General features: G+C 41.0%; 16 protein-coding genes and 2 long non-coding RNA genes across 39 annotated transcripts; 11 read left to right on the top strand and 7 right to left on the bottom strand.

Moving 5' to 3' along the window:
* The first annotated feature begins 7,738 nt into the window (after window positions 1-7,738).
* Window positions 7,739-9,219, top strand: LOC108929904 (placenta-specific gene 8 protein-like). The gene is made up of 3 exons (XM_018744739.1): window positions 7,739-7,823; window positions 8,645-8,769; window positions 8,981-9,219. Exons 1-3 carry the CDS (start codon window positions 7,739-7,741, stop codon window positions 9,083-9,085), a joined length of 315 nt encoding a protein of 104 aa, XP_018600255.1. The 3' UTR covers window positions 9,086-9,219.
* A 2,175-nt stretch (window positions 9,220-11,394) lies between these two features.
* On the bottom strand, window positions 11,395-21,121 carry cops4 (COP9 constitutive photomorphogenic homolog subunit 4 (Arabidopsis)). Of its 2 annotated transcripts, XM_029252748.1 has the most exons (11): window positions 20,882-21,121; window positions 19,853-19,932; window positions 19,538-19,689; window positions 19,334-19,437; window positions 18,466-18,619; window positions 18,029-18,179; window positions 17,051-17,221; window positions 16,708-16,823; window positions 15,371-15,415; window positions 13,757-13,841; window positions 11,395-13,345 (listed from the first exon to the last, which is right to left on the bottom strand). In XM_029252748.1, the coding sequence occupies exons 1-11, from the start codon at window positions 20,953-20,955 to the stop codon at window positions 13,212-13,214; spliced, it is 1,266 nt and encodes a 421-aa protein (XP_029108581.1). In that variant the 5' UTR covers window positions 20,956-21,121; the 3' UTR covers window positions 11,395-13,211. The 2 variants fall into 2 exon arrangements, with proteins under 2 accessions (XP_029108581.1, XP_018600447.1); XM_018744931.2 differs by lacking the exon at window positions 15,371-15,415.
* Window positions 21,122-21,130: 9 nt separating this feature from the next.
* lin54 (lin-54 DREAM MuvB core complex component) lies at window positions 21,131-38,107 on the top strand. Of its 4 annotated transcripts, none has more exons than XM_029252747.1 (14): window positions 21,131-21,141; window positions 24,642-25,391; window positions 25,878-25,995; window positions 27,595-27,719; window positions 28,004-28,159; window positions 28,263-28,470; window positions 30,089-30,165; window positions 30,317-30,517; window positions 32,985-33,079; window positions 33,238-33,309; window positions 33,622-33,724; window positions 33,982-34,119; window positions 34,369-34,571; window positions 35,047-38,107. In XM_029252747.1, exons 2-14 carry the CDS (start codon window positions 24,666-24,668, stop codon window positions 35,243-35,245), a joined length of 2,421 nt encoding a protein of 806 aa, XP_029108580.1. In that variant the 5' UTR covers window positions 21,131-21,141; window positions 24,642-24,665; the 3' UTR covers window positions 35,246-38,107. The 4 variants fall into 4 exon arrangements, with proteins under 4 accessions (XP_029108580.1, XP_018600420.1, XP_018600418.1 ...); XM_018744904.2 differs by lacking the exon at window positions 21,131-21,141 and adding an exon at window positions 21,670-21,845 and having other exon boundaries at window positions 30,092-30,165; XM_018744902.2 differs by lacking the exon at window positions 21,131-21,141 and adding an exon at window positions 21,670-21,845.
* A 17-nt stretch (window positions 38,108-38,124) lies between these two features.
* LOC114910683 (uncharacterized) lies at window positions 38,125-41,425 on the top strand. Its single transcript, XR_003797749.1, has 3 exons — window positions 38,125-39,711; window positions 40,033-40,068; window positions 40,643-41,425. It is a non-coding gene; the product is annotated as an uncharacterized LOC114910683 (long non-coding RNA).
* Window positions 41,426-42,195: 770 nt separating this feature from the next.
* Window positions 42,196-42,854, bottom strand: LOC114910682 (uncharacterized). The gene is made up of 2 exons (XR_003797746.1): window positions 42,762-42,854; window positions 42,196-42,640 (listed from the first exon to the last, which is right to left on the bottom strand). It is a non-coding gene; the product is annotated as an uncharacterized LOC114910682 (long non-coding RNA).
* Window positions 42,855-42,876: 22 nt separating this feature from the next.
* On the top strand, window positions 42,877-65,064 carry sec31a (SEC31 homolog A, COPII coat complex component). 5 transcript variants are annotated; one of them, XM_029252706.1, is made up of 29 exons: window positions 42,877-43,091; window positions 45,655-45,733; window positions 45,941-46,064; window positions 46,700-46,898; window positions 47,103-47,198; window positions 47,390-47,530; window positions 48,303-48,445; window positions 48,776-48,875; window positions 49,284-49,445; window positions 49,722-49,874; window positions 50,085-50,312; window positions 50,584-50,658; window positions 50,951-50,992; window positions 51,848-52,126; window positions 52,636-52,723; window positions 53,151-53,329; window positions 53,986-54,112; window positions 54,318-54,463; window positions 56,532-56,705; window positions 56,805-57,014; window positions 57,460-57,555; window positions 59,338-59,440; window positions 59,992-60,300; window positions 60,816-60,854; window positions 62,356-62,411; window positions 62,813-63,058; window positions 63,591-63,710; window positions 64,095-64,166; window positions 64,443-65,064. In XM_029252706.1, the coding sequence occupies exons 2-29, from the start codon at window positions 45,655-45,657 to the stop codon at window positions 64,620-64,622; spliced, it is 3,966 nt and encodes a 1,321-aa protein (XP_029108539.1). In that variant the 5' UTR covers window positions 42,877-43,091; the 3' UTR covers window positions 64,623-65,064. The 5 variants fall into 5 exon arrangements, with proteins under 5 accessions (XP_029108539.1, XP_029108541.1, XP_029108540.1 ...); XM_029252708.1 differs by lacking the exon at window positions 51,848-52,126; XM_029252707.1 differs by lacking the exon at window positions 60,816-60,854.
* A 991-nt stretch (window positions 65,065-66,055) lies between these two features.
* LOC108929917 (stearoyl-CoA desaturase 5-like) lies at window positions 66,056-78,421 on the top strand. The gene is made up of 5 exons (XM_018744795.2): window positions 66,056-66,889; window positions 73,792-73,922; window positions 76,684-76,889; window positions 77,020-77,252; window positions 77,566-78,421. The coding sequence occupies exons 1-5, from the start codon at window positions 66,427-66,429 to the stop codon at window positions 77,754-77,756; spliced, it is 1,224 nt and encodes a 407-aa protein (XP_018600311.1). The 5' UTR covers window positions 66,056-66,426; the 3' UTR covers window positions 77,757-78,421.
* A 9,848-nt stretch (window positions 78,422-88,269) lies between these two features.
* Window positions 88,270-94,606, top strand: tmem150c (transmembrane protein 150C). 5 transcript variants are annotated; one of them, XM_018744840.2, is made up of 8 exons: window positions 88,939-89,110; window positions 89,538-89,626; window positions 90,172-90,225; window positions 90,468-90,500; window positions 90,615-90,682; window positions 93,089-93,216; window positions 93,737-93,914; window positions 94,018-94,606. In XM_018744840.2, the coding sequence occupies exons 1-8, from the start codon at window positions 89,063-89,065 to the stop codon at window positions 94,215-94,217; spliced, it is 798 nt and encodes a 265-aa protein (XP_018600356.2). In that variant the 5' UTR covers window positions 88,939-89,062; the 3' UTR covers window positions 94,218-94,606. The 5 variants fall into 5 exon arrangements, with proteins under 5 accessions (XP_018600359.2, XP_029108656.1, XP_018600356.2 ...); XM_018744843.2 differs by lacking the exon at window positions 88,939-89,110 and adding an exon at window positions 88,270-88,472 and having other exon boundaries at window positions 93,737-94,162; XM_029252823.1 differs by lacking the exon at window positions 88,939-89,110 and adding an exon at window positions 88,879-88,892 and having other exon boundaries at window positions 93,737-94,162.
* Window positions 94,607-95,887: 1,281 nt separating this feature from the next.
* On the bottom strand, window positions 95,888-100,698 carry enoph1 (enolase-phosphatase 1). Its single transcript, XM_018744844.2, has 6 exons — window positions 100,169-100,698; window positions 99,906-100,007; window positions 98,721-98,923; window positions 97,751-97,883; window positions 97,433-97,556; window positions 95,888-96,715 (listed from the first exon to the last, which is right to left on the bottom strand). The coding sequence occupies exons 1-6, from the start codon at window positions 100,250-100,252 to the stop codon at window positions 96,576-96,578; spliced, it is 786 nt and encodes a 261-aa protein (XP_018600360.1). The 5' UTR covers window positions 100,253-100,698; the 3' UTR covers window positions 95,888-96,575.
* A 3,427-nt stretch (window positions 100,699-104,125) lies between these two features.
* hnrnpdl (heterogeneous nuclear ribonucleoprotein D-like) lies at window positions 104,126-109,649 on the top strand. 3 transcript variants are annotated; one of them, XR_001965795.2, is made up of 9 exons: window positions 104,126-104,354; window positions 106,253-106,421; window positions 106,499-106,660; window positions 106,820-106,951; window positions 107,193-107,301; window positions 107,431-107,595; window positions 108,081-108,177; window positions 108,552-108,656; window positions 109,365-109,649. XR_001965795.2 is itself a non-coding variant. In XM_018744837.2 (8 exons), exons 1-7 carry the CDS (start codon window positions 104,266-104,268, stop codon window positions 108,149-108,151), a joined length of 897 nt encoding a protein of 298 aa, XP_018600353.1. In that variant the 5' UTR covers window positions 104,126-104,265; the 3' UTR covers window positions 108,152-108,177; window positions 109,365-109,649. The 3 variants fall into 3 exon arrangements, 2 of the variants coding, with proteins under 2 accessions (XP_018600353.1, XP_018600354.1); XM_018744837.2 differs by lacking the exon at window positions 108,552-108,656; XM_018744838.2 differs by having other exon boundaries at window positions 108,552-109,649.
* Window positions 109,650-110,578: 929 nt separating this feature from the next.
* hnrnpd (heterogeneous nuclear ribonucleoprotein D) lies at window positions 110,579-125,196 on the top strand. 4 transcript variants are annotated; one of them, XM_018744849.1, is made up of 8 exons: window positions 110,579-111,066; window positions 111,926-112,094; window positions 118,792-118,953; window positions 119,682-119,813; window positions 121,868-121,964; window positions 122,308-122,463; window positions 123,324-123,418; window positions 124,727-125,196. In XM_018744849.1, the coding sequence occupies exons 1-7, from the start codon at window positions 110,912-110,914 to the stop codon at window positions 123,389-123,391; spliced, it is 939 nt and encodes a 312-aa protein (XP_018600365.1). In that variant the 5' UTR covers window positions 110,579-110,911; the 3' UTR covers window positions 123,392-123,418; window positions 124,727-125,196. The 4 variants fall into 4 exon arrangements, with proteins under 4 accessions (XP_018600365.1, XP_018600364.1, XP_018600368.1 ...); XM_018744848.2 differs by lacking the exon at window positions 124,727-125,196 and adding an exon at window positions 123,782-123,982; XM_018744852.2 differs by having other exon boundaries at window positions 122,308-122,451; window positions 123,324-125,196.
* A 505-nt stretch (window positions 125,197-125,701) lies between these two features.
* Window positions 125,702-128,320, bottom strand: LOC108929934 (vesicle-associated membrane protein 8). The gene is made up of 3 exons (XM_018744853.1): window positions 128,131-128,320; window positions 127,038-127,199; window positions 125,702-126,005 (listed from the first exon to the last, which is right to left on the bottom strand). Exons 1-3 carry the CDS (start codon window positions 128,131-128,133, stop codon window positions 125,862-125,864), a joined length of 309 nt encoding a protein of 102 aa, XP_018600369.1. The 5' UTR covers window positions 128,134-128,320; the 3' UTR covers window positions 125,702-125,861.
* A 5,512-nt stretch (window positions 128,321-133,832) lies between these two features.
* mat2al (methionine adenosyltransferase II, alpha-like) lies at window positions 133,833-142,947 on the top strand. The gene is made up of 9 exons (XM_018744734.2): window positions 133,833-134,296; window positions 135,141-135,218; window positions 135,749-135,871; window positions 136,804-136,916; window positions 137,135-137,278; window positions 140,460-140,678; window positions 141,026-141,208; window positions 141,509-141,642; window positions 142,845-142,947. The coding sequence occupies exons 1-9, from the start codon at window positions 134,218-134,220 to the stop codon at window positions 142,945-142,947; spliced, it is 1,176 nt and encodes a 391-aa protein (XP_018600250.1). The 5' UTR covers window positions 133,833-134,217.
* Window positions 142,948-144,769: 1,822 nt separating this feature from the next.
* On the top strand, window positions 144,770-148,772 carry ubxn8 (UBX domain protein 8). Its single transcript, XM_018744846.2, has 8 exons — window positions 144,770-145,048; window positions 145,613-145,747; window positions 145,833-145,897; window positions 146,314-146,436; window positions 146,843-146,980; window positions 147,284-147,325; window positions 147,683-147,757; window positions 148,411-148,772. Exons 1-8 carry the CDS (start codon window positions 144,961-144,963, stop codon window positions 148,579-148,581), a joined length of 837 nt encoding a protein of 278 aa, XP_018600362.1. The 5' UTR covers window positions 144,770-144,960; the 3' UTR covers window positions 148,582-148,772.
* A 19-nt stretch (window positions 148,773-148,791) lies between these two features.
* ppp2cb (protein phosphatase 2, catalytic subunit, beta isozyme) lies at window positions 148,792-155,797 on the bottom strand. The gene is made up of 7 exons (XM_018744845.2): window positions 155,301-155,797; window positions 153,024-153,233; window positions 152,567-152,740; window positions 151,870-151,959; window positions 151,168-151,329; window positions 149,669-149,787; window positions 148,792-149,484 (listed from the first exon to the last, which is right to left on the bottom strand). The coding sequence occupies exons 1-7, from the start codon at window positions 155,400-155,402 to the stop codon at window positions 149,412-149,414; spliced, it is 930 nt and encodes a 309-aa protein (XP_018600361.1). The 5' UTR covers window positions 155,403-155,797; the 3' UTR covers window positions 148,792-149,411.
* Window positions 155,798-170,309: 14,512 nt separating this feature from the next.
* On the bottom strand, window positions 170,310-187,629 carry tex15 (testis expressed 15, meiosis and synapsis associated). The gene is made up of 10 exons (XM_018744759.1): window positions 187,249-187,629; window positions 179,622-179,769; window positions 179,161-179,326; window positions 178,594-178,816; window positions 178,240-178,383; window positions 177,979-178,144; window positions 172,650-177,760; window positions 172,368-172,423; window positions 171,965-172,145; window positions 170,310-170,861 (listed from the first exon to the last, which is right to left on the bottom strand). Exons 2-10 carry the CDS (start codon window positions 179,743-179,745, stop codon window positions 170,829-170,831), a joined length of 6,204 nt encoding a protein of 2,067 aa, XP_018600275.1. The 5' UTR covers window positions 179,746-179,769; window positions 187,249-187,629; the 3' UTR covers window positions 170,310-170,828.
* Window positions 187,630-194,443: 6,814 nt separating this feature from the next.
* purg (purine-rich element binding protein G) lies at window positions 194,444-197,542 on the bottom strand. Its single transcript, XM_018744766.2, has one exon. It carries the CDS (start codon window positions 197,120-197,122, stop codon window positions 196,094-196,096), a length of 1,029 nt encoding a protein of 342 aa, XP_018600282.1. The 5' UTR covers window positions 197,123-197,542; the 3' UTR covers window positions 194,444-196,093.
* A 131-nt stretch (window positions 197,543-197,673) lies between these two features.
* wrn (WRN RecQ like helicase) lies at window positions 197,674-231,209 on the top strand. 5 transcript variants are annotated; one of them, XM_018744761.2, is made up of 38 exons: window positions 197,675-197,939; window positions 198,059-198,212; window positions 198,968-199,089; window positions 201,136-201,281; window positions 202,319-202,467; window positions 203,154-203,303; window positions 203,478-203,520; window positions 203,733-203,838; window positions 203,943-204,324; window positions 204,565-204,645; window positions 205,171-205,312; window positions 205,894-205,969; window positions 206,549-206,616; window positions 207,462-207,570; window positions 208,014-208,082; window positions 208,683-208,765; window positions 209,046-209,152; window positions 209,326-209,519; window positions 209,708-209,882; window positions 210,215-210,396; window positions 210,523-210,624; window positions 212,232-212,324; window positions 212,623-212,764; window positions 213,402-213,572; window positions 213,707-213,801; window positions 215,193-215,229; window positions 215,350-215,423; window positions 215,909-215,981; window positions 216,518-216,630; window positions 217,377-217,491; window positions 218,217-218,342; window positions 219,267-219,429; window positions 221,070-221,254; window positions 223,049-223,168; window positions 223,669-223,803; window positions 223,968-224,009; window positions 225,345-225,497; window positions 230,986-231,209. In XM_018744761.2, exons 2-38 carry the CDS (start codon window positions 198,138-198,140, stop codon window positions 231,097-231,099), a joined length of 4,512 nt encoding a protein of 1,503 aa, XP_018600277.2. In that variant the 5' UTR covers window positions 197,675-197,939; window positions 198,059-198,137; the 3' UTR covers window positions 231,100-231,209. The 5 variants fall into 5 exon arrangements, with proteins under 5 accessions (XP_018600279.2, XP_018600277.2, XP_018600276.2 ...); XM_018744760.2 differs by having other exon boundaries at window positions 197,675-197,969; XM_018744763.2 differs by lacking the exon at window positions 223,968-224,009 and having other exon boundaries at window positions 197,674-197,969; window positions 225,420-225,497.
* Window positions 231,210-236,983: the final 5,774 nt, after the last annotated feature.

Below are 236,983 nucleotides of genomic sequence, written 5' to 3'. Positions count from 1 at the left end.
GTAGTGGATCACTTCAGGTAATTTCCAAAGAACAGCTCTGCACTGGAGGAGTGTGGTGAGCAATCCATCTGTGTACCTGGCAATAAACCATCAGACATTTCAGGCAAAACCACATGACTTACCACCAGTACAGCAGAAGAAATGAAACAGCATAATGAATGTGTCAGGTTATTATTCTTGTGTCCTCTCTGTCAAAACATGGTTAAGAAGGTATGATTTACAGCTTCTTCGGTTGTGATAAAAGCTCCCCTTGGCACAGCCTCGCCATCGTGGGTTTTGGACAAAATAAGACATTTACTAACAGATTAATTTTTTTAGAAGTTTGATGAGCAGTTTCTGAGGGTCTGCAGTCAGCGCAGCATGTGGTCTTAGATTATATCACTGAAAGATCATCACGAAATCACACCAAATGCAAAACTTAATACCTTTTGTGCTGTTGCAAAAGGACATGAGACAGCCAAACACAGTGCATGTTAAAGGGAGCTATTAAACGGTCCAGGGAACTTAGTGAGGGAACTGGGAAGTGGGAAAGAATCAAGCGAATGTCAGCCCAAGGAATGGATTATGTTCACCAGATCAAACCCAGCAAAAGAGACCCTACCTTGCGGGTAACCCTCTGTTGTTCATTGTTAACTAACAGCGCAAAGCAATGAAAATGTAGCTGTTTGTCAAACTTTCCCCATTTAATGGGAAACCATCATAGATCATTCATGCAAGCATACATACAGACAGAGTATACAGAAAAACGCACACATGCACACACACCTAGAAAGAATAGCGATCAGCATGATCAATCCGTTGTTTTTTTTCTACAATCACGATCACCGTTTTATAACGGCGCAGGAGAGTCAAATGCGCTTCTGTTACTTCTTACCTGTCCGTGCTTTCAAAAACAAAAAAACCCGACATGTACTTTTTCTGCTGCAAACTCAACTGGCCTTCTTCTACACTGCTTACGAAGAGAGAGAACAAACCACAGCGTCTCCCGGGAGCGGGGACTCTGCCAATGAGTCTAATAAGAAATGCATGCGTGTTCACATACCGCAAGCAAATGTAGCAGAATCCCAACTAATGTGTCCAGTCACTGGACTCTTTGCATTGTCCTCACATGTGCGTCCGAAAAAGGGCAGGAGAGGCGCTCAAACCCGAGACGTGGTGTGCTTCTGCTCGCATCTACGTTAGTTAGTTACACCGCGATCGCTGCCTGAGCAGTTTCCCCCTCTCTGCTGTGGCCATTAAGAACGAACCCGTTCATTTACTTACCCGTCAATCCTGGGTGACAGCTACGCTGTCACGCGCTACGCGTACAAACCGGCTGCGCTAAGCGCACCCAGAAGAAAAAAAAAAAAAAAGAAAAAACTAACGGTAAAAAAAAAATGGTGAAGGCGATCTCTACCCACTGAACTTGCAGAAATGAGATAACGTTGAGAACCTGTAAATTATTACCTGTTTTTATAAAACACCCGAGACCAAGGAGACGGCAGCCGGCTGCGCGCTGCAGGAACGCCTCACTCACAAGTAGCAGACTCAACTCTTTTTTTAAGTTGGAGGGTCTGGGTTAGTAAAGTTAACATCCAGCAGCACACACAAGCCCAGACAGACAGCACCGCTAAATCTATTTGGCTAAAACGCGTGTGACCCAGACAGCTGGCGAGCGGCCCGAACGCATTACACAGCGGCCGCCCGGGGGCCACCAGACCGGCTCCGCGGACATGGAGCCCTCCTCTCATTAAAACTCCCTGCATAGGGCAGACAAGACAAAAACAAAGCTCAGCACTCGTCTGTCGTAACCAGCGGACTAAAATTTTTAAAAAAAAGAAAAAAAACCTCCACATAGTTAAAGATACCACAGTTCCTCTATAATAAAGTCGAAAATACTATATACAGTGAGTTATTCATGTTATACACCGGCAATGCAGTCATTGCATCAACATCTAAGTTGACAGGTGAGCGCAGTCTGTATCTGACAATAACTCGGCCGAATTTATACATGCACTTCAGACCAGCACTGGAAGAGAACTCTGCGAACACGTTCGTTTCATATAAAACTTTTGAAAAAACAAGTTCAAGCTCCATGCATTTTAAACTTTAAGACAGAAGCCATCCTTGAAGGATCTCGGAATTCTGCAGACATGATGATTCCCTACTACACACCTATTCGAGACATACATCCCCAGTGCGCTCCCTCCTCACACACTGTCAGCTTTGCATTTAACAGGATAGATACGGAATCTGAAAGAACTCAACCACAGCTTTCTTCCACCTTTTTGACATGATTCTAAACTGAAATACACTTGAAGGAAACAGAAGATCACTGTGACTCTTAAGTATCTATACCGCATAAGCACTTTTTACACAGTACATGATCAGGGAAAGGCATTGTGGTGTGAGCGCACGAGCGGAGGTTCAGTCTTTACCTGGTCTGCGAGAGGCAGGACCTCCTGCGGGGACGCGGACAATGGGCGCCGGAGTGGGAGCCGGAACGGGTCTGTGCTCGCGCGGCGCGCTCACTCACTCACTCACTCACTCACTCCACCGCCTTCTTCTGCCTCGCTGGTTCTACAATCGCGTCTGCTACTCTCATGTCGAGCAAAAAAAAAAAAAAAAAAAAAAAAAAAAGAACAACAACTGGAGCACTTTCCTCCTTTAAAGGTCAAAAAAGGAGAGCTGGGATGTTTCACTGCATCTGTTGACTTTGTAGAAGGTCTCTTATTCCATCAACTCATTAACCCACAAAAGAAAAAAAAGAGGAAAAAAAATCAGTTATGATTTATTTGCTTCCAAGACAATTTAAAGAGGCATTTCATTACTTTTCCCACCGTTTGTGTTTGTTTTGTTTGCGTGTTGTGCTGAAATACGTAAGCAAGGATGGTTTGCGAAAAAATAACAATAGCCCTAGATGCATTTAAAGCAGTGCATGCGGGACACGAAGCTGAGTTGAAGGAGCTCCCTTCATTACAGCAGCCGGCTTGCAGCCAAGTTATGAGGCGCTCCGAATTGGCAGCTTTAGGCTGGGAGGTACGGATGACGTCATGCAGATGCCTCACTCCGTCGTCAGCTGTGCGCATGTTCCAAGGGGTGTCGCGCGAAAGGGGGGAATTGTGTACCTCGGGCGGGGGGACGCGGGGGGGGTTGCTGGTCCAGGGACACATCACTTCTTACAGGTACGCAGCATCTCAGATGACACAGTTTCTCAAACGATTCAAAGAAGAAGTCGGATAACCGGTCTACAAGGGAATTAGTATACATATCAAGTCCGCACACATTTGTTCACGTTCTCATCCTGTTTGCAAAAAATATGTTAAATGAAGTAGTATAACAATGATAATAATAAATGGATTGTATGGGCATGGTATTTATCATGATATATCTATGCACATACAAAATCCATGACATCTTAAGAAATATACATATTGGCAAGGCTATAAGATAATATGTTCAGGAAAAGTTATGTGCTCTTGTACGTCGCTGGAGAAAAGCAAAGTTAGTAAATATAAATATAAACCAGGTAAAATTTGTCGGTAAGTCTTTTTCATAAGCATATTATTCCTCTGCAAAGTGTACACTCATTGTAACCACGCATAAAATGCCAGTACATTAATTGTGAAAACGGAACTAAAGGATGAATAACGGGTTTGTCGAAAACACATAACCTGGGAATCAGTGCTCAAATAGGAGCGACTGAAGTCCACTGCAGTTGCAAAATAGGAGTGATTTCGCCTGTTTCAATGTTTCGTTTTTTTTTTTTTTTTTTTTTTAATCAAAAGCGTTAACATTTCTGTTCCTGAAGAGCACATCCCCGAAAATAATGCTAAATCAGTCTTTTGTAATAACGCGGCTAGATGAACACCTTACTTGTCCCACTTGTCGGTGGAAATGAGAATAGAATTTAACATGAACTGGTACAGTACTGTTTCTAAACTGTAAATCACACCTTTTCTCCGATGTTTAAAAAAATGGCACATCGGTTGAAACAAAGTGTTGCTCTCCACGCTATTAGGATGCACGAAGTTAGACATACGGAAATAAATTGCTCTGCAGTAAGATGTTCACCTTTAGCTACACGCACAACCGCGTGTTTGTTACAATGAACAGCAGCAACGCGAGCGGAGCGGAGCGCAGCGGATCGGAGCGCAGCGCGCAGTGGCGCCCTTGTGTGAGCGCACCGCGACACCGTGTGGAGCGACAGCTGAGGACAGCATATGGACAACAGTAGGAAACGCCGCACGGTGCAAGTGCGTGTTCAACGAGCTAAACACGTCGGAGGTGGTTCAGTTGTCTGGAAATCGCGCAAATTATTGTTTCTTGATCATCTCAAGTATAGCTGTGTGAACAATTATGTGAAATACACTATTTGTCATTCCTATGTGTAACACTGACTCTCAAACGTTAGCAGTAACAGAGGAGAGAAGTTTAATTTAAAAAATTGTGATCTACTGTTTTTCATTTTTAAGAATGAAACTTGAAAGTCCGTTCTTATGGTTAGAACCGAATTTGACTGTTTTAAATCTGTTATTAAAACTGTGTATGTATGCCACTGTAGAGTAAATTGCAAGTTTTCTACCTGGGTGATGCATTTTATTAGCATGCACTTTTTAGTGTACGCTGGCTTTTCAATTTGCAAACGTGGCCGATACGATTTTCAAAAAAATAAACGCCTTTTCCCATTATTTATGTATTGTTTTTTATTTGTTTATTATTTATTTATTTCTTGCATTTATAATTTGTATTTTCAAAAATATGTTTGAATGTATGAATGGCAATAAACACACAAGATCAGTATAGGTGTGTGGGAATTGAACGAACGAACGAATGAATGAATGAATGAGTGAATTCTTATTAATCCTACAGGGTAATTCTGTTTGGCTGCAGCAACATACAATATAGAACATACATATACACATGCTGCATATAGACACACATTGAAGACAGAGGGATAAGTTAGACAAGTTGTGTAAATCCTTCCATCCATCCATCCATCCATCCATCCATTCATTTTCATTAACGCCCTGTCCTGATCAAGGTCATGGTGATCCAGAGCCAATCGCGGAAGCACTGGATGCAAGGCTGAGGGGGGTACACCCTACATGGGACACCAGTTCATCACAGAGCTATGTAAATGAATAACTTTGCATGCATAACCCATTTACACAAGAGAGGGCAAAGTGAGGGGTGGTGATGCAAGGTGTACTGAGGATGTCAGAGAGCAGCTACTCTGAAATTAAGAGGTCATCCGCTTTGCAGTGTGAGGACTCATTGTAGAGCCCGATTTGCTGCCGGCAGAAATTACCTTTGGTAGCATTCCTAGAAACACCGCAACTGGACTACCCTGTTACCGAAAATGCTCCTTTGTCTGACCAAGGTGTCATGCAGAGTATGAGAGTCATTGTCCATGGTGGACAAAAGTTTATTTTCATTTTTGTGTGACATCCACTAGGGACATGATCTGGAAGCACAAAAATTGGTAGTATAAATATAGATTTTTTCAAGAACCCACCCAAGTATGCTATGGACATGGATGAAAAGAAGAGCAGGAAGTTAGAGATCACCAAAAAAGAATTCAAGGAGTGCACTGAGCACCAATTCGGTGATCCCCAGAAGAATATCCCACTGGGAATGTACCAGTTTTGCCCTTGACGTCCACATGTCAGCCTGCATCAGGAGTCTAATTTACAACTATTTTGGGGACTTGAAGATCTGTCACGTGACACTTTAATATATGACTGGCTGGTAGCAGCTAGAAAAGGGGATAGTGACATGATGTTCCATTTCTCTTTTCATTTTCATAGCTGCCTTTGAAATCATTGCTGACAGATGCAGGGCAGATGGTCTGCCGAGTCGACGCACAACTGGGACAGCGATTGCTGGCCTTGCAGACCTATATGGACAACGTTACCAGCATTTTTCAGACAGCAGCCTGCACAACCTGTCTACTGAAGAGGTTAGAAGAATTATTTACATGGTCAAGGATGAAAATGAAACCAGTAAAGTTTCAAAAGCTTTTAGTTCTGAAAAGAACTAGAAATTATGGAACTGTTCTACACGAATGATGAAAGAATCCCATTGCTGGCAGAACACCCATTCAAAGTTTAGGAAGAAAGATCTGCCAAGACTCACTGACAAACAGATGGCATTTGCAGTCATGAAAGAGCTTTGTTAAAGCATGGAAAAAGATTGACCAAACCATCTTAAAACCATGGTGTTTGCACTTTATCAATGATTAATATGACCTTTGAAGATGTGCAAAGTCACAGCATCTGCAGTGATGAAGATGGATGTGACCTGTAAACAAAAGCACTCAGAGTGATCATCTGAACAAGTGTATTCAGTATGAACAATCTGAGAAACATTAGAAAAAAAATCAAGGTGTGTTTAATTATGGGCGTTAACTGTAAGGGAAATAGACTTTGGAACCATTTATTTCCTGCTGGTCTTCTCCTGGAACTCTTCTTTTTTTTCCCAAATCATTCATGTGGGAATCAGCATTTCTCACCAGAAGGTAAAATGTAGTTAAAATTTCTGATTAACCTTTTTTTTATATAGGGGTGTAAGTTGAGTCATGTATAAGATATTAAGGAATATAATGCCACAAGTACAAAAATAAATCGATGCTACTTATGAAAGTAAATTATTTACTATAGTATTATAAAAATGTGGTTGGAAGTGTCTATACCTCAAGTTACTTTTACTTTATAATACTGAAAAAATGATACATAAAAAATTTTAAACTGACTGAAAACAATCATAGTCAGACAATCATAGGTATAGGCTACTTGAGAGCTCTATTAGACTTGACACAATTTATTTAAGAATGGACAAACTGCCCATTAAATTATTCTTTTATGAGGAGTTCTCAGCTGGAAACTGGACTTCAATGTAAGGCAGCAAACATATTTCTAATCTAGGAATGTAGGCAGGTGTAATTTGTTAGTTTATTGAATGCAACCATGTAAAAAAAACATAGTAATGATGCATGACCTACACTCATAAAAGTTAATGTTTTGCTTCCACAAGGTATACAAAGATCACTTCTATTGCTGAACTTCCTCTGAGAAAAAGGTTTCATCTAAAACACACAAGTCTAGGTAAGAAAATTTTTACCCCTTTTAAATAATGCTTGTTGACAAAGCAATATTTTAAATGATATTCCACTTAAGTCAATCTAATTTTTATATTATGATAGTATATTTTATTTTTTTGGAAAATACATTTTCCCGCATTATTCGATCTGTACTCAAATGTTAGGCTCTTGCTATGTATGATTAAAACAAAAAACAGATGTATTTTAAGAATTTAAACAAAGCTTAAATGAATGGCTTTCTAAAAACATGATTAACTGCAAAATGTTTTTTTCTTGTTCTTTATTGTGCTTCTCCATTCACAAAGACATCTGTGTGGACAAATGGCTTATTTTTTCAGTGCCAATGCAGCCGGCAACTTCTAATTTCACAGTACAGATTTTATGTAGCACTCGGACATAAAAATTTGTGACGTGATATTTCAGTTGCTTGAATTTCATTACTCATGTTCTTACTTGAAAAAGCAGTAACTATATTGAACCAACTGGCAATAATTGACATTTGGCTGCTTCCACAATTAGTGTAAGATCTACTAACAAGAAATATTTCATAAATTAAAGCAATGAAGAATACAGACTGCATCCGATTTATGGATGGAAGAAACTGACTTGTGCATTTAGCGGAAACATTTCCCTCTTGTTGTTTGTAGTGAATAAACAATGGCTGTAACCAATCAGCCAGGCAAATTCGAGGCTTCCAACTTCCAGACTGGTCTGCTTGATGTTTGTGATGACTGTGGGACATGTAAGTGCAGCCTTCATTTGCAAATCTTGGTGAACTTTTCATGTTTTAGGGTTGACATCCAAATGAACTCAAACTTCCACAGCACATACATACAATAGTACACTTATGTATATTTCAGATTCCTTCAGATAAATCTGCAAAGCAATATAAATGAGACAATATCACATTTCATCCTAAATATAATACACTGGGTGCAGCGGGTTTGGCCGGGCCCTGCTCTCAGGTGGGTCTGGGGTTCGAGTCCTGCTTGGGGTGCCCTGCGACGGACTGGCGTCCCGTCCTGGGTGTGTCCCTTCCCCCTCCAGCCTTATGCCCTGTGTTGCCGGGTTAGGCTCTGGTTTGCCGTGACCCTGCTCAGGACAAGCGGTTTCGGACAGTGTGCGTGTGTGTGTGTGTGTGTGTATAATACACTGGTAACATTACACCTGGCTCCAAAGTTTCATTCATTTAATTGCACACCTAGTTTAAGGTGATTTGTTTTTTCTGTTCGGGGTGCAGAGGTGTGGGGGCGCAGTGGCATAGCGGGTTTGGCCTGTGCCTGCTCTCTGGCAGGGCTGGGGTTCGAGTCCTGCTTGGGGTGCCTTGCGACGGACTGGTGTCCTGTCCTGAGTGTGTCCCCTCCCCCTCCAGCCTTGCGTCCTGCGTTGCCGGGTTAGGCTCTGGTTTGCTGCGACCCTGCTTGGGATGAGCAGTTTCAGACAGTGTGTATTTTCTCTGTTGGCTCAAAGTCCAGCTATGATAGCTTTCATTCTGCTCATTTTTCAATACGCCCTGTCCTTTGACAGTCTCTGTCTGCATCTCCCTCCCTCTCACTGTGACAGGCTGCTACGGTTTGTTGTGTTTCCCTTGTATGGGCTGCTCCATCGCCAGAGACATGAATGAGTGCTGCCTCTGCGGTCTCACCCCAACCATGCGCAGCGTCTACAGGACCAAATACAACATCAAGGTAAGCATCCACCCCTCTAGTCCAGTTGTGAGCCAGACTAGGCTGTTTGGGGCCCAGTTTGTGAGCAGGGCACATACTTTGGCTCCTGCATCAAGGGCCACCAAGACTACTGGAAGGGTTCAATATAGTTGAAATGTTACATTTTTCAGGTATCAATCCTTTCCTTCCATGGTACTGAAGTATAAATCTTTTGACATTGATGCCTTTCTAGGGTTCCCTGTGTAGGGATTTACTGATCTACCAGTGCTGCATGGTGTGTGCTGTGTGTCAACTGAAGAGAGACATTGATCGAAGGAAGGAGCAAGGCATCTTCTGAAATGAAGCATTTACTGGTACCGTCAAAGCCAGTCAACGAATGGTACACTTGCCGAAGGAATGACTGCGCCATTTCTCTTCCTGTTAATCAACGGAGTGCTGTGTAAACACTGACAACGTGGCAATAGGCAACGGAAATCGGTCCGCCCAACGTGCAACGTTTACTCTTCATCTTTTTTAGAATGCCAAGCTTAGTTAGGGTGATTTAAAAGTTACCATAGTATTGCTCAGTTCAAAAATCAAGTCCCAATATTTCTCTAAAAAGTTGGGGGATTTTATTAAGAATTTTTTTGGTAATTTGTTTAGAACCCCTTTAAGTTAATTGTGCAAACTCTGATTTTCTTCTGGTGCTTATATTCAGATCTCACTCTGTGTTTTGCAGAACAAAATCTGTGATCATTTTTAGGAGTTCTGTTTTTAAATGACTCATTTAGCTTTAAATGAGCTGAAGTCATTATGTATAAATTTTTACTTTGTTTTAGCTTTTCAAAAGATCAGCTGATAATTCAGAGAATACTTTTAATCTTTCCTTTAAAATCTAACCTCAGTAGGCTATATATTTTTCCTATTTTGCAATTGATTAATTAAATGCTACAAAGCACATAACTTTAAGCATCATTATCAAGTTATTTGTCATCATTGTCTTTTTTCTATATACAAAAATGTTGGATGTATAGTATTTATATGGTTGTCAATGTTAAAAAGTCCATATGAAACAAAATGAAAGACAAAGAAATGAAATATAGCCTAATTTGTGTTTAACCCTTGAAAAACGTATATCTCAATACCAAACTTTTAATTAGTGATGATACCTTACTTCATGTCAATGTAATTGAAAATTGATTATCATTAACATATTTAGTTGCTGTCAGGAAAACATTTCCACATTTATGTGATGCTTTTCTTTCAAAGCAACTTACAGTTATCTACCCATTTTTATAGCTGGGCAATTTTACTGAAGCAATTGAGGGCAAGTACCTCATTCAATGGTACTACAGCTAGGATTCAAACCTGCAACCTGCAGGTGACAAGGCAGCACCTCTAACCACTACACTACTAAATGGTCATTATACATTATCTTACTAAGGAGTTCTGCATCTTTCACTAAAAAGAGAGCATCTGCACTGAGGGTATACTGAGTTGTTCTCAAAGCCAGTGTCCAGCTAACATGTGAATCACTGTAAATCAAGGATAATCTAGTTTATCCTCAGCTTCCTGCTGTCAAACTTTATCTTATTTTAAAAGCTGACTTCACAACATACTTTGGCTGAGTAATTCCTAAACAAAAAATGTTTTCATAGTATACTGAAGTTCTTACTTTCATAGTGTACTCACAAAGACTGAAAACAATGAGAAAAAACTGCTTTCGCTTACATAGTTGTAGTCATGAAATCCTGCTGTATATATTAAGAGTGCATCATTAATGTGTTCTAAGGTCAGTAAGTGCAAAAACAAAATTTACTGGCAAATGGGTGGAATAGACAAAATCCTCAGTAGCTACCATTCATTGTTCCTTAAGAAAAAGTACACAAGTAACATACCATTTGCCACATTGTATCACCCAAAATGTGCAGTTAAATATACACTGGCTGAAACCGCTAGTCCCGAGAGGGGTCATGGTGAACCAGAGCCTAGCCTGGCAGCACAGGGAACAGGGCTGGAGGGGGAGGGAACACACCCTGGATGGGACACCGGTCCACTGCAGAGCACCACAAGCTGGACTGAACCCCAAACCCGCCTGAGAGCAGGACCAGGCCAATCCTGCTGTGCTACCATGCCCCCCAATGGTTAAATAAACCATGACAAAAAGTGTGTGGTGTATAATGACGTAGTAGTGACATAGTGGGGTATAATGAACATGCAGTAGGATTGTAACAAGATCCTTCCTTCAAAGTTATGTAGGTTCTCATAATCACTTCTTCTGGTAAAAATTCCTTTAGTTGTAACATGACTACTTTATTTTTTAACTGCCAGGAAAACAAAGACACATAACCCGCATTTAGATTGCCTCATACGTAGTCATACTGGGATGGGAGAAGAGCAGGGACATCTAATCAGATTTGTTTCAGCAGCTTTAGAGCAATTCACTACCTTCATGGCTCTCATAAAAACATGACATAGTTCCTCCTTGTTCACACTGAATTTTGACATCCAACTCTGGTTAAGGGGAGGGTTAGTGCCTGACTCTTGTAAACCACTCATTCCAACAGCCACATTCTATGTATATTCTATATATTTGAAAACAAAAAAAAGTATGTTGGGCACAAGTAAAAGCTGGCCTGAAATCCAGAAAGTAGAACCAACTCAAAATTGTTTGTCATTACTTTATTATCTTTGCAACGGCGTAAAAACCAAGAACAGATATTGGAGTTTTTCCATGTAAAGATTTTACATACATTTATTCAAATGTTATATGCACTTTGCCTTGAGTAGCAAGTCCATTCCATAGCGCATCAGCGCACGGTACCCAAATGCAGCTGGTTAAACAATAGAAGAAGGAGGGAAGAAACCTGCACACTTACAAAGGCTTACTGGCACATCTGAAGACCAGTTCAACTGTTTGACAAAGTCCTTGAAAACAAGGGTATGTTGAGAGGCTTGGTCTTCAAAATGCTGCACTGCCCACCATAAATAGCACCTGAATAACAAGTACTAATGTTGATGTGTCCAGCCATACCATGTTCGTGAGCAGACTTCATTGAAGAATGACTGTTATAAATCGGTTTCTCACAATATTGCATTATCTGGCAAAATAACAGAAAAACAAATACAAATGTCCTCAAAGTCAATTAAAGCAGATGTGAATTATAAACTTACCAGCCTATTAAAAAAAAAAAAAAAAAGTAAGTGAAACAGTAAAAGTGTTTGCTTAGTCAACCACACTAATAATATCCTGTATGACTTAGTCATTAATCTGAGATGGTAAATGTTAATAGAACATGCATAAAAGTGACTTTAAAGATTTCTTTACTCCTACTGCACTCTGCATGTTTCTGCCACTCATTAAACAGACCCGGTTCTTAGTTATTTTATGGCTATAATCTGCTGGCAGATCAGACAGCTGGGTTTGGTGACATCATTTACTGTACTCAGTCAGCTAAATTTCAGCAAATCATAAACCACCCCTGCAATCAATGGATAGATAGGCAGCCAGGTTTCAATTACTCATAATGATTTCTGGGCACTGGGTGATTCATGATACACCTCAGCTTCATTATCTGTTCAGATAGATGAGAGCCTAATTTGGTCAATGTAAATGAGTCCCTTACTGCCAAAACCTGAATGACTGCAGGCCCAGATGTCGAAGATTACCCATCATTGTCAGACATTTATTCTTCTGTCATTACACGGACCAACACGTTCAGCCTCTAATTTACCTACCCAATTACACTGTATAAATGCTGAGCCTGATACGTCTTACCAAAATAATGAAAGAATGTTGCAACTTAATTACTTCATAATCACAAAATGCATGTGGCACACACTGCTTGTGTACGAGTCAAATCAGCCCTCTAACCCGGTGTTATAACTGTGATACATCTCAAACTTTCAACCTATAACAGAGTCTTCCAGTTTTTATTTAATACAAGGATTACTGTTGTGACATAATCATGCCACAACTTCACTGGTCAGTCTCTTAGTTTGTCCTTGTGGTGTTCCCTATGTGGTTGTTTGGTTTGATAGACAAAAGATCAAAACAAAACGTAAAGTGCCATACCACCAAGTCACAATCCAGCAGACCCATATACCATTCTACCTGAACAACCGATCTGACAGGCATCTGGAAGCACAGCACTGTGTTCCACGCCAAGGCCACATACACTGAGAAAACAAAGAGGTGTTATGACACGTTTGTTTTTCACATTCCACATCGATGAAGTGGATATCAGGGACTAACTTCTAAGTGCTCTTCCTGGAGTTTTCACAAACATAGCACAACTGCTACTTCCAAATTTCAAAAAGAAAGACAAAAAGATACAATGGCCTTTTTGGTTAATACTCAGCAGTGCTTCTGTAACCTTTGACCTAGTGTTTGGGCAGGACAGGACAAGATACATGAGTACTGCGATCTTGACAGGGATGAAGGTGGCAGGGCAATGTCCATGAGACCAGAAGCAGGGGGGAAGTTACTGGGTCATCTGGGCCTCCATGGCCTGTGCTGTCCACTCGGGCACTGCCTGGCTGATCTTCTCCAGAAGGTTGTTCACCTGGAAGCACAGCGACTGGATCTGCTTGTCCCACGTGGGCAGTGGCTCCCGAGCTGACAGGGTAGAACAACAAACACGCTCCATAAGTGGACAGAACATCTTAAATTATATGCTCAGTTACCAAGGAGAACAAAAAGCTCAAATTAAAGAGCCCAACGACATTTCTGTACAATTACAGATTAAGCAAACCCAGTACGTATTCATTTATTTTTTAAACAAAAGCCTTTCAAAATAATAATCAGCAGGAAAGCTGTTGTGCTGCTAGTATGTTCAAAACAGCAAGGCTCCCAAAATGTGTGATGCTGCTCTGCATTTTTAAACAGAAACACAAAAAAAGCCATTCTTAGTCCGTTTCTTTAATTCTTCATTATCTGCTTCTTCTAACAGGCTTCTTCAGTGCCACTTAAGGTGTAGCCAGTATCCAACGGCTGGGTGAAAGTCATTCTTGCTAAACCCATACTCACTTTCAAAGTGGACAATGCCATCTATTTGATCAATGAAGCCATTCATGCGGCCCTCTGTGATCATCTGAGAAGCAATCTTTTCAGCCTGTCCACAAAGACAAAGAAATGGTTGCTGACATGTCAAACTACACACTGTCTTTGACACATGGCTCACAATTTGGCTTCAGTCAAAGACTACATCACAGACAAACAAATTATTCTTCCATCAAGTTTCAATATGGAAAACATACAAATCTGTCTTTGTGAAAAGGTTACAAATCATTGATGACATGTTAGAGGTTAGTCTACCTGCAACACAGTGCGTAATATAAAAATTACTCAAAGTAAAAATACTATATTTTGAGTGTATTCTGGTTGAACCAAACATAAGACAAATATAGCTCACTCCCATTATAATTTCAGTATACAAGTTCAGCTGACAAAAGATACTTGTGCACATTAAATTAAAACATGCATGTCTTTCCTCCTTGATAACATATTTCATGAACACAGTAAAAAACTGGTTTACACAAGTCATCACAAAAGTCAATTTCACCAAGCATGTAATATGATGCAGCAAAAAAGTAATAAATGACCACAGCTCCATCCCTTTATGCTTCAAGAACTAAAATAATTTTGAAGAATGAAAATGTAATACAATCATCAATAAATTTCTTACAAAACCTACAAGTGACTATGAAATCAAAAAAATCCTGACATAAAAATAAATATTTTAGCTCAACTAGTTGAGTGCTGTGCTCCCAACACTTTATCACCGTCACCAACATCTTTTTGCTTGATTACACCAAAAAAATGTCTTCCCATGATTTCATCCTGAAGTGGAAAATCCAGATCATTTGTCCTTGTTCAGACTTACTTACCCAGGAGAATTCACAATCAACCGCTAAGCTCTCCATATCAAAGTCCAGCTGTTTACACTATTAAAACCACTATGACTTATTACATATAAACTAACAGAAACTACTGCTGAGTCCACCTATGCAAATAGTTCTGAAAATTCTATATCAGACCACAAAAACATTGTGTTAAAAGAATGCCAATGTCTCACAACATCAAAGTACAGGTGGTCCCCGATTTATGATGGTTTGACTTCACGATGGTGAGCTGGCAACAGACATTCGGTAGAAACCATACTTCCAATTTTGATTTTTTCCCGAGCAAGCAATACTTTCTCACGATGCCGGGCAGCGACAGCAAACCACAACTCCCATTCTGTCACGCAGAGGTGTGTATTAGGTGGATAAAATGGATTTGATTTATGATGGGTCTCAGGGAATGTAATCCCATCGTAAATCAGGGACCACCTGTAACTTAACTGCTCTAATTTGTCAATTCGGAGGTTATCAAAACATAACATGTGTGCAGTGTCAATTGATAATAGCTACAATATATTTTGTTTTGCTATAACAAATGATAAATGCGAAACTTTCAGCTTAAGAAAATGCATTTGATGTTATAGCTGAAGTACTTTCAATAATAAATCTATTATAAGGGGAGTGCATGCCAGAACTTAGCGACTGAGAGCACCATGTTCCAAATTCAGTTCAGTTTATTTTTACTGCATTTTGGTTCACACTTGTGATTTATTAGTAAAGTAGTGTATTTGTTCCCTACCAAGTTGCATCTGTAACCAGGGGCATCCTCATCGGAACAATCGCCCTGCACAACGACACACATTTGATTCAAAATACAAGCCACTGAGAGACGCTCAAACTCCTGCCACAAAGCTGCAATTAAACTTCCATATGAGCAAGACGTGATTTATAAATATTAACACTAGTATCCCCTTTCTGCCACAAATATAAACAAGGCATTTAAAACTGAGCCACATTAACATCCAGCAAGAAAGCCTACATCCTAAAGAGACCTCCTATAACTCAAATTTAAATTAGAAGCTAAATTAAAAGAAATGTAATGCATTTGCTTTACCCCTACTGAATACTAAGAATGGAAGAAATTAAAATCTATCCAAAGAACATGAAATGGGTCTGGTTCTAATCCCCTTACAAGTTAACTTAATTGCATAAAAAATTTCCCCTGACAATCTGAGGTATAATCCTTTGACTAAATTTAATGGAAGTAAAATAATGTTCAGCACCATAATATAAACATACACTGGCTCCTCATGTAACAATCAATTTACAGATTTTTCAAAGATACAAACATTTATTTATTACAAAGTTGCATATTTTCCTTTGCTTATCTACCGCATAAAACTGCTGTCTATAGCATACCAAACGAGAAGTGCGTTTACCGATAGAATGGTAGTACCGCACCAAATCAGAATAGAAGTGTAGGACCACCTTAATTCAGCTAGCTTCCACAGTGTTCAGTTTGTGTCTGGTACTTGTCATTGTTGGTCAATCTACTAGTGCCAGTTAGAACAACTGTGTCACAATGGAGACCAATGAAAATAATTAAAGTGGAAGAAAAGATGACAAAAATTGCACCTGCTTACAGGATGAATGGTCAACAACTGGCAATGACTAAGTGTGTAAAAATAACATGTTGTTTTCAGTAGTTTTAGTATTAATTTTAATGCAACTCAAAGTTAATTAAAAAAAAAATTATACCCACAGTTTTTATACAACCTAAACATCAAAAAAGGCTGTATTATTAAACTTGTATTAATCTGCGGTAAAAGTGACTTTGGACCTACAGCTTTTTCTGTCCCAACGATTCTTAAGCTGAGGAGCCACTGTACTCAAAATTATGTAAAATAGTAAAAATATAAACAAGGAAAATATACAAAAAGTGTATTTTAAAATGGAAATCTTATGTTCAATCATTCAAAGCAATTTCATAAATTTTTTTCAGTAGGGAAGTCAGTAACCCCCTCAGTTTCAGTTTTAATGGTGGTGTGAAAAAAGAACCAAAAACAGACCATTTCACTGGGACAAAAGTAGAGTATGAAAAATGTCCAGAACAGCCTCTATGCATTCATTCCTCACCTTTGCAGGTGGTATCTCAAGCAGCGCACCCAACTCTTCAAAAGTGATGTTGTTGTACAGTTTGCTCGCAGACAGGAGGTTGTGTTCAATGACCGCTCTGTCCAATATACTGGAGCCTACGGCACAGAGGAAAATAAGTCAACACAGTTTATTCGACAAACGATAGTCATTTACAGCCATTATTTTGATGCCTGCAGGGTGATCTTAAAATATAAATATGCAAAAACAAAAAAGTAATTTTGTTCAAAAGAACAAAAAAGTCAGCATTACTGAAAACCAGACCGAAACATTAAAGAGCATAAGAAGCTACAGCAAACAAATAGGCGGTTGAGAAGATGCTAACCGTCAGCAGTGGTAGCTTTCTGGTGTGGCATAAGCATGGCAGCAAACTCCTGCAACTGGTTTCCACGGATAATACGGTCCAGGTACATCTTCTCCAAGATGCCATAGGCCGCAAGCTGCTGGCAGCGCTCATCCTTGAAGAGGGTGGCAAGCATGCGGGATCGCTGCTGACCTGGGGATACACCATCCCGAGGGAATTAGTGACATTGCAAATCAGAACACAGAGCCATAGCTTGCATACATTTTACTTTCACATTTATTCACTTAGACACTTTTCTCCAAAGCGACTTACAATGGATACTATGTAGTGTTACTAGCACACACACCTTATTCATCAAGGTGACTTACACTGCTAGATACACTACTTACAATGGGTCACTCATCCATACATCAGTGAAACAATCTCTGTGTCATTCATGCACTATGGGGGAACTGAACAGCATGTCTTTGGACTGTGGGAGGAAACCCACACAGACACGGGGAGAACATACAAACTCCACACAGACTTAGCAGGGTTTGAACCCATGTTCTCTCACACCACCCAGGCGCTGTGAGACAGCAGCGCTACTCACTGTGCCACCGTTGCCACCCAAACATAAACACAACACACAAAGTGCAAAAATTATCCAAAATTACTATTTTATTTTAAAAATCCCTTTAAACTATGTATATAAACAGCCACCCAAGACACCATGTCTACAGCAAAACAATACAAATCATTGTTTAGCTGTTGGAAAATTCTTGCCACAAACAGCAGAAGAAGCTGAACTGTAATTGAGAAAGGGTTTAAACTCAGTGTTGGACAAGTGCTGTCTGTGTAAATACAGAGACAAGCAGTTGTGAGTGAAAGACGGGTAAGAAATGCCTGCGGCTAAACTGTCAACAGAAAATACTGCTACTTTTACAAAAAAAATGTCATCAAGGTTAATTTAATCCGCTTAGAGTGACAAGAGTAATGTCACATGTAAGACAAGGTTACCTGCAGAAGCCAGGATGGTGCAGTGAAGAGCGTGTTTCAGGGCCTCCAGTCGCTCGCTCTCATGGACAATGGATTTGTATGAGAGCTCATTGTACCGCTGCGCTGCCTCAATGAACTTCCTCCGGTAGTCTAAGACTCTAGCGTAACATACCTGGGGAAGAGCATAACAGTTGTTCACTGACAGACAGAACTTTCAGGCTTCATTTCCATGAAAAGAATACCTTGCAAAGCACCCAACCACAGCATCCCTATGAATCACAGAAAAATTTTGTAGCTCTGGGAGTAATAATGAACAGTTTTTTAAAATCAAAGGTTACTGCTTTGCAGGTTTATGAAACATTCATTTTTATAATTATTTTAAAGCCTCTAAAAACAATAAACAAGTTAATAGGTTGCAATACATTGGCAGTAAAGACTGTATTTTAAAAAAATGGCACCTTGTAATGAATCTGCAGCTGTTCATTGGTGGACTCATTCTGGAGCAGAGAGGCTCGGTTAATGTAAGCCTCTGCTTGGACAGGGTCATCATCTTCCAAGTATAGGCGGGCAATCTTCAGGTACGTGTCTAACTTGTAATCTACATTGTATTGCCTACAAGAAAATTACATATGTATAGCCAGACATGCAGACACCATGTATTTTCTACCTGATGTACACAGCATTTTTTTTTTTTCTTTTTAATTAAATGTCAACTTTTTTCAAGCTTCAACAAATATTTGTACAGCAGTGCAAAACATGGTGAGAAAGTGCCACCACACTTAAAACTAAAAGTGGAACTTTCTTGCAATATTCTATTGAAATATGTTGATATTCATTTTGTTAATCAGCTAACACCTTTATTCAAAGTGACTCACAGTATCTGACCTATTCATATGGGTATGGGGGGTGTAGTGGTGCAGTGGGTTTGGCCTGTGCCTGGTCTCTGGTGGGTCTGGAGTTGAAGTTCCGCTAGGGGCGCCTTGTAACGGACTGGCATCTCGTCCCGGGTGTGTCCCCTCCCCTCCAGCCTCGCGCCCTGTGTTGCCAGGTTAGGCTCCGGCTCGCCGCAACCCCACTCGGGACAAGCAGTTTCAGTCTGTGTGTGTGTGTGTATATATATATTATATATATTATATATGGGTAGGTCTTTGTATTGGAGCAATTTAGAGTGAACACTTTGCTTATTATTAATAATACGACTATACAGGGGGTGGGCCTTAAAACAGAAGCCCAGGACCTCCACCTAAGCCACTGTGCTACTTACTCTACAAAGTGTTGAGAACCCCTTAACTCAAACCATAAAAAGACACTGTGACGGCCACTTGCTTTTGTCCCGTTTCCAGAGGGATGCCCACTAAAACTTGGGCAGCGTTTCTCCAGTCTTCTTCCTTCTCGTAGATGGTGGCCAAGTGCTGTCTGATGGAAGCCACCTGAGGAACACAACAGAGCCCACAGCCGCGCGTTAACGCGGGGCTTCCGAGACAAGCGAACGTGCGAAGGAACAAAGCGCCGACACAACGGCGCACTCACTTGTTCTTCAAAAGAAATGACCCTAGGCTGGATCCTCTCCAGGGTGAAGTGGCAGACTGCCTTGGCCGTACTGTCGGGGAGGTTCGGGAGGTGAGCGCAGAAGTCGGTGAGCAGCTGCCTGGAGATCACCAGGCTCACGTTCTCATTGACCACTGCGAGGGAATGTGGGAGAGAACACGACTCGCATCGGTAAACTGCTTCCGTGGAAACTGCATTCTATAACTCCGCCGCAGTCATCGGTCAACAACAACAGAGACTGCGGCGTCACCCAAACGCCTCTTATTCCAAACTGTTTAAAACCGAAAGGCGACTTACTGGCTTCAACAAAGGCCTTGAGGGACTCCAGCTGCTCCCCGTCAGTGAACTGAAGAGCCTTTTCCAGTATCTGTCGGTACCTGCAACAAAAGCAACGTGAACCCATCACTCAAGTAGCTCGCACTGTGCCACGTGACTTACGTGCTTTTTTTTTTTCTTTCTCTTAAAACAATCCGAAAGAAAACACACATCCAACCAGAAAAGTAACTCCTGACCTTCGCCAGTCTTTTAAACATCACTAAGAAACGGAGGCAGCCAGATGAGGACACGTACAGAAACCATGGCATTTCTACACTTCACGAACTGGTGAAAGTCTGGAATATTCGAATCGTACCACGAGACATTCATTCGGCGTGATTAACGATGATGTACTTCAGAAAGAAAGAAATAAGAATCATTTCAATTAAAGTTCAACACCACCAACAATAATAACTAGAAAGAGAGAAACTGCTCAGTTAGAGCTCGCTGTTTGGCAAAAGCAGCACAAATGTCATGACCTGAGTGTGGGACTCAACACAACAACATGAACTGAACTGCACTCCGAGCTCAGCGCCAGAGATTTCCTTGGCTAACTGTGCCTTAAAACCCGAGATGGCTTTTTATATAACGCGATGATGATGATGATTCTCACAACGTGCCGGGCCATTGACTCCAGCCAGGTAGCTAACCCAGAGAACTGATCAGCAGGATGACTTAGCATGCAGCCGCAGGAGTCACAATCGAGCCATCATCGAAATTAACAGTTTATTTGTTTACGCAAAGACAAGATGAGGTGCAATACAAGTGTCGTTGAAAAACGCGACGCGGCTGGCGAAGGAAGGGCGCCTCGGGAGCTGCTGAGTGCGAACTGTACTAGTTTAGCCTGTTAGCTCGGCGCACGAGTGGGTAGCCGGCTTGTCACATTCAGCCGGAGTGACGACAAGACGAGTCATACAATTCGACGCGTCTGAAAGGGTAAATGTTGTGCTGCCTGCTCGTAAAATGCGCGTTTTCGTCGCTGAATTTTGCAAAGAGCCTAAAAATACTTACTTCCCTGCCAGATCCTTGTGGGATCCGCTCGAGTTCATGAGCTGCGCGAGCTCCTGCCTCACTCCGGCCGCCATTTTCTCCACCGAGATGTCAACAAGTCCGAGAGGCAGCGGAGAACCGCGAAGAGCGACGGACGGGGGGGAGGAGGGACAAGCAACGAAAAGGAGCGAAGAGGTGGCAAGAAGAAGCAACACCGCCCTGTCCTCCACGGGTGGAGCGCTGTGGCAGCAAGCAGTGAAGCGCTGCAGAACCGCCTCTCAGTCCGTGTTTGTACCTTCAGTTCAGCCGTCTACTCTGAAGAAACGACATATATAGTTGTTTAAGCTGTATTTTATTTTGGTAGGATTACATCGGTTTTTACTTAAGATTTCAAAAAAGGTTTAGATTCCAATTACTTCACAGAAAAACATCTTTTAATTAACTTTCCAAGTTTATTGTTACAGTTTATAATTCAAGATTTTGCCATTTGCCTTATGCTTTACAAAATCAACTTCTTCCTCCCCATACTTTAATGAATCAATTTTAACAGATTTCCATACTTCATTCAAAATAAGGAATTCTTTCATACAGTGTTACGTCCCTCTATCTGCATAAGATGGAAAAGTGCATGTGATAAATTGTCTCTGAATCAGTTCATTTTGGTCCTTTCCGTACTTTGAGGGATAAGGCGGGTTTCACTCAGCTGACACCGGATAGGCTCTTTGCAAAAAAGAAAAAAAAAAAAACCTAACGGGGCGCCGGAAGTGCCGTAATGACGCAACGCGTCGTTTCCAAGGAGGCCGCGGCGCTATTATGGGATGGTAGAGGTGAAATGGCGCTCGGCGCGTGATTTTGAACAAACGCCTCCTCTCAGCACTGTGTTGAGGATGTAGCAGCAGACAGCCGGCCCGATCCGAGGAGCATGTTAGGAGAAGGCTGAGGTCACAAACACCGATCGCGAACAGACTCATTGGTTGGTGAGGAGGTACGCTAAGATCCTGCGCTTGTGCGGTGGAGTGTCGGACCTGCGACACGAACACTAGCAGCCAGAAGGTAGAGATAGCTTGCAGCTAAAAACAGACAGAGTGAAAGAAGAGCCAGGGAATGGCAGCTGGCGGCCGAGTCTCGGTGTGCTGCTGACCAGGCAGGGAGACACAAGACGAACAGAGCGCGTTACGGACAAAGCATAACTGAACACAGGAACCAGATCGCATATAATTGGAGAGTTGTTGTTGGCTAGCTAGCGCTGACAGTACTGTGAGAGGCTGCCTGTGTTGTGCATACGCCTTATGGTCTTAATCTTCATAGCCAATCAATGGCACAACTTGGGCCATGAAAAACAGCGTCACTGATAACGCTCATGAGGAGATTAAACCCCGTTTCCTCACGTTCACACTTGAGCCGCTGCCAGTTATTTCTCTGCCTTTATTAGGTTGGTGGTGCTGGAGTGAAACTATTTAATTTGTTGAAATAGATGAGCACAATAAACAATACTGCGTGCAGTCGTGGGGTTAAGGAAGTACTGAGTAACCAGTTTAATGTTAAAATATAACCAACTTGTCTACCAGGTAACTTGGTCAATGTTAAATGCGACATTTTTTTTGTTTTCCCTTCCTCATTACTTGTCAAATAACTGAATGAATCACATCCTGCGTTGTTCGTTTTTAGACAGTATTCCCTGTGCTGTTCAGTGTTCTGCTGTTTACGTTGTGAAAACTTGATAAAGCTGTTATTTTCCTTAACTAAAGTGACATTGTAAGTGGAGTGTCGTAAATTAGAGGTATTTTCAGTAGCTGAAGACTCTTGAGTCTTGGCGATGCTGCTGTCAGTACAGTTTTTGTTCTCGTGCTGGTGGAAGGCAGTCACTGGCACAATCTGGCCAAAGAGAGCGTTCTCGCGAACATTCTGTTTACATTTGCGTCATTTAATCCTCTCTGCTGTCATCTTTTCTCAGTTATACTTGTATTTAAAAATGTAGTCATCTTAATTACATGTACACTTTTTCTTTCGCTGATATGTCAGTTCCCAGTCTGACACCCACTCTGGTTTTTTTTTTTTTTTTTTGTTCTCATTTACCACGTCCTAAATACACAAACTAAGCGTCAAATATGTTTAAACATGTTTTGAGGCATCTTTTCGCAACCTCACAGACCCTATCACTGCTCGTGGGCGTTCAGGATTTTTATTTGTTTATTTATTAATTTCCCCCGTGTGATCCTCTGCGCTCCCGAGTGTCGCTGATGACGAGGTGAAAATGGCGGATCTTTCGAAATCCGACCCGCGGCCCGAAATAGCAGCGCGGCTACAAGCAAACTGAACGTCTCCGGCTGCGCTTGAGGAGCTGTCGTGGGCGACTCTGCTTGTCGCGGGGGCTGCAGGGTCGCTCATCTCCGGCGGAACGGGGCGGCCGGGGTGCGGTGGCAGTGGGAGCGGGCTCGTCGTCGGAAGTGGCAGCGCGAGCGGCGGTCCCGCCAGAACGCGGCAATGGTGCTAAGCTAACTAGTCTAGCGGCGTCTCGTCGAGGAGGGACAGCGAGTCTCAGTCTGTGGGATCCGAGGGCCCCATCGGTGGGTTTTCCTCACCCTTGCTTGTAACCCGTATTCTACCCACTGCGCTACAAACAACTAGTCTTGGTTATTATGTCAGGACTACAGTAAGTAGTTCTGGTGATGTTCCGATGCCGGGCTCCTTTTTGCCTCTCTCTCTCTCTCGGTTAGTTATGAGATGACTAAGTTTTGTTTGTGTTGTTTTTCACACCCGGACGGTATTGCGAGTGCTTAAATGTGTGTGAAATGTCCGTATAAACACTTGGGCATTTGAGCAATTTTATTTTTATTTGCCTAATCTCTATTAGCTGGTGTTAATGTGCTTCCGCGTTTGTGTGTTTATTTACAATATCCCTGAGGCCAGTTGAAAACTAAGCGACTTATATTAAACCTCCCAGTTTACTTGTCTTGTCTAGTGTTAACGTTGCTGTACACGCGTCAGTTTGCACCTGTACGTGCACTTCTTCTTGTTTGTGAGAAATTTAGTGCGCATCTCTTTATGTTCCTGCTGACCTGACTAAACTGTGTTGGCAATTTAGTAAACAATCCAGGCATTCTACAACGAGATTTAGTTTACTGCTGCCTGAAGGCTTGAGCACATCTGAGGTGACTTGAGAAAATGTTTGGTGACGTTCTGCTTCCCTGTTCAGTGTTTACTGTAGTTTTTGGGACCGTTTTGAAAAACAGGGCAAAATGGTTTTAAAGTGTTGGTTTCTGGCTGTATGTGATGGGGAAAAATAGCAAAAAAAAATTATTTTAATGTATTGCAGTAATATTTCTGTCTGATTCATTGTTACAAATTATACTTACAGATATAGCTTCAGTATAGTTTTATGGATGTTTTTTTTTCTTTTCACATTGGGCGGTTGTTCTTTTTTCATCTTACATCAGTTTTTCCTGGTTTACTATGTTTACATTGATTTGCCTCCTTTCAGCCAGTGGTACATCAGCTGAGAGGACAGTACTGTAAATATTACAGGAAAGAGAGCTAAATGTAAACTTAGTTTTCTTCACATATATATACTGTAAAATATTGTTCATTCAGATACGTCCGCTTATCATGTTTACATATAGGGATCCTGAAAAAGTTATGGGGCATCTGCTATTTTGTGTTATGGCCCTTTCATTTGTATTGTTCTTAGCATTTGTGCAAAAATACTGAATATACTATTATGGGAATTATTCACAATTATGGCAAGAGCTTGCTGTGTTCATGTATTGATTTGTGTCTGCAGTGGTCAAACTGAAGGATTCTGAAGATGGACGTGGTATCACCAGAGCTGAATAGCATCCTCCCAGATGAGATCATGGACACAGAGGCTATTGTGATAGAGGAGGAGCTCCCAGCAGATGCCACTGTGCCTTTAGCCCAGGTAGAGCTGCCGACACCAGTGCCCATGGAAACAGAGCTACCAGAGATTGTTAATCTGAGCTCGGCTGGAACCCCTATGCAGAGGACGCAGGCCCTGACCACATCCACCAGCACGGACTCCAGCCACTGCAGCATGGGCTCAGGTACCCAGCTGCTTTTGACTGCCTCAGTGGCACCCAGGCCAGCCACACCTGCTGTCTCCAAGTCCACCAGCCCAGGGGTCAGCGGAGGGCTGCAGCGGCTCACCACCCCCTTTGCCATTCAGGGTAACCACCAGATCATCCTCAACAAGGTGTCTGCCACAGCATCCTCTGACGAGAAGTCACCCAGCCCCCATGTGCTGAAACAGGAGGGACAAAAGCTAGTGGTCACGGGCCTGAGCAAGTCAGGGCAGCCTATTGTGCTGGCATTGCCACACACTAACCCAAAGCCTGGCTCAGCACAGGCCACAGGGGATGCTAAGGCCCAAACGCAGCAGTTCAAGGTGGTCACCATTGGGGGCCGGCCGGACCTTAAGCCTGTAGTGGGGGTACAGGCAGTAAGCACAGCCAGCCAGCTGTTGGGAACCACTCAGCAGTCGACCCTGCAGACTCAGCAGCTGAAGACTGTACAGGTCAGAAGTTCTTTCCTTCTCAGTTCTATCTGCAACAGTCACCCTATATGTCACAGTCCGAATGCTTTCTCCATGTTAAGTCCAGCATAAATATTTAATTGAAAACAGTATGGTTTGAGTGGAGTAAGTCAGAGATTGTAAGTGTTGAAAAGATTTGAATTATTGCTTGTAGGTTCATGAATTGAGTTGACAGAAAAAAACTGAAGCTGATCAAATATTCTGCGGACTTTTTAGTCTTTTGGCTTTTTATAGCTTGTCATTGAAATATGTATCTTCTGTCTTGCCCAGAAAGCTTTTTTTTTTTTAAAAAAAAAAATGTACTTCAGGTGTTCTGTCCATGAGAGTTACCAACTATTGGAATGCCACACAAAAAAAAAAACTGAAACCTGCCTTGATCTTGAGACTCTTCATTGAAAAGTGGTTATTTTTGAAAACAAGTGACCTTTGTGTGTAGATGTCATGGAATTTAATGCTTTGTTATTACAGATTGCTAAGAAAACGCAAGCATCTTCATCAGGACCAATGATAACCAAGTTTATCATCACAAAACCTCTGAATAGCAAAGGTGTGTCGGGTCAGACATCAGTGTCACCAGTTATTACAGGTAACAATTGGCACTGCTACATGTGCAGCAAGCACAGAGCTGTGTTGAATGGTTCCCCTCCCATGAATAACACAAATACTCTTGCCTTCAGGCTTTTTGTTGCAGGCTTACAACTTTATGGCCAACTAAGAAGTGCCAACCAGCTGAGTATCTTTGTTATCACTATGTTAAGAGCAAACTTGCCTGGAGTACTTCATGGTTTTACATTAATTAAGCAGAGCTGGATTAAACAGTTTGTGTGAAAAGGTAGACATCAATTAATGGCAACACAGAGCAATAAAAAAGGATTGACAGAAACAGTTTATCTTAACACTCAAGTAATCACCCAGTACCATGTACTTGTTCATTCTTTTAATTGCCAGCCTAGAAAGCTATCAGGAATAATAAATACTGGGAATTTTTTAAAAGATTCTTTTATTGGACATGCTAGCTAGGAGTCCATTTTGGTTTTCCTCAAAGGAGAGAAGAAACCTAAATTCTGCAGCATTTTGTGCCATGATAGAATAAATTTACATTTTGATGTTGTTGTAGCACAGAAAAAATGGGCATTGGGTATATTTCAGGTCACAGAAGTTTCGTTGCCAAAAGAACGTTCTTTAAATGCCACCATAACATAAACGCATTTACCTCCCAGTGTGTTCCCAAGCAATATAATAATATAGTAAAATAAAGATGTTGGCAAAAAAAAATAATTGCATGGAGTTTTACTTTAAGGAAATCTATCCTGTAGAAATTTAAACAATTATACTTTGTAATTTTTGCTTGCTGAAATCCTTATTGGTTGGTAGAGAACTTGTGTTGTGAACTGGAATTTTTGTTAATCAGAAATCCTAAACTATATTATTGTTCGCTATGCCGTGGTTATGTCACATCTGTCACAGACTCTTGTGGATATGTTTACTTAATATAAACTATGAGCTTATGAATTTAGCTCCCACAGATGATAGTTCTGCCTTGAAAAATGTACAAGTTGGTGCAACTGGTAGCGTAGTGGTTAGAGCTGTTGCTTGTGACCCAAATGTCAAAGGTTTGAATCCCATCTGCAGCTGTAATACCCTTGAGCAAGGTACTTGCCCTAAATTGCTCCAGTGAAGTTACCCAACTGTATGAATGAGTTAATAATAAGTAGCTTAATATTGTAAGTCACTTTGGAGAAAAATGTCAGCTAAATGAAAACATGCAAGTTTGTTTTGTATTAGTCATATCCATACAGATCCACTGTCACCACATCAGAAAGCCCAGGAGGGGTGGTTAGCCACTGATATTTGGCCCCCCCATGGTTTTGTTTCCCTCCGCTTTATAGTTTGGAGTTTTTTGTTTTCATCTCCTCAGCTGTCAGTTGGCTTATTTTATTGTTAATAAGTGGCTGTCCCTGTTCATCCGTGTCATTTTTGTCTCTGGTTTCACATCCTGAAATATTGTTCAGTGCTTTGTGTCACTCTTGAAAAGAAGACTGTATGAACTGAATTTTTACACACACCAAAAAGTAAATTTGTGGCTGTATATAAAATTTATTTTAATGTCAGAATTGCAATAACCACCACTGTCTTGAAGGTAAGACTCAGAATATGCCCAACCACCTCTTTCATTTTTGCACAGGAAGAGTAATTCCTCAGAACACGCCAGGAACTCCCCCACGGACCATTTCCATCTCAGAGACGTCTGCTGTGCAGACAGTCTCCAGCAGCAAGGTCCCCATCTCACCCCTCAAGTCCCCCAGTAAGGTAAGAGTGACTGCAGTGCAATGCCTCCTCCTTTCTTTGAGTCTCTTGTCTGGTCAGAAAGGCAGAGGCTCTGTGATGCACCGTGGTTGGAACAGTGCTTCAACAATGGCAAAGCCTAAGAATTATTTAATCTCAGTGATATCCGTTTTCCTTATTGGCATAGAATAGAACCTACACTTGCCCACAGAGCACCAATATAGATTAATTGATTGTATTTTAACATAATGCATCAGCTTTGAAAGCAGTGCTAGTTGGTAACTGTTGTCTCCCTCTGCAATGTGCAGCTCACCGTCGTCTCTGTGGCTTCTCAGTCTCCCAGCTCCCCTCAAAAGTCAGTAGCTCTGCCTATAAATGTGGCCCTTGGCCAGCAGATCCTGGCAGTCCAGCAGTCCACGGCCACATCACCAGCCAAAGGGGTCTCCAACAGCTCAACCCCTCAAGTGAGTGAATGCTGCTCATCATTGTGTCTACATCTCTTAGTTCAGAGATCCAACTGATATTTTCATAATTTATATGATCTCTTTTGTTTCTTTTCTCATTCAGACAATGAAGCCAGTGCAAACGGTAGCGGTTGGGGGAGTGGGAACACCACAGTTCAAGACCATCTTCCCCTTGACCACACCTCCCAACGTGCAACAGATCCAGGTGCCCGGTAGCAGGTTCCACTATGTGCGGCTGGTCACAGCCACGACAGGAAGTGGAGTAACCGCGACGGCGAGCACCAGTACCAACTCGCCGGCCATTCAGCCAGGTCAGAATCACTATACCTGCAGCCAAAAATGTCCATTAACCTGCTTTCCTTGGATATGCCTACTTTAAAAATTTCTTAACGATCTATAATGAAATCTTCCTCTCTAAGAGAAGTAACAAAATAAAACCTTTAGAATACTTTTTCTAATTTTATTCCATGTGTTGTGAGGATTTTACGATACGCTATCCTGATGACACAATTTGAAAAGCAGACATTTGCAAAGGTCTATCATTTTATAAATATGGAACAACCAATTAAAACACATACATACATACACTGGCTGAAATTTCCTGTCCTAAGCAGGGTTGCGGCCAAACCGGAGCCTAACCTGGCAATACAGGGCGGAAGGTTGGAGGGGGAGGGGATACACCCAGGATAGGATGCCAGTCGTCGCGAGGCACCCTCAATTAAAACAGTCCAATAGAAATTAAATCAACATGACCAGGCTTTTCTTTTGGAAATATACACTACATACTTGAAGATGTCCATAACTCTTTGAAAACTGCTACAGAAAATATATTGATATTGCCAGTATTATCTCATTTAGCTTTAAAGGCCTAATTGTGCAGCATTACATAAATAAAAGCTGACATTGTGGCACCGAAGCAGTACTCAACTTGCAAGCTGGCAGCCTTATTTTGTGAGTGCTGGGACCTGAAAGCTGATTATGGTTTTGAGATTTTGTGCACTGCTGTCCTGCTATGTTTGACTGCTTTGAAATGCCCCAGGTGCAACCATTTGCTGCCCTTGGCTGATTCCCACATCTATGTTTGCACATTATGTGTGCCATGCTCAGCCTTCTCAGATATTCTGCACAGCAAGATTGTTCACCAATGAAGAAATCTGCCTTTAGTTTCAATGCTTTAATTCTTGTTTCTGTGATACAGTGCTGTTTGAAAGTATGTGAACTCCTTGTGTCCCTTAGTTTTTACGTCAAAATTGTTATTTAATCAGAGGCAGTCTTTCTCATCTGACATAATAGTTGGTGTGATGATCAATTCCATATGTTGCTTTATAAGAAATCATGCGTGTAGTAAAAAATGGAAGTAGTGCAGGTGCAAATATGAACCCCGAGTTGCATTGGTTAAACCAAGTAGGTAAGTAGAATCAGGTCTGTAAATCATAATAATTTATTTTACGGTTTGATTTTATTTTAATATTTTATATGATAAAATGACCACTCCTATAGGATTCATGTACTTTCAAGCAATGCTGTACATAAAAAAAATTTTGCTTTCATACATCTTGGTTTTCCAAAAGTTACCTTTATCAGTGAAGAGTTGCCTTTTTCTTTTGCCCATGAATTTTAGTTTCTAGTTGCTCTTCATATTGAATAACAACCTGATGTATGTATATGGCATACAAGTACTGTATTGAAAGACTGTGAATTTTAACCCATGTCCAGTTATGAATACAAGGACACTATTACAGAGGATACATTGAATCAGAAATCTGCAGGTTTATATCCAAGTTGGTGTTCTTCTGAAATTAACTCGACAGGTTTCAGATTACTGCAGTTCTTCTGTCATTCAATTATCTGAAAGCATGTATTAAATTCCACTCACTGTATTAGTGTTGGGATACAGGATGCACTGACATGGACTACCTGTCCCCCCAGCAGCCAAACCAATGGTGGTGAACACGGCAGCAATGAGGATGTCTGTCCCCATTGTTCCAGCACAGTCCATGAAGCAGGTGAGTTGCCCCACTTGTAGATATGTTGTGCTGCATGATGAGCCATAAGTTTTCCATCATATCTTAAAGCAAAGGAGACCAAGATGTCCCACTCTCACTTATGAAGTTGAGGTTCAGGCTGACCTTTGCCCCTCCTTGTTGCATCTCCAAGGTGGTGCCTAAGCCCCTGACCTCCTCAGCTCCCCAGGTGGCAACCAGCAGCCAGACACAGCAGCGCCTCATCATGCCTGCCACACCATTACCTCAGATCCAGCCGAACCTGACCAACCTGCCCCCAGGCACTGTGCTGGCTCCAGCTCCTGGGGCAGGCAACGTAGGTTACGCTGTACTGCCAGCACAGTATGTTACACAGGTCAGTGTTCTTGGACATTGGGTGGTTGCTTGAGTGGTTTCAAGTTTGTCTTTCTGTATGTCTGTCCTCACAGTTGTAATGATGACCCTACCAATGTGACTCAGTGTTGATTAAGTTGGAACTGTGTTCTGGGTCTGTTTCTTTTGTTGAAAAGATACAGAGGTTAGACAGAACATCAGAAATGCTTAATAGTGTGCAGAAATCAGGTACACATATACCTCCTGTTATGAACATCCAACTTGGGAATTTTCAAAGATTCAAAAGTTGTCTTTAAATTTTATTTTTAATTGAGTTTTATTCACCAGTGTATTTTCTAAAATTTCTCTGCTGTAGAGTGAAGAATGGCCTGCACTTCTGCTTTCAGCTATTATGACAGCTAAACATCCTTGGATAGAATAGGAACTCAAGCTGTGAGGGAGGAGGGAATGGGGAGCATGCAGTTTCTCCAACCAATTTGTCAGCATTTTATTTTTATAATTGCTATATCCAGAATCTATGCAGTGAGTCTTCGTCCTGGCCAACTTAAATTCTGACCATGTGTGTCATAGTGAATTAAAGGTGAAACACTTCTTAATATATGTTTACCAAGCGCACTGCAGCTTACTTTACTTTCTCTACCCTACTGTGGTGCCTGATGGTGGAACATGGCCATTGTCTCTTCTGTGTAACACAAAACACAGCATTGAATATGAGGTTGTGGAAATTAGTGGGGTTTTTTCCCCAGTTATTTTAAAGTACTTTCATTTTTCTTAACATGAAGCGACATTAGTAAAATCAACTGGTGGTCAGTATTCTCTCATTCCAAATGTTTCCAGTAGTGTATAGAGGGACATCAATACTGTATTGGATGAGCTGTTGGAAGTCTGACAATGAATTTTTAATTTGAACTTTTATCTGACATTTTTAAGAGAATCTAACCATAAATTGAGTGAAGCTTAACTTTTATTGATTTTGATGCAGTGGATCAACTTCTGAACAATTCCAAGTTTATTAATAGACTTCCAATCGCAGTTGTGTTTGTATGTTGAAGCACAAGTGTAGGTTTGAAGAGTACAGACACAATTTGCTTTTTGAATAGGGGCAGTGGTTTGGATCCGAAGGTTGCCGGTTTGAATCTCACATACTGCTGTAGTACCCTTGAATAAAGTACCTACCCTAAATTTCTCCAGTAAAGCTGCCCAACTGTGTAAATAATTGTAAGTAGCTTAAATTGGAGAAAAGCATCAGCTAAATAAATGTAGCATAGAGTTTGTCCTTGGAATGCTTTCATACTAGTCCTCAGTTGTCTTGTGACAGCATTGGCCCATTCTTTATGAAGAAGGCCTTCTAGTTGAAAACACCTCAAAATTATCATTTTGTCTGACTGGGAAGGTCGTGGCTTAATGTATTCATGAAAATTCCGTTGTATTTAGCAGTCTGTATGCAGGTGTTGTTCTCTTTGAATATGGGAGCAGTTTGAAGGATCACCTAGAACAGTTTTATTTTTCTTGGCTGTGTTAATGGGTGAATGGAAAAAATCGAAGTAAAGATTTTAGAAAGATAACTGCCCATATTATTATAAATCCAAACTGTTTTTAACAGCTGGCAATTACTAACTAGTACTAACATTGTAAGTCACCTTGGTGAATAAGGTATGGGCTGGTAACACTTCCTAGAGTTTACTGGAAGTCGCTTTGAAGAAAAGCATCTGCTAAATTAATAAATGTGTGTAAATGTAAAATGAGATCTTGAATGCATCCAGTATCTGTCTAGATATAGACCTGTGAAGATGTAGGAAAGAGTAACAGATAACTTACCAGACTATATAACTTTTTGTCAAGCACTAAAGTTGCATGCTCACAATTCTAGAATATTTTTCTGCATCATTCTTGGATATGGTAGATATATGCACAGATGTTTCATTTACATTTATTCAGTCAACAGAAGCATTTCTCCAAAGCAACATACATCTCTGAGAACAATACAAAAAGAACCATATTACACCTACAGAAGGAGAGATTTGGACTCAGACATGTGATTGTGTTCAGTTGATTTACTAAATACCAACAAGTTCTGTTTCAATAATATTTGCTATTGGGGTTTTGTTGCTTTTAGCAACTTTCATGTTGTCTCTCTCTTGCTGCTGGTGACCTTTGACATATGACCACTTTTTTTAAATGTTCCAAATGTGCTATGATTTTTCATACTCTTAGCTTCTTGTTGATTTAGATTTTGCAGATTAAATTCCTGATTCAGACATCTTTATGTTTCATGTTAATTATTCACCTTGGTTAAAGTTCTGTCACATATATGTTGTATGAGGTCATCCTCTTTGTCAAACAAAACAATTTCAGGAACACATTTGACAAACTCTTCCCTCTGCCTGTGTGTATGATGCTGTGACAGTGTTGTTGAGGGTCCATTTACAGTTTACTTGAAGTGTGTTGCTAATTCTGGGATAGTGCACTGACAGCTTTTGTGTCCTCAGCTCCCACAATCCACGTTTGTGACCCTGGCCAGCAGCAGCAGCAGTTTCTCCACTCCAACCGGCATTCAGACTCAAGCCAGGCTCTCTCTTAACGGGTAAGTGGGTCAAGGCGTAAAGAAACTCTGAGCTGCCTCAGGTAAATGACACGGTGCCTTAGACTGTTCACTATAAATGCACTTCCCTCAATCATAAAATTCTTTTTCTTGAAATTAAGTTTTTTTTTTTTTTCCCCCCCCCCTTCTCTTCTCAATAGTTTATCAACATCCGATTCATCTTCAAGACCACGAAAACCCTGCAACTGCACAAAGTCACAGTGTCTGAAACTGTAAGTAAAGATATTTACATGGAGAAGTCCTGAAAAGGTTTTTATGAAAAAGTTTGCCTAAGTTTGATTATAAACAAAATAAGTTAATTTCTGTAATCAGAACCTAGCAAGTTAGAGTTGCTTTACCAGATCAGTTTTTGTGTAAAACTAAACTTTAGAATTTTCCTCCAACAGTGAATGTTTTTGAAAATCTAACCAAACATCTGCCCCGAACAATAACCTTGGTACCAGTAAAATAACATTCATATAGCCATTCAATGCTTTTTTTTTTTATCAGTGTTGTCTCAAAATCTGGAATTCCTTGTTTAATAGGTACTGTGACTGCTTTGCCAATGGAGAATTCTGCAATAATTGCAACTGCACTAATTGCTTCAACAATCTTGAGCATGAGACAGAGCGCCTGAAAGCCATCAAGGTAACCACATCCCTCAGAAAATCTGAGAGCCCCAAAATAGGCCATACATTATCCTTTCCTGTACTATAATGCCACTAAAAAATTTGGCTGTGTAATATGAATGTTCTTCAGCATATTTCTGGATGAAAAACTTTGCTTCTGTTAGGAAGGCATGCCTTTGTTTATATAAACTATATGTCAGGTCTGCTTTTAAGTTTTCTGGTAGTTTATGGAGCTGAAGTGTGATCTGGGAACAAATGTGGGTTGTGTGCCAACAGGCATGCCTGGACCGGAACCCAGAGGCCTTCAAGCCCAAGATTGGCAAGGGGAAAGAAGGCGAGTCAGACCGCAGGCATAGCAAGGGCTGCAACTGCAAACGTTCGGGTTGCCTGAAGAACTACTGCGAATGTTATGAGGTGAAAGCATTTTTCTTAACCACCTATTTCTGTTGTGGCTGTTGGATGCAGGCAAGGGACTGTTGGTCTATGATCAGCTACCATATACTGAGTATTAACTTTTTCAGTGGAGACTATTAGTCTTGACCTCCAAACATCTAAATATTCAAGAGAGGCTTTTTTTTTTGGCAGTGCTGGATGACTTGTGGTTTGAGGCCATGACTGGTCACGGTTTCCAGTGGTAATGCCGAGTTTTGGCTATGTCTGCAGGCCAAGATCATGTGCTCATCGATCTGTAAATGTGTGGGCTGTAAGAACTTCGAGGAGAGCCCAGAAAGGAAGACTCTTATGCACTTGGCAGATGCTGCAGAGGTCCGGGTCCAGCAGCAGACTGCTGCCAAGACCAAGCTGTCTTCACAGATATCGGACTTGTTGACCAGAACCATGCCAGCTATTACTAGTGGCGGGGGGAAGTGAGTTCCATATTGTGTATTACTTTTACGTTTTTTCATTTTGCTGACGCTTTTCTCCAAAGGGACTTACAATGTTAAGCTACTTACAATTATTTACCCATTTATGCAGTTGGGTAATTTTGCTGGAGCAATTACCCAACTGTATAAATGGGTTAATATGTAAGGTAAGTACCTTGCTCAGGGGTACTACAGCAGGAGGTGGGATTCGAACCTGTGACCTTTGGGTAGAAAGGCAGCAGCTCTAATCACTGTGCTATCAGCTGCACTATTATTAACTCTGACAACTTTTAATAAAGGCTGATAATGTTTGTGAACGCTGGTGTTTTATTATGGCTTTGGGAAACAGTCATGTTGCTTTTCTCCTCTTTCTCAGTGTTCTCTTATTTATTGCTGTTGTGTGAACACATTTTAACTCGCATTTTCGGTCTAGTACCAAATGATTTGGTTTGAACTTCCCCCCCCCCCCCCCCTATAGGCTACCCTACACTTTCGTCACTAAGGAAGTGGCCGAGGCGACGTGTGACTGCTTGATGGAGCAGGCAGAGCAGGCTGAACTGACCGACCAGCCCCATGCGGTTGCAGAGAGGATGATCTTGGAGGAGTTTGGCCGCTGCCTGATGAGAATCATTAGCTCTGCAGGCCAAGCCAAGGCTGACTGCTCCATCAACTGCTAGGTCGGAGGGCCCACTGCTGCTGGAGCAGTGGCTGGTAATTGCCGAGGACAGGTTGAGACGGCATTCCTCCCTCAAATAGCCTCACTGCCCTGTTCGTCTGGCCAGTTTCTGACCCCAGAACTGTGGAGGCTACCCTTGGGCCTGGTGAGGATGAGGCCCAACTGGAACTCTGGCTCCAGTAAAATGCTGACCTCAGTCTCACCCCTTCACCTCTTCAGACAGAAGCCAGAGAAGTAGACAGCCTTGGTTGGGGTGGAATGTGGTGTCAGAGCTCCCCTCCCCTGCTGCACTCCACTAACTGCTGTGCCTAATCCAATTCCCTGGGCAGCAAAACTCGGGAAGGATGGTCTCACCAAAGGAAAAAGCGTTGAGTAAGAGGGAATGAAGACTGGTGGAGTTTCAGTGTACCCGTGTGACCAGGATTTGTTTGCTTTTGGGATTTTGTTTTAGAGGCTATGTACAGTTTTGAAGTAAATATTTTTATGGATTTTCTTTCTTTGTGGATATGCCCCACCATTCATGTCATTCTTTTTTTTTTTTTTTTCCCCCCCCGTTTCTGCTTCTCATTTGCCTTGCAGGTGTGTTATCATTACTTGTGACCTCCACAGCAAGAGGAAGTAGGCAAGGTGATCTCTCCATATCTCTGAAAGTTCACTTTATTATAATCATGTTTTTAGTATACAGTAAGTAGGCCTTACTGTGGGTTGTATGAATGCATAATATATACTACATCTTAAAGATCCTTAGTTTCAGCTGGTGTTTAATGAATAGGCAGAGACTCCTGGGAGAGAGCCATCTTACTAATACCATTGAAAGAGATCATAAACACCTCAGTTGAAGAAAGGACTTTCCCACAAATTTCGTTCAGTGTGTCCCCAAATTAGTATTGTTTACTTGTGGATGGCCAAACAAAGTGCATACATTGCATTTGGTAGCAGTTATATTGTACACAGACTGAAGGTTATAAATTAATATTCACTTAACTGAAGGCTTAAATGGCATTTGTGTCTGTATTAGTGGTAATATTCAAAGCCTGCTTTTATGGCACTAATCAATTGCAAAATCACACTGCTGTTGGCACCAGTTTGATTTCTGCAATAAAATTGTGCCTGTGAGTTTAATGTAACTCATAAACTATGCTTTTAAAGCAACAATCTATTCAGTTTAATTTTTCTAAAGAAATCTTTAAAGGTATAACAGACATGGCAGTGTTTTCCTCTTGACCCATTCAATATACACAAGTATATTTGATAATTATTTGACTGAAAAGGTTTTCAGCCTGTGAAGGGTCAAGTTTTCTTCTATAGTGGAAATCACATACCTTTATAGACGTTTATTGTCTAATACAGCCATTCGGTCGACACGAGGACTAACACATGTAGTATGTTAAAATAACTAATGGGTTTTTCAATCAACATTAAGACTCTGCTTTGTCAAATATCTTGAATGCTATATGGGTTATTTAAAACTGAGGATTACGTTGTGCTTCAGTGAGGTGCAGTCCATCCTTATTAATCTATGCCACCTATGTACACGTCACGTGTCACGTTTTGTCCTTGATTAAAGAACTGGCTTAACTTCTAGCAAACTTGATTTATTACCTCCAAGGGACCGTCACAAATCAAATAATTAAGACTGGACTCGTAGAGTCAATACTGTTTCTTAATATGATTGGCAGTCCAGTTTGTTTTGCAAGTGCCAGTATTTATAGCCATCCCCATGAATCTCCTCTCATTTTTTTCCCCCAAAATAGACTTTTATATCTGAAATGCCCCATTCAACTTCAAACAACAATGTTTTGTACCTTAACATCACCTTGAAAGGGCTGTATTAAACTGAGATAACTTGCATTACAGTGCGGATGTTTTACTTTTGAAGAGTGCCTTCTCTAAGTGAACTGGTGAATCTGGGTATATAAAGTACAAATGGAGAATTAAGATGGACATAAATGTACAATTTTAAGAACAGCTTTTGTAATTTATATCCCCTGCCATTTAATTCCTGCACAGTTTAATTTTATAATTAGGTCTTGTATCTTGAAAACATCTTTTGTTGGTGATACCAATTGCTGGGATGGTGTGTGTATGTGCTTTGAACTGTCTAACAAAATAATCACTACCAGAATGTGGTTGTTGATGGTAGCATAACTATATTCCCAAGATACACATGCCTTAAGTTTCTCTTTTGCTCAGGGCATCAAGGAGTAAACCCTTCCTGCTTCTTTCATTTACAGTACCTGTATTTAATTTTTGCTGAGAATTTTGCCATGATGGATAAATGTATGGTGATTGGGGAAAGGGGGGGGGGAAACACTTCCGAAGTGGTGAATTTTAAATTGTCAGATTGTACTTTCTGTAGGCTACCTTTAATTATGCTAGTGTTATGGTGCCATATGAAAATGTGGCAATCCCTTGACATAAGAATATTGTATTGCTCTTTTTGCCTGGGTGTTTCATTGCTGTCTCCACTCCCCCCTTCACTTACGCAAATGATGCAGCCAGCGATGACTTTTAACGTTTTATCAAGAAATTTCTAAAGTAACTTGACCATATCATTTCACATTTGGGTTAATATTAACTGTTTTAATAACGGATATCTGTTGAAATATAATTTGCGACTATAATGTTGCTCTGTGGAAGAAGTCAGTTCTGTTTCATCTGGGGTGCAGGATATATTGTTCGGAGTAAGTTTTGTTTGTCCCCTCATAGAAATGTTTTTTGTCCCCCAGCACTACTCTGAGTAGTATATAAGAGACTGCATTAACTGCACAGTCATACATCCAAATTCTTTCAGTAGGTAGCTTCCAAAGGGCTGGCAGTACACACAAGCACAAACCCAAAACCATGTTTTTTTTTTTTTTTTTTTTTTTTTTTGGAAAAATTTAAAAAAAAGAAAAAAAAACCTATTATACACTGTGTAGCATTGGTTAGAGTGCTTTATTATATTTTTTGCCAGAAGAAGGGAACAAACCATATTAGAAGTATTGAGGTTGTTTTCTGTTTGGATGCTGATTAATACTTTTCTGTGGTTACTTATACTAGAACAGATAGTTCAGGAGAACCCTGCCTAATTTCAGGTGACTGTCAAACACGTGATATTGTGTATAAAAATGTAATTTAGTGAAAACATTAGTCTTTATACTTTATCAAGGATTGCAATACTTCACAACATGAATCTGTACTAATATGTAAATGTTTTCCTTTTCTGCACCTCTGCGATGTGTATTGACGATTCTTGTGTAAGAAGTCTGTAGTGTGGATTTGTGGATTGTATGTGTTGGTGTGACCTTTGCTCGCATTGTTGAAAGTGAGATCAGCTCTTATATTTCCTTTTTCATTTACCATTCTTTCGGTGTAATTGTAAACCTTTGTTCTGTCTAGAGAATTATTTAATTTATCAAGCTCATGTTTATCTCTATGGCAATATAACACCTAGTATCACTCAGAATTAAAATACTTTTTAATTATTTGCAAACCTAAAGATTTATATTCAGTAAAACGTGCATAAAATGTTCTGTGACAATGTATAGTACACAAGCTATGAGGCAAATAAAAATTTATACAGTTCTGTAAAAGCTTTTTTAAAACACCCATTAAATTTTAGAGAACTTTAAATGGATTGAGATTGGTATATTGGTGATATAAATAGTGATGGATTAGGGCCGAAATCAGTTTTGAGTTAGGGTGTGGTAATTTTACAGGGGCCCTAATTTTGAAGGGTGTCTGTAATGCAGTGGTTGTGTACATGTAATTAACTTAAAAAATAGCCTATTAGTGCATGTTCACTTGTTATCTTAGGCCACTTCACAAATAAATGTTTTCATTTTGTCTCTTGCTTTGCAATAATCCTCCCTGAAAACGGCCCTGGTGTTCTCTCCATTTTTCCCAGCACTAGGGACATTGGTGCATTGGCACATACCTTACTTAAAATCACTAATCCCTGATGTCTACATTATATGTGTATAGAATAATATAAGAAAACGTACAAAGGGGTATTTTGGCAGCGGTTTAGTGCGTCTTATTTTCTTGTTCAACATGTTGAAACATACTCCAGTTAAGATGGAAACTAAAGGGTGATTGGCGAGAGTCGCTGAACTGGCACGGTATGTCACATGATTCCACTCCCCGCAAAGTGTGATGGGTTTTGTAGTTAGAGGGGATGTGTTGGACTACGAGGTGTTCGTTGGTTTCTACAGATGGCCGAAGCCTGGCGACCGCGTGGAGGCAGTCCTCACTTTACCCATAATGCTTTGCCGTTTGTTATAAAAAAGGAAAGCGCGGGACAGGATATTCTTTCTGACGTGGTGCTATGGCAGTAGGTGGTAGGAACTAAGTTCAGTTTATTTAAATAAATACGTGAATAAAGAAATGCTGATTTTTTTTTTTTTTTTTGCCGAGACCCGAGAAAATGGAAACGCCTTCTTATTCTGGCGTTTGATAAAATGGGGTTGAGTTCTTAAAACACAAGTAAGTGTGTCTGATCCCTAGACTAGTAGTAGCTGGCTGGCTATCATGCCACGCCGCGGCGTGTGAATTTTGTCGTTGTAGCAATAGACCCGTTTTAACAAATTCGTCCGATGATTTAAACTTTCTGCTGTTCACATCATGAACTGCTGTGATTATATACACCTATTCATATGAGGACTCTTGCTGTACATGATTCCTAGCATACTGCATAATAATAGAGCATTAGTCTAGATCATTAGTCTATTCTAGCGAGTATGATTGAACGACATGTCATGTGAAACTTCTGGATCTCTAAGTAAGGAATGTAATCCTGTTTCCCAGGTGTTCTGTTTGACTGGAGCTGAACCATGAGCAAAGGTAGGGTTTCATGCATGATGTCATGATGTAGACAGGTGAAGCTGTGGTGTCACCAGCAGTGCAGACACTCTGTCCCTGTGATTACACCGTATCACTACCCATCTGACCTGGTTCTGCTGGGAAGGATTATGTCACACAGTATGAGGGTACAGAGTCTGCTGGTCACGACTTCTAATGCTGCTGCCTAACGGCACGTGCCGTGGATGGTGCAATTGCACGTAGGTTCGATCTCTGGTCGGTCAGTGTGGAGTTTGCTGGAGTTTCCTCCTACGGTTAAGATGTATTTCAGGTGAACTAGTGACTCTGAATTGCCCATGGTGTGTGTGTGCATGTCCACTGTACAGATGAGTGAATGATGGTAGAGAGTGTGGTATACCTTATCATGGGTCATATTGAATACAAGAGTCTAGCAAATGAATAAATATCTGTCATTCATTGCACTTACAATGCCAACATGTGTATTAAATGTTCAGTTCTTTGAGAATTTTTTTGAATGTGCCTGTAATATTAATACTTTCTCTGATACTAAGTACTGCCTTTTTTTTTTTTCTTCTTCTTCTTTCTTTCTTTAAAGGTTTGTGCAACAGATGCGTATGGGAACCGAAGTGGATGCTGTAGCATGTTCCTCTGAGCCAGCTGAATTCACCTTAGGTTTCTGTATTTAGAGTAATTTCACAAGCAGTTTTGTAAGCCGGAGGCGAGTTGTGTTCTTGTAAATAAAGTACAGTATTAAATGATGCAGTATGTTAAATGTTTATATATTGTGTGTGTTGGAATTGTGACTGACTTGAATGTACCATTGTTACCAAAACATTTTCTCCTTTTCTAAAGAGATGTATGGAGCAACAAGCACCCAGAGTGTACACTCATGCTAGGGATTCAAAGAAATGTTTGAAATCGTGCCTCCTGAATATAGGCCTAACCTGTAACTCCATGGGCAGGGGTCAGATTAAGCACTGCAAGGTCACATGGCTGTCTTTAGTAGATTTTTTTTTTAAAAAATGTTGTCTACAGATAAGCATTTCCTACTACCACCAATGAGCCTCCTGCACCTTTGTACTGGCATTTTCCTCACTGTTCCTGTCCAAACCGCTGCAGTTTCCCCACGTTTGAAGGGTGCCTTCTCCCAACTACTGTTTTAAAATCTCATAAATTTTCTATGGGATTTCCATTTGGACTCATTGTTGGAAACTTTACCAACATATTTGATTAAGACTATAAAAATCCGAGTTCATTTTTGTGCCAGTATCAGTGATGTCAGGGCAAAGACTTGTTCTTTGAGAAACTGACAGTGTTCCCTAAATCTGTCGTGGCACGGTGGCACAGGGAGTAGTGCTGCTGTCTCACGTAGGTTCGATCTCTGCTCAGTCTGTGTGGAGTTTGCATGTTCTACCTGTGTCTGCATGGGTTTTCTCCCACAGTCCAAAGGCATGCTCTTCAGGTTCCCTCATAGTGTGTGAGTGTCACAGAGTGAGTGTGTTTCACTGATGCATGGATGAGTAACCCCTTGTAAATAGTGTATCTAGCAATGTAGTCACCTTGGTGAATAAGGTGTGTGGGCTGATAACTTACAACAGATACTATGTAGTGTTTTTTTTGGACAAAAGTGTCTGCTAAGTGAATAAATGTAAATGTTTCATATTTATTAATTGTGCTATTCTATTTCTGGCCAATATACTGTATACCAAAGACATTTGACCAGCAGGTGTCACGGTGGTGCAGCAGATAGTGCTACTGCCTCACGGCTGTTTGGGCGTAGGTTGGAATCTAGCTCAATTTGTGCGTTTTCTCTGGGTGTTTTGGTTTTCTACCACCATCCAAAGACATGCAGTTCATGTGAATTGGACTCAAACTGCCCAGTGTGTGTTTGTGGGTGGCTGCCCTGCGATGGACTGATGCCCTGGCCAGAGTGACCCTCCTCGTGTCCAGTGATGCTGCAACCCTGACAAGGACAAGTGGATAATAAAACTAAGTGTGAAATCTAAGCAGTGTGTTTTATGAACCCTGCAAAAAATATTTAAAAAAATATCAGGATAGTATTTTCAGTCAGAAAAATTCTAAGACTTTCATGTGACACTGCTGTGCCATGTGCACCAATGGATAGCACCCACAGAAACTGCATGGCAATCAGTCTTAGAATTTATTGACTGTTTTTATTGACTGTTTTTGGTCTCCCAAAATCTGACAAGTTGGTACTCCAGTATTTAAATCTATCAAAGGGCCCTCAAAATCTTTACAGTTTTACTAAGGGCTGGTATGTCCCTGAAAATTATAGGAGAAAAATAATCTCTGAATAGCATAGGGAGCCTTGGTCATAAAGTTAATACTGATTTTTGATTAGTTTATGTAACTGATGCCTCTCTGTATCAGGTGGTTTAAACTAAGTTTGTTAATTCTTGCAAGATCACAGCAGAACAATGAGGTGATGAGAGTCCAGCACACACAGGGTAAGTGGCACTTTGTGTTACTTCATCACTTTGGGGATGGGAGACATCATGTGCCCTGCAGCCACCGTTCACGGAATTGTCATGATGAGTCCGGAGATGTGCGTGGCTTGGAAAAAAAGCGTCTGCTAAATGAACAAATGGAAATGCAAATGAGAAGCAGCCCACATGCCCAGACAGCTGATTCCTTCTTACTGGAATGCATTACCACTCCTCACACAAAGCTCTTCCATTAGTTTCCATTCTTACCGCGCTGACCTCTGACCCGCCCTCAACGGCATCGCGAGCCTCGTCCGCCCCCTCAGCCACCATCGCCGCGTTTCGGACTTCGCTACGTCACGAGCGGCGCTCTAAGCCGGAAGTGCTTGTGCGTGAGGGGCGGGTCTTACAGTGCCACGTTGATGGACGCCAGTGGGGACGTGGAAGCTCCAGTGCTCGTCTCGCGGCCGGGCCAGTGATCACAGCGCGAGCGTAGCAGCCAGGAGCGGGGCTGTGTGGGACGAGGACGACAGGGCGACGAGGGACTCGGCTCGGCAACTGCTTCATTCCGTGGGAGAGGAGGCGCACAGAAACGGGAAGGTGAGCGGAGTAACCAACCAACCAACCAGTCAGTCAGTCAGTCAGCCAGCCAGCCAGCCAGCCGTCCGTACTCGGATAGCTAAGCTAACTGATATCTCCCGCCGGTCTCGATTCATTTCTCCATGACAGAGAGTAGTAAGACACAGTGATCCGGCGCGGCAGTGGAGTTTGTACTTTCACTGCGGACCAGCGCCGAGCGGGCTGTCGTCGTGTACTACGAAAACTCAGTAGTGTGTCTGTGTGCGCGCGAATCCGAATGTTCCGTTTACATAATTTAACATGATTTATTTATTTAGCAGATGCTTTGAAGCGACTTCAGACGGGACGCCTGTGTCTGTCTGTCTCTTTTGGCATTTCTGTTGCTTGGGGCACAGTTAATTAAACCAAACATGCTGTTTTGGCTGTAGGCGACATTAGCAGATGCTTTTTCAAGCGACTTCCAATGAACTCTATGTAGTGTTATGAGCCCATACACCTTATTCACCAAGGTGACTTACTTACTGCTAAATACATTACTTACAAGGGGTCACTCATCCATACATCAGTGGAACACTCTTTGTCACTCACACACTATGGGTGAACCTGAACAGCATGTCTTTGGACTGTGGGAGGAAACCAGAGCACCCGGAGGAAACCCACGCAGAACGGAGAGAACATGCAAACTACACACAGACTGAGAGGGGATCGAACCCATGTCCTTTTGTACCACCCAGGCGCTGTGAGACAGCAGCGCTACTTGCTGTGCCTCCGTGCTGCCGGTTTACTGTGCTTTTTTCTGTCTATCATTCATAGACAGAAAAAAAATACATAGTACTATGCGGTCTGCGCATTCTCCGCTGTAATGATCACTACAACCCAGGACAATTAGTGCAGTCTGAGGTATGTCTTCGTATTAAATCTGTCATTACTCATAGTTGGAGTCTTTTCTGTAAAAACCACTGTAACTGTTCAGCCCTCGTCGCACCAGCGTCCTTACAGTTGTTCGTGAGTGAATTGATGTGGTGTGTCGAGGCAGAGCTGGGGCTTCGTGCTGCTTTCAGTGAGTGTCTTGACGAAGCGTGAAAGATAAAGATGGAGCTGCGCTCCAAATGATCACACACACATGTTTACAGGCAGTCTCCTCAAAGTGACTGACAAACACGCAGATCATGCTGCACAGATTTCTTTCCTTTATTATGATAAAGTACAAAAAAAGAGAATATCCCCAGGTTCTACAAGCACACTCCTCGAGTTTTTGGGATATTTTACCATTCCTGTGTGCTAACCTCTTACGTTCAGGCTGCACCTCCTCACGAGAAGGTGTGAAGTACCATAGCACAGCTCATCTCAGCGCCTTCCTTCTGTGTCCTGTGTGAAGAAACGACTGACCGGGACTGTGAGCCCTTTTACCTCTGGCTCTCTCACAGGGCCCTGTTAGCGACTGGTGACTGCCTGCAGCTGTCTTATTCACACACATTGCACCAATACACGTGAAACAAATGGGGGAGAAAAGAAAAGTCAAAAGTCATGAAAGGCATGCAAAGTCAAAGGTGTAATTGTCTGGAAGAGAGGTCCCCTTAACTTCCTGCAGTTTACATTTGCGCTCTGACTTCCCATTTTTCAGTTTTTAATGCCTGTCCCGTGTCTCTTTTGCAGTTGTTGCTTTCGGGGGCACAGTTAATTAAACCAAAACATGCATGTTGTTTCGGCTGCAGCATAAGACGACGTACAGCTCTACATAGGTGCATTCAATAACAGATGAAATGCTTCAGAAACAAACACGTGACTTTTGAAAACAGTTTTTGTGACGCCTCCGTTTTGCTGATACACGGTACTCAAGCAGTTGCTTTTAAACATCACGTACAGATGGCAAAATACATTGATATGTACTAATAAATGCATGTATATATGTATGGGGTGTTTCCAGGGCCATAAACACGTATGAGGTTTTGCGGTGGGACAGTGAGTAGTGCTGCTGTCTCTCAGCACCTGGGTGGTGCAAAAAGACGTGGGTTCGATCCCTACTCAGTCTGTGTGGTGTATACATGTTCTCCTTGTGTCTGTGTTGGTTTCCTCCCACAGTCCAAAGACATTCTACACACACACACACACACACACACACACACACACACACACACACACACACACACACACACACACACACACACACACACACACACACACACACACAGAGTCTGAAACCCCTCGTCCCTAGCGGGGTCACGGTGAACCGGGAGCCTAACCCGGCAACACAGGGTGTGAGGGGGAGGGGACACACCCAGGACAGGACATGCTGTTCGGGTTCACCCATAGTGTGTGAGTGACACAGAGTGTGTTCCATCGATCTATGGATGGGTGACCCTTTTTAAGTAGTGTATGTAGCAGTGTAAGTCACCTTGGTGAATAAGGTGTGCGGGCTGAAAGCACTACGTAGAGTTCACTGGAAGTCGCTTTGGAGAAAAGTGTCCGCTAAATGTATACGCGTGTGTGTATAGCTATGCATATGTGCATGAACGTTTCCTTCGTCAGCTGAAAACGGTTTAGAGAATAGCACTAAAAGCGTGTGCTGTGTTTCTTGTTTAAGATGAAGCTGAAGGAGATTGACCGTACTGCGATACAGGCCTGGAGCCCAGCACAGCACCACCCTATCTACTTGGCAACAGGTAAGAGCACATGTACCTGTCACTGGACCCTTGTCCATACAGCATGTGTGTGTCTGTGCTTTTCTGCCTTTATTTCTGGATTCCCTGTTGTCTCTGTGGATAACCCCCTTATTAGTTCTTTGGGTACTGGGTGAAAGGAGTATGTGCAATGCTAGTACAGACCTTAATGATTACATGAACTACTGCCTTTCCCTTGTGTCTACACAGGAACATCTGCCCAGCAGCTTGATGCCACTTTCAGCACCAGTGCCTCACTTGAGATTTTTGAGTTGGACTTGGCAGATCTCTCACTGGATATGAAGCCCTGTGGCACCTTCTCCTCTTCCCACAGGTGAGTGGGGCCTGATAGCCGATGGCTTTAAAGTACGTCCATGACTGGCATTGGTCAAGGGTTGCCCTGATTTGGAAGCAAAGCATATGTTTTCTTAAGGGTATTGTTGGAGCCTCTTATTACATCCAAGACCTTATGCAAAGCCTTGGGAACTGACTGAGTCAAGATGTCTGAACATGTGCACATTTGTACAAATGCTCTTGCACAGTTGTGTTCAAGCAAGACTGATTCAATTGGAGCAGAACAAAGAAGACTAAAAGCACACACACAAAACAGCCTGGCGCACAGTGAAAACATACCTTTTGGAATCTGAACTATTCTGTATTTTTAGAGGTAGCAGCAGGCATCACATGATTTGTTGGTGACAAAAGCGAGTTATGTTAAAATTCACTGTTATAAGACTTTTTTTCATTTTAATCAAAGTTTGACAAGGTAGAAAGCAGATGGGAAAGTGGTTGCTGTTGTGCACAGTTATGTAAAACCACATAAGAATTATTTAGTCCTTGTTAGCTGTGTGAACACTCTTTGTTTGCTCTTCAGCCTTGTGTCTCAAACTGTGTTCCTTTGTCTTATTTGGGTTCTTCCTTAAGTTACATATTGGATACCTCTTGAATTTTTTTTAAATTTGAATCCAGGTACCACAGGTTGGTGTGGGGTCCCCACGGGATGGATTCAGAGGCACACCCCTCGGGGGTGCTAATTGCAGGGGGTGAGAACGGCAATGTCATTCTCTATGACCCTGCAAAAATTATTGCAGGCGACAGCGAGGTGATCATTGCTCAGAACAACAAGCACACTGGGCCAGTGCGAGCCCTGGACGTTAATTCCTACCAGGTATTTGTTTTTGGAGTCTGCATTCTTACTGCAAATATGGATAAGTTAATTGTTTTCTTTAGTCTTGCCTTTTTTTAAAAATTTTTTTTAAAAAGCTCTTCTACATGTGCAGTCTTATGTCCTTTTGTTAAATTTTTATCAACTCTGAATGCACTGTTTTTGGGGGTATGTTTTAATTGGGTCTTTTGTTAAACTATCCCACAGACAAACCTGATTGCTTCTGGAGGCAATGAGTCAGAAATTTACATCTGGGACCTCAACAACTTCGGTTCTCCAATGACACCAGGACCAAAAACTCAGGTGCAGGAGATTTCCATAATGATCTTGAAGATGACCAACTCCTGACAGGTTGGACATTTTAGTAGTGTGCATCCAAGTATCTGGTGAAATGGGAATGAAACTCAAAGTAAACTGAACTATGAAGGCACAGTGGTTGCCCCTGCAAATGTTTGCATTGTTCAGTGTGTGACCTAGTTACTCCTCCCACTCAGCCCCTAGAGGACATCAGTTGCGTGGCATGGAATGGCCAGGTCCAGCACATCCTGGCTTCAGCCAGCCCAAGTGGCCGTGCCTCAGTGTGGGACCTCAGGAAAAATGACCTCATCATCAAAGTCAGCGATCACAGCAATAGGGTGAGCTGTCAGATTTATGTAGATCATGATATCAGCTGAATCAATTGAAAGCATGAGTCTGAGATGTTTCCCATGTTGTCCACGGGACATGTACTTGTAGACATTTGAGACATCACTGCCTTCTGATAAGGGCTGACAGTTGATCAGGATATTGTTTCCAAATTCTGTTTCAGGTAAATGTAGAACAGTAGATATTGTGACCAAATTCTTTTATAAGTAAATCTAAGCAAAGCTTGGGCAAAGGTATGTGGTTTGTTCCAGCTTTTTTGCATCTTTTCAAAAATTTTTTTCAAGATACATTTTTCAGCCTCGGCAGGTATCCGAACGTGTCAGTTCATGTCAGGATAGCACTACCTCATTTTCCAGGGTCATAAACACATATGGTTAGTCTTTACTGCATAAGACAAGGAGTGGAAAGAAATGGTAATTTTGGCTTGTGAATGTATGGAAAATGTTTCCTATCCCAACCCTGGGGTTTTACAAGCCTGGTACTTTTTGTCACCGGTTGAACACAGGGTGGAGTTTTTCATGTGTTTTTTTGTGTTTAATAAGCAATGGTAAAGTAATTTTCATTCTAGGATCTTAAATAAATTTTGCTGTAAAATGATGTGAACTGAATTCTCACATCATTTGACAGCAACATGTTAGCTGCAGTGCAGGCAGGTCACACTGTGCTCTATGGAGGGTGACAGTCCTGCAGTTCTTCATTGTCATAGCTTTCCAAAACACCGCTGTCCTTAAAGCATGCATGGTTTTACCCCCTCATGTATAGATGCACTGCTCTGGGCTTGCCTGGAACCCGGAAGTAGCCACCCAGCTGGTCTTAGCTTCTGAGGACGACCGCATGCCTGTCATTCAAGTGTGGGACCTGCGCTTTGCTACATCTCCCCTAAAAGTCTTGGAGAATCACACCAGGTGCAACCCCTTCATTTGACCCTTTTCTAAACCAACTCATGATAACTTTTGTTTATAAAGCAGTAACTGCTGAGTCTATGGCTGTCAGTTTCCATAGAGCTGTCATGTCCAAGCATAATGTCTTTTGTCCATTCCTTGGGTACATTAAACTCAACTCTCTCTGCTGCCACCCAAATCAAAATGCATGTTTTTGATGTTTTCAGTTGGACGTGTTCTGTATTTTTGCCTGTCTTATGAAAGATGCTGCACTATGCTGATACTTATTTTTTAAATAATCTTGGAGGGGAGTTGGTGTAAACTCTGGTAGCAAGACAATGAATCTTTTTCCAGGGGTGTTCTGGCTATTGCTTGGAGTCTGGCTGATCCAGAACTGCTGTTGAGCTGTGGGAAGGACAACAGGATCCTGTGCTGGAACCCTAACACTGCAGAGGTGAGATATGATAGTCCTGCTTGGTACCAGAATTGAAGCTCCAGCTAGTGGCACACTTCAGGAATTGAATTCAGGTATATTTCTTTGAAAGTGCTTACAATTTGGGTTCAAACCATAGACTATCACACCAATTGCATCTGCTAATTTTGCAGCAACTAGACCACTCTGACATTAATCCACTGAAGGAGGGAAAGATTAAGTTGGCTATGCACCATGCAAATTTCTTTTTAGTGACAATGAAGGATGCATCCCTTCTCTAGTAATCACTGCAGGATCTTGCAGCCCTTTGTCACTCTCATCAAGAAAGTGGATTAGCAGAATCATAGTAATCTTGGAGGACTGCCAGACAATGGGCGGTAGTGCTGTTATTGTTCTGGAGATTTAATTTTTCTGCTTCGGCTGCTCCAGGTACTCTATGAGCTTCCCACCAGCACACAGTGGTGCTTTGACATCCAATGGTGCCCCAGGAACCCCGCTTTGCTGTCAGCTGCTGCCTTCGATGGACACATCAGCATCTATTCCATCATGGGTGGGAACAATGACTGCCAGAGGCAGAAGAACACGGATCAGGTGCTCGCAGTCCTGAGTTCTGAATCTGCTCTGTCAGTCCCTGTGTTTTGAAGAACATCAGAATGTTGATGTTATAAAAACATGTCTTGTAAATGCAAATTTTTGTAAGTGAAAACAGAAAAATGAAATTAAGTAGACATGAAACATCATTTACATGTCATTTGGCTGCAAAACATGGCCTACTGAATTTATCCTTGTGACTTTTTATGGCTAGTGAAACAGTGCTGTGATTGAAATTGCTTTATGGCAACTCAACATTGACCTCCTCTTTTCCAGCTCAGTTCCTCTTTTGGAAACTTGGATCCATTTGGTACAGGCCAGGCATTGCCCCCTCTACAGCTGCCCCAGCCAAGTGCCACCAAGAGCACTCCGACTCCGCTCAAGAAACCCCCTAAATGGATCCGTGTTCCTGTCGGGGCATCGTTTGCTGTGAGTACTCAACTAGGAGGTAGATTGTGTTCTCTTGACCCTCTTTTTTATAGATATTAAAAGCCACTATATCCCTACGTATTCTCCAGGAAATCAGATGATGTCTTTGATGTCGAATACATTTTAATACCATACTGATATACTTCGTTCTTAACGTTCCAGAGTATGGTGTCTATACTTTAACATCCCGTGGTGTTAATTTTTTCACAGTTTGGTGGCAAGCTAGTGACGCTGGAGAATGTCATGGCAAATCCCCAACAACCACACCAGCCTGCGCCATTGGTTCATGTGAACCAGGTTGTCACAGAAACTGCTTTCTTGGACCGCTCGAACCAGCTTCAGGCAGCCATGACAGCAGGAAACTTTGCTGACTTCTGCCAGTCCAAGATAAAGGCTGCTGAAAATGAGTTTGAAAGGACAGTGTGGTCTTTCCTAAAGGTGAGCTTTGTTCAGGGAGTTGAAAGACTACTACCTAACTGTAGCTAGAGAACTCACCTGGACAGGACAGTGTTTTAATCTGCACACTTTTGTTTAACAACATAAGAATCATTAGACTCCAGGCTTAAATCATGATGCTTAACCACAACTGATGTATTTACTGCTGCAGAGGTTGATGGGCACTGGAACTTGGATAGTCACCGGCTGAAAGTGACTGATTAATGCACATGGTAGCAATTTGATCACACACTTTTCTACTCCTGGCTTTTAGGTCAACTTTGAAAATGATACTCGTGGCAAGTACTTGGAGCTGTTGGGTTACAATAAGGAGGAACTGGCCCTCAAGGTTAGTGTAATTGCATAATTCCTGCACATATTTTAACACCTGATGTAGCTAATATTTTAAATCCGTATCAGGTACTACATATTTGGTGAGATGTCTTTCCAAAAATCTTTTTTACTTTGGCTGTGCATGTTTATGGGAAGTGTACACTTAGGTGGTGTGGAGTGTGACCTTAGGTTACTGCAGGAACTTGTCAGATGTGAGGAAGCAGATTGTATTGACCTGAACGTCTGGAGCTTTCAGTTCTGTGGTTGAGCCTATATTGTTTCAGCAGGTCACTGTGTTCTGTTCACAGATATCTGCAGCCCTACAGAAGGACAACGTTAAGCCCAAAACGGTAGGGCCAGCTATCTGGAATAGCTCTGCGGTCACGCGAATATTACAAAATTCATACTTTTAAAGTACACAGAATTTGATTTGTTGGAAAATAAATATTTATCTAATGACTCCACTAAATAAAACTTATTAAATACATGGAAAAAAAAATGTACAAAAACTCCATTACACTTTCTTTTAAAATTTGATTAGCAATAGTCTGCTCCAGTGTTGATCTTTCATTTTTTTCTTGCTTCAAGTAAAATCAACACAAAGGCATCTAAATGCAAATTTGTAGTAACCTTTATCTTGGGGTTTCCTTCTGTGGTCCTTGAAAGTCACTGTGCACTGATCCTTCAGAATCAGCAGAATGAACCTAAGGTGTGACCTTAGTCCTCTGACATAGACTGAGAGGTTTTCCCATGTGTTAGATTAGATCGAATTTCAAATTTGCATTATAACAAACAATTCCACCAACAATGTCATTTTTTAAAATTGATTGGGATATGCCACATTTAGATGATTTTTAATACCCCCTGCCGAATAAGGCTCAGTCAGGTCTCATTAAATCATATAGCAGAAAAAGCAACTTGACTTTCCAGGACCTCTGGGTAGATATCAGAGTGACTCAGGGTCACTGTTTTTTCTGTTATCTGGTGCACTGTAAAAATGTGTGTACAGTGTATAGAACAGGATTGAACAGGATCCTTTGTAACTCTTGTCTGGGACATAGTCTAACCAATAACATGGTCCTTTTCCAGAGTTCCCTTGTTAAGCCTTAATAATGATTATGTAATCTTGGGTCTGCTTTTTAATTTTATTTAAAATTTTGCCTAATCCTTTGTGGATGTACACATCTGTCCCTGCTCCTGAACAGCTGGTTTCTGCTCCTGATGCTGAACTTGCTCCCAGCCCTGAATCTCAAAAGATACTTGAGCCTGACCCTAAACCCAAATCTGAGCTTGACCTCAAATCTCAGGCTGCGCTTGAACTAAATTCTGATCCTGAACCTGAGCTTGATCTTCAATCTGTGGCTGAACCTCTACCTGAACCCCAGACTGAGTTGAAAACAGAGCCTGGATGTGATCTGGAATCTGAGCAGATAGTCGCCAGTACAGATGCTGGCCTGCAAGAGGAAGAGGTTGATCTGGAAGAGGTACTCTTGCTTGCCACACCCACTTGCTCACTACTATCCTGTTCTGTTTCCCCTCTGTTCTATTCAGGAATTCTGTTCTGAATCACTTATTGTCAATCACTTTTTTTTATTCAGCAGACCATTGTAAGAGTCATTCACTTACACATACACAAATTAAGGTCATATTTAAAGTTGCCAGTTCACCTGAAACACATCTTTGGACTGTGGGAGGGAACTGGAGCACCCAAAGGAAACCTATATGAACACAGGGAGAACATGCAAAATCCATACAGACTGAGCTGTATTCACATCCACATTCAAACCCACAACTCGGGCATTGTGAAGCACAAGCACTGCTTGCTGAGCTACCATTTTTGTTTCATGTTTCCTTTGTGAAAGGCCTGAATGACAGCAGCATCACAAGTATATGTTTCAAACAGACATGTAACAGTATAAGTTACTAATAATAAAGCAAAAAAATTAAACAAATGGTGATATTTAATTTATAGCATACTATATACTTTGTATAGTTGGGTGACAAGAAGGTTGAGGAAGATGAAGCGCATCTGAAGAAGTCCACTTCAGCCACGGAAGCCATTAAATTGAGAGTCAGTGAAGGCAAGTCTGTTCCTATAGGATCTAAGTGCTTACATCCAATTTTAGATTTCATTAGCTGCCCAGAATTGTAAGAAATGGCTCCTGATTTGCTGCAGCATTATGTACAATTCTGTCATGGATTGGCAGAAATAATTTCCTCTGTAGCATCAGCTTGCATTTGTGTGACTTTAAAGTGAAACCAGGATTGAATTTGGAAAGAATAATTCAACTGAGTACTAGTGTTTTCAGAGTGATTTTGTTTTAGTGGTTTAGAAATTCATACTGTGTGTAGATTTATAGAGTCTTTTGTGGATTAGTGAGCCACACTCTTGATGTTGTACCCTGCTATGAAGTCAGATGAATAATAAGGGAAAGGCACGCATGGGGTTGAAATCCTTGTTATCTCCTGCAAACCCTTATATGACTGGCAGTTCAACATGTTCTGCAGATGTTGATGGACTGATAACTCAGGCCCTCCTCACTGGAGATTTTGAGGGAGCTGTAAACCTCTGTCTCCATGACAACCGCATGGCTGACAGCATCATCCTGGCCATAGCAGGAGGGCAGGAGTTGCTGGAGAAGACGCAGAAGAAGTACTTTGGTAGATCACCCAGCAAAATCACCAAGGTTGGCCTCTGGAATCACTGCTTTTAACAGGATCCACTTTTGGCTCAACTTCTAATTCTCATATGTTTTTGATGTTGATCTATTTCACAAGTAAGCATTGGATGCGTTTTCTAACTTTACTGTGAGCTGAGGAATGTGAAATGTAAAGATGTTTAATTTTACCACCGTTAGTGCGTTTTCATTTTCTTTCCACATTTGATGCTCCCTCTGGGGATGCATTTGACCCCCCGAAACAGATCCTACATTTACAGCTTTCAAATACACATGCTAGTTTTTTTTTTTTCATGTCTGTGCAAAAATTTTTTGTACGGCCACAAAATACAGCTAATTTTTTACACATGCTAAAATGACACACAGCAGCAGGCGGCATTGTGGTAAAGAACCTTACTCTTCTACCCTCAAGGCTACTGGTTATAATCCCAACAATTTTGTTACTGGTTCTACTTTTAAGCAAGGTACTTACTCAGTGCTGCTTCAGGAAAACTGGAGTGTAAAAGTGAAGTCATGGACAATGAATTTGCTTAGTGTAGAATCATGTAACTCAAATAGTAACTATTATGTAAAGAACTATATGCAAAGAGCTGGATTTCAGACTTGATAAGAGAAAGCACTGGACTTGGTCTGTTCTCATATGGAGTTGACATCTGTCTCTTCAGCTGATCAGTGCAGTGGTGACGAGGGACTGGCAGGACATTCTGGAGACATGTGACCTGCAGAACTGGAAGGAGGCGCTGGCGGCAATCATGACCTACGCCCGTCCAGAGGAGTTCTCCACCTTCTGTGGTACGCAGCCACCCAGTGTAACACTGTAGGCTTTGGAAAAGCCTTGCTTTGTGCTCTAGTCTGGTAGAACAGGTTTCTGTCATTGCCGAAAAAGATTATTCACTTTTTAAAATGTAAGCCAGAAATTATATCTTGATGTTAAAATTTCAGTTTTCCGTTCAGTGACCATGTCGTACCATTACTCCTACCCTCATTGTTGCCGTAGAGTTGCTTGGCTCACGACTTGAGGCCAGTGGTGACCTGGAGCTGCGTGCCCAGGCCTGCCTGTGCTATGTCTGCGCAGGAAACGTGGAGAAGCTGGTAGCCTGCTGGACAGGAGAACACCATGGACATTCCCCACTCTCCTTGCAGGTGGGTGTTGACACTTGTAACAGGGGTGTTGGTCTCCGTTAAGTGTTGTAATGCCTGAATTGGTGTGTAAAGTGTAGCACTTCATACTATGGTACGTAGATGGCTAGCTTCCACTTCTCACAACTTTTCTCAATGTTTCCTAGCCCTTTAACTTTTACCTGTGGCATGTCACTTCCTGAATTGTCTGGCTATGAGAAGTCTAGGGGACACTGTTGTCTTACTTGCCCTACAAGCTTATTACAAAAGGCTTCTCAAAACACTTTGAAGAGCTGAGAGTGTAAAACCAGCACACCCACCTGTGAAACATTTTTGAATATAAATTTTTTTTTTTTTTTTTCTTTTACAATGGCACTTTAACTAGATTTTTGTACAGTCACAAATACAGCTGATTGTTACATATGTTAAGATGGTACACAGCAGCTAGCCACAGCAGGATCTAGATTTTTTTTTTTCTCAGTAAAAATGCCACTTGAATTTTCAAGGAGAGGTGAGTCCAGAGCAATGTGCTGGTCCCCCCCCCCCGGCTATTCTGGTAGTTGTCATGTTAAAAAAGATGAGCTTAAACAATAAGGCATCCAGGGCAGTAGAGGAGTTAGACTTAACTGATAAAATGGATATATTTGATTTTCTGTCCATTCATCATCTGTCCCACTTGTCCTAAAACTGAGTAACTATCTGTATTTATAGTGATACACTAAAGTTTTAAGAGAAAAACACTATACAGGGTATTCATTAGGGTGCCAAGAAAATGTAAGGGTAAAATTAAAACTTAATATTTTGGAGGTCTAAACTGCTGATTTTGTTCCTTTGACTTAAAAATCAACTGGATGTTTTTTTTCCTTTTTTTTCCTCCCAGGTATTTAAATGTCTGATGGTTGCTCAATTATAGCATATTCTATAATCGATACCATCCATCCATTGCCAACAAGCTCTTGTCTCAAGCGGCGTCCCAGTGAGCCGGAGCCTTGACTGGCAATACAGGGTGCAGGGCTCAGGGGGGAGGGGACACACCCAGGGCAGGATGCCGGTCTGTTACTAGGCACCCCAAGCGGGGCTCGAACCCCAGACCTGCCATATAGCAGGCACCGGCCAAACCAACCATGTCACCCCCCGCCCATAATGAGTACCTATTTCTCTTAATTCAAGATAAACAGCTATGTATCATTCAGAACTGACTTTTGGTGAAATGTACTAGTGCTTACTTCTTAGAAGACTTTAACTGTCCTTTGGTTTCCACTGTCAGCAATTTGACTGGGAAATGTAATTGTTTAAAATATGTGAATTGTTTGAAGTACAGCACCTGCTACCAATGTCACAGCAGCACTAAATTGAATTTCCTGCATTTGGTGAGTTTAAAATTTAGTTTAGACATTTTGATAGGACTTTCTTCTTATAGTGTGATGATGCTCTAATGCTCTGTTCATGAATGTTGTGAATTAATGGACAAAGTGCTATGACATCTTGTTGAGTGACTCAGTAGTTATGCAATAATACTTATGTACAATTGCAGCTTGTAAAAAAAAAAACAACCTGTGTTTAATGAGCAAGTGGTAAATATAGCTTTACTGTAATATTTTTACTGGTAAAACACTCAAGAGGAACAATTTGAAGTGGTAAGATTTGTAAATTTGAAGCTTTGTCATTGGCATGATTTAAAAAGATAAATGGTAAAGTTCCTTCTGCTGCTATTTTGGGATATTTTGTTCTCCTACTACTGCTATAACTTCAGAACATCCACACTAATCTGAGTGGCTACTGATAATATACATGGTTGTCTTTTACTAAATTTAATTTTTAGCTCACAGTGAACCTGTAGAAATTGTTTATAAATGCTAAAGCAATACTTTAGACAGTGTATGTTAATTGGCAGAAGCAGCGATATATTTTCAAGATTCACAAGTAATTGTTTCCAGTTAGTTTTTATGGTTTTATCTTTATTTTTTGGAGTTCACTTGCTAAGGAGCAGTAAAACTTTTTGTATTTATAATTAACTGTACTTGCTCTTAATCAGAGATATTGGGCTGTATTGTGTGTGTGTGTGTGTGTGTGTGTGTGTTTGGTCCTGCAGGACCTTGTGGAGAAGGTGGTGGTGCTACAGCGTGCAGTACAACAGACCAAGGGAGCCACCCCTGCTGTCATGGGTGCCCTCTGGGCTGACAAGATGAGCCATTACGCCAACCTGCTGGCCTCTCAGGGCAGCCTAGTCACAGCTGCTGCTTACCTTCCTGATGGCTCTGACCAGGTAACTCCAGTTGATTTGGTCATGTGCTTGACAGCACTGTTTAACATGGAGCCAGTGCTGTCATCTAATGATATTCCCCATTCCTCATCCTCTTAACAGCCTGCTGTACAGCATCTACGGGAGCGCCTTCGCAGGGCCCTTGGGGATACATCAGCAGCACCCACTACCCCAAGCCTTGTTCCAGGCAGACAGCCTGCAACTCAAGCTAGAACCTCAGCTAGGCCAGCCTTTGCCCCAGGACAGCAGCCTCACAGCCCAGTGACTGCCCCTGCACAGGCAATGACCCCTGCACCTCAGTATTACCAACAGGTATATGTCACCCTTATACACAAGAAGCACCTGTTCATGCCTCCCTTTGGGTAAGCAAGACTTCAAGTGCACAAGTGTTACAAGTCAACCTGTTGTCCGTAACAGGTAACAGCCTGTTTGCTTTAGCCAGATGTGTCTTGCCTTACAATGAGCTCATCACCTACAACCCACAGAACCCACCATGAAGAGCTGAAGAGAGGTCTTCCTCTTAGCTGGTCCTCCATCTTACTGCATTACACTTTGCTGTTATTCCTAAGTTTAATTACTTTCTTGTCTCCTCAGTCTTTATTATGGCAAGCTATATTGCTTTTTGGAGAAATGTAATAACGAGCAGTTCGATTCTTTTTGCAAGCGAATGGTGGCTGCACCCCTCCACCTCGAGTCCTGCCCCTCGTGGTGCTCATCTTGTGCCCATCGTGCGTGTTTGTGTCTCTGTCCGCTTCAGGTTAGGTCTGCCTCTACGGTCACTTCCTGGAGTGACCAAACCCCTACAGCCCTTCCCAGTTTTCCTCCTCCACTAGGCTCCGCCTCAGACCCACAGGTATAGAGCTCTCACTCATCTTGGCTGTGCCCGCCTGGCTTGCATCCTTGCCCGTACCACACCAGCAACAAGGTGCTACCCCCACCACTTCACTGCTTGCCTGCACTCCTCTTTGGCTCTTGGGGTCACGCTACACCTCTTTATGAAGCATTCCTTTTGAAAAGGACTTGTAAAATTTGCATTTTGTCAGTTTTTCCAATACTTTTTAAATTTGATTTTGTCACCTGTGTAGGCAGTTTTTAAGTTTTATTTTAGTTATCACTAAATTAACAAGTTAGTTCATTACATATATAGTCATTCAGTTAGCTGCTGTTTTTCTCCAAAGTGATTTATAATGTTAAGCTACTTAGTTATTTACCCACTTATATAGCTGGATAATTGAACCTATTACCTTTGGGTCCTATATCTGAACCTATTACCTTTGGGTCCAAAGGCAGCAGCTGTAACCACTACACTACCAGCTGTACCAGTCAATTATACTTACCTCTTCTACATTAATTTGAGAATTTTATTATTTGAATCAAATTATTCCAAAAAGATTGTAGTTGATGAGCTGGAAAATGTCATTTATCTAATCAAATTAAGGATATGTTACTTAAGTCTAATGATTCCATGTTTTGGGCTTTATCAGCTGGGATTTACGTGGCAAGTTCCACTCTTGCTGATGTGGTACGGTCCTGTGGATGTGTAGCAGATGTGGCCAGTCCTTCATGCAGACCCTAGGTTCCCAAGCCTTTATGGAACTGCCCTGCTGTGTTCTCCTCTCTTATTTGCACGTTTTGTACATTAGAGCACTTCCTATATCATGATGAACTTGTCTTGGCCCATATACATCTCACAGCATTTCACTGGCTCTGAAAGACATGATTTTTGCTATGAATAGTCTGTTGTAGAACATCTTGTGTCTTCATAATGTTTAAGCTATGACGTGATTCAGGTAGGATTTTTAGAACTGCCCACTATATTAGATCATTTTTGGTCTGTTTTTATGGAGTTGTGATTTTGGTGGACTAATAAAATAATCAAAGATATGCCTAATTTTTTAAAAAGCATTCATTGCAGTCTTTTAAAATGTCATTGATGTAGTGTTTCAGTTTTTAAGACACTGACTCATCTTTTCAAATACTAGAAAAGATGAATGTACAAAATACCATGGCAAGTAACGGAACTGTGGATGAAGTAAAGATGCATTCTTGGATGAATTGAAAGGCTTTAGCAGATGAAGCTGGAAGCTGCTTAAAGCTTCAAGGCTGCTTCTTTCCGCTGTTTTAGTCATTGTTCCAGTTTGCCTCTCGAATCAGTGTTCACTTTCCTTGTTTACAAAGGGAAATTCATATGCAAGATGAACTGGACAGTCCTTGACAGACTTTATGAAAACTGATTCCTCAGACTTTTCGCACAACTTAGTAATGCAAACTACACTAGTAGAGAGCTTACATATTTTTCCCTTTTTATGAATATGAGCGCTGTATTCTTCTACTCCATATTGGACTATAACATCTGGTTGCAGTTTCAGGGCCTCTGCAACATTCTCCGGGCACTGCTTTTATACCTACTTGTCAAGATTTTTTTTTTTTTTTTTTTTTTTTTTTTTTTTTTCCTCCTCCCCCCCCTCCCCTTCCCCTCCAGCTGAGGCGGAAACCTCACTGAAAGAGAGCGCTGCCCTCCATTCAAGGCATACTTTAATTCCAGCACTTGGTCTCTGTAGATGTTTGTAGTCCGGCTCTCTTCAGCTTGAGTAGATGTCATTAGTCATCTCCTGCACACTTCTCTCTTTTTCAGGCTGAACCGTTTCCCCCTGGTTTTGGGATGCAGCCTTTGCCTAACCCCTCTGTGCCAGTCTCTGCTGCCTCTGGGTACATGTACTCCCAGCAGTACCCACAGAGTGAGTAGTGCCTGTTGATGTGGGGGATGTGTGTTTTGGGGGAGGTCGAGACCATCTAGCATTAGCCTCCCATAGAGAAATAATAGTGACGATTTTCAGAGAATGAGGAATCCTCTTTGCGCTCCATCTTGATACTCCTTGGAATGCCTTTTGCTCATTTTCTATATGTTTACATTGGTTATCTTTTAATACATAAAAAGATGCCAAAACAATTGAAATGCTGAGTTAAACTACTGATGTTATGACACTTGTACTGGCTGTTCTCTAACTTCCTTTTTTGCATGATGACCCATCTAATAGGCATGTTACTGAAAGAGTTGCATCCTATGATATATCTACACTTTGACTCAATGACTACATCCAAATGAGCTATTTCAGCCATCTGTATTTTTATTTTACTTAATAGATTTGATGTAGTGAACAATGAGGGGAAAAGCACTTCTTGTGTTGTTAGTCAAAGTGTGGTTGCCGTAACTCAAGACGGCACTGCTGACATCTCTCGTGTGTCTTGGCTGCTAATGGAATGTATCTCTTTTTTTATGTGACACTAGTTTACCCCCAAGTCCAGCAATACTCGCCAGGAGCTGGGGGGCCCTCTATCTATCAACCTCAACAGTATGCATCCCCTGCTGCACCTCCTCTTCCTGCCTCCTCTGCAGCTGCTGTCTATCAATCTCAGTATTTACACCCAGCACCCCTACATCATCCTCTGCCTCCTGTTTTTGTGGGAGGCTCTGCTCTGCCTTCTCCTTCCACTTCTTCGTTTTCTCCTCCTCCTCTGTCATCTGGAGCCTCCTTTCAGCACAGTGGGCCAGGAGTGCCCACCTCCTACCCACTTCCTCCACCATCTGGACCAACAGGTACACAACCTGACTCTTCCTTGGTACCCGCCTCCCAGACAACAGGTCTGCACTATCCTCATCACCTCCACAACATCCAGTTGACTCTTCCTGGCACAAGACATTGAAGTGTTTGTGTTTCAGAAACTTAATCTGTTAAAGGCTGTGAAACAGAATATTTGCTTAATTCTCTTATTTATCATACTTGAACACTTAAATGGTTTATTTATTGATGGATACGTTGTTGGTCTCATGACCCACAAGGCACTTTGTTTCATTCACTGGTATGGAGTTTGGTCCTACGTACTACATTTACCATGATGTTAATGTATAGATGATCCTCTGTAGCAGCTCTTGTCTCGCATTCAAAGGGCAAGAGTTCAGTTGCATCTGCTAATAGAAAAGACCACCACCCACCTAATTTTTACAGTACTGCCATCTTTTACAAACTATCGTTTTATTTGACCAGCAGTTGTTAATGGACCATAAAACAGAATGAATAGCCTGTGCCCTGTTTCCTGTGGTGTTGTTCACAGGGGGAGCCAGTGGTCCAGATATAACCTGTTTCCTGGAAGGTGAATTTAACGTGCCTCTGGAATTAATCTTTCCAAATCATTGATTTTTGCTGGTGGTTGGGATTCGGTCAACAAAATAACCTAATCAAATTAATGAAGCAAAACCGTTTAATTCAAAGTAATCATGGTATTTTGATTCTCAGAGAATACTTGTTCTTCCATAATGTGTGACAGAGAAAGTGTGTTCCACTGATGTATGGATGAGTGACCCATTGTAAGTAGTGTATTTAGCAGTGTAAGTCATGGTATCTGGGCTGATAGTACTGCATAGAGTTAATTGGAAGTCGTTTTGAAGAAAAAGAATCTAAGTAAATATATATGTTACAAGTATAAATGAATGGTGGCTTTGCTTTAAATGTTCATATCTTGTTTTTATACATATATACTGTATATGCATTTCATTTTTAACTTTTAGCACAAAGTTTAAGCACATTTTATTGTCTTAATTCCCTGCGCAGAACTATTATGCAGAACACAAATGTATAACAGTTGAAGTTGAGGAAAAGAGTGACCATTTCTGTAGCTGACCCAGATGCAGTGAGTTAAAACAGTGATAATTTGAGTCAAGAGTGAGAGCTCCACACAGTGCAGTATCTAGGTCAGTCATTACTCTGATGAGGATGGGAATCAGGCTTGCGGTTATCTTTTGGTCCAGGCTTGGGCAGAAATGGCAAAAGATTAAAGGTTCTGATTTTGCTCTTGTTTGCATTGTGTTTCTTTTGCATGTTTGTTTTGTCTGAATGGAGAATCCTATCTGAGTTTATGGGTTTATACTACACTTTTGTTGACACTAAGCTGATTCTGTTATGGATTCCATGAGACCATTAACAAAATCAGTTTAATTTGTGTTAAATTCTCTACATGGTCAGTTTGTAGTGGTAAATGGTGCATAGAATGTGGTTCCACTGAAGTCTAACCAATTTAATCCTGTTCCCTTTGTTTATATAACAAATATGTCTGTTACAGAATATATAGGCAGAAAGGAGTTTGTTAGAAAGAGTGAAAGGTACAGAGGAAGAGGCTTGGTAAGAGACAGAAAATAAAACAATGAGTGAATGTTACACTGACTAACAAAGGGAAAAGGAAATTTAAATGAAAAAAGTGAAGCAGACAGTAAACACTGAAACAAGTGGGGGAAGGGATGAAACAGATTGCCTGGAATTGAAAAAGAAACACAGGGGCAGCCATAATCACTGAGAGGCTATGACATTTGAGTGGGAGATTTTTCCATTCTGCTACTTAGAGCAAGGGGTTTACTGTTGGATTACATTCCATTATAATTAATCTGCGTTCTTGTGGGGTTTCTAAATGCTGGGGGAAAAAAATCACCTATTGAATTTTTAGAAAATGTAGTATGTGTTGGCTTCTCAGTTTAGCAGAAGGTTGATTGATAGACAAAATACAAAGACAAAGTTGAACTGAAGAATGAAACCACTTACACTGAGGAAGTAAACTTTTTTTTTTTTTTTTTTTTTTTCCTCCCCCCCCCCCCTTCCAACAGGACCCCAGAATGGCTGGAATGACCCCCCTACTCTGAACCGTGTGCCAAAGAAGAAGGTTAGTATGTACATGCAGTACTCTGAGAAGGACATGGGGTCTTTGGTCAAAGGGTTTGGAATTGCACATTTGGTGATGGAATAGAACTCCGAAAAGGGTCCTGCAAGAGCTGACTTGAGCTAGTAAAATTGGAGTCTAAACCGTCAAAAATATTACTACTTGAAGTCTTAAAGATTAGGTGCAATTCTGAAAAAATAATGGTATTTGGCTTCCCTTACAGTTTGAGAAGGCAAAGGTCCTAAAATCTTGAGTCCCAACCAGAAATGTTGACCATTCAATACATGCAAAAGTACAGTACAGTATAAGTTTAAGGATGATTTTGCTTGGATTCTTTGGGTCATTTGTCACCTGACCTGTATTTCCTATTTTTTTTTTTTTTTTGTGTAACCTTCCTCCTCCAGGTCCCAGAACATTACACTCCCCCTGCCCCCATAACTGCACCCATTATGGCACCTCTTGGGGACCCCCAATCCCCCTCTACTGTGCAGCCCCAGCAGATGAATGCAGGGCAGCCTGGCATCCAGCCTGGAATCCAGAACCCCTACCTCACCATCCAGCAGCCTCAAGCCTCAACCCCTGGATACCCAGCCATACCTACCATGAACCCGGAAGGTGCACCGGGGGGTCCAATTGGAGATGTCATACAGGTAATAAATATTGAGCCATACCCATGGTATCACATTGCTCTTGACAGTTACAAGGAAAACTAGTGTGCAGCAGCAATGTGTTTGTTTACCTCCTGATACCTGGTGTGGACAGTTGCCCTGCATACATGAACTAACCATAAAAGGCTTTGCAGCCTTGAGCTTACAACTTTGCATAGTTGTCTACAACTTCAGGGTCTCATTAAAGCATATTGCTTCAATCTGAGGTTGGTCCATTTGTCTTAAGAGGTGTGATTTCAAACTTAAAATATTTATTGACCTCAGGGCTTTGTTTTTACTTTGCATTTGTACTGTATTTTTATTTGGGTTCTGTTATGGTTCTTATATATTATGAAAGCAGCAGTTTATTTTTAAAATGTATAAAAATTGAAAGCATCTTAAAAGCCTTGTTTATGATTTGAAATTAATGTTTTGGTTTTTAAATATTCTAATGTTGTGTGGGACTTTTTACAACTTATACAGCTGCTGGGTTATTTTATTATTTTTGATGGTATTTGAAATGACTTGTTTCTAGCCTACGCAGTCTATGCCTGCAGAGAAGATTACCAAAAAGCCTATTCCTGAGGAGCACATAATCCTTAAGACAACGTTTGAAGGACTCATTCAGAGATGTTTGGCTGCTGCCACTGACCCTGTAAGCCCTCTCTTTCTAATGCAATTATTCATTTGGATGTCAGTAGGACTGTGTGTAAGAAACTCAGTAATTTTTATGTTGTGAATTAAGTAGTAATGTTCCCAGAGTTGATTAAAGCATTTTCAAAAACATTTTGACAGCCCATCAAAAAATGCATATTATGTAACAAAAGTTTTGGATTTATATTTTCAATTTTGCTCAGTTCTATATACAAGCAGTTACTGGCCTGTTGGATGGAACACCAAACACACCAAAATTTGTTTATTTAAAGTAAGCCATGTTTGTCCTACTGGAGTGTGTGTGTGTGTGTGTGTGTGTGTGTGTGTGTGTGTGTAAAATGTTATATGTAACGATCAAAACCCAACACCACTGTTGTCATTACAGCAAACAAAGAGGAAGCTGGATGATGCAAACAAACGCCTTGAGTTTCTGTATGATAAACTACGAGAACAGACAGTAAGTAGCCCAATGGTCAATATATGGAGAGGTTCGTGTAATAAATTCCCCCTAAAGTACGACACATTCTGAGATCTGTCTCAAGAGTTTGAAGTACTTGCTTAAATTTGATATCCTTTGCCATTACATTTTGAAGCAATTTTCTCAAGCGTGGAATATTTTCAAGGCTCTCCTTTACAAAAAAAAATTGTTCTAACACAACAAAAGTACAATCATTGAAGCAGGTTTTCAGTTTGCTTTCATCCCATTTAACCTCTGTGCTGCTGTGTTCTCTAGCTATCCCCAGCCATTGTTGGTGGCCTGCACAACATGGCACGCAGCATTGAGACGCGCTCCTATGCAGATGGCCTCAGCATCCACACACACATTGTCAGTAACAGCAACTTCAGTGAGACATCAGCCTTCATGCCCGTGCTGAAGGTGGTCTTGACGCAGGCCAACAAGCTTGGGGTGTGATCCATGGGAGGCTTCTCTACAGGACACTGCAATGCAGACACAAGCCATCAGTGCAAAACAACACCTGTGCTAACAGTAGGACCAAGGAGCGTGGCTGTCAATGTCTTACCTTTCCTGAAGTATATTAGAATATCCAAGAATTTTTAAATGTTTTTATCTTATTTTTTAATCTGTAATGAAATTCAGGCAGAATAGAGTGCAATGGGATTTACTATCTTATGTTGTTCATTTTAAAAACAAAATCTTTTTATGATTGTTGGCAAGATATATGCTTGCATCACCAAAATATGTGTATTATGCATTAAAATGTCAGGTTAAAGGAGGGACCTGAATTTAATTGTCTCACCAGGATTTAATTTTATCATTTTTTCTGTATTGGTAGGCTGTTCAACAGCTGTCATTGTGCTGCCTGTCACCTTTTTGTTGAGGATAACTGATTTTTTTTTTTTTTTTTTTTTTGTGTGTGTGTGTGTTGAGGGAGAAAATTCAGGATTGGCCACCTTACAATATTTTCAGTAAATAGTATTTATTTAAAGCATACTCTGATTGTATAAATACTTGTCTTTCTGATTTCAAATACATTAAAATGTTGCACATGCCTGTAAATCACAACAGTCATTTTCCAGTAAATTCCTTGTGATTGAATAGGGCACCACTGACCTGGCTTGGCAGCAAATGTTTTATGAACATTTAGGCAAATAAAAACATCGAGAGTGAATTAGAAAGCTTACTGCTTTTTATGTCTTGCAGTGTCTGTACATCACACAGCTTGCATTGGACCTGACCAGCGTGTGGTTAAGTACAGATTTGCAAATGGCTTTGTCCGAACTGGAATTTGAACCCATGACTAGTGGACGATGCAGCAGCCTGAACCAGTACGCGAGCTGCTGCCCTGTGTGTCCATCTGAGGATGCAGTGTCTCACTCTATCGTGTACTGTATGGTACTATACTGTACTGTAATGCTCACATGCTTTGCTTGTGGCGGCATTTTGCAGTTCTACAGTTCTAGGTGGTTCATGCACCCCTTTCCATTCCGGTTATCTTAAGCCAGCTAATAGTGGATAATTTTAAGTCTTTATATAAAATAAAATTTATGGAGTTTATCCACTGAACTTGTTTGCTGACATTTTTGTTCACGCAGGTACACTATAGACTATATTCTCCACACATTATACGTGTTAACTTACGGTGCAAAATGGGTGAATAAAAAGTCCACCCTATGAATGATCCATCGCGGCTTATCACTTCCCTGCTTACAAACACACGAACACTGGTTATTAAAAAATTAGCATGATATTCAGTCTGAATCTTATGTTAAGTGCGAGAAATGATTTTCGGTTAATGATTAATTCTGATAAAAGGGCTTGCTGAAACGTTTGACTGTCTATAGAAGGAAAATAAAATTTGCTGAATACGTCGTTGCAAGAAGTCTTTATTTGGGTTCTGTGGGTGGTGTTTTGTTATATCTTCGTTTTGTTACTGACGGTAAAGATTAGTATTGCATTTTTGGGTCAATATTTACAGCCATATTAACCTCAAACAGACGTGTATAAAACTGCAGACAATTTTTTTTTTTTTTTTCCTTCTTTTCTCCCTGCTCTGCCTCATCCTTTCAGTACGTGCGCAGGAAAATGGTGTCCTCTCTGTGTCACTCAGCGCCTCTTCGCGCCTGTCTGCTGCGCTGCTCCTGAGCATGTAGTGCCAGGGCCACGTCCTGATTGGCTGCGCCGCTGCAGGTCCGTCTCCGCGCGCCCTTATCCTGAGCCCGGCAGCACATCCCGTGCACACCATAACAGCAGCATCATGGACAAGGAGCGGGCCGTCTTACTAGTCTCCTCCAGCATCAGCCGTGGGCTCGAAGCGCGCGACTCGGCGCCTTGGGAAACGTGTCTTCCCGCCGTTATACATCTCTCACTCCAATCTGCCAGGGGCGCCTGCCTCAGTCCGCTGGAAAAAATGCGAGTTGATGCGTCGGAGATGTTGAGCGTGCAGAACGGCTGCGTACAACCGCACGAGCGGCGGGAAGAAAAAGAAGAAAAAGAGGAGGAAGAGCAGGAGAAGAAGAAGGAGGAGGAAGAGGAGGAGGAGGAGCGCGTGGGGAGCTCGGGGAGCCCGCGGAGCCCGCGGAGCGCCCAGAATTATGAGGGGCCCAAGCGCAGTCGCGAGGTCGTGTGGAGGAACGTGTTCCTCATGAGCCTGCTGCACCTCGGGGCCCTTTACTCCCTGTTCCTCATCCCCCAGGCGCACCCTCTTACCTGGATCTGGTGTAAGTGTGTGGTGTGGTGTGGTGTGTGTATTATTTGTGTGTGTGTGCGTGCGTGCGTGTATGTATGTATGTGTGTATGTGTGTGTGTGCGTGTGTGCGCAACAGCTCGACACCGCTGGGTCTCGCCGCGAAATAATCATAATGACATGTCAGACACCGTGTGAGTTGTCATTTCGCAGCGGGCTCTTTTTTTTTTTTTATTTTTTTTTTTTTTTTATAACGTTGTTCTCACGCTGCGTGAGGCGGGAAACAGTTAACACTTAATTATCCACTGATTATTTTTTCGGCCATTTCGTCCTTTTGCTTGCGAAGCCTCCGAATTCGAAGGTCGTGTATCTGTACGCGACCGAATTACGCCAGTTCTCCATTGGCGTAATTCGGTCGTGTACAGAGATAGACGTAGACACATATATATAATATATATACTGGATTCGGGTGGTGGGAAATCGTCGTTTGTAAGTGGACACGTCTTTTTGAAAGCGGTGAGAGATAAAAAGGAGCATAAAAAAAAGGTATTCCATGAGTAATCGAGATTTAAATGCAGAACTACATTAACCAGATCATGCGCAGAACACACCTGTGAGCTTCTCTCCGATTTTGGTCTCCATCACACCAAGTGATGCCGGAGGGCCGTGTCGGTGGTCGCCGGAGTCTGGAGAACGGATCAGTGATGGAGGATCGAGGTCTGCGGTCGGTGATGATGGAGGCCCGCGTTGCAGGGGAGAGCGGCGTGTCGGTGACTGATGATGGTTGAGGTCCATGGTCGGTGATAGTGGAGGACTGTGAAGATGGAGCAACCTCCTTTTTGCGGTGCTCAGTAGTAAAAACCTCGTGGTCCAGCAGCTCAGGAAACATTTTCAGCGTTTCCCTAGGTTCGTGTATGCTAATAATTTCCTCGGGCACCATATTTCCTAACACCTGTGAACATTTTAATCACAGATTACATCTGCAGAATACAACATCTGGGTGAACGGCTTGAATATTTAAGAAGAAAAAACCGTTAGTTATTGGGAGTCTGTTGATGATATGCTTTCTTAGTTCGTGTGTATTAAAGTATAATGTTTTAGATATTCGAAATTCATAATGATAGTTTTGTGTTGGTTCAGTAGTCATGAATTGTGTATTTTATTGGGTTATTTATTTCAGCCTGACCTGTGAAACTGCCCGACTCAGAGTTATTCCATAATGTGACACATGCCGTTTCAAGCCATGGACCTCAGGCTTAACAGTGAGCTGTTATCCTATTGCAGTGTGAGTTCTGATGTTCAGCTTATAGAATTTGTTAGGTGACTAAAGCGCATGTGAATTCGCCCAGTATCCGTGACTGCTTATCCGAAGGGAGAGTCGCGGCAATCCATTACGCTTCCCAAAAGCATAGGGTGCAGATCTCTACGCACACCGGACAGGACACTAGTCAATCACAGGGGCATCACGCACACGGTAGGCAACTTAGAGTCATCAGTTCACCTGAAGTACATCTTTGGACTATGGGAAGAAACCAGAGCACCCAGGGCAAATCCACTGGAACACAGGGAGGACATGTGAACCCCATACAGACTGAGCCAAAATTGTGCATTCAGTTGTGCAGCCCTGGTGCTGCAAGGCATCTGTTATACACAATGTGCCACCATACTGTTTGGCACCTGTGTACCTCTGGAAACATGGAAAAAGCCAAATCTTTTGCTCTAGATACAGATGGACATTTATTGTATTGTAATATTTGCTGATTAATGACCATGGAAGCCTAGGGAAATTTTATACTGAAAATGATGTTGGTTGCTAAGAAAGCCAGATGAACTAAACAATTTGATGAGGAACCCTTTTTAATTTTTTTTATTTTATTATTGTAAAGAATCTCAAATAGCCTGATTGAAAGCAGTAATTATGTATCTGAAAGTCAATGATGCTTGTACATTAATGTTCCATTCATGGTTTTTTCCCCTCTTCTTTCTCTCTGTCCTTCACGCACAAATAGAGCATGAGTCACACTTCATTGTGCTGAGCACACCTGTCAAGTTCCTGCTTGTGCTTCACGTGTGACATGAGATTAAGCCTGAAGCACATTCTCATTCTGGTCCCGATCCCTCAGTGCCGGCAACTCATCACCACTACGTATATGCGAATAGCCATTTTATTTTGTTATAGTTGCCCCGTTCAAAACACTTACACAGACAGCCATGGTACATATTTACAAGGCTATGGTAATGGCTTGGCTAAAATTTCTTGGATTTTCAGCTAAGTGCAATTAGATATTGAATGCCTTTAAGGTAGCATGCCTGTTTGTCTTAATTTTAAGCTTTTTACAGGGCTGGACCACTGTTAAAACCTTGCAATTTTAAAGCTTTTTTTTTTTTTGCCATACATGGGATGTACAAAAACAACCCTTAATGGATACAGTGTAGTTCTCACTGAGGAGAGTAACTTTTTTTAACAGAACAAAAAAGCACACACACACACACACTCTGAAATTGCTTGTCCCGGGTGGGGTCACGGCAAACCAGAGCCTAACCCAGCAACACAGGGCGCAAGGCTGGAGGGGGAGGGGACACGCCCAGGACGGGATGCCGGTCCGTCACAAGGCACCCCAAGCAGGACTCGGACCCTAGACCCACCAGAATGTGGGACCCAGCCACGCCCGCCACACCACCATCCCCCCCCAACAAAAAAAACAAAATATCAAAAAACGTTAAGTAAATGTAATATATTTTGAGCTTTTTTAAAACTGGGCAGGTGGAATGAGTCTATAGTATGAGTCAGTCTGTAGTTTCTGGTTTGCTTGGGTGTTTTGTTTTACTCTTACACAGCGTGGTCCTAAAGTGTATTACTGTCACATTTGTGTAGTTATTTATTGTTAATGTTTTTTTTTTTTTAATCTTAGGGAGAGGGACTGTTCACATCTAGTCATAAATTGAATGCATTAACTGATTTTACTGGATAGCAACATCTGTTTTTCATTATAGTGTTTGTTTTCCCATAGATTCTGTTTTGTAATTAAATGTTCATGCTTAGTGTCTTGTTCACTGTAAACATTCATGCAGACACATTTCATTTATGACTTCTATAAATACAAGCTGCTTTTCATCATAATATACATCATAACCATATGTGGTAAGATAATCTAAAGTAATAGCATTGTTGAATGTCAACATGTTGCAGGGACAACTAGTGCTATTCACTTTGAACCTGCAGATAATTGGTAAGGTACAGCAAGCGTCATAAATGGGCAAACTTGTTTTACATCAGGTTTTGTTTCCATGGAGACAAGGGCTTGACAGAGATTGGTTAGATTCTAATTATCTGAAAACAGATTTGCAAGTTCACAGAACATGCTCAATATTTATGTACATATCTCACCGTCTGTGCACGTTTTCATGTACCGCTTGGTTTATGTATTCTTCTGGTGTGGAAACAATAGATTGGAGGCTGAGTCGGAGCTGACAGCAGACCTCAAGGAATTCAGATGTAAGAGTTTAATTAAGGCTCTTGTCTGACTTTGTCCTGCTGCGAATGCTGCACCAGGCCTGGAAAACATTCCTCAGCCCTTTGTGTGGATGTTGCAGCTGTGGTGAGATATAACATCCAGGGAAGGAATAGAGAGAGGACGGAAGAAATAAGGAGCTAAATTGTTTTTTTTTTTTTTTTTGCTGCTGTAATGATAGCTTGTGCTACAGTAGAGATTACAGAATATGTATCAACACTCGTACATTTAATGCGCAATAAACAGTATTAAAAAGACAAAAATAGTAACATTTATGAGTAATGTTTAGCATACAGTAATTTATTTCAAGACAGACTTGTGAGCATTAGGTTGCCTGTTCAAGATCATGAGGAGGAAATCCATCTGAATGCACAAGAAAGAGTCATCACATTGTGAGGGCTATATTCAAACTAAGACTGGAGCTCAACAGCTGTACCTATCATATCAGTGCATAATAAGATATTAAAATACAATAGTATGAATATATTTTTGCCTTTATAATACTTGTCATATGACTGATGCTACAAAAGAAAGGGTATCCCACCCATGTTCTGCATTTACCATGTTTCAGGACTGGCACTTTAATACGGTTCTGTTAATGTAATATGCATTTTAAAGTCCTCTTGCTCTAATTTTGTAGATATTTCAGAATCTAAAGGTGCATGACAGAAGAGCAAGTGCCAAGTGGTCTAGACAGGCATGCACATGCATAAAAAATGTGACAGTTCCTACTGAAACCTTTATTCCATGGATACTTTTCGACTACATGCGATTATTCCAAAGACCACAGTTGATTTATCAGCACTGCAGATGGTGCTCTGCCTGTTTCTATGGGGAACACTTGGAAAATGGTGAAGAATAGTGCTTTATATAACTGCAGATCCACTCAGAATTTTCTAACCTAGGGTGAAAACTGTAGTGGTGACAGTCAGTCAGGTATATCTATAATGTATAATATAACGATGCATGCAGCAAATGACTTTTGTGTTTTAAATGAAATGCTATTGTCTGACATCGGCCTTCTTGTTCAGTACAACATCCAGTACTGCTGTTCTTTGTGTTGCTTCTAGGTTTATAATGGTTTCAAGAAACAGTTTCAAAGCAGCTCTTTTGTCAGTCTATAAATAGACTGATCCCTTGATCTCATTCGTCATACAGAGCCTTTAGTACAAAATTGTGACAGCAGAATTAGGATAGAAGGGTATATTAAAATAGGGGGGTGCAGTGGGTTGGACCAGGTCCTGTTCTCTGGTGGGTCTGGGCTTCGAGTCCTGCTTGGGGTGCCTTGCGACAGACTGGCGTCCCAATCCTGGGTGTGTCCCCTCCCCCTCCAGCCTTATGCCCTATGTTGCCGCGTTAGGCTTCAACTCCCCGCGACCCCACATGGGAAAAGCGTGTGCGTGTGTGCGTGTGGCTATATTATAATATACAAAGTCTACATTTGTTAAATAACAAGAAACAGTTGGATTCTAGCTGCCCAAAAACAGGTTCAATTCAGTCCAATGCAGGAGTATTTGCTGAAATGGAAAGGTATGTATTTTATATTCATCATGATATTCCATTCACATATCTAAAATAGCCATTGATGATGAAAAGAAGGAAATTCTATCAGTTATCTGTAATGATAGTATACATTCAGTAATTATGTGGAACATTTGATTGAGTGCTTATGGTCATAATTTTTTCAAAGTGAGTATTAATGTAATCTTAAGTAGGAACACTTCCAAAGGGGTACATTTACATTTAAATTTATTCATTTAGCAAACGCTTTCGTCCAAAGCGACATACATCTCAGCAAAATTACAATTTATGCATTACATATATACATTTATTCAGTGTACTCATATGGACATCATGCCATAACCCTGCTGTAGATAATCACATGGATTTATCATAACACATTGAAGAGACTGGTGATACATTGCTGAAGAGAGCATTAGTTAACTCAACAAAAGAAGAGATTTGTTGTTCAGTGCATAGAAGTTCTATGATTGTTCTGGGCTGTGGATAATTCAATTTGAATGTTTGCTTTAAAGAAAGAGAACCTATGCAATGAGATTTGCAAACAAATGTGAATATGGCAGTTTTTTAATTAAGATAGAGTATATTTCAAAAAATTGTCATATAAGGAAACCCAAACACACACAATGTCTGAAGCCACCTGTCCTAAGCAGGTTCGCGGCAAACCGGAGTCTAGCCTGGCAACACAGGGCACAGGACTGGAGGGAGAGGGGGACACACCCAGGATGGGACGCCAGACCATCACAAAGCACCCCAAGCAGGACTCAAACCCCAGACCTGCCAGAGAGTGGGACCTGGCCAAACTCGCTGCACCACCACGCCCCCCCCCATATATAAAGAAACCCTTTACTTTAAATTAATATTATATATTATTTATACAAAGTTCCTTTGGACAAAGGAAAGACTCTTGGTCATTGCTAAGCTACCATATGGAACATTGGCCACTTTCAACTTTGTTTCCTATTTACATATCAATAAAACCTTAATAATAGTGTCATCACTTGGTTTACTTACAGGTTAAGCTCTGTGAAATTCTGGAATATATCTATAATAAAAACAGCAGACAGTGCTGGTGCCTTACAGTTTTCAGGGGTGGGTTTAGATGTGTAGAGTTTGTTTTCCCTATGTTTGCATGGGTAGTCTTCTGGGATGGGCTCTACACCACTGTAACCCATGCTGGACAAGCAGTTGATAGTGGATGGCTGTTCCTTGAAATAACCAAGAATCCTTGTTACTGAAAGTACCATAGTATGAATGCTGAGATGTGAGTGTTTTGGACGGTAAATTCTTAAGAAAGTGACATTTAAACAGATAAAATTTCTTTATTTAGTCATAAGTCACTGTAAGATGAGGCAGGAAACAGGAGATCCAGTTGCCCGTTGCTGTGGGCTTTTATTTGCCTTAGACAGCGGAGAAGGAAGGAGACAGGAAAGGGGGAGCAGGTAACAGGTAGGGAGAGGTTTCGTGCTGGGAGAGTCGGGTCGGTCGGGACGCGGGCGTCGTCTCAGGGTTTGGGTCTGCAGTCGCCTCTGTCTGGTTCTCCTCCTCGGTCTCTTCTTCTTACTGCTGGGCAACGGGGAAGAAATAGGGGATGAAATCAGCCCCAGCTGTGGCTGCTTTGCCCCCGTCTCCGCCCCCTCCTCGGGTGGCCTTGGCATGCTACAGTCACGATTTAATTTGTTTTTTTTTTTTTTGTTTTTTTTTTGTGATTTGAGCCTGAGCTCTGTCAGATTAATAACAATACAGCATATATTTTTTTTAAATGCATGTGAACCAAAATACTGTTATCAAGTCCCCTTTGGAAAAATAAAAAGAAATATGCTGAAATTACTAATTCTGTCCACTTGCTTCACACTTAGCTCTGCCCACTCAGACCCAACCCCTTCCTCCCTTGTGTCCACAGCCTACGTATGTTTCATGATCAATGCACTTGGAGTGACAGCAGGAGCTCACCGCCTTTGGAGTCACAGGTCTTACAAAGCCAAGCTGCCTCTAAGAATCTTCCTCGCTGCTGCTAACTCCATGGCCTTCCAGGTAAGAGGTAGAAAGAAAATTGCCTGCAGGGTAATGCCTAGGCCCTTGTAAGAAGAATTAGCCCCTGAAATTTGTGAAGACCATTAAGTGCCAAAGTTGCTATGTTTTTCAGTTGAAAGAACCCTCAAAGTGACCACAAACAGTGCAGTTTGATAATGTTATTGTTCTGAAAATTGAGCGTGAGTTTATCAATTACTAATAAGCTAAAAGACTGTATAAGGGGAAAACTGATGTGCTGTTTTAGATTTTGCCCTTAGAAAAAGCCTCAATAAAATCATAAATATGGTTCTACTTTTCACTCACATCAAATGAATCCCAGGCCAGACACAACGTATATATGTGTGTGTATCAGATGTACTTAAAACCTCTTTGGAGTTCCCTGTCATGGATGAGGGTCCAAGACTTCATGGTGTTACATTTATTTTGAACAGCTTCAAAACAGGAAACAGCTCCAAGGCTTTTAAATTGTCGGCAAAACTTTAGTCATTTGAATCGATTCCTTTTTCCTTTAGTGGTAAGCATTTCATTTTCTCTCCATGATTCCATTTGTATTAGTGTGAGTGTTCCACTGAGGACACGTCAGGCTCACTGACCTGCAAAACTGTGACAGTTTTTACCCAGAGTTCCCTATGCCTGACATCAGCTGTATTTACCCAAGCCTCGTTACAGTTGACAGCCAGTGCCAACTTTCTCTTTCCTCTACCCATGACACTTCCCCAGGAAGTGAAGCAGTTTGCTACATATAGTTAAATTGGGACTTGGAGCTGAGGACGTTATGAATAAAAACACAGGAGAAGGGAATGCTTTGCAATAACCAACAATCTGTATTCTCAAACTGAATGCATATGCTAACAACAGACAGCTCATAGATAGGCTATATTTATAGAAATATAGCCTATGTATGTATGTATGTATGTATAAAAGATTGCAACTCAGCAGCAACAATAACACTTGTATGCTTATGCTACAACTCCCATTTAAGTGCAGAAGGAAAATGACTGATGCAAAATAGATAACGGTATAAAAACAAAGGAATACGAAACTCATGCACGATCTAGCCTGTAAGCCTACTTGCTGTCATAGTCCTGCTCAGTCAGTTTCTACTTTTCGATCCTGGTTTGTGTGTTAGAAGATGAGGGCATCAACGTGGGCTGGATGAAGGCTCGCCCACTGTTGCGTGATGCTATTCCCAGCCAGAGGAAAAAAATTCTTGTACTTTTGTTGTACTTCAGGATGGACTTGGATATTTTGCGAGTGACAGTAGCACAGGCTTCATCTTTAGTGAAGTATTTCCACACACTTGATGAACTGCTGCTGGTTTGCTGCAATGACCCACCAGGCTTCTTACCTGTTGTCTTCTCTGAGGCATCCATGTTGTTAGTGTCATAATCATGTGATCAGCAACTAGTCGATGTCAAGCTTAAAGCGTCATCACAGAGCAGTGAAGTCGACAAATTGACTAGTCAACTAGTCTGTGCAACCCCTAGTAGCTACTTTGAAAAACTCCAAGTGCTTTCTGTTAGAGCAACAGTAATAAGGCCCTGAGGACATGCCAAGTATCTGGCCCCTGTGTGATCACTGAAAGGAAGCAAAGGTTCTGGTTACACTAAAGCATTATTGACAAACCTCACGTCTCAACATTCATCAGGCTGCACGCCTCATAGTTACATTTTCCGTTATGCTACCACCGTGTTTTTGTATGTTGTGATTACGTGTGCATTTAGTCATGGCATCCATTTCACTGAGACAAACTTGTCTCTCCATCCAGTTCATTTTAGCAGAAAAACCCCTGGTGAACGCTTCCGAGATCCCTGTGTTCCATATTTAGAATGGATGTTTATCAGTGAGACCACCAGTAGTGAAGATATTTTCTGTATGCAAAGGCCAGATGTGGGTACATCTGGACTTAGACCTCAGTTCGCCCACATACAGTATAATGGCCTAATACTTCTCACTATTACACATTTTCAGTGTCAAGGAAACCAGTTCCTGTCCAATCAGTAGACAGCCTGGAGAGTGAGACCCAAAGAGAGAGATTAATGGGGCGACGGAAGGCTTCTGTCTGGATACATATTTAAATGAAATATTCACATTGAGATAGCACTCTGTTTCTTTAGAATTCCTTGTAGTACAAGACATGCATACAACCCAATGATACTGGAAGATGGATATTCCTTATTTCCTTTTTCCTGTTTACTTTGAGGTGTGTCTGAATGAGTGTTGGCCCCTGAGACAGTTCCAAAAATAATAGAAAAAGTTGAAGATCCAATCATAGTAATTGCGGAACCTCCTCACTGACTTTTAAACCCAGATTGGATTCAAGCTGGATTCTGCGTCCAAGGATTTCTGGTTTTGGGTCTGGGCTCAACCACTAGCTTGTTGAACCTGTGGAGACTGGGATTGCTGCTGTTCCCTTTGCCATCACACTTCCATCCATGGAGGATTTGTCATGCTTCAGGCAGCATTCTAGTGTAGTGTATGTTTCAGAAGGCTTATGGAGTTGACAGTGCACACGTACAGGCAAATATCTGTTGCAGTACATTTAAATAACCCACACAGGTCATTCATATCACAGAAAAGTTTAAGAAAAAATTAAAGGCTGGTTTAGGGAGAACAATAATATTAATTGACTGTGAATTACGAAGTTAATCACTAATAATTAACTTTCCTCGCAGTGTATAAATTTGAAGAATTCAAAGTTGATAACTCATGCCTGTCTTCTTCTTTTGTTCTATGTAATGTCTGTCCGTCTTCATTACAGAACGACATCTTTGAATGGTCTCGAGACCACAGGGTCCACCATAAGTACTCCGAGACAGATGCAGACCCCCACAATGCCAAGCGGGGCTTTTTCTTTGCACATGTGGGCTGGCTGTTTGTGCGGAAGCACCAAGATGTGATCGAAAAAGGCAAAAGGCTTGACCTCAGTGACCTCTTGGCTGACCCCGTGGTGGTGTTTCAGAGAAAGTGAGTTTTGCTGTTGTGTTGTGTTCAGTGAGAGCCCTCATAGGGAGCAGGAGCATGTACAACACGCAATAAGAGAGATGGACCATACAATAAGTGCTGTGATAGATACCTCTTTGTTGTTTGGACCCAGGTACTACAAGATATCCGTCGTGCTCATGTGCTTTGTGGTCCCCACATTGGTGCCGTGGTACTTCTGGGGCGAGTCACTGTGGAACGGATACTTCCTGTCCTCCATCCTGCGTTACACTATCTCACTTAATGTCAGCTGGCTGGTCAACAGTGCTGCCCACATGTATGGAAACCGGCCATATGACAAAACCATCAGCCCCAGAGAAAACTGCTTTGTCACCTTCGGCGCAATCGGTGAGCAGCGGTCCTCCCAACGATCTCAACTTCTGAATGAGTGGTCTGCATGTACAGTCCATTGAAGTTTCCATTCACCTGAACTGTATATGTTTAACAGTGGAAGAAACTAGAGCAGAAAATTTAATTTTCTGTTAAGATATTGTTGCATTAGTCAATGTAAAATTAGTAGATTTTTGTTTTTGTTGTAGACTTGTATGGTTTGTGATCTTTTGCAACATTTGGATGGTGTTGGGACTAACCTCATGATCTCATTTTGCCCTTTTTCTCCCCCCCAATGTTGGCACGTCTCCTGTCAATTCCTGTCCCTCAGGTGAGGGTTTCCACAACTACCACCACACGTTCCCCTTTGACTACTCTACCAGCGAGTTTGGCCTGCACCTTAACCCCACCACCTGCTTCATTGACCTCATGTGCTGGCTGGGCCTAGCAAGCAACCGCAAGAAAGCCTCGCCAGAGATGATCCAGGCACGCAAGCTCAGGACAGGGGATGGCAGCGCTTGAGGACCAGCCTCCCGGTTCGGCAGAAACTCCGTTGAAGAACAAACGGAGTGGATGTTGTCATGTTTTAGGGTAAATCTGTTTTCAGAAGCTATCTTTAAGGATGGAGAGATGTATTTTTCTCCCACAACCTCTTTTGTTTGTTCTGTTTTTTTTCCCCCTGCTTCATTTTCCATACTCTGACATTTTAGTGGCATGATTTTTTTCCCAGTTTCATGTTTATTGTTTGAATTCTTAAATTGACATGTCTAATCAATTATTTGGAAAATTCTGTATGTCATAGCTGTTAGTATGTGTGTTCCAAAGCTTCCACTTTGTGATGAAATTATTGGTCTGATAGCTTTTGATGACATGTGTTCCCCTTTTGCATTGCTGAGCCTGAATGGATGGCCATGAGGGTGCTGAGTCCTAGAAGACAGTAGTGTAACCGTGCAACACCAGTTGTTTTAGCTTATATAATCTGTCTGTTGAAATAGCCCTGCAACCTGTTTATTCAACCTCTTTATTCATTTTTGCCTTTTCTTTTTAATGGCCCAATTCTTTTCTGTGCCACTGTATATAATGATGATGCTAATTATTATTATTTCTTGGCCAGCACAGTGTATAACGGTGCTGCCTCACAGCACCTGGGCTGTTCAGGCATAGGTTTGAATTCAACTCGGTCTGTGTGGGGGTTTGCATTTTCTCCCTGTGTTTGTGGATTTACTCCCACAGTCCAAAGACATGCAGTTGAGATTAATTGGCCACTGAATTGCCCTTAGTGTGAATGTGTACTGTATGTGTGACTACTCAGAGATAGACTGGTGTCCCATCCAGGGTGTACCCCTCACCCTTGCACTAAATGATTTGGACCATTGTGACCCTGACTCGGAGGAGCAGTTTGTGAAAGTGGCAGTGAGTAAAAATAATTAAATATAACGTTGTACTTCTAAGCCAAGGTTTGTGTCCAAAGTGATTTACAGTTTAAACAGCTTGATGTTTTTGGCTGGTGCAATTCAGATTAAGCCCTTTCTCAGCATCCCAGTTCTTATTGTGCTTTTTGCTATTTAGAAGCCTTGTGTATTTTATCATCCAGTAATTATATGTTTTCTCACTTATCTCTTTGCAGAAATTAATATTTTGTCAAAGCAATCAAAGTTATGTATCTTTTGGAAATTTGACTCAGAATGAGAATTTTTTTTCCCGGCCTACTCACTTTATTCAGTGAAAGTTGTGCAGTTGCCCCATTCTCATGTCACTAATGTGAACCTCTTTGGAAACTGTGTTGTTTTTGAAGCCGTTGCACTACTGTGGACATGTTCCCTGTTACTTGTGATTCAAAATGTAAATAGCTATAGCAACACAGGGGACCTGAATTTGCTGTTTTAGATGCTTTTTTTTTTTTTGTTTAATATCAAGAATGTCACTGATGATGACAGTGAGATGAGTTATGCAGCCAATGATGTTGATCTGTTTTCAGTTTAAACAATTATATAGAGGAATACAGGCCTCATTACTTTCTTCTACAGTCCATTATGCTCCAGTCATGCTGACCTAGTAGTTCATCAAGAATACATCTCCAACTGCGTCTTTGCAGTGTCAGGGTACATTTCCTTCTGGGATTGTGATTAACCTTAGCACCCCAATCACTGAGACATCCTCCATTGCAAAGGGCGAGAACCTATGTTAATATGCAGTACTACTAAAAGAAGCTTTGAGAACAAGGCCATTTCGGTGTTAGTAATGGTTGGCCAAGGCCCTATTCTTGTGAGACAACTACCAGGTATGTCTCACATGGACAGCTGTGACACAAACAATCCCTAGCTAAAACACAGCTCTATATTTTGTTGCCCCTTAGAAGACAAGAGTCATCAAGACTGTCTGGGGCTGCCTGGTCTCCTACCACTCACTGCCAACTAAGGGGACACAAGGATATGCCTTTACTGATTTTAAAAAATCCTACTGATCTTCACATTGAGAGGTTCCAAATATTCTACTGTCAAAATACTATACTGTATACAGTGGTATATTTAGCAACATAAGTATTTTACTTTGTATTTTAGGCACTGAAATCAAACAATCATGAAAAGAATCAGTATAAACAAAATTATATATATCACCACTCCAAAGCCTAGTGTTGCAAAACCTAAAAGATTTATTTTTTTGAGAGCACACATATTTCCTCAGAATGCCCTTAAATACAGTAAAAAAAAAACTTAATTGAACAGAACACCTTTTTTTAGCTAGCTATTTCCTCAAATTGTTTATTTCTGTTGTAGGCAGATAACTCACAGTGATCCAATAATACATTTGCATTTTTCCCCAAAGGACCACCTAATTTCAAATTAATAAGTGTAGGCCGTGTCACTACCGCTGCCTAAGTCTTGAACTACGAGGCTGACTGGCGCTTAGCGGTCATTGCATGAATCTGTTACGTTAAATGTCACATTCAAGAAGCGTTTCATTAGTTCTTAGCTTGGGACTTATAAGCAAGCTATTTGTCTCTCCTGTCTGAAGACATAAAGGCATATATTAGTGTTAGTATTCCCGGCCAGTTTTTTGAAAGCTGTCAAATGATTCTGTAGCTTTACTTGGCTCTTTTATTAACAGCTTCAGTGTATTTGGTTCCTGTGATATTGTTACTAGATATGTAGCTCTCATTCAGCTATGTGTAGAATTGCATGGAACAGTAATCCTCTCCATGTAGTGTTAACAGCTTCTAGGTTGACTGGTGTAATAAGACTTGGAAGCAGGTCTAGATGAACCTAACTACGCTGAAGTCTGTTCACAACTGCCTGAATATGTAAATGCTGTTTATGATATGATAATCAACTGCTATTAAAAATGTTTTCTCTCAGTCCCTTCTTCAGTATGCCAGGATTCAGAGGCTGTATGATCAATGAGGCCTCTGCTGCTGTACTATCCCATTTCCTGTCTTAATTAGTGCCAATGTACTGTATCGACTCTTTTCCTATGGTGTATTTCAACACAAAACATTTCTGTTAGCGCTTTACCACCAGCAAAAACACGTTTTGACGCTGTGACATGTTTACTGTAGTCAGAAACCCTCCTTCTTGTTAGTGACCTTCCTAGCAATCAATAGGATATGCAGGCTTTGGTTCTAACCACTATCTTATGAGGCACAAGCAAACATTTCAACTACCATGTACTGTACCTTTATATGAATAATGCACTTTATTTTTTTTTTTATATTGTGAGCAAAACTTATCCTCATTGTCGCATTGGATTATTTTTGAAAGCTAAAAGAAAGGCTGAAAAACCCTCTTGAACATCAGGATGAATGAAGACTGGTACCCTCTGCTTTAGATGCTGTTCGCAGAAGTGTTTGTAAAATCTGCTTTAATACTTCCGAGTAGTTTCTAAGTGTTGCACTACTACAGTATATGCATTTTTTTTTGCATCCCATAGATTTAACTGATTTAACTGAAGCATGGTTCTTGCAACTAGAATTATGTGTGGATGCTAAAAGGCATATTTATTTTCCTCAAATTCATTGCACATATAGTTGTGACTTGGTTTTACCGCTGATATGCACATGAATATTACTAGCTACATTTTGTTTTTTAGCAAAAAAATATTTGTAGTAGGAAGTAACAAATGAATACAGCAAATGAAGATAAAGCATATTTCCTCTGTAACTCACCAAGGCAGTACTAAGCTCACGAAAATGATCTAGGTTCAGATTTCAGTGTATGCATAATGCCCAGAGGCATAAGTGTTTCATTTCATTTCTTAAAATTAACTTATACCACATATACATGTGTCCTTAAAGAGACTGTCATTACATTAGGATATGGTGAATAGTAAGGTGTCTTTCACTGACAGTTTGAATACTTTGGGGCTATTTTGTAGTAAACTGGAGTATATGGCATTGTAATTTCAGCCAAATAGCAGATGCTTTCTGTATCATTGTGTTGGCTTAAATGTCATGGCTGTAGTGAGAGTAAAACAAATTTTTATCAATAAATTCTTTAAACGTTTTTCTTTCCGTTTTCTCTTTTGTAAAGGAATTCATATATACATAAATATAAATATTAAATATAGTTATTTTACAGAAGCAGGCAGTGCATTAATGAATAACATTAAGAATTTAATACGAGAACAAAGCAAATCCTGAGGAGCGACAGTGTTGCTTTACATTTAAGCAAGGTCCAAAATAAACCATTTTAATATAATTTTGTTGGCTCATGGGTGCATGAGCCCGAGGTAGGACAAAGACCTCCTTCTTTTCACTCGGACTGTCACGCCCACGACCGCGCCCCGAACTTCTGCACCTGCCCAGAATCAGAGCAGCGGGGTTTAAAGAAGCCACAGCTACACACTCTCATTTGAGAAACCCATTTCTTCAGTGCTTTCGAGTGAACCCACGACAACCTTCCAGTCCTTGTAAGTCCCTTGATATCCTCAATCCCTTGTTCCCTCTCCTAACGTCCACAGCTCCCGACTTGCATTGCCTCTTGGATGACATTGGATTCTCCCCAAGACCTACATTTGTGCATTGACCGACCCACTCCTGTCCCCGCCCACAAATTTCACCTGCTCCCTTGTGTACCGTCAATAAAGATCCCGCGATTCCGTCCACACAGACACACACCTACCTCAGTCTCCTGCCCACTTAGTATAACATAGACCACATTGTTAAGTGTCTCCTTTGTTACTGTATTTGGCTTTACTTTCCTGCACAGGTGAGTCACCAAACGCCAGACCTCCCACACCTGTCCGCAGTCCCAAAAAGGGTTAAAAAGTTTCACTCTCGCCGCACTGGAGTCACGGGCAGAGTGGGTGGCTGGTCAATTTGTGCCTGTACAGGATTACTTTAACTGGCAACTTACTGTGTAAACAACGCCAATTCAAATCTTGCAGATGGTGGTCAAGCCCCTTTGGCTGAATCCTGGCCAAAGTGCCCTCTTCAAGCTCCAAAGGAATTCGAGTTCCTCTCCTCTCAACCAAGGCCTTATACAAGGCCCTGTGCTTAAGGAGGGTCTCTGCCTCAACCCCGGCCACCGTGGTTTTACTCCACTTTACAACATAGCTGTAATGAGCGGGTCGTGTCTCCGCATTCGGCCCGGTGTTGGACCAGGACTTCACCAACTGGTGCATCGGAAGGGCCAACCAAAGATGCACAGAGTATTGGTGGGGATACGCAATCGGAGCTGCCACTCGGTTGCATAACTGGGAGAGGAAGAGACAATCCAGTTTAAGAGGAATGTCAAGCACATCCCTCCCTCCCTCCTCCTTTGGAAGGTACATGACCTCCCTCCTCACGTACTCATACCTGCTCCCCCAGACGAGATCAAAAAAGTCCTTTGTGAGGCCTGTCCGCATTGTGCATTGTGCAGGGCATGAGGTACACCTGCGCAAAGTAGAGCAACGTGGGGAAGGTGTCCACCTTCAGCGCCAGTGTTTTCCTTATTAAGGAGAGGGACCTTGTCCTCCACGAACCCATTTTCCATCTGGCTTTAGTCAAACATTCTTCCCAATTAGCCCTGGCGGCACCTTCCGTAAGAAAGTTGACCGCTAACACCTTGAGAGGACTGTTGCGTCGGGAAAAACCACGATGCAGTCCTTTATTTTTCCAGATGCCGAAGAACTTGACAAGAGACTTGCCGAGGTTCAGCGCTGAGCCTGAGGCACGCCCGAACCAAGCCGCACACTTGACCAAGCGACCAGTCTGAGCACAGGAACAACACGGTGTCGTCCGCGTACTGGGCCAGCTTCACCGCCACCCCCCGGCAGGAGCAGACAGTCAATCTCTGAGTGGGCATGAATGGCAACCGCCAGCAGCTCAATGTAAAGAACATAAAGGAGTGAGAAGAGCGGACAACCCTGCCTCACTCCACTCTGCTGGGGCACCCACCCCCCAAGGGAGCCATTGACAGAAACTCGGCTACCTACCTCAGTGTAGAGCACACGCACCCACCTCAGGAAATTAGGGCCAAAGCCCAGTCTGCTCAAGGTGTTAAATAGGAAGCGGTGATCCACTTGGTCAAACACCTTTTTCTGGTCTAAACTGACCAGCATGAGGGGGACCTTTCGGTTCTCCGCCCAAGTGATCGCGTCTCGGACTAAGTGCAAATTCCAGAGCACAGAACACCCAGGTACTCCACATGTCTGGTCACGATGAACCAGATCAGCCATTACCTTCTTCAGGGTTTCAGTCAGGACTTTTGCGATGATCTTTGTATCCATGCAAAACACTGTAAGGGGTTTCCAGTTGGCAAGATCAGCTTTATCACCTTTCTTGTACAACAAGGAGAGCACCCCTGTCCTCATGCTCTTGGTAAGCATGCCCCCGCCCAGTGCCTCCTCGACAACGCGCAAAAAAACCGGCCCCAAGACGTCCCAAAACGTGGAATAAAATTCCACTGGTAAACCTTGCCGGCAACCTTGCGCCGATTCATCTTACCAAGAGTCTCCGACAGGTCGATCAAAGTGACGGGGCTCTCTAAGCCACCAAGAGCATCCTCGGGAACCCATGACGTCAAATTATCTAAAAGACTCCTTTCCGTTACTGGGTCTGTTTCCCTAACTTTAAAAAGATTTCTATAAAAACAAGATGCAACCTCCAACATCTGGGTGGTGTCGGTGAAGGACTCACCCTGCTGGTTCCGCAGAGAAGTAAACCCTCTCTTACGTTTCGAGTCCTTCACCTTATTAAAAAAAGTAGGAGGTACAATGCCTCCTTACCTCTGGTGCCAAACAGAAAGGCTTTGACCTGCCGCTCATGCAGCCGCCTCAAAGTAGCCTTTATCTCCACGGCCCTATCATAATCAAAGGTCCCTCCGTTATTGTGGCAAGAATAAATCCTCTGGAGTTCCTCCTCGAGCAAGCTGATATCCTGATGTCACAGAGCGGCACGTCAGATACAATAGTTGATGGTGAGGGTCTTGGCCTTCGCCTTGACCCCCTCCCACCAATCAGCCACCGAGGGGTAAAAATCCATAGACTCCTGCCACAATGACAAATTCTCATAAAAAAGGTCTCTATACTCCTTTTCTTGGAGGACTTCGATATTCATCTTCTAGTAGGCCCGGCCATGGGTCGGGGCCAAGATGGAAATCGTGGCCTCAACCATCACGTGGTCCATGGGCCACTGGGAGGTTAAGAGAACCTTCCTAAAAGTAACGGAGGGCGATGCTAAGAAGTAATCTAAACGACTACAGGCACCGGGGCTGTTTGCGCCAGGTAATGCCCGGATTGATGGGGTTGCATTTTCTAAAACAGTCGGTGAGGTTAAAACTGCTAATAAAATGTTTAATACTAGCATCGTCCTTGTCCTCATGAAAAATTTTGAAGTCTCCTCCTATTATTAGATGTCTATCAGTCACACGAGGAGGGACGAACTCGTCAAACAGAGCGATGCGGAACTTGACCTCCACTGGGTGTAGACGCACGGAACACATACACATTGTCTGAAGCCACTTGTCCCAGGCGGGGTCGTGGTGAATCGGAGCCTAACCCGGCAACACGGGGCGCAAGGCTGGAGGGGGAGGGGTCACACCCAGGACAGGATGCCAGTCCGTCGCAAGGCACCCCAAGCGGGACTCAAACTACAGACCCACCAGAGAGCAGGACCTGCTCAAACCCAGGGTGCACAGAACACATATGTGCAAACTTCTCTACATGACATCCACCCCCAACACTTGGCCAGCATAAATAATAAGCAGTCCTTTATTACTTTATTTTTTAGCCCCCTGATGTTGAGTTAAAATTTTAAAACCAGCCATTGCGGTACGTTATTAAAAAACAGTACTATAACACTAAAATAAGATTAAAAACCGACCCTTTTTCAATCCATTAAAACCTCCTCCCCAGACGAGGCTATTACTGCTGCCCCGCTAGAGTCCCCGTCTGGCAGATACGCCTCCAAGTTTGGTGTTGCCCGTCCTCCCTCATATGACAATCGTCAATGGGGAGCTGCGCAGGGCCCACACGGCATCCATCTGCTCCAGGGAGGAGGGACGCTCTCGGCCTTCTTCCGAAGGGGGCCTGGCCGGAAAAGGCCCCTCTCTGATACCGCTGCTTCCTTTCCAGACTTTTTCCTTCTTTTTCTTTAGTTTTGAATTTTCTTTTTTCCGCTTCAGAATCTCTGCTAGGGTAAGGGCAGGGCTTGCTCCCAGGAGCTCTTCAGCTTCACCAAGGGCTTCTTCGGCCCCCGCCGCCATTTCCACCGCCGTCTCCATCACATCGATTTTATTGCCCACCAGTGTTAATGCCTGAAAACCCTGGTCTGCAGATACCCCAGTTCCAGACAGGGCATCTGCGCACGAGGGCCTGTACTGCAGGCAGACACAGGCCAGATGGTCTTCACAGCTGCAAATATTGCAGCGGCAGGGGCCCTTGCAATCCACGGTGAAATGTCCGGTCTCCAAGCAGTTCCTACATTTCATATTCTTACAAACCTCTGCTGTATGCCCCTGACCCTGGCAGAGCCTGCAGAAGGGAGGCTGCTGGGGGTAAAAGATATAAGCCTTACTATTCTGTATATTAAAATATGCCGGGGGATGATGGAGCCCATTGGGGCCACAGGGTCAGGATGCAGGCACACCTGAAACTGCCTGCACCCCTTCCATATGCCAAACTCATCCCGGATATCCCTGTGGCCAGGTAGGAGGTCGACGTGGCGCTGGAGAAAAGCGCGGACGGCCTCGGTGAGGACAAAGGGGTTGAAGACGTGGACGGTGATTATCCTAATGTCCGTCCACCAAAGGTGCTCAATCTTATATTACTTCAACCCCCCGTCCTTCTCCTTCTTACAGATTTCTACCATTTTCTGATAGGTTTCATCAGCGAGAACGGTGACGTTGACAAACTGCCGGGGTCCATTCCTTTTAATGCAAACCACCTGTATCCGCGGCCAGGCCCAACTTGCTGAAGATGACTTCCCTGATGAATCCAGCACGATCCAGGAAGTCCTCTGCTGCCTCTGTGTTTTGCCACCTGAAGTGAGTGGTATGCTTCATCCTCGGAGCCATATTACTAGTAGATTGCTCCTCCTCCTCTGAAGATCCTCCCAGGGCAGCAAGGGCTCTTCTTCTTGGGCCTGGCCTCCTCTTCTGCAGGTGAGGCCGTCGTTGCTTCTACCCTTGCAGTTGTCGTCTCCTCCATCGTCGACTTTGCCACAATGTTCAGGTTCGCCGCTGCCGCCACCTCCACCACCAATCCTCCTCCAGCCAGCATCGGCGTTGCAGCTCCCTTGACGAGGGGCTTCGACGTCCCTGGTGGTCCTTCTTCTTGAGGGGAGCTCTTCCAGGTGGGCGACTCCTCAGGGAGAGCTGCATAATGCTGCTTCCCTGGAGGAGATGGCCTCACCTGCCTCCCAGCAGTTGTCCTCATTTTTCCATCAGGAACCGGTTGCGCTTCCTGTAGCTACGTGCACCAGGGTCTTGCGTCGCTGTGGAGCAATTTTCCTTCCCTCCTCCATGCACAAGTGCTTTAGCGCCATTCCAAAGAAGATGATGAGTGCATTTCTGCATTTCAATCATTTCTGGCAATCCAGATGATTCATTGTTGCCAGCAAAACGTCCTTTTCCTTCCTGCAATTAGGAGAAGCGGGACCGACAGCAATTCGACTTCTTTGTCTTTGAAAAATAAGAACATTTTAACATTACATTTATTCAGTCAGCTGACGCTTTTCTCCAAAGCAACTTACAGTGTTAAGGTTACAATTTTTACAGTTACAAGATCACAACTATTTTATGCATTTAAACAGCTAGATGATTTTTTACTGGAGCAATTTAAGGTAAGTACCTTAAACAAGCTGGAGATCAAACCTGCAACCTTCAGATCCAAAGCCAGTAAGTATAACCACCCTACCAGCTGTCCAACATACCAGAGCATTTTGTTCAACATCAACCCACTCAAAACACTTTGGGATTTCTGTAAAGTTCAGCAGCGCAGGCCACACTCTGACACCATGTCTCTTCATCATTCCTCTGTACACTTCTATTTTTAACATATTTACGTTCATTCATTTTGCAGGCGCTTTTCTCCAAAGTGACTTACAATGTTTAGCTACTTAGAGTTATTTGCCTATTTAGTATTTATGCAGCTGAGTAATTTTACTGGAGCAATTTAGACTAAGTGTTTTGCTCAAGCCAGGGTACTGCAGCCAGAGTGGGATTTGAACCTGCTATATAGGTGCAAATGCAGCAGCTGTGTAATCACAATTGTACCCTAGAGATATTAGTTTTACATGAATAGCCACTCATTTCAAGCTCCTCCTATAAACATGCACTCCTAGAACCACGTACGTACCCCTACATTGTAGGCTACAACCAATGGTGACCAGGTGTTTGTTATTATTGTTGTTCAGCCCCTCTGCCTACAGTGCATTACATTATTGTGAAAGATTCCAAAATTAAATCTTTTACGGAATGAACGGAGTGATGCGTGAGAACTACAGACACGCTGTGGATCATTAACAGCAATAGTGGTAGCTAGCCCCCCGGGCACGTCCCCAAAGCGGCGTCTCTGATAGCCGCAAGGCAGCTGCCAGATGGCGGGCGAGACGGGAGAGCGAGCGAGGGAGCGAGCGGAGGCTCGAGGCGTTCCCGCGCTGGGCGTTGCGTGCGGCTCGCTGAAATGAAGAAGCCACCTTTCCACTTTCACCGCAGACGCCTGACAATGTGTGCGCTGTGAGGAAGACGACGGGGGGGACTTGGAGACACACACCTACCCTACACGGGAGTGGAGGTCACGACACGACAGGAATTTAAGGTATCCTCCATTTTACAGACTGTGCGTGCCGATAAACAACCAAGACAAACGCTGCAGTAATGATGTTCGGGTATTGTCATTGACAAAGACAGGGGACCGAGGAGAAGGTGAGGACCCAATCGCGGGTTGTTATTCTTCAACACTCAAGGAGGGGAGCAGGCAGGTAAGAGTCATTGGAGGTGCAGACGTTATCCGTGAGGCTCGGCGAGAATCGCGCTCTAGGAGACGAATCAGGGAACGAAGGGAAGCGTTGCTGCTACTACTGCTAGAACAAAGCTCAACCGGTCGTAACTTGGCTGTCACGAGGGAAGCGGTGGCCTCTTTTATGTCCGGCCGGGTGCTCTGATTGGTGGTACGTGCGGTCGTTTGACTCGGCGGGGGTGACGTTATCACCGAAACACCGCTTCATTAATAAACATGGTACGTCCCAGTTCCACACAGTAGAACAGGAAGCTGTTCTCGTAAACGTGCGGCTGAAATGGACATTCTGCCTGTTTCTCCCCAGCTGTCTCATAATCATGTCAGAGAGCAGTGAACTCTAGATGCTGCTTTCACCAGAAAACAAAGGGAAAGTACGGTACTAATACCGCATGGCAAAAAGCAATTGCAAACTTGTGACTTGCACTTTTTCCTTAAAGGTGAGACAGGTCCTTATGAGAAAATATATAGAGGGATGGCATGGGTCTTCAGGCCAGGGGCTACGGGTTCGAACGTATTGAACCTCAATTGCTACAGATCCGCTGAGTCGCTCATCATAAGCGCTGTTGACTGTGTAAAAGAGAGAAGGGAGCAACTGCTTTAGATAATTGTGTCTGGCAGGACGCATTTGAAATCTAGTGTCTTTTTCCCATAAGCAGAGGTCTTTGTAAGACCCAGTAAGGAGCGCACACACACAGATGTGCTTTTCCGGTTTTCAACCTGAGTCATCCTCACTGTTTCTCGCTGCTTCCATTACGAGGGCTGCGTCCTCGGTCCAGGTGGGGTCATCGCGGAACAGGGGCCAGGGACAGGGTCTGAGGCCCAGAGCCAGAGGGCGCAGGGTGACCTCTATCTTTTCTCTTAAAGGGAGAGCATTTCGACATGAGGAGCTGCAACCCATGGACCTTTCTCCCCATCATGTTCTCTGTCTTCACAGCAGTGGGGCTCTGGGTTGTGTAAGTTGCATCTTCCTTCTTCATCCTCATTCTCCTCTTCTCTCTTTCTCTTCTAACTTAATCTCTCTGTCATCCTTTTAAAAGGTTTAAACACAGGCATGCTTTGGCTTTTTGTTTTATGTTATCACTTTGTATGTCTGGGAAAAAGTAATTTTACCTTTTTAGGTCTATCTGCTGAGTCTTGCTGGGGTGTAGGCTTGATTTCTGTTGCGGGCTTTTCATACTATAGGGAGTGAGCAATGTATTTACAGGTAGCATAGTGGTTAGAGCCGTTCCCTTTGAATCAAAAGGTTGCAGGTTTGAATCCCACCTCTAGCTGTAATATCCTTGAGCAAGGTACTTACCCTAAGTTGCTCCAGTAAAATGGTGTCCCTGCTTTAAATTATTCTTTGCTTTCATTTGAATATTAAAGGACTTAACCGTTTTGTACAAATTGTATACAGTTTGGACTTTGTAGTAACTCATATATGCAATTCTGTGTGAGAATTTTCTCTCAAAAACAGAAAGATTACATATTTATTGTGTATGCTAATTACTCATTCTAGGTACTTTATTGCTATGGAGGATGACAGAATAGTTCCACTGAGTTCAGAATACAGGTAAGGCAGGTTTGCCACAGAGCTGGAATAGAAAATGTTATTTTGTTTTCCTGCGCAGCTTAGTTGAGTAAATCCTTGCCCAAGGCCATTTAAAGGCTGCTGTATTCTGAAATCCAAGCTTTATACATTGCCTGTGTACCCTAATGTATTATAGCACAGACCATATACACTGGAATTTTGGACCAGAAAGTTTTCTTGGGTACACATTACATATTTTTGTAACCTTACTTTTTTTCCCCAAGGCAATCTGGTTCAAAAGCTCCGCCATTCATAAGGTACAGTTCAGTTGAATATCTTTCAAGAATTAATCATAACACTAACTTGTTTGACAAAAACTACACCATTGCAGTATCCCTTAGTGTTGTAACCAGTGCATTTGTCCTCCCTAGCAATGCAGGAAATGCTCCCCCAGCCAGCTGTGTCTTCAGTCAAGTTGTCAACATGGCTGCATTTGTAGGTATGAATGAATGAAGTTTTTTTTAATAGTCCTTCTTTGAGTCAGATATACTCTGCCGATTTTTCAGTTTGTGTTTCTTAATGCAAAAATTCAAATGCAAGGGAAAATATTTATAGAAAATATGAGCAAAGCACAAGAATGCCAACATTTTTTGTTGTCATGGGCATCTGATGTGCATTTCTAAATAATTTTCACTGGCCTTAGTGTATACAGTTTTCTATTTTGATATCCCCGAGACCTTGAATGCACTCTTAACAATCTCCTGCCAAAGTGTCTGCAAATGTTGCACTCTTATATTCTTACAGCCTTAACATGTCAAAGCAGGCTCTGTGCAGCCAGAATGAAAATACAGCTGAAAACCACAGCATGTTGAGTGATAGAATGTGTGTGGATAGTACCGTATTCTACTTCCATATTGGGATTATACACCGATGAGCCAAAACTTTAAAACCTCCAGCCTAATATTGTGTAGGTCCCCCTCATGCCACCAAAACAGCTCTGACCCATCAAGGCATGGACTCCACAAGACCTCTGAAGGTGTCCTGTGGTATCTGGCACCAGGACATTAGCAACATCTCCTTCAATTCCTGCAAGTTGCGAGGTGGGGCCTCCATGGATCGGACTTGTTTTTCCAGCACATCCCACAGATGTTCGATCAGATTGAGAGCTGGAGAATTTGGAGACAAATCAACACCTTGAACTCTTTCTCATGTTCCTCAAACCATTCCTGAACAATTTTTGCAGTGTGGCAGGGCACATTATCCTGCTGAAAGAGGCCACTGTCATCAGGGAATATCGTTTCCATGAAGGGGTGTACGATCTTTAGGTAGGTGTTACTTTACATGTACCATCCACATAAATGGCAGGACCCAAGGTTTCCCAGCAGAACATAGCCCAGAGCATCACACTGCCTCCATCAGCTTGCCTTCTTCCTATAGTACATCCTGCTGCCATCTGTTGCCAAGGTAAACGACCCACACGCACCCAGCCGTCCACGTGACCTAAAAGAAAACGCGATTCATCAGACCAGGCCACCTTCTTCCATTGTTGCATGTTCCAGTTGTGATGTTCACGTGCCCATTGTAGGTACTTTCCGCAGTGGACAGGGGTCATCATGGGCACCCTAACCGGTCTGTGGTTACGCAGCCCCACACTCAACAAGCTGCGATACACTGTGTGTTCTAACACCTTCTGCAATTTGTGCTTCAGTAGGTCTTCTGTGGGATCAGACCAGATGGGCTAGCTTTCGCTCCCCACATGCATCAGTGAGCCTTGGGTGCCCATGACCCTGTTGCTGGTGCACCAGTTGTCCTTCCTTGGATTACTTTTGTTAAGTACTAACCACTGCACACCAGGAACACTCCACAAGACCTGTTGCTTTGGAGATGCTCTGACCCAGTCGTCTAGCCATCACAATTTGGCCCTTGTCAAAGTCATTCAGACCCTTATGCTTGCCCATTTTTCCTGCTTCCAACACATGAAATTCAAGAACTGACTGTTCACTTGCTGCCTAATTTATTTCATCCCTTGCCAGGTGCCACTGTAACAATGTAATCAATGTTATTCACTTCATGTCAGTGGTTTTAATGTTTTGGCTGATTGGTATATACTGATTATTGTATTTGTGAAATATCTGTGTGTGATTTTGTGGATGTTACTATTTCTGTGGGGTGGTGCAGCAGGTAGCGCTGCTGCCTCACAGTGCCTTGGCTGTTAGGGTGTAGGTTTGAATTCAGTTCAGTGTGTCTAGTTGGTGTGTTCTCTCCATGTGTGTGAGTTTCCTCTCTGCTTTGGTTTCCTCCCACTCCAACCACTGTCTTTCAGGGTAAATGGTAACTCTGAATTACTCAAAGTGTATGAATATGCGTGTAACCTTACTTCTATGAACTGGTGCTCGGTCCAAGGTGTACCCTTCTAGTCCAGTGCCCAGTGATTCTGGGAGTGACTCCTGACCGCTGTGACCCTGACAAGGATGAGGGGTTAATGAAAGTATGTCTTACTTCTGTGAAGCAATATTCAAATTTCATGAATTAAGAACCACATTTAAATGCTTGAACGGTTATTTATCATGATTTTAAGTTTTAAAAAAAAAAAAAAAAAAAAAAGTGCTAAGACAAATCTGCCTGGTGTGTATGTATTTATGCCTGCTAGGTACCTTCAAGTAGTTTAACCGATGTGTGGGACTCAAAAGTACAGAAGTTTATGTCCTAAGACAGGGCCAAGGCATGTAAATCACTAGTATCTTTAATTATCAAAGGGAATAGATTTGAACAGGTGCACTCTTTCTTCACAAGTTAACTGTGGATAATTAAATTTGATCTGAAGCATTGTGTGACAGTCACTTACTTATTAATTGCCTCACAGTATGTGAAGTATGAACCTTTTGAAATCTCTCCTCTGTTCTAGCATTCATCATTGGAGTCCTCAGATACCTGCAGCTGAAGCCCAAGGTGCAGAAGCCCTTTCTCAACATTGGAGGCTTGGTGACATTGTCACTAGCCTGCTTTGGAATGACTTTGGTTGGCAATTTCCAGGTGTGGGTTGTCATCTGTCTAAATCCATTTTTTTAAAGCCATACAGTTTTATTTGCCAATAACTTAGTTTTTAAGTTGGTCTTTTATAGATCCCGAGTACAGAGTTATCCTTCTACTTAACCAAATTTATGTCTTGTGTATGTTTTCAAGGGGGCGCGGTGGCGCAGTGGGTTGGACCAGGTCCTGCTCTCTAGTGGGTCTGGGGTTCGAGTCCCGCTTGGGGTGCCTTGCGATGGACTGACGTCCTGTCCTGGGTGTGTCCCCTCCCCTCCAGCCTTACGCCCTGGGTTGCCGGGTTAGGCTCTGGTTCCCCGTGACCCCGTATGGGACCGGCGGTTCTGAAAGTGTGTGTGTGTGTGTGTGTGTGTGTGTGTGTGTGTGTGTGTGTTTACAAATTTTGATGTATATGCAATTTGTTCCCCTTTGTACTGAAACTAGAAAATCATTTATAAACAGCTGTATTTGGGAGCAGGGGGAGGGAAGTTGTACTGATTTGCCACCATTCCTGTGATTTTTGCAGCTTGCCAACGATAAGGAGCTTCACAACTTTGGCACATTAATGACCTTTTTCCTGGGGTCCGTGTTCTGCTGGATCCAGTCAATCCTGACCCTAAAGATCAACCTGTGCAATGAAGGCTGGAGGGCAGGAATCCCACGCTTCCTGCTGTCAGGCGCCATCACCTTCTGCATGCTGCTCTGTATCCTTCCATTATCTGGCACATATCTATGTCAATCACAATGGCAGACAGCTGGGGGGGGTTTGCGATTTCAAACCAAGTTGTCCTTGATCTGTCATCCTAGACTTTGCGTTGAAGGCGCAGCGCTTGCTCATGCATGCTGCTCGCACACAGTGGGCCTTGGTCATGTTCTTCCTCTGCTACCTGGGTACCTTCGCCGTTGAGTTCCGTCACCACCGCTTCGAGATTGTCTGCAGCGATGACCAGGAACCCCAGATCAGAGCTGAGATGGAAGTTTCAGAATTTCAGTCAGACCAGTTATAGGGCTCTTCCTGCCTTTTATTGTAAACTAGCAGAATGTGGCAGCCTGACTGCTTTAGGTTTTCCACATTGTTCTGGAATTTCAGCTCTGCATGTTTAAGTGTCTCTGATACATTCCTCCAGTGATGAGGTATAAAGGGCAATATAGGAGTTTTCACTACTTTAGCTCCAGTTTATAAAGAAGTCTTCCTTGGAACAAGAGGCTCCCCAGATTTCTTGTTCTGAAGGAATCTTGCTCTGTAAAGTTTATTACATTGGATTACATTTTTTATGTGGGAGGCATGGTGGCGCAGCAGGTACTGCTGCCACCTCAGAGCACCCAGGCTGACTGGGTGTAGGTTCAAGTGTAGCTCAGTCTGTGTGAAGTTTGCATGTCCTCCTCCTGGTTGTGTAGGTTTCTTCTAGGTGCTCTGGTTTTCTCCAACAGACCAAAGGCATGTAGTTCAGGTGAATTGGAGATGCTGAACTACACATAGACTGTGACTGAATTTGTATTTGTGTGTGTGGCTACCCTGCAATACACTAGTGTCCCATACCATGGTGTACCCCATTTTCCTAGTGCCCAGAGATTTTGGGATAGGTTTCAGACTGCCATGACTCTGACAAGGACAAGCAGTGAACAACAGTGAGTGAGAACACTTTGTTACCCTTAACAGAAACTGACACATGCCTCAAAGAACTAATTCACCCTTTTGGATGAATTCCATTTCATTACCATTATTTCTAACAGAAAAACATAACTGGCTCCTGGACAAAAAAAAGTCACCAAAAATTAAAACACAAAAAGGTAATTTATATGCATGATAATAACACCACACACTTTTTTTATATTTTGTTATAACAAATTATTTCTATTTTGTCTTTTAATGTTATATTTTCACTTAATTATTCAGTAACCACTTGTTCAGTGCAGGGTTGTGATGGTTAGGATTAAGTGCCAGTTGAAAATGAAAACTAGAGCTTTTTTTCTGTTGGGAAAACCCCATACTAACAATGGAGGGAAGCATTGACTTTTTAAAAGTCTTTTATTGCATTTTTAATCTTATTTATATTTTGTGTTTTGTTTCAACCTGTTCCTGGACAGCTGGTATTTTAAACTGAGTGGTTCTCATTTGTGAGAACATCATCTCAGTGTGAGCAGTTTTCTTCTTTTTGAATTAAAACCACATTGCTACTAAAGGGCTGCTTTTCTGTAGCAGGTGTAAAACATGAGTGAAAGGCATTGTTTAAAAACAAAAAATTTGAACTTGGATTGTGGCGATGCTATTACAGCGGATATTTAAGGTGAGTGCAGTGTTTGTGAAATAATCACTATTGCAAACATTCATGAAACACCCAGAAGTCTCTTACCTCTTTTTCAAGATGCCAAATTGGTAATGTTTTAACTTTGTTTCTATGGAGCTGTCCTAAAGCTTGCAGACAGCTTTTTTCTAAGTGCACTGACCACAGTCCTGTAAAGATTATTAACAAAAAGCCCATTGTCCTTATTTTAATCACTTTTATTTCTAGCACTTTCTGTAATTGTTTGTCAAACTTTTTTCCCTGCATTAAACCATTTTATTGCAGTTTACAAGGTAGCCTGAAAGCCATGCAACAACTGCTTTTCAGTGGGAAAAAATGCTTTGCAGGGAAGCATAAGCCTGTTGCATTAAAAAACAAGCATCTTTATAAGCTTTTTTTTTTTTTTAAAGATAGGAGCCTGTTTTTTGAGGGCTCACTTAATTGCCTGTAAATAACCATTTTTACATCATGAATGTCAGCCAATTTGATATAGAACTTGAACTTAATATACTCTTAACACCTGTTTGCCTCAGTGTATATTGACTTTAGTAAATATTTTTTTTTTTCTGAGGCAGGGATTCTGAACTTTAAAGTTGTAAAGTATTAAAGGTAAAAACATTTACTCATGGAGAACAACAGTTGTCAATCACTGGGGATGACTGAAGATTTGGATGCAAGTAGTGCATGTCAGTTTGTTTTGGTGCACTGAAAAAAAATGCCTTAATTCAGCATAGCCAACCGTGTTACATGACAATGGGCTTCACCTTACTGAACAGATACATATTGAATAAATAAAAATAAAGAACCCATATAAAAGAATGTGTAGAATAACTTTGAAGAACTCCATCGTCAAACATTTTTAATAACCATTGCATGTGGTCATACAATACTGCATTATGCAACACACGGACATTTAAAAAAAAAAAAAAAAAAAAAACTTAAATATGTGAAAATTAAAAAAAAAAAAAAAAGGCTCAGGTATGTCCTTACAGTGGGCCAGTGCCCAAGCACCTGGTGACTATTAACGACTCTTTCCACTGCAGTCTGGTTGTTCCAGTGAGCAGCTGTGCATGAATGTTCCTAGGCAGAGCCAGCCATTTCCAGCTGGTGGAAGGAGGTGATGAGGTGATAGTGGGACTGTTCTTCCTCAGTCAGCTCCATGTTCCCTGGCCGCACCACTACAGCCACGTTCACACCTGCCTCTTCTGCAGCTTTCGCTTCTGCAAATGAGACAGACAAAGTATTAAAACCCATACAATAAGCAGGAAGTTCAGACTGTAGCCACTGGTGCAGTAGCAGCACATCTTGGTCCACAGCAGTGTCCAGTAAGACATGCAGATACATCTAAAGCTCTCGGTGTAACGCCCCAAAATTTCACAATACTTAGTTTAACATCTCAGTCCATCTGTACTTTGTACTGCTTGGACTTAATTTATTACACCTGACATTTAAATATGTATTCCTAAACTGCAACAACTAGTGATTTCATAAAAAGCTACTAGGAAGAGGTTCTGCACACGTAACAAGCATTATCAGATTGGGAGCACTGCTATGTGAAACTTTAAAGTATACAGCAATAAAGCATTCAAAATTTGGCATCAGTGAGATTACTTCAGGGGGGCGCAGTGGCTTGAACCGGGTCCTGCTCTCTGGTGGGTCTGGGGTTCGAGTCCTGCTTGGGGTGCCTTGCGATGGACTGACGTTCCATCCTGGGTGTGTCCCCTCCCCCTCCAGCCTTACGCCCTGTGTTGCCGGGTTACGCTCCGGCTCCCCACGACCCCGTATGGGACAAGCGGTTCAGAAAATGTGTGTGTATGTGTGTGAGAGATTACTTCAGGGAAGACCAAACTAGATTTTCAAGTTTCTTCTTAAGTTACCATATTTTCTGGAATCTCAACTTCTGTGGACCAAATAAAGAGCTGAAATAACATACATACCCCGTGTGACATCAGTAAGGAATATGATGTCTTCAGGGGAACAGCCAATTCGGTCTGCTATCCTCTGGTAGCTTTTGCTCTCTACTTTAAGTCCCATGTTGGTGTCAAAATGGCCATCAAACAGCTGTGAATATGTGGAGGTAAAATAACTTGTAATTTACTTATGTACAAAAACATGCACACTTTGAAAATAAATCAAAATGTACAAAAACCCCTATATTGGTGAAACGTTTTCATGAAACAAAGTTTTGCCTTAAGTGTTGTGTTACAGTACAGAAACACAGCCCCCCCACACTCCCCCCAAAAAAGGACACTCACATCTAAAACATTGCCTTCAACAGAGTAACCAAACAGCAGCTTCTGTGCCTCCACACTTCCTGAGGAATAGACATAAACCTTCAGACCGTGTCTTCTCCAACTCCTGATGGCAGGAACCACATCCTGGTACAATCTGTTTCAGATGCACATGAGAGAGAGAGAGAGAGAGAGAGAGAGAGAGAGAGAGAGAGAACCAAATGTGGGAATCAGTGGCAAGGTCTTGGGAATGGATGTCACAATAGGTCCCATCAAGCAACAGAAAGCTGCAAACCAGGAACTTCAACATTTTACAACAAACTGCATTTTTCAGGCCTTTGAGTTGGAGACAATATGATTTTTAGAGGGAGGAAATAACATACATATACTCTGTCCTTTTTGAACCTTAACTAGGCAATGGGTGTTTGAAAGAAATCCTGAGAAGAGACTTATATGTAGTAAACCATTCCCATTTATTGCCCCTCCTTGTCTCTCTGCACTGGCTTCCCGTAGCTGCTTGTATCAAATTCAAGACACTGGTTACAACCTACAAAGCCATCAACAACTCCTCGATATCTACAAGACCGGGCCGCTACTCTCCTCCACCTCTGCGTGCTTGGTGGTCTCACACACAAGAGATCCAAAAGCACAAAGGTTTTTTGTTCCTGCTCCGATGTGGTGGAATGACCTCCCCCTCTCACTCAAAACTGCTGAATCTCTCTCTACACCGAAGAGGCCTCAAAACACATCGTTTTCAGACTCACTTTCCCCAGTTTCATAATTGCTTGATAAATGTATATGTGTAGGTTTAATAATTTATTTTAAAACAGCCTATATGCAGCTACTTGTGCAATGTATACTGGTTTACATAGTCATATGGGACTGTATTCAAAAAATCACCTGCATCCAAGTCTCTCTATCTGCTAAATCGCATGAAAGTAAACCACAAGTTCCATCCATCTTCCTAGCATACGAAATATGTCCAGCTACTTACTCGCCTTTGATTTTCCCAGACATGTATGCCGTCCTCCACATGTGTCCCTGCAGCTGCTTTAGTGCAGTGGTCTTCCTGTCGGCTGCCATCTGCCACAGCACGTTGTCCACAACCTCGCGGATAGCCTTCTCCTCGTCAGTGTGCACCGTCTGATCCACGCTGTGGACCGGGCCGGCCCGATGTTGCCGAGCATCTTCTTCCGCCTGCCACCAAACATCTGCTGTTATTTCCAATAGCGCAGGGCTGATCACTTGGCATGCTGTTCATTATTTTACCTTGGGACTTCATTCTGCATTGCAGTTACACATCTGTGGGGAAGCGACGGATGGACGGACGGACGGACGGACGGCCATAACCTCAAACTAACCTGTCTCACAACAGTCTAAACCCAACTCACGTTCCCCTTTTACGAAGTAGAATGTCAGCGAGTGTGAGAATCCTGAAATTGCAGAGCAACATTAAGGATGGAAAAAAAAAAAACTTGAAATAAATCACTAAAATGCACAAAAAAAAAAAAAAAAAAAAACCTCTTTTCCAGTCTGCTTCCCTCCCCTCGTGATAAAACAGTGGAGAGAGGGGGGAAAAAAAAAAAACAAAACAAAAAAAAACACAATCACTGAAGAAAGTAACAACTGTGGGAAAAGTTCACAATCTGAATCTTCAGATTAATACGGAAAATCATAAAATACATTCTATGGTTTCATTATATTACACATATGAATACAAACAAAATTAACAAAAAATGCAGCACAGTCCTCCTGTCTAGAAGCTAGTTTTTTGGACGGTGGCTGTATTACGGTTCCGGCTACGATTATTGATTATTATTATTATTATTATTATTATTGCAGCAACACATCATCAGTAGAGCAGGGGTGGGAAGACAGAGCCGGACGGCCTCCTTTCTTTCCCAGGTTTGGAACAATCGGCTCCTTTGGAAGCGCGTTTTTGCGGCTCAATTCCGTGACTCTGCGAAGGACCGAAGCCCTCCGTCGGAATGATGAGGAGAGAACAGCTCGTCTTGACAACTCGAGTCGCCCTCGCCCACCCCCTCCCCCTTTGTCTAGAAGGATCCCACTTACCCCTCCAACTCACTAAAACACGAGAAGAGCACAACAGGTGCGACGCTGAGCTCCTTCCTTCCATGATCAACGACGTCACGATCTGCCCACAGCATAACTCAAGTACCTGCTTTTTTAGGAGCTGCACGTCTTGTTTGCATTCGTCCTCTTCCCAGTGTGCAGACAGATACTCCTCCAGATGCTCCCTGATGTACGGGAATAAAATGTCCTGCAAGGCAGAGGAAGGATCACCGACATGTACCGACTCTACTAGACTAAGGTCAACCCGCAGCACATCTGGAATCCAGCTAGCGAACACACTGTGTGATCATCATCATCATGATGATGATGACATGACATGTGCTGCCATTGCAGAAACATGATGATTACCTTAACAAAAGTTATCGGCGTTGTGGTTCCCTCGATATCCAGTAAAACGACGCTGATGTTGGCTGGCAATACAAGTGAAGCCATTTTAAGTTGGAAAGACAAAAAAAAAAAAAAAAAAAACAAAAAAACAAAACCTGGCTGGTCAGTTAAACGACTCCAGCGATATCTCGGCTATAGATTTTTAGCTGTAGCTAACAGACTAGCTAATGGACTTCACGTGTGGTACGATCCCTTTAAGAAAGTGCCCTCCGTTTTATGTTTAGCCGATATAAAAGTCCTCCCTGCGGTCAAAATTTCGAAGGATAAATCCACTTTCAAGATTAATTTTCATATAAATCATATGAGCCAATTCGCGGAACGACGCGGCCAGATATTAAAATATAGTCCTTTTGTCTATCTAAATTTTTCAGACTGTCTCGACAAATTTGTCATATTTTATTTAAGCGAGCAACATATGCGGCAACCGTCGACGCCCTCTTCCCTTTCATGTTAAGGGCAACGACGCCTGAAACGAATCTTACAGACAGCCAGGATACGACGGAACGGCGCGTCGGCTCATTGGTCAGTGAGGATCACGTGTCTAACACAACTGAAACAGACATGTGGTGGTGGAACATGTCCTTGCAGTTACAATATATTGGAACTCGTCATTTATGAAGCAGGTTAACTGGAAAAAATATTGGATGACCTCCAATAAATATTGAATGACCAATACGATTAAGGTACTTTCATTTAAATTACTCAAATTTGCCCATAAAGACCGTTGTTGTGTAACGATGTAGGATGAAAATAGATGATCAATGCACTTCTTGTGAAAGTAGCCCTGAAACCATTCAGCATGATTCAGCATTTATTTTCGTTATGTCCCCTGGTAAAAACCTTTTTCAATCTTTAGATTGAAGTACAATTTTCTATTTTAAAAGAGGTAACTATTGGTGAAGGCAGCTGGTGGTGTTGTGAGTGGAGTGGCTGCCTTTACTCCAAGGTTGCTGCTTTGATTCCTGCCTCTGGCTAATAGTATAGGGCTCTAGTTTGTTTTCCATTAAACTTTATTTAATAAAGTTATTGTGTAAAAGTGTCTGCTAAATAAATAAACTTACTGTATACATCACATGAGTACTGCAAATAGGGGTTGTATTAAATTATTAAACAGATTACATGTAGCACAGAGGAGATTTTGAGACACTTGTTGAATGTTGACAGAGATTCAATACATATCCATAGCCCATAATTACATTTAACTGAGACTTTTCTCCAAAAAAGTTTACAATGATAATTTAGAATCCCCCCATGGAGCTACTAGAAACCGGCTCAGGAGTCAGGGTAAAAGGAATGTGCTCTTTATTTAATGAGTCCATGTCTTTTTTGCACAATAAAGTCACAAAGTCTCTCTCCAATAACAAACATTTAAAGCTCAAAAAAGAAAAGGATCCCCTTTCTGGGTTCAGAAAATCCAGCTGACCTACATCTTCCACACACTAACACACCCAAGACCATCCCCCTTAGCAGCCTCACCCAAACATCATATAACACACATGCGTCTCCAAAACATATAAAATACTTATTCAAAAATACAATATAAACAGTACCAACCCCCCTAAAACATAAGATAAAACTAATAAACAGTAGAAGATACATACACATATAATAAATTACAATCACCAATGTCAAAACCATTTAAAGGTGCAAGTTATCTAAATAAAGCAAGGCCTACTAAAAATTAGTGAACACAACACTGTACACATAAAATTCACACATATCTAATGAGTATATAATAAGAACATACTGCCACCCCCCTCTGATCAGAACAGCAGTCTTACCAAAGATGCTTTAAACAGTACAAGCAGTACTGAATGCAGGAGAATCCCCCTAGGTGACCCTCAGCCCCCCTACCGCACCCCATGGTCAAGGGGTCACCTGCAGAACTCCCTAGAATTCCCCTCTTGATCACTGAGCATAATCAGAACGACAACCAATCAGAACAACACACACAGAACTATGTACATACATGAACACTAATATTGACTATTTACACTAAGCTATTACAACTCCCCTCAGTGCCGTTACAATAAGCTACCTACAGTTAATTTAGTCATTCATACAGCCGGGCAACTTCATTGAGGCAATATTTGTTTTCTTCTTTAATTTAAGTACCCTGACCAAGGGTATTATTGCAATAGGTGAGATTTTAACAGACAGCCTTTGGATTCCAAAGCTGAAGCTCTAACCACGATGCTGTCAGCTCCCTGAAATAACACACTTAAACACACAATGAACAACTAAGTAAATCTTTACATACCACCACCAAAAATTTGAATTAAATGTTGAACAAGCGTCATTGAACTTCAGTGGAAGCGAGTGTATCATGTGCAAAGCATACATGTGTAGCGGTATGTATGTTGCAGTAGGCAGGGTAAGTAGGGTTAACTGCCTCTAAGCAGAGGTCACATGTTCAAATCACATCTCCTGCTGTAGTACCCATGAGCAAGATACTTTTTATAAATTGCTCCAGTAAAAATTACCCTACTCAAATAATTGTAAGTAGGTTTATGTGTTCCCTTCGAAGAAATGTGCCAGACAGGGCAAGGTCCTGCCAGGCATATGACAGTGTAAATTAATTTACTTCCTTTTACACAGTTTACTGATTTTAATTATTAGTGGTAGTTCACATTCCTCATAATTGCAGTCTTTAGTCATCATGCAGGCTGTATTTGATTCCCCTGGGCTAAAAAAACTGCAGTATTACAGTAACATTTGCAACATTCAACTTTAGTAATCTCCTTGCATTTTAAGAGGCAAGTATTTGTATTAAACACTGGGAAACATTCTTACAGATGTCATACTCTTGGTCCCAAAATTTTATAACAAGCTGAAGCACACATACAGGATGGTGCACTTGCTGTTTTCTTCTCTCAATTAGAAGATCCTGAAACAGAAGCAAGGTCTCAGACTCACCAGGTTCACCACAGCAACAGCATATCTTCTGTTCAGGAGAACCTGATGACAGTACCCTTTTTTATAGAGACCCAATTCAGTTAGATCCAACTGTACAGCCTGTCCATGAATAGCATCAGTTACCCTAGCAACAGGCAAAACCTTAAGTCATAAAGGGGCACAACCATTTACATGGTTTTCTCCAAAGCAACTTCCTATGAACTGTATGCAGTACTATCAGTCCACACACCTTATTCACCAAGGTGACTTACACTACTAGACAGAGTACTTACAACGGGCCCCTTATTTATTTTTAAACATTGTGGCACATACCCCTGGGTTCAAATGGAGGCGAAGAAAGACCGGAAACACTCATTTCTAACGTTTATTCAAAATACCGGCACACAGAAAAAATAATATTCTCAGTTCATCAATCACTTGTCCTGAAAGCCCTCCAACCCGAGCCAGCACTCCCAGCCTCCTTAACGCACCTCACCCTGACTTTCTCTCCTTCCTAATGCCAAACACAGTCACCCCATTATTTTCTCCATAAGTTCCCCCAATGGTTGCACACTTTAATTCACATTTTCCCACAATCCAACTATTTACAGTAGACCCATTTCCCGCCAAAACTCTCGGTAACACGAGTCATTACAATATGAAAAGAAGTGTCCAGAACTCCACCAGTTCAGCCGATACAGGAGGATATCCCAGAGACAAAGACACCTCAGTCAGTGGGCAGAGAATGTTACAGACACCAGCACTGAAACTTTCTGAAACTGGCAGACTCCAGTCCTTTCAACCTGATCATTATGTCCCGGACTGTGTGTGTGTGTTCTGTGTCTCCCATGGGATTTCTCTTGACCCTGCGAAATGAACACATTTATTGTAATAGACACAGCTCATCCTGATTAAAACAAAATTCGAACATATCCCGCAAGCATCAAATCTCGCGTGTTGACGAAAGGCGGCCAAGGGGCGGGGCCTCAAAGCACCGCCCACACAAGAGACAGATGAGTCCTCATCTTCCGGCCGCCTAGTTCTGTCAGCCATTTTGCACAACGCCGTGGCGACGTCGTCCATATTTTTGGGTTCGCGTTGTCTGGAGACCCTGTTCTTTATTTCAGTGTAATATTTAATTCATTGCCCTTAGTCACCCAAAAATGGAAACCGAAGGACACGCTGATTTCAGCACAGACGAATTTCCCGAAGGATCTAAAATCAACGCGAGCAAAAACCAACAAGATGATGGGTAAGTCTGTGTAAGCTGGCCGTGAAACAAGATGGCGAAGTCGGCGAACTTGAATGTGTTGGAAGACACAGCCTGCTCTCTTAAAAAAATATATATATATATTCACTGATCATGATGTCGAGTGACATGTCGCTGTTATTTATTCCAAAAGTTGCTGGTTAGTGTTGTCGTATGATAAAGAATGTGTACAATTGTATTTTTTTTTTTTAAATTATTGTATTTCTCTGTAGTCTGTAATTTTTGAGTAGGTAGCAACGTATTTATCCGGGTCGCAGGAAGTCTACCTGCACTTACAGAAACAGGTCGACAAGTTTTAATTTAGTTTTTTCCGTTTTTTGTTTATTTCTGTTGTATATAATTTAAATATAACTGGTGAAGAAATTTCCTCGTACTTCTACGGCGAAGGAGCTTAATATGGCGCAGAGAGCAGATCGATCGTGTAGTACTTAGTACGCGTAGTTCTTCATTTTCCCCTGACGACGGTATTTGTATGATGATGAGCGCCTCACTGCTTCTACACTTCTCACTCGCTCAGAATTTGCATTTGGAAAGTCAGTAGAAAAGCTGATCTATTGTGACGGAATTTATTTTTTTTTCTTGACTCATGAATGTCTGAAATGCATCATCGTTCGAGTACGCGCCTCATTACTTTATTTTCCGCGTTGAAACGCCGCTGCCGCCTCACGTTTGTGTGTGATGCCTGGCGCGAAAACTGGGTATGTGGTATTAAGAAATGCAGAATGAATGAAATTGCGTCCGATTGTCTTTTTCCAGAAACACAAACGTATTTCCTTCTGTCTACAGCAGTGGAGGGGATCCACAGTGTGGGCGTGAAAGCGTGTGTTTCCATGATTGATTTCGATAATCCAGAACCGGTTCTTATTTTGAAAAATGAATTGAGGTAAAAGTGCCAACAATTCCTGCATTAGCGAGGCACACCAGCCTTGTAAGTTGGCACAGAAGTTCTTTAGCCTTTGTCTTGGTCCTCCTTAGTGTATGCAAGGAATCCCACAGAACCCCAGAAAATGATTGAATCTCTGAAAACAACACCTGTGCATAACATGTATATTTCATTGATGATTTGCTCTGAAATTACTATGATTTCCCCATGTATTCTGCTGGGTCATTTTAACACTTACCCTTTTGCCCCTCCACCTCTGACCTTTTGGTGGTCCAACACACAAGCAGTCCAAAATCAACAGCCTGGCATCCTCTGTTTTGCCTGAGATGTGATAGAATGAGTTCAACTGCTGAATTGCTCTCAGTGCTGAAGAAGGGTCTCTAAACATGTTTTCCTAATCCCCTCTGTTCCATAAGCGTCCACTGCATCGCTACAAATTACATTCTTTCTTTTGTATTCCTATGTGGCTACTTGTACATACAAACTGCTTTTGCAGTTTTATGTCTTCATGTAGCATTTGTTTTTCTTTGTGAAATACAAAATGTGTGAAATGATCATGGGTACTAAAGCAGGAGGTGGGATTTGAACCTAGGGTTCCTCCATTGCAAGGTGACAGCTCTAACCTGTACCACTTCAACAAATGGGTCAAGCTGTAGTGAACAGCAGACAGTCCTACAACTTACCAGTATAGAACGCAGTCTAGAGCGTATCAAAGTACTTCACATTTAGTATTATGTTCCTTATGATTTCTCACATTTTGAAGATATTCAGTAATTTTTGTAGTTCTTTAATTGCTAGAACACTTCAGACAATTTGAGTTCTTCGTAAACACAAATGATTAATTCATTGAAACCTGTAAATGATGACTAGGTACTGTTTATGTAACAATGGAAACGTGGCAGCTTTCAGTTTATTTTAGTAGACAGATCTTAAGTTGCTCAAATTGGTCTTAGTGATGTGCTGTATCTATTGACAATATTTAACCTTTATTTCATAGGAAAATGTTCATTGGGGGGCTCAGTTGGGATACCAGCAAGAAGGATCTCACAGACTACCTGTCAAAGTTTGGTGAAGTATTGGACTGCACCATTAAAACAGACCCCATGACAGGAAGATCTAGAGGCTTTGGCTTTGTCCTCTTCAAAGATGCAGACAGTGTGGAAAGGGTAACTGACACTCATATTAATTTTAATTTAGGATTATTTAAGAATGTTTCAGTTGGTAATTCACACTGCTGCCCCAGGTATTGGAGCTGAAAGAGCACAAGTTGGATGGGAAACTGATTGATCCCAAACGAGCCAAAGCCATGAAGGGGAAGGAGCCTCCCAAAAAAGTGTTTGTTGGAGGCTTGAGCCCGGAGACATCGGAGGATCAGATTCGTGAATATTTTGGAAAATTTGGCGACGTAAGTAACGCTCGGCATGGGTAAGAAGGTCTAGTAGAGCAGTGCATATTTTTTTCTAATAGTTTTTTCTTTGAGTCACTTACTTTTGTTCAGTTGAACAGAACTTCAGCAAACCAATTAACCAGGAAACTTCTGCAATTTATTTGATTGTGACAACAGATTGAGAGCATTGAACTTCCCATGGACACCAAAACAAATGAAAGAAGGGGATTCTGCTTTGTGACATACCTGGAGGAAGAGCCTGTCCAGAAGCTTCTGGAAAACCGATATCATCAAGTGGGATCAGGAAAGGCATGTAACCTCAATTTGAATGTGCATCTCTTGTCTGTTTCTTGAGGTTTATAGCTACATGTTAAGTCTGTTGTCTGCATGTTTTACAGAGCTGATTTTTATTTTTTGACAAATGTTTCCCTTGTTCTTCATCAAGGATGGTTATCTGAAGTCTTTAAGAAAATCCATAGGCACAGTTCATGAACTGTTGTTGTCTGAGCCGTAAATGATAGTGGACCTGAAAGCATTTCTCATCCTGCAGTGTGAAATCAAGGTTGCCCAGCCAAAGGAAGTTTATAGACAACAGCAGCAGCACAGGGGTGCACGGAGCAGCTATGGGGGTAGAGGGTCCAGAGGCCGTGGACGGGGAGGTAGGATTAATGTTTTATGTACGTGTTAAGTTTAATAAAAGGTATAATACGGATAATACAGCTTCTTTATCACTACATACTGAAAGCAGTCTGAATTCAGGGGTTGATTATATTGTGCCCTTTACACAGGTCAAAGTCAGAGCTATAACCAGGGTTACAGCAACTACTATGGACAGAATTATGGGAGCTATGGAAATGGATACAACCAAGGATACAATGACTATAGTGGTTATGATTACTCTGGCTACAACTATAATAGCTATGGCTATGGACAGGGCTACGATGACTACAATGGTAAGCTGCATAACTAAAAATGTCACCTTTTGCAAGTTTAAGTGTACCTGTATTTTAAGAAAAAAAATCATTCTGCTGTTTCTACTCATCTATTACTGTTACAAATGAAAAGCATTGTGTACTTGAAGTAGTTCTTTGAAAAAATCTCCAGGAGGAAAAGGCTCAGTATTCGACTGCAACAAATACTCAATTCTGTTGGATAAATGACTATACCTTGGTTTTGAAGTGCAGTAGTGATGGCATTCATAATTTTACATTATCCTATCAAAATGTTTACTCTGTTTAGCAGTGTATGTTGATCATCCTTTTCTCTTTGGTTTTACACAATGGAAATTACTAAAAATTCTATATAAAATGTTTGCATGTATTCAGCATTTTACAGTTGATTACACTTTTGCTTAAACCTATAAATTATTCTGACAAGTTACATATACTGCAAAAGGTACACTTAAGTGAAATCTTACCTCTGGTATCTGTGTGATTAGGCCAGCAGAGCAGTTACGGCAAGGCTTCCAGAGAAGGAGGAAACCACCAGAACAACTATCAGCCATACTGACTTGAACCCGGCCTGATATAATTTTGGTAAGGATACGTTTCAAGACTGAGCTGTTGCCTGCTTACAATACTTAAAGATCAATAGACAGATTTACAAAAATTCAAACCAAAACAAGTGGTATGAAATTACCATGCACCCTATTTGAATGTTTTGGTGAAATTGTCTATAGATCTTTAACCGCTCTCATTGTAATAGCAGTTTGCTTTTAACTCTCCAGAAAACATAAGTGTTTCTTTGTAGATTTTTTTCCTGCCTTTGTTTTCATAACAGGTGATCATATGGAAATAACATTGATAGCAATAACAGGTAAAGTACTGCTAAAGGGTACAAAGTAAGGACCTATCCTTTACCTCTTTTCTTTCCCTAACTGTGATTATTGTACCTTGTTTGTACCTGCCAGCGGGGGACTTCATTGCAGGCCGTGTGTCGCCTGACCACGACATTCTCTGGGCGTCGCACATAGCGGGCAGAGAGCACGGCATGCACAAGAAAACGCTGTCCTGTGGTATGGTCTCTTCCAACTTAATGTACCAGCGTAAAAAAAGGAAAACTCGCACTTTTTTATTTTTAAGTTGACCGTGTTTTCTTTAACAATTTATTAAATTGGTTTTTTGCAGGAATTAAAACATGAAAACCTAATGGTGGTTTTAAAGTGTTTCAACGACTGTATTGTATTTATTTTAGTGTTCTTGTATTTCAGTTCTGGACCTTCTGTGCTTTTTTCCTTTTCTAAAATGAACCCCCCCTGTAAGATGCTTAAACTTAATGCTTGCTTTTTCTTTATAGCCATTAGAGAACTTCAAATGATAAACACCACAAGCCTTTTTCTGAAAACATAGCTGTTGAAGATCATATGTAAACAAGCTTTCTGAAGCCATAAAAAGCTAATGCAAATTCCTGGACCAATGTATTTAAGGAAGTTCACTTGAATGAAAGATATAAATAGTATACAGCACAGTTAGGGAAATGTTTGGATCTGCTCCTTAGTGGTGAGATTATTCACCAATTAAGTGGAGCTGAAGCTTTTTCTGGCTAGTCATACCCCCTTTATGAAGTTGCATGTTGTACATATGATCTTTGAAACAGAAATGGGAGAACTTAATAGCTTAAAGTTGACAGCACAAGAAGTTTGTCAGTGAAACATGGGCATTCTCTAATTTTCGCTTTAACATCTTCTGTTGTCCAGATTCTTGACATACTACTTCTCTTCCAGGTGGGCGGGCCAGCTGAGACCTACTTCGTACCCTGGAGGCAGCTTGGAGACGATTTTCCTTTTTAAATCAAAGGTTCTTGTTTTTACTTTTTTCTTTCCAGAAATGGGGATCGATGCCAAGTGCCCAACTTTGTAAATAGGTTTTTTCACTTTGGAATTGATCATCCTCTACATTGACAATGTCTGCATTGTAATGCAATGTTTTGTTTGTCATTGTTTTGTAAAGTGTTCCATTTTGTTTATTTTCAGCTCTTAAAGGGGTTATTAAAGACTGCGGGTACAAAACTTCTGTGTGTGTAGTGTTTCTAGTCTTGGGTTTGATTTTGGTGAGTTAAGTCTGTTACAGTTAAGCTATCCTGGTACTTTTGTTCAACAAAACTAAAATGAGAGGATCCTTGTGAGGCAACAGCCACTTAAAGAAAACCAACCACTTTTCTATGTTGTGTTGAGCAGTGGGTTCAAACAATCTCTATGAAAGAATTGTGGAGAACTCAGCATTAGCCTCAGTGAAGATGAGCAGGGGTGACTGGCAACCTGAAAACTGAACTTACAGGAAAGGGCTACTCCGTTTCCTTAGACATGCTGACACTACTTGTAAAACTGTCTATTGACTGATCCAAAGATCCACTGTATGATGTAAAGGCACAAGCAGTTCTGGAATTTATGGCCATGTGGGGATATTTCCAAATAACTGGAAAACTAAAGGAACCCATGTGCCAAGTAAGGTATTTTCTAAATTGAAACCGTTTCTTACAATAGTTCTGAGTGTCAATTTTAACACTGCCATAACGAAAGTTGTATAGAAATTAATTTAAGATCAGTAGTAACGTTTAGGGGGGGTGAATTATTTTTTTTTTTTTTTTTTTTTTTTTTTTTCCTTTTTTGTTCCACGTTAAGACTCCCGGCTTAGGGTAACTAATTAATTTACCTAAAAAACGTATAGATAAAAAGGCTGTATCGTAGAGGACATGACTTAACATACACGTCAAGTTCCGAGTCTCACTGCCAATGCTGTATTACCTTTGAGGTTCTTACGCTAAATTTCGCAAGGATACTGTATAAGCGGATCAAAAAAAGTGAGGGAGCAACGTAATCTGTTCATTTTATGTACGACAGTCAGTTGTATCTTTTTTTTTTTTTTTTTTTCTAAATCGGAAGTGTCCCGATTGGTTCCGTCCCAGTTCACGGCGGCGCTTCCTCTCCGCCGCCATTTTGTGACCGTCGCCATTATGTATGTATCGGCTACCTTGTGAGCTGTCTGCCTGCTTGGTTAGCATGAGTAAATGTAGATAAAAGGTTAGAATCGATACCAAAATTAAACACAAAGCAGGCATTACACCCATTGTGCTTCAAAAATCTACGTTGCTCGCGGCTAGTTAAGTAGCTGGTAAGCTAACCGTACCTGGTGGTAGCCACACTAGTCTAGACTAGCTAGCAGTGAGAGTAGTAGAGAGGTAAGTAAGTTACATAGCCAGGAGGCGATTTCAGGCCGACCGACAGTCAGCTGGGCTGCGGGCACAACAGGACCATCCCAGGGCGGCTAAAGCATGTCAGACGAGCTGCTGATCGGCGACGAGCCGCTGATGAAAATGGAAGAAGACGGGGAGGCGAACAGCGAGCAGATAGCGGCCGTGGAGGAGAGCGGCTCGGCCGTGTCGGAAGGCTCCAAGATCGATGCGAGCAAAAACGAGGAGGATGAAGGGTGAGGAAAGATGAACAAACGGAACGCTCACACAAACTGTGGAGAAACTGAACACTGATAACTGTGCAGCGTAAGAATGACGCGGAAAAACGGAAGCGGGAAGGCTGACAGTCACAGTGAGACTGAGTGAGTGTAGTAGAGTCAACTGAGACTGAGCTGTGGCAAACGCTGGCGCCAACTGTAGCGGGAACAAGTCGACACTCGGTCAGTGGCACTGAAAATTCCGAAGGGCGACGAAGAAAACGCACCGAAACGTCTACGTACAAGCGGAGCGCTGGCATAGGCTGAAACGCTTGCCTGCCGGACCGAGTAACTTCTAACTAGTCTATGGTGACACTTAGACAACACGCGAGCACTAAAAAGCCGGACTGCCGGCACGGTGCAGTGGGGGGGGGGACCCGAGAAGCACTGAAAACTGTAGATTGGAGAGTTGAAGCGCAGCCCCCCTGTTGCCCCCGCAGGCCCGGGGTTTGTCAGTCACACGACACGGTGCTCAAGTGCAGCTCGGAAGCGCGAATCATCAGATGATCAGGGCCCCTTTCCCTCTTAATTGAAACTTTTCGCCTTAGCGTACAAGAGAGAACGCGGGGTCCTTCCTTGCACTTTCCCAAAATGTATCGCGTGACGTAAATAAAATCACACCTCTCTAGTATTTATTTGGATTTACGCCCCTAATAATGATTTCAGCCATTGGGATATGGTGTATCCCATTTGCCTGTACCTATATCAATAGGGCAAATGCCATGGCGGGATTACGTGTCATATTGAAACGTGAACGTTCGTTTTTCTTTCCCGTCCCTGAGAAACAGCAGTGAAATGTATAAAAGGCACCTTTACACTGTCTTTTCTTTTCCAACAGGAAGATGTTTGTTGGAGGGCTGAGCTGGGACACCACAAAGAAGGATTTAAAAGATTATTTCTCCAAGTTTGGGGAGGTCGTGGACTGCACACTTAAACTGGACCCCATGACGGGGCGCTCCAGAGGGTTTGGCTTTGTGCTCTTTAAAGATGCCGACAGTGTTGAAAAGGTATTTCCACTCATTTCTGTGTGTGATATTGCCTTTAACTACTGTCATTGAAGCATTCAGTTGAGCAAATGGGGATGTCAGACTTATTTTGCAGTTTAACTTAACATATAATTATGCTTTTCAAACTTTTCTGTGTTTAACGCTTTTGTTTAAATGACATAGTTTGATGGTCTGAAGACAGGACATCCCTAGATCTTTCTCCTTTTTAATTTCATGTCTTGTAAATTATTTTTCTTACATCTACACCAAAAAACAACAAAGATAGCAGTTATTCACTTCAATCTATAGTGCACTCTTCTCACACAGTGACACAGAGTACTACAAAGGTATAAAAGAAATAAGTGGACTGTATCCTAGTGTAATACATTATCCATGCAGTTATTGAAGCTGTGAGTATGTCTACTGACCATGGAGGAAAGGAGCAAAAAGCTCCCAACTGAATATCAAGGGAGGAAAAAGAAACTCTGGGGGTCCAAGTGCCAGTGGCTGTCCACCCCTCCTGGGCAGTCTAGGTTGAAAAAGACATTTAAATCAATTTATAACTAATAGTAACAGTTAAGTTATGACAGTTAAATTAATGAAATGGGACAATTAATTCTGTGCCAAGTTATTTCAAAGGTTCCTGAAATAGAATGGAGTTAGAGCCATTTTACTTGGATTTTGACTTATTGTACTGCCTGTGGACTGAAAGAGAAACATGAGGTAAATGGGGCACACATTGTGTGTTAATAGTTTGTGGTCGCTATGAATATATATACTGGAAATTGCCAAGTGGCATTCAGGGCATTGTATATTTCTGAGCTTCGAGACTGTGTGGCTTCCAGTGTTAGTACATGGTCTTAATTGGATTTCAGTTCATTATATGTATGCAGTTCTGCCAATGTCTTTTAGTTGGGTTCTTAAGGACTATTGTGTGCCGAAGTGGGAAATGGCTGATAAAGTAATTTGAACCAAACACCAGAATAAGTTCTTTCATAGTGAATCCAAACCGAGAGCAAGAAGCACAGTCTTTCTTGTCATGGTCCTGTTTGTGCTTTTTATTGCACAGCCAGACTCCTTGGCAGCCAGTAGTAGCAAAAAAAATAAAAAAATTCTAGAAGGCACAATATTTACCATGGCTGTGCTGCTATACTTAAACCTGCACCACTTTGCAGACCCAACCTTTTTCAAATCCAGTTCATCCACTGAACAATGGAAACCAGAACAATGGATTTTGGGAACAGACAGCAGTTGAACAATATATTTTTCATTTGTGGGAAAAGATTAATTTCAATTGAAAAACACAAAAGTAGGCAAAAAATGTGTATAAAGACTTGTAGACGCTTTACATTATATATCGTAACAAGCCTAGCTCCATGACCCAGTCTCAGTGCTTGCACCTTTCAAAGTGTGCTAAGCAGGCTTTTGCTCATACTTGTTTTTGCAGCGCTTATTGTCCATCGTTTTTTAAATTTGAGTTGCGTTGTTTTTTGAGGAACATACATATGTACATATTCATGTTTTCATATAATAAAACACTGTATAAATATATGAATATGTGTATATATACATATACTGGTATCCTTGGCTATCTGAAACTAATCAGTTCCAGAAAATGCTGCATGTATCAAATTTTTGGATACCAAGAGCCTTTATCCAATTATTTTAAATGACTAATGTGTTCCCAGCTTATTCACAATTCCCAAAACAGCTTCCCCAAATATCACTAAAACACTATATAACATCTATAATGCAACAACCCACCTTTGGTATGCTGTTTGCCGCCTGAGGACCCAGAAAAATAAGAACACAAGGTTTATCTCGCTGTAGCAGTGTTAACCAGCAGCACTGACAAAGGACACACTTGCCCAACAACTACCGCAGGACAGACAGAATTCTGGTACCAACAGTTTCCCGTAACTCCCCAGAACAGTTGCCTGTTCAGGTGTTTACACAGACAGGGGCAGCACTGCATTATATGAGAGCCGCAGCACCTCTGCCAGTACAGTAACTATCAATGCATGACATAAAAGACTTCATGATTATCAAACACTCAAAGTCATTAAAGGGTTCATTTCGGAAACAGATTTTGTTTTCCTTTTAACCAGTAGGCAACAGTACATTGCTGCACTTAAGCTTCACTTGTGCGACACTGGACTTTTAAATGTTTCTTTGTACTGGTTTTGAATGCCTATATACATACTGATCTTTTCATATAGTATATGAAAATATAAAAAGTATATGAACAATGGATTTTTGGACCAACGAACTCTGTCTCCTTCCATGTAGTCGGGTGTTCTGAGGAAGGACTGCATATCGTATACATCTTTTTTCTCTGTGTGTGTGTGTGTGTGTGTATTTGTGTTTGTGTGCCTTTCAAAAGTACACCAAAAAGAGAACCGGTCATTTCGTCTGTTGTTGGGCTGTAGTGCTGCAGCACACTTGTACTGAACTCCAGCTTTCTTGGAGGTATTTTTCAGGGTGACATTGTTCATTTGAGTACTTGGTTTTGAGGTGCATTATGACAGATTCAGTCAAATTCAGTGACCATGTAAATCCTCTGCAAACTCTATTTTAATAGGTCATGTCTAAAATTGGATTTATTTGTTCTTGAATGCAGTAAAGTTACTTATACTTTGCTTACTGCAGCCCATAGGGTCATCTTTTGGCTTGAACATTTTATGTGCAAATGTGGGTAAATCAGTTATTCTTTCTGTGATAGAATTGTGTTTTTGTTTTGGTGTGGTTGTGTATTATTCTAGTTGACAAAATTGTAATGAGTGTTGAAAACTCTTTGATTTCCATAGCTTTGCAGCTGTGCTTGGACGTAATGCACACACACACATTTTCAGAACCGCTTGTCCCTTACGGGGTCACGGGGAACCGGAGCCTACCCGGCAACACAGGGCGTAAGGCCGGAGAGGGAAGGGGACACACCCAGGACGGGACGCCAGTCCGTCACAAGGCACCCCAAGCGGGACTCGAACCCCAGACCCACCGGAGAGTAGGACTGCGGTCCAACCCACTGCGCCACCGCACCCCCTGACGTAATGCATAAGAACAAAAATTTGTAGTTGTGAATATAGGTTACATTTTACATTGTTGGTTTAGCAGACGTCTTATCTCCAAACCAACCCATTGCATTTAAACAGCAGATAAGGAGGTGTACTGCTGGGTAATTCAGTTAGGTGGTGTGAATCTTCTCCCAGAAGCATAGAGCATAAACCAGTCCATCACAGAGCTTTCACACATATTTACACACCGGAGGCTGTTTAGAATAACCAGCTCTTCTGATACATGTCTTTGGACTGTAGAAGGAAGCATAGCACCAAGAAGAAACCCACACAAAAATTGTTTATCACTTGTCTCCTGTTAAAATGACTGACTGGTGATGGTGAGGTCAATGGTAATATGTGGTCAAAGTATTATGGCCAATGTAAGGCCTTCTTGATGTTTACTAGTTGTGTATTTGCTCCATTGTATCCCTTGTGGTAATGTAATATGAGCAGATAATGTCATCTTGAAATGCATGCTCAACAGTGTAATCGGTAGTAGAATCTTAACAATTTCCTGCCATTGGTTAAAAAGTTATTGACTGTGCACTGCTTAAAGTGGTATATAGTAATGGCAATTAACTGGAAAGCGTTTTATCCTTTCTTTACTGCCCATCTTCATATTTTGATCAATCCCCTGTGTTCCGAATAATCTTTGGGACCTTTGGTTGACATAATTTATGTGTTGCACTTGGATAGGAGTTGTGCAAGGTTTGATATCTGTCAACTTGTCGGCAGACACCTAATGAATGGGGGAAAAATTAATAAACATTTAGTAGCATGTCTCTCCCTTACCCTGTTTTACATAGTGTTCATTTTATGCACTGCTCATACCACCAGCCCTTCATCTTAATAATACAGATAGTCTTGCAAAGTCAGTTTGCCAGTCATGTTATTCCTAATTTACCACCATTCTAGAAGTTTTTAGTGGTAACATTAGAAGTATTTTCTTCCTTATGAAGGAAGATAATCTCCCAGTGGTTTTCTCTTTCTCTCTGTTGCCAGACAGCAATGAGTAGAACATTTGTGGGGGTGTGCCTCTGAAATGATGCTGGCAGTGTGAATTGTGGCACCTTCCATAGAAAATGTTGTGACACCTAGAAAGAGAAGTCTGCTTCATGGGAAGTGATGCAGTGAGAAACTCAAGGCAGCAATGAGAGTTCTCTGTGGCTATAATTTACTGTTTCCTGTGACTTGTTTCTGTTTTTCCCAACTGTTTTTTATTTTCTTTTTTGCCTTTTCTGTATCCTCTTTTTAAAAATTTTTTCTTCAGTTCTTACCCCTTTGAACTATTGTTCCTATTGTCCTTTGCCTTGCTGTTTTGTTTGATTATTGTCACAGGTATTCTTATAATTACTGTGTATTGTACTCATGTATTGGTCAGTGAACACAGAGGCTATGACCAGTCATGTGGCCTGTGTATTGTGTTCTTGTGTAACTATACTAGCACGCGGTTGAAAGCAGAGGCTGAATCTATATTAATCTATATTAAAACTAGAGACAGGATCAACAGATAGAGACCTTTGAAAAGTCAGTTGATAAATACAGTGGTTAATCGTCAAAGCAAGCCTGATGCGATGATTGCTGTTACATGTAGGTGTATCCAACACTTTGTTAGCAGTGTGGAAAATATTTGGCTGTTGATGCACAGGCTAGAACATCATCTCCAAAGTTCTGCTATTTTGTGACATTTCAGTGGAGCTTGTATGCAAGTTGGTGGTTCATTCACAAACCTTAAGGGCTTGGGTTCACAGGACTAAGTATCTTTGAAGTAAAAGCAATGATTTTAGTTTACCTGGATGTAAATGTAAACAATGTCTAAATTATACTTAAGCATCTCTTTGGAGTTTTGATTGGTAAGATAAAAAATGTGAGGGCCCAGCTGTATGAGATTCAGTTTTAATCTTTTCTGACCTTTCCGTTGACTCTTCAAAATAAGAGCTTTAAATGGACAAAGAGTAGGCTCTCTAGAAGGAGCTGGAACATGTAGTATAGTGTCTGTATTTATCATCCAGAATGCAACCAGCTCTCATGTTATAGGCTTAGAGTACAGATAGTGCTCTGCTTACAAATTAAATTGGGACTGAGAATTAGTAACTCAAAATTTATAAGTTCAATACACTGAACAGGCCAGGGGTTCCTAATCAATACTTGTGTAATGTGAGTAGGCAAAATGGTGATACTGGACAAACTGACTCCACTAACAGATTCGCATCTGCATCTATAGCCCTTCGTCTGTTGGTTAGACGAGCTCTTATTTGCTTTTGAGTTGTATGTTGCTGTGTTGGAAAGCATCTGCTAAATGAATAAATGTAAATATCAGAAACCCCGACAGTTCCATGGTCCAGAAGGTCAGAGCAGGGATTCTTAGATGGGAACAGCAGACAGCCTCTCCCTGTGCTGAACCAAGACTCCTTGTGCATGCTCACGTTCTTGAGTCCCACAATAAAGAATTGTGGCCCAGAGCTAGATCAGGGTGTTGATATTCACTACAGCTCCTTCATCTCTTTTTTTTTTTTTTTTTTTTTTTTTTTTTTTTTTTTTTTTTTTTTTTTTTAAAAAACAAAAAAAAAACCCAACAGATCACACAAAATTCACTAGTTCCCCATACAAGTTATTAATAACTAATAAAATCAGAATTGTAAGAAATTAAAGTGCAAGTTGTCTATTACCCTGAAGTAGAAACAACAGTTAAACGTCATTTTGAAGCTGGAAGTATTACATGGAGGTGGTGCATGATGGAGAAATGGCACTTCACCGGTGACCTCAAAACTGATAGATGTAAAAGGTATAGGATCATCTGCACTTTTGTACCTCCTTGCTTCTTTTATACCTTCACCCCTCTTTTGAAAAACTTGAGGTAGCACTTACTGTTAATGATTGCTCTCTGTCAGCACATTGGGGGATGCTTTAGCATGCCATTTGAATTGGTATGTTAGCTCTCACTTTATGGAAAATAAATACTAAATGCTTCTCAGAAAAGTTCATATTGTTGAGATGTTTGTTTTATGCGAGTATCTTTATTCACAACCCTAACACTTCTTGATGGAGAATATTTTGAATTCACTTTTTTCACAAAACTTTTACTGGCAGTCTGTAACCAGGGGTTCACCTAGTTCCTTCTCACAAGTGAAAGTGTGAATAGGATATTCACTGTCACTGTCATGGAAAAGTTCATAACCTTTGATCAGGAGATTACTTACTGGGCAATTCTGGTCAATAGCACATGCCTTTTCTGATTCTTTTTGCTCATTCTCTCTTTTTTTATTCTCCCTTTTCAAGCACGCATGTCTGTCTTAAGGAGTGTAAATATTTCTTTTTTGCTCTTTTTGACCACAAGTATGCCATATCACAGTATTCTTGATCTCTTTTTAAAGACAGCTGTCAAAGTTATATGAGTAATTTATTTTGTCTCTCTTATTGTTGTGTGTTAGAGTGCGACACTACCGTAAGTTTGTTTTGGGAGACTATATTAGAACTATTTACCTCAGTGGTTATGGTAGCAGTTGATTAGTTAGCTTACATTACTGTTCCTATGCCTGTCTAGAAAAACCCCAGTGCTTGTTACTCTGTTTTGCTTTGGTCATGTTGCAACAGTGCAGTGATCACATTCAAATAAGAGTGCTTATCCATTGAATAATGTTTTTGTATTCTTGTTGTTCTAGGTTATTTTACAAAAGGAACACAAACTGAATGGGAAGGTTATTGACCCCAAAAAGGCCAAGGCCATAAAAACAAAGGAGCCAGTTAAGAAGATTTTTGTAGGTGGCCTTTCTCCAGACACACCTGAGGAGAAAATTCGAGAGTACTTTGGAGGATTCGGAGAGGTAATTTTCTTATAGATTTGTTCACAGTAGCAAGGACAGATCTAGAAAATTTTTAATATTTGTTGTTTTAAGATACTTCAGTTTTTGCTCTCACCTGTAAGAAAGACCCACCTTCCTTTAAGAATTTTCTGCAACATTTTTGAAAGTCATTTATATTGAAAAAATGAAATCCCAAGAATAAATATAGCATGGTTACACAGTCTGTACCACCACGTTCTCTTCCTGTAAAAGGTTTTTAAGAGATCCATTTTCAGGAGACTTGGGTTTTTTACGTGGTGATGTCAGTAAGTTGTAAAATTGTAGGTTGTGTATGTGACAAAATTAGAATTTGATTTGAATTTGGTAAGACTAGCTGCCATGTGATGCCACATGCATTGATAGTGTACAACCAAAGTATGTGCTATATGACAGTCAGTCTTAGAACTTATTGAGTTCTGTGTACATACATGTATACAAGTATAAATAACCAGGTGTATACCAAATATACCAAAAAGAAAGAATGTCAGATATGGTATGTGTTAGGGAACCATTTTTTTGATTGTTGAAGGATGTTATGTTAACAGAAACTGTAATGTAGCTGCTTGCATTTGGCTTAGCAGCAATATTACTCTTGATATGAGCATACGTGTGTGTTTTGCTCTTTATTTCACTGTGGGTTTGGAACCCATTTCAAGTGTGTTGTTTCTATGGTGTGAAATCTAGTTTGACTGGGTTCTGTTTGATTTTAGGTGGAGTCCATTGAACTACCTATGGAAAATAAGACAAACAAAAGGCGAGGTTTTTGCTTCATAACCTTTAAAGATGAGGAGCCTGTAAAGAAAATTATGGAGAAAAAGTACCACAATATAGGCTTGAGTAAGGTATGCCTAAGTCTGTTACCGTTTGCCCTGTGGGAAAGAATAAACATTAATTTTTTTGTTGTTTTTAATGAATATACCATTGTTTAATCAGTTTGCAGGGATATCAGAATTAATTAGAAGCTCCCAATATCACTTTTTACACAGGTCCAGTTTGTTGAATTTGTGCTAGTTTTCCAGTTACATTTCTGGAAAACATAACTGCTTAGCTCACTATTGCTATAGCGTGTGTGATTTTATTGGACATTTGTCATACTCATTTCATGGGGTCAGCTCCAGAGGCCTCATGGCATAGATTTAAATGTCTGTTTTAAATACACTGGCTTCTGACATGAAGAACAAAAGGCTGTTCATAACTTGATTTTCTGGCAAATGTAGTCACTTTTACCAGTAAGTTGCAATCAGTGAAAGTTTATTCCCTCTACTTCTGATGATCCATCAATCATCAGTATGCTCTTTCCTAATAGGATCACAGTGGTGTCGCAGACATTTCGGCTTTAAGGCAGGGTGCAACCTTGATGGGATGCCAGTGTAACTTTCTTAAAAAAAAAAATTCTCATTCAATCCCGTATGCTAATTTCTTTATTTTCTTAATTTTAACATTATTATATTTATATGTAGACATTTAGCAGATGGTCTTGTCCAAAGCGACTATCAGTGAGCAGTGGTGCAGTAATATCAGCCCACACCTTATTCACCCAAGGTGACGTACTGTAAGAAGTATATCTAGCATTATGTCACTCATCCATACACCAGTGAAACATACTTTCTCTGTCACTCACACTATGAGTTTTTTCAGAGTGACCAGTCAATCTGAATAGCATGTTTTTGGACTGTGAAAGGAAACCCAAGCAAAACCGACGTTATCTCACACTGCTGTTATGCTGTGAGGCAGCAGCTCTATTCATTGTGCTACCGTGCTGCTTAAATACAGCATAGAGTATTGCTCTGCACATGTATTTACGTATTTAGCTGATGCTTTTCTCCAAAGTGACTTGTAGTGTTAAGTTACTTACGATAATAAGTACATTTATACAGCTGGGTAATTTCACTGGAACAATATAGGGTAAGTACCTTGCTCAAGGGTATTAAGCTGGAGGTAAGATTTGAACATGCAACCTTTGGGTTCAAAGGGAGCAGCTCTAACTACTATGCTACCAGCTGCCCATGCACCTTATTAACTTTGAGCTACTCTAAAACTAATTTAAACTAACAAATTAATATACCACGTTACTGCAAACTCCTATGCAATCCTATTTATTCACCGATTTGGAAGTATATGTGGTGTTTGTCATTTTGTTATCGATCATGGAAGAGCAGGAACACAAGACACAATGTATAAATACTATGGAAGTGAGTTGAATTAAGGTGGTAAAACACAGACCCTAATATTCCGTTTGGGTGTGTCATATTGCTAACTCACTACCAAGTAATAGATGGAATTCATCACATCAATAGCAGGCACCCCTTTCAACACTAAGGAGACAACTGGAGGACAGAAGTTTATGGATGTCCTCTGTTAATGTAGTCAAAGAATCAGCACGACTCAATGGCACTTAACAACAGCTGGATGCAGAAACACAGGTTGCATTTGCCTCACAAATAAAGAAATTTTAGTAAATGGAAAAGCTAAGAAAATTTCAGTATAAACAAGAAAATGTCTAACTCTCTGAAAATGCACAGTACAAACCTTCGTAACATAAGGTGCCAGTGTAGTGATTCTAATCTATGTCAGAACATTTCCTGTTTTTACATTTATTCATTTAGAACTTTTTTCCAAAGCATCTACATCTCATAGAAAATGCAATGTTTGCATTACATTAGCAGAAAGACATGGATGCAGATGCGTGATTACTTAAGTACAGTTAGTTTCTTTCCACAATATGAACTAATGTACATCACGAGTAGCTACAGGAAACTTTATCCAAATATCGACAATTCCTAGTCACATCCTTAGTAATAAAAAATATGTATATATAAACATATTAATTACAGGAGTAGCTGTGTAAAGGTTTATCCATTATCATGTTTTTAACATGAAGATTATTGTTCTACAGTGTGAAATCAAAGTGGCCATGTCCAAAGAGCAGTACCAGCAACAGCAGCAGTGGGGAGGGCGAGGTGGTTACTCCTCCAGGTCTCGGGGGAGGGGTGGTAAGTCAAACACATTTCTCAGAGATCTACATTCCCATAGAGTTTTCTTGAATATGTAAGGGTTCTACTAGGATAGAGCAATTAATTTAGACAATGGGAAACAGAAACAGTTTTCAGTCTTCAGATTTTTACACTATGCATCTGTTTAAAGTTTTTTAGTTAGAACGTTTACAACGTTAGAGCATTTTTAGGAACAGGTTTTTTGGTACCAAGTTGGTTAACACCAAGTCAGTTGCTTCCAAAAAATTTACAGCCAAGTACAAAGTAGTTTCAGAAGAGACCTCATGAATCATTTCGGTAATTAAGTAGGTTTTGTTTTTTTAATAAATTAACTTTTTTCCAGGTCCAAATCAAAATTGGAACCAGGGTTATGGCAGTTACTGGAACCAGGGATATGGTAATTATGGTAACTACAGCTATAACAACCAAGGCTACGGGGGATACGGTGGCTATGATTACTCCGGATACAACAACTACTACGGATATGGTGACTACAGCAGTATGTAACTTTGTGAAAACACACACAATAAAACTAAGAAAATAATCTGTTATCATATCTTGTTTTTTTTAAACAGTTGAATGATTTATTTATGCTATGTCTTCCATTTGTCTTTGTACGTAAATTCATAGTCTAGAACAAAGTGATTTTCTTGTCTGGTCCTTGTCTGTTTTTGTTGTTGTTGTTCTTGTGTTTTTTGTTTGTTAAAAAGGGTATGTTGTAAAAAATTAAAAAAAAAAAAATAATTATGCAAATATAATATATAAGTGCTTTGACTTCATTAGATAAGATGCCAATATTTCATAATTTTAAAATGATCAATGAAAGAAAAGCCTTTTAAACAATAAAATAAACAACCTTCTATTCATCCAAATTCATTCCATATGTTTTCTGTTTTTTTAACAATCACCCTTTCTTTCAGTATCAAATACAGTGAAAGTATAATAAAAAATGGAATTTTCCACGTATTGATATTCATTCACTTATGGCAGTTACCTTTGCAGAACAGTTAGCTTCACATACTACTGGTCAGAACCTGTTATTTAGGACCTTGGTATCTTGCAGTCTCAAGCATATTTAATACAGGTTTCATTTCAGTGCAAACATTTGTCATGTGTCTCACTAAAAGTGTCATCAAAGACAGTGTTCAGATGCAAACATTTGTTTGTAACTGTCTGAATTACTGTCACTGTCATGCTCCTTTTCCCCACCAGTTAGAGCATTTCTGTAATTGGAAGTCCACAAACATGGTTGTTTGGACCAATACATCGTCAGTGACACAACATCCTGTAAACTGAGATTTAATGATAGATTTTTTTTGTTTTGTTGTTTTTGTTTTGTTTTGTTTGCTCAATCTCTAGATCAGCAGAGTGGTTATGGAAAATCGCCAAGGCGAGGTGGTCACCAAAACAGTTACAAGCCATACTAATATATTATCCCCACTAAGTACAAGCAGGTACGTTATCATATTGCTTACAACAAGCCTTTAATACAAAGTATATTTTTCATAACTATATTTACCTCTATTGTTTAATGTATACATGCTTAATTATTTTTTTCTTTAAAGTTTTTCACAGCACCCTCAAGTGCTTTACAGTAATGGTAACATAGAGGCTACAGCGCTTTCTCTTTTTCTTTTTTTTTTTTCTTTTTTTTTTTGGGCGATATGTAACAACTGACTTTCGGCTCTTTGTGCCAATTTGTAACGGTAAAGTTAACAGGTAACGTACTGCTAAAATGGGTACCGAAATTAAGCAAATGGGAGGAGGAAGAAGAATGTTGTCCTGATTCTGACATATACCTTGTTTGTACCTGCCAGCGGGAACTTCCTTGCAGGCCATGAGTCGCGCTGACTTCCCGCTTCTCTCAGGCCCGCTCAATGCGGACAGGGTACGAGAGGCGTACGCTCTCGAATGCTGCCATTTGGTATGGTCTTCCAACATCCTGTATCAGCATTGTGAAAAAAAAAAAAGGGAAAAAAAAAAATAAAGTGGATACATCCAGCTTTGTCTTCTTCTTTTTAAATTTTTTTCTTTTTCGTATCGTTTTAATGTAAAGGAATAAATTAATGTAATTTTAATGGTATTTTTTACAGGCCCCCTTCACACGTAATGGTTAAATACGACATCATACTGAAAAAATAACTCTTCATTTTTCAAAGGATACAGCTTTCTCTGGATTTTCCAGTGTCTTTAATATATGCATTCCTAATCTATCTGTAATGCTTGCTTTTCTTTATTTATAGCCCTTGTAGCAGTAATAGCCAGTAGTCCATGAGCTAAAACCTGGTCTGTACTTGGATCCCACTGCGTTGGAGAAGTGCTTTTATATTTATACTTGTACTGTGTCTTGTGTAGCTGACAGCGATGGAAAAACTTCTCTTGTAAACATTGTTAATTTTCCTCTAACAAAGTTCTCTTTTTTAACCTTTTGAAAAACTGCTCAAATGTTTTTTTTTCTCCTTTTTTTTTCCTTTTTCCTTTTACGGAAATTCGCATGTAATGCTTACATTGTGTATTTTTTTGAACAATTGAAGGCTTTAATGGTATTGCATTTGAGCTTCGACATCTTCAATTTGTTGCACTTCAGGATTTCTAGCTTATGGACTAACTTCTTATTTTTTAAATGTTAATTTTAGACATTGGTTCCTTTTTGGGCTCCATAATGGAATTTGTAAACACATGGGATTCCTTTGACATTAGTTTGTGTGCCATGTGTCTGTTACAAATAGTTGCTTGATGCATTGTTCTCTTGTCTTTTTCAGGTAATGGAGCATGATTGTTTGTCTGGTGGAAGCTCAGAAGAACCTGGTTTTAAAACAAGCCAGTTTGAGTTTTATTTGTCTATGTTAAACAGTTCTGTTGTGCTTCTGCAGTCTTTGTTTGAATCAGAATTTACTTACTCTAAGCGCTATATTTTGTGGTACCTTTACGAAGCTTGTAGTCATCTAGCCTTGTGTTCAGTTGTTTTGTGGAAATATATATTATATATGCATATTTTAATAAAATGAATAATTTTAGATTTTAGTGCCTGTATTCCTAAACAACCTATTTTGTAAAACTTTGTTTTGTAAGATGTTTTGGTTGGTTGGTTGTAGGTTTTTCCCCATTTTTTATTTTTTTAAAGGGTGGGGACTTAACAGTGACTTCTGTTATCGACTAGATTATTCAAGGAGTAGAACATCCAGATGTCCTGTTATAGAAATTGTAACATTAAAGATATGTCTGAATACCACATTGGGCTATTCATAATTATTTTAACAGAGCAAAGTTTTGATTAGTTATTGCACTGGATGCAATGATGTAAGGCTTTCTTTGTTTACTATGGTGCGTATTGGGATATTGATTTTGTTTTTGCTCTGCACTTACAGTATTGTGTCTGTCATATTACATCAGAGCAGAAGGAGGTTTTTTTTTTTACATGTTATGCAGTGTTATTTTTATTTATAAATTAACCTGTGAGATACAACAAAGTGTTTTTGAATTTATGCTCAGTATTTTGTTTCCACATGCATTTTGTATGACATTACAATATTGGTGCACTTCTCAGTATCATGTAAGGCAGACTAAGTGCCGTTATTAAGTACAATATTAATTATAATAAATCTGAATAGAGCAGAAGTTCATTTTAAAGTATTACATTTTCCTTGTACACATTACAATATTCAAGGAAATGGGAATCTTCAATTCACAATATTTCTAAATATAAAAACCATATCTCCAGACCTTCATATAAACTGAAAAATATTGTGGATTTTGGTGGTTGAGACTGCTGAAGTGCTACCTTACTCAAACATATCAGCTATGTTAAAATATCCACATTTTGTATTGTGCAGTAGTATATGCAGTTATGTACAGTTTTATATTTACATATTTTTAAAAACATCTTAGCTTGTCTAATTATGAAGGAATGACTCCTGTGGCAAATAAAATGATGAGGATCACAACAATCAACACGATCACGCCTATGATTATCATCATCTTCATGTTCTTCCACCAGTATTTTCGGGACACGCGGGTAGCTGTCTTTTGAAAGGAGTCTGCCTGGAAAAGAACACTGCATTATAATGGCAACAAGTGTACTTTTGACAGAAATAAAGTGTTGACAACTTACAACCAAACTGAGTATGAACCAAGTATGATTTGTAAATTTACATAAATACTTCTTTGTGGTCTGTATACTTATAACTTATGCTGAACAGCTGCAGAGAATACAGCAAAGATTTTCACCACCTGGCCACTTGTGGTTATGGTGAGTGACAATGAAGTGACAATATTGGCCATGTCACTGTCTTTAACTGTAATACTTGATTTATAAGTCCTGCACAGCTGCCACATATCCTCTTCAGCATCATATAATTGCTCATTTCTCCCAGATAGTATCAAAGGTGACACGTTTTCGAATACTTTTGGATTCTGTAGCATTTCTTAAGCACTATCAGGTTGCATGAACTTTCATTCATGTTTGCACTGCCCATTGTGCGTCTTCAACAGTGAAGAGTGACAGCTGCCCTATTAGTTCAGCACATACTAATATTGAAATGTTTATTTTCAGAAAGTACACACTGACTTTTATTTGTGTTTCTGTCACCACTAATTACATTGGGAGCACCCATGAGATATTTACTCATGAAGAATGTGCTTCCAAGAATGTACAGCAACACAACAACGTAGCTGTCATCACACAAAGTTTTAAAACTGATGTGAACACTGTGCAGGACATTGAAGAGAATGACATGAGTTCAGTCTCTGAACATGAGACCCTTCGTTCAGGTGTGGAGATCAAACTCTGCATATACTGCACCCACAGAGCTTTGACAGTGAAGAAAGCTACTCTAGTACCCATGACTCTGCAAGACCCTGTTCTTCTAACATTTTAGAAAGGTAAAGCACTGTAATACTCCATGGACAGGGTGGGTTTCTCAAATTACCTTGACCAGTAAGCTTTAGAGTAAAGTTCCATTCCTATTGTGTCAGAGTAGGTAAGCAGAAAATGCAGATATGAATGTAAATAAAAATGCCAAGGATAACTTTTAATCTGACACATTTTGCTGTTTTATTTTGAGAAATACTCACTGTTGCCTGGAGATCATCAGTTTTGTCAATGAGCTCATCTAATCGTTCTCCTCTCTCCAGCACTTTGTTGATGTTGTCTTTCAGAATGACTTTGACATCGTTGACTTGGTCCTGCACCTGGACAAGTTTGGTAGGGGCTGGTGGCTGGGCACTAGAGTCGGCCTGCGAGAAAGTCAAGCGGGTTCATCCACTGTGAAGCCTTCACTGGGCACAACAATCCATTGTTAAAAGTTCTCTTGAGGTCTGTAAAACTGCTAGGAAAGCTGCGTCAGCATCGGAAACAGACCGTGAATGCAGGGTTTACACTGACGATAACAAAATGTGATATAGCAGTAGTTTTCCCCATGTGCTATGCGGTTTACAGAAAATTAATTTTCTTTTCACACTACAGGCAAGATGAATTCTCTATTGTGATAAAATGTTCATTAAAAGTGAAGGCAAAATTTTGTACATTTAGTTGATTTAAAAAAAAAAATCACATATACGGTGCATGAATGTTGACAAGTCTTTCAGCGATAAAAATTATTAGATATGAACATTAGAAAGAGATAAATTCACACTAAAATTGAATACATTTAACCATTTACCTTTTGACAACACTGCTGCTAATAACTGTTCTCGTGAAGAAAATATTTCCAAAGGCTATTTTCACATTCAGTTCAGATCAAATTTGTCCTACAGTACAGGACTTGTGTTGCGCTTCTGCCAGCACAATTCCTCACAGGCTAGTCAAATGATTTCTTATCAGTGTAACTTTCAGCCATTTTAACACTGTGTGAACAACTACTTCCTTATTTTCCCAGCATTGCCATACGGTCATCATAGAGCTTCTTTGACAAACTATTTTGAAATTTCACATGCATAAAAATCTTAGTGTTTAAAATGCAAAAGGTCCAGAGCTGCTCACAATGCTCATGTTTTATATTACTGTGGAGGCTTACAAAAAAAATCCCGTGTCTACTCTATATTCACACTGACTTTAAATCTTTTCTTATATACTCTTACAAACAATAGACTCACAATTTTCACTGGAAGATCTTTTCTGTTGTATCAAGCAAAAAAAAAAAACAAAAAAAAGAAAACCCATACTTACCATGCTGCTGTGATTACAATCTTCCACTAATCACCACACTGGATGTCTTCAACTTATGAAGCACAGCGTGTTAATATTTTACAAGAATCCATCCAATATAATGACCATAATGAGGCACTGAGCACCATAAGCACAAAGCTAAAGAATGGAGTTACCGTGTAGAAACAGTTCAGCGCAGGTATCCCTTAAAGGGTGCTCCGCCTTGTAGATCACACATTAACTTCTCCTGCCGAAGCTCTAGGCTCCGATTGGCTGCCTGCATGTCAGTTATCTTTACTCTGACGTACCATCCTCTGGCCAAACACCTGATCCACATTCATGTGGCTGGGCAAAGGTCATTTTCTTTATCAAAACACTTGGAAAAGGTCCTGCAGATCTGAAAACAAAGAACCGGCGAGGTCACTTCCTCCACCTGGTTTCATGGAACTTGTTAAAACAAAACTATACCCTATACAGATCCAAATACTGTGATTTACCTGCTGTATATCATTATTAACAGCCGTGGAAACAACCTATGAACAAGCTATTACGCAACACAAATTAGTGTGCTTGCATAACAGTAGTCCTAACTGTATATTTTGGAAAAGACAATATCATTCTTAGCAAGTAATCCTACTATGCGGCATAGTATATATTTTAGTTAAGGGCACAGAGTGGCATGGTGGCACAGTGAGTAGTGCTTCTGTTTCACAGCAGCTGGGTGGTGCAAGAGAACATGGGTTTGATCCCCACTCAGTCTGTATGGAGTTTATGTGTTCTCCCTGTGTCCGTGCAGGTTTCCTCCAGGTGCTCTGGTTTCCTTCCACAGGCCAAAGACATGCTGTTCAGGTTTCCCCATAGTGTGTGAGTGATAGACAGAGTGTGCTCCACTGATGCATGGATGAGTGACCCATTCTAAGTAGTGTATCTAGCAGTGTAAGTCACCTTGGTGAATAAGTTGTGTGGGCTGATAACACCGCATAGAATTCATTGGAAGTCACTTTGGAGAAAAGTATCTGTGAAATAAATAAATGTAAGTGCACTGCTACCCTCAAAATGATGTACACATGGAGTTTCATAACTCAGATCTGTAATACCAGTTTCCATTCTCAGTAATAATACAATTCCTGAAAAATAAAACAGGCCAAAGAATGCAATTTGAGTAAATATTTCCAATACCAAAAAGTAAGTTAAGTTTCTTCTAAAATGTCATTAACAGAAAAAAATTGTATAGAATAGCTTGTCAGTTCTATAATGCACATAATAATCATGAAGTTTCAAACCTGACCTAAAATTTACATTTATTCATTTAGCAGATGCTTTTCTCCAAAGTGACATACATCTCAGCAAAAATACAATGTGCATTACATTAAAAGAAAAAGACATGGCTGCAGACATGTGACTCAAGTAAACCTAGTTTGTTACTTTACACTTGATGCACTGATGTTCATCGCTCAAGTAGGTGCATAAAACGCAGGATAGATGAATCCTGATAATCTCCTACAATTTTTTTTTTATAATAAGGTACAGAAACAAACATTCACATACAATGCTGGAGTAGCAGCTGTGTAAAAGCTTATCTGGGGATGATCATAAAGTTATGGTGCATGAACATTTACACCATACATGAGCTGGAGAGATCTTGGGCAAAGTGAGTCCGGAAAAGGTGAGTTTTCAGACCCTTCTTGAATATAGACAGAGTTTCTGCAGTTCTGAGTGAGAGCGGAAGGTCATTCCACCACAACGGAGCCAGAACCGAAAACCTCCATGCTTTACTTCTTGTGTGCGGAACCACCAAGCGAGCAGAAGTAGACGAGTGAAGGGGTGAATAAGTAAGTGTTGAGAGAACCTTGAGCTCAGTGTTAATTGTCAATGTTATTTGCAATCTGTAAACTATTGACAGTTGTCACCAAATTCTGCTGTACTGCCTTTGCACCACTATGAGGAGCATGCAAACATGTGACTGACTGTGAACTTATGGGCAGAGGTTATTGGCAAGTGAGTTTTACAGGTGCAAAGGGCTGAAGGTGCTTGGTGCAGATTCAGACCTGTGGAGACGTGAAGACTTTAGTGCCCAGGAAACGAGGTGATGGGAAAGCACAGCAACTGCAGAACTTGGTGAGCACAGAAATGTGGAAGAAACAGCAAGCGGACGTGCTGGGAAACACAATGACGTGAAGGCCTGAAAGACAAAGTGAATATGGAGCAAGCACAGTGCAGGGATCAGGGACTGGGAACAGAAAGCAGGAACACAAGAGTGTTTAATGCAAGGCAGAGCTACTCAGAGAGGCTCAAAGTGCTGTGTTGGCACCCACAAACTCACTGCCTCCAGTCTCTGCTCTGCAAAGCCCAGGCGGCATTGATAGGGTGAGAGACACTACGTTGCCCATGGGAGGATGTCTGCTGGTCAGCCAGGCAGCTGCACTTGACAGCCAACCAACCAACATCAACAACTGCTTATCCTGAGCAAGGTTTATGCTAAATAGCAGCTCTAAGTATTGAGCTCTGTATTATTATTATTATTATTAGAGCAGCTGGTAGGATAATTTTTGAGAGCTACTGCCTTTGGAAGCAAAGGTTGCAGGTTTGAATCCTACCTCCTGCTGTAGTACCCTTGAGTAAGGTACTTATCCTAAAATTGCTCCAGTAAAAAAATTACACAGCTGTGTACATGAGTAAAAATTGTAAGTAGCTGTGGTGAAAGCATCAGCTAAATGAATAAATGGAAATGCTTGTGTTGAATGTTTGTGAATTTTGTGTAATTTGTAGGGTAAAAGAAGTTATTGTGGAACAGCGAGTCTAGCTCTGGGCCATGGTTCTTTATTGAACTTTCTTATTTACACACACACACACATTTTCAGAACCGCTTGTCCCTTACGGGGTCACGGGGAACCGGAGCCTACCCGGCAACACAGGGCGTAAGGCCGGAGGGGGAAGGGGACACACCCAGGACGGGACGCCAGTCCATCGCAAGGCACCCCAAGCGGGACTCGAACCCCAGACCCAGCGGAGAGCAGGACTGCGGTCCAACCCACTGCGCCACCGCACCCCCTTTCTTATTTACATTGTTTTGTAAACTAGAAACAGCCGCCTGACTATTTGTGACGTTTTTAACCTAAATGGTATACTGGCTACACATCCACCTGCACTTCTTATGTGTATTTTCATGTCAGTTTCACTGTACATGATGTCCACATGCAATTTAAAAAACATATTTCATTAAGTCGTTGCTATTGTCCTGTTGGGAAGCTAGATCATTCATGATTCACTACAGCAATGTACACATCACACAAATAGCAGCATATAGGCTTTTAAATTATTACAGAAATTATGAAAAAATTAACAAACATAAACACAGACTTATAATGCACTTACAAGATTGAGTCAGAACAGACAGTACTTGCTACTATCTAATTTTGATGTGCTATATGAACCATTTCCTAAGTTGTTGTCAAATGAGGTGAATTTACAGAGTAAACCACCTTGAGTAACCATACAGGGTTTCTCCTTTTCACATTTATTGATTTAGCTGATGCTTTTCTTCAAAGCAACTTACAATGTTAAGGTTACAATTACTTACCCATTCATACAGCTGGGTAATTTTACAAGAGCAATTTAGGGTAAGTATCTTGCTCAAGAGTACTACATTTGGAGGGGGGAATGAATCTGTGACTTTTGGGTCCAAAGGCAGTAGCTCTAATCACTATGCTATCAATTTTGTTTGGTGCTTATTGAGCTTCTTCATGGGGGGTGCGGTGGCGCAGTGGGTTGGACCGCAGTCCTGCTCTCCGGTGGGTCTGGGGTTCAAGTCCCGCTTGGGGTGCCTTGCGACGGACTGGCGTCCCGTCCTGGGTGTGTCCCCTCCCTCTCTCCAGCCTTACGCCCTGTGTTGCCGGGTAGGCTCCGGTTCCCCGTGACCCTGTATGGGACAAGCGGTTCTGAAAATGTGTGTGTGTGTGTGTGAGCTTCTTCATGTATTACATATTTGAATAGTGTTACTTTGTGTTGGAATTTTCCTATTAGAGGACAGCTAGTAGGGGATGTGGTGGCGCTCTCTGGTGGGTCTGGGGTTCAAGTCCCACTTGGGGTGCCTTGCGACACATTGGTGTCCCGTCTTGGTTGTGTCCCCTCCCCCTCCATCCCCATACCCTGGGCTCTGGTTCAACATGACCCCCCACTTGGGACAAGCTGTTTCAGCCACTCTGTCTGTGTGTGTGTGTGTGTGTGTGTGTGTGTGTGTGTGTGTGTGTGTGTGTGTGTGTGTGTGTGTGTGTGTGTAACTGGCTGTATAGTGGTAAGAAAGAATGATTTACAACATAACTGCTGGTTTGAATCCTGTTCCAGGCAATTTTCAGTTGCTTTGCCTCACAATCATGACAAGGAACACATGTTTGGACCCTTGCTCCTACTCTAATACTCTTCAGCAAGGTACTTAGTAAAATGTAAAAATTAGCCTGCAGTACCAAAGGGTGAATAATTGTAAGAAACTTAGAACAGAAGCCTGGCATTCCAAGTTGCCTTGGACAAATTTGTGAGACACACAATGGCTAAAAATGCAGTTGTCATAATTTGAATCTACAGTATTTGAGTAGTCTGACAATATCTAATGTTCTTTGCATATTTCATTTATTGAAACATATATTTTGATATTTTGTCCTGTTAAAACTGCATCCTGAAGCTGTAAACATTGCCAGTGGTTCAGAACCTTAAAAGCCCTAATTTGTCGCAAATAAAAAGCACTTTAACCTCTCTTCAGGAATTTGACGCTTGAGTAGTTTTTTGACCAGATACCTTATGAAATTTATGCCAGCGGATTTGTTGAACTGCTAATGCTACCTGCGCAATTGTTTTTGAAAGTCATCATGTTTCAAATATGTTTGAGAGCCCAACTCTGCAGGTAAGCACCATAACTCTGAAATCTGCACAAAAATACTACACCCTTCCTTTGGTATAATCACAGCATCATCGTTGTTGAATGACAAACATAAGAGTTGCTTTTTATGGGTTGGTCTGTGCAATGCATTTAGCGATAATACTGTAACATCCCCCCATGGAGTTACAGGAGACAGGCTCAAGAGTCAGGGTTTCAGGAAAATGCTCTTCAGTGATGGCATACATGTATCATCTTTTTTTTTTTTTAACTCTACCAACCAGAATGGATTACCAGGCCACCAAAGATGTCTGGCACCATACACTGTCAAACTTGACAGGAGAAAATTTCTCTATCATTTCTGAGATTAAAACCTTTAGTCACTACATAAACCATAAAACTGTCACATAACCAAAAAAAAACAAAACCAGATAACACAGATTTCCCCACCACCAGGAATCAGAACAGTTACCTAACCCTATGCCTTTTCAAATTTATACTAAACTTTATTTAATGAAGTTATCAATAATACACAATCAAAACAATACATTAAAATCCTTTTCAAACGCATTCTTCCCAAAGACACCGCAGAAAGCAGTCTGAAACCACTCTAGAGTTCCTCCAGGCCACTCTAAGCCTCGCGACTACACACAATGGTTAGAAGGTCACCCCTTGAATCCCCCAGAATTCCCCGCTGCAAATTAAGCATAAGCAACGTATCAGCCAATCAGAACGGAACACAGGACTATATTCAGGAACAGTAAGCTCTCACACCAACTATTTACATGAATCTGCCTCTGCCCCCCCCGGTACAATATTCAGCATTTTAAGTATCATTGGCTTAAACCTTTTGAGGAGCAGGCAGCGTCCAGTGTTCTAGACTCCAATTAAGTTGTGTAACCGGTTATCTAATAACTAATGATCATTAACGTAGGTTCGCCCTGTCTTAAGGTTAAAGATTATAAGGTACTAAGAGACGCCGGAACCGGCTGATCGTCCCACAGCAGCGCGGAGCCACCGGCACTCAGCACGCTGAGTCTTTAGTCGTCCTTCCACAGCTCTCTTCTCTTCTCTTCTCTTCTCTTCTCTTCTCTTCTCTTCTCTTGTTCTGCTTTCCTTCTTAACCGACCCTGCCCTTGTTGTGTGCTTACCTTCGTGTCCTAGTGAAACTTCGCACCGCGCTGTTGTGACAGCACACACAGGCACAGTGTCAGTGTGTGTGTGTCAAACACCCCGCAATGAACTTCAGTGCAGCCAACAAATCAAATGGAAAAACATTCCTTTTTACCTCCGAGTCGGTGGGGGAAGGACATTCGGGTAAGGGCATCTTTTTTTTCTCTCTCTCTTTTTAAAATTAATTCATTTGTTATTCACAAGAACAAACACAACTTGTTATATGTGCAGTTTAGGCAGGTAAAACGGTAAGGAAACCGGTAGTGTCCATTTTTTAAGTCATTATTATGTATCATATGATACAGTTCGCAGTATAGAGTCTCCTTCGTGGGCGCAGCTGGAAACGTGTTCGGACATGTTCTCTAACCGTTACTGTTCACATTTACATTGGTTTCTTCCAGTTATTTACATTTACATTTATTAGCAGACACTTCTCCAAGCGACTTCCAATGAGCTCTATGATCAGCCCATACACCTTATTCACACTGCTAGATACTCTACTTATAAGTTATACTGGGTCACTCATCCATACATCAGTGGAACACACACACTCTCTCTCTCTCTGTCACTCACACACTATACTATAACTTTTATGTAGCAAGTACATTCATTCTGTTGCGACATCATAAAATGACACAAGTCATTTACCAAATGATTTGGGTCAGAACGCCCAATAAATGAGAATAATTCATATCTACTGCCATACACTCTAGTGGGTGAAAACTTACAATCTACATACACAGCAATGTAAATCATGGTAGCATTATTCTTGGAACTGTACTATATGTGGTTTGTGCAGTTTACTTCTTGGAAAGTTCTGGATGTCTTTCCTACATTTGTCTTGCCCAAGAGTAGCATCAGAAATTTTATGACTCCAGACAAAGTTCATTGAAATAAAGACTAATTCTAATAAGAACTTTCTTATTGTTCATGGTATCTTTCTGACATGGTGTTTTGTTTACTTTTTATTTGCTTCTTTGTCCCTCAGATAAAATGTGTGACCAAATTAGTGATGCTGTCCTTGATGCCTACCTTGCTCAGGACCCAGATTCAAAAGTGGCCTGTGGTAAGATTTTGAACCATTAAAACCTCACCAGTTTTTATGTTTTCCTGCAATTTTGTAAAAGCTTTGAATTTTCAGTCATTAAAACAATTCTGTAAGGCTGCACGGTAGCAACAATGCATGAGCTGTTTGGCTGTAGGTTTGAATTCAGCACAGTGTGTGTGGAGTTTGCACGTTCACCCCGTGTCTGCATGGCTTTCCTCCCACAGTCCAAAGATGTGTGGCGTAGATAAGTTGGAGCTGATAAATTGGCCTCTGTGTCTGTGTGTGTCTGTGTGTGTCTGTGTGTGTGGCTACCCTGTGATGGACTAGTGTCCTGTCCAGGGTGTACCCTTCCTTGCCTAGCACCCAGTCCTCCCAGGATAGGTTTCAGGCTATCGTGACCCTGACAAAGACAAGTGGTTAATGAAAACGAGTGGGGAAACAGTGCTGTTCCTTTATTCTTTTGTAGTAACTGCAAATGTTCTATTTGTAAAATTCAGCTTGTAGTTGGCAAGTTCATAAATTCATAGATTTAACTGTTGCTTCAACAGAATGTGTGGCAAAGACGGGAATGATCTTGCTGTGTGGAGAGGTCACTTCAAAAGCTGTTGTGGATCTTCAAACTGTGGTCAGAAACACTATCAAGAATATTGGATATGATGACTCCTCCAAAGGTAATATTTTGTAAAATGATTACGAGAAAATGTATATCCCATGTCATGTGGTAAGAATTAGTTTAAATAAAAATAGGAAAGAGAATCACCGTGGGACTTGCTGTTAGAAACATCAACATGTGGTTGAAGACTCATAGAAGAAAGATTACCGGTATTTAACCAGAGGTGGCTAGAGTAGCCAAATATGACCCTCGAAGTAAAAATACTGTTATTTTCAAAGACTAATTACTCAAGTATTAAGCTTTTTATTTTAATGACCCACTAGCAATGTTAACAGCTACAGTATAAAGTTGTCATTTTTTCAATACATTAAATTTCCTTTGCAAATAAAAATGGCTAGTTACATTAATCAGATAAATACAAAACCAATAAAAGACCCTTATCTAAGAGGTATTATAACTTTCATTTAGCTGACAACTTTGTCCAAGGCAACTTACAAAGATAGTTTTGTGCTTCTTACAAAGACTTGGTCGCTTATGCAACAGGGTAACTTTTATTGTATCAGTTCAAGTGTACTATAGTAGAGCTGTGTAATTTGATTGCAAGGTCACAGCTGTAACCACTAAGTTTTTTTTTTTTTTTTTTTTTTTTTTTTTCCTCCTCACTCATTTGCCGTTTAGTTGACACCTTTATTGAAAGTTATTTACAACTATACCAATTTAAACACCAAGGTGTTTATACTGTATCAATTCAGGGTAATTTTCTACATACCTTTGTGTTTAACATAGCTATTTAATATGGTTGATATGTCTGTTTTAATTGTATATTCAACAATAAGCTGATCACTCTCAGGCAGCCTCGTTTTATAGGATTTTCACAGGATTCACAAAATTCAGTAATAGCATTTTTTTTTTGTATCACCCAATAATAATGTGCACATCTCCCTAATAAAATAGTTTACAGATTTCTCAGAACCCTTTTATTTTTCCTAGGGTTTGATTATAAGACGTGCAATGTGTTGGTGGCCCTTGAACCCCAGTGTAAAGAGATCAGTGACTGTGTGTTTGAAGGCAAGAATGAGGAGGACATTGGTGCAGGAGACCAGGTTTGGTGTTTAGAATTTATTTCTGTTAAAACAGGTAATACAAAGCCATTGTGGATCTATTCAGAAGCATCAGAACAAAGCACTTTTGCATCTTAATTAATAATTAATTTTAAAAAAAAAACATAATTTTTGTATCTCTGATAAGCATATGAAATTACTTTTGTTTCATTTCTTTTACTCTCAAGCCAAACATGATATGATGAAAAGGTTTTTTCCAGGGTCTGATGTTTGGATATGCCACTGATGAAACTGAGGAGTGCATGCCGTTGACCATCTTGTTGGCTCACAAGCTCAATGCCAAGATGAAGATGCTGTCATGCAATGGCATGTGTCCTTGGATAAGACCAGACTCCAAAACCCAGGTTTTTTTTATTTTTGCCAAATAAGACTGTTTTGGAAAACACTTCTGTGTAATTGCAATATATAACTCCAGTATAACCAGTGAGTTCTCCATTGTAGCACATGTTTAAATGTGACAGTTTTAACCATGGATTTGTTTAAACTATTATAGTATCATGTCCCCAGTGCATAGAATTCATAAGGGTGGTATTCATTTGTGTCATACTTGTCACACATACACTGCCCTGCCAAAAAAAAAGTCACCACCTGGATTTAACTAAGCAAAGAGATAAGAGCCTTCCACTGGATAATTACTGCAGTGATTAAAATGTTTCAGCTGGCAACAAGTTATTTAACCCTAACTGATGCAGTGAGTAGCTTCTCATTTCTGAAACAACCATGTCAGAAGACATATCCTGTGGTTGTGGAAAAGATGTTACTCTGTTTCAGAAGGGTCAAATTTCTGGCCTGCATCAAGCAAAGAAATAACTAAGGAGATTGCTGAAACTATTAAAATTGGGTTAAGAACTGTCCAATGCATTATTAAAACCTGGAAGGATAGTGGTGAACCATCATCTTTGAGGAAGAAATATGGCCGGAAAAAATTCTTGAATGACTGTGATGGGAGATCACTTAAACGTTTGAAATCAAATCGTAAAAAAAAAAAAAAAAAAAAAAAAAAACAGTAGAACTTACAGCTATGTTTAATAGTGAAAGTAAGAGCATTTCCACACGCACAATGCAAAGAGAACTCAAGGGACTGGGGCTAAACAGCTGTGTAGCCTTAGGAAGACCACTTATCGGTGAGGCTAGTTGGGAAAAAAAGGCTTCAATTTTCTAGGGAGCATAAAGATTGGACTCTAGAGCAATGGAAAAAGGTCATGTGGTCTGAGTCCAGATTTACCCTGTTCCAGAGTGATGGGCACATCAGGGTAAGAAGACAGGCGGATGGAGTAATGCACCCATCATGCCTAGTGCCTACCGTACAAGCCTGTGGGGGCAGTGTTATGATCTGGAGTTGCTTCAGTCGGTCAGGTCTAGGTTCAGCAATGTTATGTGCTCAAAAAAATTAGGTTAGCTGATTACCTGAATATCCTGAATGACCAGGTTTTTCCATCAATGGATTTTTTTTCTTCCCTGATGGCACGGGCATATTCCAAGATGACAATGCCAGGATTCATCGGGCTCAAATTGTGAAAGAGTGGTTCAGGGAGCATGAGACAATTTTCACACATGGATTAGCCACCACAGAATCCAGACCTTAACCTGATTGAGAATCTTTGGGATGTGCTGGAGAAGACTACACAGCGGTCCGACTCTCCCATCATCAATACTAGATTTTGGCGAGAAATTAACGCAACTCTGGATGGAAATATATGTTGTGACATTGCATAAGCTTATCGAAACGATGCCACGGCGAATGCGTGCCGTAATCAAAGCATTAGAGTATGTGCCTTTTTTTTGGCCGGGCAGTGTATGTTGTCACCTGTTTGCCAGTAGATATCAGTCTCAGTGTACATGAACTGCACAGGTTGTTCTTCTCTTGTGTAGTTAGCCTGCTAAACATACACTAATTAGGTAGTGAATCTTACTTGCTTTCCTACCAGAAGTTCAGCGAAAACATTAGAAAGAATAGAACATCTAAATTAGACAGCGCTTTCTCATCCATCCACCCACACACCCACCCGCTATCTGTAATTGCTTGTTCAGTGCACAGTCATGGTGGTCCAGAGCCTATCCTGGAAATACAGGGAGTGAGGCAGGTTACCCACTGAATGGGACACCAGTCCATTGCAGGGCCATTATTGTCAGAAATATATGTGTGTGTTATGTTGATTGTTGTGGTGCTGCTTTGTGGATCTGTAGACATTGTTTTTCCCTTTAAAAAGTATGGCAGATCTGAACCTTGCATAAAAGTCCTACACCTAACAAAGTAATTTAACATAACTAGCTTAGAGTCCTTAATTAGGGAGAACTCATCACAGACCCAGATCTCAGGCATCCTGTGATGTTGGATAGAAGGATATAGACTGGATGTACCTTTTGCAGAGTCTTGCTGTCACCCTCGCTATGATCATAGAAATTATTTAATCTGTTTCATGTACAGTCCTGATAGTTTTAACTGTTATAGTATTGTAGCATGCGGTGCTCTGGGTTTGGATGGGACAAAGAAGGATGCACGGACAGTGTTTATTATGAATGTTTATTGGAACACCGGTATTGGTGCGAAACAATGGAAATAATGCTCTTGGTCCAAGAACCCCTTTTCCTCAAGTACTTCACCTCAGGCCAGCCTGTCCAGCCCTTTTAGCTGTTTTCAAGCTTTCCTTAACCCTTTTACGCTGTCCAACAGGCACTCATCCCCTTTTAACCCCTGTCAACCAACTATTTTACATTTTTCATACAATTCCCAGCTATTTACAGTAAACATCTGTTCCTGCTCGAACTTGACACTCCTTAATAATGCGGGTCGTCACAGTTTTGATTGCACTTTGTAAACTTTAACTTTAAAGTTCTCTTTGTTGTCATCCCACATTTAAACAGATTCACAAGAAAGAAGGAAATGCAGTTCCCCTGGCCACAGTGTGACAATACACTTGAAAGGCAGAATAACATCACAGAGCAATATAGAACAGCAAGGGGGGGGGGGGCTACTGTGTGTTGTGTTCAGTTAGCATATGGTGTAAAACAAGAGTGAGGTAGTGTAAGTATAAGTACATAGGTGTATAGCTTTATATGTAAAAATGGTGTAATAGTAGATAAGTACTGTATGTAGGCATTTATAGTAGATCATGTAAATATGGATTATGATTACACAAATATCATAACTTTACGCTTAGATGAACATACACCAGTGTAGATATGGTTACAAAAGCTGACTTGTTTTGTTTGAGCTAAAAAGTACTTTTCTTCAGCAAGCTCAAAATGAAAAGTTTGCAAAATGTGCACTGACTCTGGAAGGTTTAGTCTATGGAAATGGAAAACCCACAAAGTCTACTCTTTCCTAAGAACGTATTTTGTAGATTTTTAACGGCATCACATTTACTACTTAGTGTATCAAGTGCACTGTTTGTACATTTGAAAAGTGTACAATTCCCATCAGTATTTTCATGACAGAGGAGGTAAGACAATCTGTTAGACCTTCATCGGTGAGTGGCATTTAGTTAGTCTCTTAACAAGTCTGCCCTGTTTTCCTGGCATTAGGTTACTGTGGAATACCGTGATAATATGGGTGCAGTGGAACCTTTGCGGGTGCACACAGTGGTGATTTCTGTGCAGCACAGTCCTGACATCACATTACAAGAGATTCGCCATGGCCTGATGGAGAAAGTGATAAAAGAAGTCATCCCTGCTAAATACCTTGATGACAAGACTATATATCACCTTCTGCCAAGTGGCAAGTTCATTATTGGTGGCCCACAGGTGATTAAGCCTTTCATGGGTTTGGGTTGCTTTATATTCAAATATGAACAATTATTTTTGTATTGGTAGAATTTTTTTTCTGTGTTTTTTCAAATTATGCTTTCAATTATCGAAGTTACCAGTTAAATTTTAGTAAGCAAATTTCTGAAGTATTGGAATAGCAGGTTCTCCAGAATGGAGTGCAGTCTTGTGACTGATTTATTCCTGTATATCTGATTGTAAATTCTAAACATACACTTGTGAGATGTAGATTTCATGCATATTTAAATCCAGATTTGTATTGTCAGTTAGCTTCTCAGGTATAGTTTTTGTAACAAAGAAGTATTTTACCACTCTTTGTGATGCAGGGTGATGCAGGACTCACAGGTCGTAAGATTATTGTGGACACATATGGTGGATGGGGTGGCCATGGAGGAGGCGCCTTCTCTGGGAAAGACTATTCTAAGGTGGACAGATCTGGAGCCTATGCTGCTCGCTGGGTTGCCAAGTCTCTGGTGAAGGCCAAACTGTGCAGAAGGGCTCTAGTTCAGGTTAGATATTCTCTTTTTACAGCAAGTCACATGACTTAGAAATTATTTATTTTTGTAATGCAGAAGACGATAAAAAGCCTGTCAAGGGAGTTTCATCATTAATTTATTCACGCTGGAAGTAATTCCTTTGATACACCACAATGGTGGTAATGACCAGTGTACACACAATCACCTCCTCCTACTCTGCATTTGTACAGTTCCACTTGTATACTGCTTTGTCAGAACTTGTGGTATAACAATAAAAATGACTAAATTCTGAACTGATGTGATAGAAAATTCCTTTAATGTGTTGTATTATAGATTTCCTATGCTATTGGTGTGAAGCATCCGTTATCCATCTCTGTGTTCCACTATGGCACTTCATCCAGAGATGAGGATGAACTACTGCAGATTGTGCAGAACAATTTTGACCTGCGTCCTGGGGCGATCATAAGGTCAGTCACTCTTTCCTGAATGAGCATTCCAAAAGCATCTCTGCAGTGACACAGCCTTTAAAGGTCACACATTGTTAAAAAGTGTTTTGACAACCAGAAGTCAGTCCTTTTATTTCTGGATCAGTTATTCTGACCGTGGTAAATATAATATAGAGGAAGAGCCTTCCTCTTAGGATATAGATGCTATATTTTATACAGTGGCACAGTGGGTAACACTGGTACCTCACAGCACCTGACCTGTTTGGGTATGGGTTCAAATTTAGGTCTGTTTGTGCAGAGCTTGTATTTGTTCCATGTGATTGAATATGGACATTTACAGAAATAAGCAATGGTAAACCACTTCCATGTCCTTGCCTGCTACGAAAACCATGCGAGTTATTGCCAAGATTTGATTTTCGTTCAGTGGAACTTACCCTTATAGTGTATTTGGTATATAGAGATGAAATGTTGGGACACTTGTGCTCCCACATTGAAACAAAAGGCTTCAGGATTATCAGATCAGATTGGAAGCAGTAAAGGACACTACTGTTTTTTTTTTGTGTGTAGTGGCCCAGTAACTGAAAAGTGTAATGTAACACTCCAGGGCTATAGGGACAAAGGAACATTTCACTACTGCTGGCTCGAGACAGGAGAACAAAAAGCAATAAAATAATTCTACTGGGGCCATCCATGCTCTCAGGAGGAGTATTACCCAACACCCAGTACTATGTGGTTCCCCCACCCTAGCTCTTGAGGGATAGGGTCTTCTGTATAAACAGTGTCTCATTTAATGCTTCTGCCACTGCCCACACAGCACATTTAGCACTACTGTACTCAAATTTGGAGCTTTCCAAAGAGCTCCGTTCTCTCTAGGCAACAATAGAAGATTTTATTAAACTTAACCAATCTCTATTATTCTAACTTGTAAACTCTGAAAGAACTAGGACAAGGATTGGTTGCTGACCCCTGAATTCTTGATTAATGATTATTTTTAACATATACTGTTGGTGTAAATATGCTCTAAGTCCTACCATTTACATTGTATTAATGTGAATGTGATCACTTTTATAACAGAAGACAGGGTTTGTGTAAATAAAAACTGCCAAATTTTGAATTTTAACAGGAGACAGACCTTTATGGAAATGTAGATTTTCTTAGACTGACAACATCCTGGACCTCTTTAAACTCAGAAACATTGTTTTACTGTGGCGCTGGTTTCACAGGGAGCTGAATTTGAAAAGACCTATCTACCAGAAAACAGCATGTTACGGACACTTCGGAAGGGAGGCGTTTCCGTGGGAGAAGCCAAAGCCCTTGGTCTTTTAAAAATATTTTATCATGCCTTTTGTGAATTCAATATGAATATATGGAATAATTTCAATGTTTCTATGACTGTGGATGTATAAAATTAAACAGAATAAAATGTGTTTGTTTTGTTTTAGGTCTTGTTGCCCTGTCCATTGCAACTTGTATTGGAACATGTAAATGATGCAGTAAATTTATACTCTTACTGCTATATTTTAGTCAGCTTCGGTTAATCCTCGAAACTCAGGTAATTTGTATTTGCCTTTTTTTGCTTTACTTCCTGCTTCATGTCTCACACCTGACGAGGCTCCAAGAGTTACTTTGCTGTGATCAGTTGGCTGACATGTTGCCCTACCACTTATGACAGGGCTGAATTATTGAGATTCAATAATGTCCTCACTTCTTAACTGAAGTGTATGACTGAATCTAAAAAAAAAAAAAAAAAATGTTCAGTAATGGATTTCTTTCCTTGGAATCTCACAAGTGCTACTTTTGATTTATAGCTGTTGCAAAAATTTATTGGCATCCAGGGGATTTTAACCATATTTTTTTTACAATGAAATGAATAAAAAAGTACTCCTTATTTGTGTCATTAAAACAGATTACTGTGTGTTCATTTAGTAGATGTTCTTCTCCAAGGTGGCTTGAAGTGAATATTATGTAGTATTTAGCTGACAGTTTTTCACCCAAGATGACTTGCAGTGCTAGTAGCTAAATGAATCAATGTAAATGTAGTTATGCTACAGTACACTGTCTATAGTCAATCACTCATCTGCATTTATTAATTTAACTGATGCTTTTCTCCAAAGCAACTTACAATGTTAAGCTGCTTACAATTGTTTACCCATTTATACAGCTGGGTAATTTTGCTGGAGCAATTTAAGGTAAGTACCTCAAGGGTCCTACAGATGGAGGTAGGATTCAAACCTGCAAAATTTAGGTTCAAAGGCAGCAGCTCTAAGCCCTACACTACCATCTGCCCTGAGCTAGAGTCTGAAGTAGCACACTCACACACTATAGGCCAATTCAGATGAAAAGCATATCTTCGGACTGTAGGAGGAAACCAGCATACCAGGAACAAACCCACATGAACACGAAAACATACAAACTACACACTAACGGAATGGGGACTGAATTCGCATCCTCTCACACTGCCCAGATGCAAAGATGCAGCAGTGCTACCTGCTATGACACCATGCTATCCAGTACAAAAATAACTTGAAACTTAAATAGATTCAGCATTAAGGAAAAAAGGCTTGGACAAAATAAATGGCACCGAAGTCATTTGAGATTATAACCACCTCTAAACATTTCTTATGGGGTTCATTTGCTGCCTCATACTAGGACCTTGGACCTGTGCATGAAATCTGAAGAAAGGCAAGTGCAATGCTCGATGTAGTGTTTTGACAATGGATCTTAGTCACAGGTGTTACATCCTCAAAAAGAACTGGTCAGTTGTTTTGTCCATCCAAGTGGACAACGTGAAGTAAAACAAAACTACAAGGCCAACGCTCAGACCCTGGCTCATAAGCGCTGAGGTCTGGGTTTTATTATACTTCATGGAGCACGCGCAGCTTGGAGCGTACTTGAGACTTTCATGTCTGCAGCTATGTCTCTTTCTCTTAATATAATTCATAAATTGTACTTTTGCTGAGATGTACGTCGCTTTGAACAAAAGCGTCTGCTAAATGAATAAATGTAAATATAATGTAAATGTAAGTGTACGTGTTGGCACTTGATAGAGCATGCGCTGTGAAGTGGACGTGCTGGTATTCGATGGAGCATGCGCAGTGAAGTGTACGTGTTTGCACTTGATAGAGCATGCGCAGTGAAGTGTCCGTGCTGGTACTTGATGGAGCATGCGCAATGGAGTGTGGTTCACAGGTCGTTTGGATGAAGCGTCGCTGTATTTTCCTGGTCGGTTCTGGAACCTGCCTGGACGATATCATGTATAAATTAATTCATGTGGTGCCGCGCGAATAAAAATTTTAAGTTATAAGAAGCTGAAGGTACTGGACTTCAGAAGACAATAGAATGGCTGTCAGCCGGACTGTCGCTCTCTTGGGAATCCTGTTCCTCTCTTTTCTGAGTATTGTATACATGAAAAGTTCCTACAAAGCAGGTAATTTCCGAGACATAATAAGTTCCTTTTTAAGAAATATCCAGTTAGGATGTTGCCTGAACGGTAGCTTGTCTTTTGTAGTATGAATTGATCAAACTGTCAGTTTCTTCATCATGATCATGATCATGTATCTTGTTTTTATTATCATGTGCTGCTCTGACATGATTGTTGTCTTTCCCGTAAAAATACCAAAGATTGTTATACATAACTGTTCCATAAACACTTATGTTGTGATTGTTTGGTTATTAGTGATCGCTCTGCCGCATCTTGACCATCATGTTTCACAGGGTAACTTTCTGCATCCTGATTCCTCCCGTTTTCTCTCGATGGATATGGATATAAACTTAATTTTATCCCCAGATGCTTGGGACCTTGACCTTGATTGAAGTTGTGAGGCTGCGTCCGACCTGTTGTAGAAAAGAAACATTTCTGCTGTGTGTATGTTAGTGTGTAAGTAAGATGCGGATAAGGGCTGTGTGTGTGAAGGGACACAACTCACTCACTTTCTCTCTCTCTCTCTCTCTCTCTCTCTCTCTCTCTCTCTCTCTCTCTCTCTCTCGATAGGCTTCCAAGATATCCTGCTGCTGGTGGGACGCGCTCTCTTCCTGGTGCTCCTGTCCAGCTGGCTCGTGTCTATCCTTTATCCCAGGCTCAGGTCCTCCTCTGCTTCAGCGCCACCTCCTCGCTCTCGGAATGAAGGTGCGAGTGTCTCCGGTGACCTTCAGTGTTGTGACTGAAGTTCTTGTCGTTTTGTTAATCCCTAATTAGACTTTCTCAAATCCAGATGAAGATATGAAACGGAGGCAAGAGCAGGCCAGAAAAGAGCAACAGGAGACACTCTGCAACAAGGTGATAAAGAAAAAATTTGGAAGCTCCTTCTTCCTGTAGAAGGAGGATCAAATATATGACAGGGGCCACATTATGGATGTGAATATGTTTAGAGCTGTTGCTTTTTATAGATCCAGTGGAATCAAAATATTGCTTTAAATGTTTACGATTGTGTAATTTTAACCTCCTACTTGGTTGTGGGTTTAATTTTTACTTTTAAAGCTTGATTCTGGCCTGATGTAGAGATTCCTAAATTATTTTATTAAAGGTTTATGACATTAATATCTACATAATTTCTAGGTACTCACATATATTTGGCTTTACATTTGATTAGAATAATTTTATTATCTGGTCTCTTCACTTTTTGATGTCCTTTGATGTTCGGTTCATTCAGTTGGTGGTGGTGGTGATAATAATAATAACTACATAATTTCCAGGCTGCTGCATATCATGAGTCTGTGCTGATGCCTCGTCAAGAGTCCAAGCTAAGGAAGAAGGAGGAACGCTTCTACCGTATGACAGGAGAGGCTTGGAAGCTCTCCCCAGGCCAGCTGCTAGGGGTTGGGAACTGATTTCTCACTACTATTGAAAATGACACTTCTGAGTTCATGCACCACCAGGCATTCATGTCTGTGCTCAAATGGTGAAATTAAGAAAACTTTAAAAAAAAAAAAAAAAAAGTGTAGATCACTTATAATAAACATAACTATCATGTCAATAGAACTGGGATGGATGCTATCTTATTGTGTATGGAAAATTTCAGATAATTTTTGTTGCATTGGCAAGAAAAAAACCTGTCTAATCTTTCGACGAATAACGTAATAAGCTTAGCATTGTAGTTAGTCAATAAAAATTTTTCTTTTTGCTTTACTTCCAGACTCTAGACTTTTTTTTTTTTTTAAAAAATATTAATTTGTGGTCATATCAATGCACTTCCACTGTTGCCATTGTGTTTTTATGATGCAGGAGGGTGAATTGGTCACGGAGCACCTGGACGATGAGGACTTAGATGATACCCCCAATGTAAGGGCTATGCGGAGGAGAAAGATCCCAGAGAGTGCTACTAGGATCCTTGTGCAGCCTGATCCCCCTCAGGAAAAGAAGGTGTGTATTAATGTATTAATTAGTAATTGTTACTACTTAGAAGTTTCAGTCCAAAACAACACAGGCTACAGTTGTACTAGTATATAGAACTGGATTATTTTGTGTAGCAGTTCAAGTTGTACAATAGCAGGGATCCTTACCTTCCATCTGGTCACAAATCATCCCTTGTCACTGTGCAGCCTACTACAGTGATTTGCCCTAGTTAGCTGACTGGCTAAAATATTTATTTGTTGCAAAGCAGAGGTCAAGAACATGCTCAAAACTCTTTCTTATACCAGAATATAAGTAATCTATTTTTTTAAGGTTATTATTCTGCCAGATGAACCATTGGAAAATGATGAGGGGGTAAGTGTGTTTTTATTTCCTACTGGGATAATTAAAATGAAAATTAATACACTCCAGATAACATGTTTGATATAGAAGAAAAATCTAAAAGCAAACTCCCACCAATAATGGAATTTATTGAAAGTAGTTGGGGTGATTCCTGTGATATTTTGGCTATCAGAATTTGTGCTCAATACTTAATTACTTACATTTCCCCAGGAGTCAATAATATTGTATGCATCCAACTTTAAAAATTTAGAGGGGGGGAGAGAGACGCCCTGATTAAAGACAAGTATATGATTTTTTTATTTTTTTTTTAAGCTTATTTGAGCACGCTAAGTTCAGTACTCTCTTGATTTTCAATTCTAACACTGTTAGGTTGTGAGGGTGGTCTTGAGATGTCCCAGTGGAAGAACCCTCCAAAGGAAATTCTTGAAGTCACACAGCTCGCTGGTAGGCTTTATTTCTAAGTACTGTGTTTATGCAATATTCACATATTGGTGTGTTTCTCATAGTGACTTGTTTTACATTTATATCTGTTTTGATATAAACTTGTTTCTTTGTTTTGAACTGTTTGAACATGTGTGTTTTGATTACAAAGAAAGGCTTCTTTAAAATAAGAATTGCAGGGTCTAAAACTGGAGAAATTAGTGAAAGTATAGAAAAATGATCACAGCTACAGTTAAGTCAGAACTAACAAAAGGCTTAGCCAAGGGATGCTTTCTTACTGGTGAAAGACCTACTTCCCAGACTTTCTGGGATCTGTTCTGTCATCTGATGACCTTGCAGAGAAGTCACAGGTGCCCATCATTCATTGTTTTGCCTGGTGGTGTAAATGAGTGCCTTGCTCAGATGTTGCACTGGCGCCTCCTAAAGACAGGTCTTGGAATTGTCACGCTTTGCCTGTACCAAGACATGCACTGTTCCTTTATTTGACATGTTAACTGCCAGGAGGGACTCCTGGGAAAAGACAAACAAAGGAGATGTCACAAATCCAGTGATGCTCAAAGGGGCTGAAAAGTTACATGAATGAATAACGCAACAATGAATAGTGAGTAACAGGAACTGTACTGAAAGATGAAAAGGTGAATTGCTATTTTGTGCAGACTCTCCTGCAGTGGATGCAAAAGATTGGATACCCTCCAGCCCTCTACACAGTTTGCACCTCCTATCCACGTAGAGCCCTGGACACAGGACAGGACTTAAGCCTGGAGGATGCCGGTATTGACACAGATACTGTCCTCAATATAGAGGAAAAAGACACCTCCACAGCCTAAGTTACAGCTTCTAGGGTGCTTTGTTATGGGTGTTCTCAGTGTAGCCGTGTGCTGAGGAAATGGAAAAAGAATATCCATGTGGATAAAGGTGATAAAATCCACCATTATGGAAACAGTTATCAGGACAGTGCTGATGTCCTTTCTGTTCCTTTAGCCAATAAAATCAACACCATGCCTTTATGAAAAAGACATCTGTGCTCAGTGACCTGTTAATGATCAAAAGTACTTTATTTTTTTCAATACACCAAAGAAGATGCAGTCACTTCATGACAAATATACAGAAAAGATACAGTAAACAGTAAGAGTAGACAAGGGTAGGAGTAATAAGGGTGAGGGGTCCTTGTGCATGAAAGCATACACTCTCACTGAGGAAGATGTTTTTCCTTCCATGAAGCATTCATTCCTTGATATAGTGTGTGGTGAAGTAAGGAGGGTGGGCAGGTAAGCTTGTACATTAAAAAATACTATCTCACATGCTGGGCATTTGCTAATTGTTGCAAAAATTTTTACATTTTATCCAGTAAAGTTGGAGGGAAAAAAGCAAAGCAAGTCACAATTCTCTTATGTACAGTTCAGGAAGGAGAAAAACATTACTACCATTGTATACAGCAGGCTTTTGAGACTTGAGCTGTAGAGCAGAAGGCTAAATGGGAAATGTTTGTTGCAGTACTGAGACAACGGGCAATTCGGTACGGGTGCACTAAATGCTTACCACTAATATGGCACATTTTGGTCCATGTTAGTACGTTCATGTTGTAACCCACTTTTCTTTTTTTATTTATTACATAATATAAAATGAGTTTTCACTTTGCTGTAGATGTCCTGTAAGTTTACAGGAAGTAGTCAGGAGTGCGCCGGGTGACATGGGGCTCTCCACGCCGAGGCGCTGGGTCAAACTGAAGGCTGGCAACACACAGAAAAGAACACATCAGACCATTAATGCATGCTCCTTACCCACCTGGAGCATTTAAGGTGGTAGGGTAGCTGCTTTTACATCTGCTTACACTAAGCTAAATCCATAACTTTAACTTCATCCATATTGTATCTGAGACTTTTTACCCAAAGGCGTTTAGGATCCATTACTTACAAAGAGTATTTAAGAGTATCGTCCAGTTCCATGATGGCAGCTTGGTTGCCACAGCGATAGCAGTAGTTTGGTGCACTGAAAATGGTGACAACATTTCTGTCATGACACCAGTTGTACCCCTGAAAAAAAGAGAAAGGTTTAAGTATACTGTAAATATTTTAGAAATCATACATTTTTAAATTTCACATTAAGTTCATGAACATGAGTTGTCTAAATGTGGTGAAATTTATTCACTTTTGTCACTGATGCAACAGATCCAAGGAACAAAACAGGTGTTTCTAATAGTTAATACTGAAAGACCAGCACACATTTGTAGAAACTGCAAAGTTACCAACAATATAAATACACAGAAGTTGAGTTTAAAAAAAAAAAAACTTTACAGAATTCATGAAGTCAGTACAGACATCCTTTTTATCTAGTATAGTCAACTGACACTAGTGTTTTCCATTTGAAAAGTGAAGAGTAAAAAAATGCTACAAAACCAAGAGAAATGTTTAATTAGTATAGAACAGCTTTTAATCTAAAGGCTGCACAGAGGCTATAAAGAAGTATCTGCTGTAGGAAACATACATGCTGACCAGATCAAACTGTTTAAGCACAAATATGTACATTTATAAAATATACAAGAGGACAATCAAAGTGTCACTGCAGCCTCAATAGCTTGGTAGGACTTTGAATAGATCAACTGATTTCCTAACAAACACTTAAAACATTTAGCGTACTTCAATTAAACTAACCATTAGTCACTGCCTAGGCAGAAGTCACAGTGTTCTGCTTCTGTTAAACTGTTCTGAATATTCACATATACCCTGACTGATATGTAAATGATTGTACTTTACTGGGGTTAAAGGGGGGGGAAAAAACCATTAATGAAGATAGTAATTCAGGTACTACACACCTCAGAATACCAAATCATTTTTGATAATCTACAACAGGTTTTCCACCCCGCTGAAGTATCGCTTCAAATCAAGTGTCTTAAAAAGAAAACCACCACCTCTCCCCCAACTTCAACTGAGGAACACAAAGCAAACAATTTCAGCATCTCCTGTAAATGCAAGACCCTAAGTGAATCTTCTCTCCAAAGTCATCCATCTGATCTCTTAACCCTTCCGTGTGACAGCACCCAGGGGTAGAGACAGGCAACACTATAAATACAAATAAGAGCGCAAGAGCCTTCTGAATAATTCATCACTGTTAAGCAGCCTAACTCCTGCATTGCAGCTACAGCCACCACTCTGCACCACATACCACTTGTCTAGTAGCCAGCCCACACACCAACAGCTCCTGTTAATGTTGCACTACAGTTCAACTTTTCCTAATATAATCAGCAAGACAGGAAATACCCAAAAATACACTAAATTTAAATATTTGATTTTCATAACAAAATACATAAAGCATAAACCCAACCTCTCAAATTAACATGTTAATTTGTTGAACTCCAACATTTGAATTATTCTCAGCACTGTTGTGTACACAAACACGAAAAAGTCACGGCTTACCTCCATGACAAGCTGGTGTGCACGGGACACAAGGGTTAGACCATTGGCATGGTTGAAGGTTTCGGAAATGTCCTGACCAAAGGTATATCCAGCACCGCGGGGTGAGATTCCCCAGCCTCCACGGTCATCAGGGTCTGACCAAAGCAGGTCACACATTGGACCCTAGGACGCAAAGATAATGAGCGCTCATTCATTACTCCACAAAATAGTTTGCTGGGAGGCTGTTAAAGATATAAAAGCATCAGCTAAATGAATAAATGCAAAACTTTTTGCCCTGTGGTTTAACCCATTGTGAGAGCATAAGATCGCCTATATGGACAGAAATGTTATTTTATGTATGAAGAAATTCTATGTTATAAGCGCACATTTCTCCACCCCAGTTGAGATTTTTTTTAAAAATTGTAACATTTAAAACACCATCTATGTTTACGTGCCAAGCCAATACACGGCAGTAAAACACACATATTGAATAGCAATGTTAGACTGCCTAACAACTCGTTTCCAATGTTTACAGCTTGTCTTTGGCATTCTTGAATGATAATGAAAAATTTTACATGTTTATAGGATCAGTCAAAGTTGATTAAAAGGAAAAATGTTTGTGTTTGAAGGTTACAGTGGACTAAACAAAATGGCAAAATATTACACCAGCAGATGATTTTGTCTGATCGCAAGTGTTCTACAGTATTCGACCTTGATACTGACCTCGTGTGGAACCTCCTGCAGGCGATCCAATGCCCGGATATGATCCAACGTGTCTATTGAGGGAGAAAGGCCACCATGCAGGCAGAATATCTAACAGGATGAAGAGGGGAGGAAAAGAAAAGAAAAGAGGAAAAAAAAATCAGCATCCGTAAACAATTATTTTATGTGGTGTTTATCTAAATGCTAACAGTTCACTTGTGCAATCTGGAGAAAGAAAATGTATAGTTACTAAGTTATATGGGGACATATCACCTCCAATTTGTGAAACTAGAACAATCATTCATTAAAATTAAACTAAAGAGCTAGAACAGGGGAATACTGACCTATTGCTAATAAACCGGTCATTTCAGTCCTGTCCCGTTCAGCATTTGACACTCTCTCTCTTCCAAATGTCTTCACATTACATTATACAATTTATTCTTAGTTAACTACTGCATACTTGAAAAATAAAATCAGTGAAAGAAATCCATGTGACTAGTTGGATAATATAGCTGCCCACTTTTGGAAAAAACTGGATGTCCCATGTAATTAGATATGGTTAAATACCAGTAAGCCAGAAGTAATAGGTTCATGACCCACACATGTACAAGTTACATCAGGGTATATATATTATTTCAAATTGATATGCTACCGTTTTTCAAAGTCCTCATTTTAAAAGCACTAAAACTCCGCCAAATCATCACGGTGCTGGACTCACCTGTCCATCAACCAGGGCAGTCAGGGGAAGATAGTCGAAGAGGTCAGTGAAGTATTTCCACACGTTGGCGTTGCCGTATTTCCTCAGGCACTCGTCATAGAAGCCGTATACTTGTGTGATCTGCCTACTCTCATGGTTGCCCCTCAGTATTGTAATGCGCTCCGGATAGCGAACCTGAAGGACCAGAAGCAGGCCATATCCTTGGGACAAAATGGTCTCAGAAGAAGTGCCCTGAATAGCTTTTGAGAGCTTAGGTTTGACTCATAAACCTCAATTTAGCTATGCTAGAACACTGAGTGCTTTGAAGACTTGAGTGATGTTACAAAGACCACAACAAAATAAACTACATGTATATTGCTACTATACATTTTACACACAGTTTTACTTTTTGTGTACAACGTAATAGACTTTTCAGTGTTCCACTGGAAGTGTTTTTAGGGATTCTTCCAAGCCTTACCTTTAATGCTACAAGAAGTGTCACCGTCTCCACTGAATAGTAGCCTCTGTCCACATAGTCTCCCATGAAAAGGTAATTGGTGTCGGGAGATTTGCCTCCGATCCGGAAGAGTTCCATAAGGTCGTGGAACTGGCCATGAACGTCTCCGCAGACCGTGACGGGGCAGCGTACCTCTTGCACATTTGACTCCTTGGTCAGGATTTCTTTAGCCTGCCAAGCAGAAATGTGGTGCTGGGTATCAGTTTACAATGATAGAAGTACCACACCCCTAGAGTAGTTCACTTTCAACCTCCATTGCAGCACCACTGATTTCGGATTCAATCGCAAGGATGGAAAGCTTAGAAACAGTATCAGTGTGTTATATATCCACAAACTGAGCACATCCATCATAAACTTAAAGTGATTTCTTTTTCAACTGGCCTATACTGACAAAAGTACAGGAAATCCAGGACATGGCTCACCAACAATGCTTGGAGTGTTCAGGCCTATTTTTTAAATCAGCAACTGGGTCACATCTTTGAACAAGCACCTCAGAACTACACCAGAAATCGATGCAAGTTTTATGGATTCCCAAAACATTACAAATATTGTTGGAAACATTAACAGCTTTAGAATTTGAAACTGCAGTTTCCATCTAAAAATCTGAAAGACTGCTACTGTGGGAATATGAACTCCAAATGTAGAATGCAATGTACAGAATTGTCTCATTTTAAAATTTCTAAAAGAAAAATCCAATTTTGTACAGCATAAAAGTTTCCAAAAATATAACAAGCTACAGATTAATTATTCCTAGCACAGTAAATAGACAGACCCATTAAATGCACTTACCCCACTGTGTGAGTACAGAATACAATCATAAACTGAATTTAGAAGCATCTTACATTAAAAGACAAGTGCACGGCAAATGCATGCTAAGCAAAACAATGCTTAGATCTGACAACAGTATCATGTTCCACAAGAAACAGAATGTGTCAGGCATCTTTTGTACTCTGGCACAGAGTAAACTTAAGATAAGGTCTGTGATACACAGTAGTTAGTTTCAGAAAATTAGCTGGAAGAACCCCCCAACATAGTACAAATTAACCATAACAAAAGTTCCCCGTAGAAAAATCAAACAATATGGAAACAGCTGTGAAAACACTCAGTAACTGACACCAGCAAGTCCCTAGATTACCAGGATATATTAAGACCAGTACATTTTAAGCATCAAAGTCCATGCAATATAAAATTACAGGCAGAAACTTCTCTAATCCACATGAAGCAGTAATGCAAATGTGTCACTGCTCAGTGTTTAACATCAAATATTCTCATCTTGTTCAACAAAGGCATATTTGGTGTTTTTTCTATGAAATCCCAAAGTTCTCCCAGCTCCAATTTTACACATTTCTAAACAGCAGTTCGCCGAACATATTAGAGTTCAAATCAATGACCCATTGCTGTTCACTAACACCTCTGGTTAAACATCGCTGTTGGTTAAAAGCTGTTAATTTAAAAAACATTATTTGCATCCTATGTGTATTTTTACACTACTCACCGCCTATTTATTTTTTCTTTGCGCTACTTATTTATTCCTGTGTTGCTCTGGTGTCACTTCTTGCTGTGTGTGGCTGTAGACTTGTGCCATTTTATCCATCTATCTGTTGGCCTAATTTCCACAGATGGAATTTGTTTCAGGGCCTCATGTACACACACACACACACACACACACACACACACACACACACACACACACACACAGCAATGACAAGGGTAATACTAACACAAATTAAAATCGAGTACCTGCTGAATGGCAGCTTATGTGATTCTCCTAAGCCCACGTGAAAGAAAGCTGCCACTGAAGCACATCTTTAGTTACCAAGCTTATACTAGTAAAAAGAGAACGGGGACTTGAGCACATTAGGCCAGGATTGGAACCAACATGTCGAAATCACACAGCACAAGCACTCAGCAGCCAGCGGACGTCAGCAGACGTCATAGCCGCGTTTCCTGAAGCTCTCGTGCCCAGCGACGCGTTTTCACGCCTTCTAACGTAACACTACTAGTACTAGCGGACCACGGCACGATAATCATAAGAGCCGTTTCAAGCGCGAGCCCAACGAACGTGTAAAAAAATGGCCAGTGAGTGACTGGTAAAACGGTCGGCCAGATATGTCACTGAAAAAGGAGAAACGCAGAGCAGCCCAAATGCGCGGACATCATCATTCAACTTGTGTGTGTGAAATACAGGTGTCGCCGTCGGTGGAACCCGGGGGATGTTCTCTCTTGGCGCTCACCTACCTTCTCGCACAGCGTCCGAACCTGGTTCTCCGTCAGCTGCTTGCACTCGTTCAGCTGCTCGACCCACTGGTCCAGCTCCTTCGTGAACGCTTTATCGTCCATTCTGGAACTCAATTCAGTATCTTCGGAGAAAAAGGGACCGCGTTTCGACTACAGCGCTTATGATGTTGAGGTGCCGACGGCCGACCTGGGGAAAGAGGGCTTATTTTTTTTGCCTCAGATTATTTTTTGCCTGCAGTCTGACGGGTTTTTTGCGCAGAGATCAGATCCCCAGTCGAAGCGGAAACACAGCAACACGTTATGTTCACACCGCCGGTTCGTGGTCCACAAAGCGCCCCCGGCTCGAACGCCTGTCTCAGGGCAGACGTAGTTATTCTGTACTGAGGTGAATCGCTCCGTGCCCCGTTCCCTCTTCCCTCCGACCTTCCCAGAGAAACTAACACTCTGTAATGGCGGCCCGCCTTCGATCAGCCTCATAACTACGTCATCACAATGGTATTTCTGCGAGCAGGAAAATGACACTTACGCACGCATTTGGAAAACATCGCGCCGCCACACTTACTAGTTTTGCGCCCTCTAGCGGGTAGGATGACTAACAAAGGTGCGGTACACGTTTAAAGGTTGGCCCGGTTTATACCCACCATTCACCTCTGAGCTAATCGCATTCTGAAATGTAAATTAACTGGTTGTTAATATTTAGATTGTCTATAAATTAGAAAAATAAATACCATAACATGGAAAAATGTGTCATCGATGTGTCTTAATGTCCACAAGCCCATACTAATCCATTTTGTGAGGTATGAAATCCTTTCCCAAAACACACACACACACACACACACACACACATTTTCAGAACCGCTTGTCCCTTATGGGGTCACAGAGCCTACCTGGCAACACAGGGCGTAAGGCCGGAGGGGGAAGGGGACGCACCCAGGACAGGACACCAGTCCGCCACAAGGCACCCCAAGCAGGACTCGAACCCCAGACTCACCGGAGAGCAGGACTGCGGTCCAACCCACTGCGCCACCGCACCCCCTTTCCTAAAACATTATCAGCCAAATACATTGCTTATGGTTTAGTTAGAAGTCAATTTATTGCTGGCAGAAGGTTCTAATGCACTCATCCAGTGATATTCGGTCTCCTGATATCCGATTTTCCACATGTCTAATTAGTTATTAATGCCACTGATCATTAAGTGGTCCAGACATCATTTTTTTTCTTGCTTTATTAGCGCTAATTAAAAATAGAAAGACTACAAATACAACATTCAACATTTGCAAACAAAAGAACCACAATACCAACACAACTCCATATCCTCAAAAAACACAAGACCATACTAGCAAAAATCAATGAACAATGAAAAAACAAACATTAAAAACCAGTTAAAACATCAGATACCAATCATGACAACTTTGCTTCAGTTCATCTCAATCATCATCCTATAGCCAAAAATTCCACAACTCATGTATTCAAGAGGACGGTTGTGCAGCATCAGCACTTCAAGAAATCATCGGACCTCAACAAAGCATTAATGACCTTCAGCATCTGCCATCAATTTCATAGATTAAAATCACTCTATAAATAGAGAAAAAATTAAACAAACAAAATCAATTTTGTTTTCTCCAGACCGCCGTTCGCCCAGTCTGGGGCATCTGATCTCACACAATAAACCAAGTCCGCATTTGAAAGTAGTGAGAAGCAGCTGTGTGAATGAGACTGAGATGGTCTGAATGGACTATCGCTCAGTGGCACTGACCCCCATTGCAATGAAATGCTTTGAGAGGCTGGTGCTGGGACACATTAAGGACACCATCCCAGATGCTTTGGACCCACTGCAGTTTGCCTACCGCCACAACAGATCCACTGAAGACGCGATATCACACACACTTCACACCACCCCGGCTCACCTGGACAATAAAAACTGCTATGCAGGGCTATTATTTGTGGACTATAGCTCGACATTTAACACTGTCATCCCTACCAAGCTGATCCACAAACTACTAGGTGTAGGACTGAGTGCCACGTTGTGCAACCGGATCCTGGATTTCCTCACCAACAGACCCCAGCGTGTGCGGATTGGCAGAAATACCTCCTCCCCACTGATCCTCAGCACTGGAGCACTGGCACTCCACAGGGAAGCGTCCTGAGCTTGGTGCTATATTCCTTGTTCACACGTGACTGTGTGGCCAGGCACAGCTCCAACACCATCATAAAGTTTGCTGACCATACCACCATTGTGGGTCTGATCACCAACAACGATGAGGAGGTGAGGTTCCTGAGAGAGTGGTGCCAAGACAACAACCTGTCTCTCAATGTCAGTAAAACTAAGGAGCTGATGATTGACTTCAGGAGATGGGATACGGGTCATGCGCCCATCTGCATAGGAGGGGACGTTGTAGAGAGGGTCAACAGCTTCAGATTCCTAGGGGTCACCCTAACTGCCAAACTCACATGGACTGAGCATGAACCATCAAAAAAGGCCCATAAACGCCTCCACTTCCTCAGGTGTCTGAAGAAAGCCAGGATGTCCACTACAGTCCTCACCACTTTCTACAGGTGTGCTGTGGAGTCCGTCCTCACGGGGTGTATTACATCCTGGGGTGGCAGCTGCTCCGTCCAGGACAAGAAAGCCCTACAGAGGGTGGTAAAAAAAACAGCACAGGAAATCATCGGCACAGTTACCAGCGGTCCAGGACACCTACACCACACGGTGCCTCAGAGAGACGATGCGCATCACGGAAGATCACAGTCACCCCGCACGGGTACTTTTCTCTTCTCCGCCATCTGGAAAGCGGCTCAGGTCTATTCGAACCTGCACTGCTAGGTACAGGAACAGCTTTTACCCCACTGCTGTAAGAGTATACAACACTCCAGAATGTGCCACCTTTAGTTCCTAGAGCTGGACTGCTCCTTCCAAGCACATTGGTAGCTTACACTGTCACTTTAAGCATTCTCATGTTCTGAGTTCTCTGGCTGTCTGCTGTTATTTATTGTTATTATTGCTACCATTATTTATTGTTATTGTTTATTAGCATTACTCATTGTCGTTGTTATTGTTTTGTGCAGTATTTCTATTGTTTTTGTTCATAGTCTGTGGAGAAGCATTCAGGAAGAATTTCATGATACTTGTACACGGTACTTGTATCTATGACGATAAACTTGAAACTTGAAACTTGAAACTTGGTGTCAACACCTTGAACTTGCTCTCAGTTGCGACCAGTCGTTCTACAGCCTGCACGCTCTCTCTCCCCTGCCTCGGACTCGGAGGCACCCGGGAGCGCGGCCACGCCCAGTCGACTGATAATGATCGTTTCATGTAAAGCGCTCATTGTATTTTTCTCCGAGATGTACCTTGCTTTGGCAAAAGCATCTGCTCAGTAAATAAAAGTAAATTTAAGGAGCAGACGCGGTAATGCTCTGTTTATTTGAACGAAATCACGCAACACACAAAACAGTACAAGAAAACGGAAACAGAAAAAGACAACAATATACAAAAAATACAAATGCAGAATACAAACATAGACTACAATTTGGATGAAAATATTGAAGCATTTACAGAGTGTAACAGTTTTTATTGATTTTTTTGTTAGTGGAGTCTTGGGCAGTAACGTGTTCGACTTCATGAGAATGCTATAAAGTCAGGCTTGGTATACGTGAATTTGAATGTATGGGTATGGAATTTGTTTAAGAACAAAATTAAATCGATCAAGTAAAACTTTTTGTTGTCGTCCTTGACCATCAAAAAAAATCGAAGAAGCCAAAGAGCACTTTTCCCCATAATAGTGGCAATAATTAATAATTTAATTTTTTTTTTCCGACGGATGAGAACAGATTACCACCAGTACACCAGAGATGTCTGGTTCCACACACTGGCCAGCTCAACAGGTAAAAATTTCTCCATTGATCATTCCAGATTATTAAAATCCTTATTCATCAAATAAGTCCTAAAAACTGTCATGCCAATAACAAAATCTACAATAAAACAATAAAAATCAATAATACCAACTGCATGACAGAACCTTTAAAGCACAGTTTTGTCCAGCTATCCACTTTCAGTAACCGCTCGTCCAGAGCTGCAAGGTCTCGTTAATGCGGAGCCCTGGATGCAAAGGTAAAGGGGGGGCGATATACACCCTGGAAGGGACACTAGGCCGTCGCAGGGTAGCCACACATGCATACACAAAGGGGGATTTAAGCATCAGTTTACATGAACCGAGCAGAATAGAACCCAAGTTCTCTTCCACCACCTCGGCGCTGTGATGCAGCTGCGCCACTGTACCGCTCGTATTGGTTCTTAGTCATTAATATTTACATTTATTAATCGTTGCACTTTTCGACAAAGCATCAACAGCGCTGCCAGAATAAGTGCAAAACAGTTTCAGAGTGTTCTTCACAAAATGCACAGTTTGCATCATTACCTTTCTGGAAGGATAATGACCCGTTGCGTGAATTCCGTGAATCGTGCAGTGCAGGTAAAGCTATTTAAACCGGCCAGTCGGGGGAGCTGAGCTGAGCTGCGGGGAATGACATTCCGAATGTTATTTCAATCCAATAAAACTATATGAAGCAGTAGTGTAAGTGCACGAAGGAAAACGTACAATCATCTCCAGCGAAACCGTCCTCGTTATTGCTGGAAAGCGACAGTAAACGGAAAAACCGCATGTGAATCGATTAGCTACAACTCGTTCCGACCCCGCAAATCAGCCTAAATGTTGCCGAAAAAGTAGTGTAACACATTCAAGTAGGAAGGCAGACGTTTAATAACATAAAGATAAATTGAAACATGACATCGTAAAAGTGAAGTGTAGGACAATGCGCACGGACTGCTTGACTTGAGGACGACGAAGGTGGAAGGGAGAGGACACTGATGATGGACAGGGTAACTTAGGGTAACACTTCACTTCTTCCTTTTAGCTTATCTCTGCGAACAGTTCGCGCTGTGGTTTTACACGAACCTAACACAAGGGAAATGTCTTTTTGTCTTGCGCCCGCTTCTTCTGTAAATAGCCTACGTTTAAAGACTCCAACTTCCCCCCCCCGGCGCTCTGGCTTGACTCGCGACGCTGAGGCACTGTGGACACCTGACTTTCTTCCCCTCCTTAGCGAACACGAACCTTTTTTTTCCTTCGCCCGCAGCCATTTTGTTTCGGAAACGCAGCACTGCAATAAATACATGAATAATTAGACGATGAAACAGCGGTGCAAAACACAGGACACAAACAAGTGGTGTGGCAAGCCGAGCCGAGCGTGGCCGGTTAGGGAGTGAAGTGAAGCGGTAGAGGTTAAACAGATTTTTAACTAATTAAAATTAAACTTTTTTTTTTTTTTTTTTTTTTTTTTAGGGGTGGCGCAGTGGGTTGGACCACAGTCCTCCTCTCCGATGGGTCTGGGGTTCGAGTCCCGCTTGGGGTGCCTTGCGACGGACTGGCGTCCCGTCCTGGGTGTGTCCCCTCCCCCTCCAGCCTTACGCCCTGAGTTGCCGGGTTAGGCTCCGGTTCCCCGTGACCCCGTATGGGACAAGCGGTTCTGAAAATGTGTGTGTGTGTGTGTATTTTTTTTTAATTAAAATATAAAACAAACAGCGGATTGTCACCCATGACTGTCTGGTAGTACCTGTCCGCAAGGTAGCTGCTTCGGGTTTTTCATCCATTCTTCTGCAACAGAATGCCTCAAGTAACTTCACAGATTTTCGAGAGTTGTTTCTTGAAGCCAGTATTACTTTTTTGTCTTTGCTGCGCAGGAAAGGCAGCTTGACAGCTTTTCACACCTCTTCACCAAGACACAAAAAGCAACAACTTTTGCTGCTACAACAAAGAACAAATTAAAAATAGATTAATACCTCAGTCTACACACTCGCTGCATGGACACGAGTCTAATCGAGCGATAGAAGTCACAGATAATCCATTTCAAATTAAGTGAACACGCAAGCAAGGTTTGGAAACACTTTTTCGTAACTGGCTAACAGATGATTGAACATCCACTCATCTTCACAGTCTGCAGGGCATGCGGTAGTTTTTGAAAGGGATCAGCACTAACCTCAAGGTTTCCAGTCTGAGTCCCGTTCCCCAGTACTGCTATAGTGCCCTTGAGCATGGTACTTTCCCTGACTTGATGTTGACATGTTTCATGCCTCCCGTTATAATACACAATGGGCTGAGTGGACCAGATACTCCAAGTCACTTTAGATAAAACTTAATTAGAAACAAAGTAATGTGCTCAGCAGTCTTGAATTCTGACTTCGTTCTTGGTCATCTCCATTGAGCTGGAACTTTTTAGCTATAGTGTAACTTAAATTCAAAGTTACTTAAATTAGAGAGGTGTCATGCGGAAACGATGGAAGCCGGAGCGAAGGTGAGTGGGACCCAATCGTGGGTTCTGTTTAACGAGCAACAAGTCTAAAAGCACGAGACAAGAGCAGTAGTCGGGGACAAGCATGGGTCAGGCAACGTGCGGTCAGGGTTTCGGGGACAGACAAGGAACGTAGTCGGTGAAAACGAAGCAAGGTCAGAAGCCAGGGGAGCAAGACGAAGACTGGATGGGTTCACTGTAGAGACTGGAGACACAGTTGCTCGTGAGAGGTTCCGCAATCAGGCGTGGACTCCCGGTCCTTTTAACTCCTGCCGCCTTGATGAGAGGCAGATGCTGGCTGGGTGCATGTGACAAGAGGAAAGATCAGCCTCTTATGGAGGAGGGCCATTTGACTGGGACCTCGTTTCACAGGGGGGCCTTACAACGAAGTAATCATTAATGTGTTATTTCAATTTAAATGCCATTTATATTTGTATTTGTGTTGTTCTTTGAAATGTATTTTGGAGAAAAGCATCTGCTAAATGAAAAAATGTAAATGTTAAATTATTTTTACAACTAATTGATCGTTAGATCAGAAACTTAAATTAGACATTTTAAAGTTGTTGTAAAGTTGTTGGAAGCAACCAATCCCAATCTTAACAGTATAGCAATTGTTATGTTTTTACTGGTGTCACTTGCAACCTCTTTCCGCATTTATTGTCATGAGTGTTAATGTCATAAAGCCATCGATTGATCTTATCTAGGTCAATACAGTTGTTCATTTCCAGAATCACATATACAGAGTTTTCCATTTGTGTCATCAGGAGTATGTGGGTTCAGAAAACCGCTGATAACACAAATCACAGAAACAGACCTATACCTGTTTTTGCTTTTTGACCCTTCCCCTAGATTGTACAGCAGGTTTCACCCTGCAGGCCCTTCCGAGACACCGTTCAGTCTGACCTTTACAGTTTTTAAATGAGAACAGCCAATAATGTTTGGAAAAGAAACCATGTCAAAAAAGAGATGCACAGAAAACAGATTTTTTTTATTTCTGTTGGAATTACACTTGTACCTCAACTTACAGACACAGCTAGGACTAGAAGTCTGTACATACACCGATTAGCCACAACATTAAAGCTACTGACAGATGAAGTGAATAACATAGATTATTTTGTTACAATGGCACCTGTCAAGGGGTGGGATAAATTAGGCAGCAAGTGAACAGTCAGTTCTTGCATTTCATGTGTTGGAAGCAGGAAAATGGATCTGAGTGACTTTGACAAAGGCCAAATTGTGATGGATAGATGACTGGATCAGAGCATCTCCAAAACAGCAGGTCTTGTGGGGTGTTCCTGATGGCAGTAGCCTCTTTCAGCCGGATAATGCACCCTGCCACACTGCAGAACTTGTTAAAAAAGCGGTTTCAGACAGTGTGTGTGTGTGTGTGTGTGTGTGTGTGTGTCTGTGTGTGTGTGTGTGTGTGTGTGTGTGTGTGTGTGTGTGAGACAATTCAAGGTGTTTACTTGGCCTCCAAATTCCTCAGATCTCAGTCCTGTCGAGCATCTATGCGATGTGCTGGAAAAACAAGTCCGATCCATAGAGCAACTTCCAGGACTTAAAGGATCTGCTGGTAACCTCTTGGTGCCAGATAACACAGTACACCTTCAGAGATCTTGTGGAGCCCATTCCTTGATGGGTCAGAGCTGTTTTGGCAGCACAAGGGGGACCTACGCAATATTAGGCAGGTGATTTTAAAGTTTTAGCTGATCAATGTAACTCACAATTAGTTTGTAATTCCATCTTCTATGACACAGTCACACACACACATTTTCTGAACTGCTTGTCCCATACAGGGTCACAGGGAACCAGAGCCTACCCAGCAACGCAGGGTGTAAGGCCGGAGGGGGAGGGGACACACCCAGGACAGGACACCAGTCCGTTGTAAGGCACCCCAAGCAGGACTCGAACCCCAGACCCACTGGAGAGCAGGACCCGGTCCAACCCACTGCACCACCGCGCCCCCAATTGACACAGTCAGTAATAGTTTAATAATACAGATTAGTCCCTTGATTTATTCCTGGGCTAGGTTCTGCTACAACATCAGATGAAGCTACAGTGAATTAAGAATTCGTTGTTAGATTTATTTATTTAATTTGACAGCTCAAAAAATGCAGCATCTGTATTCCTTTGTCTTCCTCTGTCCTGCATAACCTACTGTCCTTTCAATTGCATACTGTATCTATCACTGCCCCAGTCACTCTTGTTGTGGTTGTTTGCTGTTGTTGGCTTATCGCCCTCCTGGGTACTTCTTCGATGACCTTGACATCTTGTTAAGCTCTCTCCCAGGAGACAACACTTGATTGATTCTCCTGGGTGACTTCAACCTGCATGCCGACAACATTCATGCAAGTACCTTCTGTTGCTCCTACAGTCCTTTGACCTCGCCCTGTCCCAGTCTCCTGCTACTCACAAAGCAGGCAATTGCCTTGACCTTGTCTTTTCCCGTAACTACGGCTGTCCTGTCCTCTCTGTTACTCTGCTGCATGTCTCTGATCACTTCTTCATCTCCTTCCAACCCTGCCTCACCACTAATCCCTCTCCTTTTTCTGCACCCATTGTCACCTTCTGCCACAATTTAAAATCTCTCTCGCCTTCCTGCCTTGCCTCTGCTACACTGTCTGCTGTCCCTTCTGTTGCACAGTTCTCAGATCTATCAACAGACAATGCCACTAATATTTTCCTCTCTGCCCTATCTTCCTCTCTTGACTGTCTCTATCCACTATCTTCCAGACCACCATGTACCAGTGCCACCCCATGGCTGACTGATACATTATGTTCTAACAGGACCAAACTCCGGCCTGCAGAGCGACGATGGCGAAAATCCAAGACTTGCACGGACCTGAATGTCTACAAGCAACTCTTAGCTACTTTTCAGTCTGCTGTCTCCTCAGCTAAAACTACTTTCTTCCAAAACAAAATACAGTCTCCAACTATACAAAACACGGCGCCGGCGCGAGGCGACGTGTTGATTGCTTCTCCTCGCAGACTTGTTAGTTTAGTGTATATTATTTTGTTTGTGTCACTATCCCTCCAGCCCGTTTACTCTCTTATCACTTATGACCGTCAAACTCTTCTGCAGATACGTGAAACCGTACGATTAGACACAATTCTTAGCGTTAGAGAGCCGAATTCGCTACTTTCGCTCTGCTGTGAACAGCATCATGACCGCAACCCACCTCGGACCACTCAGAAGATGAGCTTGGAAACGGGGCCGCAGGGCCGGCGTACGGGTGAGAGCGAAACGCCGCGGGCTATGACCTCCAATGCCCAGCATTTTCCTGTCCAATGTTCAGTCTCTGGAGAACAAATTGGACGATCTCAGAGGGCAACTTAAATTCCGAGGAGACCTACGGAATTTCTGTGTTTTCTGCTTTATGGAGACGTGGCTCACCGCCAGCACGCCGGACCACGCTGTCCAGCCCGAGAGCTTCTCAGTCTACTGCGCAGATTGGACTGGTTCATCGGGGAAAGAGAAAGGAGGGGCAGTATGCTTTCTCATTGACGACGCTTGGTGTACGAATGTGGAAGTGATTGCACAGAACTGCACTCTGGACCTTGAATACCTTCCGATGAAATGCCGACCGTTCTACCTGCCCAGGGAGTTCTCGGCTGTGCTCATGGCCGCAGTTTACATCCCACCCCAAGGGAACACACACAGCTCTCTGAACGAACTGTACCACGTCGTCACTAAGTACGAGAACAAGCACCCAGATGGACTGTTCATTATCTCTGGGGACTTTAACCAAACCGACTTCAGGAATGTGTATCCAAAGTACCATCAGCACATCTCCTGCCCCACCAGAGGCTCAAACACCCTCGACCACTGCTACACTTCACACAAAGGTGCGTACCGCTCCCTGCTGCATCCACACCTCGGGCAGTCAGATCACGCCTCAATTCTGCTGCTCCCGGTCTACAAGGAGAAACTGAAGTGAGAGGAACCTGTGATGTGCACTGTGCAGTGCTGGACACCAGAAGCGGAGGAAAGGACGTCATCAGACAGGGAAGGCCACCAGAACCGTCCCTGCAACAGAGAAAGGGTACGCCGGATACCTGGATGTCCCGCCTCCGGGCTCTCATGTGCCCATTTTAACACTGCCGCACGGTGTGTACTGGGCACATAGACCCGTCCTGCCGGTTTGCCTGGTGGTTCAGGCTCCCGGATCTTTGCGTGTCCGCAAAGGGGACGGAATTCCAGTGCGTACTCAGCCACGCTTCTTTCCCCCTGGGTGAGACACATGAGCCGATTTCCTAAGGGTGATCAAAAACCGCCTCAAACTGCTCGCGAAAAACGGCGTAGGTGGATCGTTGGCGTGTGCGCCACCCTGCGGCAGCCCACGCCCGGGCTGGGCCAGTAAGCAGAGACATGACAAAAGCGGTCTTGGAAGCGTTGGTTCGATACATGTGGGGAGAGCATTCGAAGACCAACTCACATTGCATTAGGAAATCCTGACAGTGATCAGGCGACCCGTCATACCGCTCTGGTGTAGCGATCTGCGTGGCAGGACCAGATGCTTCTGGTGGTGGGGTTGGAGCGGGCTCGGCAGGGGTCGCGGCCGCAGTTGCGGTAGCCGTCCCGGTGGTGGGCTGGATAATACCTCCGGCTTGAAGAGCCTGTATCAGCCGCTCTACCGTCTCCTCCAGGCGTTTCAGCGACTGGTCGTCCGTTCGTAAGAGCGCACCGTGTGCCGCGAGCGCGGTGCGCATCTGTGCGATCTCTGCTGAGTCCTGGTTGCTGGCGGAACCTTCTGTCATGCTTGCTCAGAGAAGGACGGACTCAAGCGCAGAGTAGAGAGAGAGGTTTAATCAATCCAAATCAGTATCCAAAAGCAGGTTGTGGGACAGGCGAGGGTCAGGCCATTGGCAGACAGTGTACGAAGGGCGAAGACAAAGAACTTGGTCGGAAAACAAAGGCGAAGGTCGGTCTCAGGCAGAGTTTACTGTGGCAACGTCGTACGGGAAACAGAGGCAAAACTAGGTTCCGCACCCCGGCTTGCGCGTTGCCCCTCTTTATGCTCACTTCCATCAGGAAGCAGCAGGTGTCGCCGATGAGGTGGGTGCGCAGGGCGTGACACACTTCACACCATTCTGTCTCACCTGGATAATAAAAACTGCTATGCAAGGCTATTATTTGTGGTCTGTAGCTCAGCATTTAACACTTTCATCCCAACCAAGCTGATCCACAAACTACTAGGGTTGGGACTGAGTGCCACATTGTGCAATTGGATCCTGGATTTCCTCACCAACAGACCCCAGCGTGTGCGGATTGGCTGTAATACCTCCTCCCCACTGATCCTCAGCACTGGAGCACTGGCACTCCACAGGGAAGCGTCCTGAGCTTGGTGCTATATTCCTTGTTCACACGTGACTGTGTGGCCAGGCACAGCTCCAACACCATCATAAAGTTTGCTGACGATACCACCATTGTGGGTCTGATCACCAACAACGATAAGACGGCCTACAGAGAGGAAGTGAGGATCCTGAGAGAGTGGTGCCAAGACAACAACCTGTCTCTCAATGTCAGTAAAACTAAGAAGCTGGTGACTGACTTCAGGAAACAGGATACGGGTCATGCGCCCATCTACAGAAGAGGGGACATTATAGAAAGGGTCAACAGCCTCAGATTCCTAGGGGTCACCCTAACTGCCAAACTCACATGGACTGAGCACACAGCATCAACCATCAAAAAGGCCCATCAACGTCTCCACTTCCTCAGGCATCTGAAGAAAGCCAGGATGTCCACTACAGTCCTCACCACTTTCTACAGGTGTGCTGTGGAGTCTGTCCTCACAGGATGTATTACATCCTGGGGTGGCAGCTGCTCCATACAGGACAAGAAAGCCCTACAGAAGGTGGTCAAAACAGCTCAGGGAATCATCGGCACACAGCTACCAGTAGTCCAGGACACCTACACCACACGCTGCCTCAGAAAGATGATGCGCATCATGAAAGATCACAGTCACCCCGCAAGGGTACTTTTCTCTTCTCTGCCATCTGCAAAGCAGTTCAGGTCTATTCGAACCCCCACTGCTAGGTAAAGGAACAGCTTTTACCCCACTGCTGTAAGAGTATACAACACTAACCAATGTGCCACCTTTAGTAACTAGAGCTGGACTGCTCCTCCCAAGCACATTGGTAAATTACACAGCCACTTTAAGCATTCTCATTCTCATTCTCTCGTTCTGAATTCTCTGGCTGTCAACTGGTATTATTGTTATTACTGTTACCATTATTTATTGCTATTGCTGTTGCACCACTCACTGTCATTGTCATTGTTTTGTTTGTGCAGTATTTCTATTGTCTCTGTCCTTTCCATAGTCTATGGAGAAGCATTCGGGAAGAATTTCATGATACTTGTACGTGGTACTTGTACCTATGACAATAAACTAAACTTGAACTTGAACTAAAAAAAAAACCACACAGACTCTTTGTCACCTTCTCAACCCATTCTGTGTCCTCTGCCACTCCCTCCTCCTTCTTTTCTCACTGCCGATGATTTTCCTTTGTTTTCCAGAGACAAAGTCAATGCAATCATGGACAAGTTCTCAGCATTACCCTGTCCGGTTCATGCTGGACCTCCCTGCGAAGTCACGCTCTCCAAATTCAAGCCACTCTCCAAATCTGAAATCTCCAACCTCCTGATATCACACAGAGCCACCACCTGCTCGCTTGATCTGATCCCATCGTCACTCCTACAGAACATTTCCCCACAACTCTCCACCTTCATCTCTAAGATCATCAACTCCTCACTTTCCTCTGGTTGCTTCCCATCTGCCTTCAAAACTGCTCTCATTTCACCTCTGTTAAAGAAACCCTCCCTGGATCCCAGCTCAGTCCAAAACTACAGACTAGTTCCCCTCCTCTCCTTCCCGTCTAAAACTCTAGAACAGGCAGCCTGTGATCAACTATCTGAATTCCTCACCTTGAACCATACCCTTCATGGGTATCAGTCTGGATTCAAAGTTAGTCACTCCACGGAGACGGCTCTCCTAGCAGTGTCTGATGCTCTCCAGTCGGCTAGAGCCGCCTCTCTCTCTTTGGTCCTCATCCTCCTCGACCTGTCTGCAGCATTCGACACTGTCAACCACCAGATTCTATTCTCCTCTCTTAGTCAGCTTGGGATTAAAGAAATGGTACTAAGGTGGTTTGAGTCCTATCCATCTGACAAATCCTATCAAGTGGTCTGGCAGAACTCCCGTTCTTCTCCTCTGCCTCTCTCAACTGCTGTCCTGCAGGGCTTGGTACTAGGTCCCCTGCTCTTCTCGATCTACACTTCTCTCTCGACCCTGTCATTACCTCCCATGGATTCAAATACCACTGCTATGCTGATGATACCCAGCTCTTCCTCTCCTTTCCACCTGGTGCATCAGACATTTCAACTGAACCTCTCCAAAACTGAGATCCTACACCTCCCAGCTGGCCTGTCTTCCTGTCACAGTCTTTCAATCAAAATGGACACCTCACTCATTTTGCCTACCTCCTCAGCTGAGAGTCTGGGAGTGATGATTGACTCAAGTCTATCTTTCTCTCAGCACATTAAAGCCACAACCTGGATCTGCAGGCACATCCTGCAAAACATCCATGGGACCCATCCTTACCTCGCAGCAGACTCTGTGCAACTACTTGTCCAGGCCGTGGTGACATCCCGTCTGGACTACTGCAACTCTTTCTTGTGTTTGGCTTGCCAAAGTGTTCCCATGTATCTTCTCTACTTGTTTCTCTGCACTGGCTTCCTATAGCTGCCCGGATTAAATTTAAGACCCTGGTTATTGCCTCCAAATGCATCAATAGAACTGCTCCCAGCTATTTACAAGACTTGATAAAAGGCTACACTCCAACCAGACCACTTTGCTCTTCTACTTCTGCCCGCTTGGATGTCCTGTGCATGAAAGGTAAAGCACGGAGGTTCTTGGTTCTGGCTCCGTTGTGGTGGAACAACCTCCCCCTCTCACTTAGAACTACTGAAACTCTGTCCACATTTAAAAAGGGTATGAAAACTCACCTGTTCTAGACTCATTTTGCCCATGATCTCTTAAGGTCATGTAAGGTGTAAATATTCATGCACCATAACTTTATGATCATGCCTGGATAAGCCTTTACACAGCCGCTAGTCCTGTATTGTATGTAAATGTTTGTATCCCGGGGGCGCGGTGGCACCGTGGACTGGACCGGGTCCTGCTCTCCGGTAGGTCTGGGGTTCGAGTCCCACTTGAGGTGCCTTGCGGCGGACTAGCATCCCGTCCTGGGTGTGTCCCCTCTCCCTCCGGCCTTACGCCCTGTGTTACTGGGTAGGCTCCGGTTCCTCGCAACCCCGTATGGGACAAGCGGTTCAGCAAATGTGTGTGTGTGTGTGTGTGTGTGTGTGTGTGTGTGTGTGTGTGTGTGTGTGTGTGTTTGTATCTCAAAAAAAAAAATTGTAGGAAGGTGATCAGGATTCGTCCGTTCTGAGTTTTATGCAACTACTCGTGTGATGAACATTGGTGCCTATAGTGGAAAGAAACTAACTTAAGAATCACACGTCTGCAACTATGTCTCTCTTTTTCCGAATGTAATGCACAAATTGTATTCTCTGAGATGTATGTTGCTTTGCAGAAAAGCATCTGCTAAATGAATAAATGTAAATGTCTTGAAAACATCAGTTGAAAGATAGGATGCAGCTTTGGTGGGACACCAGTTTTATTTTTATCTTTAACTAACATGAAACAGCATTACAGTTAAGAAAACTTTAAAATTAACCGAAAAAAAATATCCACATATATCCACAGCCTCTCATTCGGTGTGTTGTTCAGTTTTACACATGAGATGGTATCACATGCTATTTCTGTGCTGAAAACACTGCAGGAGAATGAAACATTGATGCAAAGAAAGAACAATGAGTTGGAGAAAATACTAAAAAGTGTTCCACGTTAAAATCCTGACTGTATTTTACCAGCAATAATGATGGGACCGATTCATTACGAAAGTTATGTTCTTCAACTTGTACACACCTTTAGTTTTGTGACTACAAAAGTATAATAGACACGTACCTCTATTTATTTACTAGTCATTTTTCTGTAAACATTTTGAACACAGCTAACATATTTTAAAAATCCTTCTAGAATATTGGTGAGATACTGAAAACCAGCCATGCCTTGTGCGCCAATAAATCCCCTTTCTTCTTCTCGCCATTCTCCTCGACTAGTTGCAGAAAATGAAACCACAGAAAATAAACTGCAGAAAATAAAACAGTGAAGAAAATGCAATTAAAAATAAACCCAGAAAAGTTCTTATCTTTGAAAATTCATGAATTGCATGTTCATAACACGTGGTACAGATGTATATATCACTTTCATTGTTTATTTGACAAAATCACATCTTCTCATGTGAGAAACTTGGTGTGTAAAAAAGACTGGTAAAAAGATATTAACACATCTAATAGTTTATTTCAGAAATATGAACCCACACGACCTAAGTGACTCTGTCAAAATACTGTCAGAAGTAATGAAAGTTATGAAAACTTTACTAACATTTTGCAAAGATGTAAACTATTTCTTGAATCTGTTTTACAGATGGATTTATCATTAAACATTTATACATTTCATAACAGGTGAAAGAATATTCAGGTACCTTAGTAATATATGTAGAAAAATTCTAACAATTCCCTGTACAGCTCGTGCTTCAACTGATTTTTTTCATGGTGTGGCAGTAGGTAATGCAGTGTGATCAGAGGTGCGGGTGGCCCCATTCCAATAAAAAAACGGATATTTTGTTGCCTTGGGTTTGTGGATAAAGTGATCTGGGCGGGTAGTGCTTGAAAAGGGTAGCTGAGGGCAGATGGTTGGTAACAGAGCTGAACTGTCCAGTGAGCCACAAGGCAGTGGGAACTGGACAGGGTAAGAGGAAGAGTAGAGGTCCCATGAGTTGAACCGGTCCTGTGATGCTGTGTACCTGTTGTAAGGGGGAATATGTCCTTCATAATATTTCCCCCAAATAGTCCAGGGGTGTTCAGTGTCATGGCCATACAGCTGAGTCACTGATTCTGCTTCATTCCAGCTGGGAAGCCACTGTTCCTCCCTGTTTAAACATTCTCCTGTTCTTCCAGCCAAAGGAGACCACATATACTGAGGGCTGGCCATTGTGACATCATGGGTATATGAATATACATGTGGCCATATATCATAGCATGGTTGCAGTGCTCCAGTTCTAAAAAATTCAGGAATTACGACAGGTGCAGGTGGTGTCCACTCTATGTTATCACATGGCTTTTCACCTGAGCTCAGTGTGCCAGGAGTGAAAGACATTGGTGTTAGAAATGTAGTCTTTTTTTCATGCACCTGTGCTGATGCACTGTGTATGTTGTCCAGTTCTGCCTCAAAAGATCCCCAGTTCCATGTCTCATGCTGGGCATTTCCATTATCTCCAGAAGGCACAGGCAGCAACTGATTTCCAAGGTTGTTTTTACATTTGGTAGGGCGGTTCACAACTTCATTCTGCCGTACTAGAGGATTCCCATGCCTATGAGGGGGGGCATATAGAATGGGAAGGTACAATTCTTTAGACACTGTATCAACAAGGTTAAATATACTAGTGCACAACATAATGAAAAAATGTGAGAGACTCTAAATGAAATGAGGATTCTGTTAAATCACAGAACTCTACAGTAACTGGAAAGTATAGAGTTAACCCCTAAAAAATCTGAGTGAGCATCAAAGCAAGTGTATAACCATATTTTCTTACCATCCTTTGTTCTGGCTAAAATCCCGTGTCAGAATCACATTTTCACAGTGCTTGATCTAAAAAAAGAGTATTTTTCCAAATAAATATTCACCTTGAAAAAATTTAAACTTATTTTGCTTGTATAAGACATATATTTGAAAGGATTATTATTATGTGATATATTTAAATTCCAATATAAAATCTACCTTAAAAAAATTTAAACTTTTTTCTATTAAAATCGAATGTAAAAAGATTTATTGTTATTTAAAATCTCAGTGCTTTACTATATTATCGAACTTTTACCTGTCTTCTCTTTTTGTTGCCCATCATGAATTGATGAGATTTACTCCTCTTGGGGGATGCTGTGTCCTTTTGTATTTTTAATTTTGATGATGAAATTTCAGTTTCAGTCAGCCCTCCTATCAATTTTTGCATTGCATCCTTTAGTACTGCAAGTGATTTGAAAGCATGTGCTTCCTTTGAGCTCTTCCAAACAAGGATCTTGGAAGCATTATAGCAAACCTGTTCAAGTCCAAACCAAGCTACCTGGCTGTCTGTTGCTTTGCAAGTCTTCAAGTATTTTATTTTCTCATCAAGAAATCTGCACAAAATGGACAGATGTTCTGGTATTCCAGCATCACAATTCCTTTGCAGATGAGCAAAATAAGTATCTGTAAAAGTGCTGACATGTTTTTGGAGCACTTCTAAACTCTCTAATTTGTCTCCAAAATTGACATTGCAAGTCAAAGGTATGGACAAATTGAAGCTTCCAGAATGTAAATTATTTTTCATGGCAGCCTCAACCTCCAATTTCTCTCTCCTGCTCTTGAGATACATGTAGTAGGAGGTCTCTGTGAATCTTGCATGTTGATGATTTAATACGCTCGTGTACTGTTGAAACGTTCTGTTCCCTTTACTGGAAATATTTTCTTGGTCCGAAGCATACGTGGAGGACTGCAGATGATATTTTACCCTTCCTTTGTAGAGCTCACTATTGAGTGTCTGATCATACCAAAGCAAACTCCTGAATGTTGGTTCTCCACTTAAGAATCTGATTTTGTTCTCAATAAACTGCATTGCCTCCATCATCATTTGTAGTTCGAAGAAAGAGTGCAGAGCTTCATATTTCAAATCCACTGCCTTTGGAGGATGATCTAAGTATTTGTCTAAGATGAGATCCTTTGAGATGATAACTTCATCAAAACCAATATTCTGATCGTTTTCAAATGTGGAGATAAAGAACTGGAGCATCTCTTTACATCTGTCTCTAAGACTTGTTAGTTCTTCTTTGGAAGCCAAACGATCAGCTTCCCTTAGGGTGTCTGAAATATCAGTTGCATTGTGTTTTTTCTGAAAAGAAGTAGTGTTAAATGCTGGCTCATTTTTACGTTGATTTGTGGAGACATCTGGTTTTTTAACACCTACACCCACCAAGTTGTTAGTGTTATGTTCAGAATGAACAATCTGTTGATTCTTTTCATTTAGTTTAAGTGTATAATGTTGATTATCATTACCTACTGACCCTGACACAACTACATCACAAGGGCCTATTGTACTCTGATTTTGCTCTTCCTCTAGAACTACAGGAGTCTGCTCATGTTGCTTGTTTCCCGTCAGGATGTTTTTGTTATTCTCCCTTATAGTTGTCTTCTTTGAGAAAAGTTTGCCTTCAGATTTACATGGTGTTATGATATCTTCCACTGGAGTTAAGTTAGAAGAATCCAAAAAGGCAGTTTCTTTCTTTGTATTAGAAGTGAAGGTAGTATCTTCAGGTCTGCAGTAAGGTAATTTCATCCCAGCACAAATTTCAAATTCAGGTTGTTGGGTTGTAAGATCTCGGATGATTTTCTCAGCAGTCTCTAAGTTTGGTGGTTTTGTGCTATTTCCCACAACTTCTGAGTTGTTTGACTGCAGTACATTTTTGGAGGCATCTGTTTTTTGCAAGTAGTGCCTTAATTTAGTAATGAGTCTTATCTTGGATGACATATTATTAACTATATGTTCTTGCATGTGTGAATTTTTATCTTTTTCCATTCTAATGGTAGCTTTAACTGGATCTGCTTCCAAACTCATAGGTAGTTTTGGCTGTGGTTCACTAAGCCATAAGGTACCTTTGCTGAGGGCTGTAACATTATTGCTTAATGTTTCTTCTGAAGTCTTTGACAAATGCATCGTAATCTGCGATTCTTCTGGCAGTTTTTCAGTAAGTTCATGCAAAATATTGTCTTTCTTTCTCTCCTTTGGTAATGCAACAGATGTATCTCCGGAAGAAAACACTGGAAGTGAAATACACTGAGATGTGTGTTCATCTTGACATTTCACATTTATATCGTGCTCTGTTTTGCCTGCGCTCTTGAATAACTTAGGGTTATAAATCTTGTCACTTTTTTCAGCTTTGTCAGTTTCAAATGACTGAGCTTCACTATTTTGTGCTTTCAGATCTGCGGATGTACTTAAAGATATGCATTCAGGGGGGCTATTTGCTGCTTGTTTTGGTAACAAATTCACAAGTGCCATTTTCATTTCACTGTTATTGTCTTCAGTAACCTCTCCATTTTTTTCTGCAGTGGTAAAAGTTCCTAAATTGTTCCAAACATTACTTTTCTTGCCTTTTTGTTTCACAGACCCTTTCCTTGTGTTATTCCTTTTGATTTTTCTTGAACGTCCAAGGCACTTACGTTGCTCCATTTGCAAGCATTTAAAAAGCATGAAACTGTTACTCAAGACTTTCTTATTTTTCCAGGCAGGCATCAAGTGCACATTGTTTGCTCTGTACAAAAGCCGCTTTCCTTTTGGTTTCCTTCTTTGATGCTGTGTAGCTTTACCAGCTTGCTTCCTGTCGCCTCTCATCTTTTTTAAGGTCACTGCTTTTTTTAGGTTGCATGTTCTTGAGGCCCTGCATTCACACAGCTTGATGGTTGTGCAATCCATCATGGACTTATCTTGTATTGTAGGGTGAACAACCGATACACTGTCATGTTTCTCAGTACTGCCAAGGTCATTTGCAAAATTATATTCTTCTTGTTTTTTAATGAAACAAGAAGTGTTAAGTGTGCTAACTGTGCTTGCAGGTCTGAATGAGGAAAACACAATGTCCTCTTGTGGCAGTTGTGCAGGGTAGCTTGAGTCCTTTAAAGAACTCTCAAGTGAGTCTGACCTATCTGACTGCAGAATCTCAGAGATGGGCTTAGTAGCTGTCTTGTTTTTAGTTTTATCATGTTGCTTGATAAATGATAGTTCTGACTTTTTCCTATATTTTTCTGCCAACTTCTTAACAAGTCTAGCATTGTGTCCTTCAGTAGTATGTGCTTCAACGACATAATTGGATGTATCCCTCGAAACAAGCTCCAAATTTTCGATATTTTGACTGTCTTTTCCATTGTTAATTACTTCACTGACAGGGCTACTGTTCACTGACTTGTCCTCAAGAACAATGGATGGATCTTCTTTCTTCTTACGACTTTTTGTGAAAGGAATTTTATCTGAAAGAATATGTTGCTCCAAAAAACCAGTACTCATATTGTCTGCTTTAATTGTAACTCTGAGTTTATATTTTTTGTTTGTCTGTTTTATACTTTCTAGAGGAGACAAGCAGATGTTGCCAAGATGATTTTCCAGATTCCTTGGTTTAAGGTAAGATTTATCAGAAAGTTGTTCTACTGGACTAGCTGTAAGAAATAACTGATTGAATTGGATTCTCTTATATAAAACACACAGCAGTGGGTCAGACAACTGTTTCTCCTCGTTACCACATATGGCATGTTGAATGCTTGTTGTGACATCATTATTTGCAACGATACAATTTGAGGCCTTACTTGCTAGCCCTTCAGGTTTCAGGTGTTTACTTGATGGATTTACCTCTTTTCCATGAACTGATACTGCATTTGGGATGACATCTGACTTTATGATATGGACTTCCTTTAAATCATCTATATGATGCACTTCCTGAAATGATCCAGCACTCATGAATTCCTCACTTTGCCCTACATTCTTTTCCCTTGCATTAATCTCTTGGGAATCCCCGCCTCTCACTGACTCAAATATAATTTTCGTCTCTGAATTTTGCCAAAAGTTGTTTATAGATTCACAGGTTTCAGGGTGATCAAGACATGGGCAATCCATTGGAATCTGGGTCTCCTCACTGACAGGTGTAGAATTTTTCTCATAAACTTCAATACACTCAGCATTTTTACTAACTTTTCCTGATCTTAAAAAAGAGGTTACCTCTTTCGAAAGGCTATCTTTTCCTGTTTTCAGGTGTGATATCTTCAGGTCAGAGGATTTCTCATGGATGTCGTGGATCTGTGCATCCTCTTTTCCACTATATGACATAAGCTGAATAAACTGCAGATCAGTGTTTTGTTTATCTATGTATTGTTTGTGATCATCCTGAGAAAAGAGTTTGTCAATGAGGGTCTGACTTCCTGCATTAGACACAACACTGCCATGCTCAATCGCAACAGCAACAGCCTCATGAGCACTCTTTTCTGGTATTTTTTCTTCATTCTTTTTTCGATGTTCATCCATTTCTTTAATGTCTAGAGAGGAGCTGCTGCTTTCTCTGTCATTGACACTGTTGCATTCTATATCTTCTGAAGTATTACCTGGGTGCTTAGAGAGTACTGCCAACAATGCAGATTGCTCAGGACCGGAATTACTCTTAAAGGAATTATTTGTTTGGTCAATGAAATCAGTGCCAGGCAGCAGTGTATGCATTACCTGTTGCTGTCCCGTTTTTAGGTATCCATATTCAGGTGTTTTTAGAGCCCATGCCTGGGCAAAATTGCTACAGTTGATTTCTAGCCCAGAGTTATGCCTTATCTGGCCTGTTGGCATATCCTGCTGTATACCCACAGCAGAAGTCTGCGAAAAGTTGCTACTTTCCTGCCTGAACAGTCTTGGGTCTCTCACAACTCGAGAATTGAAAACTGTAGTGGAAACATTACTCACTGCCACAGCTATGGATAAATCAGAACTTGGAAGTTTTGTATTTCGGCTCACGTACATACTATTATGAGTGTCAATGCTTGAGCCAGAAATGTCTAGAATGCTATTAATTGTATTAGAAGTGGGCCCACCAGGAAGTATGTTTCCTTCTGTAAACGGAGCTGAAGCAGAGAAGTGTCCTTCGAGCTGAGCTTTAGGTGTCCACTGCTGTTGGAGAGCATAGTAATCAAAAGTTTGCTGTAGATGAAGATCTCTTCCATTCTGAAGCATTGTGGGCAATCTGGTTTGATGTGTATTCATTTGCTCCACTCTTTGAAAAGGGGAAGCTATTTCAAACTTAGGAGAGTTGTACCCAAGGTCATGCATGACATTTTCCAGTCCTCCAAACTGTCTAAATGTCACTGTTGCATTCTGTCCTCTACCCCATCTTTCAGCCACTGTGCAGGTTTTCAAAGATTTGGAAGAACCTGGAATGTTAAATGAAGCACAAAAGAGAATTATACTTACAATGAGGCTTTCTGTTATATTTTCTGAGCTAAAATAAAATTTAGCAGTACATAATCAGTCTTTATGTAAGTACATTTTAATGTCAAACAGTAAAACTGACATCAGTATCAAAAGTTTCACACATACATGCAGAGTATTTCTGATAACAGGTTATCTCACACTTTTGATGTTTATATACCTGATGACATTTCTACAGATGGCATCTTCATAGGCAAAACTAGGTTGCTACTGGAGACTGCAGAAAATGCATTTCCGTTAGAAGCAACTATAACCACTGCATATGGCAAGCACTGCCTGGGTCTTGTGTTGAGCTCTTGGTTTTCATCGTAATCAAAAAAATACACCTAAGACAAGACATTTGATCATTTTCATTAGATATTTTGTCATTTAGTCAAAGGATCATTTAAATCTTGGAGGCTAAATGTGACTTGCAGCTTACAGAGGAGCTTGAGGCCTGTTGTAAAAGGCTGTCCTTGGGTCCAGCTGGGTCTTTAGAAATGTAGCAGTCAGAATGTATCACTGGGTCCATCATGGCATTTTTCCCCAAATTTATCGGCACTCGTTTCACCTTGCCAAAGATTACCTCCAGGAACAAACAAAAGAAAACACTTAAGATACCCTGTATTACTATAATGTACAAGTACGCTTTTCCCAATTTTCACTTTGGATTGTCTACTACTAAATCTCACCTGGAAAAATCCTTATGTTACCTGTTGCCCTTTAAAAATCTTGCTCTGGTTCAATCTAATAACATCTTAGTGAGACATTATCTCATTAAAAATGTGGTATTTACCTTGAAAATAATAATATTCCTGTTGGTGGAGTTTTTCAGGGCCACATCAACATGTCTGTACAAACAGACCCCATGCACTGGATTGCCAAGGGTATGCTGGGCCTTTTTGTCCACTCTTAGTCCTTGTTCACAAAGATGGTCTGTGGCTGCAGCAGATTCAACTAAAAAACAGAACTTTTCCTCCATTTCCCTGAGATTCCTGCCCTTTGAACGCATCTCAGACCTAATCAAAAAAGCACACGGAAGCAAATTCAAGACTACACTATGTTGGGCAATTGTATGGGCAGGTTGATGAAGACAGAGTTTTGAAAGCGTTTGAAAAAATCAGTTCACCATGAAAATGTATATCATCATATTTACACATTATTACCAAGTTAAATGAGCTAGTGAAATACAAATGATTACGTCAGACAAGTTCAAGAGCTGAAAATATTTAATATCCTATCGTCTAAAAGTTTTACTGAATAGAAGACAAAAATAAGAGAAATTCAAGATGGTATAAAAATGACAGTACTACACAAAATACATTATTCTACCCACTCAGACAACTAAACAGTTTAAATTAACCTTTTCTCAGAAAACTCCTTCAAAAGTTGTTCATTGTGTATTAGTTTCACTTGCTGGCAGTCCGAAGACAAAAATATGTACTTGTTTGGGTCCAATCTGGAATCATTTAGAGTTGACAGAATAAAGCTAAATTCCCTACTTTCTTTGGAACAGGGTTCAAGGAAAGCTGAAAGGGAAGTAAACAAACACAGTGGTAAAACATACTTAAAATTAAGGAACACAAATTTTTTGATCCATGACAGACACTTTATGTGCATATATATAGACATTTTTAACATTTCAACTACTTTTGATATTTCTCTCAAATGTTGGTTTTTTTTTTTTATATTGACAGTATTACTACTGCAGCTTTTTCAGTAAAAGAGCTAAACTGTGTGATTTTAATCAACTGCAAGTTATCCCAATGATAATGCTACAGGTTCACTCTTGTCAAATCTAGATCTGTGTATGCTGTTTGTTACTTGAACATGTTCCAGTAGCCCTTCTCTTCCGAGGAATTGTGAAGTTCTTCAGAGTGCCCTTTCCTCTGGTGTTTAAGTCTGGCAATGCTACAGCTGTCCTCTTCCTACTACCAAGTGTCGCCATTCTGTTTTACTCTGGAACATCACCCTGAAAAGCCATAATGAACCCAACATTATGAATGGAAATACAATTACAGTAAACAATTGTGGTCAACATAACAGCAAAACTAACTCAGATGTCCTCTGACCCTAAATCAGCTACTACACTAATGTATGACATAAATACACTGAAATGTGTAAATGTATTATGCACTATAAAAAAGGTTTAACTTTATTCTAATATGGAAATGAACACACACACACATTTTCTGAACCGCTTGTCCCATACGGGGTTGCGGGGAACCGGAGCCTACCCGGCAACTCGGGGCGTAAGGCTGGAGGGGGAGGGGACACACCCAGGACGGGACGCCAGTCCATCGCAAGGCACCTCAAGCGGGACTCAAACCCCAGACCCACTGGAGAGCAGGACCCGGTCCAACCCACTGCGCCACTGCGCCCCCGGAAATGAACAACTACACATAAACCAAGACTATAACTGTGTAATTAGTTTCAGCTGAAACAGAAAAGTGGTATTGACTTTTGTTAAAACAAATCAAGCAGACAAAGGACTGTGCAAAACAAAGTTCCTTATAGTACACTTCAAACTGGATTGTTTATGCTCTGCGAATACATCTAAGCCCTGATCAAAGAATACATAGGTGTTTATATGTCGTGTATAATTTTATGTATTTTGACCAAATTTTAATTGATACAAGATATTTGTACAAAAACAATATGGGAAAACACGATACAGCTGGTCATCTACTTACAACCTTAATTGGAACTGAGAGTTAGGTTATATGTTTGTAGGTGAAACACTACATGGAGTGGGCCAGAAGCTCGTCCTCAGTTCTATATGCAGTTACTTGTGTAATGTACGTTGGCAAAAATAGTGCTATTGTATTAAATGACTAAAAAAATTGAATTTCTGCAGTCTGCATCTACAGTATGTCTCTCCATCTGTTGGTGAAATGGACTTTTGTTTACTTTGAGTTGTAGGTTGCTTTGGATAAAAGCATCTGCTAAATGAAAATGTCAGTAATCCAAACATCTCCGCAAGGTGCAAAGCAGCAGTGCAGTTTTTTTGAATGGGAATAGAGCAGCACAGTGGATTGCCTGTCTCTCCCAGTGAGAGGAGAGACAGCCCATCCCTGTGCTATGCCCGGAAGTCTTGTGTTTTCCGATCCCCATAGCAAAAGCATTTGTAACACATTGTAAATAAACAAGAGATAAAGAGCTACATCAGATGCTCACCGGCATCTCACATGAAATTCAATAATACCCAACACAAGCATATTAATAAAAGCACACACACACACACATTTTCAGAACCGCTCGTCCCATACGGGGTCACGGAGAACCGGAGACTACCCGGCAACACAGGGCGTAAGGCCGGAGGGGGAGGGGACACACCCAGGACAGGACGCCAATCCATCGCAAGGCACCCCAAGCGGGACTCGAACCCCAGACCCACCGGAGAGCAGGACTGTGGTCCAACCCACTGCGCCACCGCACCCCCCTAAAAGCATAATAACAAATTTAAAAAACAATGCAAGTTGTATAATTATTTATCTTGAAGCACAGACAACTCAGAGCCAGAGGTGCTACATGAAGGTGGACAATGACAGAGAAACCGCTTTTCATTGAGAATTGACAACCAGTAGATGTAGAAGCCAACAGACCATCTATAGCTTTGTTCACAAAGTGTTTTCTTCTTTTATACTTTCCTCACACTTTTAGAAAATTTAAAGCAGTGGTTACTATTTGCGGTCACTATCTGAAGGCAAATTTGGTGGAATTTTGGCATGTGATTTGAATTGGTATGTCAGCTGTCTTTTAATGATAAATGAATACTAAATACTTTTAAAAAAGGTATTGGTAGAAACCTGGTAACTGAAAAGTTCAAAAGTAGGAGACAAACTGTACAGTTACGTGGAGCAAAGCTACATTTGCCACAAAGTAAAGTACTGGATTAGTCAGTATTTAGCATGCTAAAGAATTTGAACTTTTCTCTTACATTTTTGTTTACTCATTACAGGTGTCACCAGACTTTGATATGCTCTTCGGCTGAATGTGTTGCTTCTTAAAAATGAATTTTAAAAAAACAGTTTTAAATAGCATTTTACTTAGACAAAGGATAAATACTGCACTATGCTCAAGGCACAACTCAGTCATGGACGGTCCCAAGCCCGGCTAAGAAAAGAGGAGGGTTGGACGTGGGGCTAGCTACCCCACACTGTAAAAACCTTGCCAGCTACAGAAATGCCAACAAGGAAACTTCATGAGATCTCAGCTCTTAGGGATGCCTGGAGAACCCTTGTTGGTGGCCTATGCCCCAGGAGGGGTGGAAGGCGTATGACAAAGATGCTCAAGGTACAGTACTTTGAGAAAATTATTTTTTCGGGCTCCCTAATCACCATTCTATCTAGAGCTATGAATCTAACATCAATAACCAATATTTTTTCAGTATTCAAAAGTATATCAAAAACCACTTTTCCACTGCAGGGTCTCAGTGATCTATACCCCATCTCTGAAGCATAGGCTGTGAGCCAGATACACTCTGCTGCAATAAGAACATTGAAGCAATGTTTAGAATAAGAATGTAAAAGGCAATATTTTTACACTGTACAGTTACCCAAAACATCTTTGCATTCTTTGATCAACTGTCATGATGGACGAGACGTACCATGCTGAGCTAAGGATTGAAGCTACCATACGGCAACAATATCATTATTTCTTCTAAACTGGCTTAGAACTGTTACTTAATCTAGAATGCTCAGGAGGGGAGGGCAGCCACTGGCCCTTAGACCCCCAGAGGTTTTTTCTCCCTTGATTTTCGGTTGGGAGTTTTAGTTCCTTTCCTCCGTGGCCGGTAGGCATACTTATAGCTCTATAAAAGCATTATATTATGGTAGTCGGTAGTCAGCTGTCTTCTTGGTTTCTTTATCTGATGTATTTGTTTTTCTTGCCTTACGCCTGTGTTAAAATGCTTTGTGTCACTGCGTGAGAAGAGCGCTCTATTCAAATAAATTGAATTGAATTGAATTCTTTGGCTGTTACAGGACTATGCACAGAAATATTCTGATCCACGTACTTCCAAAGATGGATACTCATACCGTTACAAATCAACCGACATGTATCACAAAAACCAACAGGCAATGTGTGTTGAAGTCATCAAATAGCTTTCTTCAAACAGAGCTGTCCAGATGTAAGGAGAAAAGGGTACAAGTCAACTCATCAGTTTTTTCCACAACTCACAGAACTGGGTCTTTTGTTGATTATTCTAGTCTCTGCATTTTTTTGCATTTCCCTTGCCTACAGGTGATTTCTGAATGGTAGATTAAGCCATAGAGCTGTTGATTCAATTCTGTCATTTTCAAGCCCGTTGTGGTTTTTACCAACTATCCTCTTAAATGTCAGTCTATCTCTGTCCGGGAGTTTCGACTGACTAGGATCTTTCCTGTTTTCAGCTTCAGGTTGTGCTTGTGTGACATACTTTAATGATTTTGTACATTTTTCTCCTCGCCATATTAATTTAGCAGTTTTTTTTAATGATAAACTTGACATTCAATCATCCACTAATTAGCCTTTGATATACACTTTGCTATCCCATGTTGTTTTAAGGTTCAATTACACTACAGCTAACTTTTATTTTTTCACAGCAATTACTAATTGTAAACCCTTGAACTAAACAACTCAAAGATTAAGTGTGAAACATTGATATTACATTCTACTTAAATACCTCTTTCAAAAGTCTTAAGTCAAATGTAAATACCTTTTCTCTACATGTATTATATGCTATACAGGATATACTGACAAAATAACTGAGTACTGAGCCACAAGAACAGCTTAAATGGTCCTTGACATAGATTCCAGGTCTGGAAGGGATGCAACAGCTTTCTTCCATGACCTTTGGCAAGTGGTACAGCCATAATACGTGATTTACATGACTGTGATGGTTATCAAACATTCATTAACTAGTTTTGACTTGTGGAGGTGGCCACAGTCACAGTGAAAGGCTTTACTACCATTACAATACAAATGCTTTATTACAGGAACATCATCATCACTCAGTATTGTTTTGTATTTATTTACATTTACCTTACCCTTTACATGTGCCTAAACCATCTCAGGAAAACATATGCCATGCCATAACTGAGCCACCAGAACTGGCGGAAGGGGTTGAAGAACGGTCTATTTACGTAAGTCGAGGAATGTCTGCGTACTACGAGCTGACCAGTGTCCCTCTGTGCAGTTCTCCACAGACTTTATGATGAAATTTCCTGCACCCACTTTAGAGGGACATTTTTCTGGGCAGTACAGTGCCACAGCGAGTAGTGCAACAGTCTCATAGCACCTGGGTGGGGCGAGAGGATGTGGGTTTGATCCCCGCTCAGTCTATGTGGAGTTTGCATGTTCTTCCCGTGTCTGTGTGGGTTTCCTCCCACAGTTCAAAGACATGCTGTTCAAGTTCCCCCATAGTGTGTGAGTGACAGAGAGTGTGTGTGTGTGTGTGTTCCACTGATGTATGGATGAGTGACCCATTATAAGTAGTGTCTCTAGCAGTAAGTCACTACACAGAGTTGATTTGGAGAAAAGCATCTGCTAAACATTTAAATGTAAGTTTCAGAGTTGCCTGTCTGTTTCTTCTTTCACCGTAAAACAACAGAAAAAACAGTATGGTAAAGCAGCATGTCCTTTCCCCAGCTAATTTCAAGCTGTTTATGTCATCTTCAAAATTCTCTTAGCAGCAGGTCTTTGGTTAACATCAGCAAATTGAGAAGTCTGTTACAAAAGCTCCTGCCAAACATGTCCCAACAATTAGATCTTTCAGACTCACTGAGATATCTTCTTCCTTGTACCATAAAAGTTGATATAATGTACTCATTGTATTTTTCTCTGAGATGTATGTGGCTTTGGAGAAAAGCATCTGCTAAATGAGTAAATGTAAACGTAAATAACAGCCAACATGTCGAACCAGTGGATCTGCACAAGATTATTAAATATGACCTTATATGAGATATTTACTGCTTAATAACCTCAGTGACTATGGACCCCACCAGTGTGGAAGCATGCTCTTGTTTTATTATTGAGACACCATCATGTAGGGCAGCTCACAATGTTTGTGTCCTTCATGTACTCAACTGTTTTCTATATTTTGTCAGTTACCTGTACAACACACATAAAAAATATAATCTATACACAATACCATAGATCATCACTGAGTCACAAATTCACCTGAAACACATCTACAGACTGTGAAATCAAACCAGAACATGTGGACAAAACCCACATGAATAAGGGGAGAAGATGCAAGGCTCACCTACACTGAGCTGGATGTGAATCCATGTCTAGTGGCAAAACCAACCCAGGCACTGTAAAGTACCAGCATTTCTCACTGTGTCACTACTCCACCCTCACATATGTGAAATAGAAAAATAAACTCATATTAACACTGCTGAAGAAGCTCATAGGCTTATTAGAAATATACAACAAATATTAAATGATATGATGTAATTTCACAGTATTTCAGGTGTATAAAAAAACATGTCCCTTGAGTGTTAAAAGACAACTCTTCTTGTGGCTCAGTACTCAGTTAAAATCTACATCTCTTGTGAAAACTTTTAAAAAATTAAGTCTCATACAAACACCCAAAGAAGAAGATTCCAAACCAAAGTGTGAAAACATGAAACCAAATACAGCTGTGAAATCATGTGACCCAGTCAGTTCTAAGAAATGTATCAAAGGCTAGTCCTTGTAGGAAGCAGAATGCTTCATCTAAAGCCACTGCAGCTCAAGGTTTAGAGATAAAGCATGAACATACCCAAATGTGTACAAGTTGTTAGTTTCAATCTAGCAAATTCTATGAAAACTACGCACATTCACATGAAGAAATTTGCATACATGAAGAAATGTTCATGTAAACAATGGTATATTATGAAATTAAGAAGTAAGCCAAAAAGGTGCTTTAGACATCATAAGTTAATCGATTAAGTGAGATTACTGGCTTTGACAGAAGTGCTCTCTTTGAGTCTTATCGCACAACTAGGTATTTTTTTTTTTTTTTAACTTCCATGTAAACACAGGATTTTGAAAGAGTTTTACCTGCAGAAGATGTCCGTCACGGTTCTATGTCTGTCTTATAAGAAAAGCTAGTCACTAATCTGACAACACCTGATTTTACCTTTGATGAACTTTACATGGATATTAAAAGAATCAAATGCAGGACTTTGGTACCCCACTATACTCTGGTGCAGTGGCAGTCACCCTTTCTTTTGCTTGTGGATGCTGGAATAGTGGCACTGATTGTAACTGTGGTACCTTACAGCTCCCGGGCTGTGTGGTCTAATGTGGGTTTGAACCTCACTCATCCTGAGCGGAGTTTTCGTGTTCTTCATATATTCTCATGGTTTCCTTTGAGTGCTCTGGTTTCCTCCCACAGTCTAAAGACATATGTTTCAGGTGAACTGGTGACTTCAAATTGCCCCTGGTGTGTCACTAGGTTGAATATCTGTGTGTGTGTGTGTGAGAACTGCTGCTTAGTGTATCTAATATAGTAAGTCTTCTTGGACAAAGGCATCAGCTAAATATGAGTTAATAATTAGTCCATGTTTTGCATCCTCCTCTTTTCTGCAACACTGAGTTTCTTACCACTGTTTCAAGAAAATCCACCATATAGACAACAGAGACAGAAGATGAAAGCAGCAAACCACACCGCCTGCCTTACCCCGTGCTAGCCCAACACAAGGCTTATATTGATTAGGGAAACATTAAATGCCAAAATTATAACTATGCAGCATGATGGTGCAGGAAAAGTATAAAATGTATAACTATACAAAGCATAACTGCAGCCACTTGTGCGATGTATACTGGTTCATATGGTGGAATGTGAAAAATGACTGTACTTTAGAATCACGTGTCTGCATCCAAATCCCTCCTTCTGTTGATGTAATGCACTCTGTATTTCTCTCCGAGACGTACGTCACTTTGGATACATTAAAAAAATAATAAAAACTTTCTGCGAAAACTTTTACACTGCTGCAAAGAGTTGGCAGAACTACGAATAAAAGGAGATTCGGCTCTCGCCTCACTGCTATTTACATTACAGTGTGTCCGAAACACTTTTCTGGAGAACACCTGGCTGAGGGTTCCAAAGAAAGAGGCACCTGGAAGTGTTGCAAGCTCTATGGTCTATCTGTGTGGGTGAGGCTCTTGTTGTCTCCCATACCGTCTTTTGGCTAACATTTAGCTCAGCTTTTCAATCCATGATCAGACATGAAATCGCAACTCTGATAAGAAGAAGAAGAAAAAAAAAAATTGTTCACCCTCTCGCAGCAGTCGAAGAATTGCTAAAATAATTGAACACACCACAGACAAATGAGTCACTCAAACGGCAGTACCGTACGCGTTTCACCGTTTCTTCACAGCGGAGCAGCAGGGTAAAATCATGCGTGAGCAGGACGATGACCACATTCAAAATTGTGTGCTCCAAGAGCTGGTGATGACAACGTTTCAAAACCTTACCTACCTGTGACTTTTTTTTTTACTGTATTTATTTTTCAGCACAGATCAGTCTCAGTTGCAGTCAATCGCCGACTCGATGTGTTGTTGTTTCTTGGAAACGGACTGACTCCCGAGGCTCTTAGAGTGATGATCCCTGAGGCTCACTGCTGCTCACACGGGACGACGAGAGCGCCGAGCAGGACTGGGCTCTCCAGCGCGCCACACACATTTTCTCACACACACACACACACACACACACACACACGCTCGCTGCACAACAAGGCGGAACTTCCACTTCCTAGCGGTATCGCAAGCTCATCCAACGGCACTCGTTAACTTCCTCCAGCGCAAACTCAGCTGAGCTTTCGGAGAAAGAAGCGTGTGTGTGTGTGAGAGAGAGACAGAGGGAGATAGAGAGATTGATAGAGAGAAAGACAGGCGCAGAGGGAGAGAGAAAGGGGGGGGGGGGGGGGGAACTGAAAACTGAAGACACGCGGAGGCTGCACGCGCAGGAAACGCCTCAGGAAAATATGAAGGCGGGCACGAGGCGGGTGTTCAGTTGACATGTGTCCGGGGGGGGGGGGTGTTAACACCCATTTTAAAATAAAAACACACCTACATCTATTAAGTCAGATGACGCTTTTCTCCAAAGTGACTTACAATGTTTCGTTACGTACAGTTATTTACACAGCAGGATAGCTTTACTGGAGCAATTTAGGGTTAGTACCTTGCTCAAGGGTACTACAGTTGGAGGTGGAGCTGCAACTTTTCATCCAGGCAGCAGCAAAACACTATGCTACCAGCTGAGTTATAGTTAATCTTTTTATCTATTGCATACTTTGGAAAAAATTGCATAATTGCAGTCTAAAAACACAAATTGCCACTAGGTTTCAGGGCATTATCACTGAACAGTATAGCTGGACATTTTTTGTTTCGGCCTTCCCCCCCCTCAAAACAATGTGCCCTGATATTTGACTGTGTTTAGTGCGTTGGTTTGCGGCACGGTCACACAGAACGTACATCTCTGTTTTGGAGAAGGGGTTTCTTCTGCAGACCTCTGCCCGCCCTAGGCTTATCAGACTGATGCCAAAGAAGAGCCACTTTTCCAAAGTCTTCTGGCACTGTGGCATTTGGTCAGAACCGCAGCTGCCTTGCACAGCCCTTGCACCACTCCTGGTCTGGTCAACTTCCAATCTGCGTAGCTGGTAGCACGGTGCACAAAAATGCAGTCATTTACCCTGAACATCGTTGAGTACCAGGAGAAAATGTAGGGCTTTTAAGCAGGAAACTTCCTCTGAAATCTCCAGAAAAAAGGTCCAACTGTATTACTTTGTAAAAGAGCCTTGACTAAGAGACTTAATATCACAAATACCATCCTTTGACCTCAGTGTCTTTCAAAGCTGAGTCATTGCAGAACTCATTTGACCCAGCCAGTTTTGTGAAGTTGTCAAACCTGAAGTGCTCATTTTTGCTGTTAAATATTGTAATGATTCATAAATGCAACAAATACCAATACATCTACATATAGGATGCCTGGTAGTGTAGTGGTTAGTGCTGCTGGCTTCAGACCTGAAGATCACATGTTCAAATCTCAGCTCTGTCTACAGTACTCTTGAGCAAGGTACTTACCCTAAACTGCACCAGTAAAATTACACTGCTGTATAGATGGGTAAATAATTGCAGGTAGATTAATGGTATAAGTCACTTTGGAGAAAAGTGTCAGGTAAATCTGCACAGACGCAATGGTAATCTCGAATACACACAAACTTTACAGAACCAAAAAGACCCCAAATCTGAACTTTTTACCAGATTACACTCCAAAAAATACACAGGTAAAAATTTCTTGGATCAGAATTTTTTTTTTTTTTTTTTTTTTTTTTAAAGCAAAGCTTCTTGCTGAAGTGTCGGGACTTAACGGTCTTCCTCTTCAGAACTAAGTTAATGCAAAGAATTGTACAACCCTAGAAGAGGCTATTGTACAGATCTGAAACAGAGGCGCTGTTATCCTTGGTGCGATAGCTAAACTGTGCTGGAGAGTATTCCATCATCTGAAATCCAGCCCTCCGGCCCTACTGCAACTTGCTTTACCAGCGCCCACGACGTGACCAGCTGCCACTTCCTTTCGGTGGAAATCCCCTGTAACCCGGTAACTTGTCGGCCTCGTCCCGCACGGCTGGGCAGCGAGTGCGAGGCTGCCCCCTGCTGGAACTGACAAAAACAGACGGCGTGCCAAGAGGTGCAGAAGAGCAAGGTCATTTATTTGTCAGTTTGGTACCTCCTTTCCAAGTGATCATGATGACAAGAGAAAATGCATCTCAGAGTACATGCGTCAAAAGTCAGATTCACCTACTATAATTTTTACCGAACAGAAAAAAGTGATGGCAAATCACGTGTTACTTTTCACACAACCAATAAAACTTGTATTACCTCTAAATCCCCCCCGCCCCCCCGGGAAATGTGCCCCCCACCCAGTTCAAACCAAACCCTGCTACATTTAAATAGCTGCTTTAAGAAAGAAACATATGGTTCCATTTGACCTATATAAAACTGCCATTCTTTCATACGATTGTCTACAGATCTTTTGGAAAGGACACACAAAGACAGGGTAACTGCAAAATAGGCATCACTGGTTTACTGCACTAAGTGCTGACTGCGAGGCATGTGGAGTCAGGCTTACAAAAGGATCAAAATGGTTGCGGAAAGTAGAAGTTTGTATTTGCACCTGTGGGCGTTGGCCTGCAGAGCAGGTCGGAATGCCTAGCCAGCTGCTGAGACGCTTGCATTTGGTGTCATCTTAGTGCAAACACACAGTACTACAGCAGCGGCATATTTCCACACAGGACATGTCTGCTTCTGTCCGGTCAGGACACACATGGGGTCAGAAAAAAGTGAAGCACAGATGACTCCAATCACAGTGAGCATGTATTTTACAGTTACACTGTATTGTGTGTGTTCAGGAAAGACGTTATCGCAAAACATTGTCACTGAACAAAAATGTTCAGATTCAAGTCATTTTTTTTTTTTTTTTCCCTTTTCTGCATTTTTACTTCCTAATCAGCATGCATGCAGTTGGGATCCATAAAAGCACCATTATATTATAGTATATAGCACCACTTTTTTCGATGTATTTTTTCTCTTTTGTCTGGACCCAACTGTTGACATGCAAGAACCTTGGAATTTCTTAGATAAGTATCCTACATGTTGCAACCTTTTACAAACACTACAAGGCAATTAATGAATATTTATACAGTACCATTACATGTAGAACATTAACTAATACAGTACACATGTTAAAGAAAGTGCTAGAATATAGAACAATTGCTTTCTTGTTTTGAGTCTTATACTAGAGGACTATAGGAGGACAAGCTAATGTTGTACACAATCATTTACCCCAAGATACACTAAAACACTGTTTCACCTTTTTAAATCATTGTCAAACACTTATAATTCTAAATTCCAACTGTTGCAGAAACATGATGAACACAAAAATAAACAGGGAAAAAAAAAATCCAACAAAGCTTCTTTAATATCCAAACCTGCACAGCACGCTACATACACAACTATCAGCTCAGTAATACATCGAAAGAGGTGAAGTCTGGACTGCGTCAGTTCTGATGCCATCAGTATTTCCACTGTCACTGATTTACTGAACAGCATGGACTGCTGATTTTCTTAAAAATATGTCCAATATTATTCATATTTGGGTTTATACTATGTAGTTCTACTGCAAAAGTTTCCCCAGTCAACTTGTAGGACACATTTTAGGATTCTGTTAAGAAAAAAAGGTTTTCACTTGAGAAAAACCTATATGGCGCAATTAGAATTCTTGCCTAAAAACAATACAGTCAAAAATGTCTTTAAGGCTTAAGGATGGGGACACCTGCTTTGTGCATGCAACAGTCCAAATTTGATTCACTTACATGTCAAGAACAAATCTGAGCAAAAATGCATTGACATTTACCTTCTTTGACATGTTGAAGCACTTTTAAATTTTTCTTTACGACCTTTTAAGATGAGAATAAATGTGCCATGGTTGTTAAGTCATTACATGGAACAAAATTGGCACATCCTGACAAAACAGAACAATTTCGTAAAAATGTAGTCATAGTCCACACTCCATCTGACAACAGTGCTAGGCTTCGCGTAAACCTTTATTTTTTTATTTATTTATTTTTTTTAAAAACCTAATGAAATCGCAGAGTCCTTTTATTTATTTTAAAAAAAAGTACATAAATATGTGGATTACAATTTTCTTTCTTTAAGGATTCTTTTTTAAAGAGATATTTTGGATTATAGATTACTAACGCTTTTCTTGTGTCCCACTGAAAATGCCACCATTTAAAACAAGCCAAAGCATAAAATATAATCACCAACCCACCCTCCACAAACACAGATAGAAATCTAATAAGACAAACTTCAAAAACATACAACAGAAAACATACGAGGACAAATGTAATATAATAAAGCTCAATATGGTAATATATTTTAATAAATTCTGTATGTGAACAAGACTAAATGTTAATCTTTTTAAATAAATGTTTATATTTGAGGAAAATCAAAAAACCTATGTGCACAGAAATTTTAAAGTGCTTTTTTTGTATGTTACGTTGGTACCTTTCTGCTCAAACAAGCTGGTGCAGCAGTTATGAGCGTTTATAAATATAAGAATTCAAATATATATTTATATAGATATAGCTACCTTTGAAAGTTGATTCATAGCTGCTGGATCTAAACCACAGGGAAACTAAAGATCTGAAACCATAAGAAATGAAAACTGACTACCAACAATGTTACAATAGGGTTTGTGCTGAGACCACTTAATGTATTCTGTGGTGATATAGTACCACTTAGATTTACAGGTGAAAAACTCAAGCAATCCAAAACTAAGATAAATTAACTGCACTTTGAAGTGATACAGCTCTGTCAAAGAATGCAATACATTGTGTGAAAAGCAGTTTTAACATTATGTATGACAGAGAATCTTCTTTGAATAAGAAGCTGCACCTTTTAAGGTCCTGGCTGTTAGTGGAAGCCAGGAGTTACTACCCCCAAAATATGTTTTTATATAATAAATTAAAAAAAAAAAAACTGGAATATATGTTGCCTTCATCTTATAGGACTAAGCTTCACTGCTGCAGTACTCAGTATCATCGACTAAAGACTGCAAAGCAGCACTCTTAAGGATGACACGTGCAGGTCTAGATCATCTCTTTCTCACGTGAGTGGAAGAAACCAGCATCATAGGTTGCAGGTTCTCTCTCCTAGTGAGACAACAGAGATGTCAAGGAGAAAGTGCTCATTTTTAATCAACAATTGCTTTTAAAGTGTGCCTTCTGGGGTGTGCTGATTTACAGCAACTGTAAGGCAGAATGAGAGGAAGAGGCCTCTCCTACTTGTTTCAATCCTGTCTCATCCAAAGCAAGGGAAAAGCAAAAACAAAGTCATGTGAAAGGCCTAAAAGATCATGAAATGCTTTTTATGAACACGAACACAAAGTAAAACTTCCTAAAATATAAATATCTTCCCACTAAAGCAGCCAAAACCACTAGATAAAATTACTTTTTAACAATTTACAGGTACCTAGTTTCCTAAATGACAACAGCATGTGTCATCATTTTGGACATTTAGGAAAACTGACATTTCAGTTCATACGCAGCAAATAAAATACAAACAGCTATCACTTCCAACAAAGCTATAAACCCATATTTCACAAATATTGTGCTTACTGTGATGTACTGTATAGGGTGAAGTTTTTAAAACCAAAAATTGCGGGGGAAGAAATTCTGCTTTCTGAGCACTTAATCTAAGCAAATCAAGAACAAAAAGTCCTGATGAACATCTTTCAAAACAAACTACATTCTGGATTGTAGAAATAACGGCAGCTACAGACTGACAAATCCAACCAACTGTGCTTTTCAAGTAAAAAAACAGTATGTTCTTCAGCAAGGATGGATATGTGTAACTGACGACTAATATTGATTTGTCCCGCTATATTGTATATTTCAAGACATTTTAATGCAGAATTTCAAACAAATTTGTGTTTCCCTTTGTAACTGGTATCTACGTGTACTTACTATGAGCCTTCAAAGCTTCCTTTTTTAAATAAAACGTTCAACTCCCCGCAGCAAACAGCATGATTCGAACGGACAAGTTGTGAAACAAGTGAATTACTACAGCTGGCATGACAGTTCTACAAAAACCTTCCACGTATGACAAAAAGCAGCACCAATGGCTAGTTTTACCACACGTAGAATATGAGTTGTAACAGTTCTTGGAGGAACTAGTAATGCTCTTTATTTTAGAAAAAAAGTAGACAGGCAGACTATGTACTGCAGGAAACCAACTGCACAACAAAAAGACATTTTGGTACTTTGCACATCATTGCATTTATCAAATGTAGGGTCAGCGTGACTTCACTCAAAACTTTTTGCCTTTTGTTTTCAACAAAAATATTCTAGTAAGGCAAGTTAGAAAGCAATTACAGTTTGAAGCTCTGTACACTAAATGTCACTTTGAAGTTCAATAATGCAGTAAAGCCCTTAAAATACTATGTAATTTTATTACATTACATAGTATGTGGTCAAGTGCAACTGCAGATAGAATAGTGGTGTTCATTTTTCACCAACGTAGCATATGTCATCAAAAAAGTTAGACCACTATGATTTTTTTTTTTTTTATTTTTACTGTTTCAGTGTGGACCTCAAGTAATTAAGAACTTGATCCAGACTTTCAATTAAATCCCTTTCTTGTATAAATGGTCCACCTCAGTATAAATCTTTGACCTGTGTTACAGTTACAAACCCCCAACTGGTTTCTCACCTTTGTACTGTAATTCGCAATGCTTAAGGGATATGTCCACAAAAGGACAGATTTAAAGGTTATGAGCTTCTTACATTGCTCACAAAAGGGAAAAAAAATCAAATTCACAGGTTCTCTACTTACTGTAAACATATATACAATGTTGCTGAACCTCACCAAAAAGCATTTTGGAAAGTTCTCTACACACTTATAACATTTAAAAGCTTTGTCACATCTACATAAATATAGCCCCAGGAAACACAAAGTATTAAAAACTTTGTTTTTTTCTGGGTAATCAGGGGTCGATGCAAACAAACCAAATGACATTGAAAACTTAGAATTTAATTTTAGTGAAACAGAGTTCACCAAAATTGTTAGCAGCCAACAAACATTTAAAAAATATTTAGAAGCTACTGCAAAGCTTTTTTTTTTTTTTTTTAAACAGAGAAACTGAAGAAAATAAGATGTCTCTAGATTGTAACTCGACACAGCAGCAGATAAAATGCATAAGAGGAAATCAGACTCAGTCTTTTTTGGCAGAAACTATACATCTCTAATCAGGGACTGTATGGGGCATTAAATGAATGTTCTGAAGGGTGCTCAAAGAGATGGATTTAAAAAATAAAAAATAATAATAAAAAAAAAACCTATGTTGTGAAAATACAATGAACCAATTGCTTTCAGAGGCCAAAACAAAACTAAGTGCTGTTCCTTTTTTTCCAAGCAGCTAATAACCTGACATGATTTGGCAGCGCTCTGTCAGGAAATAAACAGCCATAGTTGCTAGTTTTACATTTACAGTCAAGAGAAGAGTCATAAATGACTAGGGCTTTGACAAAATAAGCAACCTTTAAAATCTTTAAGACGGCCATTTCACAAGAACTGCCAATCTATATTTAGTAGCACCACAAGATTTTCTCCACTAAAGGTGTTTGAAACAAAAACACTATTACTGTACAATTAACTAAATCAACGCCAAATGCAGAAAGCTGCCTAAATGCGGACGGTGACCAACATAGTAATAAACTGGCAATTGAGGGCCACCTCATCCTCAGGGTTGCAGGCTGCGTTCTGTAGCATAAAATGCTTGAAACATTTAAATACGCACATGGCATGACTTGGGTGCTTCAAGTAACTTTAGATTTAGATTTCAAGTAGGACCTGGACCACCAAGAATGGCTTTAAGGCAAAATAAAATTACTAATATGCTCACCAGGGGTGCAAAATCTGAAGGCTGTCACTCAAATAACGCCTTAGCAACATCTCCCTGAAATCCAGTGAACGAGAGAGAAAGTAGTGCTGCTCATTACTTGGTGTATTTTTCCCCCCCCCCTAGTCAGGTTCATAACTCAGACTTGCACAAAAACAGATTTTGAACCCCTTGATTGACATCTGCTCGGCTTTTATGATTTTTTGCTTCCTCTTGGCATTTGATAACCTTTGTTTACACTGACACAAAGGAATGACGACATTTTTTGATTTTGATATACAATGCCCCAACAGGACACAGAACAGACCGATCAACATAGTATCCTAACGGTTACAGGATGCAGAATGGGCAATGTCACATAAGTAACACCATGTAAAGTGCACATATCAATGGGCCTAATAATAACACATAAGCATTGCTGAAAAATTAAGTGTACTCCTAATATCAATAGCCCCTTTCCATACAGTAGCCATGAATCTAACTGACCTACACTGGAAAGTATAAGCATACATGGTCTCTCACACAAACACACACTTAAAACATTTGAAAAGCTTCAATTTTTAAACTCAAATGCAATGTTTAGGGTAGCTTATCCCATAGATCATTTTCACTGGTCAGATGTGAACTACCTAGGTTCTATCCTTAACCCTGCACGTATTTCCGATTGATGGCATCGCTTATTTTCAAGAATATAACATAAGAACAATGAATTTAAAAGTGCTAGGTGGCTAGAGTCATACAGTACAGTATTTCGGAGGTACATTATTAGGAAACTTTTTTTTATAAACTATCTTGTTATTGTCACATTTTGCCACGTTTTCTCTAGAGCTCACTGTGGTGTTAACCCTCAGGGAAGGCTTTGTCAATCCTCTTGGTCTTCGCTGTCAGCGTGTGGCTCTGTCCTCTTCTCCTTCTGACAGGTGAAGATACGGCGCATTTCCTCCTCATACCTGATGAAGTTGTCCCCAAACCTAGCCCAGGCCTTAAGGGGCACAGTGATCGTGTTCCTGTATGGTTGCCGCACCTCACTGATCTTCAAAAATACGCCATACCTGTTGGACCCCACGTCAAAGTAGAACCTCTTATTGTCCACCCGGAAGGACACGGCCTCTGGGAGCTCAGGGGACTCGTCATGGTTCCGACTACCCCTTCCTCGCTCTTCGGCCTCTTCATCGCCGTAGTCCTCGATCAGCTGGGACAGAGCGTCTCGGAACTCAATCAGGCCCTGGGCAGGCAGCACAATGGTCTGCTCGATACCCTGCCCATAGTACCCCATGGTACCTTGACCGCGGCTCACTGTCTGCCTGATGCGGAGGAACCTGCCACGCTGGTTCTCTTTCAGGTCCAGGTAGTACTTCCTGTTGTCCCTCTCAATGAACTCACTTTTGAGTACCCTGTGGGCATGCTCCTCTGAAGTGGCAGACCCCGTGGGGGACAGGGGCACAGCCTGTGGGTGGTGGTCCGGCTGCCTCCTGCGGGAATCAGCTTGCAGCCTGCTCTGCCCGTTGCTCTGCTCTTCAGACCTTGGCGTTTGGCTGCCCCGCAGCCCAATATGAGCGTAGTAATCGATGAAGTCTCCCAGGCAATAGCGTAGGTCAGGGGCCATGGACATGGACAGGGTGAGCTTGCTCTTGCGCACGTTGTCGTGGCGACCCCGGCCGATCCACACCTCGGCAATCTTCAGGAAGCGGCCCCTGGAGCTTTGCTTCACGTCCAAGTAGAAGCGCTTCTTTTGGATGTCGACGCGCTTCGAGGCGAGTTCCTGAATCTCCTGCACGCCCTGCACGGCCGGGTGGAGGTACTGCGGGGGGTACACGGCTCTAGGAGCGGAGTCAGTCGCCGGCGGCCGTCCCCTGCCGCGCTCCATCCCTCTGCCACCGCTATCGGCCATAACTACTCCGCTTGTCTCCTCTCCATTACTGTCGGGCTATTAGCGGGTTACCCACAATCCCGTGGGAGAAAGAACCTCGACCGACCTGGGAAACAGCAGTCCTGCTATGTCATCAGCAGTGCGGCTTTCTCTCGTCCTATTAGAGGTCAAGCGGAGGGCTTCATGTCACAAGATCGCCGCGTCCCGCTGCCTGTACCGGCTCTACTGAAGGCCGGTCGCTCCCGTCTCCTTCTGCTAGCTGCTAACTCGTCGTTAGCTACTAGTTAATTAGCCAGCTAGCTCACAGCTAACAGAAATCGCGCAAACCAAATATGCCGGCAGCTGGAGGACGCTGCTTTAACAACCGCACTACCTAGGAGATTTCTTAGAAAATAAAAAGACGTTTTGTAAAGTAATCCTTTGGCGTCGTTAACAAACACTAATTAGGGTGAACGCGACACGCAGACATTTCAAGCGACGGCTTTGGTGGAACTCCTACTCGCCTCCAGCCTTCGAGCTGCAAATTATTGCGGAGAGGAAGCGGCGCGTCCCATGACGTCATTTTTGCCGCGACAGAATTTACAGCGAGGACACTCACATGGCGGGAGCGGGAAGTGGGAGTATCTCATAACAACACTAACAGGACGCAGCGCAGTTTAGTGGTTCATTTTAATTGAGCGGGGCCGCTATTTCTGTAGTGTGTTGAAAGAATAAATTAAAAGTGAATCAAAATTTAAGATGACATTAAAGCAACTTTAGCTGCACGACCTTAAAGAACCAAAAAACTAACAGTTCGTAACGCACGACGACGCGTGTTGGGATGGATCCGCAGACGCAGGTAGTTGGCAAAATTCCACCAAAGACTGAGGTACATAAGTCAGGAGCTAAATGACCGGTAAATAAATGGAACTGCGATAACTGGTATTGCTGCTACCACAGTATTTTTATTATCGATAGTGCTGGATAAACAAGCGTCGCAAGCCTGAGTGTGAGAGCGCACTTTGACTGAGGCGATTTCAAGACCACAAGTGAAGTAATGGAAAGCATGGCGGAGCGGAGACTGCCGCGGTGGATGTCAGGGGAAAGGAGACAGGACAAGAAGTTCACACAGGTGACAGTGGGGGGAGTTGAAGGCACTTACCTGTCTGTCCTCCGGATCTCAGACTTCGTCACGCTGTTTATTTTTTTTCCCCCAGTAAAACCCGTGCCAGCGGGGCGATTGCTGCTCCGGACCGAAGCGACATGTTCAGGCGATGTGTCCGCACATTCATGAACGGTTTTTTCTTTGCGTTCAGTTCCAGATGTCCTTCTCATTTGCCTATGTGCACCAGCAGCATCGGTTTTCCGCGTCTCATATTCAAATAACACGGTTTTCTGCTTGTTCCTCTTCTTCCACAGCCATGTATTTCGTATTGCCCTCACTGTCGAGCGCATCATCATGTGTTCAGGTTTTACCTGTTTCAGGTCTCATAAACATCTCAACGCAGTTGTGTATCGTTGATATTTTGCATGAAAAATAACTAGCGCTTGTACGTGTACTCGTCGTATACAAACAACACTTACCACGCATTTGTATTTTTTGAAATGAAATTTTGAATTTCTCCTGCCTTTTCTTTAACATTTTCTACTTTTGTTCCCTAGTTTCAGTATAAATAGTTATTGCACATAATGTTAATGTTAAGATTGTTGCAGTGAGCTGCTTTGTTAAATAAACTGTAAAGCACTGCTGCGTCAGTCATTCTACTTTCTCTGGCTATTTTAAAATACATACGCATAAATTGCCATTATTAACTGCATCAGGACTATAACACAGCATTGTATGTCAATTTTTTTTTTTTTTTTTTTAAATTTTTTGTTTTCCCCCAGGCTCAACAAGGGTTACGCAAAAAGAATGTAATTGAGGATGGTCTGCCATACCTGGAGTTCGCTGGCACTGTTATCTACAGCCGTGAGAAAAACGACTGCTCATTTTTGACTGAGGATTTAAGGTAATCTGTAGGAGGATCTATTTTATGATGAGTATTTCAGTTAAATTATTTTTTACTTGTGTTGAGCCTCTGGCCTTGTGTGCTTTTCTACCCTTTTGCAGAATAATTTAAAAAAATATCCTATGAATATTAACATAGTTGGAAGGTCCATCTTCTATGCATTAACAGAAAGAAGATGATGAAAATTTACTTTAAACCAAATTGTACAAATTTCTGAAATGGTGATTATTAAGTTTGATATTTAAAGCCAGTTCTGCTTTCAATTCAGTCCCTTATTTAATCAGTTACTGTCATAACATGTTGTAAAGACCACCTTGTATGATAAAATATATCACCATAAAAGCTCCTTGAAGCTGCTGCCCCCCCAAGAAGCAGCAGAAATGGGGGGAAAAAATACTCGTGATTCGTTAGTGCTACATTTGTGCCGTTGTTGTTTTTGAGGCATTAACAGTTATTTTTTTCCAGGATGTGACGTCCCCATACAATGCTGGAAACTCGAATTCGGTCTCATTCGTTTGTCCTACATTTCTACTGATTTTTGCCTTTTAAACCGCAGTGCCATCTCTTTTATTCTCTATATTTCTAGTAATTCACATGACATCACCCCGATCTGTGAAGCTGGCCCCTGACAAACATCACAAATAAAGAAAAGCACATTTTTCATTAGTGCTACATTTGTGCTGATTTCTGCCGTTCAAACTGCTCCTCCGTCTCTTTTACTTTTGGAGATAATGGAGGTTGTTTACATGGCACGTGATGTGCACATGTATCATGTCTGCTGAAATTCACTGTAACTTTGAGGTTTTCCCAATAATGTAAGACCTTGCACTTTCATTTTGTTCTATATTTAAGCAATTTTCCAGCACAATTTTCCAGCACATATTTATTTATTTCTTTATGTTTTCTGTTAAGTTAGCATTGTTTTACAAAAAATATGTATTGTGTACACAGGACTCTGGAAATATTAGAGTGAATTTGTACATGTTTTGAGTCCTATTGTTCATTTAGAAAAAAAAAATCTTGATGTAAACTGTACAGTGTTGGTTTTTTCCACTTGTTGAGTGTACTTGGGTGAATCAGTACTGTTCATTGAGCTGCAGCACTTTTTCCATCATGTTCGACCACAACATGGACCACTGAGTGAAGTGGGACAGGTAAAAGGCAGTAGTATTATACAGATTGGAAGTCATAGTATCCATATTATGACTATCGCCATAAGTAACGTGTCATATAATCACTAATACCTGAAATCTGATATATTGCAGTGATGTCAGGTGTAATATATCTCTATATATTTAAAAAAAGTAAAAGAGATGGAACCGCGGTTTGCACGGCAGAAACCTACACAAATGTAGCACTAATGAAAAATGCATTTTTTGCTCTTTGTGCTGTTTTGGGGGGGACAGCTTCATGGATCCGGGTGATATCACGTGTAATGTTATCCTTTATACTTAAAATGGAAAAGAGGTAAAACCGCGGTTTGAATGGCACAAATGTAGCACAAATGAATGAGCCCAAAGTCCAGTGTCTCCTGCATTGTAAGGGGCCTGGAGTGATGTCACGTGCCACATGCCACGTAAACAACATTTAACATCTCCAGAACCAAAGGAGATAGAACTGTGGTTTAAATGACACAAAAAGGCACAAATGAAGCACAAACAGATGAGTCCGAATTCGAGTGTCTCTGGCGTTGTGATGTCACATCCTGGAAAAATAAATGTTAATATCTCAAAAACAACGGCACAAATTCTAATTTTTACAGCAGAAAAAGTCTCAAATGTAGCACTAACAAATCATGAGGTTTTTTCATTTGTGTTGTTTGTAGGGGGGCCAGCTTCACGGAGCTCGCCATCAACCAGTACGTTACCTAGAATAGCTTGTTTAACTCCATGCTCTTTGTTTTACTTTGTGGTTGTTGTACAGCTCTACAACCTTGCCATCGCTTAAGTAAAGTAAAAAGTTTGCACCCTTTCTTTCCTTAAAGTATTTTAATTTATTGCAGCTCACTTAGTCAGGCTGCTATGCTACCACTTGTTGTTCACCCAGGTCCAGTCTCACACCTGGGTCTGCAGTGGGGTTTGATATGGAATGGCCACCGAGCTTTGCTAAGGGGGAAACAAAGAAAGTTGCCTTGATCCAGCTCTGTGTTTCTGAGGATAAATGTTACCTCTTTCACATCTCCTCCATGTCAGGTTTGTTCAAGTATGAATGAAAATGTCAGTGAATATGCATGAATTACTGCTTTTTTCTTATCCAGTGGTACCCTGTAGATTTTTTTTCTTTCTGTATGTCTATATAGAATATAGTTTTAATATTATACTTATTGTGTAGCTCATTTTTCTATGTTCTTCTTTTAGTAGAAACTAGTTTAAAATAGGATGTTTTTTCATCTTTTAATATCTAAGATGGAAAGATGTAAATGTTTTCACAATATAAATCTTGTCACAGACCTGCTTTATTGGATGGAAACCCCTAATTTTTTGTAAATTTGCTTTCAGTACATACTTTAATAAAACTTGGATAACCTAAAACAATATTAGTTCATTTGTAATGTCAGGAGTGTTTTGTTAATTGCTGGGACTGGTAGCATGGTCACACAGCTCCTGGGCCATGAGGTCAGATGTGGGTTGAAATCCAGCTCTATATGGAATTTGCACGGGTTTCCTCCTACCATCCAAAAATGTGTTTCAGGTGTCCTTACTTTGTGTATGTGTGAGTGAAGGAGTGCCTGTTTAATTTCCCTGTGATGGCCTGGCATCATGTCCATGGTGTACCCTACTTTACACCTTGCGCTTTCAGGATAGGCTTTGGACTACTGTGACCCTGCATTGGACACGTGGTTTATTTATGGTTATATTTATTTAGCTAACACTTTTCTCCAAAGAAGCTTATATTGGTAAGTTTCTTAAAGTAATTTACCCTTTAATACAGTTGGGTAATTTTTTTAATTGCAATATTATAGTCATAGTGCCTTGATCAAGGGTACCACAGCAGGAAATAATATTTGAGCCTTGGTCCTTGGAGTACACGGTGGGATCTCTAATCATTACACCTCTGGTGGTAATTGAAAGGTGGATGAGAAGTTCTGCCTAAGAAGTGCTGTTTTAAAGAAGCACAAAATTCAAATATGATATGGTCACATTGAATGAGAAGTGTACATTATCTCAGTGTTTCTTAGACTTAAACTATATAAGGTTTTGGCTTCTTGCCCTTGGTGTTTCTATTGTAGGGTTTCCTTCAGGTCTGAAGATGTTACTACAGGATGAGAACATTAGAAAGGTTGGGATTGGCATCGAAGGAGACATGTGGAAGCTGTTAAGTGACTTTGATGTCAAACTAAACAACTTTTTGGAGCTTACAAATTTGGCAAATGAAAAAGTAAGTTTGGAAGAGCAAATTTATGAATGTTTTGATGCTCAATAAAAAATGTACAGTTGGTCCCTGACTTATGAAATTAATTGGGACTGAGAATTGGTTTGTTACTAGAAAAGTGTATTAATCAAATGCCACAGGGTGCAGGCCAGGGGCTCCTCAACAGTTCTATAGGCAGCTATTTCTGTAAGGTGTGCTGGCAGAAGCAGTGATTCTGGACAAACTGACCATGCTTCTTCTCTCGCATGTTTGTGTTTAAATCTCTCTTTAACAAGTTAAATAACTTTAATTACTTTAAAAAATTTGTTTGTTACTTGGAAGTTCATAAATTGGGGACCAACTGTACTTGGAAACTCCCTCTGCAATGTGAGTGGAGGACCTACACTGAAATTTGGAAAATTTAATTTAAAAAAGATTGAATATTTCTCAGTTTGCTTGGTGAAAACCCTTAGACATGTACCGAGTACAAAACATTCTTCTAGCCTGATTTTTATCACAAGTGATTTCTTGTTCTGAAGTAGCTCCTGCTGCAGTGTATTTCTTATTATGACCTAAGCCAAGCTTTTGAACTTGTTCTTTGCCCCTTGTTCTGACTTTGAGAGAGAACTTGGTATAATGAGAAAATAAAGTGACTGAGCATTCTTTGACTGTTCTCATGGGTGGGTTTATGTGAGTTTGTGTTCTCTTTGCAGCTCAGGTGTGTGGAGCAATGGAGTCTGGATGGCCTAGTGAAACATTTGTTCAACAAGCAGCTCAAGAAAGACAAGGATGTTCGCTGCAGCCAATGGAATGATTTCAGTCTTACAGAGGACCAAAAAAGATATGCTGCCACAGATGCTTATGTAAGCTTAGTCTAGGTTGAAAGTTTATCCTGAAAGTCAGAAAAATCATTTAACATGGTTTACATACATAAGAGTTGTGTGATATTGTGGCCAGTTGTTACTTCCCTAGGCCTGGAAGTTCACAATAGCCACTCTGTTAAGTCAGTTTTTTAGACCTCTCTTTTACCCTATTAGGCTGGACTGATCATTTACAACAGGCTGGAGAATATGAATATGGGTGAGTCACCATTGAATATATAAATGTATCCCATACTCATACTGTGAAAGTATTATTGCTGCAAGATTGAAATTCTTTGTCAAGCAGGGTAGTCTGTCCTAGATTCAATTACTGCTTTATTGAATATCTGCCCCTAAGGCCTTAGAGCAGTTACATATAAGTAGATTTTCCATATTTTAATTACTACGTTGTTGTGTTCCATTGATGTTCAGAAAGCAGTGTTCCACAAAGTGGAATCAAAGGGAAGTTGCTTCACATGGCCAGCGAGCTGGAGGCACTTGCAGGCTGCATTCCCGAGGGAGCATGCAGAATTTCTGGGTATGACATTTGCAGACTTCTCTGGGATACATGTTCCTTTTGCCTTCTGGTTTACAAGAGGAGAAAAAATTAATTTGTTTAAAATGACTTCTTTGCCATTGTAGCCTTGCTGAACTTGTAGAAGACATGACTGTTAAGGTGGGAACGTTAAGACATTCCTTGATGGCGTATAAACATAAGCAATGCACCACCAATGTGGTAGTTGACAGACAAAATTTGTCAGAAAAGAAGACGCTGATACCTCACAGCACAGCTGCCATCCATCAGGGATCATCTGACAGTGAAGATGTGGATCACTCAAGCACAGATCTCATGGTTCCTGGTGGAGTTTCTGATGTTGTAGAAGAAGTTACCAAGATCAAGGACTATAACACGAACCTCAGAAAGTGCATTATGTCTCTTGATATATCTGAATATGAACTTCAGATGTTGGAGATGCAAGCAAGACAAGAGGATCTTGTGGAGCAATCTACTTTGGAGTTCCAGGTGTGTGTTTTTTTACTTGTTAATTGATTATGGCTGTTTTCATTGCTCATTGTAAAAACTTTAATATTAAAGAACATGAAAATTTACACAGGCTTAGGTGTATGTTTTATCATTGAGCACTCTAGTTTTAGTGCAATACATTTCACAGTTCACAAAAGTAGTGACTCTGCAGCAGAATTGTTCAGTTATATAGTACTGTACTTTTTAATATGTAACAAAGGTGCTTTTTTTCCTTTGCAGGATCAACAGACCTTAAATAATTCCTCTGATATTTCCTGTATAATTGAAAGTGATGAAGAACTGGACAATGAAATGCTTCAGGTGACCTATAATGGGAAATTTGGCTTATCACAATTATTGCTGCTGTTTGTACTGATTCTCATTAGAATCAGTACTGTAATTATTCTATTGACAACCTTGTCCTCAGTCATGGAACATTGGTTTACTGCATGTTCTCCTTGCACATGTTTCCTTTTGTACAACTTTTGTTTTAGCTGCATATGTTCTGTTTGGGGACAGCTGTTAATGTCGTGTTGGAGCTGCTGCCTTTAGACCCAAGGGTTGCGCATTAAAATCCCACCTCCAGCTGTAGTACCCTTGAGCAAGATACTTGCCTTGAATTGCTCTAGTAAAATTACCCAGCTGTGTAAATGGGTAAATAATTGTAGGTAACACTTTAAGTTACTCTTGAGAAAAGCAATCAGCTAAAAGAGTAAATGTATGTAATAGTTATAAAGAATAACCCAGGCCTTACTGAGAGTCACAGTCACGTTGGAGGAGTGAGTAGCAGAGAACAGTTTTTCTAATGCCTATTTTGAGATCACCTCTATGCATTGTTATAATCAGTATGTTGAAGAGTTGGAGAAGTCTAGCTCCCAGGACCAAAAGCTGCAACACTCCAACAGCAAGGCACTGCAAGGTCATTCCGGATTAGTGGAGGATGAGGAAGAAGATGAGGGCATAGAGGAGGAGGCTGAGCAAGAGTTAGGTAATGGCCTTGTCCTGTCATCTTTGTCAGAATGGGATATCATGTGCTGAAAGCATGTGCTAAAACACCAGGATGGGAAGTGATGAAGATACAGAACTGTCTGAAGTGGTGATAATTGGGAAGCGTGAGTTGAAGATGAATACATTGCCTGTTCCCTGCATAGCAAACAAACCCAAAGTGTCTGCTTTCCATGCCAAATAAACACAGCGCTTCTTCCTTGCACAGCAAACCAACAGAAATGCCTCTTCCCTCTATACTGTGTCAGAAATGTTTTTTCTATAGACTGTACTGTCTGTCTTGGTACAAGAATGTTGTCAGAATTTTTCTGTCATCTCAGTACAGTGATATCAGTTGTGACGTCCATGATTTATACCTTCAGAATAAAAAACATTGCTTAACAAAAGGTTGCTCTAGGTGCATCAGTAGTGCAGCAAAGAACTGTGGGTTATCATCGTCTTCAAATCTTAGGTTCATCTGTAGTGACAAAATCCAGTTTCTCCAGACTTTATTATGATCTACAATCAATGAACATTTGGGTGTAACTTGAGTCAATTTTGTCCCCTTCCCGCTCTTTCATACAGATCCTTCAATACCAGTACCAAACTCAGAAGAGATTAAATGCTTGAAAAAGTATTTTGGCCATTCCAGTTTCAAACCGTAAGTGAAATGGTATTTTCTTCATTCTTATATAATTTAATTATTTATTCTTACACATTCTCATGTTGGCATGCTTCAGTAATGGTGTATATATATAATATATATATATTTACTGCATTTCCCTTGTGTTATTTGATGTTCTCCATTTATATTAGTTCCAAATATGGCATCTTAATCCATTTCTTTGCCAGGTGAGGTTTTGTAATAACCTGTTCAAACCACAACCCCTTGAAAGTTCTGCACCTTGTCTGTTGCTTATTTGATGAAATACAACTCTAGCATTTTGCCCTGGTTCTTCTGTAGGAAAGGGCTTATTGCAAACTAATAGAATTATTATTGATTTTTTTTTTTTGGTGCCATAATAGAGATGTAGTTGGCTAGGGATGACAATGTCTGCTACATAAATAAAATGTAAATTCAAAACCAGTAGCAATGTTATCTGTGTTGCCATGCTATCGAGCACTTGACACTTCCAAATTAGACATATTTTGAAATGCAGACAAAACTTTGGAGGCAAAATTTGCTTTTCATCTTAGACTTATTCTTCTCCTTTCAAAAAATTGCATGTTCTCTTTTCAGTGTACAGTGGAAAGTCATTTACTCTGTTCTGAATGAAAGAAGAGATAATCTTGTTGTCATGGCAACAGGTGAGATTTTTTAAAAATGTGGCTAATGACTATTTACGATCTTTATAACATTACTCCTCAGAGGAGGAAGGGAAGAGGATGCTCACAAATTTAGGAGGAAATTGAACGTGCTGTATTAATTTAAAGAGCTTTCCATCTGTCCATTAGGATTTAACAGGTGATCTGTACATAATGTTTTCTGTTTTTTCCTGTTAGAGTAGATTGTTTCTCCAGTAGCTTACCCTGATAGACCACAGACTGTGATTTGACACTTAACAGATGTTTTGTCTTTCACAAAGATATGTGAAGTAAAATAGATATGTGAAGGTAAATGAAGATTACAAATTTTTCACGCTTTCATGATAATGCAGCCATATTATGAAACTCCTTCAATCTGTTATCCACAGCAGTGGATATTTTCCCAAGGTCCTCCTCCAAAGACCCAAATCTGATAACAGAAAAGGGAATGGGCTCAAGAAATGTTCTTTCAGTTCTTTCATTTTAAACTCTGCTTTTTGGAATATAATAATATAAATTATTATGGCTTGAGAATTTGACTTTGCAGAACAGCTGGATTTCTGTATTTAAAACAAGGAGTAATTATTTGTATCTTATAATACTGGACTTTTAATTTACAATTATGCAGAAGTAAGCTGTGACTCAGTCTTTTGACCTTAAATCAGTTTGATACTGGAAAACAAGGCAAGTGTGACGAATTAATGAGGTTTGTCTTTTGCTGGCACACCAAGTACAAGCATGATAAAAGGTCTTTTAGTTGATGTAACGCTTCCTGCTGGTATTCAGAGGGCTGTTTGTTTGTTGAGATTTTATATTAAATTTTGGTCCTTGGCTGTGTTATCCTCAAGGCTATGGGAAGAGCTTGTGCTTCCAGTTCCCACCAGTGTACTGTGGGGGGATCAGTGTTGTCATCTCCCCACTGATTGCACTCATGGAGGACCAGGTGCTGCAGCTCAGGTGGGGATATACTTTGAGTGTGTCTCTGTGAAAACATGAGAACGCTTTGAAAAAACACTCATGAGATCACAAATGAAGTAATTCCTGTTTCTAGACTGATGTATGTGGTTTATTGTCGGTTGGTAAAGAGAGAATGTTCTGTGCTGTACATGCAAGAACCTTTAACGTTACAGAAGTAGCCTGTGTTTCCCAGCACACGTGGAAGCACCTGATGCACGTGAACATATTACAGCATATTACATGCATATTACAGCAACTTTTTTTTTTTTGTTTTTTTTTTTTTTTTAAATACTTTTTCTCATCCTGACTAGCAGGATGGCTTACATTCTTCATAAGGTCATTGAAACTGACAGCTTTTACGGCAGTTTTTCAGTAGGCGGACTCTGGAGAAGAAATGGATGTGTGGTCTGACATGACAATGGTGTACTATTCCTTTGTTGCAGAATGTCAAACATTCCAGCTTGTTTCCTTGGGTCAGCTCAGAATGAAAACATTTTGGCTAATGTAAAACAGTAAGTTTTTTTTTTTATATCATGTTAATTGGGTGTGTTAAGTGGGTGGCACAGCGAGTAGCGCTGCTCTCACAGCGCCTGGGTGGTGCGAGAGGCCGTGGGTTCAATCTCCACTCAGTCTGTACGGAGTTTGTATGTTTGTATGTTCTGCCCCGTGTCTGCAATGGGTTTCCTCCAGGTGCTGTTCAGGTTCCCCCATAGTGTGTGAGTGACAGAGAGAGTGTGTTCCACTGATGTATGGATGAGTGACCCAATATAAGTAGTGTATCTAGCAGTTTAAGTCACCTTGGTGAATAAGGTATGTGGACTGATAATACTACATAGTATCCATTGGAAGTTGCTTTGGAGAAAAGCGTCTGCTAATAAATAAATGTAAATTGCTTTTTCTCATGGTAAAATGTTGTCTTTTGCAAGTTTAGGCAGAGTAATGATTTTCAATGTCATATTGCATTGTCACCTTGATCAGTAATGATCAAGAGCCATGTGTATGTTGATTTATTTAGATGTGATTTTATTCAAGACAGTTTGTTATCAGACTGAATTGCTGAGGTTCTGTATCCTAAGATGTATTGGATGCTAAATCAGTGTGTTCTTTTGCAGGGGTCACTACAGAGTTGTATACATGACCCCAGAGTTCTGTACAGGCACAATATGGCTGCTGGAGCAGCTCAATAACAGCGTTGGTGAGTGACAGGACTGAGACATCTTTTCAGGTATCTTTACAGGTAGTGTGTAACTGAAGGTGTCAAATAAGAGAGTAGGAAGGGTAATTTAGGTATGTGGAGTTGCAACCAAAGTGTTTCTGGTTGAAGCACCAGATGGGGCCCTCTGGTTCCACTGAGAAATGTGAAATATTCAGGTAATATTCAGAATAAACTGGAAATTCCAAAAGTATCAAAGTGTCAGCTAAGCAAAGACACAATAATGGTAAGTGGAGAAAATAATACAGTTTTCTTTATGTAGGACTATCACTGGTAGCAATAGATGAGGCCCACTGCATTTCAGAGTGGGGACATGACTTCAGAGGTGCATACAGGAACCTTGGTAACCTGAGGAGGACTCTTGGCAAGGTGAGTTGAGGGCACAGTGTTTTCATTTACTGTATGCCATCACTGAATTTGGTGTACTGTGATGGAGAGGAGATGTGAAATCTAGAACCCAGCTAAACCCAGGCAGTTACTGAATGAGCAGCGGATTTCTGTAGTAAACAATTTAATGCAAATTCCTCCACTGTCTTCTCCAGGTTCCTATATTGGCATTGACAGCCACTGCCAGTCCATCTGTGCGGGAGGACATTGTGAAAAGCTTGAAGCTAATCAATCCTGTAGTGACCTGCACCTCCTTTGACAGGCCCAACATTTTCCTAGACGTACACTATAAGTCAGGCAATGCCCTGCAGGACTTGAAGCAGTTCCTGGTCAAGAAGGGTGGTCTGGGGTCAGTTTTCATTATGGGGGATAAAATGCTGGGTGGGGCACTTGGTGCAGATCACTTTGTGAAATACATCTCCCTAAATGCAGAGAAAACAGTACACTATGTTGTATTGGTTAAATCTTGTGTGTTCCCATGTGTTACCAGTTAATTCCTCAATGACTAATGACCATTGGTTTCACTGGTTTCTTCAGGGAAGAGTATGAATTTGAAGGCCCTACCATTGTATACTGTCCATCGAGGAAGGAAGCGGAGCGTGTATCTGCTGAGCTCTACAAGTTGGGCATCTTGTGTGGTGTGTACCATGCTGGACTGGGCGTTAAGCAAAGGAGGGAAACTCAGCATCGCTTCATGAGGGACGAGATCCAGGTGAGTGTTTTCAAACAGTAGACACATTCACACACAGACATTTTTACACGTCAGGTTTCAAAAGAAAGGTTTATGAGGCTCAGGTGTGCCTCTGAGAATTGTCTTTGAATTACAGTAGTCATGTACAGCACTCTGTGCCGCTCCAGTGAGAAGAGAACTCCGAAAGAATGAATTGAATTGAATACTGTCATATAATTACTGTCAGGATTCATATTGTTAACAGTGGTCTCTGCTGCTTAAATTTTATTTTAATTTGATGATACAAAGATCTACATTTGTCCTTCAAATTACTTCTTGAATAGGGTGTAAGAGGTGCATTTTGTTGATTTCAGTGCATGGTTGCCACGGTAGCATTTGGGATGGGAATAAACAAGGCAGATATCCGGAAGGTTATCCATTATGGAGCACCCAAAGAAATGGAATCTTACTACCAGGAGATTGGACGTGCCGGGAGAGACGGACTTCCCAGTGCATGCCATGTTTTATGGGCTTCGGGGGACATGGTATTAAACAGGTGAAGATGGTTGTGTTTTCTTTAGAACAGCCATAAAAAAAACAACTGCTGGTCCATAACAGCAAAATGAAGTGAGTATTTGGTATGAAAATATTCAGGTGTCATTAAAGTAAAAATAAACCACAGGTTTCTCCTCAACAAAGTGAGGAATGATCGCTTCCGTGGATACAAGATAAAAATGATGGCCAAGATGGAGCAGTATCTCAAGTCTCAGAGATGCAGGAGGAAGTAAGTAGCATTTACTATTTCCTGAGATTTACTCAGATTTTCCTGAGATTGTTCTGTAATTTTAATGTTATTCATCCATGGATGGATTTAATGTTATTTTTCAGGCATAATTTGTATCTGTAAGCAAAATTATCATGTCATTTTTTTCTGGCTAAATATTTATAGTTCATTACTTTAATCTCAGTTAAATGAATGGACAGGCCTGTTGCTAGTACAGTGCACCACAATGGAATAAAGCAGATACAGGCAGTCCCCGGATTACGAATGAGTTCCGTGTCCTCATGTTGTCTTTAAGTCAGATTTTGATGTAAGTCGGAACAGTGAGGTATGGTGGGTATCCAGCATCAGTTTTTCAAATGTTTGTCTTAGTATATAGTGAATCGTGTCCCTTTCTGTGCATAAAAAACGTGAAAGAAACACTTCCGGATACACTAAAACATCTTTAATGTAACAAAACATCCATCCATCCATCTTCTGTCCCGCTTGTCCTAAAAGGGTCGCGGTGTAACAAAACAGTAATAATAAAAATAATAATACAATGTAATGATGATAATAAATGTCACTATAGTATTTATAATAGAGAGAGACATAGAAAGAGGTGATAATGTTACTACTGTCATGATGAACAGAGGACACAGAGGAGGCTGGACCCAAGTCCAGGATCATTTATTCAGAATCAAAGGACTAGACGTGTTCTTGTGTCGGGGACGGGTGAACTGAACAGAGGTGAGGATCTGAAATCGTGGTCGAGGGACAAGGCAGGAAGTCATTATTAAAGAGATGTGGAACGGGACTGGGGACCAATGAAGGGCAGGATTTGGAAGAGAAAAGCGAGGGAGGTTTGAGAACACGGGGGGGGGGGTGTCTTGAGTGAGATCCCGCAACTGGGAATAAGTGTCTTTTATAGCCGAATGCTCTCTCAGAGAGGGTGTCAGAGTGTGTGTGCAAAACATTAAAGAAACTTTAATGTTCGCTTTTCCGATGTTTCTTGGCGTTTCACCGTTCGCGTTATTATTTCCACTTTAGTTTCACTCATGATCGTTTCCCTTTTCTTTGATGCATCACCATCACTTGCATCACATTTGTGCTTTGGTGTCATGGTTAGGAGGGTAAAAACAAAGAAAATTAAAACCAAACACAGTAACACACGAGTTGCTGTTAACAGCAACACTGTCCGACTGAAAAGAAGGGAAGTTTTTGTCCTACCTCGGGCTCGCACACCCCGCCCACGAGCTGACGAACCACTGTAGATGTGCCATGTTTTGATGCGCGTTGCAAAGTAGCACCCGTTTGTTTTTACGAATCATTGTATGTTGCTCGAATTTTTAATATAGCAGGCTTTACAGGTAGTGGTTCGTACTACGGGCTGTATGTAAGTTGGATGTTCGTAACCCCGGGACTGCCTGTACGGAGATCCGACATTGCTGTGCTTACATTTATGGGTTTTACACATCAGAATATTTTTAGATGATTTGGCCATCTGTAATTTATTTCTTTTTTTTATTTACAAACCTAATTCAACATCAATTTCAGCATCTTCACTTAAAATATATTTTCTGCTGAATGGAATTTTTATGGTGAAATGACTTATCTTTTATTCCTTACAGAATAATACTCTCTCACTTTGAAGATAAGCAACTGAGGAAAGCCACCTCAGGAATCATAGGAACCAGTGATTGCTGCGACAACTGTCGGTCTGGGTAGGTTATTTTGAAAAGTATAAATTGTGGATTGCACTGTTTGCAGTAGGTCAGGTGTATGAACCTGGGGAGTTTAACTGGGTGCACTTAATATTTAGTTTAAAATTGAACTCTTCTCCAGCGAAACTTGAAGTTCTACCCAGATTAAATGAGGTAACATTTCTCACCTTTTCTCCCAGCAGACTATTGAGCAGAACCTTAGCCATGAGTTTCAGGCTCTTGTCTAGAGCCACCATGCTATCCATCTGCTGCATAATGTTTTGAATACCAAACTGAACTATTTTTCTCTGGTCACCAGAGCAATGCTGAGCTACGGCAGAGAGGATTCAGAGCCAGTGCTGCAGGATTTTGGTAAGGAGGCCTATCAGCTGATGACTGCCGTCAGCGTCTTGGACGAGAGATTTGGCATCACCGTGCCCATTCTTTTCCTGCGTGGCTCTGTGAGTGGTCCTGCTACTATTGCATTACACTCAGAGCTACGAACATGTTGTACCCTGTTATTTAATGATGTGGTGTATTAAGACATACTACTTTGTTTCAGTTGCTGTGATGTTGAAAATGTTTTTGATAGAAAGGGTCACAGTAAGTGGATAGTATCAAAGGTTTTTTCTCAAATTCTAAGTGAAGTGAAGTTTTTGATTGTCGTTTTAATGGGAAGTTACTAGGAGGTCATACCACTAAGTCTGGCTTCCAGATGAGTAGCTAAATGTTGTCATGGTGGACATTGGCGGTGAAGAAAGGGCACCGGAAAGTTTTATAATAGTAGGTGCTGGCTAGCACTTAGACTTAGGAACCCCTACTCTTATCCTTCCTCTTGCTGTAATACATTTGAGCAACATACTTTGAATTTCTCCAGTAAATTACCCAGCTGTATACATGGGTAAACTATTGTAATTTATGTACAAATCTGACATTATGATTTGCTTTGGAGAAAAGTGACAGGTAAAAGAATAAATATGAAATAATGGCAATAATAAATAATTCAAGTGGCATAAATGCAATGCATTCTGCAAAGCAGAAATGAGCCGTTGGGTACTGGAGTAAAAATACACGGATGATTTATATTTTTACTCCCAGGGCTCCCAGAGGCTCCCAGACCTCTATCGCAAGCATACCTTGTTTGGGGCTGGAAGGAGTGTGTCTGAGGCCTGGTGGAAGGCGCTGGCCCGAAAGCTCATTGGTGAGGAGTACCTGACGGAGAGCATGGGCCAAAGCAGGTTTGCCACCCTATGCAAGCTCACCCCCAAGGTACAGCCCTGCACCTACTTTCCTGTTATCAGTTGTTTGCAGCACTGAAGGATGCACTACTGTATGCCTCTCAGAGCACTGAGGATGTCCCCTCTGATGTGGGAATGTTATTTCTTTTTTTCAATGTGTCAAAGGGGAGGAAGTGGCTGAGCAAATCGAAGTGCGAGACACAATGTAGTCTTTTTCTCCAGCCTGACAGTGATCTGACCACCAGGATCCAGGTATCCAGGTAAACATTGCTGTGGTTAGCTCCTCAGCATTTCACATACCATGAGGTTTCAGCTGAAGTTAAGTTATAGCATTACACTGCATTGGAGAGTCGTCACTGCAGTTTCACAATGGCCGTTTAAGTATCCGTTTGTTTTGTTTTTCTTACTCTTATAATCCTATTTCTTCTGTGTAGTTCAGCATATTGTTTAAACTACTGATTGTACTTTGAGAATGATGTGTCTGTATCTGTGTCTCTTTGTCTGTTAGTAAAAGGCACTTTTATTTTCACTGAGTTTACATCAATTTGAGTAAAGGCCTAAAGTAGCATAGAAAGTGTAAAGCATTTCTCTCAATGGGCCTTTCAGCTGAGACACTGCCTTCACTTTAGATGAATAACTGAGAACTGCTGGTTACATGGGGTCGGACGGGATTGGGAAGAATGACTGCTGCAGCTCAAAAGATATTAAGTAAAGCCTAAAAATCTGTCACATCTATGGAGCAGAATTGTATTGTGATGCTTAAACATATCTTGAACTGTGATCAGAATTAACATTTCCACAAAGTATGAGGTTATAGTGGATCTCAGAGTTTACCTTTTAGAATATTACCTCTGAGAAGGAGGAGCCTAAATATAGGGTAGCATTATGTGTAGCCTTTTGGGTGGTGTTGGAAGTTTCTGTTTACTGTTTTGCAGTGAAGGTATAAAAACTGTTTTAAAAAGGCTCCAAATGACTTGGGTACTTAGTGGATTTTGTAAGCATACTTTAGCGTATTAAATTTTTTAAGGAACTGTAACATCTCATATGTATGCCCAAGTGTGGTGCAGCTAAGACCATCCTTTTTAATTAAATTCTGGGTTTGTTCTTCACATCCCTGTCACAGTTCCCCTTAGGGAACTGGCTTACATTTTAAGCATGTGCTTTTTCGCATGAATGTGAAATTTTATGGCACCTACTGAAATCCACATGATGGGTGTGATATCTCCTCTCAGCTCTGACTAATTCTGTCATAAATGTGCTGGCTTCAGCTTTTCAGCATTTTATCACAGAGAGCCCAAATTTGCTGCTGTGATTATAGGATAAATTCAGAATTAAAGAAGTAAATGGCAAAAAAATTAACTGAATATTTATATATCCCGACAAATAAAATGTTTTTCGGTAAGCTTGAAGTGTGCTCTGCCATCATTCCTCCGAAATCCTACATATGAAAGGCTTTACTTTTTTAATACAAGTTGAGCCCATTGCTTGTTTTTCCCCTCTTGTGCTAAATATCAGAAAATAATGAAAAAATATTAAATCACTAAGTTCCAAAACCCTCAGCAGCAGCGAAACAGTTTTTTTTGTATTGCAGCAGTCTGGTTGTATGTTCATTCCTTGAGTGCTAATCTGTCTGTGTTGTGTGTCATTGTAGACCAGTCCACACCAGATCTAATTTTGTCTCTCCTCGGGTGAGTTATTGGATCTTTATCAGTGTTGCTGTATTCTCAGTGTTTCAAAGGACTTCACCAAAAATATTATGTTGCTGTTAATAGGCTAACCTGGTTATTATCCCTTTACTTCCATCTCAGAAACCTCAGTCAGGTCTCCATACTACACCAGCAAGTGGGAAAGTCCCCATGACTGTTGGCACTTTATCTACCAGGTACTGGATGTCATCTGTACAATCACAGTGTGTCTTGTTTGGCTGATATCTTGTACCAGGCAGGCAGCACACTCATTCCTGCACATAACGCAGTACAACACCCCAGCATATGAGACTTAGTAATTACACTGCGATCAAAAATAGTTTTGGAACGTGACACACAAAACTGTACCAGGGACAGCTGGTAGCATAGCGGTTACAGCTGCTGCCTTTGGACCCAAAGGCTGTAGGTTTGACTCCCACCTCCAGCTGCAGACCCTTGAGCAAGGTACTTACCCTAAATTGCTCAAAATTACCCAGCTGTATAACTAATGTTCATGCTATGCACTCTGTGTATTTTTGTCTGAGATGTATGTCGCTTTGGAGAAAAGCATCTGCTAAATGAGTAAATGTCAATATAATTGCCCTCAGAAATGAAAAATTGTTGAAGCAAATTAAGTTTGTCAATATTTTTACTCTTTTTTTTTTTTTTTCCTCTTTTGCAGGGTACAGCCTCTCCTTCCTGGATCCCTTTTGAAAGAAACCATTGCTGTCTCTCCCAGGGAGCTGGAACTACAGGTAAAGTGAAATGAAACAATAGGTGCTTTTTAGTAAATAAATTAATGTAATGATGTTGGATGTGATGCTGGATGTTCTGGTGGTTGTGTTTCTATTTTATCAGGTACTGAAAGCCTAGATGAGGTACAAGCTATGTGGTTGTATTGGGTGTAGTTCCTCACTTCTCTGTAACTGTTGCTCTTAATCCTTCATGGATCCTTCATGGCCATGAACCATCTGGATGATAATTGCACAGAAACCTGCACCTCCATCAGCTGTGTGCAGACTGAATTTCATGGTGCAACTCCAGAATCTCATTGTTTAAGAGGACACCCTGAAGGCTGACAGTAGCGGATTCCTATGTTTTGAGCAGACTGAAATGCCACTGGGACTAATAAAGCGACTTAGTATGCTTTTAGTGTTGGCTATTGTTTCTGTGAAGGCTGTCTAACAATACGCTCATGATTTCACTTACCATTGCTAGAATCGTGTGGAAGGTTCGTTATAGAAATGTTAGAATGACTTTCCGGTTTTTATTACTTTCTTTTGTTTTGCAGGAAGAACTCTATGCCAAGCTAGTGACTGGTCGCCAGAAACTAGCCAGTGAGAAAGACATTCCACCAGCCATACTGGCCACTAACAAAATCCTACTTGACATGGCGAAATTCAAGTAATAATCTGTGTTTTGTGGCCTCAGACAAAGTGTCAAGTTTGTATGTACTGGAGCAGAGAGCAGGAATGTATTATTGTTTTCTGCATAGTCCCTTTGGATGTGCATTGTGGTTTTGTTTGTTTTGACAAATGTAAATTGTGCGTCCATATATTTTTGTGACCTAACATGTAGGGTGATATACAGTAGCTCTTTTGGATGCTTGACTGGGACTTTGATATTAACTAAGGCAAGACTTGCCTGTAAATCCTTCGATATTTTCCTGGGGGTCTTTCTGTAGTATCTTTCAGTCAGCTCTTGGGTGAATCTGCTGGGCCAACCTGGCCTAGACATAATGTCAGTGGTTTGAACTTTTCTTTATTATTCCATGTTGTTTTGGAGGGTGGAGTTCAAAATTGCTTGATGCCTCTTTTAGTGCACTTCATTCTAAATTTAGACATTTGATACAATGATAAATGTAGGGTTTACTAATGTTTTCTTCTCAAAGAAATTGCATTTCTGTTGATTTAAATAGTACAAATAAATACAAAATATTATTTTACTTTACTTGCTTTTTAACCCGACTGTCAGATTTGAACCTGGTTTCTTCAAGTCAAAAGGTGACAGCTCTAATCGCAATGCCTGCTGCTACCTCTATGTTGAATGTTAAATATTTCCCATGAGGAAACTAAGAACTGGGATGCTATTGGGAGACCATTTGTGTGCATAACTGCTGTTTGTTTAATTGAGGTTTTCTGCATTTCCAGGCCTTGCACAGTGACCAGCCTAAGGCAGGTTGAAGGTGTCTCAGAAGCTAAGTCCCGCATGCTGGAACCACTGCTCCAAATCATCACTGAGTTCTGCCATACCCATGGCCTACAGGTAGGGCTGTCTTTCCTGAGGTTAGTCATCAAGCAGCAATGACTGGGTAGTGGTTTGTGTCTGACAGCTAATTTTTTCTCAGGCTGTAATTGGAACATGGCTTTTGAGCAGGGTTACTCAGCTTTTGCTCTATGTGGCCTTCTGATGCACCCCCTCATCAAGGACAGGTGTTTCACTCAAGTGTCATAAATGAAGCTGAAACCTAACTGTAACGTAAATGTTTATATGTATCTCAAAAAAGAAAAACTACTAGGAAAGTGATTAGGAATTGGCGATATTCTGGTAAAGTTTTATGCAGCTACTTGTGTGATGAACGTTGGTGCATATGGTGAAGGAAACAAACTAACTGTACTTAAGAATCACGCATCTGCAACTATGACTCTTTCTCCTCATGTGATGCACAAATTGTATTTTCTATGAGATGTACGTCACTTTGGAGAAAAGCATCTGCTAAATGAATAAATTCTCTTTGACCATTCTCATAAAACTCTGCAGTCATTAACAGTTTGAAACTTGTCAGATTTGTCAGAAAAGTATTCAACAAGGATATCAGTTGAGACAAGAGTTCAGACCCCTTGGATATGGATGTGTGCTGTCTTTTAGCTGCCACCTGTTTTTATTGTGCAGACTAACATAACATGGCAATACATTGGAATGAGTTTATGTCCTCTCCTTGATTCAGAGATAATCTTAAGTTTACAGTGTTTGTCCTTTCTCTCCCCAAGGCCAAGGTGACCTCCAGTTCAACATCTCTGTGCACAGAAAGAACTGGACTAGTGGTGAGCGCTACATCTCTGCCAGACAGTGTTGCTGTAACCTACAGATTGTTCCAGGAGGAAGGAAAGAGCTTGGTATGCAGAGTTACACTGCTCACAGCATGTCATATATACAGTATGCCATCTATTTTGAACGGTTCTAGCTGAGCTTAGACAATGCCAGAATGGAAAAAACGTAACATGACGTGATCTGCGCTACCAAAATTTTCATATTTAATTTAAATGTGGAGAAGCATGACATTTTAATCCATGAACAGTTCACAATAGATATTCCAGTGCATGCCTTATGATGTGGGGAATGTTGGCAATACTCTCTCCTGTCTGTTATACCCATCTTCTCGGCTGTTGTGTGTTTTTTTGTATTTTATAGTTACGGTTGTTCATTTAGTAGATGCTTTTGCCCAAAGCAACAAACCACCTGGGGAAAACAAATGATTTTCACTGACAGAGAGACATACATAGACGCAGGCATAAAATTTAAAAGTACAGTCAGGTTGTCTGATGTCACCATTTAAACCAGTATACATTACGTAGGTACCTGCATAAAGAACTATTAGAGAGTAAATCAGGTTACATTAAAAGTAGCATTACATCACTAGCAGCATATAGAGATGATAGGAAGTACAAAGGTATTTTAGTCAAATGCCATGTAATTTTGTGGAGTATGTAGCAGATCTGGAGAGAAATGAGTCCCAGAGAGATGTGCTTTGAGATCCTTCATTAATATTGAGAAAAATTCAGCAGTTCTGAGTGAGAGGGGTGAGATCAAGGAGAGGCGACAAATGGGAGGGTTTGGCAGGTTAAACGCAACTCGTGCAATGGCATTCTGTGTCAGTTGGAGAGATTTGATGGAGGAGGCAGTTAGGGCAGACAGGAGAGACTTGCAGTAATCCAAGGGGACATCACCATAGCCTCTACCAGAAGCTGTGTAAAATTTGTGAGATCCTTTTCAGAGTTTGATTTTTAATCGGCTGTCTTTGTGTGTTTGTGTGTGAACAGAGACAGGTGTGTGACCAGCGCAGCCTGCCCCTGGCTGTGGTGGAATCTCACCTTCTGCAGTCTTTCAGGGCTGGATGCCCACTGGACACAGAGAGGGCAGGCCTGTCTGCGCTAAATCGTGCCACCATCACCCGTATCATCACTTCCCACCCAATCAACTCAGGTAAAGGGCTTTATTGTAACAGGCTTTTAGTGAGTTTGAAAGACAACAAACGAAAAACCAAAATGTGCAAGTAAACAAAACCGCATTTGCAGCTCCTGTGGGACTCCTTGGTAACGAGCAAGGGGTGTTGGTTTATGTTGGTTAGACTGCTCCAGTGTCTTCAGTTTACACAACCTTACTGACCTCTTCCTTCAGCTTATGATTATTCAGAGCACCTATACAGATGGAGTAAAATGTGTTTTCCTGGGTAAACTGCCCCTCCTGTGACATCAGTCATAGGCATAGTGTGTAGGATGTTATTCGCTGAGGCCGCTAGGTTTTGTAGAACGAGTGCAATGACCCATTTCCCTGGTTTTCTGCTGACTGCATATTTATCTCTTACCAGCTTCAGAGTTTGTCTGTGAAACCCCAGCTCAAACACCAAGTGTCACACATAATTCACTTTCTCTTTGAGCTTATAACCGAGTCAAGTAAGGAGATTTAAAAATGGATCTTGTCTGCCTCTGGCATCTTGCGAGCTATTATGAGGGCAGTATAAATCTGCTGCTCCTCCAGGTTTTGGAAAAATGCACCTGAGCTTTGATTTAAGACAGTGCTTGAGTAACTCTGCAAACACTGGGCTCATTTCTGATACCTCAATAAAGCAGTCACTGTGGCTGGGACATCAACTGAAGGTTCAAGTTTTTCATTTTAGAACAGCAGAATTGGTAAAGGATTCATTTTTGGAGTTTGGATTAGAGAAAGCTTACAAAAATAAATTTATTATGCTGACTCTGTATTTGTAGTCTGTGCTTTAGATTGCACATTCAAACTTGTAAAGGGATCATTAAACAATTTGTTTTGACTTTTTTTCCCCCAAACCCTGATAGATAAGTGTGAAAAATGGTAGAATCAAAAAAAACTTATGAATTTGCATTAATATCAGTAGGAGACACTGTTTACTGAGTCCCAAGAGAACTGAATGTAAGTTTGTTTTTCCAGACATTACAGATCTGTTTGTTTACAGTCTGCCACCATCTAGTTAAACACAGAACACTTAACTTTGTAGTTTACCAGTGTTCTCAAACACTTGTAGCAAATGAATGCTCTGTTGTTAAATAATGAACACATTATTAGTGACGGGGGGGCGCGGTGGCGCAGTGGGTTGGACCACAGTCCTGCTCTCCGGTAGGTCTGGGGTTCGAGTCCCGCTTGGGGTGCCTTGTGACGGACTGGCGTCCCGTCCTGGGTGTGCCCCCCTCCAGCCTTACGCCCTGTGTTGCTGGGTTAGGCTCCGGTTCCCCGCGACCCCCTATGGGACAAGCGGTTCAGAAAATGTGTGTGTATGTGTATGTGTATGTGTGTGTGTGTGTGTGTGTGTGTGTGTGTGTGTGTGTGTGTGTATTAGTGACAGCCTGACTTTGCACACCATAGCTCTGCAGGAAAAAAAAACATAAGACATTAAACATCTCGACCAAATACCCATTTTTTTTTTTTTTTTTTTTTAATTTTTTTTAGTTTTGCAAAAGGCTCTTCCCTATTCTTCACTGACCTGGCCCTGGTTAAGCTGTATAAATGGAGACAAATTCACACCACTTTGGAGAAAGATGTCCACTAAGCAGTTTAATAATAACAATAATATTGTCCCCATACTTCTCCAGATCTCAGCAATATGAAGGCCATTCGAGCCCTGGTGCCTGAAGACATAAGTAGCTTCATCATCCAGCTGACTGTGGCAGAACTGCAGAAGACAGGAGTCCCCACCCTTCCTCCCTCTACTGCTCCTGCTGCCCACGAGGCTGCACCTCCAGTGGTGAAGAAGGAATTCACCTGGATCGAGCTAGAGGTCAGTTTCCACTGCACCAGGCATACCTGCTTCCTGGGCACCTTTTATCTGAATTAAATGTTTTAAAATAGTATTCGTTATAGGGTGTATTTTTGTTAAAGATTTACATTTACATACATTTATTCATTTAGCTTACGCTTTTCTCAAAAGCAGCTTGCAGTGTTAAGGTTACAATTATTTACCCATTTATACAGCTGGGTTATTTTACTGGAGCAAGTTAGGGTAAGTACCTTACTCAAAGGTACTACAGCTGGAGGTGGGGATTGAACCTGTGATTTTAGATCCAAAGCCAGTAGCTCTAACCACTATTATCTGTGTGTAAGACAGAGAACAACATACAGAACATTTTTAACATTTGTTCTTCAGGGGCATTCTGTTCAACTCCATCATCATGAACAGAAAATGTTCTCCTATGTAGCAGTCAGTGAATATGATCAACAGGGGGCAGCAGCACTTCATCCAAGCGTGTTGATGCTTGAACCCAGGAAATGCACCTGGTGAAGAAGATATGCAGGGTGTTTTCTGTCAGGTGTCCAAGAATTCAATCAGTCCCAAGAGGAAGATATTAATTCTACAGGCTGTTACCTTACCTGTGATTTAAAGACACACACACGCACACACATTGGCTGAAGCCACTTGTCCTGAGCGGGGTCACAGCAAGCCGGAGCCTAACCTGGCAACACAGGGCGAAAGGCTAGAGGAGGAGGGGGAACACCCAGGGCAGGACGCCACTCTGTCACAAGACACCCCATGTAGGACGTGAACCCCAGACCCACCAAAGAGCAGGACCCGGCCAAGCCCGCTGCGCCGCCACACCCCGCTGTGATTTAAACATCATCCAAACAATCAATATATTGCCACATGCTATGTTCTGGGTCTGTTTTAAATTCAGAATTATATTTATTGCAGAAATTAATGTTCAGTGCTGTTTAAGAAAGCAAAGATTTTTTTAATTATGATATACTTACTAATTTAAAATATGTTTCAGGTAACTTTAACATTGTATTTTAAAATACGTACTTCTTTTTTTAACAAAAAATCCTGAAGAACTTTCTAAGATTTATTGTGCATAAAATGAAATATTTCCATTTATTTAATTATTAGTGGCATTATAGTTCTTTAAATCACTATATTGTTTTGACTCATTTCTAACCAGTTCAAAAATTTTTACAGGAAAAAAAAACGTCTTTCACAAACAGGCCAGACTCAATTTCTTGAGGATGGCACAAAACAGCATGGTTCAAGTGTGCCTCAGAGTAATTGTAACTGTACAGCATAATTGTTGTGACTTTTATAAAAATATGAGAAGAGAAGTTAGTCTTCCCTATGCACGCTTCTTGTTGCAGTAGTCTTAGTGCAGGATCTTGGGAGCTGAGATAGTGGATTTAGTTCCATAGTGAGACATCGCTGCTTTCCATGTGAGAAATACCTTGAATATACATGGTGCGTCATTTTTCTACTTATTTTTTTTTTTCCCTAGCTGACATTGTTACCTACCCCTACTTACACTTATAAGCTACACAACATTTTATTTTAGCAGTACAAGTGAATTTCCTTGTTCAAAGACTTGGTTGTGAGACTCCTCCTGAGATTGGACCAACAACTTGGTTACTGCTCTTAACTGTCATAGTGCTTGCTGCCCTTTTCTTAGTTGAAAAGCTCAGTTTGTCTTAAACCATCTTCATAGTTTTGTTTAGTGCAAGTCTAATAAAACAGTGTTTTGCAGCCAGGACTTGTCCGACACATCTTGAGTTTCTCCCTGTTCTGAGTACAGCCAATTGAAATTTTTAATAGAACAAACCAATGAGGAATGAAAAGGGACTATCCTCGTTCAAGAAGTCAACGGCAAAGTCGGACCTTGAAGGGCTCCCTTTGAGTGACGACGAGCTCTTCAGTGAAATTTCCATGCCTGAGGTAAGCCACATTTCCACTTCTTTGTTACTCCTAACTGTTGTCTTCCCGCAGTAATACTTTTGAACACATTAGATGAGAGTAAATCTACTTTTACTGTTACGACAGTGGAGATGTCAAGGCATTTTAAACTGTCTTCCTTTGAAATGTAAAACATTTGCCCATCTAGTTTGTCGAAGTTGTCAGTGCCTTGAAAACAATGCATATGCATATAAGGATGAATGAGGCATCCCACCCACTGCTCTTATGGAGATCTGAGGGAAGCTGGCATTCATAAATATCATGCATTTCACAAGAGAGTAGGGCATTGTAGATCCTTTCTTCTCTTATGCATTTTGCTGACAGTGAAGTGATTTGTTTCTTGCAAGTGAATCCAGGCATTTACTTTGTTTTGATTTTGCCAAACAATTGCAAGTTTCTCTTTTGGCAGAGATTTTTTGAAATAAGGCATAATGAACTGGTGCATAAGGTGTATGTCCATGTTCTGGATGTCTTTCTCTCAGGAATCAGGTCCTGACAGGTTGGAGGATGTTTCTACTGCCAAAACTTTGCATTCCAAAGCCATGGAGCTGGCATCCTGGAACCAGCTACAACTGGACCGGGACACCCAGGCGCTGTTCTTTGACTCCTCTCCAAAGGTCTTTGTGCAGAAACTTCAATGTTTTACATTGTTGTGCATGTTAATGAAAGCTTTTCAGCATAAAAATACTGACTTGCAGCAGGTTTAGTTTAGATCCCTAGGGAAAGATGTTGATCTCCATGATGAAATAAGTTACACTAGCAATGTTCCCCCACCCTCCAGAATCAGGACCCCAAAAGTAGTGCTGTGCTTCGGGGTTTAAAGGTAATTTCTGCTTCCAAACTGTTATGCACCAAATACCATCAGAACACCAAGGAGCTCACCTTTGATTCCTCTCAGAAGGTGTTTGCACAGGAAATATTTTACATTCCTGTGAATAGAAAGAATGTGAAATGCTTTAACGCATACAACTGCACTGGCTCATCAACCTGCGAAAATAATTGGGACTAGAATTCTGCTTTTAACTCATTTTGTTAATCACTCAAGACTTACTTTAGACACACATTTACAACCAATAAAAGGTAAATAATAACACTGAGTCTTTACAACACAACTGAAATAGGAAATCTGCTTGTTGCTTAATTTATTTGTAACCCCAAAAACACTTTCACTACTACAGTCAATAAATGCTGAATAATACTTGCGTTCCTCCACTTATTAACAGGTTAGGTTATTTAAAAATGTCAGACAGAGCTATTGTAAGTAAAAATACTGAATGCTAAAATTATAATTAATAAAAAATGCTTTCATTCATTCATTATGAATAACTGCTTGTTCAATGTAAGGCTGTGATGGTCTACTGTATCCTGGAGGAACATGGTGCAAGGCAGGGTACACCCAGCACATAAAACCACTCTTTATTAGCAAACTACATTAAAATTAAAACTTGTCTAAAGTATTCAAAATATAAATTCAGTATCTCCATAAACTCACATTCAGTGCTGTTGACCATTTCATTACATAACAATGTCTAGTGTTCATCAGCTTTGCGCCATGTTCAATTCCTTTTATCTTCCAAGTTGCTAAAAATTCAGTTTATTTACTGTTAAAGTTATCTTAAAATGTTGACTGTAGCTGTGGCAAATGAAAATATTTTGTATGAGTTCTTATAAAATTCTTTAATTTTCAGCTACATTAAAACTAAAGTCACTTCAAAATGAAATTCAGAAATTCTTACTCGATGCTGGCTGTTTAACAGTTCATCTCATAAACATGTGCAGCGGTTGTCATTTTGTTGTTGATCAGCTGTCAGAATACCAGGCGAAAACTGTAAACACTGTAGAAGCGAATTGAGTGAAGGTGGTCCCACACTCTTCTTTTTGTTCTATCTGAGAGTATTTTACACCCAACTAATGACTGGATGTGGAAACTCAGGTTGCTTTCACTCTGCAACATATAGAAATTTTAGAAAATGGAACAATGAAGAAAATGCAATTAAAAATAAAGCGAAAAAATGTTTTCATCTTTAAAAATGTCACTCCATTTTGAACTGATGATGCCAATGTATTTATATATAGCAGGTTTAGTTTAGATGACTAAGCCACGATGTGGTTTCCTGTTATGAAATAAGGTACACCAGCAGTGTTCTCTCGTCCTCAGGAATCAGGATCTAAAGCTAATGCAGAGCCTTGCAGTTCAGACAGTGTTTCTGCTTCCAATACTTTTTGCACCAAGGGCACTGGGTCAGCATCCAGAAATCAACCACACCTAGATCAGGACACTCAGCAGCAGACCTCTGTTCTTTCAACAAAGGTAAGCAGAAAATTGTTTTTCATCCCATGAATATAAGCGGTCGCTATAGCTGCAATACCAGGTTCTGGTTGCTGTTTTTCCATGTGGATGTGGCAAGAAGAATGTCTTCAGAATTGGTCATTGTAATACATTCACTTGAAGTGATAGACGAGTGTGAGCATATATTCCTGAGACCCTAAGAATTTTTTTTGGATACATTTCTAGAAGTTTTAGAAGCCACATCCCAAATGTGGTACATTTAAAAGTATATAATACCCTCTCTCCTTTGTGCATTTGGACTCAGAATTGTACCATGTATAGATTGGGAGAGGTGGGGGCACGGTGACCCAGCGGGTTTGGGTGGGGTCTGCTCTGTGATGGGTTTGGGGTTCGAGTCCTGCTTGGGGTGCCTTGTGGCGGACTGGTGTCCCGCCCGGGGTGTGTCCCCTCCCCCCTCAGACGTACACCCTATGTTACCAGGTTAGGCTCCGGCTCGCCTCGACCCCGCTCTGGACAAATGGTTGTAGGCATTTTGTGTGAGTGTGTGTGTGTCTCTGTGCTTTAGGAGATGCACTTAAAAATACACATTCTCTGGAGTGGGCAGAAATGAATGGCTGGGTCTCAGGAGGATATTATACTTTCCTATACTGTCTGAAAGTGATTGGTAGAATATTCACATCCGTTACAAATAACAGTGTTATTGTAATTAAAAATATTCATAGTGCTGTCTTTTTATGATATGTTACTGCATTGAAAAGCATTTTTGGAAAGTTTCTAGACTAAGTATTTCTGGAGACAGTTTTTAATTCACCTGTGGTGGTGTTACACAAGGATGTTCAAATTCTCCAGCCACCCTTCATACACTTCTTAGTCTTCTTGACTGTAATTTTACAGTAAACAGATTTGCATGTAAGATTTTATCAACTCTTCTTTTGTAATTTTGTTTTTGAGAGCTCAAACTCTGTCCGTGACCTGGACTGTAATTTCCCTTTCGCCCCTAATCAGCAGCCCACAGTGCGCTTTTCATCGGTTATTCTTGGGCCAGTGTTGTCCTGCACATGCTGTCTTGAAAAGGCATATTTGATCTTTTTGTGCCGACGCTTATAGTGTGCTGCACTGAGCCAATCAAAGGCATAATCAAGAAATAATAGCAACTATTTTTACTCAGACAATGCAGGGTTAGTAATTTTGGGTCCTAATGAGGTCTTCGTTTTGTAGTTAGTAAATCCACTGTGAGTTGGAGGAAACAAAGCTTTGTTAAATTGCGTTCACAACCAGCTTCCTTTACGATGAAGATGGATTTGATAAAACAGTTCAATGTTTTATCCCAGGCAGTGCACAAGGGGGGAAAAATGTGACTAAATGCAGTGTTACATGTAGTGTGATTTGATGTATGTGTATAATAAAAATGCACAATATACCATCCTTTATGATAATCAGGTAAATGTTTTCACAAATGATTACCACACTTGATTTCATGACCAATCTGAAGGACTTCTGCTGCTTTATGATGATTCTTAGTTCAGAGATTCTTAATGTTTTTAAGGCCACAGAGCCCTTAAACTGATGAAAGCTTTTGACCTTCTGTGAAAAAAATGGTCACAAATAAATTTGTAGAAACTATTGTGCTAGGGGGGGCGCGGTGGTGCAGTGGGTTGGACCGAGTCCTGCTCTCCAGTGGGTCTGGGGTTCAAGTCCCGCTGGGGGTGCCTTGTGATGGACTGGCGTCCCGTCCTGGGTGTGTCCCCTCCCCTTCTGGCCTTACGCCCTGTGTTACCGGGTAGGCTCCGGTTCCCTGCGACCCTGTATGAGACAAGTGGTTCTGAAAATGTGTGTGTGTGTGTGTGTGTGTGTGTGTGTGATTTCATGACCAATCTGAAGGACTTCTGCTTCTTTATGATGATTCTTAGTTCAGAGATTCTTAACGTTTTTAAGGCCACAGAGCCCTTAAACTGATGAAAGCTTTTGACCTTCTGTGAAAAAAATGGTCACAAATAAATTTGTAGAAACTATTGTGCTCGGGGGGCACGGTGGTGCAGTGGGTTGGACCGGGTCCTGCTCTCCAGTGGTTCTGGGGTTTGAGTCCTACTTGGGGTGCCTTGCGACGGACTGGTGTTCCGTCCTGGGTGTGTCCCCTCCCCCTCCAGCCTTACACCCTGTGTTGCCGGGTTGGCTCCGGTTCCCTGCGACCCCGTATGGGACAAGCAGTTCAGAAAATGTGTGTGTATATGTGTGTGTATTGTGCTCAGTTTATTGCACTGAAACATGATTGTCTTCAAATGGAGTTGCTTCATAGAAAAGAATAGCACGGTAACATTTTTTGAACTTTAGTGTTGTTTTGAAGGCTAACCTAGTCTTCACAGGTCTTCCTGAAGCACCATGGACCCCTAAGGGGACTGGAGCCCAGGTTAAGAACCCCTGTCTGGAGTATTCTCAAGAAAAGTTCCTGTTTGCTGGAATCTTTGTTACCATAGATGGAAATGTAACGAAATCATAATAAGGGAAAGCAGGTAAGTGTAGGGTCTAAGAGGAGAATGAAAGGCTAAACGTATCAGGACTTTTTGGAAATGTTTCCTTGGGGGGACTTTTGAAAGAGGTTTTAAGAGGTGGAGGTCACAGGTCAGGCTTGATTGTAGGAGAAAGTGTAGAGGTCTGGCAGACAGGTGGTCAGTAGGTGTCCGATCCAGGAAGCGTGCAGGAGGTTCACAGAGCGGGTAAGTCCTCAGGGGATGAAGCAAAGGTGGGTTTTAGGGAATAGATGGTTGAATATAATGTTTATGTACCATACCTGCTTACTCTGTTTTTGCTGATCTCTGTGTTTCTTTTACATATGTGTATTGTACCTGCATGCAATAAACAAGTAAGTCACTTTAAACAGAATGTGTGACAAAACAAGAAACTTTGATATAAATATCAGCAAATTTTTCTTACTAGAGGAAAAATCCATAATGCATTGGAATTAGGGATGATGAGTGGTCTCCATTTATATCAGCATCAGGGGTATAATAAAACCCCATCTGCGATCAGCCCTGACAAGAAAGCAGGAGGGAGTGTCCTGGTACATGGACAGGTCTGCTTTGTGTGTGTGTGTGTGAGTATAGGTTGGAAGGAGCCATTGTCTCTAGGGCGTAGGAGTTGGAGGAGAAGCACAAGGTCCCTAATGAAGGACAGCCGCCAGTGGTCAGTCAGCTGGATTGCAGTGACTTCCGTTTCTCTGGTTTGGTGGTTCTTTGTAAATTGTTATTCTAGAATTGTATGTACCTGGGAGAAACCACTTAATAATAGGAATGGCTCCAACACATGGTGTAAATGTGAGGGTGATTTTTGTCAGGTATTGCATTTTCAACAGTGGTGGTGTGGCCCAGCTGTCGGGGCTAAGCAGCTGCTTGTATCGGGAGTGAGGAAGGGGTCAGAGGTAAGCTAGCCTCTGGCCGTCCTGCTGCACTCATCTTGTTAGGCAGAGCAACCGCACGCGGATCGATCCACAAACAGGATTAAGCAGAGCCAAAGGTCGTGACACGTGGCTCCCTGAAGAAAGTGCAGCTCTTTGTGTCACACTAATGATGCAGGCTGCCAATCTCCGTGGGCCTTTCTCATGTTTCCTATTCAGAAATGGAATTTTCCAGATTTTTGGATTTCCAAGCATGATTATTTCCCCAATACATCCTGCATCTAAAATGGATTAGTATTTGCATATTATATACACCAGAAATTTTCTGAGTCAACACAAAGGGCAAGGATTACTTTGAACCTTTTATCTTGAATTCCTCACTGGATACAGGCATGTCGTATCTGCTTTTGTCCTTCACTGAGTGATGAGGTAAAGAGATTGACAGGTGGTGATCTGTGTGATTCTTTAGAGACACATGGTAATAATGTTACTATTGACAATTGTTTTGTGAATTAAATGTTACTATATTATAAGCATTCAGTGGGCTCTAAATTTGTGTATGCAACCGCATGTCCTAGAATGGAGTTACTTTAAGCAGTCTATTAGTTTAAACAGTGCTTTTATCAGGTTTGTGTGAGAAAACAGCATTTTGTTTGTTCTGATGATGTAACATCACGCTGAATGATCATATGCAAACGATATAAAACTTCTTCCTTGCTGACAGGGGTTTCTTTTCTGGAAGCTCTTCATGGGTTTCATGTTCTTAGTGGCCGGTTTCAAGAGGGCTAAATTATCCTTTGTTGGCTTCTTTGTCTTACAACCTTTGTCTTACAACCTGCAAAGCATTTGTGAGACTGTCAAGAGAAGTGCCTTACCTTACATTTCACTTCACTGCACATGAATTAGAAGAGTTCATTTTATGTGTCCAGTCCATGTCGTTTCTTGCCATTTTCTAGCCATTCATACTTTTATTTTCCGATTTAGATTCTGGTTTAGTACCTGTATTTTACCATTTAACCTCTTGCTCACTGGAACCTGTACATCAATGTTTACATTAGTTTTCTCTTACAAATACAAATATAGACACAAAAGAGAAATATACATGGCAATCATTTTCTTGTTCTTGGAGTGGAACAGTGAGCTCACAAAACATTTAGCACCAAATGGAATGGCGGGGCAAAAACGAATGCCCCTTAAGTAGGAAATGAAATTTAGAAGAGCAGATAAATGGCTTACGTAAATTGTGATGGATGGTAATCGAATGAAGATGGCCAGAGCTTCCTGTATTGGCATATCTATGTCTATTTCTACATTTACACAGAACCTGGGTACATTGACCCTGAAGTGACTAAGTAGGGAAACCTTCACAAAGCAGTGCTTTTTTTTTTTGAGTGGCCAGAAATCTTGTAAGGTTCTTCACAAGATACTTTCTGACGTATAGGGCATTTTGAGGCATGAGACAACCTGACTGTTCTTTGACAGTTGTGTGTTTACATCTAAAGCCCTTCATCTGTTGTGAAATGTTTTTACCCCGAGTTGTACTATACGTCATTTAAAGTCTCTGCTAAATTAATGTGTCAACGAATAAATTCAAATGTAATATGTTTTGTTTTATTCAAGACATTTACAGAACTTAACCCATAAATAAATTTGAGAGATGTCTATTATTAATATTTAATCAGTTGTAACATGGATTTACGAACAAATCAAATTCCAGATTTCCAGCCACAGTTGTGTTGATAAGTTGACGAACCAGCGTGCTAATTGGATTCGAACAGATTATACGGCTATAAATTGTGTACAGTAAGCTTTTGATGTTATCACCTTTACTGGCCCAATTACTAAGATATAAGGTTGTAGCTGTTGCATTTTGGTGACATTTTCTGCACCCCCTGAGTAAGTTAGAGAGCACTTTTCTTTTGTACTGTTCCTCAAATCCTTTGCATACCTATGGTAACAATAGGGATACATTTTAAAATAAATTGATTATGGTTCCTAACCCTAATTCAGTACAGAAAATTAAGAAAACGATTTTTTTCTGTCTGTTTTTGAAGCAGAAATGGTTAAATAAAAGTGTGAGAGAATGCTGTGTTCCTACCATGTTGTTTGTTTTTACAGACTGTCAGTCAACCTGTGAAAAGAAAGTTACCGGAATGGTCATCACCCACGGTGCCCGTATCCTCGGCCACGGATTCAAAAAAAACCAAGAAGAAAAAAGGACTTTTCATGTAACGTGTCATTGTGAGGGATTGGCAGAGGAGATGTTAAAATAATATGGTAAGAAAAGTACAACATGTAGAACAGTAAAAGTATTAACGTAGAAGACAAATTAAGGAAAGCACTGGCCAATAACTGTATAAAATTTAAAGACAGTATTGAATGACTCTTTGATTTCTAAAGAATAAAGTAATTCTTTATAGTTTTCTTTCTACAAATTTTTTTATTTGAACAGTAATATTTGTGTAAAAATGGTGATGCTGACCGATCGAATGAGTACAGATTCTTTTTTTATTTTAGTAATACGTATTTCTGTACTTGTCTATACTGGATTATATCATATCATATTTTGGTGAGGACACGGTTTAATTTATGGATTAATAATTTAGTTTTACCTTGCAATCATAAAGTATAACTTTGATAATATATCTTAAGGGCAAGATATAAATCAATAAATGATTAAAAATGTTTTTATTTAACAGATAGGAAATAATGGTGTTTCCCTTGTGTGTAGATCTACATTTTAATTCCAGACGAATAATCCCTCTTTACAGACCAGTTTCTACAGGGATTAGGACAAGGTTTTGGGTTAACTTTCACAGATGAGTGCTGTACCTCTCAGAAAATGACATTTGACATGTAGGAATTACATGTTGAAGAGAGTAAATATTGGGGATCTAGTAGCAAGTTGCTTTAACTGTCATGTTTACTGTTACTCATTACAGTACATGGTCTTCTCAAATTGTCTTACATTATCCATTAAAAAAAAAAATCTATGTATGAAAACATTTAATTAATGTAATTTTACAAAAAGACCCCTTCCTAAATCTTTAAAATCTCAGTTCTCTATATGGAAGAAATCCTGCAATATTGACACAAAGAGAGGCTTCTGCTCAGCGTTTCCATGCTTGTGCAAGCTGCTGACTGTGCTGGATGTTAGCGGCTATGCTGGTTGGACCTGTAGGGCTTCTGTGAAGGGCGATGCTTGACCTTCACTTGACACGTGGGGTGTCTGGCTCTGTTTCAAAGCAGTTGTTCTTGCTGGGTGTGTTTGATCGGGCTACTGAGCCCTGATGAAGAACCAGAAAATAATGACATTGGGGATGATAAGATTCATTTTAAAGATTGCAAAATGTGGACTTTTTTCAGCCCTCCTGAGTTATGATATTTTATTTGTGTTGAGGTGTGGGATTTGAAAATCCTTTAAACAATGTTTGCATAAAAATTACTGCAATGGCTGCAGCTTTGGACTTTTAATAATTATAGTTTTAATTCATTCAGTGCTTTGTTAAAGTATGATACGAACATTGACATTTTGTGGCAATTACTGCAATAGAGGTGTATTTTTGAGCTTTCTGCCATTGCAGTTTATGACTGTTTCTGAACTTCCAAGTAACAAAATTCTGCTATATGAAAATTTTTTTTAGTAGTAGTTATGCTGGCTTGTCTCTTCAAATCATGTGCCAGAGCGTTGCTTAATACACCAACAGATAGTAATTGTGAACAGTAAGTGCTTCTGTAAGGTTTTCAAAATAGTGGAGAAGGTGTCAAAAAAGCAGACAGTGAACGAACTGTACATGATCCTATAGCTTCAGTATCTACCCAAAGTGGCCATTTGTCCATCACCCTCTGCTTCCATGTGAAACCTCTGGCTGTATGTTGATTTGCATGCTTCCAGGTAAATACCATACAACTTGCACTGTTTTTTGAAATTTCTTATAATGTTTTTATTTATTATTATGCTTAGACCGCAATGGGTATTAGTGAATTTCATGATGTGAAAGAAAGGACTGAGGAGCTGCAGTTGAGCACCAACAGGCTGCTCTAGCGCTGCACCAGGGTTCGTTATTGGCCTTTCTTATTTACAACCTGTCAGAAATATCTCTGCCAGGGGACTCCAACACCCAGGTCCATTCTAGAGCTGTTCCTGCTCACCAGAGTTAGGGGTTGTTTGCCCTCTTGCTGTGCATGATCTCCTGAGTGGGAGAAAGAGAGACAATCCAAATAGCCCCCCTGCCATCCTCCAGAGCTGTCCATGTTGCTGACTTTTACATTTTTTTTCAGTTAGCAGACACTTTTCTCCAAAGCTTTAACTCAGTAAACAAAAGCTTATTTCACCAACAGATGGATGCAGATACAGACTTGGTATTGTCAAAGCAGTCAGTTTGTCCAATACCCTTGTTTTGCTAGAGCAAAACATTAAATGATTAGCTGCATATAGAATTGATTAGGAGGAAACCAACTTTCTGTTCTAATTAAGTTCTTAAGTCATAGACCAGTTTCATATATAGCAAATTTGTCTGGCTCGTGAATTACTGAACAGGTAGGCTGGTGAATCTTTGCCTTTAAACGCTTGTATTTTGCGCTGTATCAGCACTTGCTCTGCTGCTTGTCACATAAGTGTGTCTTCACAGGGGCTCAACTTTTGTTAAGATGTGTAAAAAAACTGTTGTACATAAGTTGTGATAGTGTCCAGATTGTGACTAGTCCCCGGGTTACGAATGTCTGACTTATGTACAACCTGTACTTACGAACCACCAACACCACCCTGTAAAGTGTACCATAATTTGAGCTACATACAAGGATTCGTAATGAACAAATGGGCGCTACTTTGCGGCATGTATCAAAACCTTGTGCATCTGCAGCGGTTCGTCGGCTCATGGGTACGTGAGCCCGAGGTAGGACAAAGTTCCTTCTTTTTGGTCGGACCGTCACACCCACGACCTCGCCCTGAACGTCCACACCTGCCCAAAAATCAGAGCAGTGCAACAGAAAGAAGCCGCACCTGCACACCCTCATTTGAATCTCATTTGAGAAACCCATCTCTTCAGCGCTTTCGAGTGAACCTACAACAACCTACCAGTCCTTCCAAGTCCCTTGTTCTCCTCAATCCCTCGTTCCCGCTCCTGATGTCCACGGCTCCCAACACTTGCGTCGCCTGCTCGACGATGACATCGGATTCTCCCCAAGACCTACATTTGTGCATCGACCGACCCACTCCTGTCCCCGACCACAAATCTTGCCTGCTCCCTTGTGTACCGTCAATAAAGATCCCATGATTGCGTCTACACAGACACACACACATGCAGACACACACCTACCTCAGTCGCCTGCCTGCTCATAATGACACGGACCACGTTGTTAAGTGTCTTGTGTGTTACTGTATTTGGCTTTAATTTTTTTTGTTTTTACCCTCCTAAACATGGCACCAAAGTGTAAATTTGATACAAGTGATGGTGATGCATAAAAGAAAAGGAAAACAATCACGATTGAAACTAAAGTGGAAATAATAAATTCAGTTCAATTTATTTTTATAGGTCGCTCTTCTCATGCAGTGACACAGAATGCTTGAACACAAGGAGCGAATAAAGCGATCGGGAAAAGGTAAAACGCCAAGTAACATTGGAAAAGCGAACTTTAAAGTTTCTTCAATGTTTTTTATACCTGCGCACATTCTCTCTGTCCTCCTCTCTTTCCCTATTATAAATACTGTAGTAACATTTACTATCTCTTTGTCTCCCTATTATAAATACTTTCACATTTCTTATTATTATAATTACGTTGTATTATTACTGTATTGTTAGTGTTTTAGTGTATCTGGAAGTGTTTCTTTAATGTTTTTTATGCATAGAAAGGTACACAATACACTATATACAAAAAGAAACATTTGACTGCCGTTAGACACGTACCGTACCTAATTGTTCCGACTTACATAAAAATCCAACTTAAAGACAGATTTAAGAACAGAACTTGTTTGTAATCTGGGGACTGCCTGTGCTAGAGTTCCTCTGAAGTGAAAGGATGTCATTCTCTTGAATTGCTAATTTCACTGTCCAGAAACACTACATTAGTTTAGGTAAACCATCTTCTTTTTCATCCCCCTCAACCTCCTGTGTCTTTCTTCTCATAGCAGAGGAAAACTGGATTTCCTCACAACAGACAATTTTATCTACTTCACAGAGAAACTCGCTTTACTGAAAACCAAGTTCACCTCAAGTAACTTCCTCCACTGGTCCAGGATCTCCAAAAAGGCTGAAAAGGCACTACAATGGAATGTTCGGAGCTCTTTGCCCAGACTTTGATAACGTTTAATCTAGACTCTGTACAACTCCTCCTTGTCTGGTCTTCTGGCCTCTACCCCCAAACCTTTCCTGCTGATTCAAAACAGTTGTATTTTGTTTAACTTCCCAAAACAGTTGCACATTTCTCAACCCCACCTTTTCCTCCAAGACATTCCAGTTGATTTTCTTACCTACAGCAGTGACTTTGTGATCTTTGAGAGCTGTGCTCACGTTCATAAAAAAAAAAAATGTAAAGACTCCTTCAATATACAAATCTGAAAGCACAGTCCACGTGAGTCATGCTTCACAGAACTCAGAAACAGGTTGCCTATATGAAAGCGAATACATTACTATTCCTGTGGGCCAGAGATCCCTTGGGAATACGGTTGAAATTGAAATATGTTTCCAAGCAATGTCCAGCAGTGATGTGCTTTTGCACATTTTGCTCAGGAATTTTCAGCTGGCTAGGCACTTGACGGATGCAGCTGCCCAGCTTACTAAATTGCATTTTCCGTGCATGAGCAAAAGAGTGGCAGGTGAAACTGAAGCAACAGGTTTTCATTGTACTCACTGTTGTCAGAGCAGATCCTTATTCTTTTTCACGTTTTTAGCTGACTTATTAGAACCCGTATGTGTAGAAAACGCATACTCCATGAAAGTAGGTCATGAAATTTTTTGGGCTATTTTGCATGTAATAACCTGTATCAGTGAAATTATCAGTGAATTTATCCCTCGTAATGAAATACACTCTCACAAAATCTGTAAAATGTCGAAATAGACACACCCTAGTCTTCTGGGTTTTTAGTTATTTTTTTCCCAGTTTTTGCACTTGTGGCTTTGTGAACCTGGCTCATGAACCGTAATGTGGAATTAATTAATTTTGATTCATGTCAGTTAATGCTCTCATGTTTAGTCAATGACATTAAACCATTATTTCCCTTCCACATGCAACATGTATAAATAAATATAAGACAATAAATGGTGTTGCTGTGACCTACCTTTGTGAGATTATCGATTTTATATTTCAAGATGGTGTCTTCGTTTATTGGATGCGGGTTACCTTAAAGTACCTGTGATCAATAAGATCTCAGTAGAAGGGCAGGACTTTAGCTATAGAGCACCTAAACTCTGGAATAGTCCGCCAGTTACTGTCAAAAATGCTCCGTCTGTCTCAGCCTTTAAATCCTGGCTAAAGACTTACATGTTCACTCTGCCATATCAATAACCAGTATAATTCATGTTGTTTGTTCTTTTTTCCTTTTGTATTAACCTCTCTCATCTCATTAAGTCATCATTTACTAACAGTTTTTCTTGTTGAGCATTATTTTGCTATGATAAGACCTGATGAGGCTGGCCAGCCATGATACCAGCACCCCATGCTGACTGAAGCTGATGACTGCCTGCCATGATGGACGAGACATGCCTATTTGAACTGGGATATAAAGTCAACTAACACTCATCTACAATGTTATTATTAGTTGTAAACTGACTTAAAAGTCTTTTTCAAGCTAGACTTCTCAGGAGGGGTGGGCAGCAACTGGCACTTGGACCCCCAGAGATTTTTTCAGTGTGTTTAATGTAATGTAATGTTCCATGGTTCGTACACAGGACCTTACAATATCACATACTTTTACCTTGGATTCCAAATGGCAAAAAGGATTCTGACAAGGATTTTTTATTCATATCAATTCAGAGTGACAGAGCTCTGAAGGTTACTGAAAATTATAAATAAATGTAAATGATGCATTAATAACTACAGAAAGAAAATACTTTTTTTTTTTGCATATATTAGAGGTTTACATTGATAGCTATTATTTTAAAATCTGACTGCATGTTCT

This window comes from Scleropages formosus, chromosome 6, assembly GCF_900964775.1.
Source record: "Scleropages formosus chromosome 6, fSclFor1.1, whole genome shotgun sequence".
NCBI lineage: Eukaryota > Metazoa > Chordata > Actinopteri > Osteoglossiformes > Osteoglossidae > Scleropages > Scleropages formosus.
The sequence above is the reverse complement of the archived record's forward strand: the minus strand, read 5'-3'. Positions and strand labels throughout refer to the sequence as shown.

Bases quoted from the DNA above. Each gene is read 5' to 3' on its own strand.
- LOC108929934 (XM_018744853.1), bottom strand. The intron at 126,006-127,037 runs GTGAGTATTTCT...GTTCTTTTCCAG, and splicing joins CTGATGATCTCCAGGCAACA to GCAGACTCCTTTCAAAAGAC.
- cops4 (XM_029252748.1), bottom strand. From the start codon at position 20,955: ATGGCGGCCGGAGTGAGGCAGGAGCTCGCGCAGCTCATGAACTCGAGC. The intron at 19,690-19,852 runs GTAAGTCGCCTT...ATTCCCTCGCAG, and splicing joins CAAGGCCTTTGTTGAAGCCA to TGGTCAATGAGAACGTGAGC. The intron at 18,620-19,333 runs GCAAGTGGCCGT...ATTTTCTTGTAG, and splicing joins CCTCTGGAAACGGGACAAAA to GCAATACAATGTAGATTACA.
- lin54 (XM_029252747.1), top strand. From the start codon at position 24,666: ATGGACGTGGTATCACCAGAGCTGAATAGCATCCTCCCAGATGAGATC. The intron at 27,720-28,003 runs GTAAGAGTGACT...TGCAATGTGCAG, and splicing joins CCCTCAAGTCCCCCAGTAAG to CTCACCGTCGTCTCTGTGGC. The intron at 33,725-33,981 runs GTAACCACATCC...GTGTGCCAACAG, and splicing joins AGCGCCTGAAAGCCATCAAG to GCATGCCTGGACCGGAACCC.
- sec31a (XM_029252706.1), top strand. From the start codon at position 45,655: ATGAAGCTGAAGGAGATTGACCGTACTGCGATACAGGCCTGGAGCCCA. The intron at 48,446-48,775 runs GTGCAACCCCTT...ATCTTTTTCCAG, and splicing joins GTCTTGGAGAATCACACCAG to GGGTGTTCTGGCTATTGCTT. The intron at 59,441-59,991 runs GTGAGTAGTGCC...ATGTGACACTAG, and splicing joins CTCCCAGCAGTACCCACAGA to TTTACCCCCAAGTCCAGCAA.
- LOC108929917 (XM_018744795.2), top strand. From the start codon at position 66,427: ATGGACAAGGAGCGGGCCGTCTTACTAGTCTCCTCCAGCATCAGCCGT. The intron at 76,890-77,019 runs GTGAGTTTTGCT...GTTTGGACCCAG, and splicing joins GTGGTGGTGTTTCAGAGAAA to GTACTACAAGATATCCGTCG. The intron at 77,253-77,565 runs GTGAGCAGCGGT...CCTGTCCCTCAG, and splicing joins TGTCACCTTCGGCGCAATCG to GTGAGGGTTTCCACAACTAC.
- ppp2cb (XM_018744845.2), bottom strand. From the start codon at position 155,402: ATGGACGATAAAGCGTTCACGAAGGAGCTGGACCAGTGGGTCGAGCAG. The intron at 153,234-155,300 runs GTAGGTGAGCGC...TCTGCTTGGCAG, and splicing joins TTCGGACGCTGTGCGAGAAG to GCTAAAGAAATCCTGACCAA. The intron at 151,960-152,566 runs GTGAGTCCAGCA...TCATCCTGTTAG, and splicing joins CTGCCCTGGTTGATGGACAG to ATATTCTGCCTGCATGGTGG.
- mat2al (XM_018744734.2), top strand. From the start codon at position 134,218: ATGAACTTCAGTGCAGCCAACAAATCAAATGGAAAAACATTCCTTTTT. The intron at 137,279-140,459 runs GTTTTTTTTATT...TCCTGGCATTAG, and splicing joins GACCAGACTCCAAAACCCAG to GTTACTGTGGAATACCGTGA. The intron at 140,679-141,025 runs GTGATTAAGCCT...TTTGTGATGCAG, and splicing joins TCATTATTGGTGGCCCACAG to GGTGATGCAGGACTCACAGG.
- hnrnpd (XM_018744849.1), top strand. From the start codon at position 110,912: ATGTCAGACGAGCTGCTGATCGGCGACGAGCCGCTGATGAAAATGGAA. The intron at 112,095-118,791 runs GTATTTCCACTC...TTGTTGTTCTAG, and splicing joins ATGCCGACAGTGTTGAAAAG to GTTATTTTACAAAAGGAACA. The intron at 122,464-123,323 runs GTATGTAACTTT...CTCAATCTCTAG, and splicing joins CGGATATGGTGACTACAGCA to ATCAGCAGAGTGGTTATGGA.
- tmem150c (XM_018744839.2), top strand. From the start codon at position 89,063: ATGGCAAAAAGCAATTGCAAACTTGTGACTTGCACTTTTTCCTTAAAG. The intron at 90,683-93,088 runs GTATGAATGAAT...CCTCTGTTCTAG, and splicing joins CAACATGGCTGCATTTGTAG to CATTCATCATTGGAGTCCTC. The intron at 93,217-93,736 runs GTGTGGGTTGTC...TGATTTTTGCAG, and splicing joins CTTTGGTTGGCAATTTCCAG to CTTGCCAACGATAAGGAGCT.
- tex15 (XM_018744759.1), bottom strand. From the start codon at position 179,745: ATGGCGACACTTGGTAGTAGGAAGAGGACAGCTGTAGCATTGCCAGAC. The intron at 178,817-179,160 runs GTTAATTTAAAC...TTTTTTGATTAG, and splicing joins AAGGAGTTTTCTGAGAAAAG to GTCTGAGATGCGTTCAAAGG. The intron at 172,424-172,649 runs GTAAAAGTTCGA...CTCTTTTTTTAG, and splicing joins GCAACAAAAAGAGAAGACAG to ATCAAGCACTGTGAAAATGT.
- purg (XM_018744766.2), bottom strand. From the start codon at position 197,122: ATGGCCGATAGCGGTGGCAGAGGGATGGAGCGCGGCAGGGGACGGCCG.
- LOC108929904 (XM_018744739.1), top strand. From the start codon at position 7,739: ATGGCTGTAACCAATCAGCCAGGCAAATTCGAGGCTTCCAACTTCCAG. The intron at 7,824-8,644 runs GTAAGTGCAGCC...TCACTGTGACAG, and splicing joins TTGTGATGACTGTGGGACAT to GCTGCTACGGTTTGTTGTGT. The intron at 8,770-8,980 runs GTAAGCATCCAC...ATGCCTTTCTAG, and splicing joins GGACCAAATACAACATCAAG to GGTTCCCTGTGTAGGGATTT.
- ubxn8 (XM_018744846.2), top strand. From the start codon at position 144,961: ATGGCTGTCAGCCGGACTGTCGCTCTCTTGGGAATCCTGTTCCTCTCT. The intron at 145,898-146,313 runs GTGATAAAGAAA...CATAATTTCCAG, and splicing joins AGGAGACACTCTGCAACAAG to GCTGCTGCATATCATGAGTC. The intron at 146,437-146,842 runs GTTGGGAACTGA...TTTATGATGCAG, and splicing joins CCCCAGGCCAGCTGCTAGGG to GAGGGTGAATTGGTCACGGA.
- hnrnpdl (XM_018744837.2), top strand. From the start codon at position 104,266: ATGGAAACCGAAGGACACGCTGATTTCAGCACAGACGAATTTCCCGAA. The intron at 104,355-106,252 runs GTAAGTCTGTGT...TTTATTTCATAG, and splicing joins AAAAACCAACAAGATGATGG to GAAAATGTTCATTGGGGGGC. The intron at 106,422-106,498 runs GTAACTGACACT...CTGCTGCCCCAG, and splicing joins ATGCAGACAGTGTGGAAAGG to GTATTGGAGCTGAAAGAGCA.
- wrn (XM_018744761.2), top strand. From the start codon at position 198,138: ATGGAAAGCATGGCGGAGCGGAGACTGCCGCGGTGGATGTCAGGGGAA. The intron at 207,571-208,013 runs GTGGGGATATAC...CCTTTGTTGCAG, and splicing joins GACCAGGTGCTGCAGCTCAG to AATGTCAAACATTCCAGCTT. The intron at 209,520-209,707 runs GTCAGTTTTCAT...TGGTTTCTTCAG, and splicing joins GTCAAGAAGGGTGGTCTGGG to GGAAGAGTATGAATTTGAAG.
- enoph1 (XM_018744844.2), bottom strand. From the start codon at position 100,252: ATGGCTTCACTTGTATTGCCAGCCAACATCAGCGTCGTTTTACTGGAT. The intron at 98,924-99,905 runs GTACTTGAGTTA...GTTTGGTGGCAG, and splicing joins TGCAGCTCCTAAAAAAGCAG to GCGGAAGAAGATGCTCGGCA. The intron at 96,716-97,432 runs GTATGTATGTTA...TCTCATTTGCAG, and splicing joins CCTTACTGATGTCACACGGG to AAGCGAAAGCTGCAGAAGAG.